This window comes from Caretta caretta, chromosome 2, assembly GCF_965140235.1.
Source record: "Caretta caretta isolate rCarCar2 chromosome 2, rCarCar1.hap1, whole genome shotgun sequence".
NCBI classification, from domain to species: Eukaryota; Metazoa; Chordata; order Testudines; family Cheloniidae; genus Caretta; species Caretta caretta.
In genome coordinates, this window is record NC_134207.1 from 148950608 (window position 1) to 149238965 (window position 288358).

The 288358-nt window shown below is 43.5% G+C and overlaps 1 protein-coding gene, 4 long non-coding RNA genes and 1 other non-coding gene across 11 annotated transcripts; 5 read left to right on the forward strand and 1 right to left on the reverse strand.

Annotated features, from left to right (window-relative positions):
• Positions 1-59661: 59661 nt before the first annotated feature.
• Positions 59662-90513, forward strand: LOC142070835 (uncharacterized). Its single transcript, XR_012666759.1, has 3 exons — positions 59662-59799; positions 81953-82125; positions 90467-90513. It is a non-coding gene; the product is annotated as an uncharacterized LOC142070835 (long non-coding RNA).
• A 19885-nt stretch (positions 90514-110398) lies between these two features.
• Positions 110399-136268, forward strand: LOC142071122 (uncharacterized). Its single transcript, XR_012667106.1, has 3 exons — positions 110399-110579; positions 119502-119663; positions 130392-136268. It is a non-coding gene; the product is annotated as an uncharacterized LOC142071122 (long non-coding RNA).
• A 2280-nt stretch (positions 136269-138548) lies between these two features.
• IRX4 (iroquois homeobox 4) lies at positions 138549-149552 on the reverse strand. Of its 3 annotated transcripts, XM_075125483.1 has the most exons (7): positions 149430-149552; positions 147514-147641; positions 144011-144169; positions 143017-143268; positions 141867-141973; positions 140063-140376; positions 138549-139773 (listed from the first exon to the last, which is right to left on the reverse strand). In XM_075125483.1, the coding sequence occupies exons 3-7, from the start codon at positions 144053-144055 to the stop codon at positions 139046-139048; spliced, it is 1446 nt and encodes a 481-aa protein (XP_074981584.1). In that variant the 5' UTR covers positions 144056-144169; positions 147514-147641; positions 149430-149552; the 3' UTR covers positions 138549-139045. The 3 variants fall into 3 exon arrangements, with proteins under 3 accessions (XP_074981584.1, XP_074981585.1, XP_048695438.2); XM_075125484.1 differs by lacking the exon at positions 147514-147641 and having other exon boundaries at positions 144011-144076; positions 149430-149519; XM_048839481.2 differs by lacking the exon at positions 147514-147641 and having other exon boundaries at positions 149430-149518.
• On the forward strand, positions 141600-146951 carry LOC125631967 (uncharacterized). Of its 2 annotated transcripts, none has more exons than XR_007355119.2 (3): positions 141600-141679; positions 145695-145831; positions 146373-146951. It is a non-coding gene; the product is annotated as an uncharacterized LOC125631967 (long non-coding RNA). The 2 variants fall into 2 exon arrangements; XR_007355120.2 differs by having other exon boundaries at positions 141643-141715.
• Positions 149553-149660: 108 nt separating the features above from the next.
• LOC142071121 (uncharacterized) lies at positions 149661-229229 on the forward strand. Of its 3 annotated transcripts, XR_012667104.1 has the most exons (5): positions 153495-153614; positions 192110-192193; positions 202432-202697; positions 208260-208445; positions 220616-229229. It is a non-coding gene; the product is annotated as an uncharacterized LOC142071121 (long non-coding RNA). The 3 variants fall into 3 exon arrangements; XR_012667105.1 differs by lacking the exons at positions 153495-153614; positions 208260-208445; positions 220616-229229 and adding an exon at positions 149661-149811 and having other exon boundaries at positions 202432-202801; XR_012667103.1 differs by lacking the exons at positions 208260-208445; positions 220616-229229 and having other exon boundaries at positions 202432-202801.
• Positions 158424-158539, forward strand: LOC125633093 (U5 spliceosomal RNA). Its single transcript, XR_007355481.1, has one exon. It is a non-coding gene; the product is annotated as a U5 spliceosomal RNA (small nuclear RNA).
• Positions 229230-288358: the final 59129 nt, after the last annotated feature.

A 288358-nucleotide genomic window follows, 5' to 3' on the forward strand; every position in this document is an offset into this window, starting at 1 on the left:
GACGCTTTTTAACAGATCCCAAAATCTTTTTATTTACCTATTAATAGTATTATTGTTGTGTTTTTCTTTATTTTCTCTGGAACCTGGACAAACTTCTAGGGCTGTCAAGCGATTAAAAAGTTAATCGTGATTAATTGCACTGTTAAACAACAATAGAATACCATTTAATTATTTTTGGATGTTTTCTACATTTTCTAATGTATTGATTTCAATTACAACACAGAATAAAAAGTGTACAGTGCTCACTTTATAATTATATATAATTTATAATAGTATTTTTCAATTCACTTAATACAAGTACTGTAGTTCAGTCTCTTTATCATGAAAGTTGAACTTACAAATGTAGAAAGAAAAGGAGTACTTGTGGCACCTTAGAGACTAACCAATTTATTTGAGCATAAGCTTTCATGAGCTACAGCTCACTTCATCGGATGCATGCAGAGGAAACTACAGTGGGGAGATTTATATACACAGAGAACATGAAACAATGGGTGTTACCATACACACTGTAACAAGAGTGATCAGGTAAGGTGAGCTATTACCAGCAGGAGAGTGGGGGCGGGGGGAACCTTTTTTTAATGATAATCAAGGTGGGCCATTTCCAGCAGTAGACAAGAACGTTTTGTTGGGTGGGTTAAGGGAACCACTGTTGTGGCCCCTTGTGGCATATAGTAGTTTAGATAGTGTAGTGTCCTTTTTCTTGTGTAGAGAAGCAAAGTGTGTGTTGTAAATGGCTTGTCTAGTTTTTGTAAAGTCCAGCCACGAGGAAGTTTGTGTGGAAGGTTGGTTTTTTATGAGAGTATCCAGTTTTGAGAGCTCATTCTTAATCTTTTCCTGTTTGCTATAGAGGATGTTGATCAGGTGGTTCCGCAATTTCTTTGAGAGTGTGGCACGAGCTCTCAGCATAGTCTGTGTGGTATGTTGATTGTAATGGATTTTTTACCTTCAGTCCTTTTGGTATGATGTCCATCTGTTTGCATTTGCAAAGGAAGATGATGTCCGTCTGTATCTATACGAGTTTTTTCATGAAGTTGATAGATTTCCACTCCATACGGCTAAGTTCAGTGCCTTGCATAATGACAGGTTTCAGAGTAGCAGCCGTGTTAGTCTGTATCCATAAACCTGGAAATTCTGGACGCCTAATGCCCCTACTCTGTTTGCGCTACATTGATGACATCTTCATCACCTGGACCCATGGAAAAGAAGCCTTTGAGGAATTCCACCATGATTTCAACAATTTCCATCCCACCATCAACCTCAGCCTGGACCAGTCCACACAAGAGATCCACTTCCTGGACACTACGGTGCTAATAAGCGATGGTCACATAAACACCACCCTATACCAGAAACCTACTGACCCCTATGCCTACCTACATGCCTCCAGCTTTCATCCAGACCACACCACGCGATCCATTGTCTACAGCCAAGCTCTACGATACAACCGCATTTGCTCCAACCCCTCAGACAGAGACAAACACCTACAAGATCTCTATCAAGTGTTCTTACAACTACAATACCCACGTGCGGAAGTGAAGAAACAGATTGACAGAGCCAGAAGAGTACCCAGAAGTTACCTACTACAGGACAGGCCCAACAAAGAAAATAACAGAATGCCACTAGCCATCACCTTCAGTCCCCAACTAAAACCTGTGAAGTTCTGTGGCCTAATTTCTAGAGCATATTCTTTAGGAAAAAAGTCCAGTGTTATGGAGGAAACTAAACTAATATAACCAAGTTTAAGTGAATATAAATGCCTCCTTGCAGCAGTTTGTACTGACTTAACTGAATGCAGAGGGAATGTGAGGAGAAACATGGCCACTTGTTGAAACTGGATCATTTGTGGTTCAGCTTCCTGAGAGCTTGACCTGTGACACTTTTTAGCAGTAGGATGAGTGACTTCACATGTGTTTGTCTGTGCCTTTATTTGTGGATTCTGGCAGAGCCTGCATGGCTCATTTAGATGCCTTGTGATGGAAGAGAGGGAAGTATCAGTAGGGGACAGGCCTGCTGGCAGTGTTCCTTCAGGCATGTGCAGTTAGCTAGCCTGTCACTTCATTGTCTTATTTCTTCAGGTGACCAGAATCTGCGGGTTTTAAAAAAAAAAATAAGGCACTGTTTTATGTCAGTCACTCAGGGACATTAGAAGAGGTCCTCAAAACAAGACTTGAGTTTTCAGAAGTACTTAATCACCTTATATCCATTCTTACTCGTGCACCAGAACATCTCTCACTATGCTCTGGGCGCCATGGAAGAGCTTGGCGCAGTGGATATTTAACACTTGAGGTGGGGAAGTGGTTCACCCAGACCAGCAAGGGGTTTTCAGCACCTGCCCTATAATCCTGGGGTTTCTGGACTGTGCTGCTTTGGCTCAGAGCCCAAACACCAGTCACCTACTCACAGCACAATGGCTTTCCCTAGCTTCCCCCAGCTTGGTTACTCCTTGCAGCAGGATACCAATAGTCTTTCCAGCCGTGAGTCTCCCCAAAACAATCTTCCCTGCTGTGTCCAGTCCTCATTGCACCCTCACAGAAATTGTAAAGTTTGCTTCCTCCAAAGAGACAGAGCACATACCAGCCTGTTGATTTGGATGAGGATTTTACGTAGTACTGAGATGGTTTCATAATAAAACAAAAGTAAGTTTAACAACCAAGAACAGATAAGAGAATAGAAAATGTATGGTTTTAAGTAAAACAAGACATAATGATTTCTATTGACTAAAACTTAACTTCAGCAAGCTACTTTGTCTAGACCTATTTCTTCCCTATAATTAGTTCCCAGAGACTTCAGCTCCCTTTGCTTGAAGGATACAGTGACCTCAGCTTGTGAGAGCTCTGGCCCCTTGTGTCCATCCAGTGATGGATGACAAAATGGCTTTTTGCCTCTGCATATATCTTCTCAAAGTTCACTCACACTGTTTCAAGCAGTAGGAAGGTTTCCTCAAGGGTGCAGTCTCCAATCCTTGCCAAGATTAACTGATCATCTTCCCCCCACTTACTCACCTGTTGGCTTTGGTTTACTTTACGTGTAAGTGTACTTTTCATTCTCTTTGGTCACATCTTGCTTAATTTACTTTGGAGACACAGTCAACCCTGGAAAACGACATTCCTTTGTCTAGAGCAGGCTAGACTTAGGGAGGGCCTGCCAAACATTTTAGGAACATTTCCAGCACATATGTATAATTCTTTATTCATCATCCCTACATACATCATGCAATAATATTAAAGGCAAGCCTCTTACCAGTTTGCGTACGACACCTTTTAGATACAGATTATGACAGTGAGTATGTCATGCGCGAAGTGAGTTGTGTTGTGGTGTGTCCTCTTCCTGTTGGTATGGATGGACACCCTGGCTCACAGTGTTAAAACTGTGGGTTTATGCAGCACTTAACAGTGGCCTGTAGATTGCTAGGTGAGTAGTGCTTGCTCTGCACTGCTAAAATGCATTCAAAGGTGGTGCAAAATAAATCAAGTACTTTCCCAATATCACTTCTCTGTGTAAGCAATTGAGCTGTTGCCACAGGGTGTTTAATCTCATGAATGATCAACATAATCCAGAATGGAAGGGGATGTGGGCCAGGATAACCTTCTATGAAGCAGTTTTCATTGTGGAAAGTGTCCTGTAGTGTTATCTCATATACACGGCTGTTCTCTCTTCCTTTCAGCTATAGGTTCACTTAATATGTTTTGTTCAACTTCTTTATTAATGATCTGGATGATGGGATGAATTGCACCCTCAGCAAGTTTGCAGGTGACATTAAACTGGGGGGAGAGGTTCCAGAGTGACCTAGACAAATTGGAGGATTGGGCCAAAAGAAATCTGATGAGGTTCAATAAGGACAGTGCACGGTCCTACACTTCGGAAGGAAGAATCCCATGCACCGCTACAGGCTGGGGACCGACTGGCTCAGCAGCAGTTCTGCAGAAAAGCACCTGGGGATTACAGTGGATGAGAGGCTGGTATGAGTCAGCAGTGTGCCCTTGTTGCCAAGAAGGCCAACGACATATTGGGCTGTATTAGTAGGAGCATTGCCAGCCGATTGAGGGAATTGATTATTCCCCTCTATTTGGCATTGGTGGGGCTACACCTGGAGTATTGCGTCCAGTTTTGGTTCCCCCACTACAGAAGGGATGTGGACAAATTGGAGGGAGTCTAGCGGAGGGCAATGAAAATGGTTAGGATGCTGGGGCACATGACTTACAAGGAGAGGCTATGGGAACGGGGGTTATTTAGTCTGCAGAAGAGAAGAGTGAGGGGGGATTTGATAGCAGCCTTCAACTACCTGAAGGGGAGTTCCAAAGAGGATGGAAGTGGCTGTTGACAGAATAAGAAGCAATGGTCTCAAGTTGCAGTGAGGGAGGTCTGGGTTGAATATCAGGAAACACTATTTCACTAGGAGGGTGGTGAAGCACTGGAATGGGTTACCTTAGGGAGGTGGTGGAATCTCCATCCTTAGAGGCTTTTAAGGCCTGGTTTGACAAAGTCCCGTATGGGATGATTTAGCTGGGATTGGTCCTGCTTGGAGTAGGGGATTGGACTAGATGAGCTCCTGAGGTCTCTTCCAACCCTAAAATTCTATGAATGCCTTTTTTCCTCCCCCTTCAAACACTTTGTAGTTATGGTGATATATTGGGTGTAGTTTATCACCCTGAGTAAATATTGCTCAGTATTCAAACTGATGTCCTCTAGATCAGTGGTTCTCAAACTAGGGCCACCACTTGTTCAGGGAAAGCCCCTGGAGGGCCAGTTTGTTTATCTGCCGCGTCCGCAGGTTCAGCTGACCGTGGCTCCCACTGGCCACAGTTCGCCGCTCCAGGCCAACGGGGGCTGTGGGAAGCGGCATGGGCCGAGGGATATGCTATCCACCCTTCCTGCAGCCACTATTGGCCTGGAACGGCAAACTGCAGCCAGTGGGAACCACGATCGGCCGAACCTGCGGACAAGGCAGGTAAACAAACCGGACCGCCGGGGGCTTTCCCTGAACAAGCGGCGGCCCTAGTTTGAGAACCACTGCTCTAGATGGCTATTTTATTATTTGTTTCTAGTACACTTCCAATTTAAGAGCAAGACTAAGGCTTTTGATGTCTCAGCATGTCTGTGTTTAAAAAAACCAACTCTTTATTCGTGGTTCTCCAGTTTTACTGAAGTTACATCTTTTAAAAATTCACTTTATTATCGTAGATTAAAGTGATCTAAAGTGACCTCTTATGGGCTACTTAAAGTGATTTTGAAGCAGCCAGATATGTGGCTAGAATGGTTAAAACTTGTGTGCAATAAGAAGTCAAACCTGTATTTTCTCATATAATTGAGGGGGGAAAGGCCTTTTATCAATAGAGAAATTACAAATGTGGAGGAAAGATGTTAGGCAATAGAGCTCTAAAATGAAGTTTTGGTGAAGTGAGCTGGGCAAATACTGCAAAATCTCTGGTTTCAGAGTAGCAGCCATGTTAGTCTGTATTTGCAAAAAGAAAAGGAGTACTTGTGGCACCTTAGAGACTAACCAATTTATTTGAGCATAAGCTTTCGTGAGCTACAGCTCACTTCATTGGATGCATACTGTGGAAAGTGTAGAAGATCTTTTTATACACACAAAGCATGAAAAAATACCTCCCCCAACTGGATTTGTGCTGGAAATGGCTCAACTTGATTATCATACACATTGTAAGGAGAGTGATCACTTTAGATAAGCTATTACCAGCAGGAGAGTTGGGTGGGGGGAGGTATTTTTTCATGCTTTGTGTATAAAAAGATCTTCTACACTTTCCACAGTATGCATCCGATGAAGTGAGCTGTAGCTCACGAAAGCTTATGCTCAAATAAATTGGTTAGTCTAAGGTGCCACAGGTACGTCTTTTCTTTTTGCAAAATCTCTGAGTATTCATTAATTTAAAAATGAACTTGTTTCAGCTGTAATCATGTATGTCCCTTGTGTTAGCTTTCCTCAAATATTTAAGTGACTGTGCTTGAGGGGCATAAACGAGTGCTGACAACACATTTCAAACTTGCAGATTTAGAGTACTTATGGATAATGCATTTTAAACTTGCATGCACCTGCAGTGATTTTATTTGGGGTAGAATACAGTTTGACAAAGGATATCACACCACCCTCCTCCCACTACAACCCTGACACAGAATCAGTTAGAGTGCCTGAAATCTGATATCACTTTTCACAACTGAGCTACATACAGAAATAATTTGTGAATGTAATTAGAGATAATTTAAACACTATACCCAGATAATAAACCTTACATTAGCCTAATACCTTAGCTGCAGCAAGTAAAAGGTTTGCAATTTCTACTCCCTATTTAACTGCTACATCTCTCTATAATCTACCTCATTCAGCTTTAAGGTTCCACAGGCATCTTCATTTTCTCCTCTTGATTATTATGGAGGTGGTAGCACCCAACCTCAACTTCAAAGTTGCAACCCTTTTCCTATTATAAGCTCTAATTTTCACCTTCCTTTGACATGTGCAAATAAAAACAATAGGTCTGAAAAGTGCTATGGTAGAGCTGGGCCCAAGACTGAATTTCTCTGATAGAATTCTGGTACTACTTATCTCTAAGAATTGGTTGGATGCTTCTACTTCACACATTCTAATGACTTTTTGTTGTCTCGCTATTCACAAGCTTCAGGGATACAGATATGCAAGTCACTGGGCACTTAGTAGTATTCCATTAGATTTAGGATCCCCCCAAGGCTACGATAGCTGTGGGGTTCTGTTCTGGAATGGCAGTTCTGGCAAGCCACTTTCAGATTGCCTGCATACTATTTTTCTCTGGCTTGCCAGTCCAGCATTTCCTGCTTGTCATTCATAGCAGGTCCATTTCTGGGGAAACTGAATTCCTAAGTCATTTAATAGATGAGCCCATGCTCCTTGTTCTGATGGAGGTGTCAGGCTTTCAGCAATTCAGGGCATAGGTAAGATGACTGTCTGGCTACTGCTGATTTTCTTCATCAATACACCATTTGGCCTAGGATAAGAAACAGTGGGTTGGAAACTAGGAGACAATGCATCCTCTCACTAAATGGCATTAATACTTCTGTATTTCACAACCATTAATGAATGAAACTTCGTATCCCTACCCTAGATGGAGGCAGCTATGAGATTCCTATCTCACATTCAGTAACTCAGGCCCAAAAAATTTGCATAAGAACACTTCTGACGGAGACTTGATTTCTATTTTGAATTCTAACATAGCAGACCCAAGTTTCATCCACTTAGCCAAGCACCTAGATGTAATATATCCTTTTTGAGAGGCAGTCTGACTATGTTTGCAGACTGAGGCTACTGCTATCTAGTCACATTTACAAAACATTTGAGACCTACAGATGAATATTATGTAAATCATAGTAGAAAATAGCACCCAAGCATCAGGCAGTCAGTTCTCTACAAAACCACGTGCTATTCCCAGAGTCAAGAAGAGAACCCAGAAATCTTTATATGCAGTGTTCTATTGCTGGTTAATGAATAATTGCATATTGTGCAATTTCTGTGGATTAAATGAGGCAGGAGTCTACAGGAAGAGAAAGGATGGTCCTGTGTTTAAGGCAGTTTTCTAAAATTCAGGAGAACTGGGGTTTGGTGCCAAGCTCTGTGACAGGCTTCCTTTGTACTGCTGGGAATGCATTGAAATCAGAGGTGGTCACTGACTTTATTTTATGGATGCTTGTCTTGTGACACCTAGAACCTGACTTTTAGAAGTGGTGAACGCTCACCACATCCAGTGAAGTCAATGGCATCTGTGGGTGCTCAACACCTCAAATATTAGGCCCTTGGTGTCTTAAGGTGAGTGCACACCAGATACTGAAATCAGTAGTTCACCATAGTATCTGAGTATCAGAATGTCTAGGTGCTTTTGAAAGCTGCTTCTCAGAACCTATCTGCACCTTTAGGTGCCTAAATACCTTTAAAATTTAAGTGACTTAGATGCTCAAGACCCATTTTCAAAAGTGTCTGTGTGACATAAAAGCCTAAATCCCATTGACTTTCTTGGAGACTCTACAATTCTCAGTGGCCAAGTCTAAGGAAAATGGTATTTAGGCTCCTAAGTCACGCACTTTTGAAAGAACTCTCTGGCATTGCAATGCAGATACACAGAATTAAGGTTGCAGAGGCCACAGAATTAATCTCTTGTTCTGAGAAAAAATGATGTAAGCATGAAAAAGATTCAAATAAAAAAAATGTACATGGATATCAAGGTTGTAGCTACACAACAGTGCCCCTCATGCTGCTTGTGCCCTTCTTGAGGATCAGTCCCCAAAGTAAGCTTAAAAACCATGAGAAACCTGGGAAATGCAGAATTAATTTTACTTTCCCCATAGAATATAACCATACAACTTTAATTCTAGTCTCATAGGGATTTAGATTTATTAGGAACTGGGGAAACTTTTGGGATAAGAGGAGCCTATACAGGAAGGATGGGCTCCACCTAAACCAAAGTGGATCCAGACTGCTGGCACTTAACATTAAAAAGTTTGCAGAGCAGTTTTTAAACTAAGATGGGGGAAAGCCGATTGCTGCAGAGGTGCACGTGGGTCGGACAGAGATTTGTCTTAGAGGAAAGTCTATTGATAGAGATTCTCTAGGTTTTAGTCAGGAGGAGAGGATGGAAGAGTTATGGGACAGATCAGACGAGAAACATTCACAAAGAATCTGACACATCAGAAAGGGGCAGACAAATAAACAGTGACAAGTTTTTAAAGGGCTTGTACATAAATGCTAGAAGTCTAAATAATAAGATGGGTGAACTAGAGTGCCTCATGTTAAAGGAGGATATTGATATAATAGGCATCACAGAAACCTGATGGAGTGAGGACAATCAATGGGACACAATCATTCCGGGCATGAAGGATTCCCGCATGACCTTGCAGACCCTGGGCCTTTATGTACTGCTGGCCAAAGCCAAGTTCAAGCCACAGCAGGCCCTTGCCTAAGCTTCTCAGCCTAGATATAAGCCTGCCTATAACAGGTTTAAGGACCGGAAGGGGGGCCCTCAATGGCGTCGCGTCCTGCCCCTCAACCTGGGCCTGCTAAGAGCAAGCAGGCGGGAAAAAGGCGTTTTTGATGGGGCACCGGGAGGTACCCAGGCAACTCCCGAGTGGACTTCCCTTCCACAATCGCTTGTGTGCTTTCCTCTTGAAATGGTCACTACTAACCTCGGACCAATGGGTCCTCAACACGCTGCAGTTTGTCTCACCCCCGCCCAACTGCCCCCCATCCCTTGCTGGTCTGGGGGTCCCATCACATGTGGACCTGTTAGAGCATGAGGTGGGTTGGCTCCTCAGTCTGGGAGCTGTGGAAATGGTGCCCGGGGAGTTCAAGGGCAAGGGGTTTTACTCCCATTATTTCCTTATCCCCAAGGCGAAAGGGGGTCTCAGGCCTATCCTGGATCTGCGGGACCCGAACGAGTTCATGGTCAAGCTCAAGTTCCGCATGGTCTCCCTGGCCTCTGTCATACCCTCCTTAGACCCCAGGGATTGGTATGCGGCCCTGGACCTGGAGGATGCATATTTCCATATTCATATATTCGAGGGGCACAGGCGCTTCCTCTGGTTCCTAGTAGGGCAGAACCACTATCGGTTCAAGTTCTTCCCGTTTGGCCTATCCACTGCCCCCAGGGTGTTCACGAAGTGTATGTCAGTGATGGCGACCTACCTCAGGCGCCAGGGGGCCCAGATCTTCCCCTACCTGGATGACTGGCTGGTCAAGATGCAGGACCACGTGGCACACCTTCTGTCCACTTGCGCCAACTTGGATCTGTTGGTAAACAAGGCCAAGTCAACATTAATTCCAGTCCAGCGCATAGAGTTCCTGGATGCCTCGACTGCTACAGCCTCCCTCCGGGCAGGTTCGAGACCCTGAAAGGGCTAATCGGCTCGGTCTTGAAATTTCCTGTGACAATGGCATGTCTACAGCTCCTGGGTCACATGTTGGCGTGCACGTACATAGTATGCTATGCCAGACTCCGGATGAGGCCCCTCCAACTTTGATTGGCCTCACAGTTTTCCCTGGCCTGGGACAGTATGGACAAAGTCCTCTCTGTCCCCGACCCAGTGATCGCCTCCCTACGGTGGTGGTCCTCCCCAGGCAACATGCTCCAAGGGGTCCCCTTCCGGGACTTAGCCTCATCACTATAGCTAGTGTGAGACACTTTGGACCTGGGTTGGGGGGCCCATATGGGGACAATTCAGACCCAAAGGCTGTGGTCAACCATGGAGTTGTCCCTTCATATGAATGTCAGGGAGCTCAAGTTGGTACGCCTGGCATGTGTGGCTTTCCGCTCATGCTTACAGGGCAAGATAATCAGGGTCCTCACGGACAACACGGCCTCGATGTTTTACATCCTCATCTTTACTTGCTTCACATCCATGTTTTACAGCCTCGATCAACAGGCAAGGCGGGACCCGGTCCTTGACCCTCTGCCAAGAAGCCCTCAGGCTGTGGGACTTCTGTATAGCCCATGACATCTCCCTGAGGGCCTTCCACCTGCTGGGAGCCCGCAACACGTGGGCCGATTGTTTGAGCAGGGATTTCTCCTCCCAGCACGAGTGGTCTCTCCACTTGGAGGTGGCTCACCAGACCTTCTGAGCGTGGGGAATTCCCCAGGTGGACCTGTTCTCGATGAGGCAGAATAGGCGTTGCCCTGGGTTCTGCTCCAGGGTGGGTTTGGGACGGGATGCTATCTCAGATGCCTTCCTCCTGCCATGGTCAGGCCAGCTTCTCTATGCTTTCTCCCCATTCCCCCTGATCAGCAAGAGAAGGTGAAGTTAGACAAGGCACAGGTCATTTTAATCACCCCGGCTTGGCCTTGGCAGCATTGGTACAGGACCTTCATGAGCCTAGTGGTGGCCCCGCCGCGGCCATTGCCTCTCCGCACAGACTTGCTCTCCCAGAACCGAGGCCATCTCCTCCACCCCAACTTAGAGGCTCTCCGCCTCATGGTGTGGCTGCTCAATGGCTAGGTGGGGAGGAGCGGGCATGTTCAGGAGGGGTCCAATATGTTCTTCTGGAAAGTCGGCGGCCGTCTACACGCTGAGCCTAATTAGCAAAGTGGTCCAGGTTCTCCAGGTGGGCTGTTGAGCAGGGTGTTTTCCCAGTGGCCACCCTGATTCAGCTTATCCTGGATTCCCTCCTCCACCTAAGGACCCAGGGCCTGGCCCCCTCCTCGGTCAAGATGCACCTGGCGGCCATATCGGCCTTCCATCTGCCGGTGCAGGATTGTACGGTGTTCTCCCATACTTTGACCAGACGGTTCCTCAAGGGATTGGACCATCTTTTCCCATATGCTAGGTCCCCTGTCCCACAGTGGGATCTGAACTTGTGTTGTCCCGTCTCACGGGACCCCCCTTTGAACCTCTGGCCACATGCTCCTGGTCTCATCTTTCATGGAAGGTGGCCTTCCTGGTGGCCATCACATCAACCAGACAGGTATCGGAGCTCAGGGCTCTGACCTCTGGACCCCCATACATGGTTTTTCACAAGGATAAGGTCCAGCTCTGCCCACACCCCGCGTTCCTCCCTAATGTGGTCTCTGCCTTTCACATGGGCCAGGACATCTTCCTGCCTGTCCTCTTCCCCAAGCCTCATGCATCCAATGAGGAACTCGTCCTCCATATGTGCATAGGGCACTAGCTTTCTATCTGCAATGGACTAAGCTGTTCAGTCTTCGCAACTGTTTATTGCTTCGGCTGAGTACATGAAGGGGTGGTTGATCTCCACCCAGCGCCTCTCTCTGGATCACCTCGTGCATCCGCACCTGTTACGATCTGGCAGGAGTTCCTCCGCCACCGATCGTGAAGGCACACTCAACGCGAGTACAGGCCTTGTCAGCTGCCTTCGTGGCCCACGTCCCAATTCAGGACATCTGTAGGGCCGCTGCCTGGTCCTGTGTTCACACGTTCACCTCGCACTATGCGATTGTCTCTCAAACCAGAGATGACGCTGGGTTTAGTAGGGCTGTACTCCGTCCCAGGAATCTGTGAACTCCTTCCCACCTCCAACAGATATAGCTTGGAATCACCTACTGTGGAATACGCATAAGCAATCACGCGAAGAAGAAAAGACAGTTACCTTTTTGCATAACTGGTGTTCTTCGAGATGTGCTCATGTCTATTCCACATCCTGCCCCTCTGTTGGAGTTGTCCAGCAAGAAGGAACCGAGGGCATGCAGCTCCCCTTATACTGTGCCATGGAGGCACCACTTCAAGGGACGCAGCTGTGCTCTCCCTACGGGTACTGCTAGGGGAAAAATTTCCGGCACCGGTGCACACGGCGAGCATGCACACCTACTGTGGAATAGACATGAGCAACACATCTCGAAGAACACCAGTTATGGAAAAAGGTAACTAATATAGAGTTAAGGAAGTTATTGCATATGAATAAGTTGTGCTCACCCCCTCAGGGAACAGAACCTTATCTGACCAATCACAATCAATGAACAGAACTCAAATTTAAAATCAAGTGCTGACTTACCACAGCAAAGTGTTCATAGTCACTTTGGATAGTGAAAATAACCAAAACAGCTCAAAAGTTATTGAGGGGATCCTAATAATGAATAAAGTTTCCCAAGATGATTGATGATTTTTTACATTATATGAACAAATTAAGGATTGAGGCCCAAATTTGCTGAGCACCTAGTCCTCAGTGAAATCATTGATCTATCTTTAAAACTGTAACTCTAACTTCTTGAAGTTTTAAGTTCAGAAATCTATATTGAGCAAAGAAATAAATTCCAAGGGCTGGTAGTTAGCTTTGTTCCATGACCCCATTCCAACTGCTTTGTGCAGTTCAGGGAGTGCAAAGTATTTGGAAGTCTACCCTAATGAAGCAGCTGGGGATTTTCCCAGTAAAGTGATACAGTGGAGTCACATCATACGCACATTTAACTTACGCAAATTCAACTATACGCACTCAGCAAAAAAAAAAAAGAAAAACAACAATTTAAATACTGTAGCGCGGGCGATTCTGCCCACCATTCCACTCAATGGAGCGTATGCCCTAGAGTGAGCTTGAGATGGGAGACATGAATTTGCTGTTTCCTCAGTCGGTCTTAGTTCCCACATGCCTCATAGTGTGAGCATCTTGCCACGCTGAGTGTGATTCTAGTGTTTAAAGATACTTACTGTATTTTTCATTTAACATGGCCCCTAAATGCAAGCCAACTACTTCATCTGGTGCTCAACTGAAGAAACAGTGATTTGTTCCAATGGTGGAGGAAAAACTGGCTGTGTTGGATTATTGAGAGACGGTATGTCGGTGTCCAACGTGGTGCATAAATATGGCCACAACAAATCTAGCATCTGTGCCATCAAGATTAGAGAGAGAAATTCATCAAGCCATGGCATAAAGTGCTCCAGTAACTGCTAAGGTGATGAGCCAGGTGTGTAAGACTTTAGTGAAGACTGAAAAGGCATTAAACTTATGGCGGGAAGACATGAACTGTAAACGTCTGCCTATCGATGGCAACATGTTGCAAGAAAAGGCTCTTAGCCTCTACGCGCTGTTCAAACCTCCTGCCAAAGAGGGACAGCCTTCTGATGAAAAGGAATTCAAAGCCAGGCAAGGTTGGCTTAACAGTTTTAGGAACCGCTTCAACCTCAAAAACGTGCAGACTACTGATGAAGCTGCATTTGCCAAAGAAGAGGCAGCAAAAGCCTACCCCAAACAATTGAAGAAAATCATAGAAGAAAAGGGCTATCTTCCGGAACAAGTTTTTAATGCTGATGAGACTGGGCTCTTCTGAAAAAAAATGCCCAACCGCACTTACACTTCAAAATCAGAAAGACCAGCCCCTGGCTTCAAAGCAGCTAAAGACCATGTGACTGTTGTTTTGTGGCAATGTGGCTGGGCATTTAATAAAGCCAGGCTTGCTCTACAGGACTGCAAATCCCTGTGCCCTAAAAGACAAGAACAAAAATCTCCTGTCTGTGTTCTGGCAATCAAATAAAAAGGCTTGGGTGACGGCAGCATTATTTCTGGATTGGTTCCAATTCTGGAGATCAAGCGGTACCTCGAAGAGAAAGGACTTGACTTTAAAGTGTTGCTGATTGTAGACAATGCTCCTGGCCACCCGAGGCACTCCGGTTTGCACATAAAGACGTTGAAATTGTCTTTCTCCCCCTCAATACCACCTCCATCCTCTCGACCAAGGTGTGATTCACTGTTTCAAGGCCACGTACATGAGGCTTACGTTCTCATGGATACGTAGCGCTATGGATGCTGATCCCAATCTTAATGTGATGGAGTGCTGGAAGTCCTTCAACATTGCCGATTGCATCACTTATATAAACAGGCAATGGATTCAATCAAGCCTGAAACAGTCAATGCATGTTGGCGAAACCTATGGAAAGAATGTGTGAATGATTTTAAGGGTCTCCCGACCATTGACAAAGAAGTGAAACACATTGTTCAGGTGGCCAGGCAAGTGGGTGGTGATTGCTTCCTCAAGGAAGCAAATGAAGAATTAATTGAGGGCCATAGAGAAACATTGACTAACGAAGAGTTAGAGGAACTGATAAAATCATCTACAGAAGACGAAGATGTTGACAATGAACAGGAAGAGCCAGCAAGTTGGAATCTTCAGAAATTTGCTGAAGTGTTCCAAGCAGCGAAACACTTGAATGATTTAATTTCTGAATACGATCCCTCTATGGAACGGAGCCTCAAAATCACATGTAGTATTACGGACGATTTGAGACCGTATCAAGAAAAGTTTGTGCAGCTCAAGAGACAACAGCAACATTTGCTGATCACCATGTTTTTCAAGGAAAAACAACCAGCAGCAGATGAGCCTATGTAATCAACTTCTCGAGCTGAACCAGAGCCAGCCACTTCACCATTGTCATAGTCGTCGTAGACTAGCAAGAATATCCAGGATGAATGGTGAGTGGTTAGGTTTACTATTTTCCTTTTTTATTCTTTCATTGTTCGCTCTCTTTTATGTAATTAAAAATACTATAAAATTATATTTTGGATATGTTCTCTTTATTATATACTGTACATTACTGTATACATTTAAACATATTACTGTACAGGGTTGTACAGTATACACAAAACCATGTACAGTATACTGTACTTTATGGGCAATTTACAGGACTTTCAAGGGTAATTTTGACTATATGCGATTTTCGCCTTACGCGCTGACTTTAGAACCTAACCCCCGTGTAAGATGTGACTCCACTGTACCTCTATACAGCATAAAGCTGGCATCTTCAGCTCTACACTGCTTGTTCCTTTCTGTGTAATGGGTGTATTGGAGGAGGCTGGGACAGGAGAGACTGTGGCTGGAATATCCTTACCACCAGCAGTTTAGAACAGGTATGCCACATTTATGGATGCTTTATGTTGCTGTAGAAGTGCAAAGCGGCTAGAGTGTTCTGGAAAATTCTGAATATGTCCTTTGTAACAATAAAAGCTACTTTCACAAGTGTTTTTCTTAAATCTGTACATGTAATACGTGACATATGTAGTTTTCTAAAAATGAAGTGGGACAGCCTTTACTTAAAGTCAGTTGCCATTAGATTGATTATGTTTCTGGATGACAAACCAAAGGTTTACAGCAATAGCCAATACACCACCTTATCACTGAGCAATTCCACCTGATTTCTGGAGTTCTCAAATTTTGGAAACAATACTGTTTTATTCTCTGGGCCAATATTATGGAGAGGTGGTCATCTTTTTTTGGATGGTATAAAGTATGTCATGCAAGTTACTTTGTATCACTAACTAGTACAGAAGCATGTCCATATGTTACAGATTGCCTTGTACCTGGAAGTGGAGGTTATAGAGACAAGTTACACAAATATCTATATAGCACTGCACTGAGGATAGGAATTGAACAAGGGAAAGCCCCATATCTATTCTTAAATCCTGAGATCCTGAATTCCCACTTTGAGGTTGGTCTAATTCCCAAAGGTAATCTTTGTTTTCAATTAAAGACAAAATGATCACTTCACTAAAATGAGTGTTGCCTAGGTGAAAGTCATCATGATCTAGTTATATTTATGTGCAAACAGAATATCATCCCAAACAGTAATATATTTTTTCAGTGCTTGAAAGTGGCCAAATTCCTGAAGCTGAACATAATTATGAGCAAAACTGATTGGGATGAAGAAAATTAAACAGAACATAAATAATTGGGAGGTGTATGTGTACATATGTAAATTTCATCTCAATCAATTTTGCTCATGGTTGTTTTATGCTGCCTACCACCTTTACTAGGATCACAAAAGGTGGCTTTGTCAGTTTAAATAAGAGGTAATCCTGGTTAAGAACAGATGTGAAAGCAACAATAAAAAGTGTTGTATATAACTGAGAATGTTTTTGATGAAGCTTGAAAAATGTAGATGAAAAAAGAAATTTTTGCAAAAAATATTTAGTCAAAAAATCATTTTTTGCTGAAAGTTTTTTTTTTTTAAAAGAAAATGTTTTTACCAGTTCTAGTAACAACCCTGCCTGGATTAACAGAATTAGGGTTGACTTGTCAAGGTGGCTGCCACTTTCCATTTAATTTTTTGAGAATTAGTTTTTATAGTGAAAATTATGTCTTGTACATTATATAATTAACAATCTTAGCTGATTTTCAGGTCTGTCATTTTGGAACAGCACAAGTTGTTCAAAAAAAATGTGAACCAAAACCCCACCATGATAGGCCTGCACATTTGTCAATGAAAGGGAGGGGTGTATCAAACTTCTGTCCTGAAACTGAATTCACCTTGTTAGGAGTGCAGCATTTTCAATTTGCTGATTGCCAAAGAACTTATCCAGTCAAGACCAAAGAAGTTTTGTGCTTGCTTCTTTCAATATGGCAACTAACCTTCTTATTGGATTCTCAGATCCCCAAATCAGAATACTCTATTCTCTGATAGTTACTTGGTAGGCAGCATGTATATAGTCTGCTTCAGGATTGGTACATTTCCATTTCTATCTCCATTAAATCCTGTTTCTTTTCCCATCTAGCTTGGTGAAGTCAATATTCAGGGCTTAGAGAAAAGCTGATATTATATATCTGGCTGATACATATGGTCTCAAAGGGCTGTACTCTTTTACAGAATTAAAGAAAATAGAGGTGCTACCCAGATCCCATTTTCTTACTTAACTTCAGTTCAGATGCTTCATAGAATCACAAAAATGTGAAACAGGTATTGGTCTATGTCTTTCACTCCTGGAATCCATTCTGAACACCCAGATTCCTGTAAAGATTGGATATCTCCCATAAACAAATTATTAATTAGAATAGGAACTTTTGTTAGACCTCAGGTCAGAGGGGTGTGGGAATGTTTTTGTCAGGAGCTTCTCAGATAGGTCACTTTTGGAGTACAGAATGTAACCTAATCCACTTTATCTCCTTGGAAATCAGCCTTCAACTATCTTATGATTCTGCAAATCATCTCCAGGGAAGAAAAAAAACAGCAAAATGACATAAAATTGACACTTGATATAAGGACTGGAAACCATTCTGAACTCTCCATCTGAGTGAATTCAAGAGACAGAAGTTTCAGGGATATAGCCCACAGCAAAATTATAGGAGTTTAGAGGGAGATTTCGGACCCTCTCAGAAGACAGGATGGGCAGAGAAGGCCAGATAGTTATCTGGTGAAAATCAGCATAGTTTCACTGAAGTCAGTTTTACATAAGCTAAGGTTCTGGCAAGCATCTTAAGAAAATTATTATTAATGTTTGATTATTTTTTTGAGGAAAGGGAAGTAGTTTGGGACAATGAGTACACTTAAAGACACTCATTCTTTTGATCTTATAACAGCAGGCACTCATCTCTTGAGCACCTCCTGCTGCTGCCTGTAGTATTGCAGGCCTTTTCCCACTTAATGTATAGAATCATAGAAGCTTAGGGTTGGAAGAGACCTCATGAGGTCATCTAGTCCAACCCCCTGCTCAAAGCAGGACCAACACCAACTAATCATGACAGCCAGGGCTTTGTCAAGTCGGGCCTTAAAAACCTCTAAGGATGGAGATTCCACCACCTCCCTAGGTAACCCATTCCAGTGATTCATCAACCTCCTAGTGAAATGTGTTTCCAAATATCCAACCTAGACCTCTCCCACTGCAATTTGAGACCATTACGCCTTGTTCTGTCATCTGCCACCACTGAGAACAGCCTAGCTCCATATCCTCTTTGGAAGCCACCTTAAGATAGTTGAAGGCTGCTATCAAATCCCCCCTCACTCTTCTCTTTTGCTGACTAAACAAGCCCAGTTCCCTCAGCCTCTCCTCTTAAGTCAGGTGCCCCAGCCCCCTGATCATTTTCATTGCCCTCTGCTGGACTCTCCAATTTGTCCACATCATTTCTGTACTGGGAGGCCCAAAACTGGACACAATACTCCAAAGTGGCCTCACCAGTGCCTAATAGAGTGGAATAATCACTTCCCTCGATCTGCTGGCAATGCTCCTACTAATGCACCCCCTACTAATGTACCCCCAGTAGGTTATCAGCCTCACTTGGCAGGTCTTCAGTGGCTCAGCCCTCCAGCTGGATCATACAACAAAAATGAATCCCTTCTAGGGTAGGCAGTTTTGTTAGACTTTTGCTATCTGCCCTCACCAGCATCTTCTGCCCTGGTTCTGGGCCTTTTAAATTAAGCCCTTTGCTCAGGCTTCCAAATAAGACTTGTCCCCCCTCTCATTTCTCATGATTTTCTCCACTTTGCCAGTGGTGGAACCCAGGCCTGCCCATTATTCCAGGTTCTAACCCAGGGACCCTATAAACATTAGCCACATACTGTAGACTTCAGTTCATTGCTGCTATTTCCCTGGACCTCTTCTCACCAGGCCTCTTTATCTTCTCCCCTTACCTCAGGGTTTAAGTTCTCAGGTCTTCTCTCTTCCAGTTTCAGCAAATGCAGCCAGAACCAAACTCTAGTTATTCCTCAAGTGTCTTTGGCCAGAGAAGGCAGGAGGAACATCTATCCATGCCTCTCTGGTGCCAGGCAGGAACTGCATTGCTAAGCTTCCTGCAGCTGCTTTTATCTGGGCCTGCTCAGCTGTGATTGGCTACTTCTGTGCAACCTCTCTCTGTGGGCCTGGAAGACTCATATTTGCTACTTCTTTCCTGGGGTGAGGTGTAGTACGACTGCAGGACTTCCTGTTAGAAGCTGTAACATATAGTCACAGATCATACAGTATTTAGAGAAAAGTGCACTGTTTGACAAGTTATATTTGGTAGTGTGTGCAATGGGAAATACATTTTTTTGCTTTCCTTACTGGTTAATAGCAATAAAATGATATTTTTAAAAGTACTGTAACAAGTAGTGGAAAGATGGATTCTAGCATAGGCCAATTCAGTGATGGTGCATGACATTAACTTCCTAAGTAAAGTCTTGTGCCAAGGTGAATATATAGCATCTTTCCTTTTACTTTTCCCTTCTGGTTATTTCATATCAGTGAAAGTGTGGAACCAGAGTGGATGAAACTACAAATAAATTAGCTAGTAGATACTATGTGAATTTAAGATCATTGTATTCTCAGAGATATTTGGGGTTATTCATCTTCATTTCTTCTTACTTTCATGTGATCTTCTCTCAATCATATTTATGAAAGGAGCACTATAGTAGGTGGTAATGTGCAAGGTATATGTATACTTTTCCATGTTAGTAAATTTTGTCTTACATACAAAACATCAGTTATTATTTTTATATATGTTATATTTGTTCATGTGGAGTGGAGAAGTAGATGTTCTGTCTTTTAAAAAAATATAATTTAAAAACAGTTATGGACCTTATCTGTGAATGTATACAAAATTAGATTAAAATTGTTTAATAAAATATTTGGATGGTTTGCCAGTGAAGCCAAGGAAACTCACATTGTCAGTTCATCACTATGAACCCCATGATACCATCTAAAGTGTTTCATGTATCATTCATTATAGCAGGTAGGACAACATGAAAATGTGGTTCACTCTAGCAGTGTGTTCCTCCAGGACTATTAGGTTAACTGACTTAATAGTTTATTCTTAATGTTCTATTCTTTTATTCTGAGACCTCATAAATCAAAATGCCCAAAAATAATTCAAATTCTTCTTGCTTGGCAGCAGATCACCTATGAAATATTTTCTGTCCACAGTTTATTATTTTTTAATATAAAATGTGAAAAAACCCCAAATACATTCTGTTTACATGCCACAGTATATATGTTGGATTTATATACATATACACTTCCAGGCAAAAGTCACTCACTTCTTCCCTCCATACAAATTCCATTGAGAAAAGTATGTACTAAATTCTCACTAAAATTCCTGAGTTACTTTCTGTTCAATAGCTATTAAACTCTACAAATTGGCAACATGGAGTCAATTTTTAGCAGTTCTTGACTGCCAAGAGCCATGGATGGTATTGGAAATAAAAAATTACACATATCACCAAATCAAATATATTGAGGGGTTAATGGTATTCACACTAGGTTATTTTAATTTATTTTACTCAGGTTTTCCTAGATTACAGAAAATATATAATATCTGTCATATGGCAGAAGTTTTAGAAAACACTAAATACCAGATATTCATAGGAAAAAATGAAATGTGTTTCAAATTGATATACAACAATACTACCTGGGAGATATCCATAGAAGAGACATTTACAATCTTTCATAGAAAATCATAAAGAGGAACAATCTAAAGCAGTCTTCAGACCCAGTTCCTACTTTTCAGAATAGATGTGTGTCCTTACCTACTGAAAAAAGGTAGAAGAAAGCTGTACCATAACCTGTCAACAATCCATCAGAAAACAGCATGTAACTTGCGTGAAATCTTTCTTGGGAATATGATTTAAAACAGTCAAAGTGAACATTTGACACAGATAAAATTTTCCTTAAGAAAATCTCTCTTGGTTAGATTTCAGTAAGGTATAATATCTGTAACTGTCACAAGTCCAAGGACAATGTTGTTTTGGGTTCCATAATCAGGGAAATCATATCATAGACAAGGAGCTATTCGTGATTCCATACAGCTCTGGTTTGACTACATCTAGAATAAAGTGTTCAGTTCTGCACAATACACTACCAGACAGACAAATTGTTCAGGCAAGAGTAACAATAATTACTAAAGGGAAGGAGAGTGCTTATTAAAAGACAAAAGAGGGTGACACTTTATAACAGACCAAAAAACCCAAATATTTGTAGACTGTAAAAACTAACAACAAAAGGCAATAATTGGGTGAGTGAAGTGAAGCCCTACACTCTACTCAGTGGCATTTCTCCATTTGTTTGTCTGTCTGCATATAACAAAATAACTTTTGAAAACTACATCCTTCCAATTCCACAATTTCAAGGAATGTTCTACGTATCAATGAGAAGAATCCTACTGATTTCGGAGCCAGCCAGAACCAGAAAAGCCTGATTTCCACTAAAAATGGGTGATTGATTTGCATCTGTCATCATAATCACACTGGGGAGCTTCTGGATGCTGAAGAAAAACAGAAGAAACAGAGACCCTGGCATGGGGTGGGAAAATGGGGTACACTGTTATGCAGATGAGGGAGCACATATGATTAGGGTTAGGGGGATGGGAGTGTGGGACACAGTGTTGAGATTAGAGTTTGAAACAGAGAGAGAGACTGAAAGGTGGGACACAAGAAGTTTGTGGAGAACAATGGAGGTATACAAGCAGCTGTATGTGTGTACAATGAACTTGGCCTACAGAAGTGACAAAATGTGCAACCTTCTAGAGGGTTACATATTTGTTGCTCATGTAGGCCGAACTCCGTGTGTTATCCAACTTTTTAAGTGCAAGTGGAGGCCTGGCTGGGAGAGGTGGATGGAGTTAGAGGGTAAGGATCTTGGCAGGGGGGCTGGCAAGAGTGGGGATGAGGGTCCTGGCTAGCGAGCCTTGCAGGAGTGGGGAAGAGGGGCCCAGTTAGGGGAGGCTTGCCACAGTGGGGGTGAGGAGCCCACCTGGAATGGGGCACCTGCCAGAGTGCTGGTGAGTGCTTGGCTCAGTGTATATCTTGCCCTACATAAGCAACAAAGTGTGCAACTCTCTGGTTTAGGATGGCCCACAAGGCTATAAATAGGAGTAATGGGAGGAAACTAAAAAAGAGAAAATGTAGACTGAATATCAGAAAAAAAACTTCCTGACAGTAAGATTTTTCTAAACCCTGGAATTTATTGGAGAATGACAAAAAAACCCACCATGGTAACAGAAATCCTTCTGGCTCCATCAGCCTCTGAGATTGGGCCATCAAAATAGACCCCTAGCCTCCATGAGAAAGCTGAACATCAACCCCAAATTGCAGGAAGTAGTGATTGACTCAAGCTGAGTATACAATTTCCATTCTCCTCAGGGGCGGCAAGTTTGTATAATTTCTGGTGGTGCCCAGAATGAGAATGGGTCCAAGTCCTGCACTCCCCACCCCGCCACCTGCCTCAGGCTGTGGGAGGGCATTTGGAGTGCAGGTTGTGGGAGGGAGTTTGGGTGTGGGGTGTGGGCTCTGGACTGGAGCAGCGGGTTGGGGTATGGGAGAGGGTGAGGGGTGTGGCTCTTACCTCATGTGGCTCCCAAAAGCTACCAGCACACCTCTCTGGCAGTGGCTCCTAAGCAGGGAGGACGGGGGTCTCCACATACCACTGCCCACAGGCACCACCCCCGCAGCTCCCACTGGCCACAGTTCCTGGCCAAAGGGAGCTGCGGAGTCACCTCTCAGGGCAGAGGCAGCGTGTGGAGATGCCCCCCTTCACCCCGGTCCATAGGGCCGTTCTGGCTGCTTCCGGGAGTGACGCAGAGCGTGGCTGGGCAGGAAGCTGCCTTAGCCCCTCTGCACTGCCGATGGTGGTGGCGGTGGCTGGGGGCCCTTTTAAATCGCCTGGAGGCAGCAGGCGGGGCCGGGAGACGCTCCGGGGGAGGTGCGCAGGGATGGCAGGTGAGCCGGGGGAGAGACCCAGCCCCGAACATTGGTAGAGCTGGGCCCTGTATATTCCTGGAGCACGGGCACCACGGGCCCATATAACACGCCACCCCTGATTCCAGAACTTTCAATCTCAACCCAAACACTAGCTCTCAAGTTTGACCAGCTGTATGAGTTGAGCCTACAACCAACTGTGATAGTCCCGTGGCAGAAGAAAGAGAATTATATGGCTATTGAAATCACCAAGCACAGTCAGACTGGATTACTCCAGTGTTATAGCAGTAAGGCATTCCATCAGCTTAAGTAGGGACTTTGTTGTGTAGCAAGATAAACCATACATTAGAACCATCCTCATTTTAACTCCATCCCAGGACTCCCATACTAGATGGAACACTGTATCAGATCCATGTTTTGGGTGGAAGAACTCCTGTATTTATAGGTTAGATGCAAACAGAACAGTTATGTCTCCCCCTCTATGATCCTTCTTAGTTCATATGGTACCAAATACCTGCCAGTACCACCTAGGCCGAAATTGGTCCACTGGCATAATCCAACCATATTTCAGTAAGGGTTGCAAAACTGGGACCTCACCTCTGATTAAATCATAGATGTACTAATAATAGATGCTTATGATTATGACTAAATTAGGTCTCAGGTCTCCAGCCATCACCTGTCTTGGGGGGAGGGACACTTGTCCCAGTGCCTTCTGACTGTATTTTTTTAAGGGTGCATAACTCTTTGCCTTTCATTGTGATATCCCCGGCAAACCAGTCTGCCTAATGGCCAATGCCTGTGCATTGCTTTGTCTGTGAGGACTAGGAATAGAATCATAGAATATTAGGGTTGGAAGAGACCTCAGGAGGTCATCTAGTCCAAACCCCTGCTCAAAGAAGGACCAACCCCAACTAAATCATCCCAGCCAGGGCTTTGTCAAGCCGGGCCTTAAAAACCACTAAGGATGGAGATTCCACCACCTCCCTAGGTAACCTATTCCAGTGCTTCACCACCCTCCTATTGAAAAAGTTTTTCCTAATATCCAACCTAGACCTCCCCCAGTGCAACTTGAGACCATTGCTTCTTATTCTGTCATCCACCACCACTGAGAACTGCCTAGCTCCATCCTTTTTGGAAGCCCCCTTCAGGTAGTTGAAGGCTGCTATCAAATCACCGCTCACTCTTCTCTTCTGCAGACTAAATAACCCCAGTTCCCCTCAGCCTTTCCTCGTAAGTCATGTGCTCCAGCCCCCTAATAATTTTTGTTGCACTCTGCTGGACTCGCTCCAATTTGTCCACATCCCTTCTGTAGTGGGGGGACCAAAACTGGACGCAATACTCCAGGTGTGGCCTCTGCGGAGCCGAATAGAGGGGAATAATTGCTTCCCTTGATCTGCTAGCAGCGCTCCTACTAATACAGCCCAATATGCCGTTGGCCTTCTTGGCAACAAGGGCACACTGCTGACTCATATCCAGCTTCTCATCCACTGTAATCCCCAGGTCCTTTTCTGCAGAACTGCTGCTTAGCCAGTCAGTCCCCAGCCTGTAGCGCTGTATGAGATTCTTCCTTGTTAAGTGCAGGACTCTGCACTTGTCCTTGTTGAACCTCATCAGATTTCTTTTGGCCCAATCCTCCAATTTGATTAGGTCACTCTGGACCCTATCCCTACCCTCCAGCATATCTACCTCTCTCCACAGCTTAGTGTCATCTGCGAACTTGCTGAGGGTGCAATTCATCCCATCATCCAGTTCATTAATAAAGATGTTGAACAAAACTGGCCCCAGGACCGAACCCTGGTGCACTCCTCTTGATACCGGCTGCCAACTAGACATGGAGCCATTGATCACTACCCCTTGAGCCTGACAATCTAGCCAGCTTTCTATCCACTTTATAGTCCATTCATCCAATCCATATTTCTTTAACTTGCTGGCAAGGATATTGTGGGAGACCGTATCAAAAGCTTTGCTAAAGTCAAGATATATCACATCCACTGCTTTCCCCATATCCACAGAGCCAGTTATCTCATCATAGAAGGCAATCAGGTTGGTCAGGGATGACTTGCCCTTGGTGAATCCATGTTGACTGTTCCTGATCACCTTCCTCTCCCCAAGTACTTCAAAATGGATTCCTTAGGACCTGCTTTATGATTTTTCCAGGGACTGAAGTGAGACTGACCAGTCTATAGTTCCCCAGGTTCTCTTTCTTCCCTTTTTTAAATATGGGCACTATATTTGCCTTTTTCCAATTGTCGGGGACCTCCCCTGAGTGCCACGAATTTTCAAAGATAATGGCCAATGGCTCTGCAATCACATCAACCAACTCTCTCTGCACCGTTGGATGCATTAGATCTGGACCCATGGACTTGTGCATGTCCAGCTTTTCTAAATAGTCCTTATCCTGTTCTTTCCCCACTGAGGGCTGCTGTCCTCCTCCCCATACTGTGTTGCCCAGTGCAGCAGTCTGGGAGCTGACCTTGTCTGTGAAGACCGAGGCAAAAAAAGCATTGAGTTCTTCAGCTTTTTCCACATCTGTCACTATGTTGCCTCCCCCATTCAGTAAGGGTCCCACACTTTCCCTGACCTTCTTCTTGTGCTAACATACCTGTAAAAACTATTCTTGCCAGCAGTTAAAGCTACCACACAGATCTTTTTAAACAAGCACATTTATTCTTCAGATAAAATTATTACAGAGAAAACATCATAAAAACAATAAACAGATTAAATACACACTGAATGTACCAGGAATCACCCAGCAGTCTTATGGGACCCTACTTGGGCAAAGTTTTTCCAGCCCTTCCACAAGGGTTGGGGCCCTGTCTTGAACAGAAGGTAGATTTGCTAGATCACAAAGAAGGCCCCGAGTCAGTTTGCCTTTTTTAATTACAAATTCTTTCTTTGTCTGTTGGTCTCTGGAAAGCCCAGTTCGAACCAGTATGTACAAGCCTCCCAGGGGGTGGTACCTCTCTGTAGATGTTTATAATCTAAGTGATTCTCCTTAATCACCCCCTGTTATAAATATAAAGGGAAGGGTAAACTCCTTTAAAATTCCTCCTGGCCAGAGGAAAAATCCTCTCACCTGTAAAGGGTTAAGAAGCTAAAGGTAACCTCGCTGGCACCTGACCAAAATGACCAATGAGGAGACAAGATACGTTCAAAAGCTGGGAGGAGGGAGAAAAACAAATATGTTTTCATGCAGGTCCCCACATCTGTACCCTAGAGTTCAGAGTGGGGAAGGAACCTTGACACCCCGCTACTGTTTTTGGTTTCTGGAGGAGTTTTGGTACCCTCCCCTCCCTCAGAGTTGCATACAATCTGTGGCTTACAGTGATACCTAAACCATTCATAAGCTTAATACATTATGATCCCCAAAGATAATGCATCTAGTTGCAATTTCTGTCACAGTGTCATCTTCAAGTTTTGTACCTCTCTGCTCATCCCCCTTTCCAGTTTGTTAATAAATATGTTAAACAATATCAGATTATTATAATGGTCCTTTCTGTCCTTAAAAGATATGACTCTATTAATCATCATAGACATATGTCAAGGTTCCTTCCCCACTCTGAACTCTAGGGTACAGATGTGGGGACCTGCATGAAAACCTCCTAAGCTTACTTTTACCAACTTAGGTTAAAACTTCCCCAAGATACAAACTATTTTACCCTTGGACTTCCACTGCCACCACGAAACTTTATCTGGGTTCCTGAGAAAACGTAGTTTGGACACGTCTTTCCCCCCAAAATCCTCCCAACCCTTGCACCCCACTTCCTGGGGAAGGTTTGGTAAAAATCCTCACCAATTTGCATAGGTGACCACAGACACAAACCCTTAGATCTTAGAACAATGAAAAAGCATTCAGTTTCCTTACAAGAAGACTTTTAATAGAATTAAAAAGGAATTACCTCTGTAAAATCAGGATGGTAGATACCTTACAAGGTAATTAGTTTCAAAACATAGAGAATCCCTCTAGGCAAAACCTTAAGTTACAAAAAAGACACACAGACAGAAATAGTCATTCTATTCAGCACAGCTATTTTCTCAGCCATTTAAAGAAATCATAATCTAACACATATCTAGCTAGATTACTTACTAAGTTCTAAGACTCCATTCCTGTTCTGTCCCCAGCAAAAGCATCATACAGACAGACACAGACCCTTTGTTTCTCTCCCTCCTCCCAGCTTTTGAAAGTATCTTGTCTCCTCATTGGTCATTTTGGTCAGGTACCAGCGAGGTTACCTTTAGCTTCTTAACCCTTTACAGGTGAGAGGAGCTTTCCCCTGGCCAGGAGGGATTTCAAAGGGGTTTCCCCTTCCCTTTACATTTATGACAACATAGTAGCACACTAGTTGACAGAGTTGTTACTGCTCTTGGTACTCTTGTGGTTCTGTCACAACTCCTTGGCTTTACTTCTGCACTAGAGCTCATCTCTGCTATAGCCAAGGTTTTGCATTTTTCTGACAGCTATCAGTAAATTAGCATTCCAGCAACTATTGGAAAGATGAAACTAGACATGCTCCTTTCTCCAAAGAGCAAATCTATAGATTAATTATGCATGGAGCTGATAGCCCTACCTGTTGTTAAGGTTGCCCAAAACTTCCCACTACAGAACCCTATTTTCAGTGGCTGATTACATTTTGGTAAAGTTATAATTTGGGCTGAAATTCTCCATGCCAGGTGTCTGCTTCAGCCTAAGGATGAGGGTAGGGGAAAATACATTGTTTTACCAATGTTCAAACATTCTGATGACATTTTCTTTGAAAACCTGTAGTGGCCCCATGCTTTGGAGCAGACAGTTGAAATTTAGTGCTGGTGGTAGTAGAGGTGGTGGTGGGATGTGTGTGGGGGGAGGCGTGGGGGTATCAGGGATGTGGTTTGTGCTGTCCTTCAGAAAAGTTATTCCAACAGTCACTTGCCCTTACTGTGAAACAACTGGGCCTTATTTCTAGCCTGAATTTATCTAGGTTCAGCTTTCAGCCATTAGCTCTTGTTATGTCATCATGGCTTTAGATTCTATATGCTTGCAACAAAATCCAATTGTAAATAGGACCCTGGGATGTCTGCAAATGGTATTGGAACAAAAGTGGACATCCTGTCCAGATGACCCAAAAGCTGAGGAGTGCAGAAAGGTAAACAGTTTTTTTTTATTCTGTCTGCTATTACATTAAATGTGCCTGCCATATAATGTTTGATTTTTAAAACCTTGCAGTGCTTTATCATGAGCAAGGGAGGGAGGTGCAGGTTCTGTTCTTGCCAATGCTGATGTAAATTGTGAAAATAAAAGATCTCTTTCAAATGATCAACTCACGTGTCATGTCTGATTTCCAAATGTCTTCAACGAGTGTCCATTGTCTCCCAAATATGTGCCACATGTGTTTGTCTGATATATATATATATATCATTCATTAGCTTTCTGCAAGCACTCTGCTGGAGCAAAAACACACAGATGTTTTTCCAAGTGTGACATAATACATTACTTGCATTTCACCAATTCTTTTCTTTGCCAAAAATTAAACCACTGAGAAGTGACTTGATTACAGTGTCTAAATAGCTAAACTAGATATTAAAGGGCCTTTAATCTAGTGGGGGAGGCATATCAAGATCTGAAAGCGGAAGTCAGACAATTCAAAATAGAAATAAAGCACAAATTTTTGACAGTGAGGATGATTAACCATTGAGACAAACTACCCAGAGAAGTGGTTGATTCTCCATTTCTTGATATCTTCAAATAAAGACTTTCTGGAAGATATGTTTAAGCCAAACACAAGTTATGCTTTAGTCAAACTCAAGTTATTGGGTTCAATACAAGGGTTACTGTGTGAAACTTAATGGCTTGTGATATACAGGAGGTCAGACTAGATGATTTAATGGTCCCTTTGGTCTTCAACTCTGAATCTATGAAAAGTTTCTTGACACAAGAAACCAAAGGCAGCTTGCAGGTACGCTGGCTGGTTTAGTAGTATGTGTTCTGTAGTGGGCGAGGAATTGTACCCATTACAAAAAATAAAGATTTTCTTCAAACTCCCAGAAAATTTCTCCAGGTCTCCAGCTTAGGGTTGGTTATGCCAAAGAGATCTTGGCTGTCCAAGGAAATCTCCCCCTAAAGAAGTCAGTTGGGTGCCTTCTACAGTCTACTCCAAACTATCCAAAACCCCATGCCAGGGTTTGGTGGTGGCCTCCCTTGAAGAAATCCAGTCCAGTTCCTCATTGGAGAAGATACTGGGAGCATTACTGGAGACTCTGTTCTTGTCCCTTGTGTTCTTGTAATCCTTTGCTTTGTAGTGTCACTGGTCTGTGCCTTGGGAGAACGTCTTCTGAATTTACTTTGCCAGCCACCTGTAGCTCTTGGCACTCTGGTGACTACTGTTCAGATGGGACTGGACATGCTCCTCTCTTCTGAAGGTGAGGAAGTCCATGATTTCCTATAGGACCATGTGAAAGCACAGGGTATGGCTGCTATAAGGTATGTGCCTCTGGGTGTGTGAACTTGCCACCAGCTACAATCACCAACGGGCACCTGGGGAAATAATGTCTGGTCAAGATGACCCTAGCACAGTTGAGGGCAATGTGGGACAGCAGTGGGAGGACTGCTAGATATGGAATAAAGATTCAAGGTGGATGAAGTAATATCTTTTATTGGACCAACTTCTGTAGACGAGTGAGACAAGCTTTCAAGCTACAAAGAGCTCTTCTTCAGGTCTGGGAAAGGTACTAGGAGTATTACAGCTAAATACAAGATTGAACAGATAGGGAACTTAAATTCATAACTTTGCTAGACACTAAAAATCATGGTCTTAATAAAGACACTGGATTTATGGCTCATTACAACAATCTGTGACCCACTGACCACCTTTTGTCCTCTGACTACAGGGGTGTTAACAGGCCACTTCACCTTATATGGTCCTTTAGAATATGTGAGTTAGCTACTACTTGTGCTAAACTACCTTTTTGATCTTGTACATAGCTGTGAAACTCTTTGTTCCTTTCCCAGACCTGAAGAAGAGCTCTGGGTATCTCAAAAGAAGTTGGCCCAATAAAAGATATTACTTCACCCACCTTGAATCTCTAATATCCTGGGACTGACATGGCTACAACAACACTGCACACAAGATATGAAATAGTTAATCCAAGATACAGATATGTCCACATGAACCGTAGACCAGTATAACTCATTCCAGACTGGAGTTAATTTGTTTTCAAAGCAGATTAATTAAAGTGGAATAGAAGGGCAGCTGAATCAGAAAAGGAACTTTTGTGTGTGGACATCAGACCGTTTGTCCTGAAAAAACCCTAAAGTTATGGCCAAAAAACTTTCCCATGTAGATAAGCTCTAAAAGAGCACACTGCAATTAAGTAAAATTATGGGTTAGCGGGATCTTAAGAAATAGGCCATTAACAATGTGGAGGGAGGTAATTTCAGAACTGTGAAAGGGGGGAACGTTTGCAAGAAGGCTGTGTTGAGAACGTTACTGAGAGAACAGCTAATATGAGCCCTACAGTGTAAATACTTGGCCTGGGATGTTTCCTGGAAATTTTGCCTTCATCCAGAAAACTACAGTACACTCGAACGAAGCACAGGAAGCTCCAGGGAGGCTCACCAGCACAAACCATTGGAACTAAGTGCTGTGTTTTCCAGGGAGCTCAGAACCAGATTTTCAAGTTCTCAGAACCCACTCCTGGGGCCAACAATTTTCAAAGTCACTCATCTCCTATTTATGCACCTAAATAAAGGCCAGATTTCCATAGAGCTCCACCCTCTTCATGCACTGACTGTGTTCAGATCTTTTGAAAATGTAGCCTCTATTTTGGTGCCTAAGTAGGAGCAGAGCCATTTGAATCTAGCCCAACTGTGGGTGTTGAGCCCTTCTGAAAATTTGGCATAAACTGCCTTCACTGACTGTACTTAAAAGCACTATCTCCTACTTGCATTTTCAATGATAACTATTTTAGAACCTTTTATAAAATTGTGTGATTCAACTCCAGTGGGCTTATCCAGGCCTGAAAATGCTACTTACATGACTTCTTGAACATTATGTTCAAAACTTTCACAATATCAGCTACTTCCAGCACATTATGAACTCTAGCAATGACAGATAGCTCGAGCATTCATATTTGACAGAACCTCTTTAGTCATGCTAAACCAAGTTTGATTCCTGGGAGGCTATCAGTATTATAGTACTAATTTATTAGGCATGGCTAGATTTAAAATTTTATTTTTGTGCAGTTATTTAAAATTTAAAATGATTAAGTCTAAACCAATTAAATTTCAGTTGTTCATTCTCCAAATGCATAAATTTTTTTATAAAATATGTATAAAGACTCTTTGGAACTTTTATAACAATTTAATCTTCATATAAATGATCAGTCTTTCAAATTGTCATGCCACACAGTAAATATTAAGAAGTAAAAAGTTGAGATATGATCAGAAGGGATACAATATTGAAAATTGATCTGAACTAACTAACTTGAAACTAAAGTAATTGACCTGTTTCTTGCATATTATTTCCTGCTAAGGCATTTTAATAGTCATATCAATCCATTTGATCTCTCCCTTTGGGAATTTTAGTCATTTTCATAATTCAGACTCAAAAGCTATGAGAGCTAATTTTCAGCTGTGTACACACGAATAAATATGTATGCTGACAATAGAAATTGATTAAATTAAGATAAAATAATGTGAGTGATAGGATTTGCCTAAAATATTTTGTCATTTTATGCCCAAATACTGTACTTTACTTTGCATTTTTACAGATCTCTTTTACTACAAATCAAGTGTCATATCACTTTAATATCTGGTATGGCCTTTTTCAGTGCCTGTGTCTTTTACTTGCAGTGTGATGACCTCACTGTTCTAATAAACCTCTTCCATTTTATAACTTCTTCTAATAATAATTTTTATTATATTAAACTAGTGCCTAAAGGCCTCAAAAAATTTGGGGGCCTTGTTGTGCTCGGCACATTACATACACACAGGAGAGACAGTCCCTAACCTGAAGAGACACAAGAGTGGCAAAGCATGGAAATGAAAACAGAGGCACAGAGAGCTGAAGTGTCTTGTCTGTGGTCACACAGCAGAAGAATAGCAGAGCTGATAACAGAATCCAGTACTCCTGACTGTCAGTCCAGTGTTCTGTCTACCGAACACACTGCCTCTCCATATCATGCTTTTCTGTGGTAAAACCCTTTAGTAGGGACAGAGTGTTCTTTACCATGGAACTCAGAGTTTCCAAGGAATGTTTATTGCTCTTCCTTAGGAAGAACAAGAGCCTGTGGAGGAGACTGGGGCACAAGGAAAAGGAAGCTTCAGCCTCAAGGAGGCGATGCCCCTCCCTGGTGCTCTTTGGGTCTTTTCTCCCTCCCTCCTGGCATTAGGGATAGCTCTGAGAGTTATGCTGTCATTCTCTCTCTCCTCCTGTCCTGTCACAGAGGAGAGAGTTGAGTGGCAGTTAATCCTCTTGCTGGATGTTTTTGCTGTTGGTTTTTCAGTTGCTCTGGGACAGAATATGCTTCACACAGTGGATGTTCCCTGGCTCTGGTCCCCAGCCATAATGATTTGGGTGAGACATAGAATCATAGGGTTGGTAGAGAATGCCAGGGTCATCTAGTTCAGTGGTTCTCAACCATGGGTACACAGAGACCATCCAGGGAGTACATCAACTCATCTAGATATTTGCCTATTTTTACAACAGGCTACATAAAAAGCACTAGCAAAGTCAGAACAAACTAAATTTTATACAGACAGTCTATATACTAAACACTGAAATAGAAGCACAACATTTATATTCCAATTGATTTATTTTATAATTATATGGTAAAAATGAGAAAGTAAGCAATTTTTCAGTAACAGTGTATTGTGACATTTTTGTATTTTTCTATCTGATTTTGTAAGCAAGTAGTTTAGAAGTGAGGTGAAACTTGGGGGTATGCAAGACAAATCAGACTCCTGAAAGGGGTACAGTAATCTGGAAAGGTTGAGAAACACTAATCTAGTCTAACCCCTTGTGAAAATGCAGGATTTGTTGTACCTAAACCATCCAAGACATATGGCTATCCAGCCTCCTTTTGATAACCTCTAGTAAAGGAGATTCCACAACCTTCCAGAATCATAGAGTCCCAATCATGTGGTGTTGACTATGGAAGGCTTTTAGGGACATATGAGGAAGGAGAGAGGGAGCATGCTAGAGCTGGGTGAAACTTTTAGGCAAAAACTTTTTTTCACAGAAAAATGCAGATTTGGGATGATTGAAACATTTTGCAAATGCATGTCTAATTCACCAATTTTTTTTTCAAAAAAACCCTAAACACAAAATAATCGAAAAGAGTTGAAACATTTAATTTTGACATTTTCAAAAGACTTCAATATTATTTTAAAATTTTCAAAAAAGGTAAAAAAAACCCCTCAATAATTAAAGGAAATGTTTCATTTTGACTCAGACATGTTTCATTTGACCCTATATATATATATATATATGTATATATATTACTTTCTTGGTTAGGTCATCAATTCCAAGAGCCCTTTCATGTGTATATTGCTCTATTAGGATGATTAATAGGGAAACTTGGGCTGCAATGTCTTCAGTATACAGATGGTACTCGGCTTTATGTTTATGTGCCAAATGATCTAGAAGGAGCAGTTGAGATTGTCTCAGTGTTTGGTGAAGATTGAGGCATGGATGAAAATGAGCTGGCGGAAAATCATTGCAGACAAGACAGAAGTGATGTTGGTAGGTTGGCAGAAATAAACACAAGAGATGGTAGAAATTACATCTGCCCCTAGGATTGAGGATGTTCATTGTCATTAGCAGCAGAAGTCAAGATGGCCTTTTATTATTTACACATGGCAAGATGGGTACAGCCTTACATTTTGGATGATGTTCTTGTTACCAACAAGGCTAGACTATTGTAGTGTGCTGCACCTGGGGCTACATCATAATCTAGTTGAAAGCTAGAACTGGTGCAGAAGGTATCTATCCACTTGGTGTCATGACCAAGACATAGGCAGTCATACCTAGTGGTCAAAGCAGGAGTCAGGCCAAGTCAAGAACCAGGAAGTCAGAGTCCAAGATGGGCCAGCTGGCAGACCAAGAATCAGGCATCAGGCGGAGTCAGGGTCAGGTTACTGGGAGATCAAAGTCTGAAACAGGCCAGAGGTCAATCCGAGAGTCAGGTGTCAGGAGGCAAGCAGGATCAGGTTACCAGAAGATCAGGGTAGGGCTCCAGGTTACACATAACAATCAAATAGCAAAATCAAGGTCAAACCCAGGTTGGAAGCCAGAGTCTAAGTTCTATTGCAAACAGAGTCTGGAGCGGAGATGGGCAGGCAGTCTGTGTCATTGCTCAGACAGCTCCCCTTCATAGTTTCCTGGTTTGAGAACTGATACTGGTCAATCAATGGGCTGTGAGGGGCTGCCATTCAGGTCCTGCTGGCTGGTATGTCCTGCCAAGCTCAGCCTCACAGGGTTCTCATGTAGGAGCTTAGCCTAAGCATCCTGCAGTTAGCTTAGCCTAAGCATCCCCCAGGTTCCAGCCCTGAAGATTCTAACATCACCACCTGGGGTGGTGCTGGCCCAGGCTTGTCTGGGTGAGCCTTGTGGAATTCTTTCACCAGATCAGGACCATGGACATAGGGGGCCGACTCCCCAGTGCATTCTTGGGGGCCGTAGACTTACCGGTCCACCAGATAATATAGGCATTCACACATCTGTTGGGAATTGAGGATGGCATGTGCTTTGTATTTTTCATGACCCTGGATTTTGATTGGGGAGGCGGTGGTGTGGTTCGGTCCGGGAGGGGTTCCCAGTGTAGAGCTTCAGAAGGGAAACACAGAAAACTGGGTGTATTTTGAGAGACTGGGGAAGCTGGAGTTTGAAGATAACCAGGTTAGTCTGCTGGCATATCAGAAAGGGTCCCAGGAACTGGTGGTCCAATTTTCAGGATGGTTCCTTGGTCTGGAGGTGTTTGGCATTGAGCCATATCATCTGACCTACAACAATGAAGCTTGTTGCCAATGGTCCGCATGCCTTTTGTAGGCCTTCTTCTCCAGTTCTAGGTGGTTCTTGAGTTCTTCCTGAATGAGATGGATCTGTTGGACCTACTCAGTGGCAGCAGAGTTCAAGGAAGCTGCTGGTAATGCCAGGTGGAAGCAAGGGATGGAACCTGTAATTAGTAAGGAAGAGGCTCAGACACATAAAGGAATGGTTAGCATTGCTGTAAGAAAACTTTGCATGTGGCAGGAGCATGGACCAGTTATCCTGATGATAATTTACAGATCACTTCAATTACTGCTCCAGTACTTGGTTCACCCATTCTGTTTGTCAATCTGTTTGGAGATGGCATGTGGGAGAAGTTGGAGATGAATCTCCTATAAAAATTCACAAAGCCCAGGAAGTGCTGAAGTTCCTGGAGGGTCTGGAGTGCTGTCGAGTTGCGAATGGCTTCTACCTTTTGCGTATCCATCTGGACTCCCTCTGGGAAGATGGTGTACCCCAAAAATTCAATGGTGGCCTGGTCAAAGGTGCACTTTTCCAATTTAGCATGCAACCTGTGCTTCCAGAGTCTCCTCAGGACAGACCAGACATGGTGGTAGTGCTGCTCTGGGTTCTCAGAAAACACCAGGATATCATTGAGGTAGATAATCACATACTGGCCCAGAATATCCCTGAACACATCATTTACAAAATGTTGAAAAGTTGTGAGGCATTGGTTAAGCCAAACAGCATCACCAAGTATTCAAACTGTCCATATTGGATACAAAAAGAGGTCTTCCATTTTTGTCCCCAAACCTTATCAGCACTAGTATGCCCCCTGAAGATCTAATTTCATGAAGATCCTGGCAGTCTTCAGGTGGTCCTGCAATTCCAGAATGGGGTTCCAGTTATGAACAGTCAGTTGATTCAGTGTATGATAGTCTATACAGAAGCATAGTGACCTGTCCTTCTTCTTCACAAAGAAGACTGGAGAGGCAGATCACCAAATTAAACCCTTGCTGAGGTTTTCCTGGATAAACCCATGTCACGCATCCAGCTCAGTTTCAGACACGAAGTATATCCATCCATAGGGCACCTTTTCCCCAGTCATAGTCTCTGTGTGGGGGTAGTGAGTCTGCATTTTTCTTTTTGAATAAATCCAAGTAGTTGTGGTACTTGTCAGGGAAACTGAGGTTCTGGCTTGGAGCTGCTTCTCCCTGGCTAGCCCCCACCATCCAAGGTTCAACTTCCAAGGGTCTCCTCCCATCCTTGGGCCCTAGGCATGGGTCACTTGGGGGGTTGGTTGCTTCTTTGGAGGCATTCTTTCTGACAGTATTTGGAGGAGAAGCTAATGCTCTTCTGCCACCAGTAGATAAACTCCAACTAAGGAATTCCAAGAATTATTGGGAAGAGTGTGGAGTGGATCATATTGAAGCATATTGTTTCTTCCATTATGGCCTCTAAGAGGGCAGTCTCTTGAATCACCAGTCCTGATGATAGGGGTGACCCATCAATCATCTTCACCAGGTCTGATGGTGATTTAACTGGGAATTGGTCCTGCTTCGAGCAGGGGGTTGGACTAGATGACCTTCTGGGGTCCCTTCCAACCCTTATATTCTATGATTCTATGATTCTATGATTCTATGGAAGTTTCAGCCAAAGGGGGGTCTGAAGGGTTTTGGGTGCATCAGTATCTATAAAGTTGGCTGCAGCCCTGGAGCCTGTCACTGCTAGTAGTGGGGGGATCCGCTGTGCCTGCAACTGCACTAGCAACTGGAAATGCAGGGAGGCATCGGTAACCCAAGTTGACCTGCATTCAACATACAGACCCTGCACAAGCAACGAGCCTGGTTTCAGGATCAGGTGGTGCAGAACAATGTCAAAGCACAGACCATATACAAGCAGCTCACGCACTCACAGGGAGAAATGGTGACACTATATGCCCAAACAGACCACACATCACTGGAACTAACCCCCCACAGTGCCACTGCCTGAATGGTTTGATGGGGATTGTCAGAAATTCCAGGAATTCCTGAATCAATGCAGGCTGCTCTTCCTGCTCCACCCAGAGCATACTCCACAGACCAGACTAAGACGGGGCTGGTAGTCAGCCTGCTCTCCAGCTAAGTGCCCAATTGGTCGTCCACCCTGTTGGAGCAGAACAGCCCAGAGCTCTCCAACTGGGATGCCTTCCTGAAAGCCTTCACGACCATCTTTGATGACCTGCATCACATCTGCTCTGCAGCAGCTGCCCTCTGGAAACTTCACCAGGGCAAGGGCTGGCCATTTCCTATGCCAGCCATTCCCAGTGGCTTGTGGCTGATGTTGAATGGAATGAGGCAGCTCAACTTTACCAGTTCTTGTGGGGGCTCAATGATGAGGTAAAAGATGAGCTAGCCCACATGAAAATCCCCACCCACCTTGGTGCTTTTATTGACCTTGCCCTGCGCATTGACTTTTGGCTGGAAGTTGTAGAATGAGGAAAGGAGGGATAGCCTGACACCTCCATGCCTTCCATCCACACCTAGGCCCGTAACTGTGCCTTAGTGGTTCACAACTGAGGATGCCAAATTCAAGATGAACTGCAGAGAAATAGGGCAAACACAACCCAAAACTGGTGGTTATTCTTTTATAAGATATACTAAATCAGCTACAAAAGTAAACTCCTGTTTCACCGCACTGGCTAACAAGAAAACATAAAGGCAGTTTCTTCAGGCATTCCAATGCTTATATCACCACCAAAAACACTGGATTCAGAGATGAGTGGTTCTTTACAATCAGTCTCATAAAATAATAGGTTCTTCTGATCCCAAAGGACCAGCGACACACCCAGGTCAATATATAACTTTGATCTTACCCAAAAATCACACTGATGCCAATCCTTTAGTATCTAAAATCTAAAGCTTTATTTATAAAAAGAAAGAAAGAAAGGTGAGAGTTAAAATTGGTTAAAGGGATCAATTACATACAGTAATGGCAAAGTTCTTGGTTCAGGCTTGTAGCAGTGATGGAATAAACTGCTGGCTTAAGTGAAGTCTCTAGAGTACATCCACAACTTGAATGCGTCATTCAGTCCTTTGTTTAGAGCTTCAGTTTGTAGCAAATTTCCTCCAGAGGTAAGAATCATAGATTAATCATAGAATATCAGGGTTGGAAGGGACCTCAGGAGGTCATCTAGTCCAACCCCCCGCTCAAAGCAGGACCAATGCCCAATTTTTGCCCCAGATCCCTAAATGGGTCCCTCAAGGATTAAACTCACAACCCTGGGTTTAGCAGGCCAATGCTCAAACCACTGAGCTATCCCTCCCCACATTGTTCTTACTGTGGAAAATTACAGCAACAAGATGGAGTTTGGAGTGACATGGGTAAGTCACATGTTCATGCCCAATTTCCCTCAGTTATTGCAGGAAGCCATTACCTACACTCCAGACAGCACATTTACATGACAGTCCACTCAGTGTAGATGGGCGTCTCCCATGGTCCATTGTCAACCAAGTGTTTCTTGATGAGCCATTTAATTTGAATAGTCCCTCCAAGATGTGCTGGGTGTTACCTTGTGGGTGTTACCCCAGGAGGCATAAATATATATATATATATTGGCACAGGAAGAGAAGGGAGTTACCTTACAAGTGGAGAATCAATGTTGAAGGCCAATTCAGTCAGGGTGGATGTGGTCCACTCCCAATAACTGATGAGGAGGTGTCAATACTAAGAGAGAGAAAATTGCTTTTGTAGTGAGCCAGCCACTCCCAGTCCCTATTCAAGCCCAAATTGATGGTGTTAAGTTTGCAAATGAATTGTAGCTCTGTAGTTTCTCTTTGAAGTCTGCACACCACACCACAGAAACACTAACCCAGGAACCAATCCCTATAACAAACCCTGTTGCCTTCTCTGTCTCCATATCTACTCTAGTGACACCATCATAGGACACAACCACACCATCCAGACCATCAGGGGCTGATTCACCTGCACATCTACTAATGTGATATATGTCATCATGTGCCAGCAATGCCCCTCTGCCATGTACATTGGCCAAACCAGACAGTCTCTACATGAAAGGATAAATGGACACAAATCAGACACCAGGAATGGTAACATACAAAAACCAGTAGGAGAACACTTCTGTGATAAATGAAAGGAGGTGGGGGTAGCTCCCTTTTATGGACACCCAGCCAGCCAGTTAGCTGTAAAATCCCTCTTGGTGTCTATTCTCTGCTTGCTTTAGCTGTAAAAAGTTAACAAGCCCACAGGTAAAAGAAAAGGAGTGGGCACCTGACCAAAAGAGCCAATGGGAAGGCTAAAACTTTTTAAAATGGGAAAAAAACCCCTTCCCCTTTGTCTGTTGTTCTCTGGAGAAGGACACACAGAGCAACAATGCTATAAGCAGGAATGCTGTGTAAGGCTTGAACCAGGTATGAAACTTTATCTTCCATACATAGAAGAAATCATGTTTAAACAGACACAATCAGGTTTATTTCTTTATTTTGGCTTGTGGATCTCCTTTGTGCTAACCCCAGACAGACTCAGATCAAGCCCAGACATCCAGCTCCATGACAGAAATGCAGGAAAAGGATGGGGGATCAGGAACTTCCCAGGAGGAAAGGGTCAGCCCTCCCCAATCCGAGATCCCAGTGCCAAGCTGGAGGGATGCCCTTAACCCAGATCGAGTTCTGACTGCAGAAGACAGGGATTTCTTCCTACAGATGATGCGATTAGAAGTGGAGGACAAAAGAGAGATGAAGTGCTTGGAGTTGGAAGCAGAGGAAAGGAGACAGTGAAGTACTTGGAGGTGGAAGTGAAAAGACAGGTGAGTGCTTGGAGGCGGAAATGCAGGCGAAGCACTTGGAAGAGGAGTTAGAGCTGAAAAGCGCTTAGAGCTGGAAAGGGCTAAGCTGGGTCCACCAGGTAACCCTGACAGTCCTTCTCCAGGTACCGCTCCCCATTCCAAGAAATTCCCCACATACAAGGTAGGCGATGATACAGAGGCCTTAGAAAATTTAGAAAGGGTCTGCCTTGGGTACAACACCCCTATAGACCAGTATATGGTGGAGCTGAGGCCGCAGCTCGGTGGACCCTTAGCAGAGGTGGCAGCTGAAATGCCTAAAGAACACATAAATGAGTACAAACTTTTTAAACAAAAGGCCAAAATTAGAATGGAGCTAACACTCAAGCATGCCCATTGGTGGTTCAGAGCCCTAAGGTGGAAACCAGACATGGCATTTTCCTGACATGCCTACCACATTGTAAAAAATTGGGATGCCTGGATATCAGGAGCAAGTGTTAACTCTCTGGAAGATCCATCTCTCTGAATGCAAATGGAGCATTTCTTAGGGATTGTTCTTGAGAAAATAGAAAGGTACATCCTAGATGGGAAGCCCAAAACTGTAATCAAGGTGGGGGTGGTGGAGAAGAAGAAATTTACACTGATTATTACTGCATTTGGAGCCTCAAAGGAATAGTCTAGACTAGGATTTAAGATCAGATGCTGGCATGTTAGCTAACATGCTAACACATTTTAAAAGTCTGGCCTAGAAAAGGCATACTGCTTTTAATAATTCCAAACGGTTTGATTAAAGCCTAGTCTTCCCCCTAACCTGAGCTAATATCACACCTTTTTAATCCTACTTTAGGCAAGGCTTTAGGATTAGTTTTGACTAGGAAAAGTGCCCAAGTTAGGACTTAGTTAACACATACTAGCTAAACCTGATCTAGAAGTGACCTACTTTCTAGTGTACATTCATTATTATTGAGAATTCCACCATTTCCATCTAGTAATTGGACCATTGTTAGGATTCTTTTTGTTCCTAATATACTTTAAAAACTCCTTCTTATTTTCCTTAACTCTGCTGGCCATAGATTTCTCCCTGTTCCCTTTTGCTTCCTTTATCAATTTTTTACAATTCCTAGAGTATGATTTATATTCATTACTATCAACTTCCCCTTTCTTCCATTTGTTATATAATTTTTATAGCTGCCTTCCCTTATCTTCTAGGCCAGGTTGGTTTTTTAGCCATTGTAGCCTTCTTTCTCAGTTGTGTGATTGAAAGCTCAGGCCTTCCCTATACTACCACTTAGGTTGACATAAGTTACATCTCTCAAGGGTGTAAACCCCCCTCCCCAGAGTGACATAGTTTACATCGACTTAACCAGGTGTCTACACCACACTATGTCAGTGGAAGATGCTTTCCCGTCAACATAGCTTCCACCTCGTGTTGAGGTGGATTAATTACATCAACAGGAGAACACTCTCCTGTTGACTTATCATGTCTTCACCAGACCTGCTAAACTGATTCCAGTACATCGATTGCAGTGGCGCCGATTTAGCACAGTGGTGAAGACAAGTCCTCAGACTCAGGAATGGGAACTCAGTGATATGATATTGTCAGAGAACACAAACTAGTTTTATTTTTGTTTTTATTTTCATCTGCTAGAGATGAAACTGCATATACTTCTTAATGTGTGCTTTGTGTTTTTAAACTTCCTGTATTATTACATCACCTATAACAGATGTTAAGAAATCCCGTAAATAATAGCCCCATTAAATTCTCTTTTCACTAACTAAACAGTTTTGTAACTTTTCATTTATAGTATTGATCTGCGATTACTTCAACTAAATTTACTTTACGATTTCAGTCAATGTAACAGAGAATGCTGCTAGCACCATAATGCATTCTTGTTTGGTCTAGCACTGAAGCACTCAGTTGAAATCAGTGTGACTATCTTACAGTCAGGTCTGGGAGGTAATTTGGAACCAATACAGATGGAGAGCAGAAAGCACTTTTAAAATATTCCAAACAATGACAGATTTGTTTATCAAAACAGCGCAGAATAATTGATTATACAATGCTTTATTTACATTTTCATTTAAATGACATTCAAAGCAAAAAATACAGTAAATAATGAGCAAAAAGTAAAGAACCAATAAATATAATAATTTTTAAAATCATTTAGAGATGGAGGATTGTGTTATAGGTGTGCAGGATTGCTCTCTAGGCTATAAAAGCTACTTTGTTATCCCTGCAGAAGACTCAGTTAGCTATTTAACCTGTAGCATTTAGGTGGGAGGGTAAGGAATCAGTGGTCCTCATAAGCTTTTCTACAGTGGCTTGCATACTTGAGTACTGGACCATGTACATTCTTGTACATGCTCTCCATATGCATACTGAGGGCTTGTCTACACTATAGAGTTATGTTGACGCAAGTTATGCTGACTATCAAAAACTGGTATAATTACATCTCTTGTGCATGTTCACACTCCTTCTGTCCACAGAGCGCGTCCACAGTTGATCCTCCTGCATTGACAGAAAGAACAGTGCACTGTGGGTAGCTATCCTACTGTGCTACTTGCCACCTTCTGCAGCTAGGAGTTGTGGGAAGGTGGAGTGGATTGCAGTGCATCATTGGTGCAGGCTCAACATCCCAGGATGCAAGTTTTTTCCATCCCATCATTCCATGGGCTTCTGACTATGTTTTGTGGCATTTTTCAATGTCACCAGTTTACTGTACCCCGCCATCTCTGTCTGAAAGGATGGATCCTGCACTGCTCTCTATTGTTGTGGTCTCTATTATGAACACATCAGAGCTGGTCATGCAGTATATCATGAGCACCCAATCTGAACAGGAATCAGAGTTCCCTGATCTGCTGTGTGCCATGGAAAGAAACAACACCAGATTACTTTTGGCATTCATGGAGCAGCTGAACATTGCGGACCATCACTTCTGGGCTCAGAAAACAAGCACTGAGTGCTGGGATCACATTGCTATGCAGGTCTGGGATGAGACCAGTGACTATGTGGAAAGCCACCTTCCTGGAGCTATGTGCAGAGCTCACCCCAGCACTGCGGTGCAAGGACACCAGAATGAGAGCTGCCTTCTGAGTGAAGACGCACATGGTGATTGCTGTGTGGAAGCTATCAGCTATCAGTTTGGAGCTGGAAAGTCGACCATTGGGGCTGCATTAACGCAAGTGTGCAGGGCCATTAATTGCATCCATTTCACTGACATCAACGTGGGGTGGTCCGGGAAGGTGCATGACACACACATCTTCAGGAACACTGCCCTGTAGAGAAATCTGCAAGACCCGAAGATTCCAGTGGGGGATCTTGAAATGCCCATAGTAATCCTGGGAGAACCTCAGTACCCCTTACTCCCATGACTCATGAGGTCTTACATGGGAAACCTGGACAGCAGCAAGAAGCACTTCAACAATAGGTTAAGCAGGTGCAGAATGACCATACAATGTACCTTTGGCAGATTAAAAGCACACTGGCACTGCCTTTATGGCAGGTTAGACCTAAATGAGGAAAATATTCTCATGGTCATAGCAACCTGCTGCATATTCCATAATGTTTGTGAAGTTAAGGGTGAAAAGTTTCCTCCAGCGTGGAGCATGGAAGTGGATCTGGCTGATTTTGAGCAGCCAGATACCAGGGCTATTAGAGGGGCACAATGTGGGGCTGTGACAGGTTGTCCCCCATTAAGATGCCACCTGATATGCTGAGATACCACTGAGTTCACCTGTTCTGCCAGCCTGGGCACCCTTTTTACCTGTCTTGCTGAGGCAGGCTATTAAGCCTCCTCCAGCACACACACACAGCCAGGGCCACACCCAATTGCAGAACTACACAGACACCGAGATCAGCTCTGGAAAGACTCAGTTTAAGGGACTTGTCCCAGGACTCAGGTGTCCACCTCCCGTGGTGTGCAGACCCACAGGTATATTGACTTGCACTGTAGAGAATTCTGTGCAACAGTAAGATCATAAATTTGTCCCCTCCCTCAATGTGGAAGAAGATAAGCACAGCTTCTCCCCCCCCCCCCCCGCCCCAATTAGAAATGACAGAAACTGGGTTTAAAAATAAACAAAAAAAATTTTATTAACTATAAAAGGCAATATTTAAGTGGTTAAAGGAGTAGCAAACAGAACAAAGCAGATTACTGAGCAAATAAAACAAAACATGCAAGCTAAGATGCATTTGCACAGCATCAAATCATAATAGTAAAATGTCCCTTTTTAAAATACGAATCAGTTTCTCACTGTCCCTTGGCAAACACTCAGCTTGGCAAACACCCTAAACATGGTGAGTTTGGCCCGAGGGCAGGGCTCAAGATGGGGCAAAGGGTCTCAGTGTTTTTTTAGGGGATCACTGCAGGCGACTAGGAACCATATTGTAAATTCTGCCACGATTTTCCACAGGTGGGGGTCATTGAAGCCAATATATCACTCCTGAGGGTAAGCAAGGATAAAGAATGCATCTTCTGCATGCATGCGGCTTCAGACCAGGTCCATATGCTGCTCATCTGTGTGTCACTTTAGTCCCTGCACAAGTGATTGCAGAGTGGAGTGGGAAAGTTTCCTACTATCGGGGAAGGAACAAAGCAGCTCTACCAAGGAACCTTCAGCAGAGGATTGGCAAGTTCCTCCAGGAAAGTTTCCAAGAGACCTCTCTGGAGGATTCCTGTGGAATCTTGGCATGCATTAACATGCTGTTCCACTGCATTATTTAACTGCACCGGGAATGTGAAGCACACGAATGTGTACAGCTAGTCTTGTACATTTCTAGCCCTTCATGTACTTCTAGAATACACAGAGCAAAGGACAACTCTACCTCATATAACTGAGCAGTGTCAACTCAGAAAGATCAGTTACCAGGGCTCTTCTCTCCTGCATCATGTGCGCCAGAGATGGACTGCTGAAACTGGCTAGATCGCTCCAGAGTGGAAAAGAGGTCCCGACTAGCCATGCCACCAAATGACCCTGCCATGTGCTCCACAATGTTCTCCAATTCGACCTCCTTGTGCACAACTTTGTCCTTGGGGTTGAGTACACTGTTCATTGTCACCAGCCCTGCCCTCCCCTCAAAGTATCCATGGGGCTCTTGGTGGTGGTGCTAGGGTCACCGCCAAGGGTGGTGTCCAGCTCTTTATGAAGCAACAGGTCTTTGGCACAGCACCAGAGTGATGGTTTGCCTCCCTTGCCTTCTTGTATGCCTAAGTCAGCCTCTTTATCTTCACACGGCGCTGGTGTGTGTCCCATTCATAACCCTTATCCAAGAAGTCATGAGAAATCTGACCGTAGATATCGAAGTTCCTACAGCTGGAGTGGAGCACAGCCTCCTCTCCCCACAGCGCCAGCAAATCCAGCAACTCAGGTGTGCTCCAAGTGGGAGTGCTGTGTGGAGCCGCCATGGTCAGCTGGGAAGATATGGGGTGAGCTATGCCTGCTGAGCAAACAGGAAGTGGATTTTCAAAAATTCCTGGGCCTTTAAAGTTCGAAGGATGTACCTGGGTGCAGGGCAAAAGAATTTGAGCTACTGACCAGAGCAGTCTAGATGGGCATTGTGGGACACCTCCTGGAGGCCATTTACGGTGACATAACCAAGCACAGTGTCTACACTGACACTTGTCAATATAACTTTGCCACAAAAATCTCTGTGCCTCTCATCGAGGTGGTTTTGTTCGGTCGGCAAAGCGGGAGAGTTTTGTCAATGGGAAGAACATTGTAGTGTGTACACCTCTGTTAGGGGGCTTATTCCTTCACCCACTTACTTCCCTGGTCCTTCTCGCATGAACAGAGAGCAACAATACCCGAAGTCCAAAGGTGAAAACAATTCAATGTTTATTGGGGTGAACTTCCAGCAAGCATGATTCCAGTTTCCTTCCTTAGTGTCCCCCTTCCCAGCTCTGACACCACAGAGCCTTACACCTGTGTCCCTGTTCCCATTCCTGCCCTTAGCCAAACATGATTCCAATTTCCCCACCCCCATTCCCTGTTCCCATTTCCCCCACACACCCACCCACTTCCTGATTGACTGTAGACTATATAGTAAAACTGGAGTTCTGCTTAGCTATACCTTAACCAATCATTTTACTGAAATTTAACTAACCAATCCTAACATATTGTAACATGATTATGTAAGCAATTCTATCCCACCACCTTAATTAGTTTACACCCAGCAAAATTAATTATACAGCAGACAGAAACAATCACAGAACCAGACAGAGAGTATACAGACAAACAATAGCAAAGTGGGAACTATAATGACAAAAAAATATAGAAGTGAGGATTTCACATCCCAGCTATTGATAAGTGAGTTCTTGCCAGACAGGATGCTATCAAACTAAGTTTCTTTTTACATTTTCTAGGCACTTCCCTTTCTCTGGAGGCGATAGGCATTATCAGGACAGGAGTGTATTCCTAACAGCCCAGTAGCACCTTCTTTCAATGTGACTAGTTTGAAATGTGAGGATGTGACTGGGCGCTTCCCAGCTTATGGCTGCCTCTGTTGCTTAGCCAAAGGCCTTAGCCTAAGAACAGGGCCTCAGATTGTCACAGTAAGAGAAGGACCTTACACTGGCAGACAGTGATTTTGATTCTTTCTTTTATACCTCTAGAACTAGCCAAGTGATAAGAATACACCTAAATTCTTAGCGTATAGGCCTTTACAGACAGGCCTGAATATCTGTATCCTAACAACCTCCACTATTTTGTTGATGAAAGCTGACTTTTGTTGACAAAACGCTATAGCATAGACAAGGCCTGAGTGTCCATATTATGTTGTCCTGGACATAGATATAACTCTGCAGTTATGCAGCATTAGCACTACAATTTCAGAGCCAGTATCTCAGGCTTCCTTGCATCACAGGGAGACACTCTAGGAACCGTTTTGCTGTGTTTTGTTGATACTGTCCCCTGCCTTCAACCATTTACCAATGGCAGTTCCTGATCACATCTCCCCTCACTGTTATTCACTGCCAAACTGGGTGGAAGACATGGAGTGAGGACAAATGGTTATGCAGTAGAGTAGGAGATCAGTGAGATGTTGAATGGAATTTGGGCAGAACTTTCTGATATGCCAAATATAGCTATTCTTGAGGGCCAATGACAATTTATTCAGCTCATGTTGTACTAGTATAGTGGATTTCAGTATTGCCATGGTATGCCCATGGGTGGACTGTTACTTCTGGTACAGGAAAACCAACATGGTGTGGTGGGATCACATTGTTCTGGAAACCTGGGACAACCAGCAGTGGCTTCAGAACGAGGAAGCAGGCCTTTGAGGAACTGTGTGAGGGGCTTGTATCAATCCTCCAGTGCCAGAACACTCAATTAAGGGATGTCAGACCATTTGGTTGCTATTGCCCTGTGGAAACTGGCAAGAGTAGACTGCTATTGGTCCACTGAAAACCACTTTGGGGTTGGAATGTCCACGGTTGGGGTCTTGTTGTGCAAGTTTACGAGGCAATTAACACTGTGAGCTAACCATGGGTGGCTGCCATCAGCAAAATTCCAGAGAGAATAGCTGGATTTGAGAGGATTGGTTTTAAGAACTGTGAAGGGGCCATTGATGGCACCTGTATCCCAGTATTTTTCCCATTATAAGGGCCAGTGAGTATGTGAACTGAAAAGGTTACTATTCACTTGTTCTGTGAGGCTTAGATTAATGAATATAAATGTGGGGAGACACTGGAAAGGTTCATGGTGTCAGCATGCTGTGGAGATCCGGATTGTACTTGAAGGGAGAAGAAGAGACTTTATTCCCCAGAAACAATATTGTTCTGTACAATGTGTCTGTGCCAATTGCTGTTTTGGGGGACACTGCATACCTGCACCTGCGTTGGCTCCTGAAACTGCACCCTGACATCAATGTCCCTGGAAAAAAGGCATTCAGTTGCAAGCTCAGGAACTGAAGAATGGTTGTGGAGAGTGGGTTTGGGAGACTGCAAGCTCATTTGTGCTGCCTGTGCACCCATCTGGATGCCCATGTGGCAAACACTGTTAGTATAATCGTTGCCTGCTCTGCACTCCATGATGTCTGTGAGAGTAAAGGGGAGTGTGTCTGTCCTGAGCGGGCTCAAGACAAGTGTGGACGCAGGACCAAGTGTGTACAGGCAGCCAAATTCCACCCACATACACACTGGTCATGGTTCCCACTGAGCAAGGGAAATCAGGAATGCCATCTGTTCACAATCTTGGTACAGTAGGGAGGCAGAGGATGACATTTTTCTGTGCAAGGGACATTTTCACACCCTGTGCAGCTACTGGAAAATCACATGATGGAACATTAGCACAGTCTTGTGGGGCTACATAGCTTTATTCTACTGTAGATGAAGGTCATTAGCCATTTCTTCCTGTGAGGTTGCACACATTAAAGACATTATACACATTATAACAGGGCATGTCCACTGCACTCTCATCTTGTGGTTGCATTTGTTTTGTGGAGGGTGGTGGCCTCGTTGTAATGGGGTCATTGATTGAATGACGTTTTTGTCTTCACTATTCACACTTTTTTTACAAACCTTTGTTATTTGGAGCACTCAATCTCTCAAGAACCTTATGAAGATTTGAGAGTGGGTGGGAGGTAATGCAGCCATTTTTTAAATCATTCATTGTCAGCAGTGCTAATTGCACTTAGCGGTGCTAACTGCACATACTGTGCTCAAAACTGGTCAAATTTTGTGGAGAAAGGAGGGTCCATTTATGTTTAGTGTAGTGGCAGTTTCTGTCATTGCCTGTATTGTTACTGGAATTATATTTCAATTTTCTGCATGGAATTTTCTAAGCCATAAAGATGTTCATGAACCCTTTTCTGTGTTGTAGAGTTCTGCACTGAAAACTCACAGTGCGTTCTGTAAGCACATAACACCTTTCACCAGCCTTCCCATGTATCCTTGGGACTGTGGATATTTCTGAACCTAGGGGTCAAACAGACAGAAAAAATGTTTGCAGTATCATGGCACTAGATAGTTATTAACTACGCAATTTCATGTGCTGTGAATCATGGGGCCCAATCCTGAACCTGAAAACATCTTCAGTTCATTATACTTCGGAAGGAAGCAGCATACACAATTCACGGAAACTATAACATTTATTAAAAGTACTTGATGGAGCATGTAATTAAAATAACTTAAAGCATAGGTCATCCAAAAATCTTTAAAACATTAAAGGAATGAATCCAAGTACACTGTCCAAATGTTACTGTCTCTGCACCCATTTTCTTATCCTCCTCTGACACGGAAGAATGATGGGGGGAAACTCATGCTAGGGACAAAGTGGGGCCATCTCCTGTGTGGGGCCTGAAGGGTGGGCACTTGCAGACTCATCATTCCCCTCCTGGATATTCATAGGGGTCCCCTGGTGAGAGGTTTTGGGTGCTGGTGGAGGGTGAGGTCCCAGGAGTCCTGCAGACCCCATGTTTTCCTCCTGGTCACTTGGAGGTGGGGAATCCTGGAAGAAGGGTACTATGGCTCAGCAATACCTGGCCAGCATCTAGAGAAGGAGGAAGAAGAGGAGGAGCTGTTAGTTGATAGACAGGTTCAGGTGGATCCTGAACTGTTTGGCCACCAGTTTGATTAACCTGGTCCTGTTCCCTATGTCTTCTGCTCCATGAACTAGTTCATCAATGTCTCTTTCTGCTAAAGACCCTGCTCCTCCCATGCCCTGAGGAATTCAAACTTCTCCTAATTTCTCCAGTACATGCTTATGAGCAGCTCTTCCAGAGTCCTTCTCTATCTGTCTCTGAGGTGCTTCTTCTGCCCTCCTGGTGTGGTTTCCCTCTTGGAAACTGAAGATCCTGCCAGTTCAAAGACAAGGGTAGTATTATATATTTTTTTCCTTTGGAAGAAACTGAGAAATCCTCCCACATAACATAACTTTGCTGTAGAAGGCCACAACTTTGATACCTTTCGGCATTCCAGGAATGGAACTGATAGACTATCCTTGATTCTCAGACAACTTTTGCAGCCCATGAGAAGGAAAAGAGGCTATTAATGGTAAAAAAAAAAAGTACTACTTTTTTTTTTTTTTTAAATTCTCAAGGGGACAGGATGGGTGTCAGGTCCTTCCAAGTGCTATGTTACCAGTTTGCAATTTCTTCTTTAAAGGTTGTCCAACATTTGGAGAACATTGGATGTTTTTCTAAAAGATATGCTGTAGGAATTATTTTGGGGAAGTTCTATGATCTGTGTTATACAGGAGGTCAGACTAGATGATCACACTGGTCCCTTCTAGGCATGGAATCTATAAACATAGCCATTTTCAAGGTACCAGAGTTAAAAAGAGAGGTGGCTTTCAGGTCCAGTTGTGGAGGAGATGTGGCAATCTATTCCAGACAGATGTTTCTGCTAATGGTCACCTCTCAACATATTGCTGAAAGGTGGGGTTTGGTCAGCCATGAAAGTGGACCAAGCAGATTTGCACTACTGTTGAACCACAAGACCTAGCTGGAGTTTCTGATACACTAGAAATGTGCTGAAATATGCTTACAAGACTGGGAGGCAATTTGACTGGAAACTGATTATATTCTCAGCTAGCATTAAGAGTTTCCATGCAAAGGGAGCTGCAATCCACAAACATTACCTACCCACCCACCAACCCTGGCATCATGAGTAAATCCTGCCCCTATGCCTGCCTAACAACAGTGAAATGGACAGGGAAAGAATGAGACAAACCACAACTTTGTTTGGTTCTCTGAAGTTTCAGATCAGTATCACAAGCTACTTGCCTCTCTACTGAAAAGAGACACCACACTGTGTTTATTCAACTGCCAGACTGGATCCTTCTCCCGCTCCTGTTGCGTTGGTTTGTGCACCATGGTGCAGTGCAGGGAGAAGCCAGACACCAGGGAGAGGGACAGTAAACATTTTATAATCTTCCAGAGGAGAAAGGACTGCTGTGACTAAGTTTTCATCAGACAACCAAAGTTTTCTAAATTCTGTTCCCTTCCTGGACCTAATCCCCGCACTCCCCCATCAGTGCTTACCTCCCTTCTTCATGGCTTCTGCTTGTAAGGGGACAGTAAGGTGGGGTGGGGCAGAGGCAGCATTGAAACTATAATCTTTCAAGGTACAAAAGAAAGCCGTTAGTAACTTTAGACAAACAACTATACAGTATCTACAACTATCCCACCCCCAACCCAGACCTTTCTAACCTGCCCCCTCCGTTCCCCCACCTAGTCCATGTGGCCGTGAGACCATTGCTGCATGACTACTGTCTAAGAAATGCACAGACATAGGGGCACAATGATTTTTTGTTAGTAATCTGTTTTTAAGACATAATACATAATAGTGGAAATCACTATTTATAACTTTCTCTTGCTTGGGAACCATTGTGGGGTAGAGCAGAAGAGTGGCTGGATGGAGCGGAAAAGCAGGAGGACTTTGGTAAGGGGATGGGCGTGACATTGCTGTGGCTTCAGTGCTGCAGTTCAGACACAGACACAACAATGCATGACATAGTATCCGGGGGGGAGGGGGGGGAAACCAGAGCTCAATAGTTCAAATGCTCTGGATCTTAAAATCAGAATTTAGCACCAAAGCAAGAGGGGATATTGATGGGGCGGGTGGAGATGGTAGAGGTATATCAAATAATGCATGATATACAGAAAGCCAGTTGGGTACTCCTATTTATTCTCAATACAAGAACAAGGAGACACTCAATGAAATTACATGACAACATATTTAAAACAGATAAAAGGAAATATTTTACTAGGCAATACAGAAGGAACCTATAAAACATAGGACCTCAAGGTATGTAACTGAGTCAAACAGGATTCAAAAGAGTTTCATCCACAGTTACACTAGGTAGGTTAAAAATCACTCCCTTAGCATCTTGCCTGGAAGCTGCTAGTCTTTAGTCATATTCTTGTATTTGCATCTAGAAGGTATCTCACTGACTACCCTTTCTAGAAACTTCTGAGGTTCCCAGAAAATACAATTTCCAGAATTTTCTGACCAATCCCTGTACCTTCTTTGCTTGTGCTCCCTCTTCACCTTTTTCCAAGAACCAGTAGTTCCTGGAGTCCCTGCTAGATGGCATGGCAAGCCACCTCAATAATAACAATGTGATAAGATAAACTTCCTAACATGTAAGCTGCACTGAGCCCAGGGAGACTGCTCACTTATCACTCTTTGCTTCTGTTTTTCTCTTTTTCTTTATGTATCTGTTATTGTTCAACATTTTATCTTATTCCACAGGTGGGAGACAACAGCTACACTTCCAATTTCATAATTATGCAAAGAATGGCTAGGTAAACAGTAGGACCCAGTTTTGCTCTCTGATTCACAGATTAAAGGGATTAAATCAATGGATGTTAAAGCATGAAACTGAAGGCCCTGAAAGAGGTCCTGGCGTCCCTCCTCTCACCTTCCTTACAAAACTGTAAATGCTCTAAACCCAGCCACAGGTGTACCTTTCCCTCCCTAGACTGTAAACCCTATAAACCCAGTTGCAGCTGTAGCTTTTCCCCTTGCACTGTAAATCATGTAAATTTAGCTTCACCTGCCTATCTCACACCTCATTTTGCCACCACAATGCCATGCAGGAGTGGCAGGGATGTTACTTGAATGTTGGTACCAGCAACCACACTTATTTAAAAAGGATGTTTCCCTTGGTGTTGTTTCTCCATCCAAGTAATTGAATACAGAGAGCCTAATTCTCATCTTACTTATGCTGGTAAAACATCAGGAGTAACTCCACTGAAGTCAGTGGAGTTACACTGGCATAAAACTAGTGTTAGTGAGGGTCAGAATCAGAGTCAAAATGTTTAGACAGTGACATTTTCAGAAATCAAAGTTGTGAGCTGTCATTCAAACACATGGCATTTTCTGATAAGTTAAAGTGTAGTTTATTAATTTTTTATAATAAATATGTGATGATGGGCAGCAGTATAATTCCTTAAAAGAGATTAACATTTAAGTTATATGGAGTCACCTATGCTTTCCTCTGGACTTGTCTGTAATGGGAAATATTTCTCTAGCACAATAGATGTTTTAAAGAAATATGAAACTAATAAATCAGATTAGGGGCTAAAAAATGGTCTTATTTTTCATTGTGAAATCTAATAGTATGTATTGTATTACAATCCAGATCCATAACTTTACCTTTTCCAGGCAAGATCACTAACTAAAAATCCTTCTAAAAGTTAGTAATCCTGTACAGATCACAGAGAAGAGAGAAAAATAGTGAATATATTATAAATAATATTGACATCCATTTTCACCCCATTCCTCCCTCCTGAAGGAATGAACAATAATTACAGCAATGACTTATAATTTGGGATTAATAAATTTTATCCTTATGTAGAATTTCAGACAGTATCTAACTAAAAAACAGGGAAACAATGCATCTGCACTGTGGTGAAAGTAGGCTATTTACAGTCCATACAAGGAATTTCAACAGTAGTAGAACTAGTTTTGAAAACAATACATATATTATGAGTAATAATGTAAATTATGCTATTCTATTTTAGAAGATGCCCCAAGACACAACCCTCAATTTTAGAGCCTGAAGATTTTTTCCTTTTGTATGGGTCTTTTCTCCTATTAAAGTCAATGGACATATTTTACTAGGTAAGGATTGCAGGAACAAGCTCATAATCTGAAAGGAGAATACAGAGGGAGCTAAAAAGGTGATTAATGATTGACCTCTCAGTAAGAAGATCTCTGAAGTAGGGGTGAGCATCTCTGTGGATAATCCCTTAGTTATCTTCAACAAAGGGCTACAGTAGATTCTGGCAGTTCTTCCATGGGTGTTCAAATGGGGTGGAGAGAAGCGAGGGCTCAGGAGATCCTTCCTAACCCCCTTCACACCTGTACAAGGATGCAACCAGAATCTTGGTGCTTGTGCTTCCTAGGCCTGCTCCTTCTCCCATGGAAGTCTCTGGCAGAACTCCCACTCATTTTAATAGGAACAGGATAGAAGTCCTGGGCACAAGCACTGGGGGAGTCACTAGATGACCCAGGGAGATGTGGGACTCCAGCACACTGCAAGGCATTCTGCCTATGTCTCTTCTTCACATGAAGAATACCTCTAGGTCCTGACACGAGTGCAATGGCTCTCAACAGCTCCAATACATCAATGGCTACTAATGTCACAATCTGACTTAATGTATACAAAGGGTTTAAGATTGTTTCACAAAGCAGGAGAATGTTTCATTACTGCAGATAGACAAGAAAAAATAAATCAAAGCCTCAAAACTCTTTTAAATTAACAACAAATGTCAAAAACACTTTTATAGATAGAAAATATCAAGTTCACCATTTTAGTGAACATCAAAAAATCTACATTTTACTAGTTCAGTATCAACGTATAAAATAATTTACCAGATATGTATTCCAAATTCAGTGCAAGCTTTGCTATTAATATCTTCTTCATTGTTAGTAATACTCATATTGCTTGTAATTTTACATCATTATGATGAAACAACATATAAGAAACAGACAATATATACATCAGTTATAATAATCTGTTTCTTATCTGTTGTTTCATCATAATGAATAACAAGGTGCAGAGTTACCAACCATTTCATCTTGGAAAAGGGTGAAGAAGCAAAAGGAAATAGAAGGATATAGAGAGGTAGAAGGTAACAAGGGGGCATTAAGCAGAGTGGGAATATGCTGTAATATGATTTCAATAAGGAATGTATTAATAATTTGTAATTTCACCTATCTAGCTCATAAATATACAGTTTTAAATCCTAATTTTCTATAGTCTATATTTCCTTACATTTGTAACCTTCTTTGTATTTGTTATAAGCAATGCTTATCAAGTCTACCATTTCAATGAATTTCACATCCTGGTCATAAGGGGATTTTTTTGAGTGATCCATAGAAGACATACTTCCATATGTCAATCAGACAGAAAGCACGTCAAGTCTGATTACAAGAGGGGCCGTTACAATACAAAACTCTCCTCTGTCTCTCTTTCTCTCTCTCTCCAGTCCTGAGGGTGCTTACCAAATTTCAGAAGACCCCTTTAGCTCATAGAGCTACAACAAGGTAGTTCTATTGTACTTTTTTTTAAAAAAATACCATCTTCAGTGCACAATCCGAACAGTCTTCATGAGCACCTGCAGGTGAATATGTGTTGAGTTGACATAGATTTGTAAAAATACTTTTTGTGGAGCTGCCTTATTACCAAGATAATATTCCTCTTTCTGGGAACCAATATCAATATATCAGAAATCAGTGCATCCCTGTTGAGAAAGGTAGAAATGATTTTTTCGTTCACCAAAATCTATCTTAGACTTTTACACAGCATCAAAGGACTCTAGAGGGGACTCCAAAGTGAACCATCGACACCAACAGAGGAATAGAAACTGAGGTAGAAAGTGGCCCATGCTGCAGGTGTAGGGGTGCCTGCCCCTTAGGCCACACATTTTTGAACTACTGTTTACTGTGCCCTGGGTTGGAACCCAGGTTCCCCTACACTGGGCATTGACTCTCACCACTGGCTGGCACCTTAGGTGATGGCAATGATGCATTCTTTCCTAGAAAAAATATAACCTGAAAAAGCTTCAGGGAGACACATAGGAACACTTGGATCCTCTGCAGAGACACCTGGAAAGAAAACTTCAGAAGTCAGGTATACACTATGAACAGGTGGATATTGAAACAGGCCATGATTCTGTGATTTTGACTACTAATCCTATTAAGGGGAACAGTAACAACAGATAAAAACCTCAAAAAATGGGAAACTCATCAAGTGTACTCACACTCAACCTGGGGAATGTGATCAAGTCTAATATCATTATGCAGTGTATTAACAGGAGTGTCTTAAAACATGGGAATTAATTGTCCCACTTTATTTGGCACTGGTGAGACCTAAACTGGAGTACTGTGTCCAATTCCACGTGCCACACTTTAGGAAAGATATAGACAAACTGGAGAGAGTCCAGAGGAGAACAACAAAAATGATAAAAAGTTTAGAAAGCCTGATCTGCGAGGAAAGTTTTAAAAGATTGCATGTTTAGCCTTGAGAAAAGAAGATTGAGGGGGACCTGATAGTTTTCAAATATGTTAAGGACTGTTATAAAGAGGATGGTGATCTATGTTCTGCATGTCCGTTGAAGGTAGGACAACAAGTAATGGCTTAATCTGCAGCAAGGGAGATTTAGGTTAGATATTAGGAAAAACTTTCTTACTGTAAGGGTGGGAAAGCTGTGGAATAGGCTTCCAAAGGAGGTTGTGGAATCCCCATCATTGGAGGTTTTAGTTTGGACAAACACCTGTCAGGGATGGTCTAGGTTTACTTGTTCCTGCCACAACATCTAGGGCTGGACTTGATGACTTCTCGAGGTTCTTTCCAGTTCTATATTTCCATGATTCTATAAGTCCATCACAAGCATGAACTGGTGAGACCTCTGAGCAGCAAGCCTGGCCTAATTCAGTCACAGCTGCTGCAGCTTGACACCTCAGGGGTGTCAGGCAGCATCACTGCAGTACCCATCTAAGTTCACAACCGGGAAATGAGAACCCAGAATCTTTTGCAATGGTGGAGAGAATCTTTGTGAGACGTGAAAAGTACCTGCTGCATGAAAAATAGCCCATGTAGAAGGCTCACGGCACTTGAGTGCATTGGTTGAACCACCAATCCATAAACAAAGGATGATGCAACTTGAAACTCTGAGACTTTCAAATAGAGGGCATCTATCCAACCATTCTGGCATTTCTTAATTTTAGAGTGCTTGATATTGCAACCTTAACATTCTTTCAAGTTAGCTTATTTAAATGTAATTTCCTATGTTTAAAAAATATCCAAGACTTTAAAAAAATAGATTTTTCAGCGGATAAAACCATATTCACCCCAAATTTGTGCCATCAACAAGGTTCAAACCTTTAGATTGACAGCACAGATCTTTGCTACTTGCGTTAGTGGAATACCTGGTAACAGCAGTAGACAGTTATTCTCTAAGTGGATCAATCACTAGTGGGTGGAAGAGACACACACTTTGCCAGTGAGTTTAATAATTATTTGCTAATGGAAAAGGAATGCAGAGACTGAGGACTCATGAGTTCATTTCCAGGTCTTGTAACACAGTGTGGTTTCCTGGTTATAGACCCTTCTGCTGCTATGCCCCTAGCCTGTCCCTGTCTCTGTTCCTCTCTCCTCATAGTCACCCCTCTGTAATGTGGTGTACAAGCCCTGCACTGGGGAGGTAAGAGTTAAGGAGCAGTTCTGGGTCCAGAAAGTCATACCCAGCCACCCCTGCTGGGCACGGGAAGCTGAGCACCTTAGCCCAGACAGGCAGGCTTACGCAGACCAAGCAGGAGAGCAGTTGTGTGGTGCAGGCTTCTGCTGAGATTCCACTAAGGCCCCACATGGCCCAGACCAGGCCGTACTGCTGGGCCACCACAGGCCTTTCAACCACAGAGGTCAACAATGATGAGCCGCAACTTAGAGAGGAAGCCCCTTCAGAGCACAACCAGAGAGTACTCTGGTGGGGACTCTGAAGAGTACCAGTGGCACCAACAGAGGAACCAAAGCCAGAGTAGGAGTGGCCCAGGGAGATGGCATAGGAGTGCCCACCCACTAGACTGCACATTTTGGAACTCCTATTTACTGGGCCCTGGGTTGGAACCCAGTGGAGCAGGGAGGGCTTGGGTTCCCATACTCCTGACTATAGACTCTTGCCACCGAGTGATACAGTCATGGACTTCCACCATTAGGAACACAGCCCACAGATCCACCACTAGGCAGTACTGCTGGGCCTGGACACCAACCCCTGACAAGTGGTGGAGAATGCCTGGGTCCTGTTAAGAGGACCACCGGAATACTGATTGAACTGACCCAAAGGAAGCTGTGGAAATTTAAAAGCTGCTGAAATGGTTGCTGGGAAACCACCAACAACTGGCAGCACAGCAACGACAACTTCAGAGCCAGATATTACAACTGACCGTGACTCAGCAGCAACAGCAAGCAGCTCAGCAGCTGCAGCAGCAGCAACAGCTGCTTCAGGAGCTGGCAGCCCAGTGTCTTGCACAGCAGGAACACCTGATCCAACAGGTTGCAGCACTATTGCAGCCCTGGGGGCCTCCAAAGCCGTGATGCTTGGGCCCACAGTGGGAGAACTAAACATTGAGGCAGAATGGTGTGGAGGTACTGAGGTCTCTGAATAGGGGGATATGCCCTACCTGGGGGACTCATAGCCCCAGGGGTGAGCCAGGCGCTGGTGACACTGAAGGGCAATTTCTTCAGGTGTGGACAGGAAGGGCACTTTAGACAGGAGTGCCCCTTCACAGACTGCAGCTATGGGCAGGCAAGGACGGCAAGCACCAGAGCCTGGAAATGGAGCCTGGCCAAGATGCTGCTGCCTGTACAGGTCAACAACACCAAAGTGACTGGTCTGGTGGACCCTGGGTGTAGCCAGACCATACTATGGGCAAGCTTGCTAGAGTCCCCCAGTGTGGTGGCAGACCCGATCTACCTCCAGTGCATCCACAGGGACATGCGATCCTACCCTGCAACAAAAATGCTACTGGAAGTAGGCAGCCACACTTAGACTTATTAGGTTGACTTAGCAGCCACTCTGGCCTACCCAGTAATATTGGGATGGGATTGGAGAGGGTTTGGGGAGCTCCTGTGGCAGTGGAGCAAAGGCCCCCTGATCAAGACCAACCCAGACCCCAAAGCAAGGCGGGTACAGGCCAGGATAAAGTGGAAAACCCTGGGGAGGCCCCCTCAGGTCCACCATATATGCTAACTTGACAACACGCTAGCTTGGGGACACCTGAGGAACTGAGCCTTGGCTGGCTACCAGAAGACGAGGACTTTATACGGGATCAGCAAAAGGATCAGACACTGAGCTGGGCCTGGGAGCAGGTAACCATCCCTGACAGGGGGGAGAGTGAAGCCCAACATTTGAAGCACGTTGAGCTCCAGAATGAGCGGCTCTACCAGATGACCAGAGACCCCAATCCTGAGAGGTATGGTGACAGCTACTGGCACCTAGGAAGTTCTGGTGGAGGCTTCTTCAACTGAATCACTTAGTGCCATGTGAAGAGCACTTGGGGAGGGAAGAGACATTGGAGAGAGTGGCCTTTAGGTTTTTCTAGCTGGAGATCCACAAAAAGGTCCATGACTTTTGGGCCTCATGCCCTGAGTGCCAGCTGGCAGGGACCAAAGGGAAGCCAAAATCCCCCCGATTATTTATGAATATGTCGAACAGTATTGATCCCAGTATATATCCCTGAGGAGACATGGCTATTTACTTCTTCCATTCCTACCCTTTGTTTTCTGTCTTTTAACCAGTTACTGATCCATGAGAGGACCTTCCTTCTTATCCCATGACTCCTTACTTTGCTTAAGAGCCTTGAGAGCCTGGTAAGGGACCTTGTCAAAGGCTTTCTGAAAGCCCATGTACACTATATCCACTGGATTACCATTGTCAACATTTTTGTTGACTGTTTCAAAGAACTATAGTAGATTGAGGAGGCATGTGTTCCCTTTACAAAAGCTGTGCTGACTCTTCCCTCTATGTATCATCTTCATCCATGTGTCTGATAATTCTGTTCTTTACTATAGTTTCAACCAATTTTCCTGGTACTGAAGTTAGGCTTACTGGCCTGTAATTGCCAAGTTCACCTCTGGAGACTTTTTAAAAAATCAGTGTTACATTACTATCCATCAGTCATCTGGTACAGAGGCTGATTTAAGCAATAGGTTACTGACGGATTTTATATCAAATTATAGTTTCATTTACAGCACGACTAGGTGTTTGAGACTAGTAGAGCATTTATGCAAATCTTAAAGGGTGGATGAATATAACTTTATATTATTAAGTTTGTGTTACGATGTTTACTATTATTCTACCACTGTAAGCACAGCAATTTTTTTTAATCACTTGCAGACTGAAATATTTTTCTTTGCCTAGGTTGAAGGTCTTCTGGTTTGTCACTGGAAAGCCCCTTTGCTTGCTGATTTCTACTCATTAAAGTGGTAGTTTATCCACCTTCAAATGTCTCTGCACTGTGTCACAGACACTTATTTGTTCTCCAGCCATCAAAGTGTATTAAAATTAACAGCAGTCATCACATGAGAGGATGATAGCCGTTCTCAGACACAAAAGATAGTTACATAGTCACAGCAGGAATCAAATTGTAACAAAAGGTCACATTTACAATAAGTAAAGGAAAATGTAGGTAATTGGTTATGGAATCAGTTAATACCTCTGCAGGCCTTGAAAGGCAATCTGATGGACTTGAAACCTTTTGTGTTCAGGTAATTAAAATTGAGATTTCATTATATCATTAAAAAGTGAGAGAACATTAGATATTCAGTAAAATAGTATTACTTTAAAGGGAAACAAAACTCAGGAAGGAATGTTATTTGTGATTTGTTAAGAAAGAGATACAAATTACAACACTATTTAAAACAATGTAAAAAGTAATTAAGGGGCAGACTGACAATGCAAGAAGAGTGGACCTTGAAGAATATTTCTTAAATCCACTTTAAAGAGTTTGCTGCTATTTGACTTGAATAGTCTAGATTTGTAATCATACTAGAAACCTCAGAGCCATATCATGCTAGAAGTATTTAAGCATAACTCCCCAGTGATTTCTGAGGAGAGTTCTGCTTAAAAATTGGTGGCATGACTTTTCAAGGACTTTTGTGGGTTGGAATATCTGTTTCTGAAATTCTGCCCTTTTTGTTAAATGGTAATAATTAGTTCAAAGCAGTTATATCATGGCTAGCTACTTCTTGATTTAACATAAAGGCTATTTGAGGAGCTAAAATTAGAGTTAAGCAAATAAGAAAAATATTACTGGAGTATTCATTACATTTTTTAAAAAATAATTTACTTTGGCCCCCTTTTGTATTTGGTGTCTGTGATTGATTTTAAGTGATTTTTAAGTGACCTTTTATTTTCACAAATGCTTGTGGAAAACAAAATGTTAAGATCACAGGCTTGCATTCTCTCCAGAATTGGTAGTTTTATTATGTATCCATAAAGCTAGATTCTTATACAATGCCCTTCATCACCATAGTATCTGATGGGATGAGACACTGCTTGACACAGCAATGGGGCAGAGTTTTCAAAACACCTTTCCCTGGAATTGATGCAGTTAAAGGAGCCATACAAGAATCTGACTCCTTTTGAACTAGAACCACACACACACACACACACACACACACACAGTTTGTGTGAATATGATTTCTCTGGTTGGAAAATGCAAATTATTTTTCATGAAAAAATTAGCTTTAAGAAGAATGTCCCATGCCATTTTTTGTAGTTTTTAAGTGAACAACCAAAACCAACAACCGAAAAAAAGAAAGTTTTAACCAAAATAAAGATTTTCAAAAACTGAAAAATTATGACCAAAATGAAAGTTTTCCACAAAAATGTTGAGTTTGGTTGAAAAGCCATTTTTTCAATGAAAAAAGTTTGGATGAAAAAAAATTGACTTAAAAAATTTAAATTTAAACTATTCACCCAGTCAGGAAATCTTTCACTAGCCTAATTGTTCTAAGAAAGATGCCCCAGTCATGGCCAGGAAGTGGCAGCAGCAAGGGGTCCCCCATCAAAGAGTGGGGGAAGGAGGCTCCCAGGACAATGGGCTTCAGAGTAAATGGGACATTAAGGTGAATGGGACAGTTCAGGCTGTCTACAGCATCAGTTCCATTTAGTTCACATTTTCAAACTTTTCTTTGGAAACATAAGGACTAGAAACACCATTTTTAAAAATTAAAACTTAGATTCTGATGTCCTGATGTGACTGCTTCTGAACCTCTCTCTCTCCCCAGACTCATATACTCTCTACTCCTGCCCTTGGCCCCCACCCATACCACATTCTCACTGCTTTCTCACACCTTCTCTCTATGTACACACTGTCATGCTCACTTTCTTTTTGAACACTCAGGCATTCCTCCCACACAGACTGGTGCCAGGCAGGGATCAGGCAGGGAAACCAGTGACAGTGCAAATAGAAAGAGCATGATGGAGTGTAAATGGAGAGAGAGAAAGAGTCTGGGAATCATAGGATTATCTTTAGAGTGGGGAGCAGCTGGCACAGACAAGGCACAGGCAGTGATCTTCACCTGTTCGCTTCCAAGTTTAGAGCTGACAACCCCAGGATCTTATTATTTCTTTCTGCAGACCTGACAACAGGTGGCCACTGCTGAGTCTGTCCCCTCACATGGGGCTGACCTTGGCAAGTTTTCTCTGCAGTAAAACTAAAACTCCTTGTCACGATAGCTCACCTTAGTTACTCCAAGGGAAAAAAACACAGCTTTTTTGGCAATAAAGACAAACCCTTAGGCTGAAGTGGGGATGAGAAAATGCATGCCTAGTGTTAGAAAGGATGACAAGTGGCAGCTCTGAGCTGGGCTCTTCAGGCTCTACCGCTGTGAGATTGTAGCAGGCACCAGGGGATGCAGATCAGCCTCAGCTCCTGCTGAGTGCTGCACTGAGCTAAAAAAGCTTAGAAAGCTTTCTATGAAGCTTGGAAAGAGCCCTGATTGGAGCTTGAATTTTGAATATAGACTACTCACAGCAAACTGTACACAATCATTCCAGGAAGGGGGAAGGATGAATTTCTGCAGAAAACATGTCAGGTTTATCTTAGTAACAAATACATTTGAGGAAATCCCAAATTTCTCACAGAAATTCAAGCAAAAAAAGAAAGGAGACAATTAATTCAATGAATTAGATGGAAATTATTTGCTCATATCTAACTAAAATTATTACAAGGAGTGCTTTGTAGATTTGGGAGTCATCCACTAAGTGAATAGAAACAATTCTGTGACATTTAAGTAACCAATCCTGCAACATAAATTACAAATTAGAATTAGAAAATACCACAAGCAAAGGTTGCAGCAAATAGGTCTCAAACTATAGACTGAAATATATTTGCATAAACAGGTTGCTAAATAATTTCAAATGGCAAACAAATTAGAAAAAGAAGTCTGATAATAGATGATTTTCAAATAAAAAGGGGCTAAAGTTGTTGAATAAATTGTTTATTTGATTAGTTTACCCAGCTTTAATTGAGGCTAGAGAACTGAATAAAATTAACAAGGATTCCTCAATATTTTGCTACTTTTCAGAGTAAAACATAGTCAAAAACTAGCTTCTTAAAGTACAGTATTGGAGAATAATGATAATCATAAATCAGGTTTCAGAGTAACAGCCGTGTTAGTCTGTATTCGCAAAAAGAAAAGGAGTACTTGTGGCACCTTAGAGACTCTTAGAGACCTCAGTTTCTCTTGGAAACAGGTTTTGCTGTTGCTGAGAGTTTAAATATATTGTCACAGAAACTGTGCTTTTGTGATCAATTCCCTTGGGGGAAAAGTATGAAACTTTTGTTGGGAATTTTACTTTTAAAATACTTGGTTATACAACACCAAAGTATTCAGGAAATCTATCAAAATATTTTGTGAAAATTACACTTCATTATGAAAATACTCATACACTGAAAATTGTAAGGCAAACTTTCAAAGGTTAAGAGATTTTTCCAGAAAATTGAGCAAATACTTTGAGATTAAAAGTCTTCAGAGACTTTCTTTTTCTTTTTCAAATTATGGTAAAGTGTCTAAAATTTCTTCGTCTCTCTGTATCACACTGAAATCACATAACAGTGCAAAATTAATTGCATTGATAGATTTTAAACATTGGCTCCTGTAAGAAGCCATTTTAAAGGACAGGAGTAGTAAAAAGTTTTAGAAATTTATATTACTCTAAAAAATTAGACAAGATTTTCTCAACAAGGAGGAAATGACTCAAAGTTAAGTAAACACCACTCCTTTCAGCTGGAAATCCCCTCTCTGTCTCTTTGCCATTTCTGCTACTATTGACTCCTCTCAGTGATGCCCTGCTCCAACTGGCAGAAAGATAATTGATTCTGTTGCCTTGGCCTGCAAATTGACTCCAATACCTATTAAGACGGCCCTTTAAAATAAAATCTTGAAATTTTTTGTTCAAGTCTCCTCCTTGCTTAAGGTGTTTCGGTCAACCTTCCAGTGCCAAAAAATATACTGCTCAGATCCATATTAAACTTTTTAAAAATCCTCATAAACTTGCAGGTCAACATTATAAATGAAAGATCAGGCAGTTTAATAATGATATTTGTGGATGACTCTTTCCTTCTTCACCCACTCTGTCTAAATCAGAACTCCATCCACTTATGGAATCCCAGACCATTGACTCCACCATACCCAATCTCATCAATCCACCCAAACCACTCACTCTACATCCCAGACCACCTAAAACAACTGAGCTCAAAACACAGCCATATCTCTCTCCCCCATCTATCCATCCAAAGGCCCAGCACTGTCCATATTCCTCAAACCCAGTTACCCAAAATCTCAAACCATCTACCACAAACACACTCAGCACATTGTCAGCATTCCACAAATGAATTATTGTGCTATTAATCATGATGTACCACATGACTTCGTAGATGTTTCCCATCTCTCATTTCTACCATTTTTATTACCAAGAAGCAATAGTTAAGATTAAAGAGATGTTCAAAGATACTTTAAAATGGCTCCTTTTTGAAAATTACACAATCTAACATTTCTTTTTGTCTCTCTGTGTACCCAGTGACATCACATTATATCACGAAATTCAACATATAAGTAGATTTTAATACTGGTTCATACAATAGCTAGTCTTAAATGGCAGAAGAACTAAAAATTAAAAGGAGAAAATATTTAAGGAATTGCTATTATTCCAAAACTTGCCTTGAATCTCTATTATTGAAACGGACAGAACAAAAGCATACTAGAAGGTAGCATCTTTGTGTTCAAACCTAAAGTATGCAGTTTTAAGTATGCCTTTTTGACATTGAAAACTTACTGTTTGAGCCTATTCACATGGAATAGACCTCATCTTGTGTAAATTGGCAGAGCCCATGGCTGAAATACTTGAATATTTTGAGGCTTGTGACATTGCACTCCATATGCTTTATGAAAATATGCTTGGAATGTAAATATAATGTAACTTGAATATGCTTTATGCAAAAGGTCCCTTGTAAGGTATCATTACAAAGCTTATAATCTACTGAGTGTGTTCATCCTATTTGTATGAATGTATCATTCTTGTATCTGAAGCTAGAAATATGAAGTATTACTCTGAAGTCCTATTCTAACTATGCAAAGTATGGGCCATTAATGGTGGTTTAGAGTCTTCATGGCTCCCATTAACTAGGACAATTGGTTGTAAATGGCTCTGTTTACTTGTAAGCCTTCCTGTATATGTGGTGCCAGCCAGTGAGTAATGAAGTCTCACGGGACATGTGAACATGTCACATGATACTGGAATCCATCTTAAACCTGGAGCTTTTCCATTTAGAAGGAAGGGTGAGAGCCCAGAGAGAGACAAAGGATTCCCGCCTTGTGTCAAAGCTATAAAAGATGGGGTGGAACAGAACAAAGGGGGCTCCAGTCATGAGAAATCCCCTAGTTACCACCTGAGCTAGAACAAGGACTGTACCAGGGGAATGGATTGGGCTCAGACTGAGAAGGAGTCTAGTCTGTGAAAGAAGCTTATTGGAACATCTCTGAGGGTGAGATTTTACTGGTAAACAGTTTCTTAATGTATTAGGCTTAGACTTGCATGTTTTGTTTTATTTTGCTTGGTAACTTACTTTGTTCATAGAATCATAGACTCATAGAATATCAGGGTTGGAAGGGACCTCAGGAGGTCATCTAGTCCAACTCCCTGCTCAAAGCAGGACGGATCCCCAATTAAATCATCCCAGCCAGGGATTTGTCAAGCCCGACCTTAAAAACTTCTAAGGAAGGAGATTCCACCACCTCTCTAGGTAACGCATTCCAGTGTTTCACCACCCTCCTAGTGAAAAAGTTTTTCCTAATATCCAACCTAAATCTCCCCCACTGCAACTTGAGACCATTACTCCTTGTTCTGTCATCTGCTACCACTGAGAACAGTCTAGAGCCATCCTCTTTGGAACCCCCTTTCAGGTAGTTGAAAGCAGCTATCAAATCCCCCCTCATTCTTCTCTTCCGTAGACTAAACATCCCCAGTTCCCTCAGCCTCTCCTCATAAGTCATGTGTTCCAGACCCCTAATCATTTTTGTTGCCCTCCGCTGGACTCTTTCCAATTTATCCACATCCTTCTTGTAGTGTGGGGCCCAAAACTGGACACAGTACTCCAGATGAGGCCTCACCAGTGTCGAATAGAGGGGAACGATCACGTCCCTCGATCTGCTGGCAATGCCCCTACTTATATAGCCCAAAATGCCATTGGCCTTCTTGGCAACAATGGCACACTGTTGACTCATATCCAACTTCTCGTCCACTGTAACCCTTAGGTCTTTTTCTGCAGAACTGCTGCCTAGCCAGTCGGTCCCCAGCCTGTAGCGGTGCATTGGATTCTTCCGTCCTAAGTGCAGCACTCTGCACTTGTCCTTGTTGAACCTCATCAGATTTCTTTTGGCCCAATCCTCCAATTTGTCTAGGTCCCTCTGTATCCTATCCCTACCCTCCAGCGTATCTACCACTCCTCCCAGTTTAGTGTCATCTGCAAACTTGCTGAGGGTGCAATCCACACCATCCTCCAGATCATTAATGAAGATATTGAAGAAAACCAGCCCCAGGACCCACCCTTGGGGCACTCCACTCGATACCGGCTGCCAACTAGACATGGAGCCATTGATCACTACGCGTTGAGCCCGACAATCTAGCCAGCTTTCTATTCACCTTATAGTCCATTTGTCCAGCCCATACTTCTTTAACTTGCTGGAAAGAATACTATGGGAGACCATGTCAAAAGCTTTGCTAAAGTCAAGGAACAACACGTCCACTGCTTTCCCTTCATCCACAGAACCAGTTATCTTGTCTCATCATTGTTCTGTCTGTCATTACTTGAAACCACTTAAATCCTACTTTTTATACTTAATAAAATCACTTTTGTTTATTAATAGTAGGGGATTAATACCTGGGGGAGCAAACAACTGTGCATATCTCTCTATCAGTGTTATAGAGGGTGAACTATTTATAAGTTTACCCTGTATAAGCTTTATACAGAGTAAAATGGATTTATTTGGGGTTTGGCTCCCATTGGGAGCTGGGTATCTGGGTGCTGGAGATAGGTAACTTGGTGAGTGGTAACTTCGGGGGTGTGGTTCAGAACTGGGTCTGTGTTGCAGCAGACTTGTCTGGCTCAACAAGGCAGGGTTCTGGAGTCCCAGGCTGGCAGGGAAGACGGGCTGAGAGGTAGTTTCAGTATGTCAGGTCACAGTCCCAAGGGGGTCTCTGTGACCGAACCCATCACACGGCTAATTTCAGTTGCTGGGTAAGTGTGCAGGTGCTGGGTGGTTTTGGTGGCCTGTGATTCACAGGGGGACAGACTAGATGATCTGGTGGTCCCTTTGCCTTTAAACTCTATGACTATGTGTAAGGGACTATGCAGTCTGGCCTAGTGATCACAACTGGGCTGGGTTCTGCACATCAGAGATGGTAGTCTGTGATCAGGGGATGGAGGAATTGCTAGAGCCTGGTTCAATAAACAAGAGTCAGGGTCAAAGGCAGGCTGGGTTCAGAGACCAGAGGTAGTGTAGTACCAGACTGGAGTCAGGAGTCAGGCCAGAGTCAGGCTGGAGTCAAAGACCCAGAGGTAGTACCAGGCTGGGTTCAGGAGGCAAGGGTCAGAGACCAGTTGCAGTAGGCCAGAAATTTGCATGGTTGCTGAGACAACTTCCTGGGGCACCCTCCAGGGTTAAATAGGCATTTGGCCAATATGAGGGCTGCAGGGTACTGTCACTCCAGGTCCCTTGGGTGGTACTTCCTCTGGCACCTGCTCTCCACAGTGCTCCTTGGCTATGGCTCTGTATGGCCTCCTGATGGTACTGTGGGAATATCAGCTGGTCCAGGCTCTACAGAGATGGATTCTAGTCCACGGATCCTTATGCTATGAATATGGTGATGGACTTCAATGGAGATTTTCACCAGATGAGAGTCTGGCCCTATTTGTGAGCCACACATCTTCCTGCCGCCTGCAGCCCACCCCAGAATGCCCCATCACACTGGGTGGAGGTAGGCAAGAGAAAGTTCTGTAAATTTGAGGCTTTATATGATCCAGGATTCCTCTCTCCAGGGGAACATCCAGTTGTCCCAGATATCCATCCCCTTTGCATTGCCAGAGCATTATTATGTGCATAATTGCTTTGCTGGATCAAGGACACAATGTTCAGCATGTTGCAGAATTGAGCCCTAAATCCCTAAATGGTTTGGAACCTGGGTACTAGAGCTGGTTGAAAGTTTTCCCAACAGAAGTGTTCCATTGGAAAATGCTGATTTGATGGAACTGAAATGTTCTGCAGGAACAAGTTAACCCTATCAAAACATTTGATGGAAAAGCCAGTCTGCCTCCCTGCATACCAGCCAGTGAGCTGGATGGGAGCCTGCCAGAGTCCCCACCTGGTGTGTTGCTAGGCTTCTGACTCATCAATTCCCCAGAGTCTGTGGCTTCCTGACTCCACGTCAGCCAGCACAAAGACAGTCTCTGAGTCAGGGACCCCGGGACTTCCCTGGTCAGCAGCTCTTCAGTTTCCAGGGTCTTGGCCCCAGGACAGCCAATCAGGGAGACTGCCTGAAGTCAGGGACCCCAGGGTTCCTGGGACTCCAGTTCAGAGGCTGCGAGCCAGGAGGACTGCCTCACGGTTGGTGACACCAAGGCTTCCCAGGTCCACGGAAGCCAGCCAGGTAAACTGTTTCTGATTTGGGGACCTGAGGCTTTCCCTTCTGAAAAGAATTTCAAAATTTTTGATAGCTGTGTCAGTCCCAGGATATTAGAGAGACAAGGTGGGTGAGATAATATCTTTTATTGGACAAGCTTTTGAGCCATGCAGAGCTCTTCTTCAGGACCTTGTCTCTCTCACCACCAGAAGATATTTCCCCACCCACCTTGTCTCTCTAAAATTTTTGGTTGTTATTTTGAATCAGGATGAAAACAATTTTAAAATATCAAATATCAAAATCCTCTATGAAACAGAACTGCCTGTTTTCTCAGAACCCTGGTTGCAGGGCACCCAGGCTCCTCAGCTGTCCAGTTTCCTACCTGATAAGGGAGCATGGGAGTGGGGGCTCCCAGGGCTTCAAGCCTCTGCAGCTCCCCAGGCAATTGCACGCCCCAAGGCCAATTCTGTTCTTCCTGGTATATGTCAAAAGGGAGAGCTGAGGGCAGGAGAAGTTTTGTTGTGAAGATATGTTAACTGTTGCTATGAGTTTATTTTATGCTGGACAGGGAATCCCAATGCATATATGCTGTGAAATTAACTTATGTCAGGGACTACAGACATTGGGATGGAACCTCTTTTTCTACTTAGAAATTGAAATAATGAATAAACAAATTTGATAAAAATAAAAAGTATCTTCTTTTATGATTAAAGACAAGATTTTATTTTTAAAAAATCCTACAATTGGTTTAGCTCTCAAGATAATTTTCTCTGTAATTTTTATTTTGCATATTTAATACTTTTGATTTAAAGTAATTATCAGTTTTACACTTGCTGTTTCCTTGTATGCCCTGAGGCAATACTATGTAGAATTATCAGAGATACTGTATATTCAAAAGGAAGAACAAAACTGTAAAGTTTTGCCATATTTTTTAAAAATCCACATATATTTATCATATTTTCTAATTATTCCTACTACTTTACTGGCTATTATTAGTTTAGTTGAGTCATAAACTTTAGACTAATAACACTATTTTGTCTTACATTATAGTTTGCTCTATTAACTTGTACACATGTTCTCATCTCAACCACTGGGTACAATGCTACTAGGATAGATTTCTGCCCCATAAACAATTATCTGCATAGAATATTCTCTAATTGGAAGGTAAAATATAGTCTTTTGTAGAATACTAGTTTTTATTCTTTATTCTTGAGTTCTAAATATTTAGTACAAAATTGTAACTTCGCTCTTGCAGGTCCGTAGCCTTCTGACAGGGCTCATTAGCTGTCTAAAAATAAAATGTTTGGCTCAAGTCTCCACCTAAACCTTATAAACTCCCAGGTTTGAGAATATTCCATGATCACCTTTACAGCTAGATGTTTCTTCCCCACTAACAAACACAAAGGAGTCTTTTGGAATAGGAAACCACAAATACCTTTATTTGGGAAAAACACAATAATCATATGTTTAGATAAAAATAAAATTAGCAAAATGCAGGAGCATGGCCACCCCCACAGTGCTAGTTATTGACTGCTCAGCTTGGTGAGGCAGAGAACTCTTCTTTACAGAACAATCCCCACCCACACATCAACATCCTCACTCACAAGTCCAATCAGACTCTCAGGTGAACAAGTGGGTAACAGAACAACTCTCCTTGGCCCATCTGCTCCAATCCAGCAAAGCCCTGCTTCACTAGCTTGACTATCCAGTCCAGTCATGCCCCATGAAGTCAGCTCCATTGCTGTCTAGTTCAGCCCTGTCTTGCAGTGTCAGCATTGTTGCTGCCCAGTCTAAATTCAGACTTTTTGGACTGGACACACAGAGCAAAACAAGACATCTATGCAGATCCTCTCCAATCTTATTTTTCAGTATGGGCTTCCTACCCAACCAGAGGCCATTATCTCTCAGCTCAGGGTGACCCATTTTCCTGACTATAGCTTTCACAATTGCACTTTTCTTTAAAGTTTTCTTGCTCTGGGGGCTTACATCCCGAACCCTGATCTCCATATTGAATGTGATTTTCCTTACCTTTGTCAAAGGCAAAGTCAGCTGCCTCTCTGGCTGATATCCTCCACCAGATTCTATAGATAGCTCTCTATAACATTTGGGAACCATATGGTAGAGGACTGGGGCACATTTCATCCCCCCCATGAGCCCTACATGTGTTCCTCAAAAATCTCGGACAATATGCCTTGCAGTTTCTTCTGAATGTGGCTAGGAGAAAAACTGCAGCACATGCACATGTAATACAACACTATTGTGAACCCAACATTCAACAACTGTTAGTCAGCCCCCCTGCCAAATCGTGAGATATTTTAAAAACATAATTTGTTCTTTTTATTTATCTTCTGGTTTTGAGTGCATGTGGGTAAAGCTTTTCTCTCTAACCAGGAGAGCAAGAAACTCAGGTCTAGATGCACACAGGGGTCTTGAGTTCAGCACTGTAATGCCTAATTTTGGATCCCTTTTTGCCAGCGGAATCCACAGCCCTGAGTTAGGCACCCAGGCTCCCCAGACAATGCATGGAGAGTGGTAAGTGCCTAACAATAGGATCCTCAAAAGTCAGTGAGCTGAGCAGGGAGCCAATAGGAACTGCTTAGGAGGGGGGTGGGGCTTAGGCAAAGGTAGTTAGGTACCTAATTCTGGGCAAGAGGGAGTGGCCTATCTCCACTTGGGATTCACTGCCTTGAAACCTCTCCCTAGAGTTAGGTGCTAAAGCCATGTCAGCCCTTTTGCCGAAAAAGCTGATGAGGAGGTACAGCCACAATTCTGCCCCTGCCCCTTATACCCAAGAGCCCAGTGGTTAGAACACTCACCTGTGATATGGGAGACTCATATTCAAATCCCTCCTCTGCCAGAATCAGAGCAGGACTTAAACCCAGGTCTCCTATCTCCCTCGCAAATGCCCTAACTACTGATATATAGGATATTGTTAGTTGGGGTTTTCAGTCTCTTCTGTTGAAGCTATTCCACTTTGTATGAAATACTTTAATAGTTATTGGTCAGTGAGGGAGTGAAAGTGACTCTATAGCCTAGAGCTTAATGCATTCATCTGGGAGACCCAGGTACCAGTCCCTGCTTCAGTGATTAAGCACTTCATGCAAAGTGAAACAGATTCAAATGGAAAGACTAAGAGAGAGTCCCCACTCCTCAATACCATATAGCCCATTAGTTAGGGCACTTCTAGGAGGCAGGAGACCTGGGTTTGAGTCCTTCCTCTAAATCAGGTGGGAAGTGGGGATTTGAACCTGAGTCTTCCACATACTGGGTGAGTGCTCTAATATGTGGGCAATTAACCAATAAAAGATTTATTACTAGAATTGGTCTGATAAATACTGAACTAGGTGTGTGCAGGCATGGATTCATTAACATCTGGAGCAGAGATCCCCCATCATGCAGTGCTTTCCTGTTTTCTGGTCAGGAGTTCTGTGCAGTTCTTGCTTTGGAATCTCTTCTCCATTCTGTATACTAATGGGGTTGTCTCTCTGTCCCATCTTTGATGCAAATGGGGATTTTCCTTAATCCGGTCAGCCTTGTCTGGAGGGGTTTAGGTGTGCCTCCCACTGCTTTTTCATTTCTCTTTGTAAGTCTTTCTTCTGATCAGCTTTGGTTCAAGCAGAGGCTGGGGAGGGAGGGGAAGGTCTGCTGTGAGTCAGTTAGGCTGGGTACTGCACCCTGGTTCCCCAAGAACACAGAGCTGATAGGTAACATCTTGTAGCCTACATCTCTCCCCTACTTGTGAGATACCAGAACCACCACTTCCTTCATAGTGGTGTTCTGTGTGAGGATCCCCCTCATGCTAGATGTTTCTCCACCTATCTTCCCTCTGGAATGCTGGGGCTTTGGCACCAAACATCTCAGCAATGACAGGCCTTGAGTGGATTTGTCCTTGCCCACAGGCAGAAATTTAGGCACTTAGGGAACTTTATTGGAGGAAACATAGGCAGCTAGGGAATTTAGTCACCTGCAGGGTTAGTGGTGGTTCTGAGGATCTACATTTTGGACTTAAGTGCCTAAAATGGTGGTTAGACACCTAAATCTGTTTGTGGATCTAGCCCTTACTTCTTTTTTTTTAATGAAAGCTGAGATTCTCATGTATTCCCAAGCCTCCAGGAGCTACGACTTTGAGTAAAACACCAAATATCATGCAAAAAGAACAGGAATACTTGTGGCATCTTAGAGACTAACAGATTTATTTGAGCATAAGCTTTTGTGGGCTACAGCCCACTTCATCAGATGCATAGAATGGAACATATAGTAAGAAGATATATATATATATATATATATATATATATATATATACAGAGAACATGAAAAGGTAGAAGTTGCCATTCCAATTCTAAGAGGCTAATTAATTAAGATGAGCTATTATCAACAGGAGAAAAAAAAAACTTCTGTAGTGATAATCAAGATGGCCCATTTAAGACAATTGACAAGAAGGTCTGAGGATATTTAACATGGGGAAATAGATTCAATTTGTGTAATGACCCAGCCACTCCCAGTCTCTATTCAAGCCCAAGTTAATGGTATCTAGTTTGCAAATTCCAATTCAGCAGTTTCTTGTTGGAGTCTGTTCCTGAAGCTTTTCTGTTGCAAAATTGCCACCTTTAAGTCTGTTACTGAGTGACCAGAGAGGTTGAAGTGTTCTCCTACTGGTTTTTGAATGTTATGATTCCCGATGTCAGATTTGTTTCCATTTATTCTTTTGCATAGAGACTGTCTGGTTTGGCCAATGTATATGCAGAGGGGCATTGCTGGTGCATGATGGCATATATCACATTGGTAGATGTGCAGGTGAACGAGCCCCTGATGGCGTGGCTGATGTGATTAGGTCCTATGATGGTGTCACTTGAATAGATATGTGGACAGAGTTGGCATCGGGCTTTGTTGCAAGGATAGGTTCCTGGGTTAGTGTTTTTGTTGTGTGGTGTGTGGTTGCTGGTGAGTATTTGCTTCAGGTTGAGGGGCTGTCTGTCACCAAATATCATGAAACTCATAATAAAATCATGATTATTGCCAAAACTGAATACTAGCATCATGGTGTGTTTAGCAGAGTCCTGTTGCTTACAGACAACTTGCTTACTTAATCCTTTTACTGAAATAAGGGAAGAAAGACCCTACCACCACAGTCACCTGAGAAATTGTCACAGAGAAGAGAAGAGGAAGAATAGAGAATCATCTGACTTTAGTTATATTGAGTGATCAGGCATACTTTGTATTCCCCAAATCTCATAGATAGCATCAATGTGGGTAGCCTAAAAGAATTGGAGAAGAGGAGTAGAATAAGAGGAGAGGTTGATAGAGGAGAGAATGAAAGAGGGGGCAGAAAATAGAAAGTTTCAGATGAAAAAGAGTGTTATGTTAACATGCTTTTTAGGTGACAAATATGAGGAACTGTCCCAGATTGAGGTGTCATTAGTAGAGGTTTTGAACAAATTGATAAATTAAGCAGTAATAAGTAACCAGAACTAGATGGTAAGAGTTCTGAAGGAATTCAAATATGAAATTGCAGAACTACTAACTCAATTGCAATTACAGGCTGGTAAACCTAATTTCAGTACTAGGAAAACTGGTTGAAACTATAGTAAAGAACAAAATTGTCAGACACATAGATGAACATGATTTGTTGGGGAAGAGTCAACATGGTTTTCGTAAAGGGCAATTATGCCTCACCAATCTACTAGAATTCTGTGAGGGGGTCAACAAGCATGTGCACAAGGGGGATCCAGTAGATGTAGTGTACTTAGACTTTCACAAAGCTTTTGACAAGGTCCCTCACAAAATGCTCTTAAGCAAAGCAAGTAATCATGGGATAAGAAGGAATGTCCTCTCATGGATCAATAGCTGTTCAAAAGATAGGCAACAAAGAGTAGGAATAAATGGTCAGTTTTCAGAATGGAGAGAGGTAAATAGTGGTGTCCCCAGGGGTCCTTACTGGGACTAGTACTGTTCAACAGATTAATAAATGATCTGGAAAAAGGGGTAAACAGTGTGGTGGCAAAATTTGCAGATGATGCAAAATTACTCAAGGTTACTCATGGTTAAGACCAAAATATATTGCAAAGAGTTACAAAAGGGATCTCACAAAACTCGGTGACTGGGCAACAAAATGGCAGATGAAATTCAATGTTGATAAAAGCAAAGAAATGCACATTGGAAAACATAATCCCAACTATACATATAAAATGATGGGGTCTAAATTAGCTGTTACCACTCAAGAAAGAGATCTTGGAGTCATTGTGAATAGTTCTCTGTAAACATCCACTCAATGTGCAGCGGCAGTGAAAAAAGAATTTTAGGAACCATTAAAAATGGATAGAAAAAAAGACAGAAAATATCATATTGCCTCTGTGTAAATCCATGGTACGCCCATATCTTGAATACTGTGTGCAGGTCTGGTCGCCCCATCTCTAAAAAGATATACTGAATTGGAAAAGGTGCAGAGAAGGCAACAAAAATTATTAGGGTATGGAACAGCTTCTGTATGAAGAGAGATTAAAGAGATTGGGACTTTTCAGGTTGGAAAGGAGATGACTGAGGGGGGATATGCTAGGGGTCCAGTGGATGTTGTGAAGGCCAAGATTATGATGAGGTTAAAAAAAGAACTAGATAAGTTCATGGAGGAGAGGTCCACCAATGGCAAATAGCCAGGATGAGCAGGGGTGCAAAAACATGCTCTGAAGTGTTCCTCTGTTTGCCTCCCAGAAGCTGGGAATGGGCTACAGGGGATGCATCACTTAATGATTACCTGTTCTGTTTATTCCCTCTGAAGCACCTTGCATTGGCCAGTGTCAGAAGACACGATACTGGGCTAGATGGACCATTGGTTTGACCCAGTATGGCTGTCCTTTTGTTCTTATGTAAAGAGAAAGGTAAAAAATTGAATAACTGAAAGGCAGACACAGAGGAGAATGACAAAACGGCGTGTAGGTAAAAAAATCATGATAAAATTTAGAATATCTCGTGCCAAACATTATAATGAAATACACATTCAGGTGTAGGGGGTTAATCGTCTTTTATTTTATATGTATTTTACTTTATTAATGATGGCATGTTTTACCTGTCTTAAACTGTGGGCCTGATGGGAAGTATATGAGTGTATTTAGGGTCCAGTATTTTTGTTGGCTATACTGCATATTCCCCAGATATACATCACAGAGGTGTTGATAATAATTCCATAGTTAAGTTTGAGTCTTCCATTCTAAGCCCTATCTTCTACCTCTATCTTTTGACTGAAATGTTTGCAAATGTAAATGTTTACAGTAGAGCATGTGAAGATTTTTTTGTGCTCATTTGGAAAGTGAGGTGTTTTGGTCAGAGGCTGGGTTCTGGATGAAGCTTTAGTAACTACTGCTACAATTTTCTTTTTCCATATTGACCCCTGCTGGTGAGAAAGGTTTGGAGTGGAGCATAGAACCTGGGATGGAGGCAGAAGGAAGTAGGAACAGTATCGCTGACCTAAAACACCCAAAAAACAAAACAGGGTCCAAAAATTCATGAATTCATCTTAAACAGCATGAGGTTTAATGAAAAAATAATATATAAGGAGCAGAGCAGGGGACCAGGAACTGAGGCAGGGCAAGATGTCAGGAGCAAAGCAGGGGACCAGGAACAAGACAAGATATCAGGAGCAGATCTGGGGCCAGGAATAAGGTAAAGTATCAGGAGTGTGCTGCGAGGCCTGTTTGCAGCAACAAGCCAGGGATCCACCTAGTTGTGAAGACAGCCTCTGCGTGTTTCCCTTAGGCAATAAATAACATCCCTGGGCCAATCAGGGAATGCAGTAGGGTCCAACAGTCAAGACCTCTAGGGTGGGATATCCAGTGATGCTTGAATCCATAGGGCTGATAGGTTGCTGTTCCCTGCTTTACCAGAAATGGCAGTGTGGACACAGCAGCTGGCCAGGAGCCAGCAGACCCAGGTTCCAGTGCTGTAGATTCTCACACCCTGTGACGATTAAAATTGGGAAAGGAGCAGGAAATGGGAACTTGAGAAGGAATCCAATAATAATGGAGAAAAGTTTGGGAGTAGGGAGGGGAACTAAGTGGAGAGAAGGAGTAAAAGGTGGAGAATGGGAATGGAAAACCTAGGAAATGGAAGCCAAGGTGTGACAAGGAGAGGTGGTGAGCCACTTCTGATAACTTATGACACTTGGAGATTCCCCTATTCAAAAGGCTTACATAGCTGCCCTGGTATGGAAGTTTTCTATCCCCTTTATGCAACCAAAGCAATAGATAAAACCATGTATGTAACCAGATCTGGAGTGGTGATTGGTAATTTAACCTGATGTACAAGTTGTTGTGAAATATTAATGTTTGTTAAAGATTATTTAGAAAAAATGGAGGGAAGCAGTGGAGAGGTGTGTATTTTTAAATCTATAGCAGGAAGCTGGGCAGAATGAGGCTAGGAAAGGTTCTGTACTTCTTCACCTCCATCCCTTTGCTGTATCTAGATGTTATAACTTGCCTAATCCTAGAATCATAGAATATCAGGGTTGGAAGGGACCTCAGGAGGTCATCTAGTGCAACCCCCTGCTCAAAGCAGGACCAATCCCCAACTAAATCATCCCAGCCAGGGCTTTCTCAAGCCTGACCTTAAAAACTTCTAAGGAAGGAGATTCCACCACCTCCCTAGGTAATGCATTCCAGTGTTTCACCACCCTCCTAGTGAAAAAGTTTTTCCTAATATCCAACCTAAATCTCCCCCACTGCAACTTGAGACCATTACTCCTCGTTCTGTCATCTGCTACCACTGAGCACAGTCTAGATCCATCCTCTTTGGAACCCCCTTTCAGGTAGTTGAAAGCAGCTATCAAATCCCCCCACATTCTTCTCTTCCGCAGACTAAACAATCCCAATTCCCTCAGCCTCTCCTCATAAGTCATGTGTTCCAGTCCCCTAATCATTTTTGTTGCCCTCTGCTGGACGTTTTCCAATTTTTCCACATCCTTCTTGTAGTGTGGGGCCCAAAACTGGACACAGTACTCCAGATGAGGCCCCACCAATGTTGAATAGAGGGGAACGATCATGTCCCTCGATCTGCTCGCTATGCCCTTACTTATACATCCAAAAATGCCATTGGCCTTCTTGGCAACAAGGGCACACTGTTGACTCATATCCAGCTTCTCATCCACTATAACCCCTAGGTCCTTTTCTGCAGAACTGCTGCCTAGCCATTCGGTCCCCAGCCTGTAGCGGTGCATTGGATTCTTCTGTCCTAAGTGCAGGACTCTGCACTTGTTCTTGTTGAACCTCAGAGTTCTTTTGGCCCAAACCTCTAATTTGTCTAGGTCCCTCTGTATCCTATCCCTACCTGCCACCGTATCTACCTCGCCTCCCAGTTTAGTGTCATCTGCAAACTTGCTGAGGGTGCAATCCACACCATCCTCCAGATCATTAATGAAGATATTGAACAAAACCGGCCCCAGGACCCACCCTTGGGGCATTCCACTTGATACCGGCTGCCAACTAGACATGAAGCCATTGATCACTACCCGTTGAGCCCGACAATCTAGCCAAGTTTCTATCCATCTTATAGTCCATTCATCCAGCCCATACTTCTTTAACTTGCTGGCAAGAGTACTGTGGGAGACCGTGTCAAAAGCTTTGCTAAAGTCAAGGAATAACACGTCCACTGCTTTCCCCTCATCCAGAGAGCCAGTTATCTCATCATAGAAGGCAATTAGATTAGTCAGGCATGACTTGCCCTTGATGAATCCATGTTGACTGTTCCTGATCACTTTCCTCTCGTGTAAGTGCTTCAGGATTGATTCCTTGAGGACCTGCTCCATGATTTTTGCAGGGACTGAGGTGAGGCTGACTGGCCTGTAGTTCCCAGGATCCTCCTTCTTCCCTTTTTTAAAGATGGGCACGACATTAGCCTTTTTCCAGTCGTCCGGGACTTCCCCCGCTCACCACGAGTTTTCAAAGATAATGGCCAATGGCTCTGCAATCACATCCGCCAACTCCTTTAGCACTCTTGGATGCAGTGCATCTGGCCCCATGGACTTGTGCTCGTCCAGCTTTTCTAAATAGTCCCGAACCACTTCTTTCTCCACAGAGGCCTGGTCACCTTCTCCCCATACTGTGCTGCCTAGTACAGTAGTTTGGGAGCTGACCCTGTCTGTGAAGACAGAGGCGCAAAAAGCATTGAGTCCATTAGCTTTTTCCACATCCTTTGTCACTACGTTGCCTCCCTCATTCAGTAAGGGGCCCACACTTTCCTTGACTTTCTTCTTGTTGCTAACATACCTGAAGAAATCCTTCTTGTTACTCTTAACCTCTCTTACTAGCTGCAACTCCAGGTGTGATTTGGCCTTCCTGATTTCACTCCTGCATTCCCTAGCAATATTTTTGTACTCTTCCCTGGTCATTTGTCCAATCTTCCACTTCTTGTAAGCTTCTTTTTTGTGTTGAAGATCAGCAAGGATTTCACTGTTAAGCCAAGTTGGTCGCCTGCCATATTTACTATTCTTTCTTCACATCGGGATGGTTTGTCCCTGCAACCTCAATAAGGATTCTTTAAAATACAGCCAGCTCTCCTGGACTCCTTTCCCCCTCATGTTATTCTCCCAGGGGATCCTGCCCATCAGTTCCCTGAGGGAGTCACAGTCTGCTTTTCTGAAGTCCAGGGTCTGTATTCTGCTGCTCTCCTTTCTTCCCTGTGTCAGGATCCTGAACTCAACCATCTCCTGGTCACTGCCTCCCAGGTTCCCATCCACTTTTGCTTCCCCAATATTTCTTCCCCGTTTGTGAGCAGCAGGTCAAGAAGAGCTCTGCCCCTAGTTGGTTCCTCCAGCACTTGCACCAGGAAATTGTACCCTACACTTTCCAAAAACTTCCTGGATTGTCTGTGCACCGCTGTATTGCTCTCCCAGCAGATATCAGGGTGATTGAAGTCTCCCATGAGAACCTGGGCCTGCGATCTGGTAGCTTCTGTGAGTTGCCGGAAGAAAGCCTTGTCCACCTCATTCCCCTGGTCCAGTGGTCTATAGCAGACTCCCACCACGACATCTCCCTTGTTGCTCACACTCCTAAACTTAATCCAGAGACTCTCCGGTTTTTCTGCAGTTTCATACTTGAGCTCTGAGCAGTCATACTGATCTCTTACATAGAATGCAACTCCCCCATCTTTTCTGCCCTGTCTGTCCTTCCTGAACAGTTTATATCCATCCATGACAGTACTCCAGTCATGTGAGTTATCTCACCAAGTCTCTGTTATTCCAATCACAGTCCTTGACTGTGCCAGGACTTCCAGTTCTCCCTGCTTGTTTCCTAGGCTTCTTGCATTTGTGTATAGGCATTTGAGATAACTCGCTGATCGTCCCTGTTTCTCAATATGAGGCAGGAGTCCTCCTCTCTCGCGCGCTCCAGCTCATGCTTCCTCCCGGTATCCCACTTCCGCACTTACCTCAGGGCTTTGGTCTCCTTCCTCCGGTGAACCTAGTTTAAAGCCCTCCTCACTAAGTTAGCCAGCCTGCTTGCGAAGATGCTCTTCTCTCTCTTTGTTAGGTGGAGCCCGTCTCTGCCTAGCACTCCTCCTTCTTGGAACACCATCCCATGGTGAAAGAATCCAAAGCCTTCTCTCCGACACTACCTGCGTAGCCATTCATTGAATTCCACGATTCTACAGTCTCTATCCAGGCCTTTTCCTTCCACGGGGAGGATGGACGAGAAGACCACTTGCGCCTCAAACTCCTTTATCCTTCTTCCCAGAGCCATGTAGTCTGCAGTGATCCGCTCAAGGTCATTCTTGGCAGTATCATTGGTGCCCACATGGAGAAGCAGGAAGGGGTAGCGATCAGAGGGCTTGATGAGTCTCGGCAGTCTCTCCATCACATCATGAATCCTAGCTCCTGGCAAGCAGCAGACTTCTCGGTTTTCCTGGTCGGGGCAGCAGATAGATGACTCAGTCCCACTGAGGAGAGAGATCCTGACAACCACCACCCGCCTCCTTCTCTTGGGAGCGGTGGTCATGGAACCCCCAACCCTAGGACAGTGCATCTCATGCCTTCCAATCGGCGGAGTCTCCTTCTGTTCCCTTCCCTCAGATGTATCATCTAGTTGACTCTCCGCATTACTACCTGTGGAGAGAACATGAAAACGGTTACTTACCTGTATCTGCATTGCTGGTACATGGATGCTCCCCTTTCTTCTTCTGGAGGTCAAATTTCTTCACCGTCCTCCTGTCCCCACAGTGCAGCCTGCTCTGAATCTTCAGAACGTTGTGTCCTTAGAAGCATATCCTGACGTCTGTCCAGGAAATCTTCAGTTTCTCTTATGCAACGCAGGGTCGATACCTGTTGCTCCAGACCTTGAACCTTCTCTTCCAATATGGAGACCAGCTTGCACTTTGTACAGACAAAGTCGCTTCTGTCCTATGGAAGAAAGACAAACATGGCACATCCAGTGCAGGTCACAACAGCTGAAAACTCCCCATCCATATTACCTTCCTTCTACGAGCTTCCTCAGGAGTTGTAGTAACTACTCAGAGAAGCCGGCAAGATGTAAGCCTCAGTGGGCTCCCCAGGCAAACTCCCTCTGTTAGCCTCTCTGCTGTTCGCTGTTCAGCTGGTTCGCAGCTGACTGGCTTTTAATAACAGTCAGGCCCACTCAAGGCTCACCTGGAACAAAGCGCTCCCAATTCACACTTTTCAAACAACCAATCAAGCACACTGTCAAACTGTCCCCACAACAGACACTCAGATACTCACCAACACAGCCTCCTTAATGCAACCCTTAGCATACCTCCTCTCAGGCAGATTCCAGGCAAACTCCCTCTGTTAGCCTCTCTGCTGTTCACAGATAATATACTTATCACTTTGGGACAAGGACTGTCCTTTCATTGAATGTATGCAAAATTAGGCCCTGATCCTTAATGGGTGACCTCTAAGTACTACAACAAACAACAACAACAACAATAATAAATAATAATAATTAATAATTAATCACTCTCTGGAGTGAAGGGGGAAGAGGGAGAGAGACAGAGATCAGTTTAGAGATAATGTTGTTTTCCTTATCCTAAACAGTTCTTTATAAAAATGTGACTCTTTCTGTGATTTGTTACCATTGTCACATGGCACTGATATTCCAAGTCAAAAGGCTGAGAGCCACTTTCTCATACAGTTTTGGCATTTCTGCTTTGAGGACAGTATTATGTGATGATAAATAAAATGAATAAGAATTACAATAATAATGCTTTGCATTTCTATGGTGCCTTTCATCTAAAGATCTGAAACCAGTTTACCAAAAACTAGACATTGCAACACCCCATTAAGGTAACAATAACTAAGTATTGTTATACCAGTTTCAGTATTGCCAAACTGAACTGTATAAACATCATGAGTCATGAGATTTTTAACAAATAATATATTTTAGGTTCTTTTTATTTGCCTTCTGGTCTTTGATCCTCTATGGTACAGTCGAGGTATCTTTTCAAGCTTTTCTCTGAAACCATGAGGGTTAGAAACTTACTTTTTAAAATGTAAGCTGAATTTCATATGTAATCAATAGTATCCAGGAGATGGGGCTTTAAGTTAAACATCAGATACCATATGATTCAAGATAAAATCATGAGAGTTGGGAACAGTTCTAGTTTTCTGAAAAAAAAAAAACCTCATGGTGTGTATATTGCTCTTGAACAGTTTGTTGTGAATATCCAAATATCCAATATTTGTCATGTGAGCTGAGTTGATTAGGTGTGAATGATACATAACATATTTTTATTTCATGACAGAGTCTATGGAGTCAGTGTGATTCTTCTGAGCCTGAGCCTTCCTTAGCCTGATGAATCATCCTTGAGACAGAGAGCGTGATGAGTCATCAGAGGCAGTGACCTGTAGGTCTTGAGATAGTCCCCGTATTCAGTCAATCTACAAGCGAGGACCCACCCAGGTGATCCGAAGGCAGGTATATAGGCTTCTAAGGGAAGCAGTCTCTCCAATCTGCTCAGTGCCATTTCCTGTCCATGAGTATTCCTATTGTCAGTAGTTTCAACAAACTCAGACTGTGCCTCCCCACCCACTCCAGGCCGTTGCCAGGCTAGCCAGCCTCTGTTCTAACCTACATCTGCTCCTGCCTCAGCGGGCTGCCTGGTGACTCTGACAGTCTGTCTTTTTCAAATAAGAGGCGTTTATTAATAAAAACAGCTATAACTAAAGGCAAAAAAGGGCTTTCTTTGTTTACTAGGGAGCACACCCTATCTGGAACCTTGTACAGCACCACATAGCTAGTGGCTGAATAACATGCTGTGAGTAAACATATGACAGTACTGTTGAGTAACAGATACCTTACCCAGCAGAACCTCTTTGTAGGTAAAGCTGGCTTAACTATGATTATATCAATTTTAAGTGAATAGGTTATACCTTTACTCCTGAAATGTTTAAAACAACAGTACATTTTTAAGTGTTTCCACTGTTCTATATACAATTCTCCATTAAAATAATATATAATGAACAGCTATGAATGTTTTGATGTTTCTCACTAGGTGACTTGGTTATTTTTATTTACCTTTACCACAGTTATTTGTAAAAATTAGCGGTAGTGGGAAACTTCAATAATTCTCCCCCTCGCACACACCCTCAAATGGTGCTTATTTTCTTTATGAAAGATGATTATATGTTTGTGTGGTATAATGATGCTGGAAAAAATCAATTCATTGATCTTTTAAAATATAAAAGTGTATTTTTATCATTTAATTTTAACTTAACCAGGATAAAAAATATACAAAAAGACAGTACATCTAAATCACTTCAAATGTTTTCATTTAATAATTTTTTTTGTTTCTCCGATTCTCTGTGTGTATATTCATAGTAAGAGGGAAGAATTAGGAAGGAAGTGGAAAGACAGAGTCATAATGTAAGGAAAAGAAAAGTAATCTCCTTGTTGAATTATTTACTGTATCTATCTACTCTTTCCTAATTTTGTAATTATTTTATAAATTTCTTACTAAGAGTTTTTGGTAAATTATTTTTTAACTTGGAAAGAATAATATTACTAATAGTTAATGAGCAAAATTTTGATATGAGATTTAGGGGCCCAATCTTGTTCCCACTAAAATAAATATTGGTTTACATTAATTTTACTTGAAGCTGGCCTGGGCTGTCAATTATCATCTAAAAATGTATCTGAATTTTTCAAAGATAACATGTAATAATTGACGCTTAAACTGATATCTTTTATTCCAAATAGGATTTTCATACATATAATTCAGATAGAAGAAAATTATGTTTTATCCTATAAAGAAAGGCTTTTATACTTATTTTAAAGATATATTTTCTGGAAATGTGGTGTTTTGGTTAGAAAAACTCTGTAGCTTATGAAGTTGTCTGTTATTTTGCTGTGATTTTATACACAATGGAAGGGTGAGGAAAAGGTCAGCAATAACTCTGCTGTTGCATTTTCACTGGGAAAAAACATAATATTGATCGATAAGAAAATGGAAAAAGCACAACTATTAGAGACTTACTTGATCTTCTCCGACCTTTACCCTGCCATGTTGATTTTATTCTTAAATGTTATGTCTGCTTTTCCAAAGGTTTGTTCTGTTTAGTCTTTTGTTTAATTAATACATGATCTTCTTTACTCTCTCTAATGTTAAAACAAGAAATTCGTTTTTATTTCCTTGTTGAACCATTGTCCTTCTTACACTCTGCACTGCATGCTGGATAACACCTTTATGTATGAATTGGTCTACTTAAAACTATTCAGGAATCACAGTCAATAGGTATTTAACATCACCACAAAACTCTGCAGGTCCATGGGAAAATACAGCTTTTTAGACTATAAATTCTCTAAATTAAACTTTAAACCTATATCAGGTGAAATCATGAAACAGTCATCTAGAATACAAGGACTGTCTTCAGATCTGAAAACCTACTTTTGTAAATGTTTATTTTTATAATCTCTCTTCTATATGCAGATTTAATAGAATATCAGGGTTGGAAGGGACCTCAGGAGATCATCTAGTCCAACCCCCTGCTCAAAGCAGGACCAATCCCCAGTTTTTGTCCCAGATGCCTAAATGGCCCCCTCAAGGATTGAACTCACATCCCTGGGTTTCTCAGGCCAATGCTCAAACAACCAAGCTATCCCTCCCACTAAAAGACCTAGAAAAATTGGAGGATTGGGCCAAAAGAAATCTGATGAGGTTCAACAAGGACAGTACAGAGTTCTGCACTTAGGAAGGAAGAATCCAATGCACCGCTACAAGCTGGGGACCGACTGGCTAAGCAGCAGTTCTGCAGAAAAGGACCTGTGGAATACAGTGGACGAGAAGCTGGATATGAGTCAGCAGTGTGCCCTTATTGCCAAGCCAATGGCATATTGGACTGTATTAGTGGGAGCATTGCCAGCAGATTGAGGGAAATGATTATTCCCCTCTATTCGGCACTGGTGAGGCCACACCTGGAGTATTGCGTCCAGTTTTGGTCCCCCCACTACAGAAGGGATGTGGACAAATTGGAGAGAGTCCAGCAGAGGGCAACAAAAATGATCAGGGAGCTGGGGCACATGACTTATGAGGAGAAGCTGAGGGAACTGGGGTTATTTAGTCTGCATAAGAGAAGAGTGAGGGAGGATTTGATAGCAGCCTTCAATTACCTGAAGGGGGTTCCAAAGACCATGGAGCTAGGCTGTTCTCAGTGGTGGCAGATGACAGACCAAGAAGCAATGGTCTCAAGTTGCAGTGGGGGAGGTCTAGGTTGGATATTAGGAAACACTATGTCACTAGGAGGGTGGTGAAACACTGGAATGGGTTACCTAGGGAGGTGGTGGAATCTCCATCCTTAGAGGTTTTTAAGGCCCGGCTTGACAAAGCCTTGGCTGGGATGATTTAGTTGGTGTTGGTCCTGCTTTGAGCAGAGGATTGGACTAGATGACCTCCTGAGGTCTCTTCCAACCCTAATATACTATGATTCTATGATAGGCAGCACAGTTCTTCCTTGAACCAATTTATCACTGGAGGATGTAGGTTCTCTGGCCCTATGTGAAAAGGCAGGCATTCATAGGTGATGGCTGTTGTCTTCAGAGCTCAGGGATTCCCTTCCTGGTGGATTCCTCTCTTGTCATCTTTTCAGGCCCCTGAAAAACCTACATCTTGAAGGGATGCTTTTTAGACATATCTGCATAGTTGACTTCAGGTTTTGTCCTCTTGGGCTTCTACCCATGCTTTTTCCTGAAAGAGAGTGATGTGTCCTCTTAATAACATGCAAATAATGCCATTCACTTGCTTTTGCAAATAGATAAAGGGTGATTCTAATCTTTATAGTTTCATAAAAGTGGTAAATAAAATTTAATCAATCTGTGAGTAATTTAGGCCTTGTCTACATGAGAAAGTTCATAGAATCATAGAATATCAGGGTTGGAAGGGACCTCAGGAGGTCATCTAGTCCAACCCCCTGCTCAAACCAGGACCAATCCCCAATTAAATCATCCCAGCCAGGGCTTTCTCAAGCCTGACCTTAAAAACTTCTAAGGAAGGAGATTCCACCACCTCCCTAGGTAATGCATTCCAGTGTTTCACCACCCTCCTAGTGAAAAAGTTTTTCCTAATATCCAACCTAAACCTCCCCCACTGCAACTTGAGACCATTACTCCTTGTCCTGTCATCTTCTACCACTGAGAATAGTCTAGAACCATCCTCTTTGGAACCACCTCTCAGGTAGTTGAAAGCAGCTATCAAATCCCCCCTCATTCTTCTCTTCTGCAGACTAAACAATCCCAGCTCCCTCAGCCTGTCCTCATAAGTCATGTGTTCCGGACCCCTAATCATTTTTGTTGCCCTTCGCTGGACTGTCTCCAATTTTTCCACATCCTTCTTGTAGTGTGGGGACCAAAACTGGACACAGTACTCCAGATGAGGCCTCACCAATGTCGAATAGAGGGGAACGATCACGTCCCTCGATCTGCTCGCTATGCCCCTACTTATACATCCCAAAATGCCATTGGCCTTCTTGGCAACAAGGGCACACTGTTGACTCACATCCAGCTTCTCGTCCACTGTCACCCCTAGGTCCTTTTCCGCAGAACTGCTGCCTAGCCATTCGGTCCCTAGTCTGTAGCGGTGCATTGGATTCTTCCGTCCTAAGTGCAGGACCCTGCACTTATCCTTGTTGAACCTCATCAGATTTCTTTTGGCCCAATCCTCCAATTTGTCTAGGTCCCTCTGTATCCTATCCCTACCTGCCACCATATCTACCACTCCTCCTAGTTTAGTATCATCTGCAAATTTGCTGAGAGTGCAATCCACACCATCCTCCAGATCATTTATGAAGATATTTAACAAAACTGGCCCCAGGACCCGCCCTTGGGGCACTCCACTTGATACTGGCTGCCATCTAGACACGGAGCCATTGATCACTACCCGTTGAGCCCAACAATCTAGCCAACTTTCTACCCACCTTATAGTGCATTCATCCAGCCCATACTTCTTTAACTTGCTGACAAGAATACTGTGGGAGACTGTGTCAAAAGCTTTGCTAAAATCAAGAAACAATACATCCACTGCTTTCCCTTCATCCACAGAACCAGTAATCTCATCATAGAAGGCGATTAGATTAGTCAGGCATGACCTTCCCTTGGTGAATCCATGCTGACTGTTCCTGATCACTTTCCTCTCGTGTAAGTGCTTCAGGATTGATTCCTTGAGGACCTGCTCCATGATTTTTGCAGGGACTGAGGTGAGGCTGACTGGCCTGTAGTTCCCAGGATCCTCCTTCTTCCCTTTTTTAAAGATGGGCACTACATTAGCCTTTTTCCAGTCGTCCGGGACTTCCCCCAATCGCCATGAGTTTTCAAAGATAATGGCCAATGGCTCTGCAATCACAGCCGCCAACTCCTTTAGCACTCTCAGATGCAACGCATTCGGCCCCATGGACTTGTGCACGTCCAGCTTTTCTAAATAGTCCTTAACCACTTCTTTTCCCACAGAGGGCTGGCCACCTACTCCCCATGCTGTGTTGCCCAGCGCAGCAGTCTCAGAGCTGACCTTGTTGTACGAATTTTACTATTTCAGTTTACTTATCCTAATTAGAAATTGATTTAAGATAATCTGAAGTAAGCCACTCTTAAACCAAAATAAGTGTCCACACAGGGGTTTGAACTGGTTTAACTTAATAAGTTTGAAAAATGATTTAAGTTAAACTAGTACAACTTTCTTATACAGACAGAATCTTGTTCATAAAGAAAAGGCTCTAGATGACTTCATCCCAAGAATTTTAAAAGAGTTGGCTGAGGATGTCTCTGGTCTGTTGATGTTAATTTTGAATAAATCTCAGAATACTAGGGAAATTCCAGAGGACTGGAAGAAAGCTATTGTTTAAAAAGAATAAATGTTTAAAAAGAATAAATGTGATGACTTGGATAATTATAGGCATGGTAGCATGACACTGGTCCTGGCAAAATAATGGCATGGCTGATATGAAATTCCAAACATAAAGCACTAAAAGATGGTAATATAATAAATGCCAATCAATGTGGTTTATAAGAAATAAATCTTGTCAATAAAACTAGAGAGTAGTTTTTGATGTGATTACAAATTTGGTTGATTTGATAAGGTAATGTGTTGATCTGATAGACTTAGACTTCTGAATAGCATTTGACATTAACACACACATTCTCATTAACAGCTTAGTATCATACAAAACTGTTATGATAGGTACATACAAAACAATTGTTAATGGGGAATCATCATCATATGGATTTGTTTTCATGGGGTCTCACAGTGATGGATTTTCAGTCCAATGCTACTACATACTTTTATCAATGATTTGTAAGAAAATATAAATAATTTTCAGACTTTGCATGTTACAGATATTGTTGGCATAGTAACAATTATGAAGATAGTTCACTTACACACAGTGTTCTGGATTTCTTGACAAGCTGGGGACAACCAACCAACATACATTTATAAAGCTAAATGCAAGGTCATCCATCTAGGAACAAAGGGTGGGGTTCACAAAGGAGACTTAGGTGCTGCAATGCTGAGTGGCCTATCTTTTAGGCATCCAGCCACCTAGTGTAATTCACAGCCCTGAGTTAGATCCCCAGTCTTCCCTATACAATGCATGGAGAGAGTTAGGGATGGGATTCACAAAATTTCACGCTGAGTTGGGAGCAGCTTCAATTAGCCATTAGGATATGGCAAGCAGTCTGGCCTCAGTATTTAGATGCCTAACTCTGAGCCAGAGAGAGACATCTATCTCCATTTGGAATTCACTTCTGTGAACCCTCTCCTGGAGTTATATACCTAAGCCAGGGCAGCCCTTTTTTCAAGAAAAATGAGGAAGGGATAGTGCCCTGCTTATACCCACTGATTAGATTGTTCACTCAGGATGTGAGAGACCCAGATTCCAGTCCCCTTGAGCCAATTGAATATTTAATTATTTATACACAGTGGATCTACTCCAGAAGGAGAGACTGAGACACAGAATACTCCATAGCGCCTGGGAGGTGGAAGAGTCAAGTTCAAGACACTACACTGAATCAGGGTGAGGGGGGAACTGAACCTGGGTCTCTAATATTCTCAGGGAGTGTGCTAACTGGGTTACAACTTAGAAAAGGGACACTACCAACTCCTGCTCCACCCATATTGCATGGGCTGAAGGGTGCTTTGAGCACAACTACTGGATCTGGCCCCAAAGACAAGTGAGGCAGGGAATACCTGATTCGTGAATCCAGTTAAGATTTAGGAGAGAGATAGTCACAAAGCTTCTGGGTGGTGCCAGGACTTCAGTTGAAAGTCCTGTACACATGCTGAGTCACTGAAATTTAGGTGTTTTGGGCACTTAATGGCAGAAGTTTAAGTGCTTAGGGAATTTAGGTGCCTATAGGTTTAGGTGTCAGCTGAGTAGGGGTTTTGTGAATGCCAATAGGCACCTAAATGTGGGACTTAGGCCCCTAAAATGGCACTTAGACACCGAAGTCCCCTTTCAAGTGAATGCCACCCAAAGAATGTAGGCCATGTTTTACAGCTTTCAGAATGGGCGACTTCAAGTTGGAAAGCAGTGATTAAAAAGGAGATAGGGTCCTGGTGAATTATTAGCTGAACATGAGCTCCTAGTGTGATGCTTGGACAAAAGGGCTAATGGTATTCTTGGATGTAAAAACAGGGGAATATCAAGTAAGGCCCGGTTTACACTGATGGGGGATTGATCTAAGTTATGCAACTTCAGCTCCGTGAACAATGTAGCTGAAGTCGACATACTTAAAGCTACTTACTGTGGTGTCTTCACTGCAGTAGGTCAACTGCTGATGCTCCCCCATCAACTCCACCTAAGCTTCTCGCTCCGGTGGAGTACTGGAGTCGATGGAAGAGTGCTCGGTGGTCAATTTATTGCGTCTTCACTGGATGCGATAAATCAACCGCTGCTGGTCGATCACTCCGCAGGTAAGTGTAAACATGCCCTCAGAGTAGAAGGAGGGATTATGTCTGTATATGACATTAGTAAAACCATTACTGGAATGTTGTGTCCAGTTCTGGCATCCATACTTCATAAAGGATGCTGAAAAATCAGAGAATGTTCAGAGACAAGCTACAGGAATGATTTGTGGACTGGAAAACCTGTCTTACCATGAGAGATGTAAGGAGCCCAATCTTTTAATTTTATTGAAGAGAAGTTCATGAGGTGACTTCATCACAGTCTACAGGTATAACAAGGTCAAAGGTATAACAAGATCCAATAGCTGGAATTTGAAGGTACACAAATTCAAACTCAAAATAAGGCACAATTTTTAAACAGTAAAATTCTGTGGCCTGTGTAACATAGGAGATCAGATTAGATTATTACGACAGTCCTTTCTGGCCTTAAAATCTTTTAATCTATATGACTCTGTGAAGGTAATCATTTTACATATAACAAAATTGCTTGTAAAAGCCTTTGATTGTGATGCCTGGCTTTAATTGTCTTATTATTATTTGTCTTCAAATTTTCTTAAGGATGCACTTTAGCCTAAATATATCTTAGTTCCCAGTATAGTTCCCAGTATAGTACTGTGCTTCTTTCTCATACAAACTACTGTCATTTACTTAACTCTTTCATTTTGAATGATTGAAAAACTGGCTTCAGATGTAAATTAATTATGTATTTAACTTTTGACATGGCAAAAGAGAGGGGTTGTGAAAGAGTCTGACCTCATTGAACCCTGGGTGTTTTTTTTTAAATAATACTGTGGCTTCAAGCTAACAAGGGTGATGGTTAGATTTACTGTAATACAAGTTACTCCTTATAAAGTCTGATTTATTTTCCTTCAGGGTTTTGCATATTTCTTCCACCGTGTGAGGTTAGGAGGAAGAGCCACAGATAAGCAAGTATCTGGAAGACTCAACAAGTTATCTGCCTTGACCTTTGGAGAGGCTTAAAAGGAAGTGTTGTCACTCTGAGGAGATGTAGAGGTCATACTAGGCATAGAGCCAGTCTGCAACTTTTTTTAGAGTGTGTCAGAGTCAGAGCAAAGTGAAGACAGACTAGACTTAATCTTTTAACCTAACCTGTCAAAACTGCATCAAGTCAGCACTGCCAAATCTGCAGCCACCTCATAACTCAAAAAGGTATGCATGATTGCATTCATGAATTGGCTTTTGAAAAGCGGTTTTACGGTTTGGTATTCAAAGCATTATCAAACCTGGGCCACATCTCTGTGTATGCAAACATAAAGCTAAATACTGCCTATTGCATGAGCAATTCATCCAAATGAGTCATAAGAAAAAGATATCCAATGAGATTATGGCATAAAATGAATATTTGTAGGGGGATATTTACTTCAAAACACATAAAATAAACATTTTAAATAAATTAGACTTGTGTAATTTTGAAGAAAACAATAAAAATATGTTATTTGTAACATGCAGAGAAATTACTAAGGTACACAGTTCAGCATATTAGTCTGATATTTTGTATTAAGTGCCTGTATAGACAATACTGCTCTCTATAATTATGGCTATCTCCATTTTAAAGGGATATATAGATATACAGAGATATTTTTGATCATTTTATAGTCTGCATGAACTTGCAAATGACTACGAAAGGAAGCATTCTTGTGAAAAATACAGATTTATGCAAAATATCAGGCCAGATCCTAAGCTGTTGTAAATTGACATAGCTCAAATGACTTAATGGTGCAGTAACCACAAAGTCACTACAGTTGTTACAGATGAATATACTAAAATGAATTGTACCTGATTTTAAGAAAATACCACAATAAAAATTAGAAATGTTAGAGAATAAATTTTGTGTAATTTGTGAGTTTTACATTTCAATATGAGCTCAAAGGGTAAGAAATGTAGTGACAATTTTATCTGTCCTTTGGGTAGAAATTTTAGATTCTAAGAGCCTTATTTCCCTCTCACAGAGAAGTAAATCAGGATTAATTCCAATGAAATTACACTACTATAAGTAAGAGCACAATTGGACTCTAAATTTGATTTCCTTATAGTAATTAAAATATGTTTATGTCCCAGCTTCCTGAGCTCAATAGTTAGTAAGAAACCTTATCATACACATTTAATGGTTTTTCACTCTGTGGGTAATAGGAGTAAAATTTTGGCTTGTATGACAAAAATACACATTTAATAGAAAATAGTAACATAGTTACTATTAGTTTCATAGAAAATTTAATCCAGTATGGCTAGCTTCTGCAAGGAAAAATGTGATCAAAGTAGGATGGTTCCCCTTTGCAAAGTTTTCTAATGTAATCACTTCTAATGGGAGGGGCTGATTAAATTGGAAATCTGAGAAATGTGGATAATAATAAGGAGAAGAAAAAAAATGTCTGGAGTTATTTAATTTGAGAGAGAGAGTATGGAGAATCTGAATTTGGACAGTCTGAATTGTGATAGAAGTCAAGGAAAAAGGAGATGATTTTTCAACATTTTATTGCTTGGGATATTTCTTAACTACATGTACCACTGGCTATCTGAGGAAACTCTCTGCACTGGTTCTGAATTCCATTATCAGAAAAAGCAGTAGGTTGTTGTGATTTCCCAGTCATGTAAGAGGAAGGTCCAAAGAGCAGTAGTTTGCAGGAAGAAGCAGACTTTACAGTTCTGAGTGATGGAAGTAATGGACTATTTATAAAACACTTAGCAACTTTGTGAGGTGACAAAAATTAGCTTTGCCACCTGGATGCAAATTAAAGGGCTAGCTGAACATCAAATGAAAATAATAAGCCCTTATTCTCCTAAGTCAGAACTAATTTTCTTGTATTTAAGAAGAAAATAGTGGGAAAAGAAGGCATAGATACCTGAAATGTAAAGGAAACTTATTGTTCCACACCTTATGCATTGGAAGATCAGTTATATATATGTTAAATATCTGTTATATATACGGTCAATGTCCGCATGGAAATTATTTACTACATGAATCTTATAACTACTTCGACTACTGCCATTTGCTGGTAGACCTGGGTCATCCCAAGATGCATCAAGAAAAATAGACTTCAAACTGTCACCAAGCTAAAGATGCATAAGTCACCGGTGGAGATAGATATTAGCCAAATGGCTGGTTATTCTGAGGCCTGGTTGTGGGAAGGATACCTTATTTCACAGTGTCCCTGCAGAAATATCCAGTTTCCAGTACACAACTCATGACACATGTTGAGTTCTTGGATTTAACAAATATAGAGCAAATTATTATCATCATTATCAAAACAAAAAGAAAAGGAGTACTAGTGGCACCTTAGAGACTAACCAATTTATTTGAGCATAAGCTTTCGTGAGCTACAGCTCACTTCATCGGATGCATTCAGTGGAAAATACAGTGAGGAGATTTATATACACACAGAACATGAAAAAATGGGTGATACCATACACACTATAAGGAGAGTGATCACTTAAGATGAGCTATTACTGGTCCTGCCCCCCACCCCCCTCGCTCTCCTGCTGGTAACAGCTCATCTTAAGTGATCACTCTCCTCACAGTGTGTATGGTAACACCCATTTTTTCATGTTCTGTGTGTATATAAATCTTCTCACTGTATTTTCCACTGAATGCATCCGATGAAGTGAGCTGTAGCTCACGAAAGCTTATGCTCAGATAAATTGGTTAGTCTCTAAGGTGCCACAAGTACTCCTTTTCTTTTTGCGAATACAGACTAACACGGCTGCTACTCTGAAAATTATCAAAACAGTGGTAAATGGAATAGTATACAGTATACTCCTGTTTACCTGAAATCCTATTATCCAGTCTTCCACATTATCCAGTTCCCTTCCTTGTCCCCCAGTGTGAGCCATGCTGCAGAGGGCGCATATCTCGTGCTGGGGGAAAAGGAAGGGATTTGAATAATGGGGAGGTTCGGATAATAGAGCAGAAGCCCTGGCCAGAACAGCGAGGAGGAGGGGAGAAAAGGCCCTCATATGGGAGAGGCCATCCCACTGCTGAATGGCTCCTGTGGCAGTGCAGAGAGCCCTCTGCAGCCGCACTGTCATGGGAATGAGTGAGCTTGGCCATGACAGCAGAGCTGCAGAGGGGTTCTTGTGCTGCTGCACCTTGTGTCAGCAGGGATTGGGTATCACTGGCCTTTTTGCAGCTCCACTGTCACAGGAAAGAGTGAGCAGGGCAGAGCAGAGAAACCCAGCCTGGGCTGCAAGGAGAAGGATAAGCTCTTGTCCGTGGGGGAGGCCTCCCCACTGCTGAATGGCTCCTGGCCTCTTGATTATCCAAACTCCCAAAACCCATGTCCCCCATGCCAGTCAAATAATCTGGAGTAAACTGTACTGTATTTTACACATTTTCTTCTTGAAGTTTAGAAAAATAATATATCTATAGGTACACATTGCACAAATTGAACACACACAAAGGTACAAAAAGAAAGGACTGCCCATAGATATAATCACCTGAAACCCTCAGCTCAACCTCTCCTCAACAGTCTGAGAAAGAAAAGAAATAAAGATAAAATGCTAAAGCACAAACCTTGGATTCAGGAGGTGTTTTCCCAGTTTCATCACAGATTGTCTGTGTTCCTTTGACTCATTTTGGAAAGGATCCAGAGGCAAGTGACAAAGATGATCAAAGGGATGGAATTCAAACCATGTGAGCAAAGGCTGAAGGAACTGGGTATGTTTAGTGTGGAAAAGAGGAGATTGAGAGGGGACATGATAGCTGTCTTCAAATACTTAAAAGACTGCCATAAAAAAGATGGAGGAAAGTTGTTCACTCTTGACACAGAGGGCAGGAAAAGAGGCAATGGGTTCAAATTTCAGCATAGCATATTTAGATTAACTCTCAGGAACTCTTGCTAACTGTAAGAAGAAGTAGGACAATGGAACAGACTGGTTCAGCCAGTCGTGGCTCCCCCGGCCAGTGGGAGCCACGATTGGCCGAACCTGGGGACGCGGCAGCTAAACAAACCGGTCTGGCCCACCAGGGGCTTTCCCTGAACAATTGGTGGACCGGCTTTGAGAATCACTGGACTAGATGACCCTTGAGGTCCCTTCTAACCCTATGGTTCTATGATTCTATGATGTTATATAAATATATAGCAACCACATGGTAATGCATTCCTTCCAGGTTTCAAACCAGTTAGACTTCATATTGATATGTTGTCCAAGTACAATTACCATGTAATCTCCAAAGCACAATAATCTCCCATTTATTCTGTTATAATAGTCAATATTATTTAGTTATACACTAATTCTATATACTATTTTGTTTAAATTGAATTGCCTATTCTGAAATTATTTATTTCCTTTACACAACTGGTTTTCAAGCAGTAATACTGGAAACACATGTAACATGACTTTCTAATGTTGCTTGAACAAAAGAAGCAATTTATCAACCTGGATTACTTGTGGCACAATGGGTCACCTTATGCAAGACACACCAGTGAAGTGTATGTGACAATGGTGTGGTGAATGAGGGGGAAATGACCTTGAGTGGAACACTGCGGAGTATGTAGCTCTGGGAAGAAGGATAAAGGAGTTTGAGGCACAAGTGGTGTTCTCGACCATCCTCCCCGTGGAAGGAAAAGGCCCAGGTTGAGACCATCGAATGGTGGAAGTGAACGAATGGCTACGGAGGTGGTGTCGGAGAGAAGGCTTTGGATTCTTTTACCATGGGACGGTATTCCAAGAAGAAGGATTACTAGGCAGAAGTGGGCTCAACCTAAGGAAGAGCATCTTCACAAGCAGGCTGGCTAACCTAGTGAGGAGGGCTTTAAACTAGGTTCACTGGGGGAAGGAGACCAAAGTCCTCAAGTAAACAGGGAAGTGGGATACCAGGAGGAAGCACAAGCAGGAGAGTGCAAGAGGGGAGGACTCCTGCCTCATACTGAGAAAGCAGGACAATCAGCAAGTTATCTTAAGTGCCTATACACAAATACAAGAAGCCTGGGAAACAAGCAGGGAGAACCGGAGGTCTTGGCACAGTCAAGGAATTATGATGTGATTGGAATAACAGAGTCTTGGTGGGATAACTCACATGACTGGAGTACTGTCATGGATGGATATAAACTGTTCAAGAAGGACAGGCAGGGCAGAAAAAGTGGAGGAGTTGCATTGTATGTAAGAGAGCAGTATGATTGCTCAGAGCTCAAGTATGAAACTGCACAAAAACCTGAGAGTCTCTGGATGAAGTTTAGGAGTGTGAGCAACAAGGGTGATGTCATGGTGGGAGTCTGCTTTTGACCACCAGACCAGGGGATGAGGTACATGAGACTTTCTTCAGGCAACTAACAGAAGTTACTAGATCACAGGCCCTGGTTCTCATGGGGGACTTCAATCACCCCGATATCTGCTGGGAGAACAATACAGCAGTGCACAGACAATCCAGGAAGTTTTTGAAAAGTGTAGGAGACCATTTCCTGGTGCAAGTGCTGGTGGAACCAACTAGGGGCAGAGCTCTTCTTGACCTGCTGCTCACAAACCAGGAAGAATTAGCAGGGGAAGCAAAAGTGGATGGGAACCTGGGAGGCAGTGACCAGGAGATGGTCGAGTTCGGGATCCTCACAAAAGGAAGAAAGGACAGCAGCAGAATATGGACCCTGGACTTCAGAAAAGCAGACTTTGACTCCCTCAGGGAACTGATGGGCAGGATCCCCTGGGAGAATAACATGAGGGGGAAGGGAGTCCAGGAGAGCTGGCTGTATTTTAAAGAATCCTTATTGAGGTTGCAGGGACAAACCATCCCGATGTGAAGAAAGAATAGTAAATATGGCAGGCGACCAACTTGGCTAACAGTGAAATCCTTGCTGATCTTCAACACAAAAAAGAAGCTTACAAGAAGTGGAAGATTGGACAAATGACCAGGGAAGAGTACAAAAATATTGCTAGGGAATGCAGGAGTGAAATCAGGAAGGCCAAATCACACCTGGAGTTGCAGCTAGTAAGAGAGGTTAAGAGTAACAAGAAGGATTTCTTCAGGTATGTTAGCAACAAGAAGAAAGTCAAGGAAAGTGTGGGCCCCTTACTGAATGAGGGAGGCAACGTAGTGACAGAGGATGTGGAAAAAGCTAATGGACTCAATGCTTTTTGTGCCTCTGTCTTCACAGACAGGGTCAGCTCCCAAACTACTGTACTAGGCAGCACAGTATGGGGAGAAGGTGACCAGGCCTCTGTGGAGAAAGAAGTGGTTCGGGACTATTTAGAAAAGCTGGACGAGCACAAGTCCATGGGGCCAGATGCACTGCATCCAAGAGTGCTAAAGGTATTGGCGGATGTGATTGCAGAGCCATTGGCCATTATCTTTGAAAACTCGTGGCGATCGGGGGAAGTCCCAGATGACTGGAAAAAGGTTAATGTAGTGCCCATCTTTAAAAAAGGGAAGAAGGAGGATCTGAGGAACTACAGTCCAGTCAGCCTCACCTCAGTGCCTGGAACAATCATGGAGCAGGTCCTCAGGGAATCAATTTTGAAGCACTTCGAGGAGAGGAAAGTGATCAGGAACAGTCAACATGGATTCACCAAGGGCAAGTCATGCCTGACTAACCTAATTGCCTTCTATGATGAGATAACTGGCTCTCTGGATGAGGGGAAAGCAGTGGACGTGTTATTCCTTGACTTTAGCAAAGCTTTTGATATGGTCTCCCACAGTACTCTTGCCAGCAAGTTAAAGAGGCATGAGCTGGATGAATGGACTATAAGGTGGATAAAAAGCTGGCTAGATCATCAGGCTCAATGGGTAGTAATCAATGGCTCCATGTCTAGTTGGCAGCCGGTATCAAGTGGAATGCTCCAAGGGTTGGTCCTGGGGCCGGTTTTGTTCAGTATATTCATTAATGATCTGGAGGATGGCATGGATTGCACCCTCAGCAAGGAGGGTAGGGATAGGATACAGAGGGACCTAGAGAAATGAGAGGATTGGGCCAAAAGAAATCTTCAGCAAGGAGGTTCAGCAAGGACAAGTGCAGAGCCCTGCACTTAGGACGGAAGAATCCAATGCACTGCTACAGACTAGGGACCGAGCGGCTAGGCAGCGGTTCTGCAGAAAAGGACCTACGGGTTACAGTGGATGAGAAGCTGGATATGAGTCAACAGTGTGCTCTTGTTGCCAAGAAGGCTAACAGTATTTTGGGCTGTATAAGTAGGAGCATTGCCAGCAGATCGAGGGACATGTTCATTCCCCTCTTTTCAGCATTGGTGAGGAAGTCTGGAGTACTATGTTCAGTTTTGGGTCCCACACTAGAAGAAGGATGTGGAAAAATTTGAAAGAGTCTAGCAGAGGGCAATAAAAATGATTAGGGGACTGGAGCCCATGATTTAGGAGGAGAGGCTGAGGGAACTGGGATTATTTATGAGGAGGGATTTGACAGCTGCTTTCAACTACCTGAAATGGGGTTCCAAAGAGGATGAATCTAGACTGTTCTCAGTGGTAGCAGATGACAGAACAAGGAGTAATGGTCTCAAGATTCAGTGTGGGAGGTTTAGGTTGATATTAGGAGAAACTTTTTGACTAGAGGGTGGTGAAGTACTGGAATGGGTTACCTAGGGAGGTGATGGAATCTCCTTCCTTAGAGGTTTTTAGGGTCAGGCTTGACAAAGCTCTGGCTGGGATGATTTAGCTGGGGATTAGGTCCTGCTTTGAGCAGGGGATTGGACTAGATGACATCCTGAGGTCCCTTCTAATCCTGATATTCTATGATTCTATGATAGAAGAGCAAGGAGAGTCTCTCCTGTTTACAAGCAAGCAGTTTGATCACACTCCCAGGCAGCTGCCAGAGTTGCCAAACATGGATGCAGGCATCCACAGCTGGAATCAACAGAGAAAACAAGACCTGCTATAGCGGGGAGAGTACATAGAAGGAAAGTGTGGAAGAAGGGCCTGGGACATCAAAGGGGTGACAACCCTGCACCAGGCTGCCTCCAATAAAACAGAGAGGAGACTGAAGGAGATCAAAGCCCTAAAATTGAAGGGCTGATAAAAAATTGAAGTTGAGAGTCCAAGAACTAACCTGAGTGAGACCCAAACTAAGGAAGGTCAGTCAGAAGAAAGAGACCCCTAGAAAGACCTCACACCAAGAGATGGAGACAGACCATATATAAATAAGAACAGAGTATAAATCCTGGTTTACCTATACTCATAATTGAACTCAAATTTGACACTACATATCTTCCCAAACCCTACTGCTTCCTCTCTAGCCCCCCTCCCCACATTCTTTATCCATGGGGTCCCCTACCCATGCTCTCCTGTCCCCCTTATGTATCTCCCTCTCTCAGTGGTACAAACTGGAGGGGCTGGAGGCAATGCCCTCCCAAAGGTTTGCTCAAAAGTTCCACAGGCAGCAGATCGGGGGTGGGGGGATAAGAGGGTGGGGAAGGGCGTGGGGGGCAGGGAATGGGCATGGCCCAACCACTCTTAAGCAGTGGTTCTGTACTACATTTGTTCAGCTGCTGCCAGAGAAGTCTGGAGTGTCACTCTGGCTTCATGGTTACAGTGCTACTGAAATTTGACCTGGCCACGCCTCCATACAGACAGAGAGTCATCTCGGACAAATTTCAGTGAGTGGTGTGGTGATCTGGTGCAAGGGAGCCTGTTCCTGTATGGCAAAGCATGGGGGAGTCCACCGAGACTCTGACGGTATCAGCAGATGTTCTGTGTGGATGAGAGAGAGACGACTCCCCAGCCAAGAGAGATCTACAGTCACTGCAGGAGAGTGGGGGAAAACAAGCAAGGACCAGAACGGGGTCCCTGCTGGGAGGCTCAGGAACCAGAATTAACCCCCCAAGAAATATCTGAATTGATGCCATTGCCCTCTCCCATTGAACCTCACACCCAAACCCCATTTGCCCCAGAAACCCTGTCCCTACCCCCTCTAAATAGTCTCCCTCCCCCACTGAGTCCAAGCCCCCCATAGTCCCAGGGACCCATCCACTATACCCAATATGTATTCTCCCAACCTCCCATTAATTCTCCTCTCCACTAGGGTGGAATGTCTTGTGGGTGGTCAGTTCCTGTTTCGGGGGGCGGAGGAGGGAGATGCCTCGGAGGTGTTTGCAGCATGAGCCTGCCACACACCCATTAAGCAGTGGTAGCTTCTATCCCATGGTGCTGGTCCCAGCGCCTCACACTGGATGCTGAAACCCGGTGCATGGCGTTGCAGCACCTGACCCTCTGTGATGATGGAGGGAGGCCAGGCCAAACTTGAGCAGCACTGTGACTCCATGCGCAGCTTGCAAAGCCACTCACTGAAGCTTAGCTGGCCCCCAACATCAAGATGTAGGGGAGGCTGGGCCAAACCTGACCGGAGGTGTGACCCAGGGTGCCAGCTAGCAACACCACTCACTGAAGTTTGGTCCACCTACCCCTCCCCACTTCATGATGGAAATGTGGCTGGCTCAAAGCTGTGCAGTGCTTTTTTGTTTGTTTGATTTAATTTTTTACTTTGATTTTCATTTTATTTCATGTTATTTCGCATTTGTGAAAAACACAAGGCTCTAGCTGTAAAGTATTCTGGAGTGGGTCTAGCTCAACCTTTCCTGTTGAAACTGGTCTACTTTATATAATAATTAAATATTAATTGGGACAAAGTGTGAGTGTAAGAATAACCTTTAGACCAGTATTCAGAGTGGTAGCCGTGTTAGTCTGTATCAGCAAAAACAACAAGGAGTCCTTCTGGCACCTTAGAGACTAACAAATTTATTTGGGCATAAGCTTTCGTGGGCTAGAACCCACTTCATCAGATGCATGGAGTGGAAAATACAGGAGCAGGTATAAATACATGAAAAGATGGGAGTTGCCTTACCAAGAGGTCAGTCTAATGAGACAATTCAATTGACAGCAGGATACCAAGGGAGGAAAAATAACTTTTGAAGTGATAATGAGAGTTGCCCATTTCAGAGAGTTGACAAGAAGGTGTGAGTAACAGTAGGGGGAATGTGAGTAACAGTAGGGGGAAATTAGTATTGGGGAAATTAGGTTTAGGTTTTTTAATGCTCCAAACACTCCCAGTCTTTATTCAGGCCTAATCTGATGGTGTCCAGTTTTCAAGTTAATTCTAGTTCTGCAGTTTCACATTGGAGTCTGTTTTTGAAGTTTTTGTTGTTGAAAAATTGCCACTTTTAGGTCTGTTATTGAGTGACCAGGGAGATTGAAGTGTTCTCCTGAGGTGTGCAGGGGACACCCAGGTTTCAGTCCCACTGCTCCAATTAATGCTTAATTATACCTGTACAACAGGATAGCTAAAGCAGCACACCTTCTTAGTGTAGACACGGTTTAGACCAACAAAAGAATGCTTTTGCCATTTTAGCTTATACCAGTCACTGGAGCGAAATGAACTATATTTGCACAAACAACTGTTATGCTGATATAACTGATGTCTATAGTCGGGCTTTTGCTGATATAGAAATGCCATAAAACAATCAGTCCCCTAACCAACATTACTGTAGTCGACTACTTCTGCAAATGTATTGACTTGGCTTACACAGATTTCATACGTCATCCAGAAACTAAAGTCAATATTTGCTAGACATGGAATTCCTAAAGTCCTCATATTTGATAAGGGCCTCAATTTACTGTGGAAGCTTTCCTAGCAGTTGCACAAGACTTTGATTTTGAACTCTGTAGTAGTAGTCCACGTTACCTGCAGAGCAATGGGGATATGGAGAAAGCAATGCAGACTTTAAAAAGACTTCTGCAAAAATCACTGGACCCCTGTAAAGCACTCCTTGCATATCTGTCAACACTGTTTGTGACTGGACTGTCTCCAGTACAGCATCTGATGGGAAGATGAACAAGGATGCCTTTACTTGTGGCATCCAAACAGCTTAAACCTAAGTGTCCCAACCCGAAGGTATTTTGAAAATGGGATGCTGAAATAAAAATTCAACAGCAACAAAACATCCAGTGTTTTTCACACACCAAAAGCACTACCTACACGGAGAACGGGGCACAAAGCTTGCTCAAAAGCTCCCAAACATTTGGAACCATGCAAAACTTGGACAAAACTCCCAGATCCTAACTAGTGGAGACTCCAAAAAGACTTTTCCTGGGGAATCAGGTTCATTTACAATATTTCCCAACACAACGAAGAGAGAATCTGGGACCTGTGGGTACTTTGTCAGGAAGTGAACCTCCTCCACAGGGAACTCCACACACCAACTCTACAGAAGTGAGAATGCAGACCCCCCTCAAAGATTTGATCTTTAGAATGCTGCTCAAGACTATTTAAATGCAATTGATAAACGAACATAGTAGTAAGTAGTAGTTTTAAGGAAACTGAAGTTATCTTGAATTGTTGTATGTATATACATTGGTTTATAATTTAAAGTTTAACCTTTTATTATAAAGGAAGGGGGATGTGGAGTGGTTACAGAGTTCCTGATCCTCCACAGTTACCAGAGAAGACCAGGATGTGTTTTAATGGGGAGCTCAATAAACATATGAACTTCCTGGTTAGGGAATTCTCTAGTTGCTGCAGAAAGCATGGTGGAGTGAATAGGTTGTAAAAGGAGGTGAAGATCTTGTACATTTCAGCAACTGTGGAGTTGGAAGAGTGAAGGTGTTAATGTAAATAATGTAGTTTAGTGTGGCATTGCTGAAAGAGGGCTGAGCTCACATTACATGGACATTTACTGGTTTTCAAAAATTTGAATTTTGCTCAAGTCAATGCTCTGCAAGCAACCTTAACTCTTGTGTTAATGTAGGTGTTTTGCCATTGAAGTTCCTAGTTTTTTTAACAGGAAAGATATGCTGGTGGTGGGAATTAGTAGTCATTTATGTAGTTATACATATCATATCCCACAATTTGCATACTGAGTCAGCAAGTCACTCCCTCCATCCCACACATCAGCTGGGCCCCACCATCCCTGCTTCGGAACACCTCCTCCACCATGCCCCTGACCCATTCACTACATTCCCACCTCCAACCTGCCCCCCTCCTTACTACTGTCCTGAGTATCCCTGAAATCACAGACAGGGTTTCTGTTCCAAATGCTAACAGTTTTATATTTGATCTGATCCCTGTCCAATATATATACCTGATCTCCAAGAAACAGTGAGGTGTCACAGCTTGCATTGCATTGTTTCTATGGCATACAGTACACTTTTTCTAGACAGCCAGATACCCTCCTATTTCCTGATAAATGTTCTTCCAACACTCATTAATAGCTTTCATATTGTCATTATAGTGATCATTCACACACTCAACCAGATCAGAGAAAAGTGTCCAAGCACCTAGACACAAATCTCTGATGCAATCCAGATTTCTCCTCCTAAATTGGATAAGGTGAACACAAGGAATAAAGCCCCAATCATTTCCACCCAAGTGAATCAACCCAAAGTGCAGTAAATTACACCTTCTTCAGTCACTGTGCAAAGTGGGCAAAAGATGATGGCCATCTCTCTCCATCCAAATCAGCCTGTAGTCAGCAATACTCATGTAATGGGTATGCCTTGCCCTCCCAGTATCCTGCCTTCTGACAGTGGCCAGTGTCAGATGCTCCAGAGGAAATGAACATAACAGGGCAATTTTGAGTGATCCAGCCCCTTTTGTTCAGTTTCCGTTTCTGGCAGTTGGAGATTTAGGAACACATGAAGCATGGGGTTGCATCCCTGACCATCTGAGCTAATAGCTTTGATGGACCTATCCTCCATGAACTTATCTAATTCACATAGTCTCTCTTCCTTCACCTGGAGAGTTTCCTTGCAAAACTCCCCTATTTGCTGCTCCTGTTAGCTAGCTCCTTCTTTTCTTTATCTTTAATAAAAGGTCATTAGGGTTTTTAATGGTGTGTTTTACATGGTATTAAGCAATCTGAAGTCTCCTGTATACCAAACCCCAAACCTTGTTTAACACCGTTTAATATCAGACCATGGTTGGGTTCTGGTAACACCTTTATCCCATATATTCCATCTAAATTAATACAACATCAAAGATTGAGTGCCATGCACTACCCTGAGTAAAACTCAACAAATTGAGACCATTTTGAACCATATCACATCAATAATTTGATCTGTAGCTCTGCACAAAACAAACAAACAAACAAATAAAACCCACAACCTAGAAACTTTTTGGAAAATAGCTATTTTTTTCAGGGCTCCACAACCCTACCCTGCACCCTCATGAGGCACAGTGAACCTCAAAGGAATCCAGCAAAGCATGTCAGCTGCAGAAGATCTTTAAACAGAAGTCAGAACACAACCTTAACTATAGTGGTGCTGCTGTGATTCTATCATAACAATGACAGTACCAGCCCCAAGGAGCTCCTGGTTGAAGTAAAGTAGTGGATGTGTGCATGGTGTGTGCATGAAACAGGGTGCAGTGGCAGAGCTATGGGGTACAGGGTAGAATGGAGCAGGATGGTTGGCGTGCACTGGCAGATCTGTGGCTGCAGGGGGTTAGGGTGCTGTCAAGGTTCCTTCCCCACTCTGAACTCTAGGGTACAGATGTGGGGACCTGCATGAAAACCTCCTAAGCTTACTTTTACCAGCTTAGGTTAAAACTTCCCCAAGGTACAAATTATTTTACCCTTTGCCCTTGGACTTCCACTGCCACCACCAAACGTTTATCTCGGTTTATTTATTAGGAAAGCGTTGTTTGGAAACGTCTTTCCCCCCAAATCCTCCCAACCCTTGCACCCCACTTCCTGGGGAAGGTTTGGTAAAAATCCTCACCAATTTGCATAGGTGACCACAGACCCAAACCCTTGGATCTTAAGAACAATAAAAAAGCATTCAGTTTCTGAAAAGAAGGATTTTAATAGAAGTAAAAAGTAAAAAAGAATCACCTCTGTAAAGTCAGGATGGTAAATACCTTACAGGGTAATTAGATTCAAAACATAGAAAATCCCTCTAGGCAAAACCTTAAGTTACAAAAAGACACACAGACAGGAATATCCATTCTATTCAGCACAGCTTAATTTCTCAGCCATTTAAAGAAATCATAATCTAACGCATATCTAGCTAGATGACTTACTAAATTCTAAGACTCCATTCCTGTTCTGTCCCCGGCAAAAGCATCACACAACAGACACAGACCCTTTGTTTTTCTCCCTCCTCCCAGCTTTTGAAAGTATCTTGTCTCCTCATTGGTCATTTTGGTCTGGTGCCAGCGAGGTTACCTTTAGCTTCTTAACCTTTACAGGTGAAAGGATTTTTCCTCTGGCCAGGAGGGATTTTAAAGGTATTTACCCTTCCCTTTATATTTATGACAGATGCATTGGCAGAGCTTTGGGGAGCAAAATGTTCTGATATCACTTGATAGTGGGATGTGTTTGCAGGAGCACCCTGTGCCTAGCACGGAGTAGGAAAGTGTGTTTCTCCAATATCAGCCCTGCTCTTGAGCCAGGTTCTGTGAGCTTGCAAGCAGGCAGAGCCTGATGTTTGCTCACAGCCTGACTCTTGCTAGCTTTGCTTTATAACAGAAAAGCTTCCCCACTACTTTAGCTCAGGCCTCACGCCAGGCCTCTGATACAAGGGCTTATATCTCAGGGCATGGCTACACTTGCAGATGTAGAGCTCTGTGAGTTAAACCAGCCCTCAGAGACCACAGCAGGGAAAGCACTGCCGTGTGTTCACACTGACAGCTGCAAGCGCACTGGCGTGGCCACATTCGTGGCCCTTGCAGCGGCACTCCTCTACTGCATTATGGGCAGCTATCCCACAGAGCACCTCTTCCCATTCTGGTGCTGTGGCTTGTAGGAAGGGGGTGGGTGAGTGCAGGGCATCCTGGGTCCTGTCCCAATGCCCCATGATGCATCAGTTCGCATCCCAGCAATCCATGTGCTTCCGTCCACATTTAGCACCATCTTTCAACAGTTTTTGTACTGCGCGCTCTGGCTTCCCTTTTGGTCTGTGGGGGTGGATCCCGAACTTCTGAGGAATATGCTAATGGGTCTCGCCAGCATGTCACAAATTGCAGTCGAGTTACTCCTTAAGCTACAAACTGACAGTGAGGAGTCCGAGGGTGATGTCGACTCACATCACGCATACGACACAAGATTGCTTGTGCATTCACGTACATGCTCACCACCGTGGAACGCCACTTTTGAGCTCGGGAAACAAACACTGAGTGGTGGGATCACATCGTCATGCAAGTCTGGGATGATGAGCAGTACTGCAGACCTTTCGGATGAGAAAAGCCACTTTCAGGGGACTGTGTGCTGAGCTCTCCCCCACTCTGCGGCACAAGGACACAAGATTGAGAGCTGCCCTGCTGGTGGAGAAGTGGGTGGCTATTGCAATCTGGAAGCTGGCAATTCCAGACAGCTACTGATCGGTCACTAACCAGTTTGGAGTGGGAAAGTCGACCACTGGAATCATGTTGATGCAAGTTTGTAGGGCCATTAATCGCATCGTGCTCAGAAGAACCGTGACTCTGGAAAATGTGCATGACGTGGCTGGCTTTGCACAAATGGGTTTCCCTAACTGCAGAGGGGCGATAGATGGGACACATATTCCAATTCTGCCACCAGTCCACCTAGCTTCCAAGTACGTTAATCAGAAGGGGTATTTCTCTATGGTTCTCCAGGCGCTTGTGGATCACTATGGGCATTTCATTGACATTAACACAGGCTGGTCCAGAAAGGTGTATGATGCACGCATCTTTCGGAACACAGGCCTGTTCAGGAAGCTGCAAGCCAGGACTTTCTTCCCAGACTAGAAGATCACAGTAGGGGAAATCAAAGTGCCCATTGTGATCCTTGGAGACCCTGCTTACCCTTTAATGCCATGGCTCATGAAACTCTACACAAGAAGCCTTAACAGCAGCAAGGAGCAGTTCAACAACAGGCTGAACTGGTGCAGAATGACTATGGAGTGTGCTTTTGGCTGTTTAAAGGGCCACTGGCACTGTCTGTATGGGAAGCTGAACATGGCTGTTGACAACATGCCCACAGTTATACCCACATGCTGTGTCTTCCATAACATTTGTGAAGGGAAGGGTGAAAGCTTCACTCAGGCATGGACCTTGGAGGTTCAACACCTGGAGGCTGAATTTGAACAACCAGAGAGCAGGGCTATTAGAGGATTAGGGATGCCTTGAGGGAGCAATTTGAGGCTGAAAGCCACCACTAATGTTTGGTGCCCTGCATGGGAGTGAAGTGCAGTGGTTCCAATGTTAGTAGGAATCTGTGTTTGCTACATATGATGTACTGACTTGCAGTGTCTGTTGCTTTCCTGGGCTACAATATCTTTTATTTAATGCAATAATAAAGTTTATTATTTAATTAATTAGTTTAATAAATAAAATAATAATGTTTTCAAAGCCAAAAAATTCATTTATTGAAAAGAAAATTCATTTATTGAAAAGAAACACAACTGCTTGGGAAACAGAAAGGGCATGACATACCTGTGCTGTGTGGGACGAGGGAAGGGGATGCGGTGGGGAACGGGACAATAACAGATTTGTGTATGTCCTGTTATCATACTCAGCCTTTCTGTCTGGAGTGCCGTGCAATGAGTGCTGCACTTCAGGCTGGCTAAAATGCATGGTGATGGGGGTTGAGTGCAGTGGGTAAGGGTCGTAGTTTTCAGGGCTGGGTGGTGAAGCCACAGGTGTTGGAGGCAGCTGGTGGTGATAAGAACCCGGATGTTGGGGAAAGTGAGTTGGCGGTGACATGGGGGCACAAGGGAAAGAGTTTTGGGACAAGGGCTGCGGGGGCGGGCGTGGATCTGCTCCATCTGCAGTGCTATGAGCGCCTGCATCGAGTCCGCTTGGCGCTCCATAATGCTTCGGAGCCACTCCGTGCTTTGGTGCCAGCGATCCGCATTCCGCTGGTGGAGCCTCCTTTCAGTCTTCCGCCACTCCTGTACTTTTTGATTTTCAATAAGGGACTACTGTATGACTTCATGCAGCAGGTCCTCTTTGGTTCTCTGCGGACACTTCCTGATTCTCTGCAGTCTTTCGGCCATTGATAACAAACATGGCTGGGATTTCAAGGCTGCATCTGCAAAGCCAAAATGCCACACTTAACAGAGACAGGATTGTTCACATTAGACAGAGCAATTATTCGGCTGTACTTAAAGACAAGTGCAGTGTACACATTAGCAGAAATTGCCTGTCCCAAAGCAAGCGCACAAAACCCACGGGAGCCCCAAAATGGTGAGTAAGCACAGGGGCAAGGGTGACTGATTGTTTCACAGCCATACTGTCGTCGGGGGTTCTCTGCCTTGGGGAGAGCCAACAGCTGCAGGGGGCCCCTATACTGAATACTGTCCCCACGTTTTCCACAGGAGTTTGTCCTGGAAGATATCTCACTCCTGAGGGTGACCTGGGAAGCAAGGGAGGGTCTTCTACTACAATGCAGCTTCCGCCCTGGCCCATATGCAGCTTGTCTGTTGCCACAATGGTCGCCCTGCCCCTCATGGCACAGTGGCGCGGACATGTTAGCCTGACTGAGATAAGGAGCACAGTAGCTCTGCCAAGGAACCTGCACAAGTGGATTGCCCAGCTTCTGCATGAGACCTTTGAAAAGCTCACTGAGGCCGATTACTGCGATGTGAGAGAGCACTCCAACCCCCTATTCTGCATCTGGGCATGCATGCAGCCCTAACCCTTCTCACCCCAAGAGCCCACGCCGAACAACTTCCTTCCCAAAATAAAAGCCGCTTACTGGGCACCTCCTCTGGTGTTTGTTCTTCCCCAAGCACTGTCAACTGAGACTGTCTACCTTCCTCCTGGCTTGAAAACAGCTCCTGGCTGCATGCATCTAGGGATGGCTGGCTGTCTCCCTCCTCCTCAGCACCCTCACTCCCGCTTTGCTCCTCCTCCTCCTCCTGCCTTGTTGAATTGGGCTCTGAAGTGTCCATGGTGGCCTTTGGAGTGGAGGTGGGGTCTTCCCCAAGTATTGTGTCCAGCTCTTTGTAGAAATGGCAGGTTGCAGGGGCAGCACCGGAGCGGCTGCTTGCCTTGCACACTTTGCAGTATGCGTTCCACAGCTCCTTCACATTAACCCTGCACTACAGTGCATCCCGGTCTTGGCCTCTTTCCATCATGTCCCTTGATATCTGCCCCAAGGTATCATAATTCCTACAGCTGGAGTGCAGCTGGGACTGGACAGCTTCCTCCCCCTAAACACTGATGAGGTCCAGCACCTCACCATTGCTCCGTACTGGGGATTGCCTGGCGCGTGGAGGCCTGGTCACCTGGAAAGATTCGCAGAGCAAACAGGAAGGGAATTTTCAAAATTCCCAGAGAATTTAAAGGCCGAGTCTGACAGTTGGTCACCTGAGGGCAGGGCAGTAGAGTTCAAAGTGATGACCAGGGTGGCTAGAACAGGCATTGTGGGACACTTCTGGACGCCGATCAGAGTGCATTAATAGACCAGGGCATCCACACTGGTGCCACAGCACTCCAGCCAGGGCGCAGCAAGCGTTATGCTTCTCGTGGAGGTGGATTACCAGGAGCGCTCCAGCCGCAGAGTCCGGGCACTCTATGTGCCTTGCCAGTGTGGATGCGTCATGAGTTAGGGTGCCCGGGGCTGCTTTAATGTGCTCTAACTCGCAAGTGTAGCCAAGCCCTCAGGCTCTTTTCCTACTACAACCCTCTTGACATTTTGTGGAGCAGTGGGCACTATCCAGGAGTTATCTGCTAGATATCCCCACTGTTAGCTGATAGTTTTTGCTTGTCCTTTGTAGGCCATGTCTACACACAAAAGTTGTACTGCTTCAACTATACAGATACAGTTAAAGCAGTACAACCCTTCTAGTCTGGATGCAGTTATCTTCATGTAAATGTGCTTCTTATACTGGTATTGATTGTTCCCACACAGGAAAGAGGGTACGCTGTACTGGTATAGCTGCACACTTGGGGTATAACTATTTCAGTAAAAAAATAACCCTCTAAGAGAAATAGTTACATTGGCACAAAATCCTTGTGTAGACTAGATCTTAGTTGACTTGGGTTCCTTTTTGGTCCCTTCCCTCTCTTGAGAGGGTGGCCACTGATATTCTTCTGTGTGGGCCCTTTCAAGGGACCTCCCACCAACCAAGGTCAGATAAAATGATTCCTTATACAAGCACTAAATCCACACACAGGTTTTTTTTAATGACATTTATGATTTCATGCCAATTATTTGAAAATATGCAAATTAATTCCCCACATTTTCACACAATAACATGTAAGTATTTCTAATTCACGCCTTTCCACCCTCAAACATTGCCAACTCTATCTCTGCCCATTCCTTGGCCCGCCCACCCAGTCCTCATCCACCTGCATGGCAGGGGGAGAAGCAACCTCATAGAGGCTGCTCTCATTGCTGTGCTGTGACCCATGATATGAGTAGTCCACTTTAGGGAAGTGATGGAGCACATTCCACCCCTTTACTTGCCTGCACTAGTGGATTGTTTGGCACAGTTCAACAATACTTGCACACTAGTCTGAGGAAAAGAATGTCCTGGTGTTTCAGAGCAGGATTGCTATGCATTGAAAATTGAGAGTGCTGCATGGAAACTCTTACACAGCATCTACCTACAACTGTATCAAGTTTTATCAGGATCAGTTTTCACAATACCATGTACATTACACTGGTTATATTTAGAAAACATTCTAAGCATGGTCATGTATACATATAATGTTATAATTTGTAGGAGTAAATGTCGATTATAGGAACTATTTGAGAATATTTGTAAAAACTTTTTATATTAAGAGAGAAAATGAGTGTTTGGAATTCTGAGACTGGATGCACATATGCTTCACTACATTTTCCAGTTATTTTATTATAAATGTTTGAATTTGATCTCTTTAACATGCATGTGTTAACAAATGATGAATTGGTATCAAATAGTTAAGCTGCATGAGACATACATCGGATGACACTGAATTCAAAAGATTGCATTTATTTTTAATAAACTTAAATATGACATAAGATAAAACATAGCTGCATGCTTTAATACATATAGACAGACACATGAATTCACAAAGCTTACTTAAGTGGTCTTCTTATCTTCTTTCAGAGTCCCCAGAGGAATAAGATGACATATGGAAAGTGTTCTTTTAAGGTAATCATATAAAGAAAACTAAACAGACAGAAATACATTAGTTGTTGACTGCAAAGTCAAAAGTCCCCAGAGGTGTTATGGTGAACACCAGCATGAGATCCAGTCCATACTAAAATGGGCTTGTGTTCCTGCTCATCAGTTCTCTCCATTTTGAACAAAATGTAGCATTTTCAGTATTAAAATAATCATGGAGCGGTAGAGTGATTATTGTTTTTAAAAAGGGAATTAAAGTGATACTTCCAGGTTTAAAATAATATATTTAAAAATAATTATTCTTATATTTATCACTAATAACTCCTGAGATAATAATTAAAATCTAATTTATATCCTAATCACAATAGTCCTAACTAAGGCAAAGCTCCCAGTTACTTCAGTTGAAGGTTAAAGCTCTCACTTTTCACACTGATGACATGTTTTCTTTTTGGGTTTCATTCTGCTTAGGTAATAACAATAAAATAGTCATTTTTTCACCAATTTTGTTTCTAGTCATTTTTCACTTTCTTCTTCTCATTTACAAGCACAGTTCTGCTATGATGAAGTTGCAAATGTATCCAGGGTGTGGAATGGCTGTTTAAATTTCAAAAAGACCACTTTTTTCATTAAAAATGAATAATAATGAAGACATTTTTAAGATTTGTAAAACCTTTTCCCCAGAAAATCTATGTTTGAAACTTATTTACTTATTTCACTACTTCCTGATTTACATCAATTCTACTATTTTAATTTATAGTTACTTAAGTATGACATAAGTATGATATCACTCACTAGCCATGTTTTTTTAAAAATAGCTAACATTAGGCTCCTAAATCCATATTTAATCACCTTTATGTGGGTGAGTGGCCTGTAGGTGATCTTTTTGTAGTGAGTGGTCTGACTTTCCAAAGTGTTGAGCACACAGCAATTCTCAGCAATTTTACTGGGTAATGTATTGGGCCCTACATGGACAACATTTGTGCTATTATAGGTATTCATTCCACCTTCTGAATTCTACATAATGGCATTCATCATAACATTAATCTGTTTCTTACATTCTAAGGCATGGCTCTTCTTTTCTAGACTGAACCTTTATGAGTAAAGCTGCAACAGTTTGTGTACCACCTGAGCACACAAGTTCAAATATTTCTGTACTTTCCTTGACATTCTCTGGATTCTCATACATTGCCGATTTCCTGTTAAACTTGTTCTTGGTTTCTGAGTGTTATATGCTATTCATGACAATAGATTAAATTAACATAGTCCTTTTGTTCTGTAATATACGTGACATGGCTGTGTTTTTTTCCCACATGAGATTGTTTTCCATAATTATTCATCAGATCATTTGTAAGAACAAATATCACTTTATGGATTGTCTGCAAATCCAGAGCTATGCTTCGTGTTATGTGTGATTGGCCAAGTAAATCACATATTTTGTTTTGTTTTGTTTCTTGATTGGTTATCCTAAGCTTTATAAACAGGAGCAATGAACAAATTTTTGAGGCTTTGAATCTTTCAGGGAGGATAGAGAGCACTTTAAGGAGATAAAGTCAGCAGGCCTAGTGAATTTTAGGACAATTTACATATTTTTCTATCCTCATTTGCAAAAGAAATAGCATTTTGTTTGTTTACATTCATTGAGCACAGATTTAGAAATAGTTTGGTTCCTTCCTGACACATTAAAGTCAATAGAAGTCAATGGGTGCTCAGCATTTTCAAAAATCAGGCCATTTATTTAACTGCCTAAATAGGGGTTTAGGGCTAGATTCACAAAGGGGACTTATGGCAACACCTAACTTTAGGTGCCTAGACATGCAGTGGAATACACTACCCTGAGTCAGGTGCCCAGGCTGCCTATACAATGCATGGGGAAAGTTAGGCCACTAAGAACAGGATCCCTATAAGCCAGCATGCTGAGCAGGAAGCTACTATATAGGCTAGTCAATAACAGATACTGAGAAGAGGGCTGTGTCCTAAATCCCACCCATTTCAGAAAGTTAGGTGCCTGTCTCTGCTTGGGATCTTGACGTCTGATTTGTGTCCATTTATTGTTTAACGTAGAGACTGTCCAGTTTGACCAATGTACATGGCAGAGGGGCATTGCTGGCACATGATGGCATATATCACATTGGTAGATGTGCAGGTGAACGAGCTTCTGATGATGTGGCTGATGTGATTAGGCCCTATGATGGTGTCCCCTGAATAGATATGTGGACACAGTTGGCAACGGGCTTTGTTGCAAGGATAGGTTCCTGGGTTAGTGGTTTTGTTGTGTGGTGTGTGGTTGCTGGTGAGTATTTACTTCAGGTTGGGGGGCTGTCTGTAAGCAAGGATTGGCCTGTCTCTCAAGATCTGTGAGAGTGATGGATCGTCCTTCAGGATAGGTTGTAGATCCTTGATGATGCGTTGGAGAGGTTTTAGTTGGGGGCTGAACGTGATGGCTCGTGGCGTTCTGTTATTTTCTTTGTTGAGCCTGTCCTGTAGTAGGTAACTTCTGGGTACTCTTCTGGCACCCTGACAGCAGGATTGTCTGGCTATGTAGACTCTCTCCTCAGGCCCTATGCCACCAGCACTCCCAGCTATCTTCGAGACACCACTCACTTCCTGAGGAAACTACAATCCATCAGTGATCTTCCTGAAAACACCATCCTAGTCACTATGGATGTAGAAGCCCTCTACACCAACATTCCACACAAAGATGGACTACAAGCCGTCAGGAACAGTATCCCCGATAATGTCACGGCTAACCTGGTGGCTGAACTTTGTGACTTTGTCCTCACCCATAACTATTTCACATTTGGGGAGAATGTATACCTTCAAATCAGTGGCACTGCTATGGGTATCCGCGTGGTCCCCCAGTATGCCAACATTTTTATGGCTGACTTAGAACAACGCTTCCTTAGCTCTTGTCCCCTAACGTTCCTACTCGTGCTACATTGATGACATCTTCATCATCCGGACCCATGGAAAAAAAGCCCTTGAGGAATTCCACCATGATTTCAACAATTTCCATCCCACCATCAACCTCAGCCTGGACCAGTTCACACAAGAGATCCACTTCCTGAACAGTACGGTGCTAATAAGCGAGGGTCACATAAACACCACCCTATACCGGAAACCTACTGACCACTATGCTTACCTACATGCCTCCAGCTTTCATCCAGACCAAACCACACGATCCATTGTCTACAGCCAAGCTCTATAAATACAATTTGCATTTGCTCCAACCCCTCAGACAGAGACAAACACCTACAAGATCTCTATCAAGCATTCTTACAACTACAATACCCACCTGCTGAAGTGAAGAAACAGATTGACAGAGCCAGAAGAGTACCCAGAAGTTACCTACTACAGGACAGGCTCAACAAAGAAAATAACAGAAAGCCACTAGCCATCACCTTCTGCCCCCAACTAAAACCCCTCCAACGCATCATCAAGGATCTACAACCTATCCTGAAGGATGATCCATCACTCTCACAGATCTTGAGAGACAGGCCAATCCTTGCTTACAGACAGCCCCCCAACCTGAAGCAAATACTCACCAGCAACCACACACCACATAACAAAACTACTAACCCAGGAACCTATCCTTGCAACAAAGCCTGTTGCCAACTGTGTCCACATATCTATTCAGGGGACACCATCATAGGGCCTAATCACATCAGCCACACTATCAAAGGCTCGTTCACCTGTACATCTACCAATGTGATGTATACCATCATGTGCCAGCAATGCCCCTCTGCCATGTACATTGGTCAAACTGGACAGTCTCTACGTAAAAGAATAAATGGACACAAATCAGAAGTCAAGAATTATAACATTCAAAAACCAGTCGGAGAACACTCCAAACTCTTTGGTCACTCGATTACAGACTTAAAAGTGGCAATTCTTCAACTAAAAAACTTCAAAAACAGACTCCAACGAGGGACTGCTGAATTGGAATTAATTTGCAAACTGGACACAGTTAACTTAGGCTTGAATAAAGACTGGGAGTGGATGTGTCATTACACAAAGTAAAACTATTTCCCCATGTTTATTCCCCCCCCCCCCCCGCCACTGTTCCTCAGACATTCTTGTCAGCTGCTGGAAATGGCCCACCTTGATTATCACTACAGAAGTTCCCCCGTCCCGTCCTCCCCAGCTCTCCTGCTGGTTATAGCTTACCTTACCTGATCACTCTTGTTACAGTCTGTATGGTAACACCCATTGTTTCATGTTCTCTGTGTATATAAAATCTCCCCACTGTATTTTCCACTGCATGCATCCGATGAAGTGAGCTGTAGCTCACGAAAGCTTATGCTCAAATAAATGTGCTAGTCTCTAAGGTGCCAAAAGTACTCCTTTTAATTTTAGACACTTATTTCTAAAATGTAAATAGGAGGGAGTTAGGAGTGTGATGAGTAGATGGAAGAATCTACATCTTTCCCGCAAATGTAAACACACATTTTTGTATATTTCGCTAAAATTTACTACAGCTTTCTTTTTCAAGTTATTCTAACATTAGACCAGTGTTAAGATAGGAACTCAACACTACAGATTCTGAGGTGTTTTCTTTTTTCTGTTTTAATCTAGCCATTATGAAGGAAGTTCCTTCTCTCAAATAACCAAAAGCTTTATGTTTTATTCCTGCTTGGCTGGAATATTGGTATGGGTGTACCAGGTACTGAGGATTTAAGAAGAGAGAAGGAGGGGCAAAGTATTTAGCTGTTCCATGCATGATATAATTTTCAGGAAAATGAAACTGTAAGTCATATCACACTTCTGATGAATACATTCCAGGAGAAAATCCTTCTCTCAGATCCACATTGCAGATCTAATTTCCAATACTGCTCTTCTGTCTACCTGTATAGAAATCTGTACATATCTAGAATTCCAGCTGACATAAATGGGAGATCCATGCATATAAGAGAAGAGAATATCAAAGTAGAAATAGATCTGAGAAGAACTTCCCCTAAAATTTTCAGGTCTTATATCTATTAGCTTTTTCCCTTTGCATATCTATGCCCATACAGCCACCTTTATTAATACTTGAGTGATCTGATGCCTTTTTGATGGTCAAACAATATATATAGCCGGAGCCAACTAATCTTAACCTTCATATATATGGTGGTGTAATTGCTTGTGCCTTTCAATTTGTTAATTTTCAATATTAATTTTAATTACAGTTTAAATAATAGAATTAAATTAATAGAAATAAGAGATAGCAAAATACCTATAATAATAGAGTTTGTCCTTCTAAGAATGTTTCATTGTTGTCCCAATTAAATAGAAATCCCAAACAATATATATAGCCGGAGCCAACTAATCTTAACCTTCATATATATGGTGGTGTAATTGCTTGTGCCTTTCAATTTGTTAATTTTCAATATTAATTTTAATTACAGTTTAAATAATAGAATTAAATTAATAGAAATAAGAGATAGCAAAATACCTATAATAATAGAGTTTGTCCTTCTAAGAATGTTTCATTGTTGTCCCAATTAAATAGAAATCCCCTGAATCTCACATGAACCCCAAACATGTAACAAGAAACTAGGTGTCATAAATATAAAGGGAAGGGTAAACCCCTTTGAAATCCCTCCTGGCCAGGGGAAAGCTCCTCTCACCTGTAAAGGGTTAAGAAGCTAAAGGTAACCTCGCTGGCACCTGACCAAAATGACCAATGAGGAGACAAGATACTTTCAAAAGCTGGGAGGAGGGAGAGAAACAAAGGGTCTGTGTCTGTCTGTATGCTGGGTCTTTGCCGGGGATAGACCAGGAATGGAATCTTAGAACTTTTAGTAAGTAATCTAGCTAGGTATGTGTTAGATTATGATTTCTTTAAATGGCTGAGAAAAGAATTGTGCTGAATAGAATAACTATTTCTGTCTGTGTATCTTTTTTGTAACTTAAGGTTTTGCCTAGAGGGGTTCTCTATGTTTTGAATCTAATTACCCTGTAAGATATCTACCATCCTGATTTTACAGGGGGAATTTCTTTATTTCTATTTACTTCTATTTTTATTAAAAGTCTTCTTGTAAGAAACTGAATGCTTTTTCATTGTTCCCAGATCCAAGGGTTTGGGTCTGTGGTCAGCTATGCAAATTGGTGAGGCTTTTTATCCAACATTTCCCAGGAAAGGGGGGGTGCAAGTGTTGGGAGGATTGTTCATTGTTCTTAAGATCCAAGGGTCTGGGTCTGTAGTCACCTAGGCAAATTGGTGAGGCTTTTTACCAAACCTTGTCCAGGAAGTGGGGTGCAAGGTTTTGGGAAGTATTTTGGGGGGAAGGATGCGTCCAAACAGCTCTTCCCCAGTAACCAGTATTAGTTTGGTGGTGGTAGCGGCCAGTCCAAGGACAACGGGTGGAATATTTTGTACCTTGGGGAAGTTTTGACCTAAGCTGGTAAAGATAAGCTTAGGAGGTTTTTCATGCAGGTCCCCACATCTGTACCCTAGAGTTCAGAGTGGGGGAGGAACCTTGACACTAGGTGACATTGCAGAGATTAAAAAATAACTCCAGGCTGTTATATTTATGCTTTGTTCATCCTCTGCTCCCAGACTGAGTCTGACAAAGATGCAAAAAGCTCTGCAAAACTCTTTTTGCTATGTTGATTTAACCTCCTTGCTCTTTTGAGAGCTTACAAGAAGCAGCTCCCACAGACAGTAGCCTAGAAGCAGCCAGTGGGAGGAATTACACACACACAATTTTTTGCCTGGCAGTCTTGACCAAGAAGCCTATCAGCAGGCTTCAGAAATGAGAATGATCCCCAGGCTATCAAAGGTCTGACTAACCTGGATTTCTCAGATCTGGATAGCCAGTGGAGGCTAGACTAGAGAAGAGGAGTCATTGTCCCTGGGCCTTGAGCCTGACTGATGTGCCAGGGCAGGCAACTGCAGGCCAAGACTAGCTTGTACGTGGCTGCAATCACCCAGAAGGTTGCTGAATCCAGGAGAGTAGTGCTCAGGGGAAGGGAGCCAGAGACACAGCTCCTCAGTTAGCAAAGGAGTGTATTATGTCGGTAAGAGGAATCAGAGACTGGGGATCAAATGAAAACCTCACTTGGTCAGCCTCCTCTGCACAACAAGCCTGGGGCAGTGAAGGCTTGAGGACTCCAGGAATTTATCCCACCCCAAAGGGTGAGCTCTCTGTGACAGTCACCACAACTCCCTACCCAGCTCCAGCCCACTAGCACTCTGAGGACTACAGAGAGACGTGGTAGTTGCACCTGCAAGACTCCCTAATCCGTCAACCCCGCTTTATTTTTTGTGTTTATTTTGTCGGCTTTTGATTATTTGAGTGAAGGGAGTCTTTGGTTATTGCTGTGGGGTTATGGATTCCTTTGCTTATTTATAATACCTGATTTCCCTTGCCTTGCCCTTTTATCCTGGTTCCTACCTATACCACTTCTTTAATTTTCACCCTGTCCTTTTCCCTTGGTATAATAACAATATATTCTTACAATTAGTTAGTTCTTGATTCCTGAACTTACAGTGACTGTAAATGTCCTAAAGGATATCGGAACTGCATATTTATTTAGTTACCTCCTCCCTAGTGGAGGCACTGCACCTCTAAAAGTAAAAAGCAAGTTGTCTCATATTTACGTAGTATATAAAGACCAAAGTCCACTGGACTTCTCGTGACTGGGTGCTCCAGGAGGAGACTATATTAAAAACAAATCATTTAATTCAATCTAAAACAATTTTTTTCAACTTTGTGATTTGCCAAAAAAGATGAAAGATTTCATTTTTGGATCAACCTGAAACTAATTTTTTTAATATATATATAGTTTGCCCAGATATAATCATGAATTTTCTTTTTCTTCCATTTTGTTTTTATTAGATGTATTTTTGCTGACAGGCTCTGAATGGTACTATGTCTTTGTCCCAACACATAAGTTAGAAATGTTTCTAAATCTTTCTACTATTCTCCATCTGATCATCTGAATGTTATTTATTATATTATTGAATATATCACAGTGATTGTTAATAGGAAGCTAGGACAAGCTCTGGAGATCTAAATAACTTGCTAGACCTGTTTTGCACTAGCTGAGTATTCTGAGGCCCATTACTGTTATCCATTCTGGACATCAACATGGGAAGATTGTCATAGTTGAGAGAAATGGCCCCAATTCTCTAACTAAACAAAGATGGATGCCTCTTAGGATTCCAGGATCAAAGAGGGAACCAAAGAGCAAAACTCCTTGACAATGAAAGAGCATAATTCAACCATTAGGTCATGTATACATGTACAAAAAAGGTGCTCCTACCTAGGCTATAACTCAGCCAGGTCAAATAATTTAACAGTGTTTAACTATGTCTACACAGGCATTAGGGGTGTTTTTAGTAAGCCTCTATGGACTGGAAAACAAAGACTGTCAGTCTTCAGTGAGAGTGAGAGACAGACATGTATGTCATTTACATATTGAGGTATCACAGCTGAAACTGTCTCACAGTCTCCCCTAGTGGCTGTTGAATGGCATAGGTAATAGAACAGAACAATGGAGAACCTGAAAAAGAATGCCTTTGGGTCAGATGAGCAATTTCCCAAGACCATCTCATGGGATCTCCCTAACCAGAAAGAATAGAAACAATAATATTCCCTTCTACTGCAGCCAGAGTCCACAAGTAGGTATAACCTCCATTTGGGGTTTGCCAGCTCCTGGAGTGCCAGACTAAGTCCCTAAGGAGCCTTACAAAAAGACTACAACTATAATGGCTATTAGAGCCATCTGACACCATTTCCCATCATGCGTGGAATTTAGGAGTGGGAACAAAAGGAACTAAAAACCCCTTCTGAGGCCAATAGGTAGGCTTCGACTTGGGGTGAGCTGGACCAGTTACAAGCCAGGACTGCCCAGCCCTATGGGAAGGGACATTCTGACTCTATAAAAAAATTGGTTTTGGTTCTGAAAGCTTAAAAAGACAGCAGAATTCAGGGAATCCCCACTAAACTCCCACTCCCCCCAAAGGGAGGCCTTGCACTGCTGTGAGATCTGGAGAGACAGAGAGTTCCATCCTGGTGTCAACTTCCAAGAATGGAGCCAATACCCAGGAGGATTCCAGACTAGGTAACCCGCGAGTCTGGTAGAAGTCAGGAGAAGATCCTGCCCCAGCCATGGATGAAGAGTAAGGTAAGGGGAACTTTAGGTTTAAGATGGCCAAAGTCACAGTACTGCAACATTTCATCTCAACACTAAACCTCAGTGGGCCATGTGCCTTAGAAGGTGACAGGGAGGAAGCTGGGGTTTGGGATGAATTGTAAATATTGGGAGATTAGTTTATTTATTAATGTTTAGTATTTATTAGTTAACCGTAACTTTCCTTCCTCAAAACCTATTTTCCTGTTCTCAGTAAAATCTCCCTTTGTTACACTGTTATTTTGGGTTCATCATTCCTTTGCTGGGGTTTGTGTTTATATATTTTGTTATCATTTGTGCACTGGGCTTTACACTCCTTACCAACTAATTTGCTCAAGGGACAGCCCTTTTATCCATGGCACAGTGAGGAGTCACCATGGGTGGAGGCATGAGATGCCAAAAAGAACCCAGGACCCAACCTATTCAAGAGAGGGGAGAAGTCACTTCTTAATATTGATGATAGCAGGCACCAAGGAGAGAGAAGTGAGGAGGCTTAAGCCACATCTCAAATAAGGGGCTACATAGGTCAAAAGCACTGCGTAGGTCAAAAGTATCAATATCTATTGACACATCTAACAGACTCCTGAAATCTGTCAATTGGTAGTTGTAAGTCAATGAGACTAATATTGTTTTTGTGCCATATCACTGTAAAGCCAGACTGAAAGTGATCAGGAAAGACAGAGGATGGCTGATGACACCAGAATTTTCTCACCACTGGCTTATCAGTAATCTTGTCCCTAAAAAAGAGTTATAAATGGACCAATAATTGGTGTTCTGGGCCAAGGTGTTCGAAGCACCGCAGGTCGGCAGAGGTACTCTGGAAAACGAGACCCACATGCAGCTAAGCAGCGAGTTATTGGCTTTATTGAAGGTGAGTGACACACCCGCAACAGGGACTCCAAGCATTGCTGTCACGGAGGCAGAGAACATAGCACACCGGAGCTTTGCCTGGGACAGAGTCCGACGAAGGGGTAAACAGCGAGCCCTAATAAGCAATACACAAAATCAGCTCATGAATATCTAATAAGGTACTTCCCAACAGGGGCTTTCCACGGGGCAGATAGAACCGGCTGAAACCGGTTAGAGTTGGTTCTCCATGTCCTACGGCGACCGGGCGGCCTCGAGAAAGCAGAAGTTCCCTAGCTAGGCCGTAACAAAGTCTTCTGCAGTCCCTTACACTCCTCCCCTCGCTTTCTTGAGCGACATCAGGGACCAGGCGGAAGCATAGTGGCTGGATCGCACACAGCATTGGGAAATTAAGCCGCGACCGCAAAGGCAGCAAAAATACAAGCTAATAAGGCAAATGAGGCCTATAAGGAGGCCTTGGACTAGTTGTGCTGCCCACTCCCCTAAGGTGGAAAGCCAGGACCAAAGCCAGGCATCCCCTTGCCACCCTCTGCTAACTTCCGGAGGTGCAGTAAGTCGGCCTCAACGGAAGGCCCTGCATCGGTTACATTAAAACAGCACATGCCAGCAAACTCTTGGCACAGGTGGCCATGGCGCAGGAGTAAATAATCCACAGCAGCCTGTTCTGTTGCATACCCTGGCGTACCTCGCCCAACTCATGTGAGAGGAGTGCAAGGACTGTAGAGGTCAGGTTAATGGCTTTTGCCACGGTACAGGCAAGGTGCTCCACCACATGATAATTGTGCACCACTAGCCCAGGAATACCAATCAAGGAAAAGGCCAGGGCTGCGGCTTCGGCCTCGGAGAATAGGGTCACATCCGATTTACAGGTGGAATCAAGGGGGATGGCATCCCTCCTGTGGGGGGCAGGCACCTGTGGGGGTTACGGAAAAATAAGGGGGGCCATCCGACCAAGAGTGCAGGGGCCCCCAGAACTATTGGCCAGGATGTAGGAATAAGCACGCCTGCCACATAAAAGAAACCACCCAGCAGGCAATTTCATATGCCCATATGCAAAAGAGATCTCCATACTCTCATTACATGTAAGGTCTCCATTGGTGAGGTCCGCTCCAAAGTGAGTAGTATTCACAAACCACATACAAGAAGGGGCAGGCGTTACATTGGCAAGCCAAAAGGAATACATAGAGGCATCCAGTTTATATTGGGCTGGCCCTAATGAATACAAGTCTGTATACGTAAAAGTCTTATCAGTTGTCTTCAGTAGGGAATAGTGCTGGACGAGGGTCAGTGCTGCACAGACGCCGATGAAACAGGTCTCCATTACTGCACCCACAGCGAACGTATGCAGTAGGCAAAACGACTTCGCATTCACAGCACTGTGAGCCAGCACCAGCCAGGTGTTCTCAGGTGAGGAGATGGCTGCGGCGGTGCTTATAAGGAGTGTCGCGACAAGCGGGAGAGACCATGCGGGGATAGTCTTTCCCCTCCGGGAGTACGTATGCCCATCCTTCCCCAGTGGTGAGGACTACAGCAGTTTGTGGTTCTCGCTGCGGTAATGTCCACCATACGTTAGCCAGTACGTGCCACTCAATCTCGCTCGGGGCGCTGGTTTCCAGACCTAGAGGTGGTAAAGGAGAGAGTTTACACAGGGCCTCCCCTTGCTCCCATTGTACAGGTTCGGTCACCACCCTGGTGCACGAAAGGGCACCTAGCGAGTGGTCCGCACTCAACCAGTATGGTGGATAGAAGTGCACGCCTGTGACCAACGGTGTAACAAAGAACAAACAGGGCGGCACACATTGCAGTTGCTCCTGGGCGGGCCAGGGGCTCACTGCTTGTCCAGCCTGCAAAACAAAGGGGTGAGGCACGTACAAGGTTGCCACGCCCTGCGTTGGGTCAACCACCCCCGGTGTATGGAGTAAACTGACGCGTAGGTGAGTAGGTACTGTAGGGGGAAAGGTCAGCCACTGGAAGGGCATTTGACCCCCCAGGGAATGATTATTCAACAGCCAGACAGCCTGTTTCAGTACCCCCGACCAACCGCGCAGCGTGTGGGTAGGGGTAAGGTGGCGAATCTGGTCCTTCAATAACCCATTCAGGCGTTCAATGAGGCCGCTTGCCGTAGGCATATACGGAAGGTGGTAATGCCAGTCCACTGCCACATCTGCAGCCCAGGTTTGAACAGCCTGGGCCGTAAAATGGGTTTCCTGATCACTCTGCAGGGTGCGTGGCGTCCTGTAGTGGGAGCACAACTGCTGCAGCGCAGCTATCGTGGTGGCTGCGGCTGCGGTCGCACTAGGATACACAAATAACAGGCCAGTATAGGTATCAACAGCTGTAAAGGCATACTGCCAGCTTCGCTCTGAAGGCAAGGGGCCAATGTAGTCCACTTGCCAGTCCTGACAGGGGCCAGCAGCTCGATGAATCTTACTGGCTGGCCCCGGGAGGGCAATAGGTGCCAGGCGAGAACAAACCGGACAACTGGCACGGACATGCCGCAAGGGGCAGGGAGGCTCCTTGGCAGAGGGCCGCAATTTGTGTTGCGCGGGCTCCTCGGTGGCCCCCCTCTACATGGTACCATTCTGCCAGTTGCAAGACCTCCGCTTGAGCCATGTCATCGGCCACCACATTCCACTGAGCCTCAGCGGTTTTGGTCTTTGTGTGGGCGTCCACATGTCGGACGGCCAAAGGGGCTTGTCGGGCGTAGCACAGTAATTGTTGGCAGAGCGTAGTTCCCCATAAAGGCCGATCTGCGAGTTCCCAGCCCTTCGCCTCCCACGCTGTCACCCAGGTCCGGAGGCCCTTATACAGTACCCAGCTGTCCGTATACAAATAAACCTGCGGTGGGTCACCCTTGATCACCAGGGTACCGCAGTTTGGCCCATTGGCTGGAGCCGGCCGTTCCCCACGCCATGGCAACTACATCGGCATACAGGGCATAGGCTACCGCCCGCCACTGCCAGGCCCCTTGGGCTGCGTAGGAGGCTGACCCATCCGTAAACCATGCATACTCCTGTTCCTCGGTGGACAACTGCTCCACAGGGAGAGCCTCCTCTATCGGGGAGGAGGGCACAGGGTCTTCCACGGGGGGCAGCTCGTCAGTGAGGGAGGGCACATGCTCGAAAGTGACAGCCCCCAATAACAAGGCATGGGGAGTGGAAAGGGAGGGCCGGCCCAATAGCATACGCTGCTGCAAATAGTGCTTCCACTTAAAGTGGGTTGCAAGCTGTGCAACCCCTGTCTGCGTTTGGGCCGGCTCCGCTTGCAACCAGCGTCCTAGTGGGATAGGCATGCACATGACAACTGGCGTGGGGCCTGTTACTCGCTCCGTGTCCTGCAGCGCCCAAACTACTGCTAAAATCTGCTTTTCCAGAGGGGTATACCCGGGTTCTGCCCCTTTCAACTAGCGGGACCAGAACCCGATAGGTTCCTTTTGCTGGACCCCTACCTGTTGCCAGAGCCCCCAAGAGGCCACATCCACTACCGTGGTGACTTCGAGCTCGAAGGGGACCCCTGGCTGTGGAGCGTGGCGCTGTACGTGAGTAAGCAGAGCCTCTTTACACAGGTCGAAGACAGTTTGATGGCTCCACGTCCATTGCCAGGGCGCCGCCTTCAGTACTAAAGCCTGCAAGGGCCGCATGAGGAAAGCCAAGGGGGGGATACAGGTGCGCCAGAACCCGAGGAGACCAAGGAAGGCTTGCAACCCTTTCTTCGACTGTGGCGGAGGATACCCCTGCACCGTTTGGCGCACCTTCTGTGGAATTTGTCGTTCTGGGCCCGCCCACATGATACCCAGGAAGACCACCGTCTGGGCAGAGCCCTGTATTTTCTGCGGGTTCAGAGTCCATCTGCGCGTGACTCCAGGCCAGTGACGACTGCATGCAATGCATCCACCACCAGTTCACGGGAGGGGCCGGAGACCATCACATCACTCTTCTCCCCTACGTTTTGTAGGGGGCAACTGCAGCCAGTGCTTGTATAGGTCCGCCGTCGGCTTTCCATTAATGTCCTCATGAGAGACACCAGCCTGCAAAAGATCTAGCCACAAGGTCTTCCGGGGCACTTGTAATTCCCCCTTCTCTTGCCCCCCGCCCTGCTGCCCCTTCGCAGCCCGTATGGCTTGCGGCCTAGCACTCACCAGGGCCGCCTCCAATTGCATAAGGGTGGCTGCCAAATCCCCCCTCATCCATTCTCTGCCATGACAACTGCTAGGAGGGAAGGTTTTAACTCGTCAGAAGCCAGGCGTAAAATGGTGGCCTTGATCGATTTTGTCACTGGTATGTCGTCCGGCCCCATCTCTCCGCCCGTGGCGACAGCCCAGGCCATCCCCAACTGGCGGAGGACTTGCACCCCCTCCAGAACAGTCTTCCAGGGGCATGCCTGTGCTTCCAATTGCCCCACCGAGGAGCAGGCCGCCTCCACTGCAGCCACCAACCAGTGGTACAAAGAGGGGCTTTCAATGGGTTGCCCCTTGTCCTGCGGCTGCAGCGGGTTCATAGACTATACACCCACAAAGGATCAAGCCAATTGTGCATATACCTGAGAGTCTTGCGAGAGGACGCCCAATTGCTGAAATTCATAAGGGAGCAGCAGAACCGTGTTGCCTGCACTGTCCCAGACCCTCACGAGTCACTGCATGACGCTCTCCCCGGGCTCCTGTTGGAAAATCTTCACAATTTGCTGCAACTCACTCATTTTAAATGTACGTATGAACTCTGGCTGCAGGGTGCCTCCCTGCACCCGTAGCTCCCGTACCGGCCTCGCCAGAGCCACCACAGGGGATTCCTCCTCTGAGGACGAGGAGTCCCAAATGTTCCCATCCCAAGTCTCGGGATCCCAAGAGGGGGCAGCGGTCACCACACGTACCTGGGCGGTGGTCATTGGTCACCGCCCGCGCTTAAGACGCCGCTTATTCGCCACCCGAGCAACCAACACTTCACACCGTCGCGTTAGTTCCTGGGCGCGCTCCGCCTGGGAGGTAACGACTTCTTGGGCCACGGTGCGGGCCTCTGCCTATGCCGTGCATTCCTGAGTCTTCCCTTCTAGTGCTCACTGTAAGCGAAGCAACTCCTCATCCTGGGCCCGGACGGCGGTCAGGAGGAGCCACCCAAGCTCCCCCATCGCCCGCCGTTCCGTCCCAGAACGCCGTTTTGCCCGTAACCGTTGTAACCCCTCAACCAGCTGCACGGGCATGACCCCTGCAGCCTGTTGAAATTCCAGCATTGCAGAAGAAACTTAGATTATCCAGAACCTCACCAAACGAAATTGGCCTAATATAAATGAGGAAAACATAGCATTTATCCCCTCCCATCAGGGGTTAAATTAATAGATTCATAGACTATACACCCAGAAAGGATCATTATTAGATCATGTAGTCTGATTTACTGTATAGCTCAAACCATATAGTTTAATACACTTACCACTGCATTGAACCCAATAATTTGTGTCTGACTAATGCATAACTTCCAGAAAGCCATCCAGTCTTGATCTGAAAATTCAAGAGATGAAGAATCCACTACTTCCCTTGGTAGTTTGTTCCAATGGTTAATCACCCTCACTGTTAAAAATGTGTACCTTATTTCTAATTTGAATTTCCTTGGCTTTAACTTCCAGTCATTGATTCTCATTATGCCTTTCTCTGCTGGATTAAAGAGCTCTCTACTGCTTGGTATTCTCCCTATGAAAATACTTACACACTGTGATCAGGTCACCTCTTGATTTTTTTAATGAGCTGAACAGATTGCGCCCTCTAAATCAGTGGAAGACATTTTCTCCAACTGTTAAATAATTTTTTGGCTTTTTTCTGCACCCTCTCAAATTTTTCAACAGATAAAGCACAGTGTGTGGGAGCTCCCTTTTCCCCCCAATTCTTGGCTCAAGGGTTGGGCCCTCTTGCCCTGTCTGAACTCCTCCTTCTCTTACTAGTGAAGAGATCTGTCCACCCACCAGATCCTCCACATCCTCTCTGGAGTGAAAAGTGAAGAGGAGACCCATGCTGCTGTTTTTCTCTTCAATCCTAGTGGGAAGGGAGAGAACAGAAGATACTCCAAACAGCCTCTCAGTCTCTCCATTTCCCTATCATTAACTTTTCTTTCCCCTCTCCCACCAACCCACTATGCAGTACTAGAAGGGGAAATGACTATGTCCTGAGATTTGTCTAGGTCTGTCTTTTCCTCACAGAGGAGATAGGGAACTCTTCTCATCTTATCATCCTCCCACCACCAGAGGCTGGAGGGAACTTATTTCAAAGAGTTCATGTCCAGAAGGGACAATTAGATCATTTTGTCTGACCTCAAATTAATAGCCTGTGTTACACAGGTCAGACTAGATGATCTAATGGCCCCTTCTGTCCTTAAACTCTATGTAACTATGAAAAGAGACAGGAAGACATAGAAGAAAAGAGAAAAAGTGGAATAAATTAAAGGAAGGAAGAGGATGAACAGAAAATTTGGGAGCTATAATAAGATTATTATTTTATTACTGTACAGAAAGTCTGGTGCCAATATATTGCAATAAAATTCCCATGAATGTTTGAGTGAGATGTGTTGAGAAGGAGACTGGAGATACTGGTTGCAGATAGGATACAAAGACAGGCAATCAATATTTCTATTCTTATGTACTCAGGAGGGGATAACTTGCTTTAATTATAGATTTTTGTACATTGTTAATGCTGGTATTTGGGAGGTTTGTACATATTTTAATGCATATGTCTTATGGGAAACATGAATAAGTTTGGGAGTGTGATAGTTTTGGTTTCTTTTTTGCATGTTTTTTGGTTTTATCTATTTTAACTTCAATTTCATGCAAATGTACAAAAATAATATAACTTGTAACTAGTACAGTACAGTACAGTAAAATACCAGATTTGTGTATATTTTACTAGGGGTTTACCAGGGCTGTGCCCTCTCCCAACTCTATACACTGTAAATACATGGCTAAATTCTGCTCTCAGATAAACTAATGTAATTATGCAGTAACTCCAGTGAAATTATTTGAGTTACAGCAGGGTAAATTCTAAGTAAATAAAGACAAAATTTGGCTAATATACTTTTATTTGGCTGGTTATAGGACTGCCTGAAGGCATGAACTATATCTAGATAAAATTCTTCGCTTGTTTTCATTTTCTTTCCTGTGCCACATTCTGTCACCATCAGACAGTATAACAACACATCATCATATGACATTGAGACCCATCATGACGGTCAATAAAGTATGTGAGTTCCCCTGCTATTTTCATCTATTTTAGCTACTGCCTATCAATAAGTGCTTTTACTGTAAAGTTGCCCAGACTGGTCTAAACCTGATTTATTTTATCTGCAAAGTTAGCAGAAAACTCCTCAGAGTGAGAAATATCTGATTTGCTTCCAGGTGAAGGCAGGTCAGATTTATTAGCTCATCCACCACCTGATTCCACTGATTGTGACTTTGTGGGTGGTATAGTGTAGAGAAAGAATGCTTTTTGTCCTCCAGAACAGCTATGACACTGGACTTTAAAAAAATCTCTATGCTACCTTCAGTCAGACACAGTACATTGATGGCATCTGTGCTCCAACTTCTGCCTCATGTTTAAACTGTCATACATCATCTGTATAACAAAATGTATAGGAAGGTGTGGACAGAATACACCATCCTCCATGACTTTGCCCATACTGGAAGGAACATACACCTGTACTAGGAGATTTCACAGAGTATGGAGGAGATGGACATTCATGGTACTCATTCCCACTATTGGGCATGCACGAAGCACTTCAGGCTCCTGTAGCAGGGGGTGAAGGATTCAAATAGTCACTCTGGGAAGAGGACCTAGCATATGATGAGCTGGACTGAGTGTTCTCCAGGGCTAAGAGTACTGAGCCTGAATTCGGTTACAACCCACTCTTGACTCTGCCAGCCTCAATGTACGGCAGGACATTGATGAGAGGCAGAGCGAGGAGGCATCAGGGACCTTGGATGAAGTCCCAGAAGAAACCCTGGGAGACCTGAAGGAAGAGAAACATGTGATTCTGCACCTCTACCTAGCAGACCTGGCTGAGAAAGCGCCCGCCCCGCCCTTCCCGAGGAGCCTGAAGAGGTCTCTTAGCTTTGGCAGGAACCAGAATCTGAGCCCAGTAAGTTATAATAGGCCCCCACACTTCCCAGAAATATCACCTCTTGCTCCAGTAATACATGAAGCTGGCCTCCTCATCACCCCACCCATGCTCCACCCCAGCCTGGTCCCCGAGCAAGACACAGCTGTAATTCAGTGATTGTACTGAAATCACACGAAGCACTGTATTTAGTGGAAGCTTTAGCAGAGTGTTAATGAGCAGTCCTTGTGACCCTGCATTTGTCAGGCAGCACACTGCCCAGTGATATTCACTGGGCGGAGCCAACTGCGGGTGGGAAGGGCTGGAGGGAGGGTTCTGAAAGTGCCTGGATGGGAAAAGAACAGTTTAATGATACATGGTTTCTCAAAGGCCCCAAACTACCTCCCTCCATCCCCCCCATTTTCTTCCCCTTGCAAATGGGAGCCATGTGGAAGGCAATGGAAGGGGGGCAGGTGGCCTGGGTTTGAGTCTGAAAAGGGAAAAAGAACCATTTGTTTGTCTGAGAAAAGTCAGAGCTGTCCATTCTTCTTGTGACCATTGCAAATGTTTATTACTGTTCTCAGTCCCTGGTGTAAAAAGAAAAGGAGGACTTGTGGCACCTTAGAGACTAACAAATTTATTTGAGCATAAGCTTTCGTGAGCTACAGCTCACTTCATCGGATGCATTCAGCTGTAGCTCACGAAAGCTTATGCTCAAATAAATTTGTTAGTCTCTAAGGTGCCACAAGTCCTCCTTTTCTTTTTGCGGATACAGACTAACATGGCTGCTACTCTGAAACCAGTGCCTGTTGTGTGGCCTCTTCCCTTAGTGAGCCACTCTGCAGAAGCTGGGTGAAGTGGGGTGGGTGAAACATGTGTTTTGGCAGTTGCACAAACACAGAGCTGTATCCTTTAGCAGAGGAGAGGCGACTGGTTTGTTGATCCAAAAGATCAGAGAAGAAAATACACTTATGATGCTACTTTCCGTTTCTCTGTCGCTTTCAGTGCTGTTTGCAGAACATGTGGGCTGGACTTTCTGGCAATACAGGGGGGGGTTAGAGGGTAGGTTCTTTGTGGTTCTCTGTTCCTCTTCCATGGGAATTCCATCTGCTAGCTTAGAACATAATCAATTTCCTCTCCAACTGGTGCACAGTCCTGTAAGCATAATTCAGCAAATTTTTGGTGTAGCAGAAATTTCTTCAAGTTTAATGGCCAGGCAAATGTGCTTGGTTCACCTTCACAAACTCCTCCACTCATATAGAGGGGGTCACCATTTTCAGAAACATTTTTCTGGCGTAAGTGTCAAGGTGTCTTATGCAGGACTGGAAAACTACTTCTCTTTTCCATTCTGGTACCTTCAAAACTGCTATGTTCTCCAAGCGATGGCTGCTCTTTAAAGAACAACAAGATGACTTGGTAATGTTACCCCTGAAGAATTGAACCCTATCCTAAGTGTTCCATCTGTGCACTGTAAACATTAGACCTTAGACCTCAACCCATTCCATGCTTTGCTGCACATTTGCCATCCTTGCCTGTCAACTGCCCTTCTCTCCAAATCGTCCCACTGTAAACACTATAAACATTGCAACATTTTAATAAAATTAATGCAAGTATCTTATCACTTTTAACCTCAGACCCTTCCTTCTGGGCTGCAAAAGTAGTCTGAAAGAAGGAAGCTGTAACAACTGCATTCCTTGCAGACTTTGGCTGCACAGTTGCACTATGTGGGGGGATATAATTGTCTTCCAAGGAAAATGAAATTAATGCTACCTTGTGTTTGACTTGCCAGGACATTCTGAAGCCAAGAGAGAATCCATTCTGCTGGGAGAGCAGGAGTGGCACCCCAGAGATAGAAGAGGAAGAAACCAAGTGCATCTGGAGGACCTGCTTGTTGGCATTGACAGAAGGAGTCAGGAATAGTCAGATTTTCTTAGGGCAAGGGAAGAATGGGCTTTTAGGATGAGACATTCCTCCAGATGGGGAGACAGCACTGGCAGTAGGAGCACAGAAAGAATGAGATCATGCACTCATGCAGTCCCTAGTCCAACTGGTGGCAGAATGCTTTTGGGGCCCACCCACTACGGTGGCAGCTGCCCCTCTAGGGGAACAGTTACCACTTTCTCCTCCTTCTCCAACTATCGCCCAGGCTGCCGCTGAGGTGGTGATTGCCCAGGCTGCAGCTCCTTTCCTGCCAAAGAGGAGCATGCAGGATGCTCAGCACCACATCCTCCTCAGTCAGCCGAAACCCCTCTTGGGGGAACCCCCAAAGCATTCAGGAAGCGAATGATGGACTCGATCCAGTCCCTGTAGCCTTGCATATGTTCAGACCCCAAATTCCACACAGGACATGTCCACATTTGTCCCTCTCCGCAATATTCTGCAACTGCAGCTGTTCTCCACTTGTCATGGCAAAGGGGAGGGCAAGGATGAGGAGACCCCCTCAGAAAGTAATGTTTGCCCGCTTCTGAATGAATTTGGCTTGTTTTTTGTCTTTTCTGGAGGGTCTTTTTTGTTAATTTCTTTCTGTTCAAAATGGTTCTAGCTTTATGTAACTCTTCCCTTCACTTCTGCATGCATGTTGTTTTCTGAGTATGATCAACATGATACTTCCCAGAGATTTGGGATGAGGTAGCAGGATTCACAGCACATGACTGCATGATTTCAGTAAAAGTGTGGTGCCATGGAAATGCTAACAATTTCACCCCCACCCCTGCAGCCAGGACTTCACTAATGTTTAAAAAAAGGTTCATGGCAATAAAGTATGCAGTAAAATAACTGTTTATGGCCAGAACACCACAGTGAAAAATAGAGGAGAATTTTACTTAAAGCTCTTTGTCTTTTGTTAAAAATTAAGTGACAAAGGAAACAAAATTAAACCGTTAAGATATCTGATACTGAGCACTGATTTAATGACTCCTCCACACCCATCAAACAGTTACCACTGGCAACTATGGCAGTACTCATGACATGGGATCAATTATGCATATACCGGGTAAGAGCTGTAAGCTATAGTGTCAGAAAGAATTGTGAGGAAGGAATGTGTTAAGTCTCCCCCCAAACCTTAAAGAACTGTTTTTTAAATTCCTTTAGCATTGCTGCAGTGCTCCCCATAAGCCAACCCAAAACAAAGCAGTTAATACGTAATGAAAACATTGCTCAATGATGGCAGCACAAAACCACTGTCAAAGTTATTAACCTTGAGGGTCCTCCTACTCCAGCTGTCTGCTTTCAGTTAGTACACTAACTTCAGGGGATTGAAACCCTTTGAGGTATCTGGCAACAGACATATGTGGCAACGCTCTATTGAGCTTTTCAGGCAGCTCCACTGCATCACAGCTATGTACCTTGGCACAGTTCTAAGTCACTTGCTGGTTCCCCACTGTTCCATTTTGTACAGGCACACAGTATCACAAATTTTCCTGGCCTGCAGGGAACCAAGAACAGTGTGCACGTCGGTGGTATCTGGCTACTTGCACAGACCTTAAAAACAGATCTGTCCTGTGAACATTCACTGTGAGAGCTTCTTTAGGCTTGCATACATTATGCAAAGCACAGCATACCACAATAATTCAAACTGTGTTGGTCACACTGGCATCCAGAAAAGCTCAAAGGCATCACCAACAGGCTTTCAGACACAAAGGCACACACCACCACCATTCTGCAGGTATTCAGTCTGTGGTTCAATTCCCTTTTGCTTGGGTGGGTGATGTCAGGGTAAGGCTTCAATGAGCCACAGTCAGAGGTGGTATGCAGGATCATCCAAAATAAAGGTAGGCACAGAAACACTGTACATAGGCATATTATTTTATCCACCCCCAAATTACAACCTGGACCTCCTGAACACCCTGGCATCATGGACCTTTCTCCTGTACCAGTATTTGTGTACAAGAACTAATCCCTGTGGTCCACCAAGCCTCAGAGAACCAGTGAATATTAACCTTTATGGTTCACATACTGGCCTCTTTTGATGGCCCTCGCACAGTTCACAAAAGCCATCCTCTGAAATCTTGCTATAATTTCAGGGATTTGGATTATGGCAACTCAGTATTGGTAGCCTGGCAAACCTGTACAGCCACCATACTGACAGTTGACTTCACAACTCTGAATTGGTTGGCAACTGACCAGTAATTTTCAGGTGTTACCAGCATCCAGAGGGTGATAGCCACCTGCATCTGCACTGGTATCCATTCCAAAATCAAGTGTTCTGGTTCTTTAGGGTTTCTGCAAGCTACTCACACAACTCCATGAAGTTCTGCTTCCTCATTCTGAAGATCTGTAACCACTGGTCAACATCTCAGATTTCCAAGGCCACCACACTATGCTGGTTCTTCAGGACCAGAAGCAGTGCTCCACCCATTATCACACCATTGCAGTTCTGTTATTCAACACATCTGTTCCATGGGTCCCAAGTGGAATTTCATTCCCCATCTGAGAATCAGCTGTCTTTGCCGTCTGAAATCTCTTTGGACCGATTCCACCCAGTATTTGGTACTGCACCACATGAATATATGTCCAACGAACATCAGCAGGAGCAGATCCACATCTTCACGGACCTGTTCCATGTCTCCAATGCAGTTTGACAAATGGGAGAGATGACAGGAAACTGCTGTTGTCAAATGTGTGAAGGTGGCATACAGTTCCAGCAACATATAGCAAGGTGATTCCAACAGTGTCTCCTGTGACAAACAGGACTCTGGGATACTGCCTCTGAAACATCAGCATTAATGTTACATACGAAAAAGGGGCAGTGTGGATGAAGGTTCATGCCTATGCACAGCCTATACCTATGCCCAGCACAGCATATATAGACACTTGGCATGGATTCAGGATACATACTTTATCTGTACACAGACAAATAACTGTGTACACTTGCATGTGTAAGGAGGTGCCTCACTGCAGCTTGTGCTTAGGTGCCAAACTCTCTGAGAGACATGGGGCTTAGCAAACCTTGGAATCTCCAATTGAGCTAAGTTATTGGGCTCTATGCCTAGGATACTTGCTTTGGTGAATACCATTCTTAGGTTCCTTAGTGAACATTTTGGTTTTAACCTCAGTGGGAGTAGAAGCAAATCTTTAAAAAACAAACAAATAAACAAACAAAACCTTAAGTAAGTTATAAGAGTATTTAGTGCTTAAGGTCCCAGTACAACAAGGCATGTGCCTATATTTAATCACATGAGTAGTCCCACTGGCTTCACTGAGATTACTCATGTGTTTAAAGTTAGGCATTAAGAGCCTTGCTGAATCAGGTCCTGCAGGAGGGGTTTGAGAGTCAGGATGCCCAGGTTCTAATTTCTGGCTCTGCCACTTTATTCCTGAATCACCTCAGCAAGACACTTAACCTTTATATGCCTCAGTATACCCTTCTGTAAAATGGGTATAATAATATCTGCTTCACAGAAGTGTTTTGAGAATTAATGTGTGTAAAGGGAATGAAAAATGGTATATAAATGCTAAATATTAAATTTAGCACATAGTGGAAAATCTAGATAATGTGGTCCCTTCTACACCCACACACACACCAACTACTATTGGCCATAAAACCCTCCCTTTTCCAGGTTTACATCTACAAAGGTAAAGGTGGGAATTAAACTCACAAGTGCCACAAAAAAAGCATTAATGCTGAAAGTTAGTTCTAGCCCCATCAGACTGTGGTTAGATCTAAACTCATCCAAGGGAGTGTCTGATCACGTAGGCTCTGAATGATTCCCTTTCCCTGCTGCCATCTCCCACTCCCAAACTCACACTATTTGGACATCTTTCCAATACAACCCCCCAAATTTCCCCCCTTATTCTCATTTTCAGGGCTTTTTGGATGAAGTCTTAAAGTAAAAGTTAACTTTTCTTGATATTTAATACAATACAAGAAATAAATTTCAAATTATTTGAAGGCCAGATTTAATGACAAAGGGTAAATATACATCACTAAGACTTTATTAAGTCTGAGGTACCCTCACAACCAACCTACCTCTAATATATGTGCTATTCCAAATCCTGTAAAGACAAAGTCTTCTTACTGCGTGGATGAACTGAAAGCTGTTTCATTCTGTTGTGTGGGAAATGTACAAATTAAAAGTCTTTAATAGTCAGACGTCAACACAGAGTAACATTTATTTAAAAATTATGCTCATAAAAGTTAAAAGAAAATGTTTGTATGATTTATTTGGTTGTCTTTTAATTGACTACAGATAAACGAGGTGACTGTTGCAATGTATTCTTTCAATCAAAATATCTAAAGTTCAACCTCTTATTAGTTTAATATTTAAAATTGTTTGAGATAGCTACAGATAGTTAATTGCCACTATTTATTTTTTTTTAAAAATATTATTTAAAGAACAGGCTATCTGCCCAGTTGCAATTTTGTATGCATGCCTGGGAAAAAGTAGGTGACATAAATCACATGCATAATCTCAGGAGACAATCATTTTAAATCTTAATTGGCTGCCTTTTAAATATCATTTAAGGTCTGGTTTTCTCGGCCTCTCTCTCTCTCTAGTTAAGAAGGTGTTGTGTCAAAGTCTATTACCTTGCTGGACGTCTCTCCCTTAAGTTTTTTTTAAAAAATAGAACCATCAGCAGAGGTTTGAGAGGTCGATAAAGCTTTTAGATTTGGAGATGTTTTCAGGGAGCCCATTTCCTGCGGCTAAGAGTTGTTAATGGAGCTTAAGGAATTATCTTATGACTCGGGCTGGGAGAGCCGTATATTTCTTCGCTCCTGTTCCCTTGTCGAGGCTGAATATGCTGCTGTCAAACTCGCTTAATGAAAAGTAACGCGTCGCTGATTACAGTTTTATTTGGGCTCTATGTAAAAAGCACTGTTAATTTAGCATCCCCTCCTTTGTGTGTTTGAATTTGCCATGGCTGAATGATTTAGAGTCTCTCAGTTTCAGACCGTTTTCTCCATGTTTTTCTTTCTTTCTTCTCCCTTCTTTTTAATCCCCTCTTTATAATTTCTGCTTTGTATATTTATCCTAGTTATATGGCTTTCTTTCTTAGCGTCCCCCCTCCCCCCCAACAGCTGAGTAACAGTTGAAAGTGATCTTTGACTTGTGCTATTGAATAAAATAGCAAAGATTAATTTCTCATAGTCTTTTGTTCACACTTTATGGTGCTTTTGAATGAACTGTTATGCCTGACTGCTAATCTCTAGACAAGGATTAAAAAAACACACCCCAAAACAAAATTCTGATTTCATACAAAGAACATCCTATATACCTGTAGCCTACTGCAATCAGGTCCTGTTAGATAGCGGGTACAAACTTATTCAAACTTGTTTTACGACAGTGACATAGCATTAAGGGGTAAAGTATTTTTCTAATTTATAATATTGGAATTTTTTTGCCTTGAATAGAATTTTATTGCCTTTATTTTAAATATTATTTGAGGATTTCTTTCCCCAGATTTGAATGTAAGTCGGTGTTGTCAGTTATTATCTCCAAGAGTATTTGTTACCATTTTTTCAAAAGCCTGGCCACGAAATATGTGCAAAGGTGCAAAAGAACTCTATAGAAATCAGAACAATTTTAATGCCATATTGTTGTTTCCTCTGAGGGTAAAATTCCTGTAATTATACACAGAAAGTGTATTTTGAATAATTTAGCATTCCGTATATGTGTTGATTTTATGTGGTATAGCTGATTTAGATAAATACATTTTCTGAATTATATTTACTCCATAACTTTGTCTCTACATATGTCTTGTGTTCCGAAAATACTCACTTGGCTATCATTGTACTGAATAATTAAATCTTCGCCCCCCAGCCCGCCCCCATATATCCTCAATAGCACCACCGACGTTGAAATCTGCAGCGAATCAGTAGCATGTACACACGTACTTACATATACAATAACACTTGTATAGACACACATGTACATTTTTGTTTTAACATAGCTACCACAGAAGCCAGTATTTTTTTCTTATGGTGGTTATGCGTATTACTGTCCCATTTGCTTCTACTGCTGGTTTGATGGCGGAATACGTGCGCCCCCTTCCCTCTCGTCCCTTCTACCTTATTTTGGTTTTCAAAAAATTTGCTTTGTCTAAAAGGCTTCACTGGAAAGCTCTCCGGCCGCCCTGCTGCATTAAAATTCCTGCCGGCCCAGCATCTAGCTGAGAACACTTCTCCCCAGAGACTCCACTTTCGCTATTACTGTCAAGTACCCTTGACTCTTTATTTTTGCCCTTTTATCTATTACAACTAATTCGAGTTCTTTTGCCCTTTTCAGTTTAAGACGTGGCTTTCTGTAAAGCCTCCCCCTGCCACCGAGATCTCTGGGTGCAGAGCCTTTAGAAATTGAGGGGTTTACTGTCAAAATGAAAATTTCACTTCAAATTATCTTGGCTGATGCACGTTTTCCAGGCCGGGGGCTCCTGTCTCAGCCTTTTGACAGCCAGATCAGCAGCGAGGTTCAGTGATCTCGATAATATCATCCAAGAGAGCGAAAGTCAATACAATGACAGGGAATATGACTGGATACAATCCAATTACAGCTGCTTTCAGAGAGGGGAAGGGTTTGTTCTACTCCCCACACCCAGATTCCTTTATTCAATTGCTGCACTAACCGGTCTCACTCTAAAGTTTGCGGGCTAGTGTGTTTTATATTTTAACTACTGTAGTTGCTGTCTCGAGATTTCTTTACAAACTCCTGGGGGTAGCGCTCCTTTTCATTTCTGGTCTTTGTTTTATTTTGCGGGGGAGGAAGTATGGGGAAGGATGCAGGGTTTTTTTCATGTTCCTACTTCAGTCCCATTATGAGCGTTTAACTCTTGCCCACACCAGTAGATAGGGCTGCTCTGGATTGTAAACTGGTATTTTAAGAAGATTATTTTTCTTATTTCTGTCAGGTTTGGCTTATCGTTTCTTTATTTTCCCCGGCCTGAGGAACAGAAAGTTTGTTTCTACTCCGCGATTGAAAGGGAAATGTTTAAAACGCTTGTTATTTAACTGGTAAATTGGCAGCGAGACCTCCTGAAGCACACGGAGAACGAGCTTTTTCTCTTGGCTGCACTCTATTTAATGTCAAAACGGTAAAGCATCTGTCCTGAAGTGCTGAAATATTCATGGAGAATCAACGATTCTTCATACTATCAGAGAAGCTTGAAGCTAAAACGGTTCTTTAAAATATCAAATTTTCCATGTGAATCAATTGCTTCGCACTCATAAAAAGAGACTCCCCTGCCACAACGGCAAACACTGGGTCCCGGGGTGATTTTCCCCAGCCTACTCTCCAAGATCCCACCTCCCCCTTCTCAGGTTTATGCGGCGTACACTGTCTACCCTTAGTGGGCAGCTGGAGTCTACTTTTTTCTCTTCTTCTATTTTCTCCCCCTTTATTTCAGCAAATCTAGAGCACAACTACACTTCTCTCTCCTTTCATATCTATCTATCTATCTATTTATCTAATATTGTTTTAAAGTATGAACATTTAACTCCTGTTATTGTTTTTCTTTCCCCCCTCCTTTCTCGGGTGACAACTGTCAAACTCAACAAATGTAATGATGGATGGCCCTGTGTTTCTCTAGCAGAGAAGGGCTCTTGAGACTGGACATCCATATTCCAGTGTAACACACAGTATTCATTAACACGGCGTTCTTTAACAGAGTACAACCAGGTAAATGTAGTGTTGTACTTAAAAGCATAACAATAACTATCTGTTTAAAGGCGAAATCTTAGACCGTTATTTGCTCAAGGATCTCCGAGTTTAGAACCTCCTGGATTCCTTTACATACACAGAAAGAGAAAAAAATAAGGCCCAATAAAAAAGTATCAATATTTATGATTTAAATAAATTTGTTTGCAGTTATGCTAATGATTTATTGACATTTTCATGAACTTTTTCTAGTATTAATGCAATCATCTTGACATTACTTTAAATTACTAGAACATCTATGAACACATTCTAAAACTGGAACATATTTATTTTGTAATGCAAAACGCCACCACTAATTTTTACTTCTGAAACAGACAATTTATTGGAGTGAACATACTTTTTAAACATGTTTGTCAAGGTAAATTTGTGCAATAGTGTAAACTTGGTATAAGTGCCGTTTGTGAATTATATGATAACAATGAAATCAGAAGGAAAAAATCTGAAAAGTCTTTATAACTAATATTGGCATGCCTTAAATTAAATATCTGAATTTAAATTTCTCATTTGTAAACTTTTGGATGTAAACTTTTAAGTACACCTACACTATAGTACGTGCTTTTAGACATGGAGTTAAATTATTTTTACGACATTGATCCCTTAAAGTCGCTGCCAACAGAAATTCTTCAAAACAGCAATGAGTAAAGTCTGCCCGTTTAATTAAGCAAACTGAACGTTAAATCGTTATCTTTGTTATTTTTAAAAAAATTATATTTAAATTTAAATTCTTCCAAATCTCTTTTCAGTGTATCCCACTCTTCAGGTGTTAGAAAGTTCTTTGCCACTTGGGATGTTGTTAAGAACAAAACATTTTGCTTCCTGATTTGGGAAATGCAAGAAATTCTTTATTTGAGTCCTGGTGGGATAAGTTTGACAGTTGGCCTTTGAGCACGTTAGTACTGTTCCCAATTGAGCGTCCTAAAGATCCCGTTTCCAGAATAGCCCCTTTGGTGGTAGCCCAGGAAACTGTTGTGTTGCTCAAAGCTTGGTTCAAAGTACTGTGTCTGAATATGGGGTCATGAAACACCCCATCCACCCAGTTCCTGAGATTGGTGACTGGGGAATCCTGATGTCTGTCAATGACACTAACAGGAGCAGAAACTGCAACGGAGGAGGAGACTCCTTGGCGTTTCAGCATGCAGGAAGGATACTCAGTTTGGTTTAGAGAAGTGGCAGTGTGAGCTAAGGACCAAATCCTGGGTTTTGTCTCCAATATTTGTTGCCCCTGCTGAAAACACATTTTGGACTCACAGCTTCTCTGTCTTACATTGGTTAAGTCTTGCTCACATTCGTCCACCACATTCTTGAGACAGTTTTTAGCCCTCTCCAGGTCTTCTTCAATGGTGGCCGCCGGGATCGGCTTCTTTAGAGAAGGCTCCTTGCAATGATTAGTAGCACTTATCTGGTTGCTCTCCAGGTGCTGGAAGGGCTGTTTCAATTCGCATTCTGAGCTCTCCGACTCAATGGGGTCAAAGTCATCCAAATCACTCAGTTCCAGCTCTTTTTCTTCTTTGCTAGTGGCCTCTGCAGGAATGGGAAAACAGTAAACCATACGGAATAAATAGCACCGCAGTGCTTCTTTAAAGTAATAGCATCTCTAAAGATCCGAAGTACTGTTTAAAAGGGTGTTCCTAATAAAGACTACAACTGCAATTCTGTAGGTATGTTTCTAGGCTATGTGCAATTCATAAGTATATCCTACCCACTCATGCAACAACATTCATGATAAAAACAGTCAAAGGGGAAACTGAAAACTGATCTGGCTACTCTAGAATTCTGCTTGTTAATTGTAAATGTATATATAATAAGATACCATCGTTTTTCTCGTTCTTCATATTGTCTTCCTGTGACTCTTCCTCCTCTTCCTCTTCGTAGGATCTCTTCTCATCGGAACACTTGTTCCTTGGAGGCCAGGTCATCTTGTTCTCCTTTTTCAGCCTCCTCCTGGCATTGGCGAACCAGGTGGAGACCTGGGTGAGGGTCATTTTGGTGATGATGGCCAGCATGATCTTCTCGCCCTTGGTGGGGTAGGGGTTCTTCCTGTGCTCCTGCAGCCAGGCCTTCAGCGTACTGGTGGTTTCACGAGTAGCGTTTTTTCTTCGGGTGCCTCCGTCCATGGTGCCATATCTGTAGTCCACAAGACATAAATCACACCATATGAAGATCATGTCAAAGATACAGCGAGGTGGTCTTTGGGCACCTGATCCAAAGCCCACTGAAGCCAAAAGAAAGATACATGGGGCTTGGATCAGGTCCTAGGAGAGACCATTAGTGGTACCTTCTTCTAGCACTAATCAGTGTCGGAAGAATACTGTATCAAAACCTAAGGGGCCATAAAAGGCTTTTAGTAATGATTTACCCCAACAATTCAATAGTAAGAAAGAAGCAATGATAACATACCATTTTAAAATGAGGAGTACTGGGCATACGGAATGTTTTAATTCAATTATACAATAACCTTTGAAGAACAAATAGAAAAGAAAATGTCTGTTTTTATTCAGGTAAATTGCAAAGTCCATTTTAACAACTTGTGTGACAGAAACATCTTAGAAACGCACAGACCTGCACACAAAAGTTCTGCTTTTCAGCTGTTTGATAAATCCTGCTCAAATAAAATACATTTAAGTGACCTCAGGGTGTAACTGTTAACAGAAATATATTTCCTCCTTATTCCTTTTATTAGTAATCTCTCCTACCCTTTTGTTCCTGAAATTGTAAAAACGTGACGCAGAAGACACTGGACTGCACCTGAATATTTAATGCACATCATCCAGGAAAGGTCATCGGCACCCAGTGGGCTTAAAAGGTTGAGATGGTTTAAGTGGTTTTGTGCTGTTTTAAAACTAATAAACATACCGAAGATAAAAGGGCTGTTCAATTTAACGCACTATAGGAAAAGCTAATTAATACAAAAAAAAATTGACTAGTGGAAAGTATAGCTCCTTGAAAAGTAAAGGACCAGGTGCTGGGTTGGGAGAACAATGTGTTTAAACATATACTTAGAAAAAGTTTCTATAGAATATGATGAGAGAACCAAGATAAATTGGTATGATCTCTTCAAGTACTGCCAAGGCATATAGGCCTCATTAGTTGAGTTTTTCAAAGCTACTCCCATTTGTTAAAACATTCAGTTTACTACGGTAGAATAATGAAATGGATTGAATTACAAGCAGGAAAGGGGGACGTAGTGTATTTGATACATAGTTTGCTAAAGTCAGAAGTCATTCACAGGGTTACTCATGTAGCCCTGCAACACTGCTCAGTGCTGACAAACACAAATGTGTGGCTATTTAGCCAGTCCCTCTCTCTCTCCACCGCCCCTCCCCTCCATGTTTAATTTAGAGACTAAGAGTCAACATTCAGAATAAAGCTTTGGTTTTTACTACACTGTTTAAGCAGCCTGCCCAGTAGGTCCCTCTTCAGTCTCCAGGTAATGTACAAATGTAAGGTTTGTCAAAGGACAAAGGTAGGCTTCCATTTTGTCTAATTATTTATATATCTGTCTTACCTTGATTAATAATTCCTTGTTAAACGGGCACAGTGTTTCACTGTTTAAAATGTCTCCTGCTTAGGAAAAATCACTCTTCGTTACATGTGTTTAATTGTTTGTTTCTTACCTGTCATATTGATACTGACTGAGTGTGTGATCGTAGGGATAGTAGGCAGCCGCCTGGGTAATGCCCGCATGCGCAGATCCAGTCCCATCCTTCGCGTCGAAACTGTTCTGTAACACAAAATCGAGTGTGTCCTTTCACCAATTCCCACTCCCAGTCCCGTCGCCCAGTCTCTCTCCTTAGAAGTAGTTAAGGGAAGTGAATTGACTTGTTACATTTGACCATAAATGTAACACAAATGTTACAATGCTGCTATGGAATATATTGTTTTCCACAGCAGTTTGGTTCCAAAACAATTGCCTCGTATTTGACTATAATTAACCTGTTTCCCTTCTTCTTAACAAGTATTCTCCTAACCGAAATAACTAAGAAAAGCTTAATTCATAGTTTCTTTCTCTACAGAACCGAGAGCAGATTTCATTTATTAACATTATAAAACAATGACCTAGAAAGTGACAACAAGCGTTTAAACTTTTAATGACATCTTGGCTATTCACAACTATTTCCTTTAATTAATCAGAAATACAATATGCAAAGGAAATGAAAGATGAATGGCAACTTACTGCTGTGGTCTTACAGTAAGATATTTTGGCTGAGGCAAAGGTCTAGAATTTCAGCAGTCAGTGAAATCAATACACACATTAACCCATGCTATAATGATGCCAAAGAAAAAGCTCATTCCAAGGTATATCGATTGTTCTGCACCTCTGTATATGCAACTTTGAACTACCAACCTATCTATATCGTTCATTCTAGTGTCGTTCATCAGATTCACAGAACTGTCTTTTAACTGTAGTATCATGTAACTGTTAAGCATACTTTAATATTAGAGAGAGTTAAAAGGCAGAGCTATGCGTCGATAGTCAGAAAACAGGCTTACGTAAAGAACTACATGTATTTAGATATTTAGTAGAACTACTTAAACTGCTCTCTGTCCTGAAAACATGACTGACTTAGTATAGCAATCTAAACATAACAGCACGTGAATTTTAGTCTTAGTGAACAGTTCCAATTCAGAAGAGAGGGGAGAGCACAGATTTCCTCTGGGGACTCTAACACGCAAGCCAAGAAGCGAGAAGATATGTTTTCGTTAATCTTTTGAGCTGGGATTTGTTTTACTAATGAGTGACAAGAAGATTCTAGGATTGCTTACCAAAGAATAGAAGGCAGAAGCTTCAGTACCATAGGTAACATAGTTTCCATAGCCCTGGGTACTTGTGTAAGGATTTCCATAGACTCCTAAGGCAGCTGCAGAATTGAGCTCATGTCTGGCTGTGGCTAACAGCCTGCTTTCGTATACAGGACAATAGACTGGGGTCTGAGCCGGGGCTGCAGCGCCTGAATCTGTCAGAGTCCTGCCACTAGACTCACAGCAAGTTGTCAGAGAATTGGTGGTCATCAGGAACTAAGGGAAAAGAGGAAAACTTTTTAAAACCTGCAGCTAAATTTTCACATTTGTTTCCTTTCAAGGCAGAGGAAATGAAGGTTTCGGGAAATGTACAGATTAGATATTTTATCAATTAAAAAAGGAAGACAAAACTCTAAGCGTTTAATGAAAATCTCTACAAAGGGGCGGCTACGTCAGGTTTACAGGCTGCTTACATTAAATGCTTTTAAAAGTAACTTTTAAAATGGATTGTACAAAGTGTTGATATCATTTGTCTTCACTTGCAGCACAATGCTCCCCATCTGCGTTTTTAAACCTTTTTTTTCTAAATCACTCATGCATATTTATTTTGACTGCAGATTTGTAACAGCCCTACATACATCTATTATTAACCTGCGGGTTTCAAATATCCCATTATGTTTCTACAATAGATATTTCAGTAATTTCCCTTTTAAGTGTGTAAATAGTAAACCTAATCCGGAAGATAAAATATTATTCCTGGAGTGTTTCCATGCCCCTTCTCTTTTCCTCTCGCCTTCTCCGCCCCTCCAGTCTCCCCATAACACCCTAAATATTGTATGCTCCTTTCATTTTACAAATATGCCCACAAACTTAAATATCATATAAACAGACTGAGTGCTTAACCAATTTCACGCTTTCACATACTATAAGGGAACACTGCAGCTTTTATCACTGAACGGTAGAAATCAATAATGACTGAAATTCAATCAATTAACGTTTGCGGACAATAGAGTCTTACCTGGGGTGCAGAAGAGTAAGGGTATCCAAACTGAGGATATGACATGGTACAGAGGATCCCAGTTATCTAGAAACAAGAAGAGACGTCTGATCTGCACGCTATTGCAGCCTTGCTCTGCTCTGTTGTACCAATTGATTGGTAACCACAGGTTCCTAGATGCTTATAGGACGAAGCAGAATACCATATTTAATTTACCTACATGAATCTTAAACTTTTTTTAACTGAAAAACATGTATGATGAAAGTAGCATCTTTTCTACAGCTGCAAACTAGAAGTAATTTCTACAAGTGGACTCAGAGATTGACAAACGTGGCGACAGAAATAAATATTTTGCACACACGAAAAAAAAGAAAGAAAAGAAAAGTAGTTTAAACAGGTCAACTCAGACACGCGTTTTATAAGCAGCAGAGACTCTGACTCAATTTGACCAGTCTGCAAATTTAACATTCATTTTTGGTAGGTTTGAGTTTATGTTAAGAACATACAAAGCAGAGTTTGGAGAGCACTCAAACATCAGATACTTGAGTTTATAGCATTTTAATATGGTTCTGTAGGACGACTATGAATGGTTTTGATCTCAAGAATCAATATTACACCAACTAAGATTCTTCCCCTTCGTCGCTGAAGGATGGCAAACTCTTTTAATTAGAAATTAATTAATGAGCAGCTGCTTCTTCCCACCCCACCACAATAATTAGTCTCAATTACAAACGAGACATATGAAGAGACACACGAGTGAGTCTTCATTTAAGATTTAATCAACAGTTAAAATTAGCAGTAACACTGACAATAAACCACATGGCATGCATTTTTGTTTTCTTTGCATCCTTTAGTCCAGATGTGTGATTAAATTTAAAAACACTATAAATATACGTTCCAGGCAATGACAGAAGACATGGGTGTTCACCTCGAAGAGTTTGACCTCAGTATCAATATTTGTAATTTTTTTTAGAAAAGTCAACTTTTTACCTTCTTTAGGGCTCGATCCTGCTATATTCATGCATTGAAGTGAATGGGGCAGTAAGGTGCTGAGAGAATGCAGGATCGGATTCGGACAATGCTAGTTTAAGTTGTTGGATGGCGAATTTATCAAAGAACCGTTTGTCGCTATAGGTTACAAAAATTATTTAAAAATTATAGTCAGCAGCTTTTTACCCGATATTCTGGGAAAACTCACACTCATAGCACTCCTGATATCACCTCAACTCTGCCCTTTGAGATTAGTTACTAAAATAGCTTTCTTCAGTGTCTTGGACTCTGTTTGAAGCGTAGCATTCCCCCGTCAGAGGCGGGTGACCTAGAGGATATAACTTAAACGTTATTGTTTGTGTGAACATGGCAGGTCAAACAATTTTACAAATCAAGGGCCTATTCCTATCCCCTCTGAAGCCAATGGCAAAACTCCCATTGATTTCAATGGCATCAGGATCAGTCCCGTCATTATTTTCAAGCGCTTTGAGACTGTATTTCGTTCATCTCAGTAGCTCCCCCACTATGGATCTGGAGCAGAAAGAGTCTGTTTATACATGAGAAGTATTTTAAATCGCCCTATGGAGCCAAATCCCGCAGTTTCGCTCCTGAGATTATACTCCCGTTTGATTTAGTTGGCGTGTTGCTTGAGTAGGGATTAAAGGCCCAATTCCATGTGGGGCTGACCATCCCCAACTCTCTCTGATTTCGGTAGGAACTGGGGCGCCTTCAGCACCGGACTCCGGGTACCTGGACTGCAGGAGCTGCTCAGAACAGAAAGGCGAAAGGCAGAACCATTTTACCCGCTCTGTGCAGCAGTTTCTGACACCGCCCTACAGTTCTAATAATCCGGTTTGTGAAACTTTATTGTTGGAAGCCCATGCAGAAGAGAGTTGTTTACTTTTGACATACTCCTGTCATGGTAAATAAACAGGGGGAAGTAATCTCCTTTCAAAGAATACCGAATCCCCATGATCTGTACAAACTCCTCGATTTACCCAGGCTACCAGTTCCCTCCTTTTTGTGGGGTATAACGGCATCGCAAAGCAGCATTGGGAGTCACCCTGTCGTCACCATAGGCTTTCCTCTCTAAGGAAGTGACCTCTGCTGTGGCTGTAGTAATTGTCAATAATTTATAGGGAGTAAATTGCTAAAACTAAGGATCCAAAGAACAACAAGCTGCCAGTGTAATGTGGCAGCAAGTTAGCCAGGCATCCGTGAGCCTTTTGGAGGAACTAGAGAACAGCTCGTTGCGCTGGAGCCGTGGCTGATGGTGCAGTGGCGTGCTGCTCCATGGTGTGCAGACTTGCTCGGAGAGATTCCTGGGTTCAGACATGTGAATAGCCCCAGGGTCACACTCTAATTAATGATGATGTTCTCTTCTTCTCCCCAGCTGGAAGACTGCCTCCCAGAAACGAATCTGCCCACTCTGACAGCTCGATTGAGGGTGATTGATGACTATCTGGAGACCACAGTACACATAATACAATATCTGCTGCGTAATTACTTTAATTTACAGATGAAAATACTAGTTGTAGGATTGGGTTAGACTATAACAAGCGGTGTCCTACGGCATCTTAAATAGTTCCCCCAAAACAAATAGATACAGTAAATGCAAATTATTCAGACAGTTTAGTGTCTGTAGCCGGGAGAAATGCTTAAAAAACAGCAGTCAAATGACATTAATACTTGTTTTTGAATTCCGTATTGATTTCTTGAGAGAGTGTGTTTATTCTTTTCTCACCTGCGATGCTAATATCACCTTCTTTCTATGAATAATAATAAACTAGCCAGTGGGGCTTATGCTACAATGAAACTCTTACTTATTCTTTCCAGTTACTCAGCGTTTCCAGAACAGAATGGTACTTTTAGTTATTCATTATTACAGATAACACAATGTATAACCTTATAGAGGATTTTGTGAAAAAATAATTGAAAAAATCCGCGAATGTATAAAAATGATCTTCCTTAAGAGATTTGCCCTGTCTTTTGCTTACATAAACCCTGGAATATTACGCATTGGTGCTGGGGAGGAAAACAGCTGCACTTATCTCAAGAGGGGCTCTGTGCAAAGCACTGTAATTAGCTGATAGAGCTGGAGAACTGTTTTGAGAAGCTGTAGCACAATCGCAGAGTTTCTCAAACTGCATGTCTTGTCTTTTTCTTTTGATACTACTGGAGACGTCAGCCCAGCAGTGTCACCCACAACACAGCAGGATTGATATTTAGATGAGTCGATTAATCTTTACAGTACAAGAGCAGATTCAACATTTATATTCCTTGTCTGTTTATATATCTACAATTGTCTTTCACCACCCAGTCCCAGGCAAATGCACTGATACCCGTTTTTTTGCACTGAAGGCTCCCTTATTAATCACTGCAATACTTTGTAATTTTTTCTAGTCTGCCTGTTATATTACTTTACCCTAACTCAGCATTACACTAGTACCAATCGGTATTCCCAAGAAAACTGTCTTTAACATTTTTTAATAATCAACATCATAAAACGGACAGTTTATAAAAACTGGCATTACCTTGTCACAAAGTGTTGCTCTTTTGTCACTTACAGTCTACAGATAATGGTTCTTTGTTGATGAGAAACTCAACGAAGTTATATTTCATCATGAATTTCTAGTGCCAGAGCACAAACGTGCAATAAGTCCTGCAATGATTTAAAATCTTTGTGGCTCTTGCACATGAACAACATAACACTGTTCAAATCCAAGTAAAGACGATTAATGTTGTGGGCTATATCCTCAAGCATTTGGAAAATGCAAGCATTTGGTATGTAATAAAAAATTATTCTTGCAAAGCCCTTTTCTTGTACAAAAAGAGTTAACAGCATTTGAGCAAAATAACCAACCGGAGCTATTTGCTAAGTTAAAGAAAGTAAAACCGTCTAAATCAACATGAAGTGCTGCAGAGTTTCCCAAGATAAAAAAGTGCAGACACAAACATATGTTTGAGAGCCAAAGCCTAATGAAGTATGTCTTAAAGGGTTACTACAAACTGGTTGATTTTTCTTCTTCTCAAAGAAACTGGAGCCAATGTTCAGACAAGTTTTATTATGAAAACATGAAACAAGAAGGAAACATCGTGGTACTTGAACAGGCCACAGCAGGTAAAACAGGGAAGCTCTTCTAAGGCTAAGGCTTTGATGGATGTCTTCAGGGACACGATCTAACCGCCGTTATACAGCTACAGTTTCACTGGATATATGCCCATTTCCTTCTGTTCTGGAGGAGTCATTGCCCCGCCATTAAATATTTCAGGGCGATGGTATATACTTATGGGCTAAATAGACGTTAATAAGATCTTTCGGTCGCGTTTGCTTTGTTTTCAAGTTAAAGATTTAAACAACCTTGACTCACTGTCTGACAAAGGTTGTGAAGCTCTACGTGTTGCCCATTTGGGATCTGACATGAAACTGAGGGCAGCCTGCAACATTTTCAAGTGAATTAGCTCCCACAAAGTCGGTATTGACATTAAATAGGTAGACTTTGTAAAAAGTGTATCTGAAGTGTAATTACATATACTGCAGTCTAAATCAAGGGACAGTGAGTTTTTCATATCTCTTGTACATACATATCTATAAGCCCTCACTATGATCTGTGATTTCTAGAGTTATGATGACATACACAGTGATTGCCTAAAAGGGCATCTCTAATATTAATTTACCCAGATTACAAGTACATGTAAAACCAGTTGCTTAAACGTATCCACTTGGAACACTTTTATTTATAGTCTTTACTTAAATCCTCTTGACAATCTAGATCAATGGAAGAAGGATCACATTCTCACACTAGTCTTTGTATTTATTAACTTTTAACACTTAAGAACTCGAGCCAAGATACACACACGCACGTTTTCAGCATCCAGGAGCAGCTGAAGCGGAACATAAGCACTCGCTGAACGGCTGGACAGACTCTATTGTACAATAACATTTCTATGCTCTGTAGATTGCGCAAAGACTACAGCCACTATTGCATTAGCAAAGCGAAGATCACACAAGATTTTTCTTTTCATTTTCCAAAGTGCCTCAGGTTCCTAGGCATTCAAACGCTCCCTTCTTTCCCTCTTCGAGCTGCTGGCAATGAACAGCTTTACAATACTTCAATGTGCAGATAAAACTTTCTCACTGCAAGATCAAATTGGATTCCTTTCAAAGTTTGACCTTAAATCCCGAAATTTTAACTCAGTGCCCTCCCTTAACATACACTAATATCCACACCCCTTTCCCAAGAAATAACATGCATACTAAATTATATTTGTACTCTGTCCTAGGTAAAGACTGCACAAAGCCAAATGATTTATCACAGGTAGTTTCTCTTCTGCCTAGCAGTTAGTTTTCAGCTGGCTTGCTGGTGAAGCAGACTCTGAGGGAAAAAAAGAAGAAGAAGAAGAAGAAGAAGAAAGCCCTATCATCAAAACAAGCAGAAGGTTTCTTTACCTGAGATCACGCCAGGCTTCGACTAAAATCTTCTAGCGAGAGCTTTTCCATTGCAGGGGATCTCGTCTCTTGTCTGCAGTGACTCACTTTGCAGAGAGCTATAGAGAACTAATGTAGACATTTCTCAGTGTATAATACCTGACTGGAGTGGAATAGTGCTTTCAGTCCCTAGGCGCCACAATCACTTCACTAACCCCCTGTACTAGAGTGACGTTCAAGTGAATAGCTTCACTGATCACACTCTTTCCTACTGATTAACACTTTCCAACACGACCAGACACTCAAGTTTCAACTTTTCCTTTGAAAACGGATCCAAGCATTCCTTGATTCCTCGAGTTATAAAAGCTGCTTATGGCGAGAGGGACACCATAATTAATAGCAGGTTAGTAAAATTAGTGCTGCCACTCCAAATGTTGTCCTTGTTGCAAACAATAATTGCATTGATTCTGAAAGGACACGAATGTCCTCCATTTAACCTAATGATCTGCAGGTTGTACACGCTGTAAGGCAACCATCTACCAGAGATTTGATTAGTTGAGCACACATCCAAACTATAGTTTATCTGTACAAGTAAAGATTGCAAGACGCTAAACTTACAGACACCTCTTTTTTAGTCTCCCTCTCTTTTGATGAGTTGGTCTTAAAGGGAATCGTTACCTGTGCAAGTAGGGAATGTGTGCCTGAACCTCTTCAGCTACTGGCCTTAATTTTTTCCATAATTGCTTGGTCAGTATTGTGGATCTCAGGTACTATGCACTGCAGCAATCCCCCAGCTACACATGGACGGTGAAAACCACCTTTCTTCTCCTCCTCTGTCCAGCTTGGATCCATAAAAGAAAGACAATGGTCAAATGCAGAACGTTTCAGTTCTGTAGTATCCTGCAATGACTCTCATCAGTTGAAAATCCTTGGCAGCCTTTTATTAGGGGCCCGATCCTGTTCCTATTGAAAGCAATGGCAAAACTCCCACTGATTTCAAGGGGAGCAGAATCGTAGCTGTGGTACCAAAGCTACGGAAGTTCAATCACCAGCAGATATAGAAAGGAAAGCTGTGTGCTCATCTAGTGTTTTCCTATTCTTGTTTGTCCTAACGTCTCCAGCGATGGGCAACAGCTTACTGGGATTCTGAGGAGAAGACCATTGGGGTGACCCATTAAAGTCGAGGTTATTCGACTGTGAACTTGCTACACACAAATAGGGCCAGGGTACTGCCAGTGGTCACCCGGTATCATGATGTTAAAATAACATGTAGGCTAATGACCTTTTACTATAGGATGGGGTGATCAACTATTGCTGCAGGGCAATCCCAAGGAAACTTAGCTGATATATATTGCAACTCTTCAGTGGCATACCGTATTCTACGTTTTACATCAGAACCGCGCTTTCTTTTCTTGGTTGTTCAATAGTGTAAGAACTCAAGACTGTCAGAAAGTTGTTCGTCTGGGGAGGATCAATATCATTTGTGTTTAAATATATAAGCTATAGCAGATGTCTCAATAGGGCAGAAGACGAGAAAAGGGCTTTAGCCTTAAGAAATAATATTCGAGTGTATCATACCAAATGATCTGAGAATGGGAGGGGCTGGGGATGAGAGTCTGAGAAAGGGGAGGGAAAGCCCACTTGTAATCTGATATCTTCATATAGTAATTACAGAACGTGAACACTAATATTAATATGCAACTCTGCATATCAACTTGTTTTTGCCGGAACTATGTCATGATAGTGTCATTTACATGTACCTATACTTACAAAGTTCAACACATATTGCACACGGTGGTGAAGTGGCATTTTAAGTTTGATGAAGGTTATAATAGAAAAGGGTCTTTTCAGATTATCTTTGCGAAAGCAGCTTCAAAGGCACATAAACCACCAAAATAAAGGGAATAAAGAAAAAAACCCACATTTTTCTCATCTGCACATAATGGACAGTTGTAAACACTGCCAGTCACATAGTGATCTTTTGCATTTTAAAACAAAGTAACTAAACCACCGCAACATAGTTCCTGATTTTCCTTCCCACTGTTAGCTTAATGTCAGAAAACATAATGTAAATATCTAATTTCAGAAAACATTACAGCATTACCCGGGGTATTGCTAGCATTCCTACCATTACCCGAAGAATTCTAGCCAAGTCCTTGTGTTTTAATCGAACACATAAAACACCTAAATCCAAAGGTGGGAGGCGCTTTCCCATTCACGTTCCCATTGAATGGAACGTGAGCAATACCTTTCTCATGTTCAATCACTTGTTTGGCTCCATTCTAGTTCCATGAGATGACATATCTGCTTATGCTAGGGGAGCACAGACCCTTACTTTGGCTGCCCCCTTTGATAATTTCCCTATAATAGGAGGAGTGCCTCGTTTTAATTTGACAAAGGAGGAGAGGTGGATGTGTGGTAGGAAGGTTTTGTTCTATCTGATAAAGCCATTGCCTGGAGCCTAAGTTTGTGCTAAGGAGCCTCTCCATTTCATTTTCTACTTTCCCTTTTCACTCTTCCGCTTTCTAAAAGTTTATCTTTTAATCCGTAGAGGTTACCTCTCCAAATAGCTCTCAAAGAAAAGCAACCTGTTTCAATATTTTATAAAGATGATTTGGTGGAATATTCAGTTATGTAAGCTCTAAGTGAGAAAATGTTCTTCCAAATAATATGGCACTCCCCCACCCTCCCTTCCGTCCAGGCTGATCCTGATCTTTTTGGACTGGACTGAGATGGACTTCATATTGCTGTCTGGATTCATAAACATAAAAGACAAGGAGAAAAGATCATGTTCCATTTGATCATGTTCCATTTGATCCAGCAACAAGAAACAGATGATTTTGTGGGATACAACCCTTTGATTATGAAAGATTATCCAGGTTCAAGGCTTTGGAGAAAGGTAAAACCCCATCAAGATCAGGACTAATATGAGATAGCTGAAAATTCCTTCCCAATTCTAAATGTGATGATTTGGAGCTAAATCTTGAATAGCAAAAGTCACTTTGGCTTGAGTGGGAGTTTTGCTTCCAGGAGGACTGCAGGACTGGGTCCTTCTGTAGTTCCCTACATACCTACAAGGATTGTACCTGCCACTATCAACCAAGAAAGAGAGATACTGTCCCCTTTCAGCACCCACATCCCATTACTTATTTCCCAAACTATCATTCTCCAACAGTTATTTCATTTTTGTGCTGGCAAAGCAGCTGGAACAGAATTTGATAAAATACTTCAGTTCCTCTAGGGCTGGGGTACCTGCTGCTTTGTCTTCCTCTCCACTTGACAGTTGATACAACAACCAGGTGAAGCTGGTAATTTCAGAAAGGGATCATTTACATTTATTAATGATTATTAACAATATCTTAGATTAGTAGAGCAACTTTACTTCAGAGGGATCAAAATAATAGATTTTTCATTATCTCAGTGATGGTAGAAGTGGGTGAGTAGATGGTAAAAGTGGGTGAAGGCCAATAATGTTCATATAGTTACATATTCATACATGACTGAAATACATCCATTTCTGTGGGGGACATTGTTACTTTTTAACCATGTGCAACACCATTGTACAACCCATTAATACAGGAAATAAAGCAGAATACTGTATGAAACTGAAACAGCAGTGGGAATTTATGTAAACCGGGTATAATGACCTGAATGGGAATTTGCTGAGGACATAGAGGACTTGTCTACTCTGGAGATACAGTATTTGCCACCAGTGTATCTACCAGCGTAGTTGCACCAGTGCAAACCTCTAGCATAGATGTGATGCACAGGAATCTTTTGTGACGTTTTTACCTTCCTTCCAAACTGGGGTTACCACCTTGCTGAACAGGTGCAAAATAGTGTACACTGGTACAAAGAATGTATTCAAGGCCTGACGCTAATACTCCTCTTTTGTGAAAAAGGATTCTTTAATTATTAAAAAATGTAATTAAAACTTTAGTTTTACATGTTATTAGAAAATCAGCAACTCCAACAGCACCAGACACAGAGTGAGGGACACCTACTGACTTGCCAAAGCCAGTTCTAGAAGCAGCACCCTGCATGTTCCCTTAAGGCATTCCTCTTGTGAGAGCTGATAAGATAAAGGTTAGTCTCTTACATTTTTCTGCCTTTACTTTACAGAATATTGAATCACATATAGACAAGGGCTAAAAACATACACCAGGCTCATAACTCATGCACAATATGAGGAACGCCCCAGAAACAGTGAGTTTAACCTTTACCTAATCAGAAAACAAATGAAATTGTTTAAATAGCTGGGATATTTGGGACAGTCAAACCAGATCATCTGGGATATATTAAGATGGTGAAATAAGCAATCAGGTTTTCACTATAACTGTTTTTAGTTCCCCTATGGTTTTGAAACACAGTTTTGCGCTCATCTCAAAATAGCAAAGTTGATCTTAATGTGCAAAGGGGACATTTCTTTTTCTTTCCTCACATGAAGCTCATGATGTGATGTTCAAAAGACTGAAATACATTAGAAAACCTTTAGGGGTTTCTGTGAAAAAAGGAAAGGCTATTCATTTGAACAATGATTCCAATGTGTGTATTTAAATATGCAATGTTTATCTAGTACTGACCTGCATTAGCCAAAATCCATAAAACCACACTTGTGTACAGAATTGTATAGTTAAAATGTAAAGCAAGAATTTTTAATTACTGGCAGGTCATTTTGAAGCTTTTATATTTATCAAAGATATATGTTTAAAAATAATTTGCTTCATGCAGGCAATAGTTCTTTTCTAAAGTCTATGTTAGACTGCTTTATTTGTATATCCATAGTGTTTAGAAGATCTTTATATCTAAGCGTAGATAATATTTATTGGAATTAGACAGTTTAAAGGCTTTCATGCTAAATTTTATGTATGAGTGGGTGGAGGGAATTGTGATCAGGCAGGGGAATAACATCATTCTATATGTGTAAAAACTCAATCATCTCAACACTTACTCATGTAACTGGGCAATGAGAGTGCTCAGCCTCATGACCAGGATACTTAGCTTCACAGAACCAGGATCATTGATTGTGATGGGAGTTTTGCCTCAATAAGGAGTGACAGCCATGTCCTACAAACCTTACTCATGTGGGTAGACCTACTGAAGTGGAGCCCTAAGTAAAGAGTACAGGAATAAGGTCCTTGATCAATGGGAAGATGCAATAAAACTAGGAGAAAAGAGGACTAGTAGCCTGATCCTACAAATCCTTTCTTGTGGGAGTAGTGCCATTGACTATGGTGCTCCTCACACAAGTAAAGACTTTTCACACAAAGGTTTGCAGGATAGAATCAATTGCCTTGTAAAACAGTGATACAATTAAAGCAACATTTATATTTTTCAGTTAGACTAGCTTTCAATAGGATGAACAATTTCTGCTAAATTATTCTAATTAGCTATTTTAATTCTTCCTGAAAGCTCTCAAACATTGCTTCAGAGGAATAATGTGTAAAACTGAAAATTATATTATGACACTGATTATAACTACAAAAAATAATCTGGGAAGTCAGGAATAATTTACCATAACAGGAAATTCATTATTGAATTGTTTAACGTAAAAGTTTAATTATGGTTGCATATAATTTTCACGTAAATATCATTGCGATCACTCTAAGAGGTTATTTATAAAAGTGTACCAAAACTCTGAAGCAGTCTGAAAAGATTTTTTTTTTTTTTTTGTTTTGCTTCCCAAGTCTCTCAAGTACACTATATGTTTTAACTTAAACCAAAGTATTGCCAAGGGCAGACAGGAGTTCCAACAGTGACCAGTATAATACTCAGTGCTTTTAATTACTGTAGCAATAAATCACACAGGAATGTCCTCCAGGAACGAAATGATTTTCTAAAAACATTTGAGAATATTTTTGAAATTCAATTAATTGAAGGCACCAGATAAAAGGTACATATTCTTAATGGCTATAAAGTAACCCTAAGGGATGTAACTGAGCTCCAAGCTTAACTTCAAAGTGTGACCGAAATACTTACTGTATTTCTTTAAAAGTATTCAGATCAATGAATCAGTTAAGATTACTTATACATTTACCAACCTTTTCATTTTCTTTTTGAATATGATAGAAAGAATTGGTCTGGTTTCCCAGGATACAAAAAAGCTGTTGAGACTTGTAAAGGAAATTGTAATTAAAGCCAGCCTTCAGTCAAAACTGGTATTATGAATTTTTAGTTGACACAAGATAAAGGCCAGCAAAACATAAAAGTGGTTTGATGAAACATACATTTACATGTTTGATACAAAAAATTAGCAGGTTTTGTATTTCAGGCTCTGGGGTGAAATCCTGGCCTTATTGAAGACAATGTGAGTTTTGCCATTAACTTCAATAGAGCCAGGATTTTATCCTGGTATTTTGCTTTTGTTTGAGCATCAGACTTATCAAGGAAAATGTTTTATTTTGAGCCATATTCTGTTTTGTTTACTCATGGGAGTAGTCATGTTGATTTCAATATGGACTTGATCATGCAAGGTGCTGAACAGCTCCTGAAGGCAATGGATACTATCAGCTCTTATGGTAATGGTTTGGTGGTATATGTATGGTAATGCTCAGCACCTTGCAGGATTAGGCCATAAGTGAATAAGGCATGCAGTATTGGGCCCATTGTTCATTAATGATAAGATATCATGGAAAGAAAGAATTGAAAACTGAAATTGCCTGAATGGAGAAGTGGTGCATATGGAGAGGGTAAAGCACTATAGTACACTTAGTGAAAAGTATTAACAAATGTGTAGTTGCTGATGGGATAACCCCAGCCAATTTTTTAAAAGATTAATCTATTCTGATCAATTCTTCTTTCTCCTCAGTATTCTCCTACATTAACTATGTTCCTACTTACACAAATATTTACACTGCATGAAATTGGGTGCTGGTTTTATAGACATTAGTTATTAATTGTTTCAGGTGACAAAGTTCAATATCTAATATGATTAAAAGAAATTATGTACTGTTAATACCAGTTCATAGAGAAAAATAATTAAAGATGCATTATTCGGTAGTGAAGGAAGTTTAGAAATAGCTGAACTTGAAATATGCACACATGCATGCACATGCACAAGACACAGAAAAAGATGCAAAATAGAAGAATAGGTATCCATTGCAGATGACAGAGCTAAATTCAGAATTCAAAACTGCAAAAATATTGGAGGAATAAGTGCATCTCTCTCTCCCTCTCTCATATCATTCAAAATTACAGACATAAAAAGTCCTAGAGCTACCTTGTATTCTTTCACACACTTTATAATCCTGTCTGGTTAGGGTAAATGTAGGGGTCAGTGAACATTGGGACAATTCTGTGGATTACAATTGCAGAATCACCTGTGCTAAGGAGTTCCCTGGTGGTCCACTCTGTAAATTCACATGTTATTTAATAAACATTAAAGTAAAGAACGAATACCACTAGGCCTTGTCAATTCAACTTCTGCTGTTCTTGTCATGAAACTCTTTTAATAAGAGATTACAAATTGTAGCAAAGAGTTTGATGAATTATTTTAAATGTAAAATATCTATAAGATCCAGAAAAACTAGTGTTCCCCCAAAATACTACATCTGTGGACTCAACCCAGATTAAGGTCAGTTCTACATACATAAAAGCACAGTAAATTGCATACATACAGCACAGTAAATTCCTGTTCGGGCCACCCACCGCTCCAAAGACAGGGGTCAGTAGCTCTAAAAAAAATCTTATTTTTATCAAGAACTTTGCAATCAGAAGAGCTTTTCTCTGGAGCAGTTAGCTTGAATATCTCAGCAGGGCTGTATGTTAAGAAGCCATTGGGTCTAACAAAGGAATACATAGATTTAGGGTTAGGTCACACCTCCACAAAGTTCTGAAAAGCTGTAGCATATACCCACACTTTTATTTTTTTTACCATTCTTTTTTTAAAATTGAAAAATGAATTGATTTAAAAATGACTCAGTTTTTAGCTGTGATGAAAAAGTTGAGTTGCTGGATTATAGAAGAAATGTAGTATAAAAGAAGTTATGTTATTGTATTGAGATTAAAGCTGTGTGAGCCTGGGCAATCTTGTCTGGGAAGCAAGATCACTTAAAAGAAAATTCAGACTAACACATTGTAATTTTATCTAAGGTATGATCAGTAAAAAAAAAATACTTGAAAGAGAAATTGTAGGGCTCACAAAAAGTCAATGTAGTCAAAATATTTATCCATAGTGTTTAGAAGATCTTTATATCTCATTGTAGATGTATAGGCTTTAGCTTTAGTCTATGCTAGGCTGCTTTATTTGTGTATCCATAGTGTTTAGATTTATGTAAATTTCCTGTACTGGTACCCAGTTTGTATGTAAGGAGGTCACTCTTGAATTCTATCAAGGGTCATTTGTGAGTTTTGCTAATTTATTTATTTTCTTTGTAACAAAAGTTTGTGCTAGCATTATGAGGCTATTCATTAGATTTGCAATGATGCAGATTCTATATAATCTATTAGTTTTTGTTTCCTCTATTATGTTTTAATCTTGTAAATAGTGTAAAATAAATGCTATGGGCAAAATCTGTAAAATTTGGTGCTCAGAAGTATGTTCCCAAATGCATATTTATACACCTAAATAACAATTGTTTTAGGTGCTTAAATAAGCATTTAGGAGATTAACTTTGGGTTTAGCAGGTTTTTTTTTTTAAAGGACTGGACATTTATACGGATAATGAAAATATCCAGAATAACCCCCCTTCTTCCAAAATCTAAGAGGGTATATAAACCCTCATGCTTCAAGGCACAAGGCAGCTTTTGACTGAGGGGGTTTGGAATAAATTGTATAATTACCTGCTTTAGATGTTGTCACAGTTTAAGGGTAACAGCACTTTTATTCCCCCTCCATGGTCCCTTGAGGGCACCCACTTGAGGTTTCCGGCTCCCTGCCATACACTCTCCTGAGTGGCCAACTGTGTCTCTCTCCCTGCTGCATGGGGTTTTAAGGCTGCAAAGCTCCCTGCCTTACACTGGGATATCCACAGGAAGCCAGTCTGCCTAAAGTCCAGATCCTATGCATTGCTCTTTATCTGAAGGCTTCTTTTCAGAGCATATAAATCTTTCACTTTTTACTAAAGATTTCTGTGGAGAGGAACATTTATAAGTTTCTGTCCCATTTTTCAAGGCTTTACTTTGGTGAGGAAATTAAAAAAACACACACACCCCCAGTGTATTGCTGGCAGTTACAAGTTACCACACAGCTCTTTCTAAGGAAGAACGTTTATACTTAAGATAAAAGCATTACAGATAAAACATATACAAACAATACAAGTTCCTATACACATACAAAAAGTTTACCAAACCCTCAGTCATATGGGGCCCTAGAAGACCAAAGTCTTTCCAACCCTTCTGCAAGGGTTGGGCCCCCCTTGGACATTAGGTCCTACCCATTTGCTGGATCAGAAAGAAGTCCCTGAGTCACTTTAAACCCAGTTTTTTTTTTAAAACAAAAGCCCTGTCTTTGTCTGTTCGTTTCTGGAAAATACATTTTGAAACAGTATATGTGAGTCCCCCCAGGTGGTGGTACCTCTCTGGAGGTGTTTACAACCCGAGTGTTTCACAAACAAATTGATAATTTAGATAATAATAAGTCCCCACGACCAGATGGTATTCACCCAAGAGTTCTCAAGGAACTTAAATGTGAAATTACAGATCTATTAACTGTACTCTGTAACCTATCATTTAAATCAGCTTCTGTACCCAATGACTGGAGGATAGCTAATGTGACGCCAATTTTTAAAAAGGGCCCCAGGAGTGATCCCAGGAATTACAGGCCGGCAAGCCTGACTTCAGTACTGAGCAAACTAGTTGAAACTATAGTAAAGAGCAAAATTGTCAGACACACAGATGAACATAATTTGTTGCGGAAGAGTCAATATGGTTTCTGTATAGGGAAATCATACCTCACCAATCTACTAGAATTCTTTGTGGGGGTCAACAAGCATGTGCACAAGGGGGACCCAGTGGATATAGTGTACTTAGGTTTCCAGAAAGCCTTTGACAAGGTCCCTCACCAAAGGCTCTTACATAAATAAAGTTGTCGTGGGATAAGAGGGAAGGTCCTTTCATGGGTTGAGAACTGGTTAAAAGACAGGGAACAAGGGGTAGAATTAAATGGTCAGTTTTCAGAATGGAGAGAGGTAAATAGTGGTGTCCCCCAGGAGTGTGTACTGGGACCAATCGTATTCAACATATTCATAAATTATCTGGAAAAAGGGGTAAACAGTGAGGTGGCAAAATTTACAGATGATACAAAACTACTCAAGATAGTTAAGTCCCAGGCAGACTGCAAATGGGTACAAAAGGATCTCACAAAACTGTGTGACTGGGCAACAAAATGGCAGATGAAATTCAATGTTGATAAAAGCACAGGAATGCACATTGGAAAAAATAATCCCAACTATACATATACAATGATGGGATCTAAATTAGCTGTTACCACTCAAGAAAGAGATCTTGGAGTCACTGTGGATAGTTCTCTGAAAACATCCAGTCAATGTGCAGCAACAGTCAAAAAAGCAAACAGAATGTTGGGAATGATTAAGAAAGGGACAGATAATAAGACAGAAAATATCATATTGCCTCTATATAAATCCATGGTATGCCCACATCTTGAATACTGCGTGTAGATGTGGTTGCTCCATCTCAAAAAAGATATATTGGAACTGGGAAAGGTTCAGAAAAGGGCAACAAAATTATTAGGTGTATGGAACAGCTTCTCTGAGGAGAGATTAATAAGACTGGGACTTTTCAGCTTGGAAAAGAGATGACTAAGGGGGGATATGATTGAGGTCTATAAAATCATGACTAGTGTGGAGAAAGTAAATAAGGAAGTGTTATTTACTCCTTCTCATAACACAAGAACTACATGTCACCAAGTGAAATTAATAGGCAGCAGATTTAAAACACACAAAAGAAAGGTTTTTTTCACACAATACACAGTCTGTGGAACTCTTTGCCAGAGGATGTTGTGAAGGACAAGACTATAACAGCGTTCAAATAAGAACTAGATTTGTTCATGGAGGATAGACCCATCAATGGCTATTAGCCAGGATGGACAGGGATGGTGTCCCTAGCCTCTGTTTGCCAGAAGCTGGGAATGGGCGACTGGATGGATCACTTGATTACCTGTTTTGTTCATTCCCCCTGGGGCACCTAGCATTGGCCACTGTCGGAAGACAAGCTACTGCGCTAGATGGACATTTGGTCTGACCCAGTAGGGCCATTCTTATGTACTTTAATCACCCCCCACTGTTTTTAGTTCATGGTGGAGCTATGCAAACCCTCCACCCTGGAGCTGCATAGAATCCCTGGCCCACAGTGATATATAGACCATTCATACACTTAATACAATGTAGTCCCCAAAGATATTGCATGCACTTGCAGAGGTTTTCCTCTGAAGCAGCTGGTACTGACTATTGTTAGAGTTAGGATACTTGACTAGAGGGATCCTAGGTCAAACCCAAAATAGCAATTCTCATGTTCCTACTGAGGACTGGAAATTTTGGTCTATCTCTATAAATTTTTTTGACTGCACAGTGTATCAAAGGTGCTCACACATTAATCATTGGCATGTTATTAAAGCTCCTGCAACAGGGGCAGATTTGTTCGACCTCACTGGTCAGAACAAACAGGAGAGTGTTTGAATGGCAGAACATGATGGTTGCTGTTAGTCATTTTGGAGGGAGTTGGCCTTCTGACACTGGAGTCTTTTCAGGAGCCTGTGGGTCTGTCTAAACTACACTGAGCCTGGGCTCTGACTCAAGTTTAAGCCCAAGCCCCTCTTGCCATCCACTCTGAAATCAGTCTGACTCAGGCCAGGAACCCCTTTGGACTGGGGATTGCAAATCCTGCTAGAGGCAGTGTCAGAGGAATGAGTAGTAGCACGTGGAACAGACAAAAGTACCTTGTGCATTCATCCACTCCAGTCCAGTTGCAGCCTGTGTGTATAAAACACACCAGAAAGGCCAAGGAGAACAGAAGGACAGTGGACACCCAGGAATAGTTGGCCATGCCATTTAGCAACATGGACCTTTCATTGGTTTGGCACTGAGTTTGGTTACTGCGTTGTAGGTTTGGACGGCAGCTGGTCTGCCTATCTGGTCCTTACATTAGTATGTAAATACATGTGTAAAATGAAGTGTTGAATTTGTACACAAGTCGGCAATAGCAAATTTTATTATATGTAATGTGAAAAGTGGCACAAACATTCATAAATGTCATCCTATGCTCATTCTTAAGGCTGTAATTCTGTCACAGAAGTCACGGATTCCGTGACTTTTCACGACTTCTGTGACTTTCACAGCTGCAGCAGCTGGTCTGGCTGACCCCAGGGCTGCTCGAGCAGCTGGCCCCTGGGAGCACCTGAGAAGCAGTCCTGGGGGCTGCCCAGGAGCCACCTGCACAGGCCGCTGCTGTAGTGGCCCTGGGGCCAGCCATTCAGTTGTTCCCCAAGGCCAGCTGCCTGGGGCCACCCAATCAGTGGCTGATGCAGCAGGCTCCGGGACCACTCCTGCAGTGGCTAGTGTGGCAGGCTCTGGGGATGTTTCAGCATAGGCTGGTGTGGTTGGCCCTGGGGAGCGCCTGAGCACCAGTCTCAGGAGCAGCCCCGGGGACTGTTGGAGCTGTAGTGTCCCCAGAGGCCATCAGGAGAGTGGTCCTTGGGGCCTAGGAGCAGCAGGGCTGCTGGGGGCAGTCAGCCCCAACTGCTGGACCAAGGGCCCCCCAGAGCAACAGGCCCCAGGACCAGAGATTTAGTCATCATGGTATTTGTAGTAAACATCATGCACAGGTCCTGGGCCATGAATTTTTGTTTATTGCCCATGACCTGTCCATGACTTTTACTAAAAATACCCATGACTAAATCTTAGCCTTACTCATTCTCAATACATTCACAATACAAATTTACAAACTGTCATCACAGTAACCCATAAGCTGTGAGTTGAAGTACATGGACAGTATTTATAAAATTTGTAACACATCACCATACATTTCAGGAAAGTGTGTACAAAATTCATAAAAATGAAGTTATAACACATTTTAAAAAAAATACAGCAGCTACCCCACATCCATACACAACACAAGTTCAAATCTTGTTTCATGCATGGGACCATGCAAACCCATTATGTGGGTCCACAAAGTATGTGGATTCAGTGCCAGCCATGACAGGTGCACTGTCTGGCTGTGTGTACATGTTCAGAAATCCAGCACAGTCCTGAGTCCACTCTTGGCAAAAAAGTTCTCTATTATCCTTGCAGGCATTGTGCAGAATACAGCAGAACATATAATGCAGATAGCATTGATAACACTGGCATTTGAATTGTTTTAAACACAGTGCCAAAGGGATTTCAATCTGCCAAATGCACATTCCATCACACCCTACAACTACTGAGTATATTGAACATTCTTTTGCCAGGTCCTCTGAAATCAGGGTATGGTTTCATAAGCCATGGCAACACGGGGTAAGCATGGTCAGTGGTGACAGTGATCTCCACTGATAACATTGTCATTCGGTGGGAATAATGTCCCATCTTGTCCAGGAAGGTAAAGTCCTGATCTCAGGAATACCCTGGCATCATCCACCCTGCAAGTGGATCCCACGTTAGTGTCCATGATCTGTCCCTGTGCTCAACCAGGGCCTGCATAACAATGGAGTAGTGCCTTTGTGGTTTATGTACTCATGTGCTCCTCCCATCAGTGGCCTCAGGGCAATTTGGAAAGTCCGATCTCTCAAAGCCAATAATTATGTCAGCAACATTTGTCATTTTCACCCGCATCTTTTGCAAGAGTTCTGTTCTCCTGATGGCATTCTCTAATCTATGAAGGATTCCTTACTCAAGTCCATTTCTGCCAGGGCCTTGTTGGAGTTCTTCAGGAAGCTGATGTTCTAACGATGGTGTTTCCTCTATTATTGTTTTAGTGGACCCTTTTTCAACCAGTTCTCTTTATCGTTTTTGGTCACTGGAGGAGACATTTCTCATCTTAAATATTCTGGAACTCCAGGTTACCCACTTGACACTCTTCTGGATGTGATGCCTTCTGGGGCAGCTTATTTTGGACGGCTGTGAAAACATGAAGGTCTATGTCACCAGGAAATCTGGTATTGGGAGTGGCTACTTGCTGACAGAAGTCCTCCATTGGTGGCTTGGGCAAGAGTCCCACCTGCTTTCTCTCTGGGATTCTATAGGAAGGACCTACTTTCCTACCAGACACATTGATCTTTTGGCAGAAGAGGTGGGTACATTCCTGAGATCATTAGGGTACATCCCGGGAAAAAAGTTTCTTCTTCTCCTGATAAAGGAGATCTTGCCAAGATCTGGAGAGATGAGGTTTGGCAGTACTCTTTGACAGTGCTTCTGTTTTCCCTAGGTAGACTGTCTTTCATTTGCCTTTTGATTTTCTTCCTAAATGTTCTATGCCAATTGTCTTGCAGCAGCCTATATCACTGTCTGGTTTTGTTCCATAATCTGGCTCACCAGAGAAATGTAATTGGCACACATAAGACATTAAAAGGAGTCATATGTTATTTAGACAAAACTCAAAACATTTTGCCAGTCCCATACCTTTAAAGGGAAGGGAGCTGGAGATGGAGGAGGCTATGACAAGTCAATAATTTGCCGTAGAGTTTTCCCTTGAAAAGACTTATATTCACCTATGTGAATTACTCATTTGTTTACCTGAAAGTTAAAACATACCTCCAGTGCCAGCAAGTTTTTATTCTAAGGTTCAAGAGAGATACCCAATGTGGCAGAGTGATGGATAACTTCATTACACAACTTTTGAAGCTTTTCTTTCCTTTTCTTGTACATTGTCACATTCTAGTCAATCACCTTGCCCTGGTTAAGCCAGCTGATTTCTTCAGCATTAAAAATATGCAAAATTAACTTTTCACTCTACCATGCTAGAAAAAAAAAGAGCCTTATATGTTTGGAAAGGGAAGATTCCTGTTAGGATGTTGCAGATTGCTCCTTTCTTTGTGTCAGTCCAGCTGGTGCAATGCAGGGGGCAGGTGTTGATCCATGGTCTCACCTCCTCTCCACTTCTCTCTTTTCCACGTGATTTGGTCCCTGAAGGAGAAAGGATCTAGCAGTTGCTGCGCACAGGGGCTGATAGTATGATCTGTCCTTGAGCAGGCCACACAAAGGGGTTCTTCTTGCATCCCTCACTCCCCCATGCACCTGTGCAAGAACAGATTTCAGCCTGGCCGTTTAGATCAACATTGTCCGAATTCACCCCTAGTTGTACACTCCTCAATTTCTGTTTATATGAAACACCTGGGGCCTGATTTTCATAAGTCATGGGCAGTGACAAAATCCTCTGAAGGCACAGGGAACTGCTGATATTCAGCACCCCTGAAAAATCAGGCCCTAGGTATTTAAAGTTGGGCATCCAGTCACTGAGGCACTCCAAATTAGTGGAAGTTTTAAAAAATGTTGGCCTTAGTCACTAACCTTTGAGTGCTTCAATTTGCAACCTTAATAACATTCTTTTACCATGTTTTAATGTGATTTATATCTATAGTAACCCAGGAAGGGACATCTGAATACTGATTATTCTGTATTACAAACATTTCTGTGAAGTGGCATAAATTATCAGCCACCGGGTTATGGACAGGCACCTTTTTTTGTATCACATCTCCTTATTCTTCTCTGGAATTTTAGCAGTTTTAAGATTTTATTTGGAAAATAGCTATTTTGAAAATGAAAATAAAATACGAAAAACTTCATTTTTAAAAAGCACCATTTTTGTGACCTTTTAATTTATCAAAAATGATATCAAAACTGCTATTGAAATGATTATAAAAGATTTTCATTTAGTGAAATGGAGGTTTTCAGTAAAATAAGCATTTTATGACCATTTCTATAACATAATAAGTTTCAATAAGGTATTTTTTGCAAGCATTTGAAAATAGGTCCTTTTCAAATTCTGAAATGGAAACAATTTCAAAATTGTGAAAATATTTGCAATTTCAATTTTTTTATTTTTTAAAATATTTTAACCAGATTTAAATGTCTGGTTAGCAGTTGCATATGCTCAGGTAAAAATTACTTCCTTTCACTGAATTCCTTTCTTCACTGTTGTGCATGCCAAGTACAAGCTGTGACACATAGAGCAATCTCCTCGAGAACCCTTATTGAATTAAGCTTAATATCTTTGGAGCCCCTTGTAGTAAATGAATGGTTTATGTATCCTTGTGGTCCAGGGGATGGGTAAATACAACTCCTCCAGGAACTGAGAACAGTGGTGAGTGATTACCCAAAGTCATAGAAGGTTAGGGTTGGAAGGGACCTCTAGTCCAACCCCCTGCTTGAAGCAGGACCAATCCCCAATTTTTGCCCCAGATCCCTAAATGGCCCCCTCAAGGATTGAACTCACAACGCTAGGTTTAGCAGGCCAATGCTCAAACCACTGAGCTATTCCTCCCCCCTCATGCAGGGCTGTAACATCTCCAGAGAACCTCCATCCCCTGTAGAGGTTCACATATACTAGTTGAAACTGGATTCTCCAATGACCAACAGATAAAGAAAGGGTTTCTGATGGTAAACTGACTTATGGCCTTCTTTCTGATCCAGCAAACGGACAGGACCTTTGCTCCAAGGGAGGCCCCAATCCTTAGGGAAGGGTTAAAAGGTCTTTGGCCCATGGATGCTGTCAAGGTTGATTCCCCACTCTGGCACTTCGAGAGCCGAAGGTGGGGGCCCGCAAGGATTCTAAAAATTAATACTGGCCACTCCAGGCCTGTATTAAACTCCCTAGGTTACAGTTTCTCTCTGACCTTGGGTTGTTAGGTGCTGCCACCACCCACATACAAAAAAAAAAAAAAAAGCCCTTTGAAACCAGAAAGACACACTTGGGAATTCCTTTCTGTGGGGTACCCTCAAGCGCTTTCAACAACCCCCCTCCCTTCGGGGAAGAGCTGAGGAAGAAAAACAAAAGAAATCAGCTGTTGCCACCAGCTAATTAAACATATGCACAAACCTTTTAGGATACCAAAAATCCAATCCTGTTATTAAAAAAGGTAAATTTTATTAAAAACAAAAAGAAAGAAAATACATCTGGAACTTAGGCCTTTGCTAGATTTAAAAAACCCACCTACAAAATTTAAACATCAAGAATAAACTTCCTGAGGTCCAGCTTAAAGGTTACAAGCAAAACAAAAAGCATTTGGGTTTAGCACAGAGGAATCCACAAGCCAAGAAATAACAGAAATAAACCTAATTGTGTCTTTCTAAACATTCCTGATCTACTTACACATTTGGGAGTTCCAAATAAGAAGTTCTAGGTATGATCTGATGATTTATGATCATACGTGCCTTAAAGCTTCTCATAGCATAACTGCTCCCTGTTCCCCTCTTTCCCGGAGAACGCAACAGACACAAAAGGGAAGTTCCCCCTCCCCACACCCTTTTAAAAAGTTCTAGCCTTCCTATTGGCTCTTTTGGTCAGGTGCCTACTCCCTTTCCTTTACCTAGGGACTTTTTTAACCCTTTACATGTAAAGCAAGCAGAGAACAGCTACCAGGACGGACTTTATAGTTAACTGGTTGGGTGGGTATCCATACAAGAGAGCTACTCCCCACTCTTCATTTATCATAGATGCCTCATAAAATTTGGGTTCTTGTCCTGAGCAAAGGGTGTTATGAACTTGAAACCACAGGAAACCCCTTGTGTAGTGTTTGAAGGACTGTTCACCTACCAGCACCCATGTTGGAGTTAGGGTGACCTCTGGTAAGCTTATAAGCATGTGTGTAGGCTGTTTTATTTGTTTTCAATATGTTTTATCTGTAATGCTTTCACTTTAAGAATAAAATATGCTCGCTTAGGAAGAGCCATGAGGTAGATTAAATGTGGTAATTTACATTGTTAAGAATCTATGAAGAGATGGCAAAATAAGCCCGCTTAGATAACCTGTCTTTTGCGGGGAAGGTCACAGTATAGGCAGGGAACTGTTGAGTCTGGAAATACCCTAGTCAGAAGAGAGAGAGAGACACGGGTCTTCATCCAAATGAGACAATAGCTGGGAAGCTGTAAGCCTAATATGGGTGTCCTTGTTAGACTGTAGAGGGGGAATACAGGTACAGTTGCCTGAACTGTGGCACAAGCTACATAGCCTATCTTACCCCAGCTCCAGCAATTCATCTTATTAAAAAAAAATTTAAAAAAAAATCATCTGGTTTATGTGATGCTCCCAAGGAATGACAAAATAGGTCCCTTTCACCTGTTGATCTCTTCCTTAGTGTAGTGACTCTTGTCTTCCTTGCATATGGACTGGTCCTTCCTTCCTTTACATCACAAAGGTGCTCCCTCAAACTGCCCCACTTTTCTAGCTGGACTCAACTCCAGTATAATATTCACTCCTCCTTGAATATTATGCAGGAGTTGAGTCCAGCCAGACAAAGGGTTCTGTTTGTAAACAATGGTATCAAATGGGTTCTGTTTTTAAACAATATTCATCAGACTGTCCCTTAATTCTGGATTTCTGATCACAAATAGAAATTGATGTCTAAGGGATTTGCTAATAATAACTAAAAGAAGAGGACATATACAGCTTTTCACACTAGACAAAATTTCAATATATTTTCTCCATCTCTTTGTTTTCCAAAGTGAAACTTATAGCCCTAAGTACATTTCCTTGGAATATGTACAGATTTTTATGTACTTCAGCAAGTCCTCCAGTCCATTGTACAAAATTCTTGAAAGAAACATAAATCTTTGTGGACTGAAAATGTCTCTTTTCCAATTTGAGTTAAGAAACTGGATTTTTACTTGAGACTTTCTTCAGTGCCATTGCTGTAAAAACTCCTATGTAACCTTCTAAACCCCCACCTTTTTAATCAGCTCTCACCTTTCTCTCCTTTTTCATATACAGGCATTTTAGACTTCTTTTTCTTTTTTTCTTCCTTTTCAACCAAAGACTCCTCCTTTGTAGCTGTTGCCATTTGAGTACATTGCTCTTCCAAAAGGGAACCCATCAAAGATATCCCATTTTTTTTACCATTAGTCATCTTGCCATGATTCTTTTTCTTCAGATCCAAATAAGCCAATTGTTCTTTTAAAATTAACTGCAATGATGAAAATAAAGACAAGAAAATAAAATATTATCATTATTTACTTTTACTATTTATTACTATAGTGCCTAACCTGAGATCTGGGCTGTTTTGTGCCAGGCATTGTACAAACATAGAGCAAAAGACAGTCATGGCCTTGAAAAGCTTGAAGTCTAAATAATGAATCATTTCAGGAAGAAAAAAAGTGAAAAGAAAGGCCATCCATAGAAAAAGCAAGCAAGGGGAGTACTGATGAAACAGTGCTCTTGCCACTTGCACATATCTAAAAGTGAAAGTCACCAATATCAGAACTTAAATTCATGTCTCAGATCTATATTATATTATTGAGTGCTAAGGTTTGCATGAAGACTTTTTCATTAACCTATACCTTACCTCAATCTATCCGCCCAATGACTCCACATGTAAAGAGGCTGATGTGTATTCATTATTACACTTAAGGGGAGAAATAACTATTCTGCCTGAACTAGTCTTTATTTCACACACTGTAAGGATAGTAAAATCATTAGTTGAGCTATGTTTGATTAAAAGCACTCCTTTTTGGTACGGCACACCCCATTTTAGAAACCTGTTTACTCCATCCTGGAGGTAGTGTGAAGCCAGTGTAAACCCATCTTTAGAGAATGGAAACATCCTGGATAGTAACATTTCTGCATTGCACCCAAGAAAATCCTTAATTTGAGCTGTTTATCTGACTTGTGGCCCACAGATAAGATGTGAAGATTTAGCTATTAATGTTTAAACTTGTTTTGCTCTTCACAATATATGTTTAGATAAATGTTTTGAACAAATCTCTTTCTGTTTGCCCCCAGATAGCCACAATAGTCAGGGCTTTCTACAACGGGACCAAGAGTTTAACTTAATATTTACACTTAAACTTTAAAAGTGCATGAGATGTTAATTAGGGACTTCACAGTACCTCATATTGTAATGAGTGACATTGCAGCTTGAGAACAAAGCAGTTTTATAGGCACTTCCCCCCCACCCCCCGCCAAACTATCATAACTGCTTAGTTGAGTGAAAATGACTCCTCCTCAGACTTTTATCAACAGACTCGAGGAAAAAAAAATGAACAGATTTCATATTCAAACCACCAGAAGACAGGTGCTATGAATTCAATATTCCCCATCTCATGCTTTAGGAAATATGAAAAAATAAATCTTTTATATAAGTTAGCAAAATAAGTGAATCATTTAATTGTGACTGAAGTCTTTTAACCTTTCAATCAAAAGTTTAAGCTGCTATCCTAATAAGGTGTATAATGCCATTTTGCTAGTAGTGATGTGTAATAATCAGAGAGTATGCTGGTTTTAGAAGAATTCTTTTCAAACACTGTTATATAAAGTGAAACTGAAAATTCTAAGACATATAATGAGAAAATGAAGTTAATTAATCTCTGGAAAAATATTCTGACACATTAAATGGGAAGGAGAAAACAGAGAATCAAGAATGCTTACAGGATACTGTGGGTGATGGTTTACAGCAAATTAGACTCAAGTATGCAATGCAATATGGATAGCAACACAATCTGGTGAAATTTTGGGCTTTATGTATAGAAGCTGAACCACAAAGAAATACAGGAAATCCCATAACAGATCAGACCAGTACTTCAACCAATCCAGTAACCTGTCTATGACAGTAGCCAACATCTGTAGTGGACAGTCATGGAGTGATTTGCTCTTAGGAAAAGCTTTCATTTAATACCCTTCAGATTTATGCCCTGAAATATGAAAGTTTATATTCCTTATGAACTTTTATTCTATCTACTTCTTATTGGGGATGTATATACTGTGAAATGTGTCTAATTCTTTAAAAATATTCTACTAAGCTTTTGGCATTGATGATATTTTGTAGCAATGAATTCAAAGGTTATCTATGCATTACAGGGAAAAAAGTTTTTGTATAATTTTTAAATTGGCTTTCTTTCAATTTTATTGAGTGTCTCCTTGTTCTTCTGCTCTGATATGATGAATAAGAGCTCACACTTTACCTTCTCTTTACCATTCACTATTTTATTTATATCTTACAAGTTTTCTTCTAAATGAAATAACCCCAGTATTTTAAATCTCCACATGAAATTATATTATTTATTAAATAGCACATTTCTCGTCTGTGAACTCCTTGCATTTCTGCTATATCTTCTTTGAGATGATTTAATCAGAAATAAGCACAGTATTCAGAATGAGGGCATAACATTGGTTGAAATGATTATTTATTTATATTTTGATAATACCCAAAAGCCCCAGACAGCATCAGACCTCTTTGTTTGAGCTACTATACAAACTTGTAGTAAGACATAGTCCTTGCCCTGAAGATCTTAGAATCTGATTCCAAAAAAAGACATTAAAATTTGGTGTTCACAAATAATAGGATGGAGAGGGAAGGTAGGGCAAGAATAATATTGACAAAACTGAGTTGTTACAAAACTTGATGAATCTCATTGCATAATAGCATTACAAAAGAACATAAGAAGGGCCATAGTGGGTCAGACCAAAGGTATATCTAGCCCGGTAATCTGTCTTCCGACAGTGGCCAATGCCAGGTGCCCCAGAGGGAATGAACAGAACAGATAATCACCAAGTGATCCATCCCCTTCCCAGCCCATTCCCAGCTTCTGGCAAACAGAGGCAAGGGAGCCCATCCCTGCCGATCCTGGCTAATAGCCATGGATGGACCTATCCTCCATGAACTTATTTGAAATCCGTTACAGTCTTGGCCTTCACAACACCCTCTGGCAAAGAGTTCCACAGACTATGTTGTTTGGAAAAAAACCTCCCTTTTGTTCGTTTTACACTTGTTGCCTATTAATTTCATTTGGTGACGTGTAGTTCTTGTGTTATGAGAAGGAGTAAATAACACTTCCTTGTTTACTTTCTCCACACCAGTCATGATTTTATGAACCTCAAACATATCCCCCCTTAGTTGTCTCTTTTCCAAGCTGAAAAGTCCCAGTCTTATTAATCTCTCCTCAGGCAGAAGCCGTTCCATACACCTAATCAATTTTTGTTGCCCTTTTCTGAACCTTTTCCAATTCCAATATATCTTTTTTGAGATGGGGCAAACACACCTTGTGATACAGCATGGCCAGAAGGCAGCAGGAGAGTGATTTTTTTTTTTTTGAGCAGAAAAGAATTTTATTTGTGTAACACTTACAAGGAATCACCAAAAAGGATAAAGCAAAACTATGCAGCAAAAGCAAACACAAGATATAACACAGCAGCCTTCAGGAGGGAGAAGTGTTCAGGCTAGCCTGGGCCCAGAGCGTGGGGGCTTCCTCAACACTAGTGGTCTTCCACCCTCCTGAGTTACCTGGTGGCCTAGAGCGGGGGGGCTTCCTCGACACTCATGGTCTTCCACCCCCTCGAGTTACCTAGAGCCACGCCCAGTGTCACCGATTATTCCTCTCCTGAGAGTGCCCAACAAGATGGGCATGGCTGTGGGGTGGGCGGTTTAGGGGTGGGGGGAATGTACACCACGTGTGATAGGACCCCTCCTAGGTGACAGGAATGATGGTATCCACAGCGGCAACGGCTGGGGCTGGGGTCTCTCGCTCTTCCCCTCAATCAAAGGGTCAGACGGAGGGAACTGGACGGGGTCACCGAGCAGAGAACCTCGGACAGTGCCCACTGCTCCTCGAAGGCGTAAAGGGAGTCGGTGAACGCCGCCCAGAGGAACTCCGCCCGGATACGTGAATGTACTGAGGATCGGAAAACGGCCCTACAATCGCAGGACGCTTCATTAGCCAACCTTCTCTCTCTGGCTTTATAAATGGCTATTTTAGCTAAGGCTAGGAGGAGGTTAACCAGGAGATCTCGCTACTTTGTGGGGCCACGAATGGGGAGTGTGTAAATAATAAAGGTGAGGGGAAAAGTGTAGCCAAAAGCATAATAAAATATTCGTGAGGAGCCGGAAAAGGGGCTGCAGCCTGGCACACTCTAAATATACGTGCGCCAGGGTTTCCCTCACGTTGCAAAAAGGGCAAGTATCTGGGATGGGGGTGAACCGCGTCAAAAACACGCCCGTGCTCACAGCTCCATGAAGGAGCCTCCAACTAATGTCCCCAATGGGCCTCGGGACCAAGGTGGAATACAGGCTGGCCCACCGAGGTTGCTCACCCTCCAAAGGTGGCAGGAGGTCCCGCCACTTTGTATCGGGGCGGGACACCAGGGTGTGGGCATGGAGGGTGTGAAGCGTGAGTGTGTATAGATAGAACTCCACGGTCAGCCCGTTCATGCCCGGAGATTTATTGGTGGGCATGCAACGGAGGCTTCCGAGAACTCGGCCAGGGTGAGAGGCAGCTCTAGCCGGTCTTGGTCGCCCACGCTGAGCGTGGGGAGTTCCTCCCAGAGCACCCTGCAAGCGCCAGGATCGGTTGGATCTGGGGAGAAAAGACTTGTGTAGAAGTCACGGGCCCTCCCACACATCTCCACCGGATCCATGAGGGGTGCGCCGTCTTCTGCTAGAAGGCAGGTGACGTGTTTCTTGGCCCCCCTCATTTTCTCCAGGGCGTAGAAGAAACGGGAGCCGCGATCCATCTCCCGAAGGAGGCGGATGCAGGATCGAACAAAGGCACCTCGGGCCCGATGGTCCTCGAGGGCCCGGAGCTCCTCCCACTTCTCCTGGCACGCTCCGCAGAGGAACGGGTCCTCGGGGCTGGCGGCCAGACGCCTCTCCATTTCTAAGACCTCCCGTTCCAACTGCTCTATCGCTGCATTTCTCTGTCAGCTGGTGACCCGGGTGTAGTAACGGCAGAAGAGCTTGGCGCGCACCTTCCCTGGATCCCACCATTGCTGCTGCTCTCGCCAGGCCAGCCAAAACTCCCGGAAGGACGTCACAAAGCTCTCATAGAATCATAGAATCATAGAATATCAGGGTTGGAAGGGACCTCAGAAGGTCATCTAGTCCAACCCCCTGCTCAAAAGCAGGACCCATACCCAATTAAATCATCCCAGCCAGGGCTTTGTCAAGCCTGACCTTAAAAACTTCTAAGGAAGGAGATTCCACCACCTCCCTAGGCAACGCATTCCAGTGTTTCACCTCTCATCCTCCAACAGGCTGTTGTTAAAGTGCCAATAGGCCGGCCCCGGCCTCTCTGCACAGAGGGAAGCTGTTATGGTGGCTAGATGATGGTGGTCGGAAAATGGGGCTGGCCGAATGTTGGAGGAGTGGGCCTGTGAAAGATGGAAATGGGATAAGTAAATACGGTCCAACCGAGAGTGGTGTGACCGATGGGCCTCCACCTGGACAAAGGTGAACGTGGAAGTGTCATCTGGATGGTGGTCACGCCAGACGTCTACTAGGGAGTGATGTTCGACTATTTCTCAGAGAAAGTTCGCAGCGGCCGGGCTCAGCTCGGCCCCTGAGCGGTCCCGTTCCTCGAGGGTGGTGTTAAAGTCCCCTCCCAGGACTAGGCACTCGTGAGAATCTAGGATGCCGAGGAAGTTGGACACCCGCTGATAGAATTGTGGCTGTTTCGGGCTCGTTGTCGGGGCACAGATATTAAGAAAATTGACCACGAGCCCCTCCATACGAACTCGGAGATGCAGCAGGTGGCCCGGCACGGCCTCAGTGACCCCTAGCACCTCGGGCCGCAGGTTGGGAGAGAACAGGGTCGCCACTCCAGCTTGCCGAATCATGAAGTGGCTAAAGTAGACCCCGTCCCCCCACTCCAGCTGCCAGCTGTCCTCGGCGGTCGGATCCGTATGGTCTCCTGCAGGAAAACTACAGAGTACCCCCCTTCCCGAAGGTAAGAGAACACCTGGGACCTGCGGAGAGCCATCCTACAGCCCCTGGTGTTCAAAGTTGCGATAATGAGAGGTGTCATGCGGAGGGCTGGGGGGGTGGGGGTTCCTTATTGGCGGGGGTGTTTGTGTCCCCCGGCGGGTCGCGCAGCAATCCGTGACCCATCCAGTAAGTGAGTAAATCATTACGGAAGCCGCGGGCCCACCCGTAGGCCGCAGCACCGCGCCTTTCTTGCCCTCTACCCTCTTTTATAAGGGCCCTTGTGGCCTGGAGGATTTGATTAAAGTCCCCCCATAACTGGAGTGCCAGCTGTACCCTGTTGCGGGCGCCACGGATGTTTTCTAAAAACTTCCGCAATGCATTTCGCAGCTCATGGGGGGGTGGGGTTGCAATTTCTGGGTTATTCCCTGGTGGGGCTCTTGATGCAGCCTCGTAGTCTGCTGAGGAGGGCAGGCAGGGTGCGGACCACTGACAGGGCGTCTGACAGGCTAAAGTTATTAGGTCCATCTCACGCCTTGGGGTAGAAGGGGATGGCAGAGGGAAAATTGCAGCTCCTAATGGGTCATGGCAGGAAAATGCAAAGGCTGCTCCCTGGGCGGAATCCGCAAAAAACAGAAAAGAAATAACCCCAGGGGTGGCAATAGCATTGCAGAAGGAGGTGGATTGGGCAGGGATGGGGTGGGGGTGGGGGCAGAGGCAAGGCTCTGGGCTTCGGGAGGCAAGCAGCTGAAAGGTGGTGCCTCCTGAGCAGATTCGCGGGTTGAGGGGTGAGGGAGGGGGCTCCCAGCAATGCTAGGCGCAGGCTCTGTGGTGGATTTGGCAGCCATGGCCTCAGGTGGTGGACCACCTTCTGTAGGGTGCCCGCCCAGGAAGGTGGTTAGGGGGAGGGAACATGGGGAAAGGGGGACTGGGGTGAGGTTGCCCAGATCGAGGCCAGCCGGCAGTAGATCATCCTCTCCCTGGGTGACCGGGGTCAAACCTAGGGCCTCAATCTCCTCATACATGGAGGAGAGGTCGTCTTCTGCTACCCCGGGGGCCTCTCCTCTGGGGCCCGCCTCGACGGTCGCTTCGGGGTTTGCGGGGGGTTCGGGTGGTATCCGGGTAGAAGGGATCTCTCAGGGGACCCCTCAGGGGTCTCGGAGGGGAGGGTCTCCCGTGGAGGGGAGATTCTACCTTCCAATGCCATTCTGTCTTCCCCTCCTGACACCGGCGGATGGATCTCGCTCGTGGGCATAGCGGAAGGCTCAGTATCAGTGCCTCCTTCCTGGTCTTCCGGGGGGCCTCCGCATCAGATGGGTGCAGCGGAGCTCGAGCCTTCCGCTTGCCTCGCTTTCCCTGGACTAGGGTCCAGCCCTCCACAGCATCGTCTGGGGGTTGGTTAGCAGGGGTCGTGTTGGGGGGCAGAGGCGATGGTTCAGGGGTTCGGGGGGGTAACGGTGAGGCAGCATGAGGGGCAGGGGGTTCTCCTTGGGGCGGGCCCTCTCCTATACCTGGTAATATCTTTGCTGCACCCTCCTCCCTAGGCTCTGCTGGATTGTTGATAGCAAGGGTGGGACTCCCTTGCTCGTCTGGGCATTGTAGGGGATGTGTCTCTTGGGCCCGGACGGGAGCAGCGATGGATCGAGCAGGAGGAGAGGTGGTTTCAGGTGCCGGGCAACCAGGGGCATCGGCAACGACGGAGCCGACGTTCTGCTGGGTCTCGGGGGTCTCGGGTGCCCCTCCCCGCTGGACCAAGGGGCAGTCTCTTCGGACATGCCCCGCTGATCAGCAGAGGTAGCACTGGGCCTCTCCCGTGGAGTAAAAGACCCGATAGCGGGCTCCCTGGTAGGGGACTAGGAAGGACCCCTCAAGCGCCTCTCCATCACGTGCCGGCAGCGGCGGTAGAAGCTGCACTTGCCGGCGGAACGAGAGGACGTGACGGAGGGTGGGGTCCTTGCAGCCCAACGGGAGAGGGCTGATGACGGAAACGGGTTTCCCCAGGGTGGAGAGAGTGGGTATCAGGGTGACATTGGGTAGAAAGGGAGGGATGGAGTTGAGGACTAGGCGAACGCCCAGGTCCTCTAGCGGCTCCAGGGGGACAACCCCCCCCCCACTGCCAGGCCCTTCTCCACCGCCTCCTGGGCGGCAGCCTCCGATGCTAAGAAAAAGACGACCTTCCCGTACATTTTGGAGGCCGCCACGATAGCCTTGGGTCCTACCACCCTCGCCAACGCCTGCACGTATGTCTCCACGTGGGGCAAGGCGGGGACCAGGAGGCAACGGACGCTATGCTTCCTGGTCATGGTGGGAAAGGGGTCCCGGCCGCTATTGATGGTAGCGGAGGCGGTGGGTGGGCGAGATGACAAGGCGGCAGGCGGGGGGGGGGCTGCCACCGCCCTGGCATACGTCCTGGGGGCCAGGGGACGGATGCTCGCAGAGCTGGTGGAGGGAACAGCGGGGAGGGACACCATGGTCGATGACGAGGCCACAGCGGTGGGGGCAGCCCCTGCCATGGAGGCCTGGTGGTTTTAGCGGGGCCCTTTCCTTTCTTCACACCCTGGCCTTTCCGGCCAACTGGGGGGCGTTTCCTAGAATCTGGGGGGGCGGTGGATGTAGCAGCGGCAGTAGTCGCCCCAGTGCCTCCTGCTGCCGATGCCCCAGCGGGGGCGGTGGCAGGTGTTTTGACAGCAATGGTTGGGGGAGGGCTTGGGGATTGGGCAGGGGGGGAGGTGGGAGAGGGGCAACTGAGGTTGTTAGAGGGGCCTCACCCCTCTCATTCCCTGCCATTGTGAGCAGGGAGAGACAGGGAGACACCAGAAGGAGGAGGGGGGAGGGGAAAGCAGATTAACCACTCCTCCCTGCTGGGCTCCAGGCAGGGGGAGGGGTGCCAAATGGGTCGGACTGGACGGGAGAGGAAAACAGGAATTGGGGTCTGGCAATAGGGGCAAACTGTGGGGTAAACAGTCCGGGGTGGTGGTGGTGGGGGGGACGTGGACCCACACGCGTTTGTCCAAAGAGTCTCGTTTGGTCGGCTGTTGTGTCTGGTCCGAACGGCAAAATTCAAAGCAAACAGCTGAATCCAAAGGCAGATGGCAAGTTGCCAGCAGGGACGGATGGCGGGGGGACCGTGACAGTTGTAATAGTGTTGGGGGGGCACCGATGGATCGGGGGGCAGCTCCGTGCCACACAACCCCTGTGCCCCCACAAACGCAATTAAAACACAGTCAAACTCCCCCCATATGAAAGTACAGTTCAAAAATTACTCAGTCTTACGGCCCCCTCCACAATGATTTGTAGCTTCTGTGGGCGATGTCTTTGTCGGCTGTCTTCTCTCCCGGTCTTTGTGGAGCATTCCAAAAATGCCAAGCAGATAAGAAGACTATTAATTGCGGGTCCAGAAAAACAGCAAATGGCTGGCTCTGGGGGCTTCCACTCCCCTCCTCCGGGGAGCAGGTCGGCAGTCCCCCCCCCCCGGGGGTTTCAGCTGAAGCAAATAGCAGTATCCAAGAGCAGCTGTGGGGGGGCTGGCAGCAAGCTGGCAAGTGACCAGCACTCGAATGGCAGCAAAAAAACAGCAAAAAAACCCCAAACCAAAACAAAGAAAAAGCGTCTGGCCCGATCGCCGGGGGGGGGGGGGAACTAAAGCAGGGGCAAAAAGCAAGGAAAGCCCAGGCCAGAGGGCAGCAGGAGAGTGATATAGGAGAGATATGTAAGTCCCAGCTAGAAGACCAAGACCCTAGGTAAAGAGACACATGGCTTGTGTAGTGAGAGAGGGCAGGAAGCCCCACAAGCTGAAGAGCAGGAGAGGGAGGTAGCCCAGGACAAGGAAGCACTAGTTCAAGTGGTTTACCACTATCCCTAGGGCCCCTGGGCTGGAACCCGGAGTAGAGGGTGGGCCCAGCTCCCTCCCTCTCCACTACCCTTCTCTGGGTTACTAGTGGGACAGTAGATACCCTAGTTCAGGGGCAGGAAACTGCACCCTGAACCACCCCCCCTAAGAAGAGGAAGCATGGGACCCATCATAATCATACTGGCAATTTGTCACAATCTGCATGCAGTATTCAAGATGTGGGCATACCATGGATTTATATAGAGGCAATATGATTTTTTCTGTCTTATTATCTGTCCCTTTCTTAATCATTCCCAACATTCTGTTAGCTTTTTTGACTGCTGCTGCACATTGAGTGGATGTTTTCAGAGAACTATCCACAATGACTCCAGGATCGCTTTCTTGAGTGGTAACAGTTAATTTAGACATAAGAACATAAGAATGGCCATACTGGGTCAGACCAAAGGTCCATGCAGCCCAATATCCTGTTTACCAACAGTGGCCAATGCCAGGTGCCCCAGAGGGAGTGAACCTAACAGGTAATGATCAAGTGATCTCTCTGCTGCCATCCATCTCCATCCTCTGACAAACAGAGGCTAGGGACACCATTCCTTACCCATCCTGGCTAATAGCCATTAATGGACTTAACCTCCATGAATTTATACAGTTCTCTTTTAAACCCTGTTATAGTCCTAGCCTTCACAACCTCCTCAAGCAAGGAGTTCCACAGGTTGACTGTGAGCTGAGTGAAGAACTTCCTTTTATGTGTTTTAAACTTGCTACCCATTAATTTCATTTGGAGCCCCCTAGTTCTTATATTATGGGAACAAGTAAATACCTTTTCCTTGTTTACTTTCTCCACACCACTCATGATTTTATATACCTCTATCATATCCCCCTTAGTCTCCTCTTTTCCAAGCTGAAAAGTCCTAGCCTCTTTAATCTCTCCTCATATGGCACCCGTTCCAAACCCCTAATCATTTTAGTTGCCCTTTTCTGAAACTTTTCTAATGCCAGTATATCTTTTTTGAGATGAGGGGACCCCTTCTGTACACAGTATTCAAGATGTGGGAGTACCATGGATTTATATAAGGGCAATAATATATTCTCTGTCTTATTCTCTATCCCTTTTTAAATTGTTCCTAACATCCCGTTTGCTTTTTTGTCTGCCGCTGCACATTGCATGGATGTCTTCAGAGGAGCATCCACGATGATTCCAAGATCTCTCTCCTGATTAGCTGTAGCTAAGTTAGCCCCCATCATATTGTATGTATAGTTGGGGTTATTTTTTCCAATGTGCATTATTTTAAATTTATCCACATTCAATTTCATTTGCCATTTTGTTTCCTAATCACTTAGTTTTGTGAGATCTTTCTGAAAGTCTTCACAGTCTGCTTTGGTCTTAACTATCTTGAACAGTTTAGGATCATCTGCAAACTTTGCCACCTCATTGTTTACCCCTTTCTCCAGATCATTTATGAATAGGTTGAATAGGATTGGTCTTAGGACTGACCCTTGGGGAACACCACTAGTTACCCCTCTCCATTCTGAAAATTTACCATTTATTCCTACCCTTTGTTCCCTGTCTTTTAACCAGTGCTCAGTCCATGAAAGAATCTTTCCTCTTATCCCATGACAACTTAAATTAAGTAAGAGCCTTTGGTGAGGGACCTTTTCAAAAGCTTTCTGGAAATCTAAGTACACTTTATCTACTGGATCCCCCTTGTCCACGTTTGTTGACCCCCTCAAAGAACTCTAATAGAGTAGTAAGATATGATCTCCCTTTACAGAAACCATGTTGACTTTTGCACAACAATTTATGTTCTTCTATGTGTCTGACAATTTTATTCTTTACTATTGTTTCAACTAATTTGCCTGGTACTGACGTTAGACTTACTGATCTGTAATTGCCAGGATCACCTCTAGAGTCCTTCTTAAATATTGGCTTTACATTAGCTATCTTCCAGTCATTGGGTACAGTAGCTGATTTAAAGGACAGGTTACACAGCTTAGTTCCACAATTTAACATTTGAGTTCGTTCAGAACTCTTGGGTGAATGCCATCTGGTCTCGGTGACTTGTTACTGCTAAGTTTCTCAATTAATTCCAAAACCTCCTCCAGTGACACTTCAATCTGTGACAATTCCTCAGATTTGTCACCTACAAAAGAAGGCTCAGGTTTGGGAATCTCCCTAACATCCTCAGTCATGAAGACTGAAGCAAACAATTCATTTAGTTTCTCCGCGATGACTTTATCATCTTTAAGTGCTCCTTTTGTATCTTGATCATCCAGGGGCCCCACTGGTTGTTTAGCAGGCTTCCTGCTTCTGATGTACTTAAAACACATTTTGTTATCTTTTGAGTTTTTGGCTAGCTGTTCTTCAAACTCCTTTTTGGCTTTTCTTATTACATTTTTACATTTAATTTGGCAGTGTTTATGCTTCTTTCTATTTACCTCACTAGGATTTGACTTCCACTTTTTAAAAGAAGCCTTTTTATCTCTCACTGCTTCTTTTACATGGTTGTTGAGCCATGGTGCCTCTTTTTTAGTTTTTTTACTGTGTTTTTTAATTTGGGGTATACATTATGTTTTAAGTTGAGCCTCTATTATGGTGTCCTTGAAAAGCGTCCATGCAGCTTGCTGGGATTTCACTCTAGTCACTGTACCTTTTAATTTCTGTTTAATTAACATCCTCATTTTTGCATAGTTCCCCTTTCTAAAATTAAATGCCACAAGGTTGGGCTTGAGGTGTTCTTCCCATTACAGGAATGTTAAATGTTATTATATTATGGTCACTATTTCCAAGCGGTCCTGTTATAGTTACCTCTTGGACCAGATCCTGCGCTCCACTCAGGACTAGATGGAGAGTTGCTTTTCCCCTTGTGGGTTCCTGTACCAGCTGCTCCAAGAAGCAGTCATTTAAAGTATTGAGAAATTTTGTCTCTGCATTTCGTCCCGAGGTGACGTACCCAGTCAATATGGGGATAATTGAAATCCCCCACTACTATTGAGTTTTTTATTTTGATAGCCTCTCTAATTTCCCTGAGCATTTCATTGTCACTATCACCGTCCTGGTCAGGTGGTCGATAATAGATCCCTACTATTATATTCTTATTAGAGCATGGAATTACTATCCATAGAGATTCTATGGAACATGTGGATTCATTTAAGATTTTTATTTCATTTTATTCTACATTTTCTTTCACATATCCCATCATTTTATATGTATAGTTTGGATTATGTTTTCAAATGTGCATTATTTTGCATTTATCAACATTGACTTTCATCTGCCATTATGTTGCCCAGGCCGCCAGTTTTGTGAGATCCTTTTATACCTCTTCACAGTCTGCCTGGGTCTTAAGTATCTTGAGTAGTTTCCTATCATCTGCAAATTTTTGGTGATTCTTTGCTCACCTACGAGGTAGGTCACGGTTTGCTGCACAGCCCAACAGGGGCCGTGAGCATCCCCGCCAGTGATGATCCCTCCCAGCCCTCCTCATGGCACCCATCATCTTCACAACATTAAACACCTGGGACTGTAGGATGGGTCTCCTCAGGTGCCAGGTGCTCTCCTTCCTTCTGGAGGGGTGTACTCTGTGATTTTCTTGCAGGAGACCCATACGGATCCAGCCAGCGAAGCAAGTTGGCTGCTGGAGTGGGGGGACAGGGTATATTTTAGCCACCTCACAGTTCATACAGCTGGAGTGGCTACCCTGTTCTCCCCCAACCTATGGCCCAAGGTGCTGGGGGTTGCCAAGTCTGTGCCGGGCTGCCTGCTACACCTCTGGGCCCATATGGAGGGGCTAGTGGTCAACCTCTTCAATGTTTATGCCCCGACATTGGGCCCAGAGTGTATGCGCTTTTATCAGCAGGCATCTGCCTTCCTCGACTCTTTGGATCCTCACGAGTGCCTGGTCCTGGGTGGGGACTTTAACACCACCCTTGAGGAGCGGGACCACTTGGGGATCCAATAGTGTCCAGCTGCCACAGATGTCCTCCAGGAGATTGTTGACCATCACTCCCTGGTGGATGTCTGGTGAGACCACCACCTGGACAACGTCTCAATGTTCACCTTTGTCTGGGTGGAGGCCCATCAGTCGTGCCACTCCCAGTTGGACTGCATTTACTTATCACGCTGTCACCTTTCACAGGCTCACTCCTCCAGCATCCGGCTGGCCCCGTTCTCAGATCACCACCTAGCCACCATGATGGCCTTTCTCTGCCTGGAGAGGCCGGGGCTGGCCTATTGAATCATAGAATCATAGAATCATAGAATATAAGGGTTGGAAGGGACCCCAGAAGGTCATCTAGTCCAACCCCCTGCTCAAAGCAGGACCAATTCCCAGTTAAATCATCCCAGCCAGGGCTTTGTCAAGCCTGACCTTAAAAACCTCTAAGGAAGGAGATTCTACCACCTCCCTAGGTAACGCATTCCAGTGTTTCACCACCCTCATAGTGAAAAAGTTTTTCCTAATATCCAATCTAAACCTCCCCCACTGCAGCTTGAGACCATTACTCCTCGTTCTGTCATCTGATACCATTGAGAACAGTCTAGAGCCATCCTCTTTGGAACCCCCTTTCAGGTAGTTGAAAACAGCTATCAAATCCCCCCTCATTCTTCTCTTCTGCAGGTTAAACAATCCCAGCTCCCTCAGCCTCTCCTCATAACTCATGTGTTCCAGACCCCTAATCATTTTTGTTGCCCTTCGCTGGACTCTCTCCAATTTATCCACATCCTTCTTGAAGTGTGGGGCCCAAAACTGGACACAGTACTCCAGATGAGGCCTCACCAATGTCGAATAGAGGGGAACGATCACGTCCCTCGATCTGCTCGCTATGCCCCTACTTATACATCCCAAAATGCCATTGGCCTTCTTGGCAACAAGGGCACACTGCTGACTCATATCCAGCTTCTCGTCCACTGTCACCCCTAGGTCCTTTTCCGCAGAACTGCTGCCTAGCCATTCGGTCCCTAGTCTGTAGCTGTGCATTGGGTTCTTCCGTCCTAAGTGCAGGACCCTGCACTTATCCTTATTGAACCTCATCAGATTTCTTTTGGCCCAATCCTCCAATTTGTCTAGGTCCTTCTGTATCCTATCCCTCCCCTCCAGCGTATCTACCACTCCTCCCAGTTTAGGATCATCCGCAAATTTGCTGAGAGTGCAATCCACACCATCCTCCAGATCATTTATGAAGATATTGAACAAAACCGGCCCCAGGACCGACCCTTGGGGCACTCCACTTGATACCGGCTGCCAACTAGACATGGAGCCATTGATCACTACCCGTTGAGCCCGACAATCTAGCCAGCTTTCTACCCACCTTGTAGTGCATTCATCCAGCCCATACTTCCTTAACTTGCTGACAAGAATACTGTGGGAGACCGTGTCAAAAGCTTTGCTAAAGTCAAGAAACAATACATCCACTGCTTTCCCTTCATCCACAGAACCAGTAATCTCATCATAGAAGGCGATTAGATTAGTCAGGCATGACCTTCCCTTGGTGAATCCATGCTGGCTGTTCCTGATCACTTTCCTCTCATGCAAGTGCTTCAGGATTGATTCTTTGAGGACCTGCTCCATGATTTTTCCAGGGACTGAAGTGAGGCTGACTGGCCTGTAGTTCCCAGGATCCTCCTTCTTCCCTTTTTTAAAGATTGGCACTACATTAGCCTTTTTCCAGTCATCCGGGACTTCCCCGGTTCGCCACGAGTTTTCAAAGATAATGGCCAATGGCTCTGCAATCACAGCCGCCAGTTCCTTCAGCACTCTCGGATGCAACTCGTCCGGCCCCATGGACTTGTGCACGTCCAGCTTTTCTAAAAAGTCCCTAACCACCTCTATCTCCACAGAGGGCTGGCCATCTCTTCCCCATTTTGTGATGCCCAGCGTAGCAGTCTGGGAGCTGACCTTGTTAGTGAAAACAGAGGCAAAAAAAGCATTGAGTACATTAGCTTTTTCCACATCCTCTGTCACTAGGTTGCCTCCCTCATTCAGTAAGGGGCCCACACATTCCTTGGCTTTCTTCTTGTTGCCAACATACCTGAAGAAACCCTTCTTGTTACTCTTGACATCTCTGGCTAGCTGCAGCTCCAGGTGCGATTTGGCCCTCCTGATAACATTCCTACATGCCCTAGCAATATTTTTATACTCTTCCCTGGTCATATGTCCAACCTTCCACTTCTTGTAAGCTTCTTTTTTATGTTTAAGATCCGCTAAGATTTCACCATTAAGCCAAGCTGGTCGCCTGCCATATTTACTATTCTTTCGACTCATCGGGATGGTTTGTCCCTGTAACCTCAACAGGGATTCCTTGAAATACAGCCAGCTCTCCTGGACTCCTTTCCCCTTCAAGTTAGTCCCCCAGGGGATCCTGGCCATCCGTTCCCTGAGGGAGTCGAAGTCTGCTTTCCTGAAGTCCAGGGTCCGTATCGTGCTGCTTAGCTTTCTTCCCTGTGTCAGGATCCTGAACTCAACCAACTCATGGTCACTGCCTCCCAGATTCCCATCCACTTTTGCTTCCCCCACTAATTCTACCCGGTTTGTGAGCAGCAGGTCAAGAAAAGCGCCCCCCCTATTGACACTTTAATAACAGCTTGTTGGAGGATGCGGGCTTTGTGGCATCCTTCCAGGAGTTCTGGCTGGCCTGGTGAGGGCAGAGGGGTGCCTTTACCTCAGCGCGGTGGTGGTGGGATGTGGGGAAGGTGCGTGCCTGGCTCTTCTGTTGGAAATACACCCGGGGCGCCAGCTGACGGAGGGATGCGATGATGGAGCAGCTGGAACGGGATGTCTTAGAGCTGGAGAGGCATCTGGCCACCAGCCCCGAGGATCCATCCCTCTGCAGAGCGTGCCGGGGAGAAGCAGGAGGAGCTCCGGGCCCTCAAGGACCATCGGGCTCAGGGTGCCTTTGTTCAATCCCACATCTGCCTCCTTCAGGAGATGGATTGTGGCTCCCGCTTCTTCTGTGCCCTGGAGAAAAAGAAGGGGGCCAAGAAGCATGTCACTTGCCTCCTAGCAGAGGACGGCACCCCCCTCATGGATCTGGAGGAGATGCGTGGGAGGGTCAGGGCCTTCTACGCAGGCCTTTTCTCCCCAGATCCAACCTATCCCGACGTTCGCAGAGTGCTCTCGGATGGACTCCTGATAGTCAGCATGGGTGACCTGGACCGGCTAGTGCTGCCTCTCACTCTGACCAAGCTCTCGGAAGCCCTCCGTCTCATGCCCACCAATAAATCCTCGGTCATGGACTGGTTGACCGTGGAGTTCTACCACGTGTTCTGGGACGTCCTCAGACTGGACCTTGTCACTGTCTGGGCGGAGTCCTTGGCAAGCAGGGTTCTCCCCATATCATGCAGGAGAGCTGTGCTCACCTTGCTCCCAAAGAAAGGGGACCCCCGTGATCTTCGGAATTGGCATCCCATCTCGCTCCTCAGCACAGACTATAAAATCGTAGCAAAGGCCATCTCGCTGCGGCTGGGGTCCATGCTGGCGGACGTGGTCCACCCCGACAGACCTATACTGTCCTGGGCTTTACCATCTTTGACAATCTGTATCTGGTCCGGGTTCCCTTGGAGCTTGGGTGTAGGGATGGTCTGCCATCCACCCTTCTGTCCTTGGATCAGGAGAAGGCATTCAACAGGGTGGACCACGGGCACTCTGTGAGCATTCGACTTTGGACCCCAGTTTGTGGGCTTTCTCCAGGTGGTGTATGCCTCCACGGAGTGTCTGGTCAGGCTCAACTGGACCCCGACCGAACTGGTCAGCTTCGGGCGGGGAGTATAGCAGGGGTGCCCCTCTTGGGCCAGCTGTATGCTCTGGTTATTGAGCCCTTCCTCTGTCTCCTCCACCAGAGGTTGACAGGGTTGGTGCTGCAAGAGCCAGAGCTGTGGTTGATCCTGTCTGCATACGCCAATGATGTGCTCCTCATGGTCCAGGACCCGGGTGACTTGGTGTGGGTGGAGGCTTGCCAGGACATCTACTAGGCAGCCTCCTCTGCCTGGGTCAACTGGGTCAAGAGCTCTGGCCTGGTGGTCGGGGACAGATGCCAGGCTAGCTCCCTCCCACTCACTCTTCAGGCCATCCGGTGGAATGCAGGTCCACTGCTCTATCTTGGCATTTACGTTTCTGCCAAGCATCAGTCTCCGCTGGAGAACTGGCATGGTTTAGAGGACAGGGTGGCAGAGTGGCTCCGGAGGTGGACAGGACTGCTCTGGTGCCTCTCCCTCTGAAGGAGGACACTGGTGTTCAATCAGCTTGTCCTGTCCATGCTCTGGCACTGGCTCAGCACCCTGGTCCCAGCCCAAGGCTTTCTGGCCAACTTCCGGACATTGGTTCTGGAGTTCTTCTGTCCAGGACTGCACTGGGTCTCTGCAGTAGTCCTCCACCTGCCCCTGGAGGAGGGAGGACAGGGCCTGAAGTGCCTTCACACTCAGGTTTATGTCTTTCACCTCCAGGCCCTGCAGATGCTCCTGTGGAGAAAAAATTCAGTGGACCCAAGTCGTCCTAAACTTTCCAAGTAGGCCTAAAACTTTGGTCAAGCTAACTGTGTATATGAAGCATTAAAAAAAAGAGTAAGGAAAATTCCATTGAGGGAGAATTGCAAACAGCACTGCTTAAAAAATGGAACCATAACCGCTAGAAGTTAGAAAAAAACATTAACCGCAAAGAAAACACCTGTCAATAACAGGAAAAGCTTGTTTTTGCTAAACTCCAAGCAAGGCAAAGCTACTGTTAAAGCTTGCACTATATGCCAAATAAGGAAAATGCTGTTGAAGGAAGTGGGTTTGACAAATTGTGGTTTTCAGCAATATAAGCTCTTGCATTTTCTGTTTACGCCAGAGCAGCTCCGGCTGACTCTCCCTGTATGCGCATGCTTGAATAAAAGAACCTTGGGTTTGTTCTGATCCAAATACAACGTGGGGTTAATTTTTCCATTACACTCCTTTATGGTGCAGGTAGTCCAGCGTGAAGTGTACTAGCGCACTCCTTCCTGCTCCGTTTCCGAGGGCTCCGATATGAATGGCAGCTCCTTTATCTCCATCCCAGGGGTCTTCTGCAAGATCTCTCCAGGCTGCCGGTCTTCTACCAGGACCTCTTCCAGACCTGGAAACTGGTTTCAGCCATCAGGTCCATGGCGGCCGCCGACGGGGTGGATCTCCTCGCGGAGCCCCTACTACACAACCCCCAGTTCCGTGCGCAGGTGGCGGAGTCCCCCTTGGTGCACCAGAGGTTGGTCCTGGCAGAAGTCACAGAATCGGAGACATCCTGGATTATAACCCAGGAGACTGGCTGGATCCCCTGACACTCGCTCAGCTCATGGGGATCTCCAGGCCTTGTACTCCCCAGCACATACTTCAGGAGGTAAGGGCCACCTTACTGCCCACTGCTCAGGTCTTCCTCACCTGGGTCCTGTGAGAGGGCATGCCCCGCCCACCCTTCACCCCAGTCCCTCAGGACCTTTTCATCAGGCTCCCGCCCCATGGACGTGCCAGGCCATCCTACCCCTTGCAGCTGGTTTGGTTCCGGACCATGCCAAGAAAGCATTTGTACACGCTTGTGCTCCACACTCTTCACATCTTCACCCTCGTGTCCCGCCCCGACATGAAGTGGCGGGACCTCTTGCCACCTCTGGAGGCTAGCGTGGTGAGCTAGACTATATTCCACGCTGGTCCCGAGGCCCACTGGGGACATCAGCTGGTGGTTCCTTCACAGAGTCGTGAGCACGGGCTTGTACTTGGTTCAGTTCACTCTCCTCCTGGATACCTGCCCCTTCTGCAGCATGAGGGAGACCCTGGCGAACAATTACTTGGAGCGTGCCAGGTTGCAGCCCCTATTCCATCTCCTCCTAGATATTTTATTACATTTTGATTGCACTTTTTGCCCTCATCTTCTCATCTACGCACTCCCTATCCATGCCCCACAAAGTCACGGGACCTCCTTGTCAACCTCCACCTAGCCCTGGCCAAAATGGCCATGTACAAAACCAGGGAGAGGTGGTTGGCTGACGGGGTTTCCTGTGACTGTGAGGCCTATTTCCACTCCTCAGTCTGTACATGCATCCGGGCAGAGTTCCTCTGGGCGGCGTCTGCTGGCTCCCTTGATGCCTTCGAGGAGCAGTGGGCACTGTCCGGGGTTCTCTGCTTGGTGTCCCTGTCAGGTTCCCTTTGTTTAGCCCTGTGACCTCACTCCTGTTCCTGTTATTTCCTTAGTTGTCGCCCGTAATTATTTGGAATCCTGGACCTGTGGATCCTCCCCTTAGGCTGGGAGGAGGTCCTTTAGCAGTGGGCTTCCTGGATCCCAACAGGATTACTTTACTATAGCCATCTGGCCTTGCCCCGTCACACCATATAAAAACAGTTGGGACCTAACTCCCAAGGAGTGAACTTTATTTACCTCTGATGAATATATGCTGTCAAACAAGGGCCCATATAACCTCAGCCAAATCCTCCAATTGTTTTCTCCAACCAACCATCGTTACCTTCTGTCTTCTCAAGATAGAGTTCAGCTCACTTACATCTAGTCATGACAAGAGGTTGGCAATTGCTCAGTGCTACCCTCTAGACTCCCTCAATCAGAAAGGAAAAAATGCTATAGAAAAGCATCCTCATCCACTGCCATGGACCAAAATCTGTTGACATCAGCTCACGATCTATGGTATCAAAGGCAACTGATAGACTTAATATTTTAAAATGTAAATATTTCAAAAGAGCTTAAGTGATTTGGGAGTAGGGTTGACTGGAAAAGAGCAATTCCATTTCATGAAAATGTTTGAGGTTTCAAAAATTGGTTTTGTTCCTCTTAGATATCAGAATGAAAACGAGACCTTCCAAAAATTTTAATGGAAGACAGTGGCCACCTCACTACAGGACAGCGAATACCCTGGGTATGGGGATGCTCAGGTTCAAATCTTGGCTTGGAGCAGTTAGATGAACCTGTTTTTCTTTTCTTTTTCTTTTTTACATCATAGATGATTGCCCAAACCACCCAGCTACTGGTTGTTCTGGGATTGGGTAGGATCTCTCTGTAACCAGTAATCCTATCTTGGGCATGAGGAAATTTTGTTGAAATTGAAACATTTCTGTTCTGACCTTTTTCAACAGAGAGAGAGAAAGGGGAAAAAAAACCTTAATGAAAAATATTTGACCAGTTCTACTTAGAAGCCCAAGTCTTATCTGCAAAATCAATGGGAGTTAGGTGCTTAGGTACTTTTAAAACCCCCACTAAGCTCTTATCTGCATCTGTAGGCATTCAAATACCTTTAAGTATCTGGTTTTAAATGCCCTGTCACATTTGAAAATTAAATTCAGGCTCCTCAGTCACTTAGGTATTTTTAAAAATTTTACCCTTGTTCTTTGTCCATAACTAGGAGAAGATTTTCGGTCAATGCAACGAGAGTAGTCTCTTTGTCATACCCAGATCAAAATCCTAGTTGCCAAATATCAAGGCTTCCATTAGACCCTGTCCTTCTCAAAGGCAAGGCACTGACAATCTCCACTTGCAGAAGGCCCATTACCTTCCCACTGGCCTTCACCAGTGTGGAAGGACAAGGATCCAAAGCATAGGTTGTGGTTAGAGGTTTTCCCAATATATTAAAAGCATGCACAAACAACATCCTAATGTGGCTCCTTGATAAACAGCATTTTTGACTTTTTACCATATTGAAAATGTACCTTTTATTCCTACTGTTTGTTTTCTGTCTTGGAGCAGTCTTTCTCTGTCCTACTTTGGTGAGCAGAATTGGAATATTGTATTAAATTCTGGATTTTACATTACCAAAAAGATATTGGAGGCAGCTCAGAGAAGAATAGCAACAATTATCCGATGAAGTGAGCTGTAGCTCATGAAAGCGTATGCTCAAATAAATTGGTTAGTCTCTATGGTGCCACAAGTATTCCTTTTCTTTTAACAATTATCAGGTTGAGGGTGGAGGGAGTGAAATTGATTTATAAGTAAAGAGTAAAAAAAGCTAAATATGTATAATTTAGCTTAGAGATAACTGGGAAAGGCGTGGACCTGGGAGAAGGGGAGAAAGCTGTTAATAGAGTTGATATTTGAAGTATTTTAACACTAGGAAATTTAGGGTGGTATAGTTAGAAGTAATGGATGAAAGTAAGAAAAAAAAAGTTTGAAAAATGAGTTGATAGTGAGATACTTCAGTCTGTGGGACAGTTTCCCAAAGGAAGTAGGTAGTATCTCTTGGAATATTTAAAATTAGATAGATGAAGGAGTAGCAAAAATGCCACAGGAACAATCCGTCCTGACCCCCAGGGAGACGGACTGGATAACCTTATCAGTCTCTTTCATCTTTCTTCTGTGATTCTATGACAGCACTAAATTTCTGTGTGTAAATTGCAAAGTCTGATTTTCTCCAGTACTATTATAAATGTGTACAGTGAAATAACCTCTTCAGTTTCCCCGGCTGCAAAACAACTGGAAATTGATGCTGCTGTGTAATGAAATCATGTGTTTCTCTTCTACGACCATAGTCTACTTTCAAAATAATCAAAATTGTTTCCACCTGTAATCAAATGAAACTTTGAGAGCTTTGAAAATGATTTTATGATGTCTTTTTAACATTAACATCTTTTGTGAAATCTTTGGGGATCGTAAAAATCTAAGCAAAAATATTCCAAATCCTTTCCTATTACCATCTCTGTTTACTTTCGTAATGTCACAGGTTCCTAGGTTCTAAATAACTTAATTATTTAGCATTATCAGAATAATACGTAATAAAAAGAGACAAATCATCATGTTTTTTTCAGCAGTAAGTGCATCTTACCTGAGTAAATGACCTGACTTTTCCATTAGAGATGACACTGTGCACAGTGCTCACACTCAAATGAAATGCAGATTTCTTTTTAACAGTTTGATGAAAATTTAAATAGAGAAATGGTTCAGCAAATCTTTGCAACAGTTTTTTTTACCCCTAATTCAAATTGTAAAAAATTACAAGACTATAAGGGATATGATCTTGGTGGAATAACTTCAATTTTTAAAACATTTTCTGTTGATGTTTACCGTTGAAAACAGGATTTTACTGTCTGTTTCAAAGAAGTGACTACATCATTTGTTAGCATCAGATAATCATTCACCAGTAGTAGTTTTCATGGAATAATACAGTTTTATTAGAATTGTGAGACCTGGAAGAAACAAACCTGTACCTGATTTGGAATTTCTATCGGAGCTAAAATTTGCATTTAAGTAAATGGGAATTCTGGAAGCGCAAAGAACACTTGGGTCAGGTACCTGATTAGTAGAAAAGAATTCCAACCCTGGACCCTAGGCTGATTAAGTTCTGAATTCATCTGAATTTTTCCCTTTTTCCTACCAAATCTGAGATAAAAGGAAAGGCTTACAATAAACTTATAGAAAAGTTTACTTAAGCACCATGCTTTATATTTTGATGAATTTTTGTAAGCTAAAGTGCTTATCTTATACATTGAAATACATTTAAAATTTTTTTGCTTTGATAAATATTATTCAATTGTATATATCATGAAATTACCATAAATTAATTTGTTAACCATTTTCCACAATAAAGTCTATTTTCCCACTTTACAAGAATTAATGAATGTGTAGTCTATAAGACAATGCATTTGATGTAAAATTCTGGATCATAGTTCAGCATTACCTGCTGCTCTACAAGATGCCAAAACCAAGATAAATTATTATCTATAATGTAAAAAAAAAAAACCATCCTCTTTTTTGCCTGAACTTGTGAAAGAATTGCTGTGCTGCTGATATTCTGAATCATGGTCCACTCCTACCAGTCACCTTGAGTAAATGGATGGGAATACTAGGGTCTTCTGATAGGGATCAAGCACGCATTTCCATCAAATGTAGTGTCAACAGTTTTCTTTAGTGTTCTAGGAACAAGGCAAACTGCTTCACAGGCCACTAGAAAATCAGAAGAATGGTTTGCACCCACAATTTAACTCACATAATTAGTGTCAAGGTTACACTGAGGAAAATAAAGGAGAGAAAATAGAAAAATAGGGACTCAAGTATGTACAAAATAGAAAGGTTTGTTTCCTTTCATTATTGTTTGATTGTTCTATTTATTAAGAGAGACCTCTTTCAATGCATTGAATTATTGTTTCAGAAGCAACATCCAAGTTCTGCATCTGCCTAGAATGATTCTTTCAGGTTGCCTAACTGTTAGCCTAACAGATGAACAGAAATATAAGTAAGTATGTATTTTTCATGCTTGACTCTCTTTTGGACAACCCACTATAGGCAACATTTATTTATGTTGCCCTTAGCATGCAATATTTCTTCTCTTACTCTTTGAAATTATTCTTTTATAATAATGGTAAAACATTCTTAAATTAAATGATAAAATTCACACATTTCACATGCATAAGGCTAAACAATCAAATAGTCCTTTGAAAGGGCAAAAATGTGGTCACATGGGCCAAATAAATTTGCTGAGGATATCTAATCTGATTTTCTGTGGTTAGGTGGCTGCCTATATGTAACAAATGCACAGAGGTTATCAGGTTTATATTGCACAAAGAACAATCTTTACCACCATTTTTAAATGACAGAGAAGTGTATTAGAATTATGCAGAACACTTTTGTTTTTCTTGACAGGTTTCAGAGGAACAGCCGTGTTAGTCTGTATTCGCAAAAAGAAAAGGAGTACTTGTGGCACCTTAGAGACTAACCAATTTATTTGAGCATGAGCTTTCGTGAGCTACAGCTCACTTCATCAGATGTATACCGTGGAAACTGCAGCAGACTTTATATACACACAGAGAGGAGGTATTGTTTCATATTCTCTGTGTGTATATAAAGTCTGCTGCAGTTTCCACGGTATACATCTGATGAAGTGAGCTGTAGCTCACGAAAGCTCATGCTCAAATAAATTGGTTAGTCTCTAAGGTGCCACAAGTACTCCTTTTCTTTTTGTTTTTCTTGTCTAACATGGAAGCTAGATTAATTCCTCACATTAATAGGCAGTTGAAAGAAAGACTTTATGAAATATTTTACAATAGTATCAATTTATATTGAACTCTAATAGATACTGCTGGGAATGTTTCTTGCAATCCAGAGTGTATATGTTAATAATCTTTGAATTACTAATTGTGAATGGTTTGACAGTAAAGAGTTAACTATCATATTCTTCCATATTCTCATAGTTCTCATAGACTTTAAGGTCAGAATATACAGACCTGAGAAAAAACTCTATGTAATTTTTGCATGTTAAGTTTAGAACTAACTTCAAAGCTAAAGGAATGGCATACATTAAACAAAACACAAAGCAGAAGCAATCAGCCAAATAAATAGTATAAATAGTATTTTGTGTCAATATACTGAAGAAATCGCTCACCACTTCAAGCTTTTTTTAAAAGAAAAGAAAAGAAAAGAAAAGAAAAGAAAAGAAAAGAAAAGAAAAGAAAAGATGTAAGGGAGTTGTTTTACTGTTATTGTACAGATTGGGGTACATAGTAGATTTGACTGAAAATAAGATAACCAAAACATTTGTGTATTTAAGTTTGGATGAGCAGTGGCTGAACAAGGTCGTAGCCTAAATAGAAGGCTATAAATTAAGTGGGAATTTTATCACAAAAGTATTTAGCAAGTAGAAGCCGGGGAAGCTAGGATGAAGGGGGATATATGTTACTCTAGTGACTTAACATTTCCTTTGAAAGAACAGCACTCTTTTATTAACCCAGAAGTCACAGCTTTATTAGAGAGATTATAGACAGGATTGTGGTGTGTTGTGGGATTAAGAAGACATGCTAGAGTTTTGCTTTTTAGACTATGTGTGTCCTAAATTCAGATTTATCACACACTATAGCTGGAACCACATCAAACTACAGAAGTGCACATGTTCTCCGATACGTGTTGATTCTGATTCAGGTTCTGTTTCGTCCCAAAACATTTGGGGAAAAAGTAATTTTCAGAACTCCTTTTTTAACACTTTGAACAAAGAAATCAATATTCAACAGCATAAAGCTAGATACAACAATAGTAGTGGAAAATAAAGTGGAAAAAGAAGCTTAGCTCCTCTCAATCAATAGTTGTCCCTGCACATATTGTTCATGCTTCAGTAGTTTTTTCCTTCTATACTTCTACGTTAAATCATTTTGTAGTATTAGGACAGGTGAATGATTATAGCTAAAATCTAAGCCTCACTGGGGTCAAGTAGATACTCTCCTGCCACTGTTCATCAGTACCCCTGTCATAAATATAAAGGGAAGGGTAGACCCCTTTAAAATCCCTCCTGGCCAGAGGAAATATCCTCTCACCTGGGTTAAGGGTTAAGAAGCTAAAGGTAACCTTGCTGGCATCTGACCAAAATGACCAATGAGGAGACAAGATACTTTCAAAAGCTGGGAGGAGGGAGAAAAACAAAGGGTCTGGGTCTGTCCGTGTGATGCTTTTGCTGGGGACAGAACAGGAATGGAGTTTTAGAACTTAGTAAGTAATCTAGCTAGATATGTGTTAGATTATGATTTCTTTAAATGGCTGAGAAAATAGCTGTGCTGAATAGAATGACTATTCCTGTCTGTGTGTCTTTTTTGTAACTTAAGGTTTTGCCTAGAGGGATTCTCTATGTTTTGAATCTAATTACCTGTAAAATATTTACCACCCTGATTTTACAGAGGTGATCCCTTTTTACTTCTATTAAAAGTCTTCTTGTAAGGAAACTGAATGCTTTTTCATTGTTCTAAGATCCAAGGGTTTGGGTCTGTGGTCACCTATGCAAATTGGTGAGGATTTTTACCAAACCTTCCCCAGGAAGTGGGTTGCAAGGGTTGGGAGGATTTTGGGGGGAAAGATGTGTCCAAAATATGTTTTCTCAGGAACCCAGATAAAGTTTGGTGGTGGCAGTGGAAGTCCAAGGGCAAAGGGTAAAATAGTTTGTACCTTGGGGAAGTTTTAACCTAAGCTGGTAAAAGTAAGCTTAGGAGGTTTTCATGCAGGTCCCCACATCTGTACCCTAGAGTTCAGAGTGGGGAAGGAACCTTGACAACCCCAATGATAGTATTCCATAGCTTAGTGCCTATTGGTGTTCTCCTTTGAAGTATCCCACATAACTTTTGTAGGATACCCAGACACCATGGGCCATCAGTCTATACATATTGCACATATTCTTCTGTAGAACCCACTTAAGCCTGGTGGGCCAAATTCTTCCCTGATTTAATTGCTTTCCCTTCAGTGGAATTACACCAGGAATGAATTTGTTCCAACAAATTTGAAATTGCTGAACTATGGCAGAGAATTTGCATTCATTGTTTGAGTTAAAAGCCGCAAATACGTATTGGTAGGACAGTTTGGTTTCAGGACACACTACAATTCTTTCACTGCCAGACTGGTGTAAAATGCCTCTTGTGTAAAAGAGAATCAGGCTCTTTGAGTGGTCCTCAAGGACAGGCACAAACAGAACATGTTGCAGTAATTTATTCTGGAAGGCACATAAACATTTGACTACATTCTGCCACCCTTTCTCATACTGAATAGTACCTTACTCCAAGAATAGTTCTTATGATACTGAAATAATTACGTGAGTAAAAGAGTTCTACTTAGTGGAGATAATGTTCCTTTACTTTTTGTGTAACTCAAATAATGAATAATAACAGACATACTCAACGTGGCTGCCTCCTAAATATAGTTTGGTACCAGACTAATTAAAACTCGGACAAAAAAAGTAAGTGAACCATAGTCTCTTTAAAACTTCACAGAGAAGTTTGTGGAATAATGGAAAATATTTGAAGAATGATTGTGATTTACATAATAGCTATATAATCAGAGGAAAAGCCACATCATTGTTTATGCATGTGGTGGGAGAAACAGCATGAAAAGTTTATAACACATTCACCTTGGTGTGTTTGTTGTTTTGTGTTGTGTATGTGTGTCTGGGGAGGCGGGGGATGAGAGGGATGGGTTGCAGAATAAGACTGAAAGAAATAAATCTGAATGTGGTTTTACAGACATTTGGGGAATACTTTACCCGCAAAAGAATTTAACATGAAAAAGGCATCACAGGTGAAATATGAAGGTTACTTACCAGTAACTGAAGTTTTGTGGTCCTTATCTGTATTCCACATGTGGGTATACATGTGCACCACACACCTGAGGTTGGAAAATCTTACAAATAGTGTCCACTGGTCCATGCCAATGTCCTGGCTCTCCTTGTGCTTAGCACCAAGGATATAAGGGGAAGTGCGAACTGGCTGCCTCTTCACTTCCTTCGCTACTGAGAATCCAATCATGATCCAAAGCAGAGGGGAAGGAAGGTGGGTATTGGAATACAGATAGGGATCATGTCTTGAAGAACTTCCAGTTTTACAGGTGAGTAATCTCCATTTCTTCTTGAATGCTGTTCCCTATATGTATTCCAAATGAGGGTGACTGTCAAGCAAGTTTTCAGATAGGAGGAGAGTGCAGAGATGCAGGAGGTATAGATGTCTATGAGACTGCAATTCCAAAGGCTGAATCTGCAGATGAAGATTGAACTAAGCATAATGTTTTATGAAAGTGTGGATGGAACTCCAGGTTACCCCCTTAGAAATGTCCAGCATAGGCAGTTCTTGAAGAGATGATACTGAGGTCGCCTGCACTCTAGTAGAATGGGCTTTCACGCCATCCAGAAGAAAGATGTGCCAGCTGATAGCAAAGGTGGATACAAGCAGAAATGCTCCTAGAGAGTCTCCAAGCAGATATTCTTTGTCCCTGTGCTCCCTCTGCTGTAGCAATAAAGAGTCTAGATGATTTTCTAAATGGTTTCATCCTTTGCATGGAGAACACAATGCTCGTCTGACATCAAGAGAAGGAAGTTTCCTTTTCTCTCTGGAGGCATGAGCTGCAGGAAGAATACCAATCAGTGAATAGACTGTTTATATGGAATTTGGAAATTACCTTTGGAATGAATTTCAAGTGGAGGTGAAAGGGATACTTTCTCTTAATGAAATATAGTTTAAGCTGGGTTGGCCAGGAGAGTATCCAGCTCACCCATCTTCCTGGCAGTTCAAAAGGTGACCCAATAAGTATTGAAAGTACAAGATTGAGGTCCCAATGCAGCATTGACTTCACTACTGGTGGGAAGAGCCTAGTCATAGAATTATAGAATATTAGGGTTAGAAGAGACCTCAGGAGGTCACCTAGTCCAATCCCCTGCTCAAAGCAGGACCAACACCAACTAAATCATCCCAACAAGGGCTTTGTCAAGCCAGACCTTAAAAACCTCTAAGGAGTCAGACCCTTTTGGAATCCAGCTGTTACTAGGTGAGTAAAAAATAGAATAGTCATCTACCAGAGGATGAAATTCACTCATTGCTGGCAGGTAGTCCTGCCGTTATCTAATAGAAATACTTGATGTCTTGAAAGTAAGGAGATAATCTAAAATAGCAGAAATACCTGCTGGCCTTTGTGATGCTGACAGACCAAGTGCCAGTTCATACCAAATCCCTAGGTCAGTATTAGTATTTAACAAAGTAATTGTTAAATGTATGAGAGTGTATTTGGAGTTTAAACTTCATAAATACTAATGGGATATTAGTTACATTGTTTTCATGTATCTGTATTCTGTTATAATGTAATATAAAACATTTACATTGTGTATACACCTGTAACTAAATAACACATCAAAGAGGTAGAGGCCTTGTGGAATGCAAATAAAGAACTTTATCTCTCAGATGCTCGGGAAACCACATTGACAGTCACATGGCACTAATTTCAAAGGAATTGGTCACTGTGTGTGATGATCGGAGGTCAAAGACTGTCATCTAAGGAAAAACTCACATGGGTAGGGACTAGGGCTGTCAAGCGATTAAAAAAATTATTTGTGATTAATCACACAATTAATCATGTTAAACAATAATGAAATACCAATTTTAAAATATTTTGGATGTTTTCTACATTTTCAAATATATTGATTTCAATTACAACACAGAATACAAAGTGTATAGTGCTCACTTTATATTTATTTTTAATTACAAATATTTGCACTGTAAAAAACTAAATAAATAGCATTTTTCAATTCAATTCACCTCATACAAGTACTGTAGTGCAATCTGTTTATCATGAAGGTTGAATTTACAAATGTAGAATTATGTACAAAAAATAACTGCATTGAAAAATAAAACAAGGTAAAACTTTAGAGCCTACAAGTCCACTCAGTCCTACTTCAGCCAATCACTCAGACAACCAAATCTGGTAACAATTTACAGGAGATAATGCTGCTCATTTCTTGTTTACAATGCCACCTGAAAGTGAGAACAAGCATTCACATGGCACTGTTGTAGCTGGTGTCGCAAGATATTTACGTGCCAGATGCACTAAAGATTCATATGTCCCTTCATCTTCAACCATCATTCCATAAGACATGCATCCATGCTGATGATGGGTTCTGCTTGATAACAATCCAAAGCAGAGCGGACCAATCCATGTTCTTTTTCATCATCTGAGTCAGATGCCACAAGCAGAAGGTTGATTTTCTCTTTTGGTGTTTCGGGTTCTATAGTTTCTGCATCTGAGTGTTGCTCTTTTAAGACTCCTCACCTCGTCCCTCTCAGATTTTGGAAGGCACTTCTGATTCTTAAACGTTGGGTAAAGTGCTATAGCTATTTTTAGAAATTTCACATTGATATCTTCTTTGCGTTTTGTCAAATCTTCTGGGAAAGTGTTCTTAAAACGAACATGTTCTGGGTCATCATCCAAGATGGCTATAACATGAAATATATGGCAGAATGTGGGTAAAACAGAGCCAAAGACATACAGTTCTCCCCCAAGGAGTTCAGTCACAAATTTAATTAATGCATTATTTTTTAATGAGCATCATCAGCATGGAAGCATGTCCTCTGGAATGGTGGCCAAAGCATGGAAGGGGCATATGAATGTTTAGCATATCTGGCATGTAAATACCTTTCAAACCAGCTACAAAAGTACCATGCAAATGCCTGTTCTGACTTTCAGGTGACATTGTAAATAAGAAGAAGGCAGTAGCATCTCCTGTAAATGTAAACAAACTTGTTTGTCTTAGCAATTGGATGAACAAGAAGTAGGACTGAGTGGACTTGTAGGCTTTAAAGTTTTACATTGTTTTGGTTTTGAGAACAGTTATGAAACAACAAAATATCTGCAGTTGTAAATTACACTTTCAGGATAAAGAGATTGCACTACAGTATTTGTATGAAGTTAATTGAAAAATACTATTGTGTTTTCTGGACTGGTGATCTGGTAGGTCACTCCAGTCCTCGACTCTGGGATCCAGGTTTACCCTGCTCTGCTGTGAGAACCCCCACTCCCAGGATGTTCCCGTACAGCCTCTAGCAGGTAAGATGCTCCCAGCTATATAGTGAGAACTTTTGGCCAGCCACTGCTTGGATTGTGCAACCGAATGACACTCGCCAATGTCTCTGGTCCCAGGCACAACCCTAGGAACCTCCATCGGGCAGTGTCCAGTTATGCTCGCTGGACACTGCAAGCTTATATGAGTTCATCAATTTAACAAAGAAATTGATATGTACCAGGCTTGTTATCCTAAGGGGAGTCTCTGACACGCTTCAAACGAAACACACTGCTTCAGGTAGAATAAACAAACAAATATATTAACTACAAAAGATAGATTTTAAGTGATTATAAGTCAAAGCACAACAGGTCAGAGCTGGTCAAATGAAATAAAAGAAAAATGTTTTCTAAGCTGATCTTAACACTTCCAGTGCCCTTACAAACTTAGATGCTTCTCGCCACAGGCTGACTGGTTGCCCTTCAGCCAGGCTCTCCCCTTTGATCAGCATTTCAGTTGCTTGGTGGTGGCTATAGTGGAAGAGAGAGAGAATAGCAAACGTCTCTCCCTTTTATCACGTTCTTTCTTCCTCTTGGCTTTGTGACCCCCCCACCCCCTGAGTTGGGGGAGCATTGCCTCATCATAGTCCCAGACTGACCAAGGGAAAGGGGGTGACTCAATCAAGAGTCCAACAGATCCTTTGTTGCTGCCTAGGCCAGTGCCCTTTGTTCCTGTGAGGCTGGGCTGGGTTTGTCCCATACATGTCCCGATGAGGTGTGAACTGTCCCTCTGCTCCTGGAGAGTTTTGCCTGGGCTTGTTTTAAGCCATGAGGATACATTTTTCACCCTCATAACTATATAAGTGAAATAACAACCTATAACATATAACTATAATAACAATGCTCAGTACATCATGAGCCTTCTGAAGACACCCGACATGACAAACTTTGCATTGGATACCACACAATCATATTGTAAGGATGAACATGGAGGTGCAGGGTGTCCCCCCAAAGTACAGAGTGTCACAACTATTTTTTTTGTTTATCATTTTTACCGTGCAAATATTAGTAATAAAAATAACAATATTAAGTGAGCACTGTACACTTTGTATTCTGTGTCATAATAGAAATCAATATATTTGAAAATGTAGAAAAACATCCAAAAATATTTAATAAATTTCAATTGGTATTCTATTGTTTAACAGTGCAATTAATCATGATTAATTTTTTAATTCACAATTAATTTTTTTGTTAATCGCGTGATTTGACTGCGATTAATTGAGAGCCCTAGTAATGACACTGTCAGCTTGTTTTCTGTGAGAAGACTCTATAAGTTCAGAGAAAGATCCTTTATCTCTGGACTGTTTGGAGTCTTACAGGTAAGTGTATCAGATGCAAAGCGGAGATCCCAAGAGACAATCTGGGGCCTCTGAAAAGACTTTTGGGAACCTGGCAGTTTATTACATCACTGCCACCATTTGGAATTATAGACTGAGACTCACCGGAGCATATATTTTACCTGCTCTAACCTCTCAATAATGCTGATTTCCTTTTTCTTAGCTAATAAACTTTTTACTTAGTTTACTGTAGAATTGGCTACCAGCGTTGTCTTTGGGATAAGATCTGAATTACCAACTGATCTGAGATAAATGACTGGTCTCTTGGGACTGGGAGCAACCTGATGTGGTGTGATTTTTTGGTTTGCGACCTTTTATCACAAGTCCAATTTGTCTGGGTAACAAGATAGCCTGGAGAGGCTAAGAGGACTATCTGTGACTCTATGGTAAGACTGGTATAGTGATCCAGGAGTTAACATTTGTCACTGGCTTGGTGAAACATAATTATAGAACATACCACCAGCTTGGGCTGTTTGCCCTGTTTCTGAGTCTGCTCTGAGATACGCATTCACAGTTGTGAGCCACTCCGACAGTGTGACAGCCTTGATGATAATTGGTTCTGTTGCACTCAGGTAGAGAAATGACTCCATTTGACTAGATAACATTTCCTGGTAGAATCTTTCGTGCTGTGATTGAAGATAATTTGAATGGCCTCCAAAAATGAGGCCTCGATGTCTGATGCCCATCCAAATGCCAAGCTGTGATATGAAGAGAGTCTGGGTTGGGATGTCGGCTACTACTATTCTCCTGAGTTAGCAGGTCTGGGAAAGACTGAAATCTGATGAGATGATGGGTTGACATTTTCAGGCGGTCCAGAAACCAGAATTGTCTGGACCAATTGGGTGCAATGAGAATGATTAGTGCTTTGTTGTGACAAATCTTCCATAGAACCTGGGAAAGTAATGGGACCTCCTTTTTGTATCTCCAGTGGCCTGTCCAGGACAATAGGAGAACATCCTACCTGGAGTTCTGATATTGTGCTGCTCTGATATAATATACATTGAACTTCTTGTTTATTTGGGAGATGAAGAGGTCTCAAGTGGGGGCATTCCCCACTGAGTGAAGATGTTAATCAGCACTGAATTGTACAATGCTCACATGATCAATGACTAAATGCTGCTGAGGCTGCCAGTGAGCTCTGAGCAGCTGGATGGTACATTGCAGACATTGTGATGTGGTTCAGGATGCACCAGTTCCATAAATTGATTGCCTCTATGCACAGTGTGAGGGATTTTGTCCCTCCTTGTTTGTTTATATGGAAAAAAGTAATCATGATGTATGACATTTTCTGGACCTGTTGGGATTGTATAAGCAGTAGGAATGCTTTGCAGGTCTGTTGGACTGCTCTAAATTGCAAGAGAATTATATGCATCCTGGCCTCTTGAGATATGCATCCTGCCCATGTGATCTCCCCAGCCTCTGAGGGATGTGTCCACGATTATCATCATGACAAGTGTGGGAGGTAGAAAAGGGCCTCCAATGCACACATGTTTCAAGTTCATTCACCAGGTGAGTGAAGCCCTGACATTGATGGGGATTGTAACTGTGGTGTTCATGCTGTGCCTGTCTGCCATATATATCTACTGGAGCGAGGCTTCCAGACAACAGACATGGTGCCTGGTGAACAGCATTATGTAAGAAAGACAGACGTTGACTGTTGCTTGGGGTTTGTGAGTGTCTTGGTTTATCAGACAGCTCATGTCATGGGATCTGTCTGCAAGTAGGAAGGATCACCCCAATAAAGTCTATGAGTTATGTAAGAGTCAGAGTATACTTTTCCATGTTTACACAGATTCCCAAGAGTGCCAGGAGGTGCAGCAAGGAAAAAGTTGCTGACTGAACTTCCACATGGAATCCATCAGTTAGAAGCAAGTTGTCCACGTATGGGAATATGGTGTAGCCATTTTGTCTCATCTGTCCTGCCACCACTGAGCAGAATCCCATGAAGACCCTGGGTTCCACAGCCAGACCAAATGAGAGTACCTTGAACTAATAGTGTTCCGGTCCTATCAGAAATTTGAGAAGTCTTCTGTGAGCTGAATAAATGTCCACATGAAAGTAAGGATCTTTACATCTTTTCCCAAGGAGGAAATTAGTGATGCCAAGATAACCATGCAAAATTTTAATTTGAGAATAAAAATATTTAGCTGACAGGTGAAGAATCCTCCCTTTTTCTTAGGATCTTTGAAATAGTTGGAGTAGAACTCTTTCCCTTGATGCTGAAATTGCACATGTACTATAGCTCCTCGCTTAAGGAGAAAGTCTACCTCCTGTCGGAGGATCTCCTTATGAGAGTTGTCCCTGAAGAGGGGTCAGGAAGGGGGTTTTGGAGGAGGTAGGGAAAGAAATGCAACTGCGTAGTGAAAGTGGATGATATCTAGCACCTATTTGTCCATTGTTATAGCCTTCCAGTTGCGGCCAAAGTACAGTAGGCAGCCACCAAAAGGGAGTTCAGAAGCAGGTGGGGGATGGCATCATTGTTAGGTTGCAACTCTCAAGCGTTCCATCAAAAGTAACCTTTAATAGGTGGATGAGGCTGTGTGGCTGTTGTTGAGGTAGGTGAGGCTGCATCCCTTAGCCTCTGTACTCTCGGGTGGTTACTCAGCAGTTTGTATGGTCATTGGTGGTAGAAAGGCTGTGGAAGAGACCTTGGATTATATATCTGTTTTTGATACCTCCTCTTTGGGGCCAGGGTATATATGCCCAGGGAATGGAGGGTTGTCCTAAAGTCTTTTATCAAGTGCAAAGGCTTATCTGTTTTCTCATTAAAGAGATTGGTTTCATCGAAGGGAAAGTCCTCTGTGGTGCTCTTGGGGAACCATGAAGAGTGAAGTCATGAATCTCACCTCATTACTATTGTGGTTGCTATAGACCTTGTTCCACTATTGGCTGCATCCACTGCAGTTTGCTGTGAGGTTTTAGCCATAAGTCTCCTTCCTCAGCCAGGGATTGAAACTGGACCCTTTCGTCCTGAAGGAGCTTGTCTTTGAATTCCTGGAATAGTTCCTAAAATCGTATTTCACTACAAGGGTCTGGTAGTAAGAGATTCTGAACTGGAGGCTGGTGGAGAGAAATACCTCTCCCCTTCCCCCCCCCAAAAAACCCACCCCATCCCATCCTGCCCCGAAGATCCAAACATTTATCTTCCTTGTCCACTGGGGTGGTTTTAGAATGTTGCTGCCTGGATTTTTTGTGGCTGCTTGTACACTAAGATGCTGGGGGCAGAATGGGGAAACAAGACTTCTGCCCCTCTTGCAGGCACAAAGTAACATTTCTCAGCCCTTTTAGGAGTAGGGTTACAGGTTGCTGGTGTATGCTACACAACTCTAGCTGATTCCATATTGGCCTCATTTACTGTAAAAGCTACATGACTGGGCCCAGTGGATTGCAGGATATTTAAGAGCTTATGCTGCATATCTTGAACTTCCTCTAATGGAACCTGAAGGTCTGCTGCCACCGTCTTCAATAGTTCTTGATATTGCCTATAGTTGCTGGGAGGATATAGTAAAAATTGTGCGATTGCCTCACTGGGTGAGGAAGACTATATGCCTTTTGGTACTGCTGCTACCAGTGGATCCAGATCGTCATTTTCTTCTTCCACCTTTTCCTGAGGGTGGAAGGGAGTGAAAAATAATCCACTTGGTGGAGATATGCACCTCCCTAAGGCAGTAAAGGTAGTGCTGGTGGTCATCACTGACAGAGAAGGAGTGAGAACAGGAGACGCAATTTTTAAATCCTAGGCATAATATTACTCCCCAAAGGGGGGACAGAGAGGGTTCCTGAGGTGGGAAAAACTAAGCTACACTACTATATAAAATATTATAAAACACTAACAAACTATATACAATTATGTTTACTGAGATACTGAGTGATCTGTCTTGGGTCTGGTTCTATTCAATATCTTCATAAATGATTTGAATGGGGCAAAGATAATATATTTGAAAAATTTGCAGATGTTACCAAGCTGGGAGGGGTTGCAAGTGCTTTGGAGGACTACATTAGAATTCAGAATGAGCTGGACAAACTGGGGAAATGGTCTGAAATAAATAATGTGAAATTCAATAAGGGCAAATGGAAAGTACTACCCTCGGAAAGGAATAATCAATTGCACAAATAAAAAATGGGAAATGACTTCCTAAGAAGGAGTACTGCAGAAAAGGATCTGGAGGTTATAGAGAATCACAAACTAAATGTGAGTCAACAATGTACTAATGTTGCAAAAACAAACACCCCCCCCCCCATAATTCTGGGCTATATTAGCAGGAGTGTTGTAAGCAAGACAAAAGAAGTATTCTTCCATGCTACCCAGCACTGATAAGGCCTTAACTGGAGTAGTGTATCCGTTTTTTGGCATCACACTTTGCGAAAGGTGTGGACAAATTGGAGAAAATTCAGAGGAGAGCAACAAAAATGATTAAAGGTCTGGAAAACATGACCTACGAGGAAAGATTTAAAATACATGGGTTTGTTTAGTCTGGGGAAGAGAAGGAAAGACTTGATAACAGTCTGCAGGTAATTAAAAGGTTGTTATAAAGAGGAGGGTGATAAATTGTTCTCCGTGTCCTCTGAGGACAGGGCAAGAAGTAATGGGCTTAAATTGCAGCAAGGGAGATTTAGGTTAGACATCAGAAAAAAAAATTCCTAACTATAAGGATAGCTAAACACTGGGAAAATATATATACAGAGGTTGTGGAATCTTTGTCATTGGAAGTTTTTAGACCATGTTAGCCAAACACACGTGTCAGGGATGATCTAGATAATACTTAGTCCTTCCTCAATGCAGGGAACTGGACGATGACTTATTGAGATCCCTTCCAGTCTTATGTTTCTATGATTCTATGAAGGTGCTGGAAGGATAGGTCCAGACACAGAGGATTCTGACTCGGGCCATTCAGCTGTACAAAGACATTGGAGAGGTGGTCAGTGCACACCTCCTATTATATCCTCTATACTGAGCACAAGATATCCATGGGGTAGGTGCAGAACAACAGACATGACTTTCAAGATTTTCCAGTGATAGGTGCATGCATATCTATGTGTGGAATACACACAGGGACAACCACTTGAAGAAGAACCGGGCCCCAGTGAAGTCAATGGGATTTTTGTCATTGACTTCAGTAGAGCAGGTTTTCATTCTAGGTCTTCACTTATGGTAATAAGAATGTGAGATATTAAATTAATACTGTTTCTATGCCTCTAAATATGTTTGTTGCCCATCTCTAAACTTTCTTTGTTTCTGCTATATCTTTCTGAGTAGGGTGACCAGAATTGAACACAATGGGCCTGTGATGGGGTTTACAGACCCTACACTAAACAAGGGCAATGCACAGAGCAGTACTGTGCTAGGGCTGCCCCATTGCTCAGCAGCTTCAGGGCATGCTCCAGGTGGAGGGATAATTTAAAAGGGCATCTGTAGCCCATGGGAAAGGGAGCAAGGAGCTACCAGGCAGAACTAGGAGATGAAGCTGACTCCTGAAGCTGTCAGAGGAGTGGCAGAATTTCTAAGGCTACTCTAGAAGCAGTGATCCAGATTCCCCACCCTCTTTTTGAGAGTTGGAAGCTCACAAGAGCCTGTGAAGAGACTGTACAGAACAGGACACTGTCCCACAGAGAGACTAAGTGGCTACTTCTGAGCCTGTGACCATGCCCAAACAGAGGAACCACAGCATGATAGGAATTGACCCAATGGGGAGAATAACTTGGGGTGGACCAGCAAGTGGTCCAGACATTGTAACACTCCTCTCAGGCCCTGGGTCAGGACCTCGTGGTGTGAGGTGGCCTAGGTCCCCCTTTCTTGCTCCCATGTACCTTCAGTATGACAGAACTCTCAAGGGGAATGAGAGAAACTCAGGAGGGATTGAGGTCTGCTGCATACAACTTGGCTGGGACCCTCTCTAGAATAACCAGGACTGAGAGAACTGTGGAGCCATTGCCTGATCATTAGGCCAGCTGGACATCCCACTACAAAATTGGTGAAGAATGTGGGAAACAGGTTATCAGGCCTAAAGGAAGCCTTCAGACATTTAAAAATAAAAAAAGGAAAGAGGGTTTTCTAGATGGATCTTGACAAGTTGTAAAAGAGGGTCGTGGAGGATCAACAACAGTCACAACAACAAGAAACCCAGTTACTGCAGCAGCTAGCGATGCAACAACAGGCTCTTCAGGAACAGCAGCAGCAGTAACAGCTTGTTAGGGTGTTGACTACTTAATATAGAGAACAGCAGCAACCGCTGGTGCAACAGACGGGGACAGTGCTGCAATTCCAAAACATGCCATCTAATCTGCTGCTGGGCGTGGCTATCCCCAACCCATCTCCAAACCTCTCTCTGAAACTGACAAAAATGGGACCAGATACCAAGCCCAAAACATTCCTGGTGACATTGAGAATATCACCATGGTGGCCCATTGGCTAGTGAAGAGCTGGGCAGTCCTGATAGCTCCTTACCTGACAGAAACAGACCAGGCTGTACACCAAAGTCTCAATGTGATGGCTGCACAGGAGTATTTCCTACTTAAGGCAGCCATCTTGAGTTCTTTTGGCATCTCCAGTGAGACTCACCACCTGAGGTTCTGGTGAGAGAGGTTCTCAGCCAGAGCTCAACCTAGGATGGTGGCCCAGGCATTACAGGAACATTGCTGGTGGCTGCTCCATCCTGGGTTGCCTTGGGACCTTTTTCGCTCACAGCACAATTTAGACCACCCTAAGTACTATTTTATGCTGCACCTGGCTGCAACACCCTCCAAAAGGCTGTTCCATCAGCCAAGGAACCTCAGAGTGCACCATCCTAAAAACGCTTTCCCTCAGCCATACCCCTAGTTATGGATCTAAGCTGGGAATTGGAGAGGAAGAGATAAGGTTGGGAGATGAGTGGCTTAAGGCCAGCATAACTAGCCCTATACAATACAGAGATTCCCTTTACTTTAAACCATGTACGTGGTTACATTGACTTTCTGGCTATTTTGCACTTCACATGAGTGGAGTCATGGGAGGTAGGGATAGGAAAGGATTCAGTATTCCAGGCACAGAGTACCACTGATTTACATTAAAACACTGCAATATTTGCAATATTATTTTCTGTCCCCTTCATTATATGTTCTAATGTGATTTTGCGTTTTGAACTACTGCTGCATGTTGAGTGATGCCCAGGTATTTTTCCTTTTGGGATTGTCAAAGGGTCTTTTGCAAAGTCTTTCATACGAGGCTATTAAAAAAATAAAAAGCTTGTCTATACAAAGTTAGTGCACAGCAAGTGTGGAGGAAAAATCCACTGGACCCAAGTAGGCCTAAACTTCCCAAGTAGGCCTAAAACTTTGGTCAAGCTAACTGTGTGTATAGAGCATAAGAAGAGAGTCAGGAAAATTCCATTGTAAGGCAATTGCAACAACACAGCTTAAGAAATGTAACCCTAACAGCTAGAAATTAGGAAAGACCCGTTAACCGCAAAGAACAACCTGTCAATAACAGGAAAAGCTTGTTTTGCTATATTCCAAATAAGGAAAGCTGCTGTTAAAGCTTGCACTATATGCCAAATAAGGGAAAATGCTGGTAAAGGAAATGTGCTTAACAAATTGTGGTTTTCAGCTATACAAACCCCTGTATTTTCTGTTTGTGGAGAGTAGCTTTGGCTGACTCTCCCTGTATGTGCATGCTTGAATAAACGGACATCAGGCTTGGTTCTGATCCAAACACAACGCATGGTTAATTTTCCACAACAAATCTTGGTGCCGTGACTTGGATAGATGGCGTCCGCCAAGAGCTGGAGGATCGCAAGCTGCTCCCGACAAGACCCTGGGCCCATCCAAAAGGTAAGAGACCTTTTGAAATCTCTGTATTGGGTTTCTGGTGAAGGACCATCCGTAGGCTCTGGGCTTGGATGAGTTGTACGCTCTATCTGGACTTTTTTGCTGCCAGACACGCCTGATGCCCTTGGGGTGGGTAAGAGTCCCATCCAGGTTTAGTTTTCCCAGGAAGGGCCACAGAGGGTGGCTGGGCAGGTCATGGATAGACCTGGTTCTGTGTGCCAATATGAATGAGTAAGGTCGGAAGACCGGTGTGAATGTGAGTCACAGGAAGATGCCCAGAGCTCCCTGCACAGCAGAGGTGCCTCTAAAGCAAGCCCTGTGACTCCACCTAGTGGGCATCACAATAAATGCCCTGACCTCAGCAGTTTCTCTCTCCATGTCATGACCGGCGAGGGGCCTGTCTGAGTCTAGGAGTGCGTGATACCATCCTTCCTGTCCTCAGACAGTCTGTTTCCATACCCTCTTTCCTCCCCTGTGTCTAGTTACCGCCCAAAGGCGGTTTGACAAACCACTGACTGGTCTGATCACCTTGCCTGAAGCAACAGTGGGAGTTCTGTTGGAGGAGAAGGTATTTGTATTTGGTTTTGTATTTGTATTATTTGTATGTGTAGAGGCTTGTAGGGGCTTTGTGCTGGGAAAGAAGCTGAGTCCTGATTAGGAGGCGGGACTGTCAAGGTTCCTTCCCCACTCTGAACTCTAGGGTACAGATGTGGGGACCTGCATGAAAACATCCTAAGCTTACTTTTACCAGCTTAGGTTAAAACTTCCCCAAGGTACAAATTAGTTTTACCCTTTGTCCTTGGAATTTCCACTGCCACCACCAAACTTTAACTGGGTTTACTGGGAAACGTAGTTTGGACACGTTCCCCCCAAAAATCCTCCCAACCAGTGCACCTCACTTCCTGGGGAAGGTTTGGTAAAAATCCTCACCAATTTGCATAGGTGACCACAGACCCAAACCCTTGGATCTTAGAACAATGAAAAAACATTCAGTTTTCTTACAAGAAGACTTTTAATAGAAGTAAAGAAATCACCTCTGTAAAATCAGGATGGTAGATACCTTACAGGGTAATTAGATTCAAAACATAGAGAATCCCTCTAGGCAAAACCTTAAGACAAAAAAGACACACAGACAGGAATAGTCATTCTATTCAGCACAGTTCTTTTCTCAGCCATTTAAAGAAATCATAATCTAACACATACCTAGCTAGATTAGAATCATAGAATCATAGATGACAGAATTATCAGATGACAGAACGAGGAGTAATGGTCTCAAGCTGCAGTGGGGGAGGTTTAGATTGGATATTAGGAAAAACTTTTTCACTAAGAGGGTGGTGAAACACTGGAATGCGTTACCTAGGGAGGTGGTAGAATCTCCTTCCTTAGAGGTTTTTAAGGTCAGGCTTGACAAAGCCCTGGCTGGGATGATTTAACTGGGAATTGGTCCTGCTTCGAGCAGGGGGTTGGACTAGATGACCTTCTGGGGTCCCTTCCAACCCTTATATTCTATGATTCTATGATTCTATGATTGGCACAGGAGCCAGCAAACAGGGGAGTTTGAAAGGGGAGTTTGTGCGGTGCTTGTTTGGGGTTTGTTTTTGCTGTGGGTGCTGGTGTTTTGGTTTGGTTTGGTTTGTGTTTCCCAGACTAACAGGATTTAGGTGGGAAGGCTATGACAGATACAGAGGCAGCAGTGGGAGTGACCCATGTAGTGGAAGACACAATGAAGATGACTGGATGTGGAAGGTGCGGTATGTACATGATCCTGGAGGGGGTACCTGGAAAGAGTTTTGTCTGCATGAAGTGCCGTCTGATAGAGCTGATGGAAGAAAAGATCCGAGGTTTGGAGATGCAGATGGAAAGTCTGGTTGAGTTTAGAAGGGGGTTTGAGCGGATTATGGAGCAAAGACATGAGGAGGCTGAAGGGAAAAGACTTGCAGATGGAAGCAGGACCAAAGAACTCTGAGGGGAGACTGCTGGGTGAAGAAAATGGACAGTGGAAGCATGTGATGAAGAGAACAAGGTAGAGGAAAAGACGGCCTAGTGAAGGAGAAATAGAGCTCAAGAACAGTTTTGCGGAGTTGGAAAATGAAGAAGGGGCTCAGCAGGTGGTCACTGAAGGTGGAAGGGCAAGGAAGAAGAGAAGAGTGGCTAGTCCTATAGGAAAGGGGGAAGAGTAAATGGAGGCTACACCAAATATGAGCCCCAGGAGGATACAGGATGGGTTGAAGAGGATTACAAGGGAGAATAGGAATGGAAAGAACTTGCAGCCAGAGGGAACAGGGGATAGACTGGAGAATTGCACCATCACGAGGAAAAGGCAGGTCTAGGTGATCGGGACTCCTTACTGAGAAAAATGGACAGGCCTGTAACCAAAGCTGATCCAGAGAATAGAAGGGTGTGCTGTCTTCCAGGTGCTAAGATACTGGATGTGGACCTGAGGTTGAAGAGGATCCTAAAGGGAGGGGGAAAGGATCCACTGATCATCCTTCATGTGGGAACAAATGATATCGATAGATTCTTGCTGGAACGTATCAAGGGAGACTATGCCAGGCTGGGGAATACGCTTAAGGAAATCGAGGCTCAGGTGATCTTCAGTGGGATTCTGCCTGTTCCTAGAGAAGGGCAACAAAGGTGTGACAAGATTATGACTATCAACAGATGGCTCAGGCAGTGGTGCTATAAGGAGGGCTTTGGGATGTATGGCCACTGGGAGGCATTCATGGACAGAGGACTGTTCTCTTGGGATGGACTTCATCTGAGTAGGGAAGGAAATAGACTTCTAGGACGGAAGCTGGCACAACTGATTAAGAGAGCTTTAAACTAGGAATTTGGGGGAGATGGTTGGGAGATGTTCAGGTAATCTCCACGCCGGATTTTAGCATTGAGAAGGAAGAAAACAAAGTAAGAAAGGATACAGCTGTGGGTAGGAGAATGGACATAAGGAGGAAGGGCAGTGTGGATACCAGTCTAATAGGTCATACTGGCTGTAGAATGTCTGTGCCTAACTGGGTAAAGAATGTGAGTGAGGCCAAACAGCAAAAATTAAGATGTTTGTACATTAATGCGAAGAGCCTAGGTAACAAAATGGAGGAACTAGAGCTACTGGTGGAGGAAGTGAAACCGGATATTATAAGGATAATAGAAACATGGTGGAATAGTAGTCATGACTGGACTACAGGTATTGAAGGGTATGTGCTGTTTAGGAAAGACAGAAATAAAGGTAAAGGTGGTGGAGTAGCATTGTATATCAATGATGAGGTAGAATGTAAAGAAATAAGAAGTGATGGAATGGATAAGACAGAGTCTGTTTGGGCAAAAATCATATTGGGGAAGAAAATTACTAGAACCTCCCCTGTGATAGTGCTTGGGGTGTGCTATAGACCGCCGGGATCTAATTGGGATATGGATAGAGCCCTCTTTAATGTTTTTAATGAAGTAAGTACTACTGGAAACTGTGTGATCATGGGAGACTTTAACTTCCCAGATGTAGACTGGAGGACAAGTGCTAGTAATAATAATAGGGCTCAGATTTTCCTAGATGCGAGAACTGATGGATTCCTTCATCAAGTAGTTGCTGAACAGACAAGAGAGGATGCCATTTTAGATTTGGTTTGGTGAGTAGTGAGGACCTCATAGAAGAAATGGTTGTAGGGGACAACCTTGGTTCCAGTGATCATGGGCTAATTCAGTTCAAACTGAACGGAAGGATAAACAAAAATAAATCTGAGACAAGGGTTTTTGATTTCAAAAGGACTGACTTTCAAAAATTAGGGAAATTAATTAGGGAAGTGGATTGGACTGAAGAACTTATGGATCTGAAGGTGGAGGAGGCCTGGGATTACTTTAGGTCAAAGCTGCAGAAGCTATCGGAAGCCTGCATCCCAAGAAATGGGAAAAAATTCATAGGCAGGAGTTGTAGACCAAGCTGGATGAGCAAGCATCTCAGAGAGGTGATTAAGAAAAAGCAGAAAGCATACAGGCAGTGGAAGATGGGAGGGATTAGCAAGGAAAGCTGCCTTATTGAGGTCAGAACCTGTAGGGATAAGGTGAGAAAGGCCAAAAGCCATGTAGAGTTGGACCTTGCAAAGGGAATTAAAGCCAGTAGTAAAAGGTTCTATAGCCATATAAATAAGAAGAAAACAAAGAAAGAAGAAGTGGGACCACTAAACACTGAGGATGGAGTGGAAGTTAAGGATAATCTAGGCATGGCCCGATATCTAAACAAATACTTTGCCTCAGTCTTTAGTGAGGTTAATGAGGATCTTAGGGATAATGGTAGCATGACAAATGGGAATGAGGATATGGAGGTAGATATTACCATATCTGAGGTAGAAATGAAACTCGAACAGCTTAATAGGACTAAATTGGGGGGCCCAGATAATCTTCATCCAAGAATATTAAAGGAATTGGCACCCGAAATTGCAAGCCCATTAGCAAAAAATTTTAATGAATCTGTAAACTCGGGGGTTGTACCGTATGACTGGAGAATTGCTAACATAGTTCCTATTTTTAAGAAAGAGAAAAAAGGTGATCCGGGTAACCATAAGCCTGTTAGTTTGACATCTGTAGTATGCAAGCTCTTGGAAAAAATTTTGAAGGAGAAAGGAGTGAAGGACATTGAGGTCAATGGGACAAAATACAACATGGTTTTACAAAAGGTAGATCGTGCCAAACCAACCTGATCTCCTTCTTTGAGAAAATAACAGATTTTTTAGACAAAGGAAATGCAGTGGATCTAATTTACCTAGATTTCAGTAAGGCATTTGATACGGTGCCACATGGGGAATTATTAGTTAAATTGGAAAAGATGGGGATCAATATGAAAATTGAAAGGTGGATAAGGAATTGGTTAAAGGGGAGACTGAAAGGTGAACTGTCAGGCTGGAGGGAGGTTACCAGTGGAGTTCCTCAGGGATTGGTTTTGGGACCAATCTTATTTAATCTTTTTATTACTGACCTCGGCACAAAAAGTGGGAGTGTGCTAATAAGGTCTGTGGATGATACAAAGCTAAGAGGTATTGACAATTTAGGGAAGGACAGGGATACCATACAGGAGGATCTGGATGACCTTGTAAACCGGAGTAATAATAATAGGATGAAATTTAATAGTGAGAAGTATAAGGTCATGCATTTAGGGATTAGTAACAAGAATTTTAGTTATAAGCTGGGGATGCATCAATTAGAAGTAACGGAGGAGGAGAAGGACCTTGGAGTATTGGTTAACCACAGGATGACTATGAGCCGCCAATATGATGTGGCTGTAAAAAAAGCTAATGCAGTCTTGGGATGCATCAGGAGAGGTATTTCCAGTAGAGATAAGGAGGTTTTAGTACTGTTATACAAGGCACTGGTGCAACCTCATCTGGAATACTGAGTGCAGTTCTGGTCTCCCATGTTCAAGAAGGATGAATTCAAACTGGAACAGGTACAGAGAAGGGCTACTAGGATGATCCGAGGAATGGAAAACCTGTCTTATGAAAGGAGACTCAAGGAGCTTGGCTTGTTTAGCCTAACCAAAAGAAGGCTGAGGGGAGATATGATGGCTCTCTATAAATATATCAGAGGGACTGATATATTTACCAGAGAGGGAGAGGAATTATTTAAATTCAGTACCAATGTGGACACAAGAACAAATGGATATAAATTGGCCATCAGGAAGTTTAGACTTGAAATTAGACAAAGGTTTCTCACCATCAGAGGAGTGAAGTTCTGGAATAGCCTTCCAAGGGAAGCAGTGGGGGCAAAACCCTATCTGGCTTCAAGATTAAACTTGATAAGTTTATGGAGGAGATGGTATGATGGGATAACATGATTTTGGCAATTGATTGATCTTTAACTATTCATGGTAAATAGGTCCAATGTGATGGGATGTTAGATGGGGTGGGATCTGAGTTACTACAGAGAATTCTTTCCTGGGTGTCTGGCTGGTGAGTCTTGCCCACATGCTCAGGGTTCAGCTGATCACCATATTTGGGGTTGGGAAGGAATTTTCCTCCAGGGCAGATTGGAAGGGGCCCTGGGGTTTTTCGCCTTCCTCTGCAGCGTGGGGCACAGGCCACTTGCTGAAGGATTCTCTGCACCTTGAAGTCTTTAAACCATAGAATCATAGAATAGAATATCAGGGTTGGAAGGGACGCCAGAAGGTCATCTAGTCCAACCCCCTGCTCGAAGCAGGACCAATTCCCAGTTAAATCATCCCAGCCAGAGCTTTGTCAAGCCTGACCTTAAAAACCTCTAAGGAAGGAGATTCTACCACCTCCCTAGGTAACGCATTCCAGTGTTTCACCACCCTCTTAGTGAAAAAGTTTTTCCTAATATCCAATCTAAACCTCCCCCACTGCAACTTGAGACCATTACTCCTTGTTCTGTCATCTGCTACCATTGAGAACAGTCTAGAGCCATCCTCTTTGGAACCCCCTTTCAGGTAGTTGAAAGCAGCTATCAAATCCCCCCTCATTCTTCTCTTCTGCAGGCTAAACAATCCCAGCGCCCTCAGCCTCTCCTCATAAGTCATGTGTTCCAGACCCCTAATCATTTTTGTTGCCCTTCGCTGGACTCTCTCCAATTTATCCACATCCTTCTTGAAGTGTGGGGCCCAAAACTGGACACAGTACTCCAGATGAGGCCTCACCAATGTCGAATAGAGGGGAACGATCACGTCCCTCGATCTGCTCGCTATGCCCCTACTTATACATCCCAAAATGCCATTGGCCTTCTTGGCAACAATGGCACACTGCTGACTCATATCCAGCTTCTCGTCCACTGTCACCCCTAGGTCCTTTTCCACAGAACTGCTGCCTAGCCATTCGGTCCCTAGTCTGTAGCTGTGCATTGGGTTCTTCCGTCCTAAGTGCAGGACCCTGCACTTATCCTTATTGAACCTCATCAGATTTCTTTTGGCCCAATCCTCCAATTTGTCTAGGTCCTTCTGTATCCTATCCCTCCCCTCCAGCGTATCTACCACTCCTCCCAGTTTAGTATCATCCGCAAATTTGCTGAGAGTGCAATCCACACCATCCTCCAGATCATTTATGAAGATATTGAACAAAACCGGCCTCTGGACCGACCCTTGGGGCACTCCACTTGACACCGGCTGCCAACTAGACATGGAGCCATTGATCACTACCCATTGAGCCCGACAATCTAGCCAACTTTCTACCCACCTTATAGTGCATTCATCCAGCCCATACTTCCTTAACTTGCTGACAAGAATACTGTGGGAGACCGTGTCAAAAGCTTTGCTAAAGTCAAGAAACAATACATCCACTGCTTTCCCTTCATCCACAGAACCAGTAATCTCATCATAAAAGGCGATTAGATTAGTCAGGCATGACCTTCCCTTGGTGAATCCATGCTGGCTGTTCCTGATCACTTTCCTCTCATGCAAGTGCTTCAGGATTGATTCTTTGAGGACCTGCTCCATGATTTTTCCAGGGACTGAGGTGAGGCTGACTGGCCTGTAGTTCCCAGGATCCTCCTTCTTCCCTTTTTTAAAGATTGGCACTACATTAGCCTTTTTCCAGTCATCCGGGACTTCCCCCGTTCGCCACGAGTTTTCAAAGATAATGGCCAATGGCTCTGCAATCACAGCCGCCAATTCCTTCAGCACTCTCGGATGCAACTCGTCCGGCCCCATGGACTTGTGCACGTCCAGCTTTTCTAAATAGTCCCTAACCACCTCTATCTCCACAGAGGGCTGGCCATCTCTTCCCCATTTTGTGATGCCCAGCGCAGCAGTCTGGGAGCTGACCTTGTTAGTGAAAACAGAGGCAAAAAAAGCATTGAGTACATTAGCTTTTTCCACATCCATGATTTGAGGACTTCAATAGCTCAGACATAGGTGAGAGGTTTATTGCAGGAGTGAGTGGGTGAGATTCTGTGGCCTGCATTGTGCAGGAGGTCAGACTAGATGATCATAATGGTCCCTTCTGATCTTAATATCTATGAACAGATTACATGGCTCTAGCTGATGCTCTTTGCTGAAAGGGGGCTGTAAGGAGACCCTAAACCGAACCTTCCCTGTGTGAGTGTGATGAGTGAATTGTGCTACGTACTGGGGGCCGGGGGATCCAAGAGGATTCCCCTCTCGTCAGGTACAGATGTGGGCTGGTGAGTCAAAAAGGATCACCATCCCACCAAAAGGCACACCGGCGTACTACATGTACGCAAATTATAGTCCTTTCACTTGCAAGTTTCTAAAGAAATGGAATTGGTATACCAGGGATGATCCAAAATTACAGTGTCCCTTAGAGGGAAGTTTCGACCTTGACAAGATTGCGCACCCCAGAGGTGCACTTCTTGCCAATAATGTCAGACAAGGTCAGTTTGATGCATATTTCGATTGGTATGGGGAAACAGAAAAATGGCGCCGTGAATCTCAAATGAGGAGTCTCAAGGACTCCCAGGAGAAACTTAAAATACAATTAAAAGAGGCAAAGGAGAAATTAACTCTTCCCCAAACCCCGGCTGGCCAGCAAATACCCCTTTATTCTTCAAGGCTTCTCCACAAAACTCCCTCGGCCCCATCCGAAGATCTTATAGATTTATACTTAGAATGTAGGCAACCAGCTGCCCCTACACCACCTAGACAGCCGGGTGCAGGACCATCCACCCAAGGTGAATGGGATGGGGAGATCATTCTTGCAGGTCCATCTACCCCGGGCGGAACAAATAGTGAGACCAGTAAATCCTGCACACCCCCACCAGACTACCAACTGGAGGCTGACTCCACTACCCAGGACCTCTAATACAAGTCGTAACGCCAATAACAGCATTCACTTCATCCCCTTCCCCTGAGTCGCCCCTGGACTGCACAGAAAGCCCATCCAGACCACTGGCATGGAATACTAGGCAACAAAGAATTTTACAATCCCGGGGACCCCCGTGCCCAGCCCTCAGTCCCTGTTTTCCAATCATGAGGCATCATTCCCCTTGTGCCAACTTCCAGGCTCCAGTTTAGATGGGAAAGGCCAGGTGACCCTGGATACTGTTCATGCACCATGGTCTCCCATGGATTTGTATAATTTGGTTGAAAAATTCCCTAAAATAAGGGAAGACCCTGTAAAATTCCAAGAAGAATTAAGAACAGTCATAAGATGTTACAACCCCAACTGGGCAGATCTAAATCAGCTCCTGAGGGGAGTCCTGCCCAGAGAAATATTAAATTGCCTCTTACATGAGGCAAAATGGCCCGATGACAACCAAGGCCATGATCGGGACTTAAACACAGACAGGAACAATCTGTTGGATGTGGTCCTTAAAATCTGCCCAAGAAAGGCAGACTGGACTAAAATCAGTGCTTGTAGACAAAATACAGGAGAAAACCCTGCTGATTACATGCAGCGCCTTAAGCAAATTTTTGAGAGATACTCTGGCATAAATAATGCAGAGGTAGATGCCAAACAAGCCATAGCGACTGCTTTTGTTCAGATACTCAATCCACAATTAGGAAACCATTTAAAAATTGGTATCATGGATTGGGAAGGAAAAAACCCCAGTGAAATTTTGGCAGCCACCCAGCATTACTACTATCAGTTAGAAAAGAAAAAGGATGACATCAGAACTAAATTAATGGCCCTCCAGATCCAGAACATACAAAAACCCCACAGCCACCACCCATTAAGGGGGAAAGGAGGGAGCCCCAACAGAGGTCCCCACTGTCTCCCTAGCCAGGGGCAAAACAATGATGGGCCATTGGAAAAGTGATTGTCCCAATCGCTTCAACTGACCAACTAACCCTGCCGTTTCACTGCAATATTCTTCCCCTGTTCCCTTATGCACTCAAAGCCATTAGGATAGCCAGGAGATGGGTGACATCATCCCTCCACTTGTCCCTTTAAACCAGACGGGACCATATGTAAACTGTATAATTAATGGCACCCCTACCTCTTGCCTGCTAGATACCGGCGCCTCGTGGTCTACCCTCTGTGCGGGCAACTTCCCTTCCCTTCCAGTAACCTCAGAAATAGTAAATGCAGTAGAAGTGAGCAACACTTCTATTTCCCATCCCGTCTCTTCACCTCTGACTGTCTCTATCGGTCCTCTGTCTGAGCACCATACTTTGCTCCTCAGCCCCTGCTCACCTGTTAACCTTTTGGGAAGAGACTTGCTGTGCAAATTAAATTGTGCAATTTATTGCACCCCAGACGGTGTGTATTTGGATGTCCCTGACCCTAGTCAAAATGAGGTCCTGGGAGTCCTGCAGTTAGGTGTCCCAGAAGGGGAAACTGACCCCAGCCCTTCCTTGTTGCAACAGGAATTGCTGGCCAAGGTTCCCCCCTGTTTGTGGGCCGAGCACGCCAACCAGGTTGAGTGCATCAGGACTGCCCGACCAGTTCAAATTTGCCTGGATCCAACAAAGCCCCTCCCTAGAGTTCAGCAGTACCCCCTCTCAAGGGAGGCAGAGGAGGGAATCTGCCCAGTAATTACCTCCCTAATTCAACAAGGAGTTATTATTCCTACAGTCAGTGAATGTAACACCCCCATTTTACCTGTAAGGAAACCTGGCAAGCAGACTTGGCACTTTGTCCAGGATCTCTGCGCTGTCAATGTTGCTGTTCTCCCTAGCTACCCAATTGTCCCAAACCCTGCTCTTATCCTCTCCTATATCCCCCCTTTTGCCGCTTATTTCACAGTTTTTGACCTCTGCTCAGCTTTCTTCTCTATCCCTGTTCACAAAAACAGTCAATATCTGTTTGCTTTCACCTACCACGGGTGTCAATACACTTGGACCAGGTTACCCCAAGGTTAGACTGAATTGCCCAACTTGTTCTCTCAGATCCTCAAGAGGGATCTGGATGATACTGAATTCAAAATGGGGTCCACTCTGGTCCCATACGTAGATGACCTGCTATTGGCATCGCTGTCTTTGGAGGCCTCTAAAACTGATTCCCTTATGCTATTGGAAGCTCTAGCTGAGAAAGGTGATAAAGCCTCCAAGTCTAAACTGCAGCTCTGTCTGCCCAAGGTCCATTATCTGGGACATAATATTTCAGCTGGAGAGGGACGCTTGTCTTCTGCGTGAATACAAGCCATCCTCCAGGTCCCTAAACCAACCACTAAGAAACAAATGTGCGGCTTCCTAGGTATGGCCGGGTATTGCCGACAGTGGATCCTTGGGTATACAGCTATTGTTAGGCCCCTGCAAGAATTAACCCTTGATAAGGTCCCTGAACCCCTTCCATTGACCCCAAAAGCTGAGGAAGCATTTACTAAGATTAAGGAAGCCCTTACCAGGTCCCCCGCCTTGGGCCTACCTGACTACCAGAAGCCCTTCACTCTCTACTGCCATGAGAATAGCCTTGGGGGTCCTTACCCAAACTCATGGTGACAGATGATATTGCATAGCATATTATAGCTCACCTTTGGACCTTCTAGCAGCTGGACTCCCTCCTTGCCGCTTCCCTTGTGGAGGCTTCTGCTACTCTCATTCTGGGTTCCCCCTTATGTGTTGCAGTCCCGCATGCCATGACCACGCTGCTTCTGAAAAGCAGAACCCAGCACCTCTCTAACTCTAGACTGACTAAGTATGAAATGCTGATTTTAAATACTTCAAATGTAACTCTTACTCACTGTTCTGTCCTTAACCTGCTTCCCTACTTCCCACGGCAGCTGAGGGAGAACCTCACAACTGTTTAGCTGAGACAGCAGAACTCTCCAATCCTAGAATTGATCTAAAGGATATCCCACTTCATAATCCTGATCTACTATTCTATGTAGATGGGTCATGCCTCAGAAATCCCGCAGGCCTGCTCGTGGCCGGCTATGCCATTTGTTCCCAACACGAGCCTCTGGAGGCGCACTCCCTCCTGGAAGCACACTCTGCCCAAGTCACAGAACTTGTTGCCCTTACCCGTCCTTGCACTTTAGCTAAGGACAAGTCTGTTACCATCTACACAGACTCTCGATATGCCTTTGGGGTGGTTCATGATTATGGGCAACTTTGGAAGCACTGAGGATTTCTTACTTCGGGGGGCAAAGATTAGTAATGGGCCTTTTGTTGATGCTCTTCTCTCTACCCTCCAACTCCCTTCTGCCATTGCCATTGTAAAATGTACTGCTTACCTGAAACCTTATGATGATGTCACCAGAGGAAATGCACTGGCAGATGCTACTGCCAGGCAGGTGGTCCTTTCTGGGTCTCCTGCTCCATTTAATTTAATTTTCTTCAGTTCACAGTTCCCCTCCATGCCTGCCTCTCTCCACGGTTTAGCTCTTACGCAAGATTCGACCCCCAGAGCCAGAGAAGAACAGATGGAGGCAGGAAGGATGTTCCGTGCATCCAGATGCGTTGTGGTGCTCCCCAGATGGCCGCTTGGTGGCGCCCAAGGCTGTACTCCCCTCTCTCGCTCATGTGTCCCATGGATTGGCACATGTGGGCAAGGGGGGATGATCGCCTCAGTACTGCATCATTGGTATGCCCCAAATTTCTCCATTATGGCACAGAAGTACTGCAATTCTTGTCCGATCTGCCTAGTCCACAATAGTGGCAGACCAGTTCGGACAAAACCCGCTGTGCACCCCACACCATGGGGACCTTTTGTAAATATCCAAATCGATTTTATCAATATGGCAAAGTGTTGTTCTTATGAATATGTTCTTGTTTGTGTCTGTATGTATTCTGGATGGGTAGAGGCCTACCCTGTGCCAAGGCCGATTCCCTCACCATAGCAAAAAAAATTGTTAAAGGATTTTATTCCCCAGTTTGGTCTACCTCTTTCTTTTAACAGTGACTGAGGTACCCATTTCACAGGTCAAATCATGCAACAGATTTGCAAGGCTCTTAACATCACCCAACACTTGCTTTGTGCTCATCACCCTCAGAGTGCAGGGGCGATTGAAAGCAAAAATGGGGAACTAAAGAACAAAATCTCTAAGATCTGTGCTGAAACTGGCCTTAAATGGCCTGATGCCTTACCCCTTGCTCTCATGTACATAAGGAGCACACCTGCACGCAATCATGGCCTGTCCCCATATGAAATCCTTATGGCCAGACCTATCCGTATGCCAGCATCCCCTCCCCCACTCCCTTGCCAATTGGACCTGCAACTAAACGATGATACTGTTATAACATGCTATCAGATGTTCATTTGTTGCATTAGGCCTATCCACTCACAGGTCCAAAGTGCCCTGGTGGAACCAGCTGACACACTGTGGCATCCTCTTCAGCCTGGAGACTGGGTATATGTTAAGGTATATCAGAGAAATACTTCTTTAGAACCTCGCTGGAAGGGCCCCTACCAGATCCTACTGACCACCCATACTGCAGTCAGGTGCAGGGGACTCATCAGCTGGGTTCACACCTCCCACTGTAAGAAAACAATGCCATCTCTGGACCCAGATGCTGGGGATTTCCAGCTGACACATCCGGTTCCTGAAAACAACCAGAGTAACTGTGACAACAACTCCACTTCAAACCGCAAAAGGGAACCTAGATACAACCTCAGAAAAAGAAACTGATACCTCCAGTGATTCACCTTTATAGCCAGCTGAGGCGTCAGCCTGCTGGTAAGCAGGACACTGGAAACTAAAGGCCAAAATAAGGCCTTTAGAAGTCCATAAAATCATAGAATATCAGGGTTGGAAGGGACCTCAGGAGGTCATCTAGTCCAACCCCCTGCTCAAAGCAGGACCAACCCCCAATTAAATCATCCCATCCAGGGCTATGTCAAGCCTGACCTTAAGAACTTCTAAGGAAGGAGAAAGAAAAGGAGTACTTGTGGCACCTTAAAGACTAACCAATTTATTGGAGCATAAGCTTTCGTGAGCTACAGCTCACTTCATTGGATGCATACTGTGGAAAATACAGAAGATGTTTGTTTTTATACACACAAATCATGAAAAAATGCGTGTTTATCACTATAAAAGGTTTTCTCTCCCCCCACCCCACTCTCCTGCTGGTAATAGCTTATGTAAAGTGATCACTCTCCTTACAATGTGTATGATAATCAAGGTGGGCCATTTCCAGCACAAATCCAGGTTTTCTCCCCCCCGCCCCACACACACAAACCCACTCTTCTGTTGGTAATAGCTTATCTAAAGGAAGGCGATTCCACCACCTCCCTAGGTAACGCATACCAGTGTTTCACCACCCTCCTAGTGAAAAAGTTTTTCCTGATATCCAACCTAAATCTCCCCCACTGCAACTTGAGACCATTACTCTTTGTTCTGTCATCTGCTACCACTGAGAACAGTCTAGAGCCATCCTCTTTGGAACCCCCTTTCAGATAGTTGAAAGCAGCTATCAAATTGCCCCTCATTCTTCTCTTCCATAGACTAAACATCCCCAATTCCCTCAGCCTCTCCTCATAAGTCATGTGTTCCAGTCCCCTAATAATTTTTGTTGCCCTCCGCTGGACTCTTTCCAATTTTTCCACATCCTTCTTGTAGTGTGGGGCCCAAAACTGGACACAGTACTCCAGATGAGGCCTCACCAATGTCGAATAGAGGGGAACGATCACGTCCCTCGATCTGCTGGCAATGCCCCTACTTATACAGCCCAAAATGCCATTGGCCTTCTTGGCAACAACGGCACACTGTTGACTCATATCCAGCTTCTCGTCCACTGTAACCCCTAGGTCCTTTTCTGCAGAACTGGTGCCGAGCCATTCGGTCCCTAGTCTGTAGCGGTGCATTGGATTCTTCCGTCCTAAGTGCAGGACTCTGCACTTGTCCTTGTTGAACTTCATCAGATTTCTTTTGGCCCAATCCTCCAATTTGTCTAGGTCCCTCTGTATCCTATCCCTACCCTCCAGCTTATTTACCTCTCCTCCCAGTTTAGTGTCATCTGCAAACTTGCTGAGGGTGCAATCCACACCATCCTCCAGATCATTTATGAAGATATTGAACAAAACCGGCCTCAGGACCGACCCTTGGGGCACTCCACTCGATACCGGCTGCCAACTAGACATGGAGCCATTGATCACTACCCGTTGAGCCCGACAATCTAGCCAACTTTCTATCCACCTTATAGTCCATTCATGCAGCCCATACTTCTTTAATTTGCTTGCAAGAATACTGTGGGAGACCGTGTCAAAAGCTTTGCTAAAGTCAAGGAACAACACGTCCACTGTTTTCCCTTCATCCACAGAGCCAGTTATCTCATCATAGAAGGTAATTAGATTAGTCAGGCATGACTTGCCCTTTGTGAATCCATGCTGACTGTTCCTGATCTCTTTCCTCTCCTCTAAGTGCCAAGTCCACTTGGCTGCCATGACCAACCCCATGGTCAGAGTAAAGGAATCAGCCATGGTGTGAAAATGGCTGATGCCTTCTATCTGGTTCGTATGTGTAACTATGTTTTTGCTACTATTGCTGAATTTTCATGATACTGTTATGTTCTTTTGGATGGACAATCCACCAGCAATCCACCAATGAAAAAAACCCTTTAAAAGACCGGGTGCAGTACCAGTAACCTCCGTCTTGTATGCTATTAAACCATGGATGTTCCAAGAAAGGAAGAGGAACATCCACTCTGCTGGAGCCAAGCTACAAGAATTCCTGACCACAAAAGTCATTGATAACTGGCCCTGGTGGAAGAGACGAAATATTGTATGCTGGCAAGGAGGGAGTTGTGGACGCTTTGCTTGGGATTGTGGTACCACTTGGTATTTCGGGTTTCTCCTGGGGGCGGCAAATTGCGCTGTTGGGCAAGTACCCTGGGGATGTACTGCTCTCCCTAATTGGCTCCCAGACAATGAATACGAAAAACACCTTGCTACCACAACCATCACCCCCACCATCCCTTCCTCCATTGACCTCACCATCCCCCCCCAACCTACCCAAATGTAGATGATACCTTCTATTTAAATGAAACCCAATGGCCAAAACCTTCACAATTAAGTAATTTATGGAAATTTTGCTTGGAGAAATTGTTTTTTAAGGTTCAGGACTGTTCATATGAGCGAATGACTGAGTGGAGAACTGGTGGGTTGGTAGAAATAGAAATATATGATATCACTGCTACTGAGCCCCAAAAGTCAGAAATTGAAATTGATGGGGCCCATAGTGTAACAGATATGATGGCCATTCCCAGAGTTTGTAGCATGATAGATAAAAAGGGCCCTTACTGTTATTTGGTCACCCAACTGGTAAAAAATCAAACAAATACCCCAAAAGTCTGTTCTGCTGCTGAAAAAATTACCTGTACTGAAATTGTCCCAATAACTAATAATTTAAACTGCACCATATTGTAGTACACCCCATCCTATGCTATTGATGCTGTGGCCTCTAAAAAACATATAAGAGTGTTCAGCCATCAAATGTGGTAGAATGCTTCATCAAAAAGAGATGGGTTGGTATTTCGATGGACTGTAATTAATGCTACACTCGGGACTGTAAAATTTATGCTACCTTTATCTAGCTTTCAGGTTACCTCCATATATCCTAATTGTTCAAAGGGAGCTGCCATCAGGCTAGCACAGCAGGGGGCCTGTTTGTCTCCTAGAAAGAAGAGAGACTTGGCTGGACACCTATGGGATGGTGCAAATAGCGTAGCTGCAATCTGGAATATCCATAAAGGTCAGCAAAATGAGGAAAAATTGGGACAGTTGAAAAAAGCCACAGGCTTTATTACTAGAGCACAGCTAGCACAGGTTCAGGCTAGTGTTGGTGAATTTATACTTCATCTTCGCCCTCAGTTCAATGACCCAAAAGCTGTTAACAGAGATGGTACTGGGTATCACTAATACTGGAAAGGCATTGCAGTGGGATCAGGCTTGTTTGGGGGTTCAGGATTTTCTAAATGATCAGCTCACGGCCATTCAGAGGGATCTTGAACATCAGGCATGGCCCTCTGTCCTTATAGTCACCTCGGGAGTTCCATCTGATCTGTGGCAGTGGAGGCATACTTGGAGATTTTCTGAGTGGAAATGCAGACGTTCCCAGTGTTCCAAGCATACAGGCCTGTCGGAGGGGTATGGGCTCCCACCTACGAAATCCTACCAGGTCCGTGGGGAGGATGCATGTGGGATTGGATAAATTCACCGAGACATTTGGGAACTTTAAACCACCTGGTAGGCATAACCAATTTATAGTGAGTGCTCCTAAAATAACGCCCAATATCTGGATAGGAATAGGAAATCAATGGACACCCTGGCCGTTAGAACCCCCCCAACTTCAGTGTGTACGTGAACTAAACCCAGGAGAGGTTGTCACTGTTCATGACAACATCTGTTGGGAGGGTATGGGACATGGGACTACCCTGACAGACACCTACTTTTCAAGCTTATAACAGCTGTGTGCATGTTGAGATCACCACCTTGAATGATGTACTTTTTAATCTCACCACAGCCGCAGGCAATCATATCATTTATTGGCCTGTGGATAAAATTCTACAATTAGCCCTTAGTTTCCAAATAGCCTTTAACTGGACTACTTTATTACCTGACCGATTCCAAAATTTGCTCTCAATCCTACCAGAGGTTCAGAAAATTTCTGAATTACAGGGACAAATTCACATGCTCCAAAATGTATATCAAGCAGAAAAGAATGCCTTTTATACTGCCTATAGAATGTCTACTTTGTGTACCCAGACTGATGTATTGTGTTTTGTGACTAAAGCTATACCACAATCCTAACCATATCATATTATCACCATGGGAATATTGTTGCTTTTACTGCTGCTTAGCATAGGGTTATGTTATTGTTGCGGTAATAGATGTATTTATCATTGCCTATCCAGCCCTAGACCTGCCAACCTCAATTCAAGAAAGCAGGTGGCACTAATGATTGTAAATGAAACATATTACACCATTTGGGCAGAAGAACAGGAGAATGAAAAGGAGGAAATTAACAGGCTCATGGCTATGGAAGTTTAGGCCCAATTAGTGGTACCACAAAAGACACCAAAACGGGGGAATGTGGAGGAAAAATCCACTTGACCCAAGTAGGCCTAAACTTCCCAAGTAGGCCTAAAACTTTGGTCAAGCTGACTGTGTATATGAAGCATAAGAAGAGAGTCAGGAAAATTCCATTGTAAGGTAATTGCAACAGCACAGCTTAAGAAATGTAACCCTAACAGCTAGAAATTAGGAAAGACCCATTAACCGCAAAGAACAACCTGTCAATAACAGGAAAAGCTTGTTTTGCTATATTCCAAATAAGAAAAGCTGCTGTTAAAGCTTGCACTATATGCCAAATAAGGGAAAATGCTGGTAAAGGAAATGTGCTTAACAAATTGTGGTTTTCAGCTATACAAACCCCTGTATTTTCTGTTTGTGGAGAGTAGCTTCGGCTGACTCTCCCTGTATGTGCATGCTTGAATAAACGGACATCAGGCTTCGTTCTGATCCAAACGCAATGTGTGGTTAATTTTCCACCGCACAAGCTAGGGTGTAAATCTACCTTGCACTAGCCTGCCATGCACTAACTGTCTTTATGAACCCTCCTGCTGTGTGCAAAAAGTTACCTACTCCCATTTCAAAGCAGGGTAGATCAAAACACACTGCATACAAGGCCTAAATAGTCCTAGTGTGAGAACCAAAGAATTGGTATGGATCAGAAACAGGCTAAGAGAAAGAAATGGAGAATGAGATGAGCAGCTAATGTTGTGCCAATATTTAAAAAGATAATGTGTAGTGGTCCAGGTAATTATAGTCTGACATCTATCCCGGGCAAGATAATGGAGTGGTTGATATGCGACTCAATAAAGAATTAAAAGAGGGTAATATAATTCATGCCAATCAGCATGGGTTTACAGAAAAGAGAACCTGCCAAACTAAGTTGATTTTTTTGATGAAATTACAAGTTTAGTTGATGAAGGGAATAGTGTTCATATTTGCCTTTTGTAAGACATTTGACTTGGTGACATTTTGATTAAAAAACTCAAAAGCTATAAAATTAACCTGGCACACATGAAATGGATTAAAAGCTGGCTGCGTCTCAAAATGTAACTGTAAATGGGGAATCATTATTGAACAGGTGTGTATCTAGTGAGATCCTGCTGGGATCGGTTCTTGGGATCAGAGAATACTATATAATGTTTTTATCAATGATCTGAAGAAAACACAAAATCATCACTGATAAGGTTTGCATATGATATAAAACTTGGAGGAGTGGTAAATAATGAAGAGGACAGGTTACTGATACCTAGTGAACTGGTTCGCTTGGTAAGCTGGGCACAAGCAAAAAATTGTTATTGTAATATACCTAAATGTAAGGGAACAAAGAATGCAGGCCTTACACAACTGGGGAGTTTATCCTGGGAAGCAGTGACCCTGAAAATGTTTTGGGTGTTGCGGTGCAAAATCTACTTGAGCTCCCAATGTGACTCTGTGGCCAAAAGGGATAATGTCATCCTTAGCTGCATAAACAGGGGAATATTGAGTAGTAATAGAGAGGTTATTTCACTTCTGTATTTGGCACTAGTGCAGTTGCTGCTGGAGTTCTGTGTCCAGTTCTGATGTCCACAATTCAAGAAGGATGTTGTTAAATTAGAGTTCAGAGAAGAGCCATAAAAATGATTAAAAGATTTAACAACATGCCTTATAGTGATAGATTCAAGGAACTCAGTCTATTTAGTTTTAAAAAGAGAAGGTTAAGGGGCAACTTGATTACAGTCTATAAGTACCTATGTGGAGAACAGATATTTAATAATGGGCTCTTCAATCTACCAGAGAAAGGTATAAAAAGGGCCAGTGGCTCAAGGTTGTATCTAGACAAATTCAGACTGGAAATAAGGCACACATTTTTAACAGTGAGACTAATAAATTTTTGGAACAACTTACCAAGGATCATGTTGGATTCTCCATCACTGACAATTTTTAAATCAAGATTGGATGTTTTTCTAAAAGCTGTGCTCTAGGAATTATTTTGGGGAAGTTATATGGCCTGTGTTATACAGGAAGTCAGACAAGATGATTACATTGGTCCTTTCCGGTCTTGGGATCTATGAATCTATATGAAATGTGTAACAAGAATTATTAGAGGCCTGGAAAAGAGATACTGAAAAGATTGGGATTGTTTACTTTACTGAGGAGGTAAATAACAGGGGACACAATAAAAGTATATAAAATAATAAATTTTATGAGGATGGTAGATCAGGTACTTTTATTAATCCTTTCTAATATTACAAGAACAAGTGGGCATTTAATGAAATGTAAAGCAGGAGAACTAAAAGTGAAAAAGGAAATACTTTTTCACACAATGCACAACTAGCCTATGGAACTCATTGTCACAAGATATTGGAGCCAAGAATTTAGCAAGATTTGAAGAAACAGTTGGAAATTTATATGGATAACAAAACCATACCATCTAGAGTTACAATAGTAAGAAGTAAAAAACAAAATGAGTTTGAAAAAGGATATAAAACTTCACTCCTCATCTCTAACTGATGTGGGGTAGAAAGAAACTCTCTCTATGGGCACATTATTCCCTAACTGCCCATTTCATAATTTTTTGTATCTTCCTCTGAAATATTTGGTACAGGCTACTGAAGACAGGACACTGGAGTAAAGGGACCACAGGTGCCATTTTATATTGTAGTTCTCATGTTTTTATGCTCCTAATGGTTACAGTTAATTTAGAAACCAGCAATGTGTATGAGTAGTTTAGATTATTCTTTCCAATGTACATTTCCTTTCCTTTGTCAACAGTGAATCTGATCAACTTGTTTGAATTATTTGTTTGTTAAGTTCCATTGGTGCTCCACATCGTCTTCTTTAGACCTGACTATTTTTGTTGCCACCTTATTGTTCATCCTCTTTTCCAAATCATTAATAATTATAATGAATAGTTATATTAAACAACACTATTACAGCTACAGATACTTGGGGCACCCCACTATTAATCTCCTTTCTTGTAGAAGATTAAACATTTATTGATATTCTTTATTTGATTGATTTTGTTTTATGTGTCGCCCTTTTATTTCCACTATCCTTACTCATTATCTCTTGAATCTCGAATCTTTGATATAAACTTATTATTTTCACTAGAAATGTATCTCAGAGTTGCGGTATTATAAAAGGAACAGGTCCTCAATCGAATCACACAAGCTGGTGATTGTTTTCTTGGGGATAACAGACCTGGTATTTCTGTGGATATCAGTGGATTTCTGGTACATCAGTGGATAAAGGACTAGACAATACAGGGAAACGTTTCAAAGGGGCTCAGGAACTGGGGTGCTCTTATTGCTAACCTGCAAGACAAAGAAAGTGCTGGCATAGCTCAGAGAAGATCATTTGTGTGGCAACAGGTTGGTGGTATTAGAGAGCTGACAGACAGTTAAGCATAAACAATTCTCCCTCTCACAGGATGCAGGGGGGTAACAAGGTGACTCACAGTCCTGGGTACCCCGAGAAGCATCACAAGATAAAAGTATAACAGAAGGTTTTGAGTATAAAAGATGATAGAAGGGTATGAAACTTTCCCTAAAATAATAGCACAACCAAACCCATCCATGTAATTAGAGAGATTATAAATAACATTCATTCATCTTGAAGAAAGGCAAGGACCTGGAAGACAGATATTAGGTGAAAGTAAATATGAGAAAAGTTGCAATAAGTTCTTCAAAGGAGGGAGTATCAGACTCGACAGCTGAGTTCACAGCTCCATTCCAGCACCACATACATGTACAACTCTGGCCCTGCATTAAAAAACAGTATATTATAATTACTATATCTTGATATTACAGTAGAGCTCCAGGATTTGAATTGAAATTGGGGTTTAAGATTTTATTATTTTTTGTTAACGTACACAAAAATAAAGGAAGAGGAAATTATGAGAGATCTGTAACAGGCTGCAGCTTAGCTGCAGAGCCCTCACAAATCTCTTGTTGATTTGTGTGTGTATATATATAATCTTGAAATGTATGCACATAGCTAATCTATGCAACATTGTGTTCCTATTCATATTAACCTTGTTTTCCCCCACTCCCCTTTGTGTTTTGTACCCCTCTGTGACATCATGTCCTTATAAAGACCTGATTCTGGTCGGTAGTTAAACATGAGTCTAACTTTTTATACATGAGGAGTCCAATTGCTTAAAGTTAGGCTCATGCTTAAATACCTTGCTGAATCAGGACCCCACACTCTTTGAAATAATCTTTAGTATATATTTGTGCAGAATCCTGATACTGATTGGGCTCTCTTAACAAAACTGTTCCTCACGTCTATCCTGTCTATCCAGGGTTACATCAGCTTACTTTAGTAACAAAATTGATAACTTTTATTCATCTTAATCCTACATAGCCAACACAGAAGAAGTGCTTTATTTCTACCTGTTCATCATAAATAGAATTATATACTAAGCTGTAATCATTTACAGGTAAAGGGGTTGTAGAGGTGTTACCAAGGACCAGATCTGAAAACAGTTTGGAGGTCTTGCACATGGGTACTTGAGGACCTAATATGGCCTGCAGGAGCTTCATTATTGGTGAGGATAAGGAAGCAGCAAAGAACATGGACTAATTCTCATATCCCAGGTTGAGTTTGCAGGGCTGGCAGTAAGAAAAATGTTATTTTTATTTGAAAATGGAGCACATTTGATACAGAAATCAGTGGGAGATTTGAAACTTGGGAGGCCACAATGCTTCTTTTATAGTCACTTCGAAGAATAGAGCCTCACTTCAGCCCTTGATTTTAAAAGTTGGCCTTTCAAGAAACAATTCTTTCTTTCTTTCTTTCTTTGATTGTGCAATAAGGAATCAGAATACATTAAAAATATGGGTGTATTTTTAATTCAGAGCAGAGCAGTTAGTGTCACAGTGTGTTATTCATGGACATCACATACAAAATGTGGGCAGTTTTTCCTTTATTGTGGAAAAGTGATGTCATGTTCAGAACTGCCAAAGGTACTTGAATTTGACTTACCTGTTTTTCAGATGAACCTAGAAATAAATGGAAAGGTGAAAAAAGCAGCTACATGTTAAATACACAATGTACCTCTAGTTTTTATACTTTTAGGTCAAAAAATATTCAAATGCATTCACAGTATTTTTGATTGAAAGAATTTGTAATTGGATTTCCAAGCATGCTTCTTTCATCTTGGGCAGTACAATATGCACTTTGATAATAACATGGCTATGTCATTAGAAAGAAGCCCATTTACTAGTTTAGGCATAAAATTAGATACAGAAGACAATAAAATGCTTTCTAACATAATGCACCTTATTTTTCATTGTATTCAATAGATGCATGATGAATAAGTAATTTTATAAGTGCATCAGCAATATGATTTGCTTGATCAGTGGTAGCTCTCTGTGAAGTGTCACAACTTCTTTGCTACTAAAAATCATTCACAATATCATATTCATTTTTAATGGACTTTGTACAACTTTATTATGGATCAGAATTTGTGCTCACCACTTGTGTAGACCATTTTCAGGAAAAATAAACCCCCACATTGTAAAAATAATCTCCAATAGGTAAAATGGAAGTAATTTTGTAAAGATGAGAAATCATATTTTCAAAATGTCATAACATTTTCCCAAATCTCTTAAATGACAGTTTTCCTTATCTTTGTTCACATTACCTTTCTGTTAGTTGAACCATATATCTATAGCTATGCTGAGCATTAGTTACATTTTCCATATATTTAACATTATCTTATGCAAATTACAATTGCAGCAAACTAATCTGGTCCAGGTAGTAAACCTCAGTGCTTGAATTATTTTATTCATCCATTCCTTTTTTTCGATAACGTTTATGCAATTACCAGTGCTAGTGGGATTTTCCCCCCATGAAATCAGAAAATATGAAATACATGGAACTTAAATAAGGTTTTCATTTCTTTTTAAAAGAAGCAGGACAAAGAGAAACAAGCTTTATCTGGGTTCTGAGTCACCCACAATTTCAAATAAAATATCAGCTCTTTAGTCATTTTTTGTTAATAGCAAATATTTTAATGACAAGATTTTGAAACCAGATTATTTTACAACCTCAGAGACAACAGCAAAAGCTGAAGGAAAGTTCTTTTCAGAAGGTATCTTTTCAGAAGTCATATCTTTGTACTTTCACAATTTCATACATGGCAGCATTGCAAAGTTAATGATAAAAGAATTCCCTTGACTACAAGAATATCTAGATTGATTTCTTATACTACATTTTTCAATTGTGTTGCTCAGAGGGAGAAAAGGACGTTTTTGAATAGACTACTTGCATTGTCAGTATGATCTTTTAAAAACACATTTGAATCAGATAACTCATTGAAACAAAAGCAGCCTTGGTAGAGACAAAACTATTCTGGCAGCTGTTTAAAGTTCCCATGCTTGAAAACAGGCTTCTATTTTAAATATTAAATATTATCACTTGTTAGAGATGATGAAGAATGGAAATTATTTCAAGGCTTATTTTTCATAATCAGCCTCCATATCTGTGGACACAAATTGAAGGTGAAATTTACCCCAAGTGCTAAATTGTACCCACAAAAACAGAGGCCTCATTTAAAAAACAGACTTGTCCTGAACACATTTCTTTTGAAATGCTAAGAGTCAGGCAAGCACTTACTCTATCACTTACTGCCAAAAAAGATGACACTGGTTTCTAGCACTTTTTTGAGAAAGTAAAGCTGTTGGTGAGAAGAGGTTCCATTTTGGAATACAAATTGAAACAACACAGTATGCATGACAAGGGTTTTAAGTGAAAACAGTAGTTATTGTAACTGTTTTGTTATTATTATTGTTAAACATGTATATCATGAGAGCACTCAAAGCCCCTGGCTTGTTTGTGGCCCTGTTGTGTTGGGCACTGTACAGACATGAGCCCTGATCCTGCACACACTTACGCATGTGTTTAACTTAATAGGTTAAGGACTATTTAGAAAAGCTGGACATGTACAAGTTCATGAAGCCGGATGCAATGCATCTGACAGTGCTGAGGGAGTTGGCTGATGTGATTGCAGAGCCATTGGCTATTATCTTTGAAAACTTGTGGCGATTGGTGGAGGTCCCGGATGATTGAAAAAAGGCAAATATAGTGCCCATCTTTAAAAAAGGGAAGAAAGAGAATCTGGGGAACTACATACTGGTCAGCCTCACCTCAGTCTCTGGAAAAATCATGGAGCAAGTTCTCAAGGAATCCATTTTGAATCACTTGGAGGAGAAGAAGGTGATCAGGAACAGTCAACATGGATTCACCAAGGGCAAGTCATGCCTGACCAAATTGATTGCCTTCTATGATGAGATAACTGGCTCTGTGAATATGGGGAAATGGTGGACGTGATATACCTTGACTTTAGCAAAGCTTTTGATACAGTATCCCACAATATTCTTGCCAGAAAGTTAAAGAAGTATGGATTGGATGGACTATAAGGTAGATAGAAAGCTGGCTAGATTGTTGGGCTTAACAGGTAGTAATCAACAGCTTGATGTCTAGTTGGCAGCTGGTATCAAGCAGAGTGTTTTTGTTCAACATCTTCATTAAGGATCTGGATGATGGGATGGATTGCACCCTCAGCAAGTTCATGGATGACACTAAGCTGGGGGGTGAGGTACATATGCTGGAGGGTAGGGATAATGTCCAGAGTGACCTAGACAAATTGGAGGATTGGGTCAAAAGAAATCTGATGAGATTCAATGAGGATAAGTGCAGAGTCCTGCACTTGGGACAGAAGAATACCATGCACTACTACAGGCTGGGGACTGACTGGCTAAGCGACGGTTCTGCAGAAAAGGACCTGGGGATTACAGCAGACAAGAAGCTGGATATGAGTCAACAGTGTGCCTTTGTTGCCAAGAAGGCTAACGGCATATTGGGCTGCATTAGTAGGAGTATTGCCAGCAGATGGAGGGAAGTGATTATTCCCCCCTATTCGGCAAGGGCTGGGGGGGAGCACACCTGGAGTATTACATCCAGTTTTGGGGCCCCCACTACAGAAAAGATGTGGACAAATTGGAGAGAGTCCAGCAGAGAGCAACAAAAATGATTAGGGGGCTGGGGCACACGACTTTTAGGAGAGGCTGAGGGAACTGGGCTTATTTAGTCTACAGAAGAAAAGAGTGAGGGGGGATTTCATAGAAGCCTTCAACTACCTGAAGGGAAGTTCCAAAGCGGATGGAGCTAGGCTGTTTTCAATGATGTCAGATTACAGAACAAGGAGCAATGGGCTCCAGTTGCAGTTGGGGAGGGAGGTCTAGGTTGGATATTAGGAAAAACTATTTCACTAGGAGGGTGGTGAAGTACTGGAATGGGTTACCTAGGGAGGTGGTGGAATCTCCTTCTTTAGAGGTTTTTAAGGCCCAGCTTCACAAAACCCTGCCTGGGATGATTTAGTTGGGGTTGGTCCTGCTTTGAGCTGGGGGTTGGACTAGATGACCTCCTGAGGTCTCTTCCAACCCTAATCTTCTATGATTCTGTGATTCTATGAACTTTACTGTTATGAATATTTCCATTGATTTCAGTAGGACTATACATGATAGTAAAGTTGAACACATGCATAACTTTTTCAGGATGGGGGCTGTAGATAAGAGACAATCCCTGCTACAGAGGGTGTACAATTTAAAATACAGAAACAGATGAAGGGTAGGAGCAAGATTATAACATACAAGGAAATGCATATGGTGAGGAATTGGTGTGGCTTAGTTAGTTACATGGGTTGCTGTTTCTTCTTTAAAAAACAACAACAACAACAACCTTAGCTGCGGGGTAAAGGCAGTGTGAGGAATGGAAGGAATGGAGGAGTTAGTAAGAGCTGGGAGGGGAGGCAAGTACTCACGCAGCCTGCCTTGTCCAGTACATTTTAGAACTCCTGAAGCACCCACACCACAGTGTCCAACACAGTTGCTGGGAACAGGGACTTTTTGCCAGTTTCCAGAATGGATGTGCTTACTCAGTAAAACATTCTAGGAATCTGATATGACTATCCCTCCTAACTCCCTAGACTCAGTCAGTTTTGCTGCCATTACTAGCATAAACACTCACATGGACCACATCACAGATGAACAGCGACAACTCTTTACTTTGCAAACAATAAGACAATAGGTTGTGTGAGAGAGTCATTTGTCAAATGATCAATTAAAGACATCCACTGCTACTAACAGCCCAAATGTAGGCTTCAGAAAGGCCTCCTAGTTTCTGGGATACTCTAGTGAAACAGATTGGAAATTGAGGCAGCTACATTTAATTTTTTTAATCAGTTTTTTATTGAATTAAAATCTGAAAACTAATAATATAATCAGTGTTCTGTGCTCTGATATTATATTCAATGGTCCTAAAGCACCACAGAATTACTCCAGTTTTATACTGGTGCAGCTCCATTGAAACATATACAGTGGTATAAAACTGGATTGATGCAGTGGTGAACCAGGTTCTGTTTTGCACTTAGTGAAGATAATCTCATTCAACCATCATTTTGCCAATGACACACAAATCCACGTTCTAGTGGGAAATTAAGGCTGAATAGTGAATTGGGTAGCTCCACAGAGTTTGGGAGTCTGTGTGGGGCTGAGGTGTTTTGCAACAACGGACTAAGTGTGGGATTCCTGAGGGGAGGAAGCATGCTTCCTTGGAGGTTTGAGGTGGTTGAACTTGAACCACCAAGCAAACATGCAGGGGAATCAAACCCTTCAGGGTTTGAAAAATCCTAATAGAAATCAAACTGCATTTGGGTCCAGAATATTCTCAATATCTGACCTTCTGGGCATGCTGCAAAGTCTACAGTGTTGAAGCACCTGGGGGTAATTTAAGGACTGGGAAGATTTTGACTTGGTCTGTAATTATGTTCATGTTTACTGGTGACTGAGTGTAAGGGCAATGTGCTGTGTTGTTGTTTTTTTTTCTGTAATGGTTCTGAATTTTACTTTTTGATTGATTGCCAGGGAGTTTAAGAGAGCCAGGGACAAGTATTCTTTTATGCTAGTTTATTTAGATTATAGATAAATAAATACAATTCTGAAATATCTAAATACTGTTGTTTTGTTTCTGTGACAGCGGACATCTAATACATCACATTTCCCCTCCAACTAAACGTCTAAGAGTGGACAGAGGCATTCTGCATGTACAAAATGTTTTTTTTTATTAAAATCTTATGTGACCAAATAAGTGTAGAAAACACAACACAGGCAATAACCGTGCATATCCTACAAAAATTTCAATAATCATTGAACCATGATTCCCCATTTTGTAGAAACCACAGTGTTTACTCGGTGAGCATTGTCATGCCTTGCTACGCCGCTGCACACTAAGCTGCACCACATTACATTAAAGGTCACAATATCTCCTTTTTTGTGTAGGCAACGTAGTAAAACTAGTAAATGGCAAGTTCAGAAAAAAAACATTAAAAACTAGAAGTTCATATTCAGAAAGAGTTGTTATTTTAAATTCTCTAGCTATGGTTCAATTTCACAGATAGTTCTGTTCTCAGCCATCTGTCAGAAAACTTAGCTTTTTAGCTATGTTACAATCAAATCCTGTAAAGCATCTTGTTCCTGCAAGTCCAGGTTTTCTGGCCAACAGTGCAAAGGCCTTTTCCCCTGGTGTTTAGTGTTAGGAAATCTAGACTCTTGGGAACAAATTCTTATACTTTCTGTAGACCCATTGAAATCTGAGGGTTGCAATTGGTGTATGGGTATCTGACTGTTCTGATAGCTGGATTCAAAGTGTAGAGAAATGGTTACATTAAGCAAATACTAACTAAATGATAATAGAAGAATTTGCAATAACAGCTATAGTTCAGATTACATCAGTTAATGGCTTATTTCTTGTTTTAAAAAAATGATTTAATTTAGATATGTGATTGGCAGGGCAAACAACTATGCATCAATACGTCCACCATTATCAGTCAAACAAAGCTTGGTGGATTTGCGTGTCCAAATTTTAAGTTTTCTATTGAGTCTCAATACTCAGAACCACATAATATTCTTCACTTTCAGACAAATGTTGGTTACAAATAGAAGGTAGCCTATTTAATTGTGATGATTTCCTGTAGACATAACTAGACCTGATACAGATACTTTGGAAAGTCATCATTTTATAGGAATCTCCTTACCTATCTGGAACAGGGCGTGCAAACATGTAAACATTGTTAAGGGACTTTGGGTGGAATGCCCAAATAGAGTTAGGCTCCTAACTCCTTTTGAGTATTTCAATCTTTCTTCCCACATCCCGATAGATAATCACACACTTCTTTCCAGTGAATGTATTCTTACACTTATTAATGCCTTGAAAGCTAAAGACTCTAGACATTAAAGTAAAAATCTTGCAGTTCTTCAGTAAAAAGCTTTTTACTTCAGCAGACACTGGATTTAGTTGGTGACTGGTAGATATGTTTTAATATTTCCAAAGTATTATGCCACACAATTTATAAGGACACTGCAATTCCAGAGAACCCCAAATAAAAAATAGCAGTCATATTTTTTAATACCCATTTACAGAGTTTATTAGCAAGGGTTTACAGTTCATTAGGGGAGCTATTTTTAAACAATCATTGAAATGTACACCAAAATAGAAATGTGATATCATAGACAAAAATCTAGAATTTGGAAGTGCTCGTAGTGCACTAGACAATGGACTGAAAACTCTCAGATTAGACTTGTTTTGAGGATGCACATGACACCTTAAAATTACATTTAATTATGACATTTGTAACTAATGCTTATAAAAATGTAATAGGTCTGATTTCTTTATCCATTTGTCATGGTTTTATCTGCTTACATTACATTTCTAGACTAAAGTAAAAAAAATGATAGAAAAGATTACAGGACCCCAAATATCCCTCTGATAATTTTTTTAAAAAAAGATCTCTGCAACCATCTAAGTTGTTGGCCTGGAAGAGAACACTACCACTTCGTGAATGAGGGTCAAATTCACTGGATTTGGTACATTCTTATCTGAGCAAATTAAGGGCTGGGTCCTGAAAATATATGAACATGGTTAACTTTAAGCATGAGATAATCCCATTCACTACTCAGATGCTTAAAGTTAAGTATGGGTGTAAATATTTGCAGGTTCTGAACCTAGCTCTTTGTTTGTAGACAAATATGAGGGCTACGTAAGTGTGTGGCCATCCTATAAATATATATATAAGTAAGCCTCATGGATTGGGGAATTTAAAAGTATTGGTCAGAGTGTTCCTCTCTTACTCTCACTGAGTAGTGTCTTCCTGTGAAGGTAGCCCCATAGAATTATGACCTTGGCACTGTAGTTCATGCTTTTGTTATGGCTAGACTGGATTATTGAAGACCATTTATCTATTAGGTAAATAGATGGCAATATTATCTACAGAAAACATATTATACCAGCTGTCAAGCCCCCCTACTTACTTCCAATTAAAATTCAGGGTATTGGCTGATATGTATAAAGCATTACACAATTTAGGTCCTAGCTGCTTCAGACCACCTCTCTCTGTTTCAGATAACATGGCATTTAAGGTCACCGGGGTTGTGATCAAGCTAAAAATCCCTACATTTAATCATCTGGAGGCCAAACGTTCTCAGTCAAGAGTCTTAACTGTAGTGTGGCTTCCCCAGTGATCTGACAGAAACTTTATGGAAATCCCTTAGGTGGCTTTGTAAATCTCATCCATAAGGCACAGCAGAAGATTCAGCTCTTTTGCAAAGGGTTGTTTGAGGTGTGGTGTTTTGAGATGCTTGCGAGACTGCTGACTTAAAGAGTTATTTTGTTAAATATAGTCTATGTGCCTTGAGCTGTGACAGGGCATATTTTATAAATTTTAAAAGAAATGCAAAAGAAAATAGAAACTATATCAGATCCTTAGAGCATTTCCATTTGAAATGCGTGACTTGTCTCTCCCGTGAAGAATAGTATGGCAAGGTATAATGTCAGCTCCTAGAGACGAGAGTATAAAACTGCTCCTTCTTTTAACTGAACATCTTTATTGCTGTTATTGATCCTGCTGTGAGAAACTAAATTATAAACTACTATTCCTTTTTGTTGTTTTCTTGTTATGTGAGAAAGTTACCATGTGGTGAGGCAGAATGATCTGAAGAGCTGCTGCCGGAGGAAATTCCCATGGGAGACCAGTGGGGCACAATTTCCTTCCATGTCCTATTTTTAATACCCCCTCTCCCCATCTACATCGGGCAGAGGGGGGAGCTTGTTAAATGTCTCACTTTTTAAAGTCTTTCTTTTTAGTACCTGATGAAGAAGAATTCATCATAGAAGAATTCAATCATAGAATATCAGGATTGGAAGGGACCTCAGGAGGTCATCTAGTCCAACCCCCTGCTCAAAGCAGGACCAATCCCCAACTAAATCATCCCAGCCAGGGTTTTGTCAAGCCTGACCTTAAAAACTTCTAAGGAAGGAGATTCTACCACCTCCCTAGGTAACACATTCCAGTGTTTCACCACCCTCTTAGTGAAAAAGCTTTTCCTAATATCCAACCTAAACCTCCCCCACTGCAACTTGAGACCATTACTCCTTGTCCTGTCATCTTCTACCACTGAGAATAGTCTAGAACCATCCTCTTTGGAACCACCTCTCAGGTAGTTGAAAGCAGCTGTCAAATCCCCCCTCGTTCTTCTCTTCTGCAGACTAAACAATTCCAGTTCCCTCAGCCTCTCCTCATAAGTCATGTGTTCCAGACCCCTAATCATTTTTGTTGCCCTTCGCTGGACTCTCTCCAATTTATCCACATCCTTCTTGTAGTGTGGGGCCCAAAACTGGACACAGTACTCCAGATGAGGCCTCACCAATGTTGAATAGAGGGGAACGATCACGTCCCTCGATCTGCTGGCTATGCTCCTACTTATACAGCCCAAAATGCCATTGGCCTTCTTGGCAACAAGGGCACACTGTTGACTCACATCCAGCTTCTCATCCACTGTCACTCCTAGGTCCTTTTCCGCAGAACTTCTGCCTAGCCATTTGGTCCCTAGTCTGTAGCGGCGCATTGGATTCTTCCGTCCTAAGTGCAGGACCCTGCACTTATCCTTGTTGAACCTCATCAGATTTCTTTTGGCCCAATCCTCCAATTTGTCTAGGTCCCTCTGTATCTTATCCCTACCTGCCACCATATCTACCACGCCTTCTAGTTTAGTATCATCCGCAAATTTGCTGAGAGTGCAATCCACAGCATCCTCCAGATCATTTATGAAGATATTGGACAAAACCGGCCCCAGGACCGACCCTTGGGGCACTCCACTTGATACCGGCTGCCAACTAGACATGGAGCCATTGATCACTGCCCGTTGAGCCCAACAATCTAGCCAACTTTCTACCCACCTTATAGTGCATTCATCCAGCCCATACTTCTTTAACTTGCTGGCAAGAATACTGTGGGAGACTGTGTCAAAAGCTTTGCTAAAGTCAAGAAACAATACATCCACTGCTTTCCCTTCATCCACAGAACCAGTAATCTCATCATAGAAGGCGATTAGATTAGTCAGGCATGACCTTCCCTTGGTGAATCCATGCTGACTGTTCCTGATCACTTGCCTCTCGTGTAAGTGCTTCAGGATAGATTCCTTGAGGACCTGCTTCCTTATGTTGGTTTTGAAAGTCCCAGTCCTGTTGAGATACCAAGGTGATTAGCTACCATATCTCAAAATGATAGATGAGCAAACAGACAGATAGAATTGTGTATAAGTCATGACATGTACATTAGGAACAAAAGATAGAGTAGCCATCCATATTCAATGGTTAGTATAACATGGGACCAATTTGGCATTTTAAACTTCTCTGAAGTACATAGAAGGGTAAAAATCACAGAAGTTGAAAAACTGAAAAACACTAATAAGATTGGCCAGTGCAGCTCCCTGCCAGTACAAAACTATTCTCTAATAACTTTTTCCATACATTTTTGGATGTCTCTGCTTAGTGCTGCGACAATTTTAAACAGACTGAGGAAGAGATTAGGGCGCTAGTTTAAAAGTTCCACAATTTTTGTTTTGTTTTGTTTTTGGCTTTTTTTGGAGGACAGAAACTCACTCTAAAATCTACTGAGATTGAAAGCAGACCTCTGTGTTGCTGAATTTTTGCTAACAAATCTGACATAGTTTGGAATTTTTAGTCATGCTTTCATTGAACAATTTAAAATATAAATAATTTTTAAGTGAATGCTTCATGTTTGAGAAAGGTGCCAAACTGACAACCTTAGAAACAGAATTCTTATGTTTATTTACTGAACAGATAAACATCCCTGTACCATTTTTCAACCTTGACCTGGGGGGATCACATCTATGTCTGAGCATAAAGGAATCTTTATGGTTAAGGTAAAGGACAGAACAGTTTCTATGCCCATTTAGTCCTTGGCTCTTATGCTGAAACTGCCAATAAAGGGCACTATTATGAGATCATAGCAGCTTTTGTCATTTGGGCACCTAGAGAATGGACTGAAAACACTAAATCATTTCACAGAAGCCACTGAACATCTGTCAGATGACAATTTTGACCATTCTGTGCTGGATCTGAACCAGGGACCCATAGGTAAAAGTCTGTATATGTGTTCTTCAGAGATCAGGAGGCAATTTTTCATGGAATGCGTTTGTCCAGCTATACCAAAAGAAGGAGACACTTGATATGGATTTTATCAGGCTGCAACTTTATTATTAGGTGTCTGGGACTACCAGGCATATAAAAGTGTACAGTGTGGGTAACCTCTGTTTATTCTGTAATTACCCAGGGAGCTTCCACCAGCTCCCCCTCTTTTTCCATCCAGGTCCCTCCAGCAAATCCATTACCGGGACCTGACCATCCACCACCACCCCTTATAGGAGGGGTAAAGTGAGCTATAAAAAAGGTGTTTGGCTCCCTGCCATTCCAACCACAGGAACCTCAAACCCCATGCTGTTCCGTTCCTTTAACCAGCACCTCCTTTTAAAGTCTTTTACTAGGCCATTTATCTGGTCACTGGATTCCTTCCCTATAGAATACCTGCACTGGACATCCGCCACAATGAGGCACCAGCAATCAGCTTAGCTGCCTCCCCCCACACCTAGTTGGGGTCTTCCAATGACATTTTGTATCGCAGCACAAAAACATGTTACTCCCCCAAGTTTGATCGGTGAACCCTTCTTCCCCCCAGTGAACTTGTTTGCCCTTTGCACTATGCAAGGATTTTCAAGAACTCCCACAGCTAGGTTGCCAATGCCATATACTGCAACACTCGTCCCTTCCTGATGGGCCATATAGGTGACCAGCTTCCCGGATTCTCAGATGCACAGCTCCATAGCACCAGCAGCATCTACTTGAGTTAGTTGCTAGCTCCTGGTGCAGGCCCCCACACTCTGTTGAACTGCAAATGAGACAGGGCATCTGCTATGCCATCATCCAACTGCAGGCACATACTTGGAAAGAAGAGGCTCAAACACTGAGACACAAATTTGCTCACTAGCTTCATAACCCTGCATAAGGTGGAAGTTTGGCCTGCCATGTTGTCACACAAGAAACACATACTTTTATTGGAAGAGAGCTGTAATATGCCCACCTTTTTGTTCACTTGATACCCAGGTATGCTAATGTAATGGATGGCCCCTCTGTCTCATCTTCTGCATGGGGTACCCCCAAATGTTTTGCCAGGCCACCTGCTTCATTGTAGTGTGAACGGAGCCACCTCGTGGGTATGAAAGGTGATGTATTACTCGATATTCCCTTGGAGTGCTGTTGGGGACCAAACCCTGAGGGGCGGGGCAGGACGGGGGGGACCCTTAGGTTCCCTATAGGCAATTGAATTTTTTTTTGTGGAGCTTATATGGGAGCTACTCCCCAAAAAGGGGAACAGAAATCCCACCATTAACCCCCCCCCCCCAATATGCCACATGTGCTTTATTAGGATAATACCACAGGACACCCTGAACACCATAAGCCTAACTGGCAATGGTGGCCATGCCCATTGGATCACCCCCAGCTGGCTCCCTGCCTGTGTTCTGCATCTCATGACCTGCTTCAACTGAGCCAAACATGCAGGTGGCACTTCACCCACCCCCAATCCTGTTTTCCCCTTGTGATCATCCCCTACCACTCTAGCAAGCAGAGGCTGAATGGGTCCCAAAACATATCTCGCACACATGTGTGAATCTACAGGGGCTGAGAAAACTACCATTGTTATTAAATGCCCAGCAAATATTATTGTGTAACTTGTGCCCCTCCTAAGCTTGCAGTGGAAGGAACAGGCCACTATCTGTCTGAACTCCTGGTCCCCTGGAGTCATCCACTCTAACCACAGTGTGTGATGTGGAATGTCCCCCTGGATCCCAGTTTGTGTTGCTGCTCTGAATCGAAACGGCTCATCATAATTAAACCAGGACATGTCCCCAAATGTATTGTGGGCCCGCCTGACATATATCCATACACTTAAGCAGCCTTCGAATTTTCTCATGTTCTAGGCACCCATGGCTGCTTGGGCAACTCACTATTCTGTGTGTTCTGCCCATGGTTACTTTCTGCCAATACTTCTCTGTGCAAGAGGGATAACATGTCCACGTATTCCCCTCTCAGGATTTTATCCTTAGTTGTACTGAGCAGGTGAACTCCCATCAGGTCACTCACCACAGCATAACCGTACTTGGGACTGACTGATGGGGCCTCCTCGGTGCCATGTTCTCCCAACTCTATTCCATAAGGTTATCTGTCTAATGACCATTGAGTTGACATGTGCCCAGGGGTTTCAACCACACCACTGCCTCCTCCCCCCACCCGTGCGGGGGGTCTGCCCCACCTGCCTGTCTCCCAACTCTCAAACTCATGCCCATGCTGGGGCTCCCCTGGAACCCAGGCCAGACCCATCACCCACAGATGCCTGCAGATTAGCTTGCAGCAGCTGCACAACATCGTTAGTGTCCCCAGCAGGGGTGCACCCTCCAGATGGATCTGATATGGATTCTGGGTCTCCCATTCCTGGCTATTTGTTACCCTGCAAGACTCACTCCCATCCCCATCAAGTACCCTCTGAGATGGACAATTTGAGCCTGAATGCTGCACCTCCCTGAGGCCCGTGCAACCACCACACATTGTCACACACACACCTGTGCCACCCGTCCCCTCAACCTCTATCTGGTGTAAAGCACATTCACCTCTGGAATCAGCCTCACTGCCATCTCCTGGGTTCAGAGCAGAAGAACATTGTGGTTCTGGGGGCCCAATACACTTTAGAAGCCCTGCAGTGCTGTGGAAACAACCTCAGAAACTTCATGTCAACTTGGTTGCAATTTGATACCATTAATATCATAGCCATATTTTTATATTTTTATTTCTGATCAGAAAAAAATGATTAGTTCACCTCAGTGCTCCATCAGTACACAATAAATAAAAACACTTCTTTTCATAGAAGGTTAGGGTTGGAAGGGACCTCAGGAGGTCATCTAGTCCAACCCCCTGCTCAAACCCCCTCTCCGCCCAGGCTAAGGAGAGGAGCCACTGCACCCAGGCATCAAACGATTACGGGGGACAACAAATGAAAGAAAAGGGACAGGAGTGAGGGTCACAGGTTCAAAATCAGGGATCCAGAGAGGGAGACTGAGCAGAAAGCCCTGGAGAGCACCCACTGCTCCACAAAGGTATCCAGTGAGCCAGTGGACACTGCCCAGAGGAACTTTGCCCAGAGCCGTGACTTGAGGGAGGATCTGAAGTAGGCCCCACAGTTGCAGAGCACCCTCTAACCAACTTCTGCCTTCTGGTATGGTGGACAGCCGTCTTGACCAGCACCAGGAAGAGGTTGACAAGAAGGTCTTGCAACTTTGTGGGGCCACGGACAGGGTGTGCATAAATAAAGAGGTGTGGGGAAATGTGGAGAAGGAGGATCTAGAGCAGTGGTGGGCAACCTGCAACCTTTCAGGTAGACATTCAGCCCCAAAGTTTTCCCCTTGTTAAGGCCTCAATCAATTTCCCTCCTTCCTTTAACTCCCTGATTTTTGCCAGGAAAATACAATAAAATACAGAAACATTCATAATTAATTATTCATGTGTCTTGTATTGCTTTTGATTTCCTCTTTATAGGTTCAGTTAGAACTTAGCCATGCACTGTGAACAATACACAGTGCATTGTTACACTGAGAGTCACCATCTGCCTCTCCGTTTCCTCTTTTGCAGGGAAAGAATCCTGCCCTAGGGGAAACACACTTCTCCCGACATGCTGGCATAATTGTGCCAGCTCGCACAAAGGGAGGGATGAGGGCATGTGGAGCCAAGACTCCACTCATTACCCATCCCATCTCCTTCCCACTAGCAGGATGTAAGGGAATGCAGCAGCTCTGTGGAGCCCACTCTCTTCTTCATGCTGTTACTAATAACCTGGATAGCAGGTGCAATAGACAAGAGAGTGCCTTATACCCCCTTTTCCCTTACACAGCTGCTCAGGCTGGGATATAATCGAGCCCCAGATTTCTTTGTCTTTTCTCTAAAAGTATGTCTATACTGCACACTAGTGGTGGTGTGTAGGGTACATATAGCTACATACCACAGTGAAAAGCAAGTTGCCCTGCGGTATGTAGCTACATGTGTCAGTGAATGGCAGGGAGGAGGTAGAAGGGAACAACTTGGCAGTGGGGAGCTCCCAGAACTTTCCCCCGCTGCCTCCCCCGACAGAGCTTTTCCCTGCTGTCAGAGCCTTTCCCAGTAGTGGACAAAGACTCTAGCAGTGGGGAGGCCCTGCTTGGGCGAGTAGGGTACATACCCAGACAGTTCAGAAGTGTCCTTCCTCAACTCATCTAAGAAATGCCTCACCATCTACCCTGTTATTTATACCTGTGCTTGGGGAGGGAGTAGTGTAGCATATGTACTCTATATACCACCCAAAGGAGTGTGCACAATAGATCTACCTTAGCACTTCTTAAATCTCTGTCTGATTTTCATTTATCCATTACTTGCTCTTCCATTTTTCTCCTTTTTCTTTTTGGTATTATCCCCTTGCTTTTCTCCACATACAATACATGCAAGGATATTTCAAGCACGGCTTTATATTGTGACTAAATGATGGTCTAATTTGGGTTTAAGTATACATAACAAAGACCACCCATATACTTTCAGTCTGAATGACTTTTATTTTAGATAAACAGATAGCAAAACAGAAACCTTTACTGTGATGCCTATTAAAACTAGACAACTGTTAGGCAGCTAACATATTGAGCCCTTTGTCTATCATGCTGACCAATATTTTCTAATTGTTTCCTTATGCTCCTACGTTTATCTGTCCGTATACCCCTGTTGTCTCTTGTCTGATACTTAGATTGAAAGTTCTTTGGGACAGGGACTGACTTTTTGTTTTGCATTTGAACAATGCCTAGATCAACGGGATCCTGGCCAATGAGTGGGGTCTGAGGCACTACCACAATACACATACAGCTGGTTGGATACTTGCTATCAGAATGATTTTCCTCAGGAAAATAAAATATTTCATTTCAGGTTAGTGTGACCCAAATATCAATATTCTGTTTCGTTGCATTGTCCTGAAACATTAAATTTAAAAGCAATTCAGCATTAAATTTCATTGATAAGTTATTAATTATCTGACAGAGTTGTCTGTGACATGTGAGGACTGAAATTGAGGGCCCAGGAGTCTCTTTAAGTAGTATATCCTAAATTCCTATTTACCTATAAGGGGGCATTGTCCCATGGGATCTGTAGTTTGGGCTCCTGTTCTCTCCTAATGGCTGGGCTGGCTGGGCTCCCTAGAGGACTACATCTCCCACAATGCAATGTGGATGTATTTCTGATTCAGCAGCATGGTGCATCATTGGAGCTGTATGACTCTGGATGCATTATGAGAGATGTACTCCAGCCAATACTCCATGAAAAGTAATGCACATTGGAAAACATAATGCCAACTATACATATAAAATGATGGGGTCTAAATTAGCTGGTACCACTCAAGAAAGATCTTGGAGTCATTGTGGATAGTTCTCTGAAAATATCCACTCAATGTGAAGCAGCAGTCAAAAAAGCAAACAGAATGTTGGGAATGATTTAGAAAGGGACAGATAAGACAGAAAATATCATATTGTCTCTATATAAATCCATGTTATGTCCACATCTTGAATACTGTGTGCAGACATGTTCGCCCCATCTCAAAAAAGATATATTAGAATTGGAAAAGGTTCAGAAAAGGACAAAAAAAATAATTAGGGATATGGAACAGCTTCCCTATGAGGAGAGATTAATAAGACTGGGACTTTTCAGGCTGGAAAACAGATGACTAAGGAGGGATATGTTTGAGGTCTATAAAATCATGACTGATGTGGAGAAACTAAATACAGAAGTGTTATTTACTCCTTCTCATAACACATGAACTAGGGGTCACCAAATGAAATTAATAGGCAGGAGATTTAAAACAAACAAAAGGAAGTAGTTCTTCACACAACACAGTCAATCTGTGGAACTCTTTGCCAGAGGATGTTGTGAAGGCCAAGATTATAACAGGGTTAAAAAAAAACCTAGATACATTTATGGAGGATAGGTCCACCCATGGCTATTAGCCAGGTTGGGCAGGGATGGTGTCCCTAGCCTCTGTTTGCCAGAAGCTGGGAATGAGCAACAGGGAATGGATCACATGATGATTACCTGTTCTGTTAATTCCCTCTGGGACAAGTGGCATTGGCCACTGTTGGAAGGCAAGCTACTGGGCTAGATGGACCTTTGGTGTGACCCAGAATGGCCGTTCTTATGTTGTTATGTTCAATGAGCTATACATTAGGGATATGAAGTTTAATGTTGAACTGACTTGAAATGAAGAATTTTGGGTAGAACTGGGTGAATAATGGATTTTTCATTTTGCTGAAATATAGAAAAAAATTCATTTTGGGTCAAATCAAAAAGTAAAAAAACATTTTGAGTCAGGTAAAAATGGAATGTTTCAATCCAGACTTTCCAAGACATTTCAGTTTTTTTTGGTTTAGTTGAAAGTATTCAACAAACTTGACATGAAGTCACTAATAGTTTATTTAAAAAAAAAATGCAGTTTCAGTTGACTTGAAGCTATTAGCTGAAAAAAATTGTCCCAGCTGTAATTTTGGATTAGTTCAACAAACAGAAATCATAGAAATGTGGGGCTTGAAGAAACTTCAAGAAATCATCAAATCCAGCCCCTTCCCCCCATGCTGAGACAGGATGAAGTAAATCTTGACTATTCTTGACAAGTGTTTGTCCAACCGGTTTTTAAAAACCTCCAGTGATGGGGATTCCACAGCCTCTGTTGGTAGCCTGTTCCAGAGGGTAATTAGGTTAAAGTTAGGAAGCTTTCACTAATATCTAACCTAAATCTCCCTTGCTGCAAATTAAGCCCATTTCTTTCAGTCCTACCTGCAGTGGACACAGAACGATTGATCACAGTCCTCTTTATAACAGCCCTTAACATACTTGAAGAATTATCAGGTCCCGCATCAGTCTTCTTTTCTCTATATTAATCATGCACAGTTTTTTAACCTTTTCTCATAGGTCAGGTTTTCTAAACATTTTATCATTTTTGTTGCTCTCCTCTGGACTCTCTCCAATTTGTCCACATCTTTTCTGTGTTCAATTCTCGGTGCCACACTTTAGTAGTCCAGCTGGGGCCTCATCAGTGCCAAGTAAATTGGGACAGTTTCCTCCTGTGTCTTACTTACAACACTCCTGTTAATATATCCAAGAATGATATTAGCTTTTTTCACAACTGCATTACATTGTTGACTCATATTCAATTTGTGATGCACTATAATCTCGAAATCCCTTTCAGGATTACTATCACCTAACCAGTTATTCCCTGTTTTGTAGTGGCACATTTTGATTTTTCCTTTTTAAGACATCTGTCTCTTTTGAATATCATCTTATTGATTTCAGATGAATTCTCCAAATTTTCAAGGTTTTGAGATCTACTCCTGTCCTCCAAAGTGCCTCACAAACCCACCCAGTTTGTTGTCATCTGCAAATTTTATAAGCTAACTCTGCACTCCATTATCCAAGTCATTAATGAAAATATTGAATTATAGCTGGACCCAGAACTGACCCTGATGGGACCCCACTAGATATATCCTCCCAATTTGACACCAAACCATTAATAACTAGTCTTTCAACAGTTAGTTTTGCACCCACCTTACAGTAATTTCATGTAGACCACCTTTCCCTAGTTTGTTTATGAGAATGTCATTTGGGACTGTTTCAAAAGCCTTACTAAAATTGGCCCTCATTCCCTCGGTGAATAATCATGTAAAAGAAGGAAATTAGGTTGGTTTGGCATGATTCAATCTAGACAAATCCATGCTGGCTATTTCTTATAATCTTATTATCCTCTCAAGGTGCTTACAAACAGTTTATTTAATAAAACATTCCAGTTTCTTTCTGGGTATCAAACTTAAACTGACCAGTCTATAATTCCCTTGGTCCTCTTTGTTCCCCTTTTTAAGGACAGGTACTTTGTTTACACTTCTCCAATACTTTGGGATCTCACCCATGCTCCATGACCTCTCAAAGATAATTGCTAATGGTTCTGAGATTGCTTCAACTAAGGCCTTAAGTATCCTAGAATGAACTTAATCCCAGCCCTGCCTACTTTTATACATCTAACTTACTTTTAACCTGTTCTTTTCCCATTTTGTCTTGCTTTCCTTCCCTCTTAATTGTGTTGAGTATCTTGTCACCATTAACCCTTCCCAGTGAAGACTGAAGCAAAATAGGCATTAAACACCTCAAACTTTTTGATGTCATCAGTTATTAGTTCTCCTTCCTTGCTAACTAGAGGACTTTCGGTTTCTTTCTTCTTTCTCTTGCTTCTAATATATTTAAAGAGCCTCTTCTTATTGTCTTTTATATCCCTTGTGTAACTCATTTTGTGCCTTAGCTTTTCTGATTTTCATAGAATCATAGAATATCAGGGTTGGAAGGGACCCCAGAAGGTCATCTAGTCCAACCCCGTGCTCGAAGCAGGACCAATTCCCAGTTAAATCATCCCAGCCAGGGCTTTTGTCACAACATGCTTGTGCTATTCTTTTGCACTCCTCCTTAGCAATTTTGTAGGATTTCTTTTTGATTTTTATGTAATTAAAGAGCTGCTGATGGAGCCATATTGGCCTCTTACTGTTCTTCCTGTCTCTCCTTCACATTGGGATAGTTTGCAGTTGGGACTTCAACATTATCTTCTTGAGAAACTGCTACCGCTGTTGAACCCCTTTATCTCTTAGATTTTCTTCCCATGGGATCTTACCTACCAGTTCTGTGAGTTAATGTTTTCTTTTTTTAAGTCCATTGTCCACAGTTAGCTGCTCTCTCTTCTTTCTTTAGAATAATTAAATCCATTATTTCATGATCACTGTCACTCAAATTACCTTCCATGTTCAGATTCTTTACCAATTCCTCCCTGTTGGTCAGAATCAAGTCTAAAATGGCTGTCCCCGGGGTTACTTCCTCCACATTCTGAAACAAAAAGTTGTCCCCAATACATTCCAAGAACTTACTGCAAATTTTGTGTTTTGCTGTATTACTTTTCCAACAGATGTCTGGGTAGTTAAAATCTCCCATTACTAGCAGGTCTTGTGTTTTGGACATTTCCATTATTTGTTCTATAAACGCCTCCTCTTCTTCTTGATTTGGTGGTCTACAGTAGCCTTCTGCCATAATGTCATCCCTTATTTTCCCCTTTTATCTTTACTCAAAGTTTCAGATGCTTTTCCTCTCACCTCCTTCTGGACCTCAGAACAAGGGTCTATATTTTGATGTATAATGTAACACCTTTTCTTTTTTTTTTTGTTCCCTGTCCTTCGTGAACAAGCTATACCTCTGTGTGCCAATATTCCAGTCATGAGAGCTATCACACCAAGTCGCTGTGATGCCAATTAAGTAATAAATTAGTGCATGTACTAATATTCCAGTTTTTCCCACACTCTTTGAATATATGTATAGACATCTAAAGGGCTGAGCAGATTCCTCCACTGATTTCCATCTTGTTGCTCCTATAACCCTGTTGTTATTTTACATCCCTCCCTCCCCAACATCTAGCCTTCTGTTTTTATGCTTATCTGTGGGTTTTTGTCACCTGATCCTACTGAACCTAGTTTAAAGGCTTTCTCACTAGGCTGGTAATTCGGTGTGCGAAGATGCTTTTTCTGGCCTTTGTCAAATGCACACCCTCCCTCTCAGCAGTCCTCCCTCCCAAAATAGCATTCCACAGTTGAGGAAGCTGAAGCCCTGCTGTCAACACCATCCGTGCAGCCACGCGTTCATCTCCAGGAAGTGTGTGTTTCCAGAATGCTGAAATAATTCATTTTTGATCAAAAAGGTTGAAACAAAACATTTTGACATTTAAAAAAAATTGGAATATTTCACTCAGAAAAACTTTTGATATTTCAACTTTTTGTTCTGATTTTTGAGGAAAACAAACGTTGAAATATTTAAACTTTCCAGTGGACAGAAGTACTGATATATATACATACTGTGGCAAATTGCCAGCACTACTATGATGGGTCTCGTGCTTTTTCTTCTTGGGGGGGGGGGGTGGTTTCAGGGCACCATTTCTTGCCCCCTGAACTGGGGCATTAATTGCCCCACTAGTGTCCTAAAGGAGGAGATTGGAGATGGAGGGACCTGGGCCCACCCTCTACTCCAGGTCCCAGCCCAGGGGCCCTAGGGATAGCAGTAAACCACTATAACTAGTGGTTCCTTCCCCTGGGCTACCTCCCTCTCCTGCCCTTCAGCTTGTGGGGCTTCCTGCCCTCCCTCTGCACAAACCATGTGTCCCTTTACCTCAGGTTTTGGTCTTCTTAGCTCACTGCAGCACATCTCCAAACTCTCCTCTGCTTCCCTCCAAACTGCTCTCTGCTCCAACTCCTCCAAACTGCTTTTTGCTCCAGTGCCAATCCACTCTGCTTCAATTCCTCCAAACTGCTCTCTGCCCCAATACCAATCCACTCTGCTTGAACTCCTCCTTTTGTCTGATTGAAGCAGGGATTTTTTATCATGTGACTGGCTTCAGGTGCTTTAATTGGCTTCAGGTGCTTTAATTAATTTATAGCAAACTTCCTTCCCTCTCCAGGGAAGAAGGCTCCCTTCTGGCACTCTCCTGCTGCCCTCTGGCCTGGGCTTTCCTTGCTTTTTGCCCCTGCTTCAGTTCCCACCCCCCAGCCGCGACCGGGCCAGATGCTTTTTCTTTGTTTTTTTTTCTTTGTTTTTTTTTTTTTTTTGCTGCCGTTTGAGTGCTGGTCGGCTGCCAGCTTGCCTGCCAGCCCCCCCATGCCTGCCCTCGGATGCTGCTATTGCTTCAGCTGCAACCCCTGGAGAAGGGGGGGAGGAGTGCCGACCCGCTCGACGGAGGAGGGGAGTGGACGCCCCCAGACCCAACCGTTTTGCTGTTTGTTTGTGGACCCGCAATTAATCGTCTTCTTATCTTTGCTTGGCATTTTTGGAATGCTCCACAAAGACCGGGAGAGAAGACAGCTGACAGAGACATCACCCAGAGAAGCTACAAATCATCATGGAGGGGGCCATAAGATTGAGTAACTTTTGAACTGTACTCTCATGTGGGGGGAGTTTGACTGTATCTTAACTGCGTTTGTAGGGGCACAGGGGGTGTGGCACGAAGCTGGCCCCTGATCCATCGGTGCCCCCCCAACACTACTACAACCGTCATGGCCCCCCACCATCCGTCCCTGCTGGCAACCTGCCGTCTGCCTCTAGCCTCAACTGCTTGCTTTGAATTCCATCATCCGGACCAGACACAACAGCCGACCAAACGAGACTCTTTGGATAAACACGCGTGGGTCCGCATCCCCCCCGGACTGCCCATCCCACAGTTTGCCCCTACTACCTGACTCCAACTCCTGTTTCCTTCCCCTGTCCAGTCCGACCCATTTGGCCACCCCCTGCCTGCAGCCAAACAGGGAGAAGTGGTTAATCTGCTTCCCCCTCCTCCTTCTGGTGTATCCCTGTCTCTCCCTGCTCACGATGGCCGATGTGAGACCCGTCTAACAACCTCAGTTGCCCCTCCCCCACCTACCCCCTGCCCAACCCCCAAGCCTCCCCCTCGCCACTGCTGCCAAAACACCTGCCACCACCCCCGCTGGGGCATCGGCAGCCGGAGGCACTGGGGTGACTATTGCCGCTGCTACGCCCACTGCCCCCCCAGATTCTAGGAAAGCCCTCCCGGTTAGCCAAAAGGCGAGGGTGCGAAGAAGGGGAAGGGCCCCGCCACAACCACCAAGCCCTCCATGGCAGAGGCTGCCCCCACCGCTGTGGTCTCGTCATCGACCATGGCGTCCCTCCCCGCTGTTCCCTCCACCAGCTCTGCGAGCATCCCTCCCCCGGCCCCCAGGGCATATGCCTGGGCGGTGGCAGTCCCCCCTCCCCGCCTGCTGCCTTGTCATCTCGCCCACCCACCGCCTCTGCTACCATCAATAGCGGCCGAGGCCCCTTTCCCACCATGACCAGGAAGCATAGCGTCCATTGCCTCCTGGTGCCCACCTCGCCCCACATGGAGACATACGTGCAGGTGTTGGCGAGGGTGGTAGGACCCACAGCCATTGTGGTGGCCTCCAAAATATACGGGACGGTTGTCTTTTTCTTAGCATCGGAAGCTGCCGCCCAGGAGGCGGTGGAGAAGGGCCTGGCGGTGGTGGTGGGGTATTTGTCCCCCTGGAGCCGTTAGAAGACTTGGCGTCCGCCTAGTCCTGACCTCCGTCCCTCCTTTTCTACCCAATGACGCTCTGTTACCCGCTCTCTCCACCCTGGGGAAACCCGTTTCCATCATCAGCCCTCTCCTACTGGCTGCAAGGACCCCACCCTCCATCACGTCCTTTCGTTCCGCTGGCAAGTGCAGCTTTTACCACCGCCAGCGGCGCATGACGGAGAGGCGCTTGAGGGGTCCTTCCTAGTCCCCTACCAGGGAGCCCACTATCGGGTCTACTATTCCACAGGAGAGGCCAGGTGCTACCTCTGCCGATCAACGGGCCATGTCCGAAGAGACTGCCCCTTGGCCCAGCGGGGAGGGGCACCCGAGACCCCCGAGACCCTGCAGGACATCGGCTCCGTCGTTGCCGACGCCCCTGGCCGCCCGAGATCTGAAACCACCTCTCCTCCTGCTCGATCCACTGCTGCTCCTGCCCGGGCCCAAGAGACACCTCCCCTACAATGCCCAGATGAGCGAGGGAGCCCCACCCTTGCTGTTAACAATCCAGCAGAGCCTATGGAGGAGGGTGCAGCAAAGATATTACTGGGTATAGGAGAGGGCCCGCCCTAAGGAGAACCCCCTGCCCCTCATGCTGCCTCACCATTAGCCCCCCGAGCCCCTGAACCATCACCTCTGCCCCCCGATACGACCCCTGCTAACCAACCCCCAGACAATGCTATGGAGGGCTGGACCCTAGTCCAGGGAAAGCGAGGCAAGCAGAAGGCTCGAGCTCCGCTGCACCCATCTGATGTGAAGGCCCCCCGGAAGACCAGGAAGGGAGGCACTGACACCGAGCCTTCCGCTACGGCCACGAGCGAGATCCATCCGCCGGTGTCGGGAGGGGAAGACAAAATAGCACTGGAAGGTAGAATCTCCCCTCCACGGGAAACCCTCCCCTCCGAGACCTCTGAGGAAGCCCCTTCTGCCCGAATATCACCCGAACTCCCCGCTAACCCCGAAGCGATCGTCATAGTGGGCGCCAGAGGGGAGCCCCCCGGGGTGGCAGAAGATGACCTCTCCTCCATGTATGAGGAGATCGAGGCCCTAGGTTTGACCCCAGTCACCCAGGGAGAGAATGACCTACTGCCGGCTGGCCTCGAGCTGGGCAACCTTACCCCAGTCCCCCTTTCCCCATGCTCCCTCCCCCTAACCGCCTTCCCAGGCGAGCACCCTGCAGAAGGTGGTCCACCACCTGAGGCCATGGCTGCCAAATCCACCACAGAGCCTGCGCCTAGCATCACTGGGAGCTCCCTCCCCAACCCCTTAAGCCTCGAATCTATTCGGGAGGCACCACCTCTCAGCTGCTTGCCTCCCGAAGCCCAGAGCCTCGCCTCTGCCCCCACCCCCACCCCTGTCCCTGCCCAATCCACCTCCTCCTGCAATGCTATTGCCGCCTCTGGGGTTATTTCCTTCCCGTTTTTTGCGGATCCCCCCCAAGGAGCAGCCTTTGCATTTTCCTGCTGTGACCCATTAGGAGCTGCAATTTTCCCTCTGCCATCCTCTTCTACCCCAAGGCTTGAGACGGACCTAATAACTTTAGCCTGTCAGATGCCCCGTCGATGGTCTGCACCCTGCCTGCCCGCCTCAGCGGACCACGAGGCTGCACCAAGAGCCCCACCAGGGAATAACCCGGAAATCACAACCCCACCCCCCCATGAGCCGCAAAGTGTTGCGACAGTTTTTAGAAGACATCCATGGCTCCCGCAACAGGGTACAGCTAGCTCTCCAGCTATGGGGGGACTTTGATCAAATCCTCCATGCCACAAGGGCCCTTATAAAGGAGGGTAAAGGGAAAGGAAGGCATGGCGCCGCAGCCTACGGGCGGGCCCGCAGCTTCCGTGATGATTTACTCACTTATGGGATGGGTCACGGATTGTTGCGTGACCCGCCGGGGGCTGTGAACACCCCCGCCAACAAGGAACCCGCAGCCCTCTGTATGACGCCCCTCATTATTGCAACCTTGAACACCAGGGGCTGTGGGATGGCTCTCCACAGGTCCAGGTGCTCTCTTACCTTCGGGAAGGGGGGTACTCTGTGGTTTTCCTGAAGGAGACCCATATGGATCCGACCGCCGAGGACAGCTGGCGCCTGTAGTGGGGGGACGGGGTCTACTTCAGCCACTTCACGATTCGACAAGCTTCAGTGGCGACCCTGTTCTCCCCCAACCTACAGCCCGAGGTGCTAGGGGTCACTGAGGCCGTGCCGGGCCACCTGCTGCATCTCTGAGTCCGTATGGAGGGGATCGTGGTCAACCTCGTCCCCCCTCGTCTATGCCCCGGCAACGAGCCCGAAGCGGCCACAATTCTATCAGCGGGTGTCCGACTTCCTCAGCACCCTAGATTCTCATGAGTGCTTAGTCCTGGGAGCGGACTTTAACACCACCCTCGAGGAACAGGACCTCTCAGGGGCCGAGCTGAGCCTGACCGCTGCGAACATTCTCTGAGAAATAGTTGAACATCACCCCCCTAGTAGACGTCTGGCGTGACCACCACCCAGATGACACTTCCACGTTCACCTTTGTCCGGGTGGAGGCCCATCGGTCACACCACTCTCGGTTGGACCGTATTTATTTATCCCGTTTCCATCTTTCACAGGCCCACTCCTCCAACATTCGGCCAGCCCCATTCTTCGACCATCATCTAGCCACCATAACAGCCTCCCTCCGTGCAGAGAGGCCAGGGCCGGCCTATTGGCACTTTAACAACAGCCTGTTGGAGGACGAGGGCTTCGTGATGTCCTTCCGGGAGTTTTGGCTGGCCTGGCGAGAGCAGTGGCGTGCATTTCCCTCAGCGCGGCGATGGTGGGATCTAGGGAAGGTGCACGCCAAGCTCTTCTGCCATGACTACATCCGGGGCACCAGCCGACGGAGAAATGCAGTGATAGAGCAGTTGGAACGGGAGGTCTTAGAGATGCAGAGGCGTCTGGCCGCCAGCCCCGAGGACCCGTTCCTCTGTGGAGCGTGCCGGGAGAAGTGGGAGGAGCTCCGGGCACTCGAGGACCATTGGGCCTGAGGTTCCTTGTTCGATCCCACATGCGCCTCCTTCGGGAGATGGATCGCTGCTCCCGTTTCTTCTACGCCCTGGAGAAAACGAGGGGGGCCAAGAAACACGTCACCTGCCTTCTAGCAGAAGACGGCGCCCCCCTCATGGATCCGGTTGAGATGTGTGGGAGGGCCCGTGACTTCCACACAAGCCTTTTCTCCCTAGATCCGACCGATCCTGGCGCTTGCAGGGTGCTCTGGGAGGAACTTACCACTGTCAGCGTGGGCGACTGAGAGCAGCTAGAGCTGCCTCTCAGCCTGGCCAAGTTCTCGGAAGCCCTCCGTCTCATGCCCACCAATAAATCTCCGGGCATGGATGGGCTGACCGTGGACTTCTACCACGCGTTCTGGGACATCCTTGGCCCAGACCTAGCCACTGTCTGGGCTGAGTCTTTGCAGGGCAGGGTCCTCCCCCTTTCGTGCAGGCGAGCAGTGCTCATCTTGTTGACGAAGAAGGGGGACCGCCGCGATTTACGAAACTGGCATCCCGTCTCGCTCCTTAGCACGGACTACAAAATCGTAGCGAAAGCAATCTCGCTGCGGCTAGGGTCCGTGATGGCGGACGTGATCCACCCAGACCTGTACTGTCCCGGGTCACAGTATTTTTGACAACCTATTTCTAGTCCGAGATCTTTTGGCACTCGGACATAGAGACGGTCTGTCATTCGCCCTCCTGTCTCTTGATCAAGAGAAGGCGTTCGATAGAATGGACCATGGGTACCTCCTGAGCACTCTGCAGGCATTTGGATTCAAACCTCAGTTTGTGAGTTTCCTCCAGGTGCTGTACGCTTCTGCGGAGTGTCCGGACTCCGGTCAGCTTCGGGCGAGGAGTGCGGCAGGGGTGCCCCCTCTCGGGCCAGCTGTACGCTCTGGCGATCGAGCCCTTCCTCTGTCTCCTCCACAGGAGGTTGACGGGGTTGGTGCTATGGGAGCTGGACCTGCGGCTGGTCCTGTCGGCGTACGCCGATGACGTGCTCCTCATGGACCAGGACCCAGGGGACTTGGTGCGGGTGGAGGCTTGCCAGGCCATCTATTCAGCAGCCTCCTCCACCCGAGTCAACTGGGTCAAGAGCTCTGGCTTGGCGGTGGGGGACTGGTGGCGGGTGAGCTCCCTCCCACCCGTGCTTCAGACCATCCGGTGGAGTGCGGGTCCACTGCTCTAACTAGGCGTTTACCTTTCTGCCACGCACCCTTCTCCGCCGGAGAACTGGCAAAATTCAGAAGACGGGGTGATAGAGCGGCTCCGGAAATGGACGAGGCTACTCCAATATCTCTCCCTCTGAGGGAGAGCACTGGTGCTTAACCAACTAGTCCTGTCCACGCTCTGGTACCGGCTCAACACACTGGTCCCGGCCCGGGTTTCCTGACTGACCTCCGGACATCAATTCTAGAGTTCTTTTGGTCAAGAATGCACTGGGCCCCTGTTGGGGTTCTTCATCTACCCCTGAAAGAAGGAGGGCAGGGCCTGAAGTGTCTGCACACTCAGGTCCGTGTCTTCCGCCTCCAGGCCCTGCAGAGGCTCTTTTATAGTGCAGGTAGTTCGACGTGGAGCATATTGGCGCACGCCTTCCTGCGCCGTTTCTAAGGGCTCCGATATGACAGGCAGCTCTTTTATCTTTGTCCGAGAGGTTTTCCATGAGACCTCTCCGGGCTGCCGGTCTTCTACCAGGACCTCCTCCGGACCTGGAAACTGTTTTCAATGGCCAGGTCCGTGGCGGCCACCGTGGGAGCAGATCTCCTCATGGAGCCTCTGCTACACAACCTCCAGCTCTGTGTGCAGGCGGCGGAGTCCCGCTCAGTGCGCCAGAGTTTGGTCCTGGTGGAAGTCACGAGAGTCAGAGACCTCCTGGACTACGACCGGGGAGACTGGCTGGATCCCGTGACGCTCACTCGGTGCATGGGGCTCTCCAGACCTCGTACCCCCTGGCACGTACTTCAGGAGATGAAGGCCACCTTGACGCCTGCTGCTCGGACTTATCTCAACCGAGCCCTGCGTGAGGGTGCACCCTGCCCACCCTCTACCCCAGGCCCGCCGGACCTTTTATTTGGGCCCCTACCCTGTACATCCCAACAAACCCCTCACCCTTTCACTGTGAGCCGGCTCCATGAACTGCAGCCAGTCAGCTTCCAAATCGCACCACGGAAATATCTATACACGCTCACACTTCACACCCTTCACACCCACACCCTGGTGTCCCGCCCCGATACAAAGTGGCGGGACCTCCTGCCACCTTTGCAGGGTGAGCAACCCCAGTGGGCCAGCCTGTATTCCACCTTGGTCCCGAGGCCCGTCGGGGACATTAGTTGGCGGATCCTTCACGGAGCTGTGGGCACGGGGACGTACTTGGCGTGGTTCACCCCCATCCCAGATACTTGTCCCTTTTGCGGTGTGAGGGAAAGCCTGGCACACGTATATTTGGAGCGCGCCAGGCTGCAGCCCCTGTTCCAGCTCCTCACAAATCTTGTATTACATTTTTGGTTGCATTTTTCCCCTCACCTTTTTATTTATGCTCTCCCCATCTGTGGCCTCACAAAGTCATGGGATCTCCTAGTTAACCTCCTCCTGGCCCTGGCTAAAACAGCCATCTATAAAGCCAGAGAGAGGAGGTTGGCCGATGGAGTTTCCTGTGCCTGTGGGGCCATTTTCCGATCCTCGGTCCATTCACGTATCCGGGTGGAGTTCCCCTGGGCGGCGTCCACCGACTCCCTTGATACTTTTGAGGAGCGGTGGGAACTGTCCGAGGTTCTCTGCTTGGTGTCCCCGTCTGGTTCCCTTTGTTTGTTTGACCCTTTGATTGGGGGAGAGAGTAGGGGACCCCAGCCCCAGCGATTGCTGCTGCGGACACCACCTTAGAGGGGTCCTTTCACACTTGGGCGCACATACCCCCCCCCCGGATTGTCCACCCCACAGCCTGCCCCTCTTGTTGGGTGCTTTCAAAGGAGGGAATTATTGGTAACACTGGGTGTGGCGCCAGGTAACTCGAGGGGATGGCAGATCTTGAGAGTCAATGAAGCCCCCTGGCGCTGGGCCACCAGGTAACTCGGAAGGGTGGAAGACCACGAGAGTCAAGGAAGCCCCCCGCCCTGGGCCCAGGCAAGCTTGAACACTTCCCTCCCCTGAAGCTAATGAGTAAACAATTGTGTTTGGTTGCTGTGTGACACATTGCATACGCTGTTTTTGTTTTGTAAGTGTGTTATGCAAAGAAAAACACCTTTTTTTGCTTCAAAAAAAAAAAAAAACAACACTCTCCTGCTGCCCTCTGGCCATGCTGTATCACAATACATTTTAAGTCTCCCTGAGAAAGCACAATGTCCATCTCCTCTGTAATATACTGCTTCAACGCTGCTTCTCAAAATGGAACCTTTACCCCTATTGATAGGCAGACTTCTTATATATCTAAACGTATTGGACAGAGAGAAAAAAGTCACGATGGTAAGGTAGCTATTCCCAAGAGGTGTTGTTTGCTAATCAGAGTGGCTTCTCTGTTCTCCTTGCATGGGTTGGGTCCTGGGTTCTTTATTTTGGCACATGGTGCCTCCATCAAAGGTGACTTCTCTCTTGCCTGGGACACACGAGGTGCTGTCTCTTGGGAAAATAACTAATACTACTCCTTTATTTAAAAGGAATATGACCCAGTATATTAACATCACAGTACATAAATAGAAACCTCCATCAATGAAATGCAACACTCAAATAATATTAAAACAAAGGGGATTTCATTGGAGATCGGAAACAAAGGCTTTAAGAAAGGAAAGGATTAAGATTAACTAGTTAACTAGATTAACTAAAAAATGAAAACATTTATGTTCAGATTAACTAAAATACTAAAACATCAGCAACATAACAAATTCCCCACCTCCTGGCATTCACCTTTGTGCACAAACTTCCATCTCCCTCCATTCCAGGAAGATGGGATGCTGAGGATACATCCTGTGATGAGTGCTGCAATGATATTGGCTGCCTTAAACAAAAAGAAAGGGGTTTCCTTATGGTCTCTTCATCTCTGAACATGGGCAGGGTCCTCTCCTGGCTCTCTGGTTTGAAGTCCTGCGGGGGTCTTGGCTGGCTCTAGGTAGCCAGCACCAGGTTGGTTCTCTGCCTTCCTGATCACTGGTCTCCACAGGCCTGGCACTCCCTGATCACATTCTCTAAACTCCACAACAGTTATAAGTTTCCGTTTGTATGGGGAGTGGGAGTTGCTTAGAGACTCCCTAGGCTGTGCTGCTCCTCTCCCAGCTCCAAACTCAGACCAAAATTATTCCTTCTGTCTCTGGGTCAGGCTGTCCCCTCCCACTGAGGGATTGAGTAGTCCTGGCTCCTTGTTGGCTCAGAAAACTGTTGATATAAATCACTCCAACTGAAACTCTCCATTGGCTTTTGTAGGAGTTTCCATTCTATTCTGTCTCTGTACTGGATTCTAAGCGGATTGGGAAATGGTATCTGGAGGCTCTGGAGCCTTGTTGCTTTAGTCCAGCAGGTAGGGCTGCTAGAGGCTCAGTTCAGTATTCCAGGAGCTAGCAATCTCCAAAGGGGTTTATAGTAATAAAGCTACATATAAAAAAAATATGGAGCTATCCAAGAACTAAAGGGCCTGGAATATTCCTTTTGTAATTTTTGTTTTCCATATGCATAATTCAAAATGAGAGGAATTGTTTTAAGAAATTTTAGAAAAAACAAAACAAAAAGAAAAGGAGTACTTGTGGCACCTTAGAGACTAACAAATTTAACAAAACATTTTCTCAAGGTGAACCTGCTTACCAAATTCCAGCCAAATTAAATTTTTGTTTTCATACTATTTATAAATCCTTAAACTACTATAAGAAATGCAGATCTGGTCAGTCAGAATCATTATGTAAATTTTATGGTAGATACAAAATTCAAATTTGTTAGTTAGCACAGTACGTATTTATAGCAAAAGCTAGTTATTATTATACATCTGCAAAACATATTTTAGATTTTTAAATATGCTTTTTACTGGCTTGTATCCAGGTGATGAAAATTCCTTTGTATACTGTGTGGTTTTTTAAAATTCACTTTTTTTTTTTTTTTTTTTGCATAGTACCATGAAGACAACTCAGACCAGGAGAGACGAGGAAGCTCGGGAGTGGTCAAAATTAATTTTCCCTTTGTCAGTCTGCATTCAGTTTTTAGGGACCTTTTCATCCAAAGATAACATTTCATACTCTATATTATAAGCAACTTCAAGAACAGAATGGTACAGAAAGTACAGTGTAGCAAATTTATCAATAGATAGTGCTTCTGAGGAAAGACTGCTGGGACTTCCACTGACTCCTGCTCTGACCTCAGTAGTATGCAAAGCTTTAGAACAAACTGTGAGGGAAAGAATAATTAAATTTATAGAGGTAAATGGTAAAAGGGATGTAATGCAACATGGGTTTATTAAAGATAGATCATGCCAGTCTAATCAGATTTCCTGCTTTGAGAAAATAACTGATTTTTTAGATAAGGGAAATACAGTAGATCTAATCAAGGATGAAAGTAACTTAAAAGTCTTACCGGTACAGGGGCCTGGCTCTGGGCCCCTGGAAGGGGCAGGGCTGGGGTGTCAGCCTCCCCCAGACAGCCCTTCAGCACTGCCTGGCCCGCGCCACCAAGGCTCTGGCGACAATTTAAAGGGCCTGGGGCTCTGGCCACTGCCATGGTAGCAGCGGTGACAGAGAGCCCCTGGCCCTTGTAAATCGCCAGGCCTCAGGGCAGCTGCCCCTTTTGCCACCCTCCTCGGCAGCCCTGGGTTGGGGGGCGGCAAAAGGGGCAGCAACGTAAAAGCCACAGCAGCTCTTTAAGGACCCTAACAGTAGGGCCGCTGACTGGGGTGGGGGAAAGGGCAGCAACGTTAAAGTGCTGCCATGGCTGTGTACAGGCCCGTACCAGCTTCCACTTCTTACCAGTATGCTGTACTGGCCCACTTTCACCTCTGGATTTAACATAAGTGGACTTCAGTAAAGCATTTGACACAGTACCATACTGGAAATTATTAGTTAAATTAGGGATGGTGGGGATCAGCACAAGACTTGTGAGGTGGATAAGGAACTGGCTAAAGGGAGCAGGCAACAGAAAGGTGAATTATCAGATAGGAGGGAGGTGGCTAGTGTTGTTCCGCAAGATTTGGTCTTGGGACCAATAATATTCAATAATTTTATTAATGACCTTGGCATGAAAAGTAGGAGTGTGCTAATGAAATTTGCTGATGATCCAAAGCTGGGAGACTTCATCAATTCAGAGGATGATTGGAATATTATACAGGAAAATCTGGATGACCTTGACGACTGGAGTGATAGAAATGGGATGAAATTCAATAGGACAGAGTTCAAGGTCATGCACGTAGCAATTTCTGCTACAAGCTGGGGTCTCAGCAGTTGGAAGCAACAGAGGAGGAAAAAGACACGGATGTGTGTGGGTCGATCAGGAGATGCCTATGAGCTACCGATCAATGTGACGTGCCTTGTGAAAAAGACAAATACAACCCTTGGATGTATTAAGTGAGGTATTTCTCGTGGAAATGGAAATTATTCATGCCATTGAATAAGGCACTGGTAAATCCCCGTATGTAATATCGTGTACAATTCTGGTCACCCATGTTCAAGAAGGATGATCAGGGATTGAAGGGCCTGTCTTATGAGAGGAGACTGCAAGAGTCTGGATTGTTTAGTCTAGCAAAAAGAAGGCTGAGAGGGGATAGGATTGCTCTCTATGTATACATAAGGGGGTAAATATCAAGGAGGGCGAAGAGTTTTTCAGCTAAAGGATAAAGTTGGCACAAGAACAAATGGATATAAAGTGGCCATGAATAAATTGAGGCTCAAAGTTAGAAGATGATTTCTAACCATCTGAGGACTGAGGTTCTGGAACAGCCTCCCAGTAGAAGTTGTGGGGGCAAACATCTCAGTTTTAAAAGAGAGCTGGACAAGTTTATGAGTGCAATTGTATGATGGCATTGATTATGGTGGTGGGGGGCTATACTCAACAACCCCAGGGCTCACTTTTGAACAAGGCACTGATAAGTCCCCATATGTCTTATAGGGACTTATGTGCATGCTTCAGTTGGCCACAAGCAGGGGTCAGGAAGGCGTTCTCGCCCATGTATTCTGGGAGGTTTTTTTTTTTAATCACCTTCCTCTGAAGCATGAGGGATGGCCTGAGCTAGAGATGGGACATTAGAAAGGAAGAGCCCAGGGTTCTGGGATAACACCAAGCATTCTCTCTGTGAGGTGGTTGGCAGGCTGATTCTTGCTCACTAGCTCAGGGTCTAACTGAATGTCTTATGTGGAGTTGGGAAGGGATATTTTCCCAAGTCAGATTGGCAGTGACCTTGGGGGGCTTTTTGTGTGTGCCTTCCTCCCCCGTGTGGGAGTCTAAGTCACTTGTCAGGATTATCTGGGTATAATCACTTAAATATTTCCCTGCCATTGCGGGGGCATCAAGCACTGGTGCACTTTCGGTCCCATCTATTCTCTTCTTGTGGCACATAATAGTCTAGTCTCTATGGGCTGTAAAACTTTGGTCTAATTTGGGTTTAGTGTGTGGGTGCTGGGTGGTGTTGGTGACCTGTGATATATAGGAAGTCAGACTAGATGATCTGGTGGTCCCTTCTGGCCTTAAACTCTATAACTCTATGACCTTTTGGTGTATGAGACTCCTCAGCATAAGTATAGGTCTCAGAATCTGGCCTTCAATGAGCACTTTTTATGGCAGAGGGAAGAATCATGTAATTACAGATTGCATCATAACTAACTTTGATATCCTGAGTTTAGTGTGATCAACCTTGAATTATCAGGGCCAAATCTGGATAGCCTTTCTCATGCTGTAGCACTTTACCCAAAAGTAGTCCTATTGACTTCAGTGGAACTGTATGTGAAGCAAGATAAGATTCAAAGTGAGTAGGATCACATTTTGGCCCTCAATGTTGTCTAACAGTAGCTTTTTAAAAATAATGGAACATTTATATATAACTTTTAAGAGCTAAACCAAGAAAGAAGATCTGAAAAGCTTTAACCTTTCTTGTTATAATTACTGGACCTAGTTGTCTCATGTACAATATTGCAAATTGGAAATAACTTTATTAAACTGGGTGTAGTTACACAAATCTAAAACTAGTATAAGTAAGATCAGAATCAGGTCCATTGCAACTACCACTGATTTGAAGTAATGTTTAAAAATATTCTGTCTTAACAACTGAAGTATTGTTTTAATTGTAGGAATTGTAGAATAGTAGAAAATTGATAAGGGAACCAAAGGTTCACAGGAGAAATCTGTGGCCAGAAGAGTTAAGGACAATAAGAAAGAGGTTTTTTTAGGGGAAAACAAAGAATCCTAACAATGGTATTGGTCCATTACTAGATGAAAATAGTAGAAATAATGCAGTCAGTCATAATGCAGAAAAAGTAGACGTTTTCAATAAATATTTGTGTTCTGTACCTAGAAAAAAAAACAGATGATGTCATCATATGACACATATGATAACACTCTTTCCATTCCACTAGTATCATGGGAGGATGTTAAACAGCAAATACTAAAGTCAGAAATTTTAAAATCAGCATGTCCAGATAACTTGTATTCAAAAATTTTAAAAGAGCTACATGAGGAGATCTCTGGACCCTTAATGATGATTTCCCTTAAGTCCTGGAACACTGGGAAATTTCAGAAGATTCAACAGAAGTTAGTGTTGCACCAAAATTTAAAAAGGAGAAATAGGATGACCCAGATAGCTATAGTCCTTTCAGCCTGACATTGATCCCAGGCAAGATAATGGAGCAGCTGATACGGGACTCAGTGAATAAAAAGTTAGAGGAGGATAATGTAATTAATGCCAATCAACATGGGTTTATGGAAAATAGGGCCTGTCAAACTAACCTGATATGTTTTTTGATGAGATTTCCAGTCTGGTTGATAAAGGTAATAGTGTTGATGTAATAGACTTCTGTAAGGCGTTTGACTCTTACTGTACAGTATTTTGATTAAACAACTAGAATGATATAAAACTGAAAACCTTATTGGTTTCAAAACTATAATTGTAACTAAGAAATTATCATCAAATGCGCATGTTTCTAGTGGGTTCCCAGAGGGAATGGTTCTTGGCACTATGCTATTTAGCACTTTCTTCAGTGACCTGGAAGAAAACATAACATTGTCACTGATAAAAGTTGCAGATGACATAAGGGGAGTGGTAAATAATGAAGAGGACAAGTCACTGATTCAGAGTGATCTGGATCATTCTTGGGACACAAGAAACAATATGCATTTTAATACAGCTAAATGTAAATGTATGCATCTAGGAACAAAGAATGCAGGCCATACTTACACGATGGGGGACTCTATCCTAGGAAGCCATGGCTGACGAAGATTTGGGGGTCATAGCGGATAATCAGGTCAATCTGAGCACCCAGTGTGACATTGTGGCCAAAAGAGCTAATGCAATTCCTGGATACATAAATAGGAGAATCTCAGATAGGAGTAGACAGATTATTTCACCTCTGTATTAGCCATTGGTGTGATTGCTACTGGAATACTGTGTCCAGTTCTGGTGCCCACAGTTCAGGAAGGATGTTGATAAACTGGAGAGGATTAGAGAAGAGCCACAAGAATTATTAAAGGATTAGAAAACATACTTCACAGTGAAAGACTCAAGGAGCTCAATCTATTTAGTTTAACAAAGAGAAGGTTAAAGGGTGACTTGATTATAATTCATAAATACCTGCATGGGGAACAAATATTTAATAATGGGTTCTTCATTCTAGCAGAGAAATGGCTGGAAGTTGAAGCTGGAAGTTGAAGCTGGACAAATTCAGATGAGAAATAAAGCATACATTTTCAACAGTGAGAGTAATTAGCCATTGAATCAATTTACCAAGGGTTGTGGTTGATTCTTCAGCACAGATAACTTTTAAATCAACATTTGATGTTTTTCTAAAAGTTATGCTCTAGAAATTATTTTGGGAAAGTTCCATGGCCTGTATTATACAGATGGTCAGTCTAGACAATCACAATGGTCCCTTCAGGCCTTGGAGTCTTGGAATCTGTGAAACTGGGATTTTACAAACATTTTTATTTATACACAATTAAAAAAACAGCCTTACTATTGTAAAGAAAAAAGGGTAATATTCAACTGCATTTAAAGGACATTTATGATACAAAAGAAAAAGTAATCTTTTATTATGCTAACTGTAACTATTTGAAAAACACAGCATATATAAAAAACAGCTACAAATTAAGCCATTTCTGTGAAAAAATGAAGTGTTCTACCTAGTGAGGTATTTGTTAAATCCCTTTTTCTGTTAGAGCACCTGGATCTATAACTTCATGTGATAAAATAAGTGTTATTCATATATGAGTGAACATAGTGTTTTGGTCCTTCTTGTGGGACTTACCACTGTTACTAGGGGACTCTTTTCTTTTACTGGAAGCAGTTAAGAAAATCTCAGCAGGCTTTGGTACAATTATTGTGGCTTCTAGTTTCCATCTACTGCACTTCCAGCTTTGCTGTTCCTAGCCAGTGGGAATTCAGCAAACTACTTGGAAGGAGATCTGGTCACTCAGGCATCAAAATCTACCTTCTTCTTACACACTAGATGGTACTGATGAAGCCTGAAAGCTGCATTGTGCCTTTTCACACAGTGTTCTCATCAGGGATAGAAGTCCCAGGGTTGGGAGATAGAGTCCAAAAATAAACACCTTTCAGTACTTTCTTTGTAGGGGACTTGTTCTCATTCTTCTCTTTGTCTCTCTACTGGAAATTGAGCAGGGTATCTCCTGCCTTGATCCACACTTGCTCTGTGAGGATTAGACCAGGTATTAATCATAATGAATGCACTACATTTATCAGCTTTCCCCTAGCTCCCATGAGCAGTCATAGAGATTGAATCATCAATACATTTCTTCTACTTGTGGATCAAACCAATAGTTGTCTGTGACAGAAATATTTGAAAGCATGAAAAATAAAGTAGTCTGAACCAGGAACATATTGAAAAATAAGCACTATATGACTTCAATTTACTATCATTAGCAATTTATTTTCATTATTTACTTTAATTACAGTGTTCCATCTTTACACAAGCCTTTAGGAACAAAGGAAGTAGTGTCTCTCTAAGGTGTATGTTATAATAGACACATTTAAATTAGGCTTCAATGGAATTCTGTGGTGTATCCAGCAATTTTGTGGTTGCTGTGATCACAGACCCTTCTCTGTTATTGTTAATGGATTTGCCCCCTTAATATGTGGTCACTTATGTTCAGTGTTGATCTTTACCATTCTACTCTAAAGTGTATTAGACACTTCAAATACTATAATTCTTTCTTCTTTTCATTGTTATAATAAAATATTATAATAAATAACCCAGGATTTATTAGGAAATGCCTATTTTGTATTAGACAAAATCTAAAACAATAGAGTTTAGAACAAACCATACAAAAGCACATTTTAAACCCAAACAATGTTATAAATGAGCCAGTAGTTCCGAATTTTTTTTAAAAAGAAACAGGAAATCAAGTTATCTAGCAATCATATTTATAAACAGTAGGTAACCCTGGGTCACAGGCAGGACTAATGAAAAAAGAGTGACAACCTATTTTTTTTAATGACAAGCTGACATATTTATTTTTATTATTCCACAAAACTATTCACCAGACTCATTTGTCACACTAAAGTCTCAGTCTCCATTCCTGCAGACAGAGAAGGCTTATAAAGAGCCAAGTTACCTGAGTGAAAATTAACCTTTAAACAATCAAAAAAGATATTTGAAGGGTTGAAGCTTTACTAAATTGAAACATAATATAAGATTTTACCAGTGCAAACTAAGTTTATATTGTCAATTTTTGGAAAGCTAAATTCCAGTTGCACAAAGTAATTTCTACTTTAAAAATGGACTGTATATTATGTCAAAGTTGGATTTTTCAGTTCCTATAGATGCTAACAAATCCCCTTACCTATATAATACCTATATGTATAAAACTTCCCATAACTGTTAAAGCATTAAATCAAACTGTTTCTTTGGGGACCATAAGCCTCTTATGGTATTTAAAAACTACAGTAATAATTCTTAGCTGCAAATGGGGTTACCATAAAATGAACATATTTTTTCTGTATTTGGAGTGGAATTTTCCCTGATAACCATATTTCCTACCCCTAAAATGAAAATTCATTTATGCTCAGGGATACAATTGCACTACTTTTGCCAAACACATATTTTCACTGCTTGTCAAACATACTTAATGACACCAATACAAGTAGATAATTAAAATAAAATGACAAATTTTAATTATTTAAACAATTATTTAAAGTAGGTAAATTATTTTTGTTTGTTTGTTTTTGGTATGTGGGGGTGGGTTTTGTTTGTTTGTTTGTTTTTGTATCTAGAATAACTGACAGACCTGCACTTCTGATCTTAAACATTCAGACTATGCAACATATGCAACACTTTCAATGACTTTTTATATAAGATTAGGAGTACTTGTGGCACCTTAGAGACTAACCAATTTATTTGAGCATGAGCTTTCGTGAGCTACAGCTCACTTCATCAGAGCTGTAGCTCACGAAAGCTCATGCTCAAATAAATTGGTTAGTCTCTAAGGTGCCACAAGTACTCCTTTTCTTTTTGCGAATACAGACTAACACGGCTGTTCCTCTGAAACCTATATAAGATTAGGCACCCTTTGTACAGATCAGCTAATAGAAATGCACAGTTCTGAAGTCACCCAAGCTAATGGAGTCATATTGGGGAAATATTTGGCCCATTATGTTTATTTGAACATTCTGTTATTTTTCCTATAGAAGAGCCCGCTCTGAGCACTCAAAACTCCGTTTAAAGTTAATGGAAGTTTGGAGTATGGCAAAAAATTCAGAACTGGGACCCAGAAAAGAAATTCTCAGGATAAATATTGCAGTGAAGGATGATGCTCGTGTATATGTATTTGGGTTCTGTCCAGCTATAAGACCAGTTTGTTTGGTCACGAAGAATGTAATGACAAGAAATGGCAGCTGTATATATAATCCAATTATTATAACATAATTCTTTGATGATAAATTTAGAAATTTCAGCCTAATAATGTCAACAGTTAAAACAATTCAATTTATATACTATAAAAAAATCAATGGCAGTGAAGAGAAACAGGAAAACTATTTTTAAATGCTCCAAATCTCATGGGTTATGTTGTACAATGAAATTAATACATGAACCACTCAGCAAATAGAGCTTTCAATTTCACAGAAGTGCTGTTTACTATGAAGAAGTGTCCAATCAGCTGAATGTTCCAAAGAAGAGTCTTGGGAATTTAAGACTCTCAGCATATTATTTGAACTTTTATGAAAATATGTAATCCAAGTGCAAAAACAAAAGTAAAAGTAACTAACCCTTTACATTTTTTTTATATCAACTTCCATTTTGTCAAGTGCTTGAACACACAGATTGCTCATATGGAGACACCATCACTTGCCTATAAAATATGCTATTTTTGAATGTCAATTAATATAATGATATTTTTTTCTGACTCAATTCTAATCTTATGAAAATCCTTTACTTTTTTCTTTCAACATTTGTATTTAAAAAACAAAAATCACACTATTTCAGGTACCCCACTGTACTGCTAATCCCATGTACAGTATTGCATGATTCCTATATTTTACTGAAAAATAACACAATTTTTACATTAACATGAAAATATTAGTAAAATACCATTGTTGAGTTAGTTACCTATACCAGTCAATTCATGAATGAATAATGTTAGAATTAACTTGAGAACTATTGCATTATTAATTATTTCCCTAGATTTGGTTCTTAACTGAGGTGTTAAAGATCTAATGTCTACATTGCATTTTTACCTTTTTTAATTCATTTCTCTGAACTGTGGAGAGTCTATAGATTATAATAGACTCTTTTACAATTCTAAATATTTTTACTCCATTATCAATATTTTTGAAAAATACTACTTAAAACTAGCATAGTAATCTTTAAAAAATGCATTACTAATGTTAATGAGAGCAATGTATTGTTTAAATTGTATTCATTTGTCTGGTTAATGTTTGTAATTGTATTGATAAACCAAAAAAGAATATTGCTGTTTCTCCTTTATTAGTAGGAGTTAAAGCACTGGGAATAAAACATATAGGCTGAAACCCTTTGCCATTGACTTCAATCGGGCCAGGATTTCTCCCATAGTAACTTATCCTTGTTCAATGATTATTTGTTCTTGTGTAAACAAGCTGATTATTTACATTGCTAAAGACTACTGATTAATATTTTATGATTCATAATACAAGTGTTGGTATCTTAGCGAACCAACCAGTAAGGTTAGTATTTCATGAGAAAGAGTATTTTCTGAAAAAGCAAGCTGTCTGAATCTCATTCAAAAGAGGCTGTTGGAATGGTATTGAATGCAAAAGGGATCTATACCAAAATTACATGTTTTAATGTCATCATGAGAAAATAATCTGTTTAATAATAAAAATCTAGTTTGTAGCTTTTCTGAGAACTCAAGGACAGTTTAAAATAAACCAAAATTTGCACACCTGGGAACTGACCCCCAGAGCAATGACTTGTTTTTGCCTGTGTATGTATGTGATGATCACTTGTAATTTTTGGTTGTTTTGGCCAGATATCCCAGTTCCTGCCATGAGTCCTGTCTAATAAGCAAGTCACTTATATCTGTACTGTTTGAGAGTACAGACATTCAGTCCAGTTTCTTCTTGGGTAAGTGGAGAAGCCACATAATATGCACACTGTACAGATTTGCATAGTAACATTCCCATTCACCATTTGAGGGGCTTGTTTTATATAATAATCTGTCTCTCTTCTTCCTTCAGTAGATAGAGGGCACTTTCTGAAAATATGGCTCTTCCTTTCCATTATTAAACCTCATACCGGGGGAGAAACATCAGATAACAGTTCCCTAAGATCCACCAGAATGATCACTGAGAGGGCATTTCCATGCAAAATTCATGGTTCCAGGTTGGGTTTCAGCCTAAATCAGTTGTGAAGGTGACATGTGAGGGGGAAGGAAAAAGTCATCACCGTCCATATACTTGTGTCTCCTGGCACAATATTGATCCGGGAGAGTGGAATTGTTGGGGACTCTGGGATGCTACACTGAATGGAGTATTGATTGCATGGCAATGTTCAGAAAGGCCCCTTATTGAGACACGTCAGGCATACCAATGCATGTACAATGCACTATTACTGCATGAGAGATCAGAACTACTCACTTGTTCTTGGTCTTTGCATTGACAAAGTATCCAGTTGTTCAATTGCTGTGATGATGTACAAGGAGATGCCTTATAGAGTGTAGTGTGTCCTGGGCAGTGAGTACAGTGGCCTGCTCTGGCTGCACTTATATTCCCTGTCTGGTTGTCAGGCATTGTGTCATCTTCTATTATGCTTAGTGGCACAGTTATCTCCATTTATTTGGCATCTAGCTACTTACTATGGCCTGTGACTGCATTCACTATTTCTAGAATCTGCCCCCAAGCTGCTGCTTATGTTTTGCAGAGGAGTTCCAGGGTGGGGGACTGTGACAGGGCGTACTTGCTCCGCACTAGTACTGCGAGGGTTAACTCCACACTCTGGGCCGAAGAGGCCGTTCCCCCATGGCTCTGCTGGGCATGCTCCAGCTGGAGACTAGGTATAAAAGGAAGCAGCTAAACTCATTCAGGGCTGGCCGCCAGAGGGGAAGAACCTTGGGCAGAGGCTCCAGCTGAACATCCATCGCAGCCCTTGCCTGCGGAAGCCCGAGATGGCCAGCAGAGTCCCAGAGAATCATCCATGCTGAGGAGCCCAGCGACCCCAATACCCCATGGACTGCGGCTTCAGGAAACACGGGAGGAAATGACCCAGGGAGGATGAGCGAGTGATATCTCCCACCCGAGTGAGGTCAGCATGTTTCAGTGGGATTCTCCGCTGACCCAGTGGCAGACCACTCCGCCACGGTTAGGGCCCTGGGTTAGGGCCCGGTGGAGCCATGTGGGTCTGGGCCCCCCTACCCAGGCTGCTGTCCCCACCTGGTAGTGGCACCCGAGGTACTGGCTGCCAGGCTGCACTGCCCCATGTCTGAAGGCCGTGATATTGACTCTGTCTACTAGGCCACACTGCCCTGTGTCTGGCGGTTGTGATATTGACTCTGGCTGCTAGGCCGCACTGCCGTAGATGCAAGGGCTGCAGTAACTGACCCCACACAAACTTGAGAGGAGAGCAGCCTTATTGACTTTTTAAATTAGTCCTCTTCACGCCAAGACAAAGGCTGGTCATAAAGACTCAATCATGGGGAAGTATTTGCCCCACCCCAAAAGGGGATGGGGCACACTTGCCCCATGACAACTTGGTGGAGAATGTGGGCAATGCCCAGGGCCTCCTGAGAGGTCCACTGAGGTGAAGGTTTGTGAAGGCCCCCCTTTCCTTTTTATTCTTGTTTTTTTTTTTTTAATTGTTCCCATGGAACTTAGGAAAAGGGAAGCTGAAAAGGTCCTAAAATGGCTGCTGAAGAGCCAGCAACAACAGGTGGCCCAGCAGCAGCAACATCACCATAACTGTTGGCAGTCCAGCAACAACAGCAATTGGCCCAGCAGCAAGAACAGCAGCAGCAATTGCTACAGGAGATGTCAGCCTTGCACCATGCCCAGAAAGAATGCCTGAAACAACAAATGATGACACTATTGCAGCCCACTCCCCTGCCAGACTCCCATGTCAGTGGGGCTGGGAGAAGTCTAATGGGACACCCTATCCGACTGACTAAGATGGGGCCCAGTGATGACCAAGAGGCCTTTCTAATAACATTTGAGAGGGCTGCCACTGCCATGAGATGGCTGGGGGAGCATTGGGCCACCTTGCTGGCTCTGTATTTAACTGGTTCAGCACAGGCAGCTTACCACAATCTGGACCCCCAGGATGCATTGGAATATCGAAGGCCAAGGCAGCCGTCCTCGACCAGATGAGCGTTAACCCTGAGACTTACTGGCAATGATTTCAGCAGGAGCGATACCCCACAGGGGCTAGGTCAAGGGCTCTGGCCCAAAAGCTCTTGGATTACTGCTGGTGTTGGCTGGAGCCAGAGAAGTTGAGGTGGCAGAGACAGTGGAGCTGGAGCACTTTATGCAGATTCTACCCACTGGAGGAAAAGAATGGGTGAAGCGACACTGCCTGGCCTCACTTACAAAAGCAAACTCCTTGATGGAGGACTGCCTGGCAGCTGAGGGGTCGGAGGCATAAGGCCGAAGGACTGAGAATCCTGGAGCCCCAGACCAACAGCTAGAACATGTCACCCGTCTGCATGATCCAAATGGGGCTCCAGAGCTGCCAGGGGCAATGGCCTGAGGAAAATGTTATAGTGTGGACAGGAAGGGCATTTCCATCACGACTGCCCATTCATGGACCGCAGTTATGGCCAAGCTCTGACGGTTGGTTCCAGGACAAGAAGAAAGGGCCCCGCCAAACTATTGTTAATCCTATGGGTAGAGGGCACCCCGGCGACAGCCCTGGTTGACTCAGGCTGTAGCCAGATGTTAGTGCGAGCCAATCTGGTAGAGTCTCCCAGTGCCGCTGGGGCCTCTATCCTCATGCATTGTGTCCATGGGGATGTACGATCGTACCCTGCTGCCTGGGTGCAGTTGTCGGATGGACACTGGGAGGAGGTGTGCTGGGTTGGCTTGGCCCCTAGATTAGCGTATCTAGTGATCTTGGGGCGAGATTGGCAAGGGTTTCACAAGATTGTCCAAGACTGGAGTTGCCAGGCATCAGAGGAAGATAGGACATGGCTGATGAAAAAGGGGCTTGTGGCCCAAGGGAGGTTGGGAAACCCAGAGAGCGACTTTTCTCTTACATCCAGTACCTCCCTACAACCTACCCCTGAGACAGGACTGACAGGAATGGCTCACCCTGGCTGGCTAGGCACAGGAGGGGATTTTATGAAAGAGCAGTGGGAAGACCAGACTCTAAGCTGTGCCTGGGAACAAGTGGTGGCACCAGAGCCCAACAGGGAGGCCGAACAAAGAGTGCCACAGGGACCCCGGTTTGAGGTATGTGAGGACCGCCTTTACCCCGTGGTCAGGGACCCTCACACCCACGAGGAGCTGTGGCAGTTGCTGATCCTGCAGAAGTGCCAGAGAGGCCTGTTACAATTAGCACAATCAGTGCCCTGGGCAGGGCCCCTAGGCAGGGAGAAGACCCTACAGTGAGTGGCACAAAGGTTCTTTTGGCCTGGCATCCACTGTGAAGTTTGGTACTTTTGCGAGGCCTGCCTGGAGTGCCAATGCACCTGGCTGAAAGGGGTACTGAAGGCCCCCGCGGTAGCACTCCCTGTGGTTGGGGTGTTGTTTGAACGAATTGGCTTAGATCTGGTAGGACCCTTAGAAAAAAGCGGTTCTGGGAGTCAATATATACTGGTGGTGGTGGATTATACTACTAGGTATCCCGAGGCTGTCCCATTATGGAATACCACAGCCCTTACCATAGCAGCAAAACTTCTAAAAATCTTGTCCCAGGTGGGAATACCCAGGGAGATTCTTACCGATCAAGGAACCAATGTTTCCTCAAAACTGATGGCAGAGTTGTGCTGGTTGTTGAATACCTGATTACTCAAGACCTCTGTGTATCATCCACAGACAGATGGCTTGGTGGAGAGGTTTAACAGGATGTTGAAATCCATGCTAAGGAAATTCATAGATGATGACCCACAACACTGGAACAAGCTACTACTGGCCTTATTGTTTACTGTGCAGGTGGTTCCCCAGGCCTCCACAGGCTTCTCACCTTTCAAGCTGCTTTATGGGAGGCAGCCCTGGGGGATCCTCAACCCCCTGAAGGAGACCTGGGAAGAGAAAGGATCCTGGGTCATGGGGTCAGTTCCCTACATACTAAAACTTCTCAAATCACTCTAGAAGTTGGGAGCATTCACCCGAACAAATCTCCTGCAAGCACAACAGACCCAAGCCCACCACTACACCTGAGGAGCGAGGCTGTCCACTTTCAAACCAGGGGATAGTGTCCTGCACCTGCTACCTTCGGCCGAGCCCAAGCTACTCACTAAATGGCAGGGTCATTCAAGGTGGTCCATAGGGTAGGGCCAGTGGATTATGACGTACGACTGTTGGGAAGAAGGACTTACTGTGTGAACCTCCTGAAGAAGTGGGAAACTCAGGAAGGGCTGCTGATCACCCCGTATCCCCAGGAATTGGAGCTAGGTCCATTGGCTGGTGACCCTGTTGACTCTACACCTGTCACGATCAGAGCAGAGGTGGATCCAAGACAACAGGAAGAGCTGCAACAACAAGTTCAGGCCTTCTCCACCATGTTATCAACTCACCCAGGGAGGACTAGACTGATAAGTCACCACATCACCATCCTTCCAGGCCAGAAAGTCCGTGACAACCACGGGCCCCTGCCAAAGAAGATGTGGGATGCGGTCCAGAAGGAGCTTAGGTACTCAAATGACTGGGTAATGCCAATTTCATCTCAACCCTGGACCTGACAAAGATGTATTGGCAAATCCCCTTGACTCCTGCTTCCCGTGAAAAGACAGTCTTCCCTACCCCATTTGGATTGTACCACATTATGACCATGCCTTTTGGTCTCCATGGGGCCGCTGCCCCATTCCAATGACTCATGGATCAGCTGTTACAACCCCGCCGCCAGTGCACAGCAGCTCACATAGACGATATAGTGGTGTACAGTCATACGTGGGAGGAACACCTCCGACACCTCGAGGCTTTTCCTCAAGCACTGGGGGAAGCTGGGCTCATGGCCAACCTGGCCAAATGCCACCTTGGACAATGGGAAGTAACATACCTGGGATATACCATGGGGCAAAGGACCCTACGTCCACTTGTTTACAAGGTGCAAGCTCTGCAGGACTGCCCAATGCCCATGACAAAGAGACAGGTATGACAATTTTTTAGGCCTGGCAGGATACTATAGCCGCTTTGTACCAGATTTTGCAACACTCGCGGCACCCTTGCCAGACCTAATTAAGAGCTCCCAACCCCGAAAGGTCCAGTGGTCAGCAGAATGTGAGAGGGCCTTCCAAGACCTAAAGGACTGATTGACTAGGGCACCAGTCCTATATCACCCAGACTTCGCTAAGCCCTTTATACTGCAGACAGATGTGTCTGAAGTGAGGCTGGAAGCAGTATCGTCCCAGGAGATCGAGGGAGAAGAACATCCCATCCTCTATTTGAGCAGAAGCTTTTTCCCAGAGAACAGAGGTATTCAGCTATAGAGAAGGAGGCCCTGGCGTTAAAGTGGGCGATTGACACACTAAGATGTTACCTGCTTGGAAACCCATTTCAGTTGGTCACAGATCACACCCCACTCTGATGGCTAAACAGTATAAAAGATACCAACGCTCGAATTATGAGATGGTACCTACTGCTCCTATGGCACCTATGACTACAGCATTGCACATGGACCAGGTAGGGCACATGCAAATGTGGACTTTCTCTCCTGGGTGACAGGCAAGTAAGGAAAAGAGGATCCACCATCAAACACCCTCTTAAAGAGGTGTCAGAGTAGTAGCCGTGTTAGTCTGTATTCGCAAAAAGAAAAGGAGTACTTGTGGCACCTTAGAGATTAACAAATTTATTTGAGCATAAGCTTTCGTGAGCTACAGCTCACTTCATCAGATGCATTCAGTGGAAAATACAGCGGGGAGATTTATATACATAGAGAACATGAAACAATGGGTGTTACCATACACACAGTAAGGAGAGTGATCACTTAAGGTGAGCTATAACCAGCAGGAGAGCAGGGGGTGGGGGTGGGGGGAATCCATATGGAGTGGAAATCTATCAACTTCATGAAAAAACTCGTACAGATACAGACACACATCATCTTCCTTTCCAAATGCAAACAGATGGACATCATACCAAAAGGACTGAAGGTAAAAAATCCATTACAATCGACATACCACACAGACTATGCTGACAGCTTGTGCCACACACTCTCAAAGAAACTGCGGAACCACCTGATCAACATCCTCTACAGCAAACAGGGAAAGATTAAGAATGAGCTCTCAAAACTGGATACTCTCATAAAAAACAACCTTCCACACAAACTTCCTCGTGGCTGGACTTTACAAAAGCTAGACAAGCCATTTACAACACACATTTTGCTTCTCTACAAAAGAAAAAGGACACTAAACTATCTGAACTACTACATGCCACAAGGGGCCACAAGAGTGGTTCCCTTAACCCACCCAGCAATATTGTTAATCTATCCAACTATACTCTTAGCCCAGCAGAAGAATCTGTCCTATCTTGGGGCCTCTCCTTCTGTCCCTTCACCCCCACGAACATGATGCAGTTCTGTGGTGACCTAGAATCCTATTTTCGAGTCTCCGATTCAAGGAATATTTCCAACACACCTCTGAACAACATACTAACCCACAGGGAACTTCCTACCAAGACTACAAAAAGAAGGATTCTGGGTGGACTCCTCCTGACAGTCAAAACAACAGATTGGACTTCTACATAGAGTGCTTCCGCCAATGTGCACACGCTGAAATTGTGGAAAAGCAGCATCACTTGCCCCATAACCTCAGCCGTGCAGAACACAATGCCACCCACAGTCTCAGAAACAACTCTGACAGTATAATCAAAAAGGCTGACAAAGGAGGTGCTGTCATCATCATGAATAGGTCAGAATATGAACAAGAGGCTGCTAGGCAGCTCTCCAACACCACTTGCTACAAGCCATTACCCTCTGATCCCACTGAGGTTACCAAAAGAAACTACACCATTTGCTCAAGAAACACCCTGAAAAAGCAGAAGAACAAATCCACACAGACACACCCCTGGAACCCCGACCTGGGGTATTCTATCTGCTACCCAAGATCCATAAACCTGGAAATCCTGGACACCCAATCATCTCAGGCATTGGCACCCTGACAGCAGGATTGTCTGGCTATGTAGACTCCCTCCTCAGGCCCTATGCTACCAGCACTCCCAGCTATTTTCGAGACACCACTGACTTCCTGCGGAAACTACAATCCATCGGTGATCTTCCTGAAAACACCATCCTGGCCACTATGGATGTAGAAGCCCTCTACACCAACATTCCACACAAAGATGGATTACAAACCGTCAGGAACAGTATCCCTGATAATGTCATGGCAAACCTGGTGGCTGACCTTTGTGACTTTGTCCTCACCCATAACTATTTCACATTTGGGGACAATGTATACCTTCAAATCAGCGGCACAGCTGTGGGTACCTGCATGGCCCTACAGTATGCCAACATTTTTATGGCTGACTTAGAACAACGCTTCCTCAGCTCTTGTCCCCTAACGCTCCTACTCTACTTGCGCTACATTGATGACATCTTCATCATCTGGACCCATGGAAAAGAAGCCCTTGAGGAATTCCACCATGATTTCAACAATTTCCATCCCACCATCAACGTCAGCCTGGACCAGTCCACACAACAGATCCACTTCCTTGACACTACGGTGCTAATAAGCGATGGTCACATAAACACCACCCTATACTGGAAACCTACTGACCGCTATTCCTACCTTCATGCCTCCCAGCTTTCATCCCAGACCACACCACACGATCCATTGTCCACAGCCAAGCTCTATGATAGAACCACATTTGCTCCAACCCCTCAGACAGAGACAAACTCCTACAAGATCTCTATCAAACGTTCTTACAACTACAATACCCACCTGCGGAAGTGAAGAAACAGATTGACAGAGCCAGAAGAGTACTACTACTACAGGACAGGCCCAACAAAGAAACTAACAGAATGCCACTAGCCATCACCTTCAGCCCCCAACTAAAACCTCTCCAACGCAACATCAAGAATCTACAACCTATCTTGAAGGATGACCCATCACTCTCACAGATCTTGGGAGACAGGCCAGTCCTTGCTTACAGACAGCCCCCCAACCTGAAGCAAATATTCACCAGCAACCACACAACAGAACCACTAACCCAGGAACCTACCCTTGCAACAAAGCCCATTGCCAACTGTGTCCACATATCTATTCAGGGGACACCATCATAGGGCCTAATCACATCAGCCACACCATCAGAGGCTCATTCACCTGCACATCTACCAATGTGATATGCCATCATGTGCCAGCAATGCCCCTCTGCCATGTACATTGGTCAAACTGGACAGTCTCTATGTAAAAGAATAAATGGATACAAATCAGACGTCAAGAATTATAACATTCAAAAACCAGTTGGAGAACACTTCCATCTCTCTGAATAGGCTTGAATAGAGACTGGGAATGGATGGGTCATTACACAAAGTAAAAATATTTCCCCATGTTTATTCCCGCACCCCACGCCCCCACTGTTTCTCAGACGTTCTTGTCAACTGGTGGAAATGGCCCACCTTGATTATCACTACAAAAGGTTCCCCCCCCACCCCCGCTCTCCTGCTGGTAATAGCTCACCTTAAGTGATCACTCTCCTTACTGTGTGTATGGTAACACCCATTTTTTCATGTTCTCTATGTATATAAATCTCCCCATTGTATTTTCCACTGAATGCATCCGATGAAGTGAGCTGTAGCTCATGAAAGCTTATGCTCAAATAAATTTGTTAGTCTCTAAGGTGCCACAAGTACTCCTTTTCTTTTTTTTAAAGGGGTGTGTGTGTGATGGGGTTCACTTGCCCCGCAGTGGTAGTGCAAGGGTTAATGTCACTCTCTGGACCGAGGAGGCTACGCACCCATGGCCTTGCTGAGGACACTCCAGCTGGAGACTAGGTATAAAAGGGAGCAGCTCAGCTCATTCAGGGCTCGCCACAGGAGAGGAAGGACCTTGCACAGAGGCTCCATGTGAAGAGCCATCGCAGCCCTTGCCTGCGGGAGCTGGAGATCCTGAGAGTCAGACTAGAGGTCTGTGGCCAGCAGAGTCCCAGAGAATCATCCATGCCAAGGATCCCAAAGACCCCAGTACCCCATGGACTGAGGCTTCGGGAAACACGGTGGGAAGTGACCCAGGGAGGGTGAGTGAGTGGTATCTCCCACCTGAGAAAGGTCAGCATGTTTCGGTGGGATTCCCAGCTGCCCCAGAGGCGGACAACTTTGCCACTGTTAGGGCCCTGGGTTAGGGCCCGATGGAGCTGGGTGGGCCCCGGGCCCCCCACTCAGGCCACCTCCCACACCTGGTGTTAGCCCCCTGGGTACTGCCCACCCAGCCACACTGCCCTGTATCTGGAGGCCATGATATTGACTCTGGCTGCTAGCTTGCATTGCCCCATGTCTGGAGGCTGTGATATTGACTCTGGCCGCTAGGCCGCACTGCCCTTGACACAAGGGCCACTGTAATTGACTCTGGCTGCTAGGCCACACTGATCTGAATGCAAGGACCGCTGTAACTGTCCCTGGCCATTGGGCCACACAACCCTGAGAAGGGAAGAGCCATATTGACTTTTTTGATTAGTCCTCATCACCCCAAGGCAAAGGCTTGTCGTAAGGACGCGACTGTGGGGAAGTAATTACCCTGCAATACCCCAAGAGGGGATGGGGCGCACTTGCCCCGTGACAGGAACCTAGCAGCACATCATCATGTGGGGAATGGCACTGATGCTGATATCTCTTCCTCACATGTTTGCCTATCATCACCATTATCATCACTGGACTTACCTCATGTCCTGGACATTTTCCTGGTGCTTCTCTGTCTCCTGACTCTATCCTAGAAGCTGCTTGTGTGGCACCTTCCTCTTCATGCTGAGTATCTTTGCATGTACAAGACCCTATTGACCCCTGGCAATGAATTATTTGCATAATATAAAAAAGTACGTTGAGAGTGGACCTGCACTGATCTGTGCTCAAAACGCAACTGCATATCTGATTTTGGAAAAGCTATTTTATTTTGGCCACTCTGCCCTTTTACTCAGCCAGCTGCTGGGCTATGCAGCAGGCAGCCTAGTAAGAGCCTGTTGGCAAGTAGTGTGCTTGTCAGACTTGGAATTTGGAATGAATCTTACATCACAATTTAACGTTGTTGAAAAAAACATTTCATTGCTTAAATATTTTAGACACCAAATACTTCTGAATAGTATCTGTCTTCTCTTTTAGTTGATGTATCCCTTGTATATCTATAACATGTCCCATTTAAGCAACTAAATTTTGGAAGAGAGCACACATTTCTTTTTTTGAACTCGAGAACCATATTTGTCTAACCTATCAGAAGTTGTTTATATATCCCTCTGTATCTCTCCCTGTTATCAATACGGCATCTAAACACCAGCTGACACTCCTAGAGTACCTTGTGCACTATTCCTTTTTAATATTGCAGGTGCACTAAATACAGTGTTTTGACACCTGTACAACACGTTTTATATATTCATGGGGAGGAGTTACTTGGTGAACTGCTTGGACTAGATCAATTTTTGTAAATTTCAGCAGACAGTTCAAGTTTTCTTTTTATATAATTGTGGGTGTTTGATTTGCTTGATATGCTTTGATCCTTGATTAATTCTAGCTATAAACTCAATAAACTGCACGTGGTGCAGGCTGAGTTTGCTATATTTCAGCTCAGGCAGGACTTCCGATAATCAGGTGAATTACCTGACAAGTTTCTAGCATAAGGCAAAAGATCTCTGAATGTAGAATCATGGCCATCAATGATAAACATGGTAAAGTATGTATATCACCTAAAGATATTAATAAAGAGTTCTTTAATTTCTATAAAGAGATGTAGTAACTGGACACAAACCCCTCCACAGATGCTTTGGATCAAGTTTTCAAAAATATTACATTACCCCAAATTACTGTAGCCCAGTGTAGAAGCCTTGATGTGACCCAAACGGAGGATGAGTTAATTGAGGCAATTGAGAATATGAAAGTGGGGAAATCCCTTGGGCCAAATGGCTTCCCTGCTGAATTCTGTCTGACAAGATGTCTGACAAGATGATTAACATATTTAATGAGTCACTCCTAGAGGGCATACTTCCCCCTATGCTGAGGAAAGCCCTAATATCAGTTATTCCTAAACCAGGACAAAATGCCACACTATGTTTCAACCATAGGTCAATTCCACTTATTAATAGTGATGACCAACCACTGGCAAAAATTCTGGCAATGAGATTGGAGAAAGTTCTGAGCTCTTTCATAGATCCAGATCAAGTTAGGTTTGTCAGAGGCCATCATGGCTCTGATAACCTTTGACAACTTATTGATATTATAGCAATGAAATATGATGATCCCCAAATGCAAGCCATATTAGCCTTTGATGCAAAAAAACTCTTTTGATAGAGTGAGTTGGAGGTATATGTTTTATACCTTATAAAAATTTGGATTTGGACCCATTTAGTTCCTGAATGCAACTATTATATTCTCTCCCAACCTCTTGCATGAGAGCCAACAATGGGATCTTGGATACTGTCAGCCTCTTCTGGGCTATTAGAAAGGATGCCTGCTGTCTCTATTGCTTTTTGATTTGATGCTTGAGCCCCAGGCAATAGCGATACAGGCTCATCCAGATGTCTGAGGCATACAACTTGGTTTCATGATATATAAGTTAATGTTATATTAAGATAATGTCCTTTTGTATAAAGCAGAAACCACTATTCTAGCCTTCCTATCACTAATTCAAAAATTTGTACCAATAGTGGTTACAAAATAAATTGGGAAAAATTGGAATCTCCCTGTTGTCATGGAGTGGGACTCTTTCTCAATGGAATTACCATAGGAAACCCGATACAATTAAATATCTAGGTATAAAGGCATCAAGAAACGTTAACAAACTAGTGAAGATAAATTTAGATCCTGCACTCTCACAAATACTGACAAAAATAGGTGGCATCTTCTCTCCCTGAGCCTGTGGGGAAAGGTTAATACCCTAAAAATGAATATTCTGCTTAGGCTCCTCTATATTATAAGCAGTCTATCTGTGTATATCCTTCTGCCTTATTTTCGAAAATTTAATAACATTATTAGAGACTTTCTGTGGGGCCCTGGTCAATGCCCATGACTATCACTGAAAAAACTCCAGCTCACTGTAGCCAAAAGGTTGGGCAGGGGGTGGGGGGTGGAGAGGATAGGGGGTTGGCCTTCTAGACCTACAAAATTATTAGTATGCTTTCTTTATACCACCCATGTCAAATTGGTTCCAGCATACTAACACCCTTATACACCCTGATTCAGGTATCCGTGCATCCAGTTCACCCTGCAGATCTGTAAAGTTTCTCTTTTAGTTTGATGGAGGAAAATAAGGTTCCCTACAGTGGTGGCTGTGCAAAGGGACTGGACTGTCCTAGCTCAGAAGTAGTACTTTATTCCTCACTGTTATGCATAGCATCTATCTGGGATAACCCAGACTTGCAAACTGTGAAAAAACCTATAATATGGAAGAATTGGCTGAGCAAGGGCATCATATAGATTTCCCAATTAACCAAGGATGAGGGCTTTGTCTATTTTCTAACACTAAAGCAATAATATGATCTGCCACCCTTAGCAGAGTGGCAGTACTTGCAACTAAAACACTCGCTTACATAATAGTTTGGTCTGGATGCCCTAGGACTGTCAGAGGCCCCAGAGCCCGAGGCCTGTGTCCACTATGTCTGCTTTACTAATGACAAGGAACTCCATTGATCTAGAGTTCTCTGTGACAGCATGGGAATGGGAGTTATCACAACCCATACAAGAACCCCAATGGAATGTTAAAAGTCTTTCTGTGGATCTCAGGTTATGCCTGATAGAGCAAAAGATTCTATTCAAAATGTATTGGATACCACAGGGATTGTGCAAAATGGGAGCCTTGTCCTCTGATGTTTGTTGGTGCTGTAATAAAGAAAAAGGAACCCTGAAGCATATGCTATGGAACTGTCCAACAGCCAGGCAACTGTGGAAAGAAGTGGGCAGAAAAGTGAAAATAGTGGTTGGTTTCAGCAACCAAATCTCAGTTTAAAATTATATTCTAGGTTATGTACCTACCATGCTGGGTTTACCTCCATCACAAAGACTGGTCCTGTGGGCCGCGATGATAACCAAGAGCATGATTTTACAAAACATGAGGAGTAGGTTTATACCCAGAATAGAGTAGTGGTATTCAGACCTATTTGAGTTAGCAGTGAAAGAAATCATAGAATCATAGAATCATAGAATATAAGGGTTGGAAGGGACCCCAGAAGGTCATCTAGTCCAACCCCCTGCTCAAAGCAGGACCAATTCCCAGTTAAATCATCCCAGCCAGGGCTTTGTCAAGCCTGACCTTAAAAACCTCTAAGGAAGGAGATTCTACCACCTCCCTAGGTAACGCATTCCAGTGTTTCACCACCCTCTTAGTGAAAAAGTTTTTCCTAATATCCAATCTAAACCTCCCCCACTGTAACTTGAGACCATTAACTCCTCGTTCTGTCATCCGATACCATTGAGAACAGTCTAGAGCCATCCTCTTTGGAACCCCCTTTCAGGTAGTTGAAAACAGCTATCAAATCCCCCCTCATTCTTCTCTTCTGCAGGCTAAACAATCCCAGCTCCCTCAGCCTCTCCTCATAACTCATATGTTCCAGACCCCTAATCATTTTTGTTGCCCTTCGCTGGACTCTCTCCAATTTATCCACATCCTTCTTGAAGTGTGGGGCCCAAAACTGGACACAGTACTCCAGATGAGGCCTCACCAATGTCGAATAGAGGGGAACGATCACGTCCCTCAATCTGCTCGCTATGCCCCTACTTATACATCCCAAAATGCCATTGGCCTTCTTGGCAACAAGGGCACACTGCTGACTCATATCCAGCTTCTCGTCCACTGTCACCCCTAGGTCCTTTTCCGCAGAACTGCTGCCTAGCCATTCGGTCCCTAGTCTGTAGCTGTGCATTGGGTTCTTCCGTCCTAAGTGCAGGACCCTGCACTTATCCTTATTGAACCTCATCAGATTTCTTTTGGCCCAATCCTCCAATTTGTCTAGGTCCTTCTGTATCCTATCCCTCCCCTCCAGCGTATCTACCACTCCTCCCAGTTTAGGATCATCCGCAAATTTGCTGAGAGTGCAATCCACACCATCCTCCAGATCATTTATGAAGATATTGAACAAAACCGGCCCCAGGACCGACCCTTGGGGCACTCCACTTGATACCGGCTGCCAACTAGACATGGAGCCATTGATCACTACCCGTTGAGCCCGACAATCTAGCCAGCTTTCTACCCACCTTGTAGTGCATTCATCCAGCCCATACTTCCTTAACTTGCTGACAAGAATACTGTGGGAGACCGTGTCAAAAGCTTTGCTAAAGTCAAGAAACAATACATCCATTGCTTTCCCTTCATCCACAGAACCAGTAATCTCATCATAGAAGGCGATTAGATTAGTCAGGCATGACCTTCCCTTGGTGAATCCATGCTGGCTGTTCCTGATCACTTTCCTCTCATGCAAGTGCTTCAGGATTGATTCTTTGAGGACCTGCTCCATGATTTTTCCAGGGACTGAAGTGAGGCTGACTGGCCTGTAGTTCCCAGGATCCTCCTTCTTCCCTTTTTTAAAGATTGGCACTACATTAGCCTTTTTCCAGTCATCCGGGACTTCCCCGGTTCGCCACGAGTTATCAAAGATAATGGCCAATGGCTCTGCAATCACAGCCGCCAATTCCTTCAGCACTCTTGGATGCAACTCGTCCGGCCCCATGGACTTGTGCACGTCCAGCTTTTCTAAAAAGTCCCTAACCACCTCTATCTCCACAGAGGGCTGGCCATCTCTTCCCCATTTTGTGATGCCCAGCGTAGCAGTCTGGGAGCTGACCTTGTTAGTGAAAACAGAGGCAAAAAAAGCATTGAGTACATTAGCTTTTTCCACATCCTCTGTCACTAGGTTGCCTCCCTCATTCAGTAAGGGGCCCACACATTCCTTGGCTTTCTTCTTGTTGCCAACATACCTGAAGAAACCCTTCTTGTTACTCTTGACATCTCTGGCTAGCTGCAGCTCCAGGTGCGATTTGGCCCTCCTGATAACATTCCTACATGCCCTAGCAATATTTTTATACTCTTCCCTGGTCATATGTCCAACCTTCCACTTCTTGTAAGCTTCTTTTTTATGTTTAAGATCCGCTAAGATTTCACCATTAAGCCAAGCTGGTCGCCTGCCATATTTACTATTCTTTCGACTCATCGGGATGGTTTGTCCCTGTAACCTCAACAGGGATTCCTTGAAATACAGCCAGCTCTCCTGGACTCCTTTCCCCTTCAAGTTAGTCCCCCAGGGGATCCTGGCCATCCGTTCCCTGAGGGAGTCGAAGTCTGCTTTCCTGAAGTCCAGGGTCCGTATCGTGCTGCTTACCTTTCTTCCCTGTGTCAGGATCCTGAACTCAACCAACTCATGGTCACTGCCCCCCAGATTCCCATCCACTTTTGCTTCCCCCACTAATTCTACCCGGTTTGTGAGCAGCAGGTCAAGAAAAGCGCCCCCCCTAGTTGGCTCCTCGAGCACTTGCACCAGGAAATTGTCCCCTACGCTTTCCAAAAACTTCCTGGATTGTCTATGCACCGCTGTATTGCTCTCCCAGCAGATATCAGGAAAATTAAAGTCACCCATGAGAATCAGGGCATGCGATCCAGTAGCTTCCGTGAGCTGCCGGAAGAAAGCCTCATCTACCTCATCCCCCTGGTCCGGCGGTCTATAGCAGACTCCCACCACTACATCACTCTTGTTGCACACACTTCTAAACTTAATCCAGAGACACTCAGGTTTTTCTGCAGTTTCGTACCGGAGCTCTGAGCAGTCATACTGCTCCCTTACATACAGTGCTACTCCCCCACCTTTTCTGCCCTGCCTGTCCTTCCTGAACAGTTTATAACCATCCATGACAGTACTCCAGTCATGTGAGTTATCCCACCAAGTCTCTGTTATTCCAATCACGTCATAGTTCCTTGACATCACCAGGACCTCCAGTTCTCCCTGCTTGTTTCCAAGGCTTTGTGCATTTGTATATAAGCACTTGAGATAACCTGTTGATCGCCCCTCATTCCCAGTATGAGGCAGGAGCCCTCCCCTCACAGACATTCCTGCCTGTGCTTCCTCCCGGTATCCCGCTTTCCCACTTACCTCAGGGCTTTGGTCTCATGGTCTCAGTCATGATATTGACTGAGACCATGTCTACACTACAAAATTAAGTCGACCTAAGTTACGTCAACGTACAGATGCTGCAGTAATTAAATTGCTTTTGCACGTCTGTATTACACTCCTTGTGTTGGCAGTGCATGTCCTCACTAGCAGAGCTTCCACTGATGCAGAGAACAGGGCACCTGGGGTAGCTATCCCATTGTGCAGCTTGCCACCTTCTAGTGCCGGGTGTTTTGGGACGGGTTTGCAATGTCTCATGGGGACAAATGAGTCCTGTAGAGGTGATCTGGAACAGGGCTTCAGCAAGCCATGAAGCAGTTTTCTCCATCCCATAATTCCATGGGCATCCTATTATGTTTTGCTCCTCTTTACAAAAGTCCCGCACCATCTCTGCAGGAAGCATGGATCCCACACTG

Coding starts and splice junctions, on each gene's coding strand:
- IRX4 (XM_075125483.1), bottom strand. CDS start 144,055: ATGTCATATCCTCAGTTTGGATACCCTTACTCTTCTGCACCCCAG. Junction 140,377..141,866: donor AGTCAGTATCAATATGACAG/GTAAGAAACAAA, acceptor TGTGGACTACAG/ATATGGCACCATGGACGGAG. Junction 139,774..140,062: donor GAAGAACGAGAAAAACGATG/GTATCTTATTAT, acceptor CCATTCCTGCAG/AGGCCACTAGCAAAGAAGAA.